General features: G+C 42.6%; 3 protein-coding genes and 1 long non-coding RNA gene across 5 annotated transcripts; 2 read left to right on the top strand and 2 right to left on the bottom strand.

Annotated features, from left to right (window-relative positions):
* The first annotated feature begins 989 nt into the window (after positions 1–989).
* On the top strand, positions 990–185,398 carry FNDC3B (fibronectin type III domain containing 3B). The gene is made up of 26 exons (XM_064721110.1): positions 990–1,168; positions 36,799–36,937; positions 44,629–44,704; positions 90,619–90,695; positions 97,977–98,220; positions 99,141–99,425; positions 117,661–117,719; positions 123,293–123,450; positions 125,616–125,675; positions 128,354–128,492; positions 128,816–128,869; positions 137,002–137,126; positions 139,932–140,106; positions 140,778–140,864; positions 142,511–142,649; positions 143,188–143,259; positions 143,725–143,843; positions 145,330–145,435; positions 146,205–146,377; positions 148,426–148,539; positions 151,033–151,182; positions 155,001–155,281; positions 161,879–162,091; positions 171,853–172,019; positions 174,799–174,926; positions 181,884–185,398. Exons 2-26 carry the CDS (start codon positions 36,827–36,829, stop codon positions 182,187–182,189), a joined length of 3,618 nt encoding a protein of 1,205 aa, XP_064577180.1. The 5' UTR covers positions 990–1,168; positions 36,799–36,826; the 3' UTR covers positions 182,190–185,398.
* A 6,894-nt stretch (positions 185,399–192,292) lies between these two features.
* GHSR (growth hormone secretagogue receptor) lies at positions 192,293–198,396 on the bottom strand. Of its 2 annotated transcripts, none has more exons than XM_064720881.1 (2): positions 197,590–198,396; positions 192,293–194,435 (listed from the first exon to the last, which is right to left on the bottom strand). In XM_064720881.1, the coding sequence occupies exons 1-2, from the start codon at positions 198,341–198,343 to the stop codon at positions 194,131–194,133; spliced, it is 1,059 nt and encodes a 352-aa protein (XP_064576951.1). In that variant the 5' UTR covers positions 198,344–198,396; the 3' UTR covers positions 192,293–194,130. The 2 variants fall into 2 exon arrangements, with proteins under 2 accessions (XP_064576951.1, XP_064576952.1); XM_064720882.1 differs by having other exon boundaries at positions 192,293–194,387.
* A 3,986-nt stretch (positions 198,397–202,382) lies between these two features.
* Positions 202,383–212,073, bottom strand: TNFSF10 (TNF superfamily member 10). Its single transcript, XM_064720883.1, has 5 exons — positions 211,845–212,073; positions 208,153–208,305; positions 206,660–206,702; positions 205,855–205,971; positions 202,383–205,186 (listed from the first exon to the last, which is right to left on the bottom strand). The coding sequence occupies exons 1-5, from the start codon at positions 211,965–211,967 to the stop codon at positions 204,738–204,740; spliced, it is 885 nt and encodes a 294-aa protein (XP_064576953.1). The 5' UTR covers positions 211,968–212,073; the 3' UTR covers positions 202,383–204,737.
* A 6,541-nt stretch (positions 212,074–218,614) lies between these two features.
* On the top strand, positions 218,615–224,515 carry LOC135451716 (uncharacterized). Its single transcript, XR_010441415.1, has 3 exons — positions 218,615–219,159; positions 219,394–219,525; positions 224,396–224,515. It is a non-coding gene; the product is annotated as an uncharacterized LOC135451716 (long non-coding RNA).
* The last annotated feature ends 13,060 nt before the right edge of the window (positions 224,516–237,575 follow it).

Here is a 237,575-nt window from a genome sequence, read left to right as displayed (position 1 = left end):
ATGCAGTGCTGGGAGGTGAATGACCACCACAGCCCCTCCTCGGGGCTCTCTTCCAGAGCCAGGGCATAAACTGTTCTTTAGGGCTGCACAGTTTAATAAGTCAGAGCCTTTAGCCCTCAAAACATTGCCTAGAATTTTTCCTTTTGGCTCCCAGCTGATGGAAATGTAGGAATGACCACACTGATGGGAGCACAGGCCTTGGCATTGCAGCAACCTGCAGCGGGCATCAAGGGGAGGACACGGATGGGGACACGCACTGATCGCAGCCTGGAACTGCTTGGGCAAAGGGCTACCCTGTCACAAATAGCATTTTGGTGACAAGTTTCCAACATCCATCATAACCACACACCCCTGCGAGGGCTGGGTGGACAGGAGGCTCCATGGGTGATGTGTGATCTAAGGGTGATATCTGGCAGTAAGTGAAGGGTCTACAAAACATATCTTATGAGGAACAGCATAAGATGTTTAATATGGAGAAGAAGAGGGTCAGGTGAGAGCTCATCCCTCTCTACAAGTCCCTGAAAGGAGATTGTAGCTAGCCGGGGGATGCTCTCTTCTCCCGCACCTGCAGTGAGAGGAAAACAGCCTAAAGCTGGGATAGGGGAGATTCGGATTAGACATTAGAAACAAATGTTTTACTTTTAGGGTGGTCTGACACTGAAACGGATGGAGGTGGAGTCACTACCGCTGGAGGTGTTAAAGAGGCGTTTGGACCTGCCGCTGGGCGATGCTGTTCAGGGGTTATAGCGGTGCTGCTGGCCGGGCGGCAGGACCGGCTCATCTTCAGCCCTGACGATTCTCTAACTCTATTATTCCGCGGTTCCAAGGAACGACGGGCGGATCGCGGCGGGCGGACGAGGCGGAACGGGAACGCGAACCGGAGCGGCTGGGGCCGAAGGGGCCGGGTGCCGTGCCCGCCCCGTGCCCGCCCCTCACGGAGCGCCCGCCCCGGCGGCGCGGGGCGGGGCGGCAGCGGGGCTGGCCGGCGTCCCACGCCCGCCTCGGCCGCCTTTTCGGCGGGAGCCGCTACTCCAGAGTGCGCGGTAGCGTGGGCCGGCCGGGGCCCCATGTGGTGCCGACATCACTGACATGGCGGAATCCCCGCCGAGCCCTCCCGGCACTCGCTCCAGCTAACCGGGACTCGCCGCCCCGCACCGCCCTCCCGCAGGTAAGGACGCGGCGGCGCTGCGGGCGAACGGGTGCCGGGCGGGGAGCCCCGCGGCTCCGCTGCGCTCCGAGCGCCGGGCAGCCGCGTCCCCCGCCCCGCGGCGCCTCTCCGGGTCCCGGCTCTTTTGTTCGGCGGCGGGACGCGGCCGCACTCGGTGGAAAGTTTCTCTGCCCGCCCCGCCGGCTCCGTCCGCCGCGGGGAGCGCCCGGCGGGCGGGCGGGCGGGAGCGGCCGCGCTCGGGGCTGGCGGCGGGACGGGCGCTCCAGCACCGCCCGGCTGTCCCTGGGGGCGGCCGGCCCGGCTGCTGTCATCGCCACCGCCCTCCCCGCCCGCTGCGGCTCCCGGAGGAGAAGTGCGGGAGCGGTCGGGGCCGGCGGGGGCCGCGGGCACCGCGGTGTGTGCGGGGCGCCCCCCGAGCCGCGCCCCGCTCCGCAGCCCCCTGCCCGGCCGGGGCTGCGGGCAGGTGGAGAAACCGGGCGCTCCTCCGCCTCCAGAACGTCGGGATCCAGAGGGCATGTTGGAGAAAAAGCTGGAGAAAGGCGCGACCGTCTTCTCTTGGCCCCGTCCTCCCCGCCGGGCTCCTGGCAGAGGCGGCTTGGGGAAGGAAAGCCCTGGAAACTTTTTATTTTTGCTTGCCAGACACCTTTTTAAAATGGCATGCGACCAGCAGACGGAGTAAAAAAGAACAACCCTTTTTAAAAGCTTAACCTCTCTTAGGTTAAGACCACAGCTGCATCCCCCCCTTCTCGGTTCTCAGAAATGTTCTATTTAAATAAGGTTTTGGCGGAGGTAGTGCGGCTTGGAGTTAAATGTAACGAACCATTTATCCCATCTATATTTGTAGAATAGATGGCGCGGGGCAAGCCTGCCTCTCTCCATATTAGTAATTTTGTATTTCATTTGCATTTCTTTGTGTCCTTTGAGTGTATAAAAGTACTGGCCTTAAAGGGGTAGTTACCCCATCACAGGGTGGGGTGGGGGGGAGCTGAGATACGTGGAGATTAGAGTTCCTTGTTGGTGTTTTTAATTGTGGATTTTTCTGTTTGCTGTTCGGACTCCGTGCTGGGTCTGTGAGAACAGGATTCACATATCCCAGTTACCTGTGCCCTAACCACAGCTGCTGTATCCCTTAACCGCTTACCCTGCAGAACACAGTACGTTCCTGAAAGGTGCCAAACCAGTCTAACTCGAGTTTAACAATGTGCTGGGTAATGGCATTTCAAACTTCCACAGATTTTTAAGCGTAGACCACTATTTCTCAACCTTCTTCTTTTTTTTTTTTTTTTTTTTTTTTGTAGCAGAGCTTGCTTATAAAGAGTTTAGGAGTGCCAGGCCTGGCAGTGCCTGTCCTGGTCCGGGTCTGCGCTTTGTTCTGATGGGGAGCGGCCGGTCTGGACACGGATGACACAATGTGTGCTTGGCTGGGAATCCAGATAAAGGCCTGGCTTCCTTGAACCTCAGGAATGGCCGAGGGCTCCTCCTGAGTGGAAGCATCTTGCTCTTTTTGCCCCGTTCACCTACGGCCCGTGTGTCTTTCTCAGCAGTCGCTGCCGGTGCTACCAGTAAGAAAATGATTCTTGGCCGAATTCCCGGGGTCATTTCGGGTCTCGCACAGAAGCGGTCTGTTAGTGCTTTTCTCTTAATCTTCGGCACTTCTGTGGTTCCCTCTCGTTAATTTCAAAGCTGTTGTGATTTGTGGTTGTGTTGGGACCCTGCTGTGGCAGCAACGTCTGCTGCCCCAGAAGTATCGTGTATTGTTCTTCCCAGTTCAGTATCTTTTAGCTACTTTATGCTTATAATGTAGCTCAGAGATGAGTCTGTGTGGAAGGTGATGTATTTTACTTTTTTTTTTTCTTTTCTAAAATTTTGTGCCTTTGGGACTCATCTGGTTTGGGTTTGAGGTCGCTGCTGGGACAGCAACGAGAGGGTTTTTTCATACTGTTAGCCTATAGTTGGCCAAAGGATAAGAAATTAAGGTAGCTGGCAGCCAAAATAAGCTGATATTCTGCTATAGCCAAGAAGCTCAGAGCTGTAACTCCATACTGCAAGTATTTTATCTTTAGTCTCAGAAAAGTTTGTAACTTTCAATCTGAAATGTGTTTATCCTGGCACTTTTTTTCCTATGTGTAGTATTCAGGGAACTAAAAGAAGTTTTCTCCATCATACCTATTTCTTAGCAGAGAATTTGGTTTTTTTTCCTCCTCACTTTATAGTTTTCTTCCGAGAAAGAGAAGCAGTTAAGAGCAGTCAGACTTCTGCAGTTCATAAATCTGTGCAAGAAAATATGTACAAATCATGCAGCAAACTTCTGCATGTGTGTGGTTGTATTCATGAACTTTCTAATAAGTATAATTGACTTTTTCCCTCATGTAAGTTGTCAAAATCAACATTTACAGTATGAATAAATGTTTGTAGCATGAGGATAAATGCCTGCTAAGCACATGTAATTAAATACAAGGCCCAGAGCCTGAAAACACCTGAATCAAACAAATTACTCTCCACAGTGCTTTTTTCTTCACTGTAGTCTGCCCCTTCCATCCAAAGAAAAGACATGGGGGGAGATGGAGTGGGGTGGCACTTTGGGACACACTGGGACAGCATCCTGTCACTCCACCAAGGCTGTTTGGTTTAAAGTCTGGAAATAGTGTCACTGGAATTGTTTTGAGCAACATGCCGCAAGTTATCGAAATTCCATTTGTTTGCAGCAGCCTTTGGTGTGCAGCAAATAAAATAAATAGCAGAAGAAGCCAGCAGAGCCCTGTGTAAATCTCAGCTGTGCAAAAGAACTGGCGAGACAAAGTTTCCCAAGCGTTGCCCCGAGGATTTGTGCCTCAGCAATTGTCTCTGCACTGCTGAGTGGTGGAGGATCCTCTGGAAACAGCAGGATCAAAACTCGTGTTGTTTACGGCCAAGGTTTAGTGTCCCTGTGTGATCCGTCCCTGGAGATGGGAGGTATGTGGGAAGAGGGAAGTTCTTCAAACAAGGCGGTGGAAATAGGAGCCGCTGGATACACAGCGGTGAAAAGCCATCTACAGGCAGGAATGCTGGTGTGCCAGCGAGCAGATAACTCCAAACAGCTTCCAGTGGGGACGTGGTGCTTGGCGTTTTTATCAGTTTGTTCTAAGCACCTCTTTGCAAAATTAAAGTTGGAAGCCTGCTCGCTGTTGGATTCCAGGCTGCCAGGGAAAGAAAAAAAAAAAAAAGGAAAAAAAAGCACAAACTAATTAAATGTGATTTATTGTGGAATTTGCAAGAGTGTTGGAGAGATGAGTTGCCTTTCAGAAATGCTGCTGTGGATGTTAAATCTGTGCTTTGCTCTGGATGAAAAATGACGGTGCTGTTGAGCAAGTGCACAAGAAAAACGTTGTCTGTGTTAAAGTCTGTTCTCGAGCAGGAATATTCCCTGGAGGTCCCAGGTAGTGCAGCCTGGAGCAAATCTTTGTGGTGCTTTTAATTGGGAAAAGGATGGGTTTCCTTGAGCTTAGAGGTTAAAATGCAGGGCTTCTCCAGTGACATGCTTTCTGTGTTTCATCTGAGGAATCCTTTGTTTACAAGTAAATTGTGGTGTTTGTTAGCAGATAACAGACAAAAAGCCAGCAGCATAAGAAACACTCTCTATTTGTTTTTCTAATGGTGACAGTTTATAATGGTGATATACTGAAAATTGCTGTGTGGATGCTCTGTTTAGTAAACTGCAGCTATGTATAGTGTTAGTTTTGTAATATGAAGCAATAAACAATTCCTAAGTAATGAAATACATATTTTATAATTTCTTTTTTCGAGAGGATGAAACTACAGCTAATACTAATATGTGGCATTTGCTTGTTCTGGCATCTGCTCCTCATTCTATAAGATACTCAGTGCAATGACAAGATGGATTCAGGAGAGGGGTTTCTGCTCTTGTGTTTTTGTTTATCTTGTTATTTTTTAGATTTAGAATAACTGAGAGCAAACACTTGAATTCTCTGGAGATGAAGGTGATAAGCCTGTCTGATTTTTCTGTTGTGTTAGTGTATTGCAATTCTATGGCAGCAATGCAAATGCCTTAAAACATGCTTTGCATCCTGGTCTCTTATCATTGCTTTATACATTATTATGGACTTCTCTATTATTAGATCTTTGCAAAGGGCTCTAATAATAGAATATGTGTATACATGTATTTAAACGTCTACTTCATGCTTCCAGGAATGCTTCATGTGGAATGCCTTGGAAAGAGAGAAAGAAATTCCTTTCAAGAGGCTAATAAAAACTTCAATAAACAACAATTTTAGATGACCCTTGCCACCCTCAGGGATGCTTGGGATGTTGTGGACAGATTTCCTCATGCTTTTAATCTGGACTAGCAAAACCAGTCTGCTCTTAGTTTGTAGGTTCTCTGTGCAGATGTGTCAATTTTACGTGGTTGCTCCCTATCTTCCATCACCCACTAATAAAAAGCCAGTGTTTATAACCTATATCCCCATGTTATCTTTTGCCCCAAATATTTCTGCACAATTCTTTAGTCAAACCCGGAACTGTAGTGAAGATGGAGTGATTATTTTGGACCTTGATAGCAGAAGCAGTGTGGGAGTACAGAGTTGTCCTGATTGTTTCAGGATGACCTTACCATTTTCCTTTAGTGTATGGTTAGTTAGCTGAAAGAATTAATTCCACTTTATAACTTGCCTTTGCTGTAGAAGTATGTCCCTATTCAATGACAATTCAGGTAACATAAGTGACCTTATGCTTGCAGACACTTGAACTGATCTGGGTATGTTACTCAGTGCTACGTATTGCTCTGCTCCTCATTTATTTATTGATGTGGAATAATGCAGCAGAGAAAAAGGATGAAAGCATTTGTGGATAATGAGAGCACTGGGTAGGTTTCCTTCTGGTCAGGCTGTTTTTTGTGGATTCATGTGATGCCAGCTTGCAGAATGGAAAAAATTGCCTTCAGTGTCTTGTTACTAGCAAATGTGTGGCAACCAGAAGCATCACTTCATTAGAATGAATTGACAGAGCAGAAGAGACCCAGTGAGAACTGCAGAGCTTGTGGAATATTTTGGGGTCTGTAATGCCTGAATAGTGTGTGGGTTTTTGTTTTTTTTTTTTTTTTCTTTGTCTAGAAGTACTGATGGAAACGGTGATTTTGAAAAGCAAAGGCACAGCTTTGGCTTGACTGACTCTGTCAAGGGTGTTGCTTTACTGGAGGACTCAGTATCTTGTCTTTCATATGATGCTAAAGTATCAGGAGTAATGCCTTATGTTGAAGTGGGAAAAGTTCCTCTTTCTGTGACAAGACAAGGCAAATTGGAATATACCATGTATCTGATTCTTCTAGGTGTATTTGAACTGGATGGAAGTTTGGGACCTAGTTGCATACGTGTTTGTGTGTTACTCTGTTCTTGCAGCAGATGGTAACTGGTGTTTGACTTTGAGGAGTGTGTTTGACTTGAACAGTTGTAATGTTGGTCTTGTTTTCACCAGTTCTTACTTCACTTTGCTTAGAACACACTCATGTCCTGTTCTTTTGTACTGCTCCAAAGCTCTGAGGAAATGGTTTTATAGGCTTGTTAGGAGATATACTTTTTTATTAACTATATTAAAAATTGAAAAAAGGGGTTGAAAATAAGCTGTACATTTTCCCCAAAACGTGTTAGTGATCCTCTGTTATACAGTCCTGTATTGAACTGTGGCTACCTTGGGAGGCATGACTTTTAAGGTGAAGAATTTTTTCCTATTTGGTTGCATTGTCTGAAGGATGGCAACACGTTTCTTGAGGGCTGATTTCCACTGAGTCATCCCCTGAGCAGGGCAGAGGGATGTTCAGCTGCTATCACATCTTCTGCTTTGGCAGGTTAACTAGGAAATTTGTTCTCAAAGCCTGCCTTGGGGAGGAGAGTGCAACAAGTCTTTATTTTCGAATGCTGGAAAGTGTTAGACGCTGTGGCAGCTCAAAGAAAAGCAAATGAAAGAAAAGAACCATTTCTTACTCTGGATTTTTATGGAATTGGCTTCTGCTTTAGTGAGGTGGTTTTTTTTTTAATTCCAAGGTCTGCTTTTCTCAGCGTCCCACTTGCCCATCCTTTCTTTAACACACGTACTCATTAGCCACCTGTGATTCTTGATACTACAGTAGGGTTTTCCTTCTATTATCTCTCAGTATATTTTACATTCTGTTGGTTGCAAAGCTGTTAAAGGTGATCCTTAGCATGCAGTGAGGTTTTTTATGCTCCTGTGCTCTAAGCTGGAGGTTTGGGGTGCAGCATTTGGTCACAGGAGCATCATCCTCTTGAGCCACCCATCTGACAATCCCAAGTCTGGGGAACTGGGCAGCTAGAGACACAATCCTGAATTTGGCACAGCGTTTGCTCTTAGCTGGCTTTTCTTGAACGCTTCAGATGTGGGTGAGGGAGGGGCAGCAGATCTGTGTTCGTGGTGGAACGCTGCGTTCCCTTCTGTGCTCTTCCCTTTGGGTTCATGCGCTGGCTGTGACGCGTGGCCTGTGGGACATGAGGAGCGTGTCCATCCACACGTGCACTGGGGTGTGCCCAGCTCTGCAGCCCAGGTGGCAGTGTCCTGGCCCCAAGGTGCGTGCAGGTGACCCAGGAGGGCCGTGCTGTGCGGTCCTCATGTGCTTCATGGAGCTGAAGTGGCCTGGTCTGACAGGACCACACGTGCTGCTCCTTGGATCACAGGTTGAGGCATTGTTGATAGTACAGGTCCCAGCCAGGCATACAAGGAGGGAAAATCCATCTTCAAAGGCTGGTTCTGAGGAATGGGTCAGAAGTTTCCTGGCTTGGTTGGCAAGGGTGTTATTATAAGGAAAGAAATGAGGGATTGGTGTAGTGAGGTGGCCTTGTGTTTTGGCTGTCGTGTTTAACTCCTTCCCCCACTTCCACTTCTGAAACTGCACATGGTCTTTGGAGAACTTAGGCTTGGAGAGTAAGCCAGAAGCAGGACGAGCTGCAGAAAGTTGGTGGTGCTACGGAAAAGAGAAAGGGATGGTGAAAAAAAAAAAGCTAAATTCAGTATAAATCATAGTTAAGTGGTGCTTCACTATGTCTGTGTTAATGTCTGAACATGTACATATGTTGTCTCCTTTTAAATGAGTGACCTTACGTGGCTTGGAGGAGCAGAAAAAATGTCACAGGGTCACAAATAATCCCCTGTAGAAATTGTGGAGTGAAACAACACTTACACTTCTGGATCAGTTGAAAATGATTCTCTAGCCAAAAGACTGACCCCTGCTCTCTGTGTGCACTGTGACCCTGCAGGCTGTCAGCTCTGCTCTGAAGAGTTCAACCTCCTTTTGTACTTGTAGGAAATGTATGTTGGATGTTCTGAGGATAAAGGGTTAATTTTATGGCATTTCAGGGTGTCAGTTTGTATGTTTATAAGTCAGTTTGTTTGACAGTCAATTTCTTTCTGTTCTATAATCAGAAGTTTGTTATTTAGGCTGCTGTAGGTACCTTCCTGGTCTGTAATACTGACAAAACACCCAGAATAAGCAGAACTGAAGCCTGGTTTTCTGGTACTTCTGTGTTTTGCTTGCACTTAAGCAGGTAGGTGGTTCATTCCCACGGTGTTTCCTTGTGTAACTTCCTATTTGTATGTTGTCCTTTTGGTTTATTTGTTACAAAGCTAAATTACATTAGAGTTCAGCAGGACCTCAAAACAACAACAGAAGTCAACAAAGAGAAACCTTAAAGGACCAAAGCAAAATGACTTTGTATTTCTGTGTGGTTAACTTAGATGTTGGTGAGGTAATGATGTCATGTTCAGGAGTAAGAAATATCCTATGGATTACACCAGAGACCCAGTTAATGTCTTGTTGGATGTCTATTGTGGACTACTGGGCAGCACTCAGCTGTTTTCACCATGCTAGGAAGTTAAATAAAGTTAATTGAGAATTTTAGTACTAGATCATAGGCACCAGTGATCTAGGGTCACACTCTTACCTGGTATTGAGCATGCAGGTTACATTATTCTTAGCTGGCCATAACCAATGCACAAGAAATCTTATGGCTAAAGAGGAATTCTGAGATTTTTCCACAAAGCAAAAGTTCTGTAGAGTTTGATATAAAAGTGGAGAGAAGTGACTGAAAGGATAGATTTAGCTTAGATATTAGGAAGAAATCCTTTAATATGAGGATGGTGAGACTGGCACAGGTTGCCCAGAGGAGCTGTGGCTGCTCAGTCCCTGGAAGTGTCCAAGGCCAGGCTGGACAGGGCTTGGAACACCCTGGGATTGTGGAAGGCATCCCTGCCTGTGGCAGGGGATTGAAGCTACATGGTCTTTATGGTGCCTTTCAACCCAAACCATTCATGAGTCTGTGATCTGAGCCTTAATCCTTGTTCCTTGTGTGTCAGCTGGTGGTGAAATTAACTTGTTTCATTCTGCTCCGCACATGTTTATTTTTGCAGCTCCATATGCTGCTCTAACAGATCTTTATTATTGCTTGTTAAGTTCAGCGGTGCTTTTAGTGACTGCACAAAACATAAACATCCTCTGTGACTTCGTTAGGCATACAGTGCAAACTCTTTGTTGCCTTGAAGGCTGTTCCTCGGGTCAGTGAGCGCTGTGAGCAGCAGTCAGGGCACTGTACGCCCACGGCTGCGAGGAGATGAGGAACAGAACAGAATTGTCTTGTTACCCAATTTAAGTGTCTTCTCCCTGCGAGCTCTCGTGTGTGTGTGTGGTGTTTTATCTTTACCCTTTCCCCTCTGGGTTAGCAGGGCTGGACGTGCTCGTCCAGCTGTTCCAGCTGCCGTGTTCAGTGGGCAGGAAATGGTGATGTGGTGGAAATTAGGCAATTCTGCCGAGCGCAACCAAAAGGATCTCTGATCTCTTCCACTTCTGGCTTCTGGGTAAAACGAAAGAGTCAAGTCATTCAGATACTTCTGTAACCACAATCTGTGCAAGGAATGAGGTGGCTACACTTGAATTTTTATGTGCCTCTGAATAGGTTGCTTCAGTGGATGTGTGAGAGCTGCTATGTTACTGTAAAGGCAATATTTGTGGATCTAAAACTCCAACTTCAGGACATCAACGGTTTCACTTCCTTTTGGCATTTTGTGATCATTCAGTCAAACAGGATGATATTATGCCCTAAAATGCTGCTGTGAAAAGGTTTTTCAGTTTCTCAGAGCTTCTAGATTATTCCAGTCCTGCTCTTGCTAGCACTTCTGAGTATCCTTCTGGTCTGTCTTACTAAATTCTTATTTCTCTATTTCCTTTTTCCTTTGTTAGGTTTTTCTAGACTACAGTGTATTGATTTCAGTGTGTGGGTTAGTGCAAGGGGAAGAAGGCGAGTGAAATGTGAGAATTGGGACAGAGAAAATAGGGATATGTCAAGACATGGAAAATAGTATTGACTGGATCAGTTTGCAAGTAGACCAAGTGTATTATTATTATTGGCCCTGCTATAATTAAGGTTCCGTGACGTTCTCTCTCGTTGAAGCACAAGGAAATACAGGAACACACTCTTAGGGGATTGAGTTGACTTGGGCAGTGATAAGAGCAGACCTGGCCAGCCTGGCCAGCCCAGGGCCGTGGTGGAGCTGCAGCTGCAGGGCTGTGGGCAGTGCTGGCTGGGCCACGTGGCAGCGGCAGATCTGTCCTTGCACTCGGGAGGGAAAAGCAAAGCCTTGGCCTGCTGCCTGGGCTAACCTCACACGGCAGGCAGAGGACTTGGGTTTGAGTTAGAAAGCGTATGGGGATGGCAGATTGGATCTGTCAGCTTCCCTCCTCTTCTGTCCTTGGAAGAGTTATTTTCCATTATTATGGATACATAGATTTTTTGTTTTTTTAAGTGTCCTGGCTCTGTGGAGCAAGTGAGATGTAACTGTGTTCTGCTGGCTCCCTGAAGGGTTCCCCCAGCATGGCTGGCTGGGCAGGAGGTTTCTCTCTGCTGAGGTCCTGCCTGTGCTCCCTGGACTGTTCCTCCTCCTGCTCCTATTGCCTGGCAAGTTCAAGACAATTTGAGGGAGCTGTATGCAAAGTGTAGGTGATTCGCATGAAGAAAACTTCCTTAAAATTTTCGACGAAGATTTGACTGGTTCTTCAGTTTGTGTTTTATGTTGGCTGCATACTGTAAAAGTATCACTGATTTACTATTTTTTCATATCCCTACTTTTCTCAGAAAATGTTTTGCAATATTGGACTTGTGCATTTATGAAAGGATTTGGCAGATGGGAAGGGGAAGCAACAACTCTTCTCTCATCATACATAGAATACACAGTTGGAAAGAAGAAACAGATAAATACCTTTTTTATCTATTCTAGTATATTAGACAAAGGTTTTCTTTGTTTTTCTGCCAACAGCAGCTCTTCCTGACCTTTGTGATCAATATTAGCAGTGAAGTTTCTTTGAGCAGATGTGGAGACTTTGTTGTGCAACTGCTCAACCAGAGTGTGAACGTGGCCTGATAGTGGTTATACAGCCATGAAGAAAGGTATCCACCCAAGGGGGGAATCTCATTTTGCCTCTAATAGAGATGGGAAGGGAGATTAACAGTATTTTGCAAGTCCCTCTGGGATTTGTTTTGGAAAGTGTATGCTTTCTGATCACCTATGTTAGTGAAAGATGGGTAAATTGGAAGTGGTAGAGTTACAGGCGAGGGTTACAGGCATGACTGAAAGTGTGGAAAGCCTTTCTCGTAAGATGAGATGAAGAAATGTTTAACAGGAAAGAAGTTCCAATGAACTTTACTATCTCTAAATCCATCAGAGAGGTAAACATGGAATGCATACAGGACTGTTTAAGCCAAAAGCCAGTGCTGGCAGATGAACGTGTGGACACAAGATGTCAATAAATAAAAACTTATTCAGAATTTGATTGAGCAGCTTAGTCCAAACCCAGCCCAGCTATCTAAACAGGAGCCAACTCAGGGCATGCAGAAATACCTCAGTACTTTTAATGTACAGGGCTTAATGCAAGGCTATTAAAGAGTATGTGCCTGTGGTATTCCCATATATGAATAAAGACTGTACCAGTGGCAGATGGATTTCATGGGAGTGGGAGAACAGGGAACCTGGAATATAATCTGATGAAAGTACTGTGGGCATTCAGTGCAGCTGCAAAATTTATAAATCTAATCCTTATTTCTTAATGAACGGGCATTCAGCTTCAACTGGCAACTTCTTTTCAATTCTGCTTGCCCCTGAAGTTGTGCAGAGCTGTACAATACTGGTGCTGCAGCTCCAGTATGGCTGCAATCATGGTGGAATTTCGCTTTCATGTCCTGCTACTTTTACTGATAGAAGGTCCTGATGTAACATGGTTCCAGGAAAGGAGATGGGTGGCTTTCAAAAAGCTTTGAACATCAGGTCAAACAACAAAGGTGCTTTCCAGAAGTGGTGGATCACTTATCAAAGTGGAGAGGTTTGTATCCAAAACTTTACCAAGGATAATCTCTAGGAAAGAGTATGTTAATTCTTCAGATAATCGCAGGCTTCAAAGCAAAATCAGAATGCAAGATAAACTTTTGTTTACACTTTGTCCTAGGGGGAAAAGAATGTAACAAGGTCAGGCTTATACAAATGTTAATTTAAATATTTTAAAATGCCTGAATTTGTGTGCTGGTAGAAGATGGAAGCTATACTGAAATACAAGATAAAAGCTTTTTATATAAGTGAAATCAGTGAACAAATGTGCAATGCCAAAGTAGAAATACTTTCAGTGATAAGGAAAGGAAAATTTAAATTTGGTCATCTGCAACTTCACAAGTGGCTGTAAAAGCAGCAAATTGCTAGGTCTGCTTGCACCAGGACTCTGGAAAAGGAAAAAGCATGTAGAGAAGGTATTGTCCAACTAATTGCTTGGTAGCTACACTGAAATTTCTTGAATACTGGACCTATGGTTTCCCCTTTCCCAGCAGATACGCTTTTGTGTCAGAAGTTCATGTTTCTTTGGAGAGAGGAGGATGCAGTGAGTCCTGCAGACTTTCATCTGAGCCTTTTCCTCTGCAACAGGAGTCACAGGCCTTGTTGGCAAAGGTGTCTTCTGTGATACAGCTGAGATTTTTGTGTGGGGTGGAATTTTTTTTTGTTTTAGAGGCAGGTTTTACTTAAACATATTATCAACACTCTTATTTAAGCTTGTGATGTGCTTTTTCCGGAGCTGCTTGGGGGGTACAAGTTGTTTTAATTGTCTTTATGCTAATTCAGAAGAACTGGGAGCTTGTTTCCATCCATCAGCGCTGGAAAGTGAAACAAAAGCCAAGCAAACTTGCAGATGGTTGCAGGTCCTGGATCCCAGCCACTGCCCAATGGCTCTGTCATTTGCTGCTTACAAAACACTGTGCTGGGCTGTGAGCGTGTGCTTTGCCTTGCCTGTGCTGGGCTGTGAGCGTGGGCTTTGCCTTTGCCAGGAAGGTGAAGCGCTGAACGTTCCCCGTGGGGTCCCCAGCCTTTGGCCAGGGCTCCCTGCCAGCCACGTAAGGATTGCCTTGGGAGTTCTCCAGGCTTATAAAACACCCAGCTGTTGAACTTTCAGGAGTTGTGTGACTGGGCAGCTGGGAGCTCGGATGGGCTGGAGGATGAGCTGTATTTGACGGGGGAACAATGGTTACACAAGCGCACACACGTACTCCCCTCACCCCCTTCTGGGGCCATGGGTGTGCACTATCTGAAATCCTGGTGCTAATTAAAAATCACAATAAGACAGTGCACTTAAAAGTGGCTTTTGTTGGTTTGTTTTGATTTTTGTTTTTTTTTTTTTTTTTTTAATTTAAAACTGCTCTGACTGGGGAGTTAATGAAGCAACTGGGAACAGCATCTCACACCGCGGCCACTTGTGTTGGTGCAAAATATGTTGGAGTTGATTTTTATTGTTCCTATGGGATTTCAGCCTACTGTGGCAAGGGAAAAGTTAACATGGGCAACAAGAACTAGCTTCCAGAGGGGAAAGTGCTGGTGGGAGGCCAGGAGCTGACTGGAAGAGCCTGGCTGGGAATGGGGCAGAGGGAGCATCCCCGGGCAGGTTGGCAGAGCCCAGAGCACAGCAGAAGGGATCAGTGGGGCTTTATTTAATGCTGGCTGGGTAGTATGGTTTAGTTTCAGTCTCACCCACAAGCTGCTAAGCATTTCCTGATTTAGGAAGGTCAATATGAAAAAACTTGCAGTGTAAAGCTGTAGTTTTTTTATGTGGACAGTCAAACAGATCGCATGAAGTGATAATTAGTGTTACTGGCCAGGGCACGCTGTCAATTTTAGTAGGAAATCATTAAATAAACACTGGTGAATAACCAGTATGCTGGTTCTTCTTCCCTTGGAAGAGACCAGGGCACTAACAGAAGTGATGTGTTCCATTATCCCCATTTTGCAGCTGAGAAAACAAGACACAGAGGTGAAAATACTGGAGATACTTTGTTTGGGGCTTGTTTCAGTTGAGGCTGGACTAGAAATCTTATTAGTGCTCTGCACGTGTGTGGGGGTTTCCCTCCCCAAGGCTGCTCTTGAGGAGTGCCTGTGTGCAGTTCCTACCTCTGAAAGCCTCTCCCAGAGGTTTCCTTGGCAAGAGGGCAATAACTACTTGCCTTTTGCTCAGCATATTGTATTGCATCTGTAGGAAGCCTTTGTACAAAGCTGACTTGCCGTGGGTGGGGGGGGGCAAGGACAGTTCCCTTACAAATGCCAACTTTCCAAACTAACACAATTGTCAGTAGGCAGTACAGCCTACACCTGGTTTAGTAAGGTTATAGTTCTTTTTTAGAAAGGATAAAGTTATCTTGGCTGACTTGTAATTTGTATTTCTGGTGGGTGCATGAAGTCATGTTGCCATAAGAGGAGGGAATACTACTCACTTCCCCTGGCTGATTCCATCTACTTCAGTAGATAATGTTTGGATTTTCATTTCTAATGTTGTGCCAAATTCTGATTTGCCTGGCTCCTGCTTCTGCTCCTGTTCTTTAGTGTCCAGTCCTCGTTGGCTGGGGCTACATAAAAATGCCAACCCTTTGAGAGGGCTGATGTGCCATGTGTTGGGCACTCGGTGTTATCAGCTCACAGATTAATCTGTGGTCACTTGGCTGGCCAGCTCTTGATCCATTGGAGATATTTCATGTTGATTGTGCAGAGTGAGCTCTTTTATCAGTGTTGTGTGGTACCAAGTCAGAGGCTGGCTCAAGAACACACATGTGCTCCCACAGCTATCTCTCCAACCAGAGGTGTAATCTCGGCCGAGAGCGCACTTGGATTTGTTTGACAGGGCCTGCTTTATAGAGAATGACAATTCTGATTATGTTCCTATCTTTGCATTCCTTATCACTGGAATCCTTCATTGACTTTTGATTGTTTTATCTGAAAGCTGTGTCTTACTAATGGGATGTAATTGCACTGGGCAACCTGCTTCCCTCTCAGCTGCTGGTGCAGGGCTAACACAGTCTCTCTCTGCTGCATCCCTCTGCATCAGTGTGTCCTGTTGTTGGCAATAGGTCAGGCATTTCTTTAAAGGCTCCAATCAAAACTTAATTGAAACATTTTGGGGCTGACTTGCCCACTGGGGTAAGTCAACAAGTGCATTTTGTAGCTCTTCCAAATACCAAACAGAAGAATTCATTAAATTCTTTTCCCCTGCATCATTAGCCCTATTTTCACTTCTGTTTTGCAGTGGGGTTATGCTGCTATTGGAGTTCAGTCCTCCTTAGTTTATTTTAGAATGCAGCTCGTTTTCTGTTTTCTTGCAAGTCATGGTTATTTTTCTTTGTCTGACTTGTCTTGACTTCAGCCTTGGTTTCACTTAACCAAATTTTTGTACTACTTTCACTGGCTATTCTTAGCTTCTCTCTTTTACCCTTTTTTATGCTGCATTACATTTTTGTCTTCTTACCATGGTATCAGGATTGGATTTTAGTTGAAGTGTCCCTCTTTCTCAAACAAGGGAATCAAAATTTTTCAAGTTGTCTTTTCTGGAAAAACAAAGAAGAGCTTACAGTTGTAGATAAAGTTTTTCGAGTCCGTTTTTCCCCTCAGTTCTCCTCAGTTTTGGGAAATTAGCAGTTGTTGTTCTAAACCTAAACTGCATGTACTGACTCCAATTAATCTCCCTCTAATAACATTTGATTGCTGTGGCAACTCAGAAGTTCTCATGGGATGATTCTGACTGGCTCTGTGAAGATGAAACTTGCAGCTGTTGGGTATTGAGTGCACACAAGTCACAGGGACAATGAAACACTGAGGTTTTTTTCGCGCATCTCATATAGGTTGAGTGTGTATGGTGCAGGAAGTTTTGTTTGCTCTTGAGCTATGTTTGAATTCCCTTTGTGGTGTAAATCAAATAATTCTCTAAGTGCTGTCGTCAGTGGGGGAAGGAAATGGTTTCACAAGTGTTTGCTGTGCAGAACTTTGCGGAATAGTTCAAGTAGTTAAACAAAATGATACTAAGGAGCACTGAGGTTTGTGCTCCTTAGCTGAGGATTTTAACGATATTAAGGAGGACTGAGGTGCTCCTCAGTGCTCTGCTATGTGTGTGGGGCAGCTTGCTCTGAGCTGTGCACATCCTTAGCAGGTGATGTGCCAGTTAAAAGAACCAGCTCAACCACCTGGTTTTCATTTAAATTACATGTTCTCCTTTTAGCTACCTGTCCCAAGAACTAGTTTTCCCTCCTTTGAAGCTGTCTCTGCTCCTGTTTCTCATGTTTGAAGAGACGGGCTTGCACATTCCCTGTATGAAAGGGCATCAAGAAAGATCTTCCCTTTCTGCTCTCAACAGTTTGAGGCAGAGATCTGTGTTTTTTCATATTTTCTCACTGCAAAGCAGGTTGCACTGGGTAGCAGCCTGGCTGTGACAGTGTGTGCAGCAGGAGCACATTGAGCCTGTAAAAAGGGACAAGGATTCATCTTGGCTTCTCCCATGGACAGGGCATCCCTGGCAGCCCCCATGGCCTGCATCTCCTGCTTTGTTTGAATTCTGCATTAACTCTGTGTGGTAAGAGTATCTCCTAATTACTCACTGCTAAAACTTGGTGTTTAATAGCTACTTAGAGGCAGAGCTTGGATGGGAAGAAAGAGTTTATAGATAAAAGTTGGTCATTGCTTGTTAATTAAAGTCTGTCTTTTCTCAGGGATAATTAGTGCAGCATTGGCAAGAGAGAAACAAAAGTTCAGACAGGACACAGCTGAGCTGTAATCTGCTTATGTTAGAGCCTGAAATAGCAAAGGGTGTGTTTGACTTGAAGTGCTTGTCCAGGGATCTTTTACCCCTGTCCTTATGGGGGAAGGGATAGCAAGCTTTGAAGTGCAGGCACAGCTTTAAAGCTGGAATTCCAAAGTATGAATGGATAACAGAAAGGTAACAGGTACATTAGAGGTGTGTCTTGGATTCCAGGTGGTGGAAAGAAATACTGGATTATTGACATATCCTTTAATGTGCTGGTTGGAAATCTCAGCTACTGGGACACATCCAAAAAAAAAAAAAAGCCTGCTGAGATCTGGAGCAACAATTAATGAGATGTGTTTGGTTTTTCCACCCGAGAATGTGGCTCTGGGTTGTGTTTCCCTCTCTGTGTGTGAGTGGAGGTTCTGCCCTTACAGCAGTGGCTCAGCTGGGGTGCCAGGGTCACCCACACCGGGGCTGCTGTGCCCTCACTGTCCCCTGTCACATCCTGGGACTGGGCTTTGTCTGCCCAAGGCTGCCTGAAGGAGTGCAGTGTAGGCATGAGAGAGGGCTGGGATGCCAGACTGCAGATGGGAAGGTCTGTGTAATGCAGAAGGAATTCCAAGCATCTTTTTGGTTAATTCTGTTTTTTAGAGGACTGTTAATGTGGCTTGATGGGAACTTGCATGAGTGCAGCTTAGGGCTTCTTGAGTATTTCTAAAAATGGTTTTCTAAAGTCTCACTTAAAATTTCTTTAAATTGACTATTATTGTACTTAAGACAATTCAAAAAAGCCCAATCTTTTAACCCTTATTAATTTTCATCAAACTATTGATAATACCTTGGCAAATAATCTGACATTTAATCTATTTTACTCCTAATGGGAGAGACCCCTGAGTCCATCTGATTCAATTAAATTCATGCATTCCTACTCAATAACTGAATTTTACTGAACTTAGTATACTGTACTGAAAATGCCTTATTTTTAATAACAATTGCTTTGATTTTTATAAGGAAAGACATATTCCCACTGTATTTTCAAATGCTACAGCATTTCTCTGCAGAATGTGCTGGTGCTATTTCCAGGACACCTGGGACGATTTGGAATGCTAAGTGTTGTGATGGTGACATATAATTAAAACAACTAAAGCCAGCTTATCATAAACAAACTTCAGAAATGTTCATTGTATTTCGCACTTAGTGTTGAAACTGAATTTGGACAAATGTCTGAGGGGACTTTATATCCTCTGAAATGCTCCATTACCTGTTTTGTTTCCCTCACTTTCCTACAGATGCTTGTTTTCTGTAGTGGTTGCTCAGGTTAGAACAAAAATGGGAATTTGACAGGCATGTAGGTGGCCTTTTTCTCTGATGCATATCAGCAGAGCTTCATTGTTTTCAAGATATTTATCCCTAAAACACTTAATGTTTCTAAGCTGTTCAAGTTGTCAGTGATCTGATCAGCTTGGATGGCTCGTGTTCAGATTGTACAATCATGACTGAGAATGTCAGTGCTGGAGTGTGTTTGAGTGGCAAAGAAATGCAGTAATGGGGATGAAGGTTTTGAAAGAAATTATCCCCTGATGAATTATTACCTGTCCAATTTCTCAAGAGGCTTAATGACTTTGCAGATTGAGATGCTGCTGTGAGAGTAAATGCTGAGTATACAGGAGAGTATAGAATTTCTGTGGGTATTGGAGAAAACCTCAAAAAGCCTCTGGTTTTTGATACATCTTCAGATGAATTGTGTTGCATGACGTTGTCTTGAAGGAGGCTTTGAATCTTGGGAATTTGGTTCAAGTTTGTCATTTAACTTCAATGGACTAAAGAGATTTCAGTGAAATTCACTGGAAAGACTTTAACCATTTTATTACTTTCCTAACTTTTTCTCTTCAGTTTTACTCTGCAGTGGTGCGTAGTTGGATTGTTTAGATTAAATTTGCAAGTGGTATGGTTTTTTAATAGGTTTGTAGTGTGTTGTACACTTGAACTGAAGTTATATAATTAGATACTTCATTTTGCTTCCATTCTACATCTTTTAGCTAATTAGCTACTTGGGTTGCCTTATTTTGCATTATGTTGTTTTGATTTGATTAGGTACACTTCTCTAAGGGTACAGAATTAAGAACATACTAATTGCACAACGATTTTGGCATGTGTAGGTTGCCTCAGTGTCACCTAAGGACAAAGATTTCTCTGCTTACATAGTTGGCTCTATTCTTTTTGTGCCCCGTGGGCAGATGTGTCAGAGCAGACACTGTGCTCTCCAAAATCCCTTCCTTGCTCCTGCAGTCTAGTCAGAGCTTGTTGGCAGTGTCTAATGCAGCTACTTGCCCTTGGAAATGTCTTGATTTCAGCTTTTAAATGTTCAGACCCACTAGTTTGGTGAAGTTTGGAGGGTTGGTGGTGGGATGGAAAGGTGATCTCAGAGCAGAGACCCAAAGGTGGTGTGAACCCAACACTGTGAGTTGTGCCTGGAGAGGCCAGCAAGCTTCACCTGTCATGAGGTGGAAGGGCAGTTGTGATGCTCTCTGCTGGCTGGGAGTAAATTCTGATTGTGGGCATTGCTGGGACTACAAAACATTTGAGTACAATATTTCTAGAAGCAAGTTTCCCCCAGGCACTGAGTGTTCCGGAATAAACATGACTTTATTATAAAGTGCTTGCTCTGTGCTTGTGAGCGGATCAAGACGTCCTTTTTTTGCATTTTACTTTGAACATCAGTTATTGATGTGAGGCACCGAGTAGGCTCTAACCTGTGCCAGCTAACAAGGGGAAGCCAACAGAAATGAGAAACATTACAATTAAACTTTTGTTGCTGCAGTGCTGACTGAAGCCTGAGTGTGTCCAAGCATGTGGTGTTCAGACAACATACATATTTCTCTCTGTGGAACTGCTTTTCAAAGGAAATACTTGCTCTTATGAAAACTCTGGCCATAGTCAAGTAAATATCTTTAGGTGTGCTCTGCCACAAGAAGAGGTGCAGGTAGTATCTCTTGTGAAAGTCATGATTTCTCTCTTCTACCCCATGTTGCTGTTTAAAACTTTAATTGTATATTTATATTTGGTCTCAATTAGTCAAACTCCCTTGAATATACTAATACCTGTGTCCAGGTATATAATGGGCAGTGTTGCTGGATGTTGTGGTGGTCACTGGGTGTGGAGTTGAGCGTTGCCCCAAGACAGAGTTAGGAGAGTCAGTACCTCCGTGTCCATGTGCTGACACCAGGGCCAGTGCACAGGGACCTTCCCCTGGAATGGATCTCCTCTACCCATGAACTTGTCAGGTGTTGCAAGTGTAATTAATTGGAGGGAGAATATCCTTTGGCTAAGGCTGTATTAGGACATTCCAAGAAGTTCATAATTTTTGGCATTATAAAAATGGTAGCTGGCTTTGAGGTCTTCTCCAGGAGCATTAGCCTCTTGTTGTCTCCAGTAAAACCACAGTGATTTGGTGTTCTTGTAAAGAAAAGATATTTGAATAGAGACTAGGGAAGATGTAAAGAGTAAGCGTGTTTTATTACTGAGGCTAGATTTGGATGCCTGCTAAAAGAATAAGTGGCACGTAAAAACTTTTAGAGAAATTTAGAAAGGTCCAAATGTCATGGCTGCAGTTTTGTGCTGTCAGAATTAGTGCTTTTATTTCTTGAAATGCTTTCTCTTTTTTTCCCTGTGGAACAGATGCCCTCATTCCCGAGTTGGCAGCCTTGGCTCTACCTCAGCTGCTCCTTTACATTTAGCTTTGGATGTTGCCTGTTCCCTTCATAGGAAGGGACAGAAAGCTACTGAAGTGTCAGAGTCCCTTAAAGAGATTGAATCCTGATTTAGTGGGTGTTTGTAAGGATTTTTATGCCTTTGATTATGAGATGTGAGCTGCTGACTACTGCGAAGATGTTAGATGTGAATCCTCAACTTTGATATTGTTTCATGGAGCTTACAGGTGGTCGGGTAGGGAAGAGTTGCTCAGCAGGTCATGGTGTCATTTTCCCCAGTATCTATGTTGTGTAATTTAGGTGACTTCATTAAAAAGTTTGGGATTTCTGTACAGTTGCTGTTGCCCACAGAAGCCCAGTTAACAATGTGTTTGTTGGGCCCCTAACTGGTCTCATGGGGATGCCGGTTTAGGGGTGGGATGCTTGAAAAGCTGTCAAACTTCCTTTTACAACAACCTGACCCATTCCAGTGGGTGAATTAGCTCTATAGCAGGACAGTGGTGGAGCTCCCCAGCATGAACTGGATCCTTGCTGCTCGTCCCAGCTCTCCTGGTGCCTGTGCTGCTGGCAGCTGCCTGCCACAACTGGGATCTGGCTCTGGAAGTGGGACAGGATGTTTGCTTTTGTGGAGTGCAGTTGTTGAGGAAATTAAACGAGGGGATCTCTGAAAGGGCAAGCCACCTACATCAGATTAGGCCATTAAGATGAGGGTTGTGGGCATACTTTAAAGCACCTTATCAGGAGACTTTGGGGAGGATGTGCTGCTGATAGCCAGCGGTGCTTGGAAAGCTGCATTACATCACGTCTCTTTGGGGCTGAGTACACAGAAAAGGGAAATCTTGAAGAATTCTGAAGGAGCTGGTCTCTCCAAAGCTGTGATGCAGGAATCCTGGGGGGAAATGCAGGGGGAGGCCCTTCCTGGCCACCCCAAGGCGTTGCACAGGCTCTCGCATGCCGGCAGCTGGCCTGGGCAGTGGCAGAGCGGGAGGAATGCGCAACATTTCAAGTGTCATAAAGCTGGATATCCTTTGCTCAGGATATTTCCTGTCCTCAAGAATTTATTTTTCAACAATATTATTGCCAGAAAATCCACAAAATGGAAGTGGGGGAGGGAAACTTGTATACTGCAGAAGATGAGCTCCTAATTTTCCCATCTTAAGTGAAGAGATAAGCTTTGGATAACAGAAAAACACACACTCCTTATGTAGTGGTAAACCACCAGCATGCCCAGTTGCACATGGAATATTCAGTGAATTCTGTTTATTGCTGTCAACAATGTACAGCAATTAACCACTAGTTCTTTATAAAAAGGAGACTTTTGAACACTGTTGATGAAAATTGTATCTAATCCCACAGAGGGCTGAGCCTCGGGACAGGGACGCCAGAGCAAAGCTCTCCCCACTGAATTCCACCAGGCTCTGTTGCATGTTTTACCTTTGCGTTGGTTAATGAATTAAAGCCTAAATCATAAAGCAGGATTGAATTGGTGATCTGTGATATGGTTAATCCCACAGTGAAAGTAAAGTGTGTTTAGCACTGCTGCCACGGCTCCCCCATTGACGGCGGGGCCGGAGCAGCAGAGAAGTGCTTGTGGCTTCCTGCTAGGAAAATACCTTTGTGAGGCTGTTTGTATATGCTTCCTTCTGTAAACTACAGATAGAATTCACTCGATCCCATGAATGTGGCTGTGTGTTCTGGGGTAGCTGTTGTGAACAAAGACCTTCAGCTACTAAATACAATGAGAATTTATTGTTTACCGTCTATTTTCCTGTTTGTGTTTCTAGCAACGAGTATTTTCATAAAGGATTCATTTTCCTGTAAGTTTCTCGAACTTAGCAACGTGTATTTGGCAATTCAGTAAAATTTGTGGGAGGAAGGCAGTGTAATGAAGAGGTGAGGCATTAGTGAAGTACCCTGTTCCTATCTTCCCCGTGCTAATAAAAAGAGAAAAGAATTTTGTAAGTGTGTGGCATTCTTAAGGTTTATAGCTGGAATTTGGTTTTGGAAACATGAGGATTATGGTGTGTGTTAAATTTAACCCATTCTCCCTGCACTCCTAGCACCCAAGAGAAGGTTTAAAGAAAACTGAATTTATACCATGCTGAGGTTGCACTTTTTGAGGCTGGAGCAACGTGTTATAACAGAAATCCAAGTTGATGAGAACGTTTTAGTCGTGATGCAAAAATGATCTGGAATCCTTGGTATGTGCCAGTGGCAGGAGCTGTGCTCCCTGGAACGCCTGTGAGGCTCTGGCATGCGGGCGTGCTGGGAGTCAGGGCTCAAGGACACCCTGGCAGCCCCACGGGATTTGGTACCAGGTTAAATCCAGGGAAAAAGGGAGGGAGAATTCGAGATTTTTCTCGGCTGCTTTAGTAGTTCTTTGAACTTGCTTATTTCTGAACGCGGCTTAAAGCATTCCAAGGGTCTTAGGATAAATGAGGTATTTGTACCATTATGTAGATGAAGGTGTATATGTATGTGCCTTGTGATTGTGAGGTGATAGCAAACTGCTGTGATTAGGTATGGGGAAGAGCAGCACCCTGAATGAAGCCCACAGGAGATAAAATTGCCAAGGGAAGCTGCAAAAGTAGTTACCAGATTTATTGCATTGATGGAGAGTGGCCTGACACCGTTGTACTGAACAGAACCCACCTTGATTTGGTGTTGGTTCCACTGGAGATACTGAGTTTGGAACCGGCTGGGATTTCTGTGCACCTGTTCTGCATGTTCATATCTTCTTGCCACTGATTAGGTTTCTTGAATTCACGCTTTAAAAAAATCTTTGTGATCTCTACCTTGCGTTGACTATGTGCTATACTGATTTTAACATAAGTGCCTAAAATAAAGACTTTATCCTTTGTCTGGCGTAGCTATTTCTATTTGGGATGGGGAGCTGACTTGCTGTAGTTCTACATTACCAGTTTGCCAGTGACTGAGTAACTTGATGACAAATGTAGATCCCTGTTACAGTATCAGTTTCAGGTCTGACAGCTGGTGTATAATGTTTTACTGCACTACATTTTTTTTCCTGTACTGATTCTTCCTAGAGGGAATGGTGCCTTCTGAGAGTGAAATTCCAGTCTGTTATCTGGTCTGAAAATCCTACTGGCTCATCAGCAGAGTATCTGTGATGTTAGATACCTCCACATTTCTGCATTTTTTGAAATCAGCTTTCTGTTAATCTTCAGGAATTCTTAATCCTCAGTGATGCTTCAGTATTAATGCTGTAAGCAGAATGCAGTCAGGGATTGTACAACTGCCTTTTCTTTGTTTATTATTAGCCTAAGTACTCTGTCTACAGGTAGGAGGCTCAACCCACTACTGTTTGTCATAAGAAGTAAATTACTAGTAACAGACTGACTTTCCTTAATTTGATCAGTTCAAGAAGTGTTCAAAAAAAGCCTTGAAGACTAATGTACCTTGACATGTTCTTAATAATAAACATGTTACAATCTGCTCAATTTAGATTAATATGGGTAGCTCATCTGTTAGTTCAGACCAAGTACTCTTTTGAGATTTCTGTACCACTAATGTATATCCATGAGAAGAGGGGAAAATCAGAGCATCTCTTCAGCTTCAGATTTAAAGACAAAAGTTGCAACAAGTTGAGGTTCTGATGGAAATAATAATAAATCTTGTTCTGCACTTCCTTGAATAGAGAAGATGCTGAGGGTAAAGCCGCTGGTAGTTGTGCTGAATTTCACAGCGCTAACTTGTGAGTATTTAAAGCTGTGGTGCACAGTGATGACTTTGTGCAGAGCTGTAGCACTGACTTGGATGTGCTGTGCTCTGGCAGGCTCCGTGAGCTGTGAGGTACCTCTGGCACCTGTGGGATGCTGAGGGGCAATCTGTGATTTGGATTGTTCATAGCAGGGCTTGATGCAGCAGCACCTGGGAACACAGAGTGAGATTAGAGAAAAATCAAGCTGTTGATGTTGCATCTGGGGTGATGGGAAAAAATAGTCCAGATTCATTAAGGGTGAGGGAATTTCCTTAGCACTGGGAGGAGGATGAGGCACTGAACAGGTGTTTGGTATTGTGGGTTTCTCTGCAGCATGCACCTCTGCTCATGTTCTCACCAGCTGGTTAAACCTCCCCTGAACACCCAGGCTGCTCTTCTGTACCAACCTGGAGGTATGATTAGGGACTAGAGAGAAATGGGAGGAGGAATATGCTCATATGAGAGCGTGAGTGGGAGTGCATTTTTTTTTTCAACATGGGTCTATTACTTTTGGGAATATTTATAAAAATTGTTGTATGGACGTGTCATCTTCCTCCCCTGCCCCAAGAGTAATATGCCATGGTGTAGGTAGAGAATAATATCAGTTTCTTATTTTTTGAACCAGATATTGACATGTTAAATGATAAAGTGTCCTCCCCTTAGAAACTGGGGAACAAATGTAATCTGCTTGAATCTCTGGACCTGTGAAGCCTTCAGCTGGGAGAACAACTGGTGTTAATGGGTAGGTGTTTGCCACTGATTAACTGTGTACTGTATTGTTAAGGTGGGTATCTGTGTGGGCTCTGTGCTGCCAAAATGTGACTGAACTGGGTCAGAATGTAAATATTAAAGAGCTGAGATTGTGCCGTACTTTCGGTGATAACACCTGGGTGTTCCAGCTTATTCACACAAACTGAATATGCCTCCACAGAGCTCCCTGGGAGTAAAATCTTGTTGGGTCATGTGTCAGTTATATCATTCAGGTAAAATTGAGCACAACTAAATTTGACTGGGAAAGTTTTTTCCCTTGCTCAAGTCCTGTGCTAATGTGGTCAAAACCCTACAGGCAAACTCCTGCATTTGCTGATATTCTGATCTTTCTTCCTCCACTGTCAAAGTAAAGCTGCTGTCAAGCCACGTTGAATTTTTCAGATTTATTTATATACATATATACTATATTTGACCTCGACTCAGTGTAGCAGTCTTTGCTCCATCAGGATTTCTATGAATTTTTCTTGCAGCAGGCAAAGTGAGATGCATGTCCAATAAATGAAAAGGTTGTCAGGGCATGTGGTGGTAAAATGCTTTATATTTATGAAAGATACGGTAGGGAAAAACCTCCAGAGAATTAGCCTTTCTTGTAGTTTCAGTGTTTTTTATCACTTGGCTTTCTTCCAGTTGAGTTATGAGATGGGTTTTCTTATATTTGAAAGACCTGGGTGTTTTGTTCTCACCTGTTTATTGAAATTCTGTGGGTGAAGTATATATTTGTATCTTTTCTCCAACGCCCCCAAAACTGCTTGCTGTTAAGGTAATTTTCCCCACTCCTGTATGCTAACCAAACTCATTTCTTGAAATTCAGCTTTACATATTTTGGGATGCAAGGCTTATGTTTTTCTTTGCCTTTCTGAAATACTTTAATTTTTGAATTCTAGCTAGAATTATAAATAAAAATTTTATCAGAGAACATGGTAGGAGCTTTTTAAAATTATCTTCCCAGAAAGCTGAAATTCTGTGAATGGTCATTGCTAAAGATTTTGTGTAACAAGACTCAAAGATAAGCTCAGCTTTGTTTATGATGAATTTATTGCTTCTAGTCTGCTCTGAGCTTGTACAATGGATCTACTCCATGTTGTAAAGGGGCAAACAGGTTGTTTATGCCAGCCTGGGAAAAAGATGAAGTTGGAATGGTGTGGTGCATCCATGGGACTGGGGATGCTGTTACAGAGCCAGGGAGAGGGAAGGACAAACTGTGGTGTCTCACAGAGCAGTAATAAAAGTGCATCTGTCTTAAAAAGTCACAAACTTTTTTTCCTCATGACAAACCTTAGTAAGACCAGCCTCTACAGAGAACAGCTTGGAACAGGCTGCCCAGGGAAGTGGTGGAGACACCAGCCCTGCAGGCACTGAAAAGATGTGTAAATATGGCATGTAAGGACATGGTTTAATGGTAGAAATGGAACTGCTCAGTTAGCAGTTGAACCCAGTGGTCTTAATGGCCTTTTCCAACCTGGACAATGCTGATTTTTTTCTTTCTGTGGATTTCTTACCTGTAATTGAATAGACTCTCGACTCCTGCACATCTAAAATTTGGTAACTGGTTACAGAAATTAATTTCTCTAAGTGTAACAAGGGCAAATGAAACTTCAGGTACATGTGACGTGAAGCTTGAAAGTTGGTTTGCTTTCTGCTGCTTGCCTATTTAAGTTTTTTTGCTTGACTGGAATTTTGTCATCTAAAGGATTTGGAAAGTTCACTTGAGCTTCAAGGGTTTAATTAGCTTCATTGGAGCTGTGTGTGCTTGTATCAATAGGGAAATACAAAGAAGCATGACTGTCCCCTTTTTGATTAAATACAAACTTGGCATTAAAAAAAATTCAGTCTGCAGGAATTTACTTTCCTTTATTTAGCTCACCTTGGTTCTTACTATTGGCTCATATATATATCTTGACTTTCCACAGCTTTCTTTGAAGCCCCTTAGTATTACTGCTCATACCTGAAAGCTGTTGTATCAAAGTCAATAGGTGAAATATTAGGAAACTTTAATTAACAAAGACTTGTAACTTATTAATGAGTAACTCCTGTAACTGGTAGGATTGGGGCTGCTCTGTTTTGACTTCACCCAGGGTGGGAAGAGCATCTGTCCTGCTGGCACCATGCCTTGAGCCTGCCTTTCAACCAACGCCTCTGGGTTTGGTGTAGTTTTAGGTGTTGTAGGTTTCCCAATTCATAAGACAAGCTGTTCAATACTTAAGTGTATTTATTGTTATCAAAGACCAGTACAATTTATGGAGAATCATTTTCATCTTTCCATTGCCTGAATGATTTGGCTGAGTATGGGAATGCATTTAGGAGGGTGAGGATTAACAGTGAAAGTGGATACGGACCCCCTGAGTGCTGGGACACCCCACTGGATTCTCCTTTCTGTATAAACAGAACTTTGTTTCTCCTCCAGTCTGTGTTACAAACTGTGCCCCACTTCAGACAGGTAGCAAACCCCAAAAGTTTTCCGTTTAAAACCATTTAATCAATAACCTGAGCTTTGTAGCTGCAGCAGGTGATGCATTTAGCGCAGCATTTTCTGTCTAAATAGAGACTCATTGTCTCCCCACCCTAAAGAAAGCAACCTGCCTGGTATTGTGCATTTAGAGATTTAGGGTTTTTTCATTCATTGATGGTTTATTATCATTGGAGATAAAAATCTGATGCCTGGAGTGGGAGAGACTTCTTTCCTGTAAGGTCCTGGATACCAAAATTACTCAATCAAACATGGAACAATGACTTGACTTTGTGTGCAGGGTTTCTTTATTGCTGGTGAGTTTCAGGTCTTTGTTTAATGTAAATTCTTGTCTATGTCCAGTTAGGAGAAGCCTTCATAGGTGGCATACTGTCTTCATTTTCATGAAGCAGGTTAAAAAAGCAGATAAATCCTGAAAAATGTACTTAATGCAGTGTGAAAGTGAGGGATGGTGTAATAATATTTTTTCTCTTGATGCTGGAAAGTTATGGCATGGTGGAGTTTGGATGGTGGGTTTTGGGTTGGTTTTCTTGTTACTAATGTGGTTTAAGCACTTGGATTTTTCAGGTCTTTGTTTAATGTAAATTCCCGTCTATCTCCAGTTAGGAGAAGCCTGCACAGGTAGCATACTGTCTTCATTTTCATAAAGCAGTTCAGAAAAACAGATAAATGCTGTAAAATGTACTCAATGCCGTGTGAAAGTGAGGAATGGTGTAATAATGTTTTTTCTCTTGATGCTGGAAAGTTATGGCATGTTGGAGTTTGGATGGTGGGTTTTGGGTTGGTTTTGCTGTCACTGGTGTGGTTTGAGCGCTTGGATTTTGTGAGCAGGATGACAATGAGGGGCTCAGCTTTCCTCCTCCATGAGAAAGCTCTGGGGCAGCCTTGCAGAGGTGCTGCCCCGTGTGAATGCTGCTCCTGACTCCCAGGGAGGAATGGGAGATCTCTGTGGAGCTCTTTCCCACAATAACACAATGAGCCACTTTGTCAGCCCGGAGTCAGGTTAGCGGGGAATGGCGACAGCAGCCCAGTTTGTGTTGCACAAAGGTGTGCTGAGACCTTGTTGGAAATGGGATTTGGTATGCAGGCTTTTCAAGAGCTGCAGATTGATATGGTAGATAGCCTTTTTTTTTTTTTTCTGCCTCGTAGTTTAATTAGGGGTAAAAAAAAAAAAAATAATCCCCACCCCATTGATTCCACTAGATTCCCCATTGCACAGGAACTCCAGGAGAGATAACCAAGGTCTTTGTGGTATTATTGCAGAGAGATTATTATTTGAGAGAGTAGAGTGGAAGGGGAGGGTATTTATCGACAAATGCTGTGCTTATCAACCTGTAACCATGATTAATACTTTGGCTATTAAGTGGAGGAAGAAAGCAAATAGATGAAGCATACCTGTGCCTTATCTGACTTTCACCTTTGTGCAAGAATGTCTCTTTGCATAGAGGTTCTGCCCGTGTCCCTGGGCACGTTCCTGGGCTTGCAGCCCTGATCTGGGGGAATTCAGGACTTAATAAAAGTATTACGAGTGTAAAGATGTGCTCTAGTGCAAATGTTTGCAGGATCAGGGCCCAATTTGTAGACAGGTGTAGGTCTGGATTGAAGGGAGTTTCTCCTCCTCACACAAATTGCTTCAAGCAAATAGAAGGTTATTCCAAATGTGTTTAAACTTACTGAAGATCTTGCTAGAGCGTGTGAATTTTACTTGCAAATTGCTTTTGTCAGAAGCAGTGCAGAGTACAGAGAACCTGAAAAGGGTGATCATTTAGTTAGGAAGTGTGCAATTTGGCTCTGCTGCGTAGATTGGCTCTTTGCACTTAGGAGACCAATTTGTGTGCTGGGTGTCCCAATTTGTGGAGGGAGGGCTGTTGGACCCCTGGCGTCCTCCTCTCCTTGCCCTGGCAATGGGACACCACAGCTGGAAGAGCTCTGTGCTTTCCTGACCTGTTGAAGGGCAGATGTCATCAGAGAATCACAAGAGTGGTTTGGTTTGGTTTGGAAAGAATCTTAAATCTTCTCATCCTACCCCTTGCCATGGGCAGGGATGCCTTCCACTATCCCAGGTTTCTCCAAGCCCTGTCCAGCCTGGCCTTGGACATTTCCAGGGATCCAGGGACAGTCTGTGCCAGGGCTTCACCACACTCAGACAGAATTTCTTCCTAATTATATAATCTAGGTCTTCTCCTGACTTGTGATCTTCTAGAAAAGCACAGAGATGCTGAGTGCAATTGGGAGAGTGCGTTTGTACAGTTGGCAATTAAACAGCTCCCAGAACTCGCTTAACTCAAATGTCTCTGAGGGTGGACAAGCAGCAACAAATTAGTTTGAAATGTTAATTGCTGCTTGTATTTTTGGAAGTGCATAAAATAATTTCCCTTGAAAAGAGAAAAAAGTTTGAAGTAGTTGCTATTTTAAAGCCGAGTTGTGCCAAAAACAGCACCACCAAAAATATTGGGGAAAAAAGTAATTGGCCACTATTGTGCAGGAAGAGTTAAATTCAGCCTATGGCTGCTTAGAAGAATTAGTGTGAAATAGTGTGAGAATTGTGTGCTTGAAAACTTCTCTATTTTTGCAGCTACATCCCTCATGAGTCCCTTTATCCGTTGTGATTAATACGGAGGAAGGTGAGGAAAGAAAGGTGTGAGAACAAAGAAGGAAAGGAGTATAAATAGCAAATATGACTGACTTAATTTTCAGATTGAAGAAGCAGCACAGAAAAACCCACATGGTGAGAGTGAGTTGTACACAAGTTGTCTCTGCAGCTTGCTGTAGCCGTGGTGTGTTTGCATGTTTTGGAATTGATTTTTGAGCAGCAGATAAATTTGCAGCTCTAATATTATTTGCAGAAGTGAGAATGCTGTGGAACCATTGGATTAGCTTGTCTGCCTGTGGCTTTCTGCTCAGCCATATCTAATACAGGCCTAATAAAAATTTTGAAGTCTGTTTCACCCGTGGTGTATTTTATTCCCTTAAATCTAGTTACACCAGGTTTGCCCATGAATGTGATGGCCCTCAGGCACTGCACACCCCAGGCATGGGTGGTGCTGGGATGAAGGCAATCTTGCTTTTCCTACACCAGTTTTCACAAGGTTTCCCCCTCGAAAACCAAGGGGGAAAACCCCTAGTGGGGTGAGGTTTTCCATTGGTAAAAGATTCTTTTGTGTGCCAGGTTGCTTTATTCCAGTTGTTTCATCAGAGCTATTATCTGCTGATTAGTTGTACTTGCCTTGTGAAATAAGACACTCCTGCATGATGCAGTTTGACCTGATATCCCCATTCCTGATGCTCATTTCTGGTACGTATTTGAAGTTACTTGGTTATTCCATTTCTTCCTAGGGTTAAACTAGGAACAAATTCTTAGTAGTTTTTCTGTTCCTGAATGACAAACATTTCCTATGAGGGGTGTGCAGCTGGTTACAGCACAAATTTGTTGTTCTTTAAGATAACGGAGTTTCAAGCCTGGAAAAGTTGAGGTCAAATTTTAGGTCTAAATAAATGCAAACTACTGAAAATCTTCATATCATTACCCTTGGATTGCTGCCTTGGGAATCTAACCAGTGTGGGGAAAAAAACAACGTTAACTTTCCTTGATCCTGCACGGAATTGAACACTGCTGATAATTCCATCTTCAGAGATGGAATGTACCACTCACATTGAAATCTGTTGTTGTTTAAAGTAAACTAGAGGGGAATAAACCCACTGATTAATGACAGTGGTTAAGTTTTGAGAGGATGTTTATGCTTTTCAGCTTGCTGGAGATAGGATCCAGCTACTGTGGCCTTTTCTGTGAAATGGCACAGAGAGCAAAGCAGCAGGCATTTCACTACCTCTTCATAAAATGCCAGTGGACTGTGTGTATGTATTCCCTCTAATCCGTTTTCTTTTGTCATAACAGATTTTTAGAATTGCATGTATTTCTTCAAAATTGTTATGAAGAAGCCCGGCTGTTTGGATGCTTCCAAATTAATCTACCGTGTTTGTAATTAAACAGAGAAAGAATGTGTTCAGGTTTCAGTGGCGCTGCAGACGGATGTGATTTAACTAAACTAATGAAGGCACATCAGACAAGACAAATTCCAGACTGTTTGTGCCTTGACCAACCATCTGTGCACATACCTCCAGGTACTGCTCATGTCTCAAGAGGCTTTTCTACATGAACAATTATTACCACTCCTCTTTGAATTGGAGTGGCAAGCCATGGCAGGAGTCTCCTGAAAGCAGCTATATTTACCACTCTGCTTTTCAGTGAAAAATAGAATTGTGATATGTATGTTTTAATTAATTCTGAATTTCAACGTGTGCTGTACAAAATACAGTAGGAAAATGGGGCAGTGTGTGAGTTTTGGCATCTCTTGCACATGAATTCCAGCATCAGCAGGAATGTGCAAAAGGAGCATTCCTGATTCAGAGCCTTCCTAGTGGGTTGTAGATCCATATTAAATTCTTAGTGTTTGGGAATATGTGTGTACAAATGAGACTGTGTATACATAATCTCCTTGTACTCGCAATTTTTTTTCCTAGTTATTTTTCTTTCTTATTCAAAAGGTTATTCAAAATTACTCTGGACAACCAGCCATTTCTTCAGCTATATAATAACCAGCAGTAACATGATTTGACATGTCAGACTTTGATAGGATTCTTCAATTGCACATATAATGTCCTGGAAAATAACAAATAATTTCAGGACTATTTCTCTTTATGGAAAAAGAATACGATATGCTGCAGGTAATAGCTTCTATGGGTAAGTGGTAAGGGGTTTTATTTGGTTTGTTTTTTTTTTTTCAGGCTGGAAAGAGAAAATTCTTCCATTTTAAGTTTATACTTGTGTGCGTTTCAAGTATTTTTTTTAATCAAGGCTAGGATTGAAGGTGGTGTAGTTCCTTACTCTTTTTGCAGTGTGTTCCCTTCTATTAAGGTAGAATACCCCTAAATATGCATTGCAGGAGTAAAATGTGTGTTTAGCACTGAATTTTAGTTGTATATTAAATGAATCTGGGTATGTGGCTCTACTTAGTATTGAAACTCTCTGTCCTTGCCGAAGTACAACTTCTGTAATTCCAGATGATTGCGATAAAAAAGCAGAACACTTTGTTCAGGAACTTTTAATGGTCTGCTGCAGGGAAATAAAAATCCAGTCTTTGCAAAGAACAGTCACAGGACTCAATACTCACAACTCCTGTCGCCTCTGCCAGGTTCTCTGCATTCGTCTGCCATAGCTGGAAGAGATTCTTTGGCTTTGTAGAATACAGAAGGTAGGAAGAAAATCACAGAAAGAAAAATGTTCTTGGCTTCCAGCCCTATAAATAAGCATGGGTGAAGAAACCTTCTAGGAAAAGTAGAATTGGGTATCTTGATGTGGTTCACTCTGCTTTAGGAATTTCAGGAAAACTGACGTAACCTGTTGGGTCACGTTGTTTGACCATACATGGACATTGGGTTTTAGATAGTTACACTTCATTCTTCTGTGTGTTTTAATTTTCTCTCTAGTGCCATGTGCAACTAATTTATGTATTACTAATTCACATATTGAATTAATTTAAGAAAATGGAGTCATCTCAGGGATCAGTAGAAGGCTGCAGTACTGAATTGAAAATCAAGTTTGCAGCAGTAACTTGCGGACATCAAACGATTTGGAAGTTTGGTTTGGGGACAGAGACATCAAACTTGGATGGGTGTTTCTTCCTTGCTCCACAGCAAAGTGGAAAGCTGTGATTTCCATATTCCTGCAGGAAGCTAGACAGAGAGATGCAGCCTCTCACTCCTTGTTGGCGTTGTTGTGACCTGTCCCAGCCAAACCTAGGGAATGTAGACGCACAGGAAATATCTTTTTAAAATTTAAATATAGTCAGCTTTCTAGACAAAACCCCAAATTTGAGTTAGTACCTGAAAAAAAGGGCTGTGGGTTAGTATTTGGCAGTTCATATTTTAGCTAAGGAAGAATTCTCATATCCTGGAATGTGACCTGGCTCTTTGAGCAGTGTCTGGTGTTTTCTTCTATCGATGTTCCCAGTTTGCAGGAAAAAAACCAAAATTTTATTCAGACCTCACTTTCTTTGTATTAATCAGCTTTGCATCCCCGGAGGGAGGAGGAGCAGTGGGCTTTAGGAGGGGTGTGAAAGCACAGCTAATAAATCTGTTTTAAGTAGGATGGGTGAGCAAATAAGCTCAAGAAGTGTGTGAGGCCCGTGTTTCCAAAGGGTTTGGCTTTGCAGTGAAGTCTGCCAGCCTCATGGTAGATGTCCTCACTCTGCCTGGAGTACATCTTTGTGAAATTCTGCCAAAAACTCCTGCCAGTGGCTGTTCCTTATAGCCAGCACTGCTGCTGGTGTCATCTCTGGTGGGGTCATACCAGACCTGACAAATAGAGGAAACCCTTTTTATTTATGTTTTCTTATTTTTTTGTTTTCTCCTTTCAAGTGAGGCAAGTGTAGACACGGCTGTAGTGACAAACCATTAATAAAGCAAAAGGAATGTAGCTGCAACACTTTAAATAATGACACGTAGCAAATAAATGTCAACATATCCGTTGTTGTGCCTGGAATGGAAATATTACTTGGAAAATATGTTGCTTCAAGCTACAGTATGGGTTTTTTTTCCTCAAGAAAATAGTATCAGTGTAATGTTTAAACTGTTAAAGCTTGGCTTTTGGATTCAGACTAAATGAACGTGTCATTTGTTTGGGGATTGGGGTTTTGTTTTATATGGGTTTAAAATGGTTTCTGTGAATGTTTTGTTCTTTACAAATGAACTTTAAATGTGAATATATACATTTGCACACAGGACAACTATAGATGCATAAATAACTGCATGTATAGCCAGAATATTTGGAGGTACAGCTGGCTATTGACTAAATCAGTCTGTTTCCTGAAAGCTGTTCATTCATGTGCTTTCTGGTGTTCATTATTGGGCTCTTTCAATCCTTTTCTTAATCCCAAGCAGTTAAGAAATGGCTCAAAACCTGACATATTCTCTTCTTCCTTGGTAAACAAACAGAACCCCCAAAAAGTGAAGTCACAGTGCCCTGCTCCCCCTCTTCCACCCCCAAATCCCAACACCTGTGAATTTTGTTGTTGGACTCGGATGTTTCTCACAATTAAAACCTGAAACTGTGGAGTAATGAGAAGCAAAAGCTTTAGGATGTACCATCCTAACAACAGCTGTGTCTCAGGCTTCTGGAGAACTTCTGTCCTGTAATTGAGTCTTGGATAAAAGGAGGGATTTAATTTGAAGGTGGATGAAAATACATTGCCTCTGTTTATGTCTTGGTGAAGTGACGATTAGAAAAGTGGTGTTTTCTCACAGATGAGAACAGTGGAAAGAGCTGTGAGAGTTGTGCTAAATTTGGTGCTGAGTTCAATTAAAATGCTGGTCTTGAGCTGTGTGGCTGGAGGTCACATTGCTGGGTTTGCACACCTTCTGGAGAACAAATGTACTTTCAGTCTTCTGGTTCCCCTTAGATGTGAAGGGGTCTGTTTGATAACAGTGAAAGGATAAGACACACGTGATTCAGTCTGTGTGGGCACTGCCATCACTTGTAAATCACACAAGTGCTTTTCCTCGGGAGCTGGAGGAGCTGCTCTTGGTCAGGCTGGTGTTTCTGAGCATGAGGCTGTGCAGGTGATGGGATTGCAGGGAGCTCTGGAAGATGAAAATGAAGGCAGTGTATTTCAACTAAAGTAATAATTTAGTTGTTGAACTAAAAAAGAAAAAGTCCAACAGTATTTGGGGCCAAGGAGATATAAGATATGCAGCATCCAGCATCCATGGAATGGGATGCTCCAGCCCTGGTGAGGCTGGCTCAGTCCTTCATCCCCTCTGAGGCAGTTGAGTTAAACTCCTGGTTTATGGCTCTCTAGTTGTGTCCCATGCTCTTTGCCAAGAATTCCTCTTTCTGTATTCTGGACTACTCTGACTGTCTTTTGCCAGCTGATCACCTCTGCTGCCACCTAAGTCACAGCAATTTTTTCTAACTTGAGTTTGGGATGTATATGAAATAGTTCAGGATGACATTGGGATTCTCTGGCAGGAGGTGTACTAAGGAGGCTGCTCACCCCTGGACATGTGAGGTTGCTTTGCTTTAGGAGCTGTTGTGCAGAAGTCTAGATAAGCTGTGTGATGAGATCATCCATGTTATTCACTAGAGCTGTGTTATTGCCCCATAAACCAGCATGATGATACCCTTAACACTGAGTTAAGGCTTGTTTTTATAGGGCAGCTTCTTGTGGCTTTACTGATGCTCATGTATCACATCAGTTAGCTGTGAGAGGGGGAGGCTGTGCTGGAAGTGATGTGTGATTTTTCACAAATCCTTACGTGATGTCTTCATTTTCTGTTGCCCTTCCTAGAACGGGGTGTTCAGAACATTGGGATGTGCTGTCCCTCCTGCTCCAGCAGAAGCCTTAATCCTTTTGGGTTGTGATTAAGTGGAAGTCAGGAGTCTGGTCTTTGTTTTGTAGTGGCAGTTCCCACTGTTTACAGGGCCCTAGAAAGAAAATAAAGGTGTTTGGCTTTGAAGTGTGGCTGTTGAGTGAAATTGCTGTAACATCTTAACCTGTCTGGGTAATTCCAAGAGCTGTGGCAGCAAGCAGGATGGTGATTTAAGAACAAAACTCTAAGTGTCTCAGAACCTGCCTATTTCAGCAGTGAAGGCTGAGGTTTATAACTGTGGGAAAGAGTGGAAATCTGGCTAGTTGGTTTTTGGAATTCTCACATGGAAACTTGACTTTCCATGCTCTTGATCTAACTGTTAAAACCTCCATTCAGAGCCTTGAGCTCCTGTTACAAAACCAGGGCTCCTGCTGAAGTTCCTGAATGGCAGAACGACCTTCTGAAGTGCAGCAGGGTTTCTGCAGGGTCTCTAACTGCTGCTTTCTCTTGCAGGAAGTCCGTTGAGGAAAATTCTCCATGAATGTACGTCACAATGATGATGACCGACCAAATCCCGCTGGAGCTGCCGCCGTTGCTGAACGGGGAGGTGGCCATGATGCCCCACATCGTGAATGGCGATGGATCTCAGCAGGTCAGAAACTGCCTGCCTTAAATTAACTTATTTCTGGGTCAGCAAGACATGTTCAGTATAGGGAAGGTGGTTTTCCATAGCACTAGGGAGTGCAGAGTGTTTCCTGGGATGTAGAAATCACTGAAAAGACTTAAAAAACAATGATTAAGGTGTACCGTTAAATTGAATGGTTTTGTTTGCATGTGTGTTCATTGAAGTAAAAATAGTGGAATTGAAACAGTGGCTATAAATGCTGCATATTTGAGGGCTTTGCAGGAAGTTAGTGTTATGATTTACTTGTGCTCACTCTTGTCCAGACATCTTACTAGCGTTTGTGGTGAGATTTTAAGATTTTAAAAATGCTGAGATGAGAAAAAAATGAAAGTAAGAAAATAAGTGGAGAATAGCAGTGATGTCTGATATTCTTTGCTTACCTCTCTATACCTTTCCCAGCAGGCCTGTGTGCTACCCTGTGCTTCATTGAAAGAAGCAGGTGTGAATTTTGAGTGGGTTTTTGAACAAAGGCAACTTTACAGTTGACTTTTTTTTTTTTTTTTGGGAGATCCTCTCTAATAAGCTTGATCAGAAGTGAGTGGAATGATCATAAGACCACAGCAATGCCTTGATGTCACCATACAGCCTGGAGGTTCAAGCTGGCTGGGTAGTAGGTTCCCAAATATGTCATCTGGGGTCAAGGAGTCTCTTTGGAGAACATCTGTCTACCCTGGCAATATTTTTGTGCTGCTCAATTTGGTTCTCCCCTTAACATAAGAAATTTCAGCCAAGTATTGTAACAAAGGTAGAAGCAAGCTGTCCTTCTTGAATCAATATAAGAGGTCATTTTGTTACTTCTTGTTCCCTGGATCATTTGTTCCTCCTGCCAAGCTGTGTTTTGAGTTAGACCAACCTCAAGAGGAAGAATAATTTCTGCTTTCCTGCTGAGCTTCTAAGTATTTTTAGTTATCTGAAATCTCATTATGATGTAGACTTTCATTGTTGTGATTAGTTTGGTTTTTAAGTCATTTTTGCCAAGTGTGCTTTGATTTGAAAAAAACCAGAAAGGAATGCTTTCAGTGGCTGTATTTACCAAATCCAATATTAGTACATTTAGATGAAGGAACAATCTTATTTGTACTAGAAAGGATAATTGTTCTTTAAGTACACACTTTCCTTCTTGCTGGAAACCACTTGCCAGGTCAGACTGTCCTGTCAGTGTGTCCTTCTGTATTCCAGAAAGAATAAGTGAAATCTTCTGAGCCCTGCTTTGAGATGATGCTCTAAGCCCAATCTTTCCATTTCCCCATCTTTGATGATTCAGCAGCTTGGCTTGGCAGATGCCTCTGTTGCCTTTAAAGTAATTTCTCAGCTAATGTTTTGCATTAAAAAGAGTTGCAGGTGCATTGGAAGCAGATTGCTTCTTGCTTTTGCTGTGTTATGCAAGCACCACTCAGTAGAACAGTTCTGGGCCAGGTCCCTCTACTTGTGTTTGCTGGATGATGCTCTTGGATCTCATCTCCTTATCTCTTGAAGTACCTGTAGCTGAAATACCAGTTTTCCATCAGACTTTTTAAGATTCTAGTCTGGATGTGCTCTTTTCTGTTGCAAAGCTTAACTACCTCTATACTTTGTCATTTTCATCCTACTCCTGAAGCTTTAGGTGATGTCTTTGCTTTTAAAAAGTACAGTTCTAGAGATGGAATGAAGTTGGAATAAATGCTTTATTTGATCTTTGCAAATGAACTATGTTAATTGCTCTTAACGTGGTTGTAATGTGGAAACAAGTGATTGTTGAAAGAGATTTATTTTAGGTACTTGTGAGGTGGGAAGAGGCTTCAGGACAGATTCACACAGGGATGACTTCCTTAAGAAAGATGGTTTATATGACTCCATAAATAGGTTCTAGCTTTAAGAAGACACCCATTTACAGGGTGTAATTACAGTCTCCATTAGGAGCTGGTGGTGAGAAGGCATCCTAGCAGAGCTGGGGGAGGATGAGGAGTGTGGGGTTTTGCAGGCTGCAGGTAGGTCAGTGCCCCGTGCTTTGGGGCTGACAGAATGGAGGTTCTGACGGAGAATGGAGGCTCTGGGCACCCTGAGTGTTGCTCACCCTCGTGTGTTACTGGATTTGTGGAGCCTCAGCTGTGCCAGCGCCACAGAGCTGCATCAGGAGCTGTGCCTGGAAATGCTGAGCTCCAGGGAAAAGCCTTTCCTCAAAAGACCCGTTCTTACACACAGAATAAAGCAGACTGGAGCTGGTGAAACACCTTGGCCTTGCCAGCAGCCAGCTGGAGAGTGATGCAAAAGGCAAATTTGCCAGTGAACAGGCCTGCAGTGTAAGGCAATTGCATGGGAACATTCCCTTTCTTTATCTTCCTGAGAGTGAGGCTGCAGAGCTGCACAAGGCAGGGCAAGGAATGTCTCTGCCTGCTTGACAGTAATCCCTCTCCTCTTGACTACCCAAAATGGCATTTCTAGCACTGACTTTTTTTTTCTTTTTAGTTTCCCACACTTTATTTCCACTACTGCCGACTGTGTTTAATGCTTTCATGTTGCTTCCAGAGCTGTTTCTGCTTCTAATCCACTTGTGACTCCTTAGGGGATTCAGGGAGCAATAATTAACCTTTTGGTCCAAGAATTTCAATGGTTTCCTGTAGGTACTCCACTACAAGCTCTAAAAAGCTTGGAGTATAAAGTGGAGGGGCAGCTAGCTGTGCTACAGCACATCTGTACAGAATGTTGGGCTAATTAATGGGGAAGTTTTATTTCAGCTTGGTTCACTCATTGCACCTGCAGAGGTACAGCAGGTTTTCTGCTTGCCTGCTCTTTGTGAAGCTGTGTTTACCTGCCCTGTGGTTTCACCACTTGGCTTGAGCTTAGGCACTGTGCATAGTGCTGTGTGTGCTTGTTCTTGTCTTTTAGGGTCACAGGCTCTAAATGAGGGGGACAAGAGTACAGCTGAATGAGGAACAAGATTTGGTGCTTTCCTGTGCACCTTGCAAACAACTGAAAGCACTTTAGCTGGGTTTTGTACTGAGCCACAGCATCTGAGCCGAGTGAATGAACTTGCTGCCAAAATTTAGTTACTTCTTTGTGGTTTCTCCATTTATTAATTTATTTTTACTGCTTCTTTGGTGTGTATGTTTTAAGGTTGGATAAATCGGGAGGTTCAGAATCTGCCACTTGCGGGTTTTGCTGTAAAGAGCACTCATGGTAAAATGACTGAATTGCTTCATGCCTCTCTTAATACCATTAATACCTCTGTTTTTTGTCCAGTCAAAAAAAAAAAGGTTTTTTTCAGACACAATTGAAGTATTCATTTTTAAAAATCAGCTTTATTGTTTAAGATGTAGCATGTTCCCTGATTTTTCTTACTGAAGAGATGCTGGAAGTGTTTACCCTACCTGCTCTGTGTGTCTGAGGGATGTATTCCTGAGAAGAAGAGTATTGCACACAGAATGCTGTGACTTCCCTGGTCCTTCCTGTGGGATGTACCTGGAAATTTATTGGGGCACAGTCTTTTAAAGTAGCTAACAGAATAGATGCAAGTGATTGTTTTGTTTTTCTATGTTTTGTTGTTTATTTTCTTTTCCTAAAAGATGCAATGCATTCCATAAGTTATGTGGTGTAAAAACCGTAATTACAATAAATTTTAATGGTTTAAAGCATTTGTGAGGAACCTGTGGCTGGATCCCAGGTGTTGCCTATGATGTTGTGATGGGGAGCTGTATGAAGCATGATATATCTCATGGAAGGGAAAATTCTTCACACGGGAAAATGTTTAATTTGGAGTTTGAATGAGCCCTGCAAGCTGCTCTTTGGCCTTAGTGAGGAAAATGTTCTCATAAGGGGGAAATACTAGGTGAGCTCTGGGGCTGAATAGCATCACATGGATTCAGGTGAATGTCATCTGACTGTGAGAGGCCACAGAGCAGGTGGGGGATGAGGGCCTGACTTGAGTGTCAGTTTTCTGCTGTCGGCTCAAAATCTTGCATAAGTAAACGAGTAGTGTACAAAAGAGATAATAGTGTATGCCCTTGGTCCTTATCAGGTTGCATTTTGCCATTGTGTAAGCGTTTCCCCACAGTATTTGTAGTTTTATATCATGTGTTGGTTTGGATGGAAGGGACATTAAAGCCCATCTCTCTCCATCCCCTGCCATGACAGGGACACCTTCCACTATCCCAGGCTGCTCCAAGCCCTGTCCACCCTGTCCATGGACACTTCCAGGGATCCAGGGGCATCCACAGCTTCTCTGTTCCAGGGCCTCCCCACCCTCTTAGTAAAGAAATTTCTCTCTGATATCTAATCCAAAACTTCCCGTAGTCAGTTTATTTATTTGTGAACCTGAGTTTATGCCTGCATTGGCTTTGTGGGCACTTCTTTAGCCTCTTCCCCTGCTTCCCCTGGCCATGTGAGTTGGATATTGGGAGCAAGGGAGGCACGAGTGACACGTGCTTGGCTCGTCATGCAAACTTAGTCTGGACATACTCTGTGGGATTACAAATATTTATAGTAGCTATGCAACTCAGTAACATTCATCACTCAACAAACATGACTTTCAATAAAATAGAATGACATTCTTAAATGCAAAATAAGTGCAAAAAGAGCTTTATAGAGATAATAAGGTTTCTCTGAGGATGCAGCAGGTACGGCTGGGCCTCAGCACCAAGTGGATTAAACTGCTGAGTTAAACATCAGAGTACTTCTTAGGGGAAAGAAAAATCCTTTGGGATTGTGCTGCTGCCGCCCTGCTCCCAGCTGTCCTGTGTTCCAGCTTTTTGGATGGGAGGAGGCCAAGGACTGGAAGTGGGCTGGGGTGACCTTGGACATGAGACCACACCCTGAGATGCTGCCAGCCAGCACTGAGGGCTCCAAGTGACCCTTCAAGTTCTCTTCTGTTGCCATCTCATAATTGTGCATACTGGGGATGATGAATATTGGAAGAGGCATAGCACAATTAAAGATCATCTGGGTTTGTTTTCATTAAAATAGAGATGTTATCTTTACACTTTTTTTTTATTGCTTTCCTCAGATTTTTTAATTAAAAGCTTTAGAAATGAGGCTTCTCCTGAAGATCCCTTGTGTGAAAGGAAAGGGGGGGAAGCTGTGTTCCAGGCTGCAGAATATGGTTTTGTTGTTTATGAGGAGCTGGGGAAAAATAAATCACTGAATTAGTTTTATATACTTAGTGTGTATAAACAAAAGAAGTTGCAGTGTGCCTTGACATTATTTGTCCCAGGCAACTGGGACAAGTCAGGGGTGTTGGCTGGAAGGTGCCCTATATATAAAATACTCAACATGTGCTGGCTTTAATGGTTTGGCCTCATTCCTGCATCTCTTTGGTCAGTGCTGTGCAGCTGTGAGCTCTGGGGGCTGTGTGCAGCATGGGGGGACTGGGTGGTGGGATGGGTTGTGGGGAGCACCCCAGTACTCCAATTTTGGGAAAAGAGGAGCTGGGGATGGGTTGCAGCCTCTGGAAGGATCGTGCCTGAGGAGCATGGTTGCTGCTCCTGGGTCTGAGGCCACTTTGCTTTCATGTCCTCCCTCTGTGCCCAGCCCTTGCTCCGCTGTTGACCCACGTCAGTCACACCTTGGCTATTCCTGTTTGCTCTTGATATTGCTGCCTTCCCCCAGCAACAGCCTGTAAATGTTTTCTTGGCCTCCAAAGGTGGCTGATTTGAGCATCTGTCAGTAAGGAGTTATTTCCGTATCTATAACATTTTAATAGAAGCTATTGTAGATAAGTGCCAGGCTCTGCCCACAGGCTCTGATGGGGGGACAAAGCTGTGTGGCTGCTGCTCTACAGGAAACAAATTTGTTACTGGAACAATTTGTTTGTCTTTAAAGCCCCTTAAGGATGATGCTGCTTCATTTTGACCATCAAAAGCAACAGGTGTGAATGGGAATATCACCTTTTTTAATGCAGAACCACAGGGAATTATTGTAAAGGGACAACTGCAGGTGTGCTGATGTGGACACTTGTGCTGGTGATGGATTCCTGGGACAGCAATCTGTAAATTTTCTGATAACTCTGGGGTAGGCACATACCTTAGGTAGGGAGAGGAATCTGTCTGTCCTGCTTTAGGGGAAGGATGCAGCTTTACATGCATAGGGCATCAGTCATAGGTAGAGTCTGTGTTTTGAGGAGCTGGACCAAGTTCTTCCAAGTTGTAAAGGTCTTCTGATTTGTATTAATCCAATTTGTTAGTAAATAACCCGGTGTTAGTTTAGACACATAATGCAGGTGAGCTGATGAAATATTTCTGATTCTTGGCCTCTTTGAGTTCTGGTCTCTTGTTGATTGGTTGTTTTGGGTTTTTTATTAAGCTGGATGACATTGCTTTGCTCTGCACATCTTTTTGACCTGCTGCCCATGTCCTGTGGTGGATAATTCACGCCTATTCATAGCAGAAGAGCACTTAAATGCTGTCACTTAAATGTTGATTGTTTGGAGATTAGGGATGGAATGGCTTTGTGCCTTTTATCTTTTCTGAACCATTTATTGTGCTGTGTGCTGGACCAGATCCACTCTGATCAGTGCTCCCTGAGAAATGATTGTTCCAGACAACATAATGGCTTTCATATGTCATTTTCTGATTTCCAGCTTGAGCTTTAAAAATGTTGGTGAAATAATGGGTTTCTGTAGGATTACTGTAATTCAAAAGGTCATCTAGGTAATAATTATCTTATGCATTTGGCTTAAGGAATTCAGAAACACAACATGAATTCAAATTCTCTCTTTGCAGATTGAATGATTGAATTCTGCATGCAGATGTCCCAGAATATAAAGACCAGACCTAAATTTAGACAGAGCTTTCACAAAAAAATGTAGATTAATTTTGGTACAAATTAAAAATTTAATTTATATCTTGATTGAACTTCTGACAAAGCAGTTAGCAGAAGTGTGTTTAAAGTATTTTAGTGAAAGCTTCATGAGCAGCAAGGTGGGATAAATGGTCTCTAGTCCTCAGTGACCCTGTCAATTTAAGAAAGGATTCTAAATCGCAGGTTTTAAACCCATTGTTCCAGATACCTGCAAATTTATAAAGATGATACAACATACTATGAACTGGATTATTTTGGTGCTTCCTGGTCCTTGTTTTATCCCATCATCTGCAGGATTCAGCAATGGGAGACTGGGATTATAGTTTTATTGTTTTAAAAAATATTTTATTTGTTAATAAATAGTTTATTACTGGTTCTGCGTGCAACTGTTAACTATGTGTGTGCCTATGGGTTTTGGTTAACTGAGATCTGTTACATGCAAGACTGAAATATAAATTGTTGAAAACATAATGGATCAAATCTCCAGAGCAAAAAACTTGTATTCCTGTGAATTTGCAACCCCGTTATGGGTTGGTGCTGCATGTTGGAGTTAGTGAACTCTCTGTTCTCGTGTGCCAGTGGTCTGAAGGTTTATGTCCTTAGCTACTGGCATCTGGCTAAGTTAGACACACCCCAAGATTTTGGTGTGGGACTCAAAGCCATAATTCTCACCTGTATGCAATTAGTTACATCTACATTTCTGCTCCTAAAATGTAGGTGGGTTTCAGATCTCTGCCTGCTCCTGCAGTCTGGGGTGTGATTGTTCCAGGCTGTGCCCTCCCTGCTTCACCACCCATTTCAGAAAAAGGATAGCACAGTCACTGTTTCAGGGAGATTTCAATTTTTGGACATCACAGTGAAACAAATGTTTATTTTTCTTTCTGCAGGTCTTTTTGGTTCAAGTTAATCCAGGTGAAACCTTTACAATAAGGGCTGAGGATGGAACCCTCCAGTGCATCCAAGGTAAGAGGATGCACAAACACATGGATATCATTGCTTTGCTTCATGGAATACCTGTTCTGCTCCATCTCCAAAAATGTGGTTTGCAGCTCTGAGAATGCACTGAAGCACTGGGGAGTGAGAACTGCAGACGTGGCTGCTCTCTGTATTCTAGGAGCTCAGTATCTCAGAATGAGTCATGCGTTTCTTGGAAGTCCAGGAGGATTTCTCTCTTCTGTTATTTATCAGGCCCATCTTGCAGCCTCTTTGCATCTTCTCTGTGACACCCCCTCCATTTAAGCACTGGAGGAGTGGGTGGTTCTTGCCTGAAGTTCCATCCCCATGGAAATGATGAATTAATAGTTGTTTGAGATAGACGTTACAGAAGCTTCCCTGAGCACCATCCAGGGTTATTTGGTCTTGATGAGCAATAATAACAGCAATTTAAAGCTGCTTGTTGAGATTTATAGCCAACATGCTGTGTGGTAAGAAATTGGTCCATGTGGCAGTTAACAGAGGAATAAAGCTGGCTACTCCTTTTATTTGAGAAGAATGCTTTATTCTGGCTTAGTACATGAAAGATTTCCATTACAAATATAATTATGACCCCATTTATTTATATTTTAGTCCATACTCAAAGTGGTGTTCAGACAGTGTATTTAAATGAAGGCAACTTGAAGCCTCATGGTTCTGTATTCCCAGTAATTTAACATGTTTATGCCAGTGGGACTTGTTTGGTACTCATCAGCAGTCTTTCATAAAATTGGTTTAGAATTTCTAGCATAAGATTGTCTCCTTTTATTTGCTATAGCTGCAGAATTGACTGCCAAAGCTCATGTTTATTTGTATACACCCTTTCAGTTTGGCCTGAAAATTCTTGATACTCTTTTCAAGCTAAAGATTCTGATCCTACTTTATTGTAAAGTATTTTTATTGCTGAACTAAGGACATGCTTCAGACACAGGAAAACACCTGACTGTGGTGTTAGTGTGGTTTTTTTTTTCTTTTGGTAAAGCAGGTCTTACCATGCAGTTGTGGAACTTGATAGTGATCTACTGCAGAAGATCTGTTGTAATCAGCCTGCAAATATACTAAGATTTGGATTTGTGACAGTTCTGGTTTTGTGCTCTGAGGTTGTTATAGAAGACAGGCTTATTTTGTGTGCAGTGTTTTTGGAAATTACACACCCCCTTGTTCCACAAAACTTAGTGTCTTTTTTTTTTTTTCCCCCCTGTGACAGTTTTTGGTGTGTTTAAAGGTTATGGAGTGTTTGGTGTGTTTAAAGGTTATAAATGTTTGGTATGTTTAAAGGTGAATGTATTCCCTGTACATAGGGCAGCACCCAGACAATAATGTTGCATTTTCCAGTGCTCCCACACTGCTCTATGATTAGCAGGATAAGGAATAATTTTAGCAGTGTGTTAAGGCAGCATGAAAGTCTCTTTTTGGGCAGTGCCTCTCAGCTGGTAGCTCCCTGTGGAATAGATGATACTTGCTTTTTCCTTACTGCCACGTACTCAGGGTTATGACATCAGATGTGCTGCTGAATGTTCAGAGTGTGAAGGATGGCTTTATTACAAATTGGGTGATTCTCCTGAGTGCAGGGAGTGAACACTGTTAATAAAAACTGGAGATGTCAGGCTTGGTAACACTGAATTCTTCAGGATATACGAAAGCTCTTCCCATGTGACTGTTCTGCAGGGACAGCTAACTTTGCTTATGTAGAATAATTTTTTTTTTACTTTTTTGCGTATGATTTTTTGAGCAGTATGAAATCTTCAGGTTGTGCTCCTGGAGCCAGTTCTGGAAGATCTGTGTCCAGAACCCTGTTTGGCTCCACAGCTGTGGTGTATGTGTATGTGCTTTAGAGTCTGAGGCAAAACCAACAGAGGAGGTGATGACTTAGTGAATCTTCATTTGTCTTACCGAGGTTGGAAAAAAGACACTTGCATGAGTAAAACCTCTGTGGAATATCCTCTGTTTTAAACACCCTGAAGTGTAATTAGGCACTAATTGAGTAATCACTGTTTTAAGCCAGAAAGAACAGATGCACATTTGAATGTTTCTGACGTTTTGGAGTGGTGGAGAAATCTCAAATACTAAAACTTCTTCCAGTTCCTCGAGGTTGCAGCAGTAAGATAATCAGTGGAAACTTAAAGAGAATAATAACCTCTAATTAATAAAAAACAGGAATAAATATGTATTTTTAGCTGAGGATGCAAGGTGTTGCAGCAAGTGCTTTCTTCATTCATGTTTTTTTTTTTTAATATACTTGTTTAATACAATGATTTATAAGCCCTGTAGTTCTATACATAGATCTATACAATGATGTATAGATCCCTGTAGTTGTGGACCTGGATTAGGCAGCTCTTGGAAATGATGGTGGCTGGGAGAAGTTCAGTGGGCATGGAGAGGGTCTGTGATTTCCTTGAGAAGACAGATTTAAAGAGAAAATAAATAAAAAAACCCCACAATAAATCTGGTCTTCTGGAGAAATCCTGCCCTTGAGTGCACAGCCCACGTGGTGAGTTGTTTAGGGAAGCATCTGAACAGTTCCAGGTGCTCTCAGCAGGAGTTGTGTTGTTGTCTGACTTCCTCAGGATTTGCCTTCTCCATCCCACGTGATGGCAGAGATGCTGTGCTCTGTGACTTTTGTAGCCATTATAACAACAGCCAAATAAAGGAATAAAGAAAAGGAATGTCGGGGATTAATTGAGATTAATATTTTAGTAGTTGCTAGAAGCTGACCCAAGACCTGGGGCTGCCTGTGTGGAGGGGAGGCACGAGGTGCTGCCCAGCTGAGCTGTGCAACGCCCCAGGCCTTGCTGCATGCTGGGGCTGCCCACCTGGCCTGTGGGATGGGGTGGAAGCATAAAGCACATCCTTTATTTGTTGGGAGTTTGGCTGGCTAAGGACTGGAAAAGTACAAAACCGTGGCTAATTCCAAGTCCTGCACCTGCATAGATAGCATGTCCTTGAGGCCTAGCTGTAGTAGGATAACAAACAGTGAAAGAGACATGAAAAAAGAGAGATGTAACCCCTAAGGAATGAGGAAGAGTTCATGGTATAGTTTAACCAATAGATTGCTTGGCTTACAGAATATTCATAAGCTTATTATTTGCTGTATAAGTGTTTGATACTTTCTTCAATAAACTGGACCTGAAGGACCTGAGGGACCGGGACCGGACCGGACCTGAGGAACCTGTGATGAACCACCTGGTGTCCTGGTCCCCTTCCTTCGACATTTATTCATGTGTGATTCCAGTCTTTGTTCCTTTCAGTCCATGGGGGCGTTAATGACAAATCTCTGGTGTGCTTCCTTTGGGATTTCCCTGCACACCCAGAATGAGCTGGGGGCTCTGCCTGCAAAGCTGCCCCTCTGGGATCCCCTTAGGATCTCCATCCAGTGCCTTTGCAGGATGGAACATGTGTATGTGCTCTGTCATCAGTATTTTAAAAGCTGCTCTTTCCAGAAAGTTTGACAGGTATTAAATACTTCATAAATGTGTCGATACTTTGAATGCTTCATTTCCTTTTCGCATATTCCCATTTTATTTGTCAAAAAATCAGGGCTTGGCTGTTGCTAGCTCTGCAAGAAAAGGACAAGGGCAGGGCATATCCTCAGCCATTTCTTTACTCAGCTGTTAACTGTGGACCTTGTATTTCCTTTGTATGAAAGATTGCTTCTAGCTAGTGCTTTGTGGTAACCACAATAAATGAAATATGGAGCAGGGTGAGAGCTTGGATCTGGTAGGAATTGAAACAGACCCCTGTATTTAAAAAAAAAAAAAAATTATTCTGCTTTTTAAATTTCAAAATAAATAGATCTCATGTGAAACTGGCATGTTCAGGAAACTCACATTTCCCTAGTGGCTGATTAAATATAAGTTTTTTAGCCAATATCTTAAGATCTTTGGTAGGAACTTTCGTTGCTGCCTGAGAGTTTTGTCATTCACACTTGAAAAATTCAGTGTTTGTGCATAGTTTGGGGCAGTGAAGCTGTTCTTGAGAATCTGTTCAGAGCCTTTCACTCCTGGAAGGCAATCATGCCAAGCTGTCACACCCCCTGTGGTAGGAATAACATGGGCACAACGATTGTTCTGGTGCCACCTGACCTTGCTTGTCACCCACATGTTGAAAATATGTGTACCGAGTATGCAGGCTGCATAAAGCTTCTATCCATTGATCACACAGAATTGCCCAATTACTGCTAAATGTCCTTTTTATTGCTATCCATGTAAATGGTCCTCAAGCTGGATCTCATTTTCTGCCACAAACCAAACTGAATTTTCTGTGTGCATGTAAAGCTGCAAAAAAGGCTGTAAGAAGGTAGGAGAGCAGGTAGCAGGAAAGCAGCTTTTGGAATAAAAAATTGAATTGCTGGTAAATTCTGCCAAACCCATGCTCCTGGAAATGATCTCTTGAAACTTACCTCTTTGTCCTTGTATGCCAGCACAAGGTTTGGAATAGTGAAGAACAAAATTTGCCTGAAAAGAAAGCAAATATGCAAAAGGGTTAAAAGTTCTGCTTCAGTTCTGGCCTGGAGCAGGGGGAATTCACCCTTGCATAGGGTGAGCAAGGCTCTGCATTAAACTGGCTTTTGTGATTTATTCAAGGACAAGGTACAGATGTGCAATGACATGGAGGGGTGTAGTCATGTTGGAGCATAAATATCTGTGTTGTAGACAAGGACCTGAATTGCTTTTGGGTGGTTGCATTTTGATATGAAAACAGGATAAAAACATAGACAGTTTACTAATACTGATATTTGTTTCAAGGGATGTTTTCAAGTGTTTTGCCATTGGGGCTTGAACTTGAAGTCTTTGCTGCTTCTTATCTTGTAAAACAAAGAATGCAAGAATTCAATTTCACTGCTGCTTTTTCTGTGTCTCTAAAAGTGAGCAACTCAAGAAAAAGACCAGAAGTATGCAAAAAATTTAGCAGTGGTTTCTCAAATGAAAGATTTCCTGGAATTATTATTCCCTTAATTTGGTGGGTGGGTGTGGTTTGGTGTGGTAGTGCAAAGGAATGGATAATATTAAAGGCTTAACAGCTGTATATTTGTGTAGGAAGACAGTGTGTGTCAGTGAAATAAGGCTGCTAGTACAGTCCAAGCAAACCAAACAAAGTGTGTATTTTCTTTTTCCTCTACGGTATGAGGTTGGAAATGAGGAAGTGAGTCAGTTTCTTGCAGGGGAGGAAAGAGTTGAAAATAGATGGGACTCAGTGTGAGCGAGTGAGTGGTACCTGTGGGGTGTTACTGGGTGGGGACAGAGGCACCGGTATGAGAGTGGTGATGGGCACATAAAAGGGAACAGATGGATCACAGAATCCCAGATTGGTTTGGGTTGGAAGGGGCCTTAAAGATCATCTCATTCCAACCACACCTTCCACTATCCCTGGTTACTCCAAGCTCTGCCCAGCCTGGCCCTGGACATTTGCAGGGATGGTGCAGTCACAGCTGCTCTGGACAACCTGTTTGTCTATTAACACCTTCACATAAAGAATTTCTTCCTCTTATCTAATGTGCCTTCTTTTTGATTAAAACCTTGTACTGTAATTCCATAACCTTGTTCAAAGACCCTCTCCAGCTCTTTTTGAGCCCCTTTAGGCACTGGAAGGGGCTCTGATGTCTCCTCATGGCCTTCTCCAAGGCTGAAGAGCTCCACTCTCAGCCTGTCTCCACAGCTGCCTTGCCATCATCTTCCTGACCCTCCTCTGGACTCTGTCCAACAGTTGCACTTTCTTTTCACATTGGGAACCCAGAGCTGGATGCAGCACTCCAGGTGAGGTCTCAGGAGAGCAGAGTAGAGGGGGAGCATCACCTCCCTTGATGTGCTGATCACACTTCTGGATGTCACAGCAGAGGCTGGGGAGGAGAGCAGCCTGAGGAGACACAACAGAAAGGTGCAGGCTCAGGTAGCTGGCTGTGTTCCCAGTGCTGCCAGTCCATCAGCAGCTGGGAGCACCTGCTCCATCACTCTGCAGGGGCAGAGGCAGATGCTGGGCTGTTCGTCAGTGGACCTGGCCTGGTTTCACTCTGAGATGAAAGAGCAGCAGCACCTGAAGTCCTGCTGCTTTGTAGAGGCTTGAGAAAGCTGGAGATACTTTAATAAAGAGCAGCTGGTGAAATCTGCAGGGCAGGCACTGCCTGTGTGCTGGGGAGATCCAGAGGCTGGAGTTGGAGTCCCTTTGGTTCAGTACCTGCTTCTATCCAGAGCATCACCTGAATTATCAGAATTTGGTTACATTTTAAGAAATACATTTGTGATGGTATTCTTAGTGTGCTGCAAAGCACTGCATTGATCAGAACAATGTTTCTTTTGCTCTGACAAATTTATTATCCTTTCTCACCTGTATCTGCTGGTGGTTGGGAGCTGCTTGTGGTCCTGGGGAAAGGCTCTGGGGACATCAGCCAGGGTGCAAGGCAGCAGGACAGGAGGGACGTGCCTGGCTGTGGCAGGGGAGGGAGGGGTGAAGTGCTGGGTGAGCTCTGGTTCTGTCTCTCCTCGTTTCTGCAGAGTGTTTCAGCTCTTTCCACCTACGTGCTGGTTCCAGGGGATGGAAAACTCCCTGTAGGAAATGCAGCTTCGGTTCAGACTGTTTTGGTCATTAGGGCTTGCAGCAGAGCAGTCTGTGTGGTGGTGTTTTACAGCATAGCTCTTGGCATTAAACAGCTTTTGTTTACACTTTGTTTATTAAGCTTTGGCTCAGTTTCTTTCTGTTTACCAGCAAGGGCCCTTTTCACCCTATTAAGTTTTAAAGCATAACTCTTACTCCTCATTTGCATCACTTTACTTTGACTCCTGGTACTTGGTGTCTAGATTTAGTTTTTGATGGAAAAGCCGGGCCTGCAGTACCCATTGCTCTCCTGTAGCACAAACAAGTTTTTGATTTATCAAATTTCTTTCTGTTAATGGACAAATGAGGAAATATCTGCATAAACATCTTCCAGAGCAAAGCTATGATTGAGAATAACTGAGAAGAATCTCATGTCAGTGTCTAATCAGCTTCTGTATTGACCAAAATATTTTTTAATATCTATAACAGAGTCAGTATTATCCTTTAGAGGCATTGTCACCATCTTCTGGGTTTGGTCACTTGAGTGTTTCAGCAAACTGAGCACAGGCATGTCCCCAGGCCTGGGATCAGCTGTGCCTTTCCTGTTGGGATGTTACCCATGGTGCACTCCATAGCTGTAAACCACCAGCTGTTAATCATATAATCATAACAGGCACTGGTAATCTGTTTTCACATTGCCCAGCTAGAAAATACCAGAATTTGCAGAGGAACCTTTCATCCTCTGTGTTATTTCTGATGTTTTTGGTGCCTGTCAGAGAAAGGCTCTTTGCCCTTTTAGTTTTTGGTCACCTTAGAAAACTGTGGTGTGATGTGTCCTTTATTCCTTTCATGTGCAATAAACAACTGTAAGGCTTTCATATCTTTGTGAAAAGATGAAATGTTGAAATCTAAGAGAGGGCAAAGAGCTGCTAACCTGGAGTAGGTTTTTCCCATGTTATTGTCAGTGAGATCACCCCACCATTCCCCACTCATCTCATGGTTTTATTTTTTTAGCACACCACAATCAAGTATAGGAAGCCATGTGAGAAGCCAAGAGTAAACAATGGGATGCTTTGTTTACTGTGTGAATAATCTTAGCTTCTCCATTTTAAATCCGATAATGCTAAGAATAATTATGGAAATTTATTTTGCATGTGTGTGATTAAATCTTGAACCAGATGCACCTGCACTTGTAGCTTTGCTGGGAGGAATATCTGGTTCTTTACAGTTGGTAGCTGTTATTTGTTATAGCTCCCCTGACACAAGACAAAAGGAAAAAGAATCTTGGCATGTCGTTAAATTTTGATTTGGCTTAATCTTTCCAAATGCTAAATTGTGACTGTTTTGTAGTACACTGAGAGAAAGGGAGAGTAATACAGCTAAGGTGGAGATGGTTTGGAAATTCTGTGGAACGTGGAAACCAAGGATTTCTTGAGACCTATGCTGGAGGGATGGCCAGAGGCTCTCCCAGCCCTGCAGCCTGGTCCCTGGGGAAGCCACTGCCCTGGCCAGGCTGGCATGGAGCTGGCAGCCAGTGCTGTGTCCTGCTGACGTGGCCTCAGGGCACGGGAGCCCTGCAGGGGGAGAAGGGCAGGAAAAATAAATGAAGATTTGAACCTTTCTGGTTTGTACATATGTAAAAACCAGTCATCCTGCTTCCCAGCACAACAGCACCCAGATGAGCAGAGATGCAGTTCTTGAAGCTTGTCCTTTGCTGAAATGGAGATATTTTTGTGTATTTTTTTGGAATGGCTAAGGATCTGCTGATGGGAAATGCGTTGATCTCTAGAATTAGGACAGCAGACTTTAAAGACAACTGTTAGAACATACAGTCTGGGCTGTAATTTCAGACTTTTTTTGGGTTTGTAAATATGCAGGGCTTGTGTTTGGGGTTTGTGTCTGTCCTTATTTTCTTTGTGTATGTGTGTGTGTGTTTATATATATATATGTATATGTCTGACAGAATCAGGAATCGTGGTCCATCCAAGGGCCCTTGTTAAGGCTGTCTTGTACCAGCATTCTATCAATTTTTGAGTTTCCCAATATCTCTGGATCTCTACTCAAAACACAGGGAATCTTGTGAGTGTGCAGGTATCTGCAGGAATGCTGAAGTTGTGTCAGCCCTGCCAAATGCAGCTGATCCCCCTGGTATGGACCCAGTGCATTCCAGTCAGTGGTGGCAGGGTTTTCAAGTCCAAGATCCACAGGCTACAGACATTGCAAACCCATTAGTCAATGCTTTTAATCTTTTTACAGTGTATTAGTGCAGCTATAGTTCTGAATTAGTAAGGCAGTTGTAGTCAGTTTTCCAAATCTGAAGTAATTATATTTATTGGCCAGAAGAATCATCAAATTATTTCATTATCCTTATTAAATTCCTCTACTCCTCATCACAAGCAAATATTTCGTTTCCCATGCTTTTTATTCTTTAATGTCTGTGATTCTGGTTCATGTTTGTTGTTCATGGAGATGTGGATTAGGGATGGGGATGAAGCACATTGTAATTTAGAGTCTTTGCAGGGCTTTTAGTATTATGCTTCTCATTTTTAATTTTGAAACAGATCTCAACTAGGATAAGTGATAATAATGAATTGACTTTAAATGGTAAAGAATGTAAATTGGATTGTTGGTTTTGCTCAATTTCAAATTGTACTTATTCCCACCATAAAAAAACTAGTGTAGTGGTGAAAGCTGTATGGAATCAGCTGTTGATTCTGCTGTTATCAAGTTTCTGGGGCTGGGTGGCTTTCACTCTGACTGTCAAACCCCTTCTATATTTAGATACAATTTGTGTGATCGTATCTTAAAGAGTCTTGTTTGTTCCTTCTGCACCAATGTTTCCTCGTGGTCACTGCCATAGGGTGGATTCTGTGCCTGTGACATCAACAGCTCGTTTTGTGTGTCGTGAATATTTTCATTATTAAGGGGTTTGAGGAAGAGATGATATTGCAGAAATAAACTGCTGAGTCAGCCTTGTAGTCAAAGTGATGTAAGCATCACTGGCCTCAAAACAAAAAGGAAAGGAAAAACCCCACTCAACCACATTAACCAGTGTGAAATTGCATAACTGTGGACAACCTCAAAGTGTGTAGACTGCCATCCAGTTGTATCAGTAATAGTTGTTTAACAGTAAATCTAGAATCTGACTTTAATATTGCAAATTATTTAGGCCAAATATCCTAGAAATAAATGAACGTACACTGTGATTTACTCATTTAAGCACCACAAGAATTAATTTTGATTTTTCCTTTCTTTGTGGGTCAGAGAGCTTCAAACACTACTTAAAAATCAAGATGAGTGGGAGTTTTGTTGGGGTTTTTCTTTTTAGTGTTCAACAAAATCCCAAGTTGTCATAATTTGTGCAATTTAGTTTTTTATTAATGTACTGCATGTGTTATAATGTAAAGCTGCAGGGTTCTGCACATGCTTTGTTTATAAGCTGGGTTTGATTACTGCTTATGACTTTTGCCTTCCTGATTATATTGTTAACAACAGTTTTGATGGTGTGTTTTGTGATTTGGTTTGGGGTTTTTTCCTTGCTCTGGTTTTTTTCAAAGTTTATTCCTCTTGTTTCTGTTGGGGATGAGATGGGGGAGCATTTGAGTGTAGATGGGTTGTCACAAGCAGTGCCTTGCTCTCTGGGCTGCTGTTCATTTCCTCTCAATTTGCCCCAGATAGGAGATTTTAAAAAATACTTGTTAGCACAGAACCATGTTAACTCAGTGTGTCTGGGAAGGATTGCAGATTACTCACCAGCAAAGTTTATTTTTGCTTCTCCTGGCAAGTGAAGGGCTTGTGGCCCTGCAGGTATGGAAAAAAGAACCTGAGCAGAAACCCTGGTGTAAGGCTTTGTTAGCAACGTATGTTATAATTGTTATGTTATGGGAAGGCTTTGGTATTGCCAGCACTGACAAGCAAGAGCTTGCAATTTATTTTTTTTTGCTCAAAATACTTGGATTTTGGGTTTTTTGACCATACAGCCTTCAAGCAGAGTTTTATAAGTGACCATTTGGTCTATAACCATCTGTACACTGTTTGTGCAAGCTTCACCTTTTAAGTGGTGTACATGTTAAGCAAAGCTATACTGTGTTATTTATAAAAATCCAGCCTAAAATTCCTAGAAACTCTGAGTTTTGGTTACCCTGCCTGCTGCTGCTGCTGAGGGTGAGGCTCTCTCCACATGCCATCCTGGCGAGGTCGCTCCAGATGACCTCTGGGTAACGTAATAAAAGACTATTTTTGTCTCAGCAGACGATATTATCTCACCATAACATTTTTGAACATTTCTGGCTGGATTGTTCTGAATGTTGGAGCTGTGCCTGCGGAGGGGCCCGAAACACAATGCCTGCCATTCTCAATTGTGTGAGCACTTGGGTTTGATGATGGGGTTGTGCTGAGCAGGGTGGGAGTGGGGCATTAATTAGGCCCCTCCAGTCCAGTTCCCAGCACCTGTAGCCTTGAGATGTACACTGGCTCACATATGTGTGATTTCTAAACCAAATATTTGTGTGCAAGTGTGTATGTGTGTGTCTCTGTATATGTTCATCTGCTTTTATGTAAAAGAGCTATCTATGTACAACTGTAAAATACACATAAATATTAAAAATCATTATTTATTTGTACTTATATAGGGTCATTTTATCACCTTAAGATGGTTACTCCCCTCTCCAAACCCATTCCAGCCATGACTCTTCTCAGGGTGGAAGTTTTTCTAATCCTTGGTGCAAGCGTGGAAATGGCAAGCAAGTGCCTTGGGTGATTTGCCCACAGGGTTTTTTCACTGAGGCTTCATTAAGGTTGCTTAAGTTAGAAGTAATTTGCCTCCCTTGAGGGAAAATTCTGATATTTGGAATGTTTATCAGTCATCTGCAAAGCGAAATGAACATAATTGGTGGCTAATTGTTTGCAAGAACTGTGCAATACAATTACGAAGAGTTAAGCTGAAACCAATTGTGTTTATGAAATCTAGCATAAGAAACACTATATTAATCCTGCCTCAATACCAGGAAACGCAATTAGTGTAATTAAGACTATCATATTGTAATTTTCTTGGCGACTCCGTGCCTTGGCAGCCGCTTTGCCCTGCCGGGCTGGAGCGCGTTCCTGTCGCGGCTCCTTCTGCCAGGACAGCTCTGCAGTGACTTTGCTCACCCTGTGGTGGGATGCTGCTGCTGGGTGGGAAACGTGCTCCAGTTTCTGCCTTTCGGGTGGCTGAGCTGTGGGCACGGTGGCATTTTGCAGGCTCTGTCTGTGCTGGCTGCAGCTGCATCATCACCTTCGGTCCAAGGGAAGCGCCAGGTTTGGGATCCTCGCTGCGGTTCCTGCAGCTGGGATTTCACCCCGGGCACTCCTTGGGATGTGTTTGCTGCCAGTCCTGCCCTGGCAGCGCAGATCAAGCTGTGCCACCCTCCTGTGCCACCCTCCTTGCCACTCTGGGGGTCCTGGGCAGGAGGGGACAGTGCAGGAGTGAGAGGCTGCAATTAGGGTAGAGTAAACAGAGATGAGAATTGCAATTAGGCTCTCATTAGCATTGCCTGCTCTATCACAAGGACATAAATAAATAGCTTTCTCTGTTTGTATTGAAATAAACTTAGCCATGTTTAGCTTGGTTTTAGGAGCAGCAATCATAGATATCTTCATGCTGGTAACAATGTGGACCATCACTCTTAAATCAGCTTGAATACACGTCGCTGATGGATTTGTTGTAGAATGTGCCCAGGTCAGGAAAAAATGAGTATGGTAACATAGTTGTTATTGTTGCAGTTTGTCTGTCACTGCTGTGAATGCACGTAATTAAGGGATAATCAGCATAATGCCTACTTTGAGCTCTTCTTAATGGTTTAATTGCTTCTCTGAGTTAAATAAACACTTTATGCTTATTTTACAAATTTTTCCCCGGGGAGCTTGTCACATGGAAGTGTACGTGCATGTCTTTATTTTTTAAACATAAAGAATAATCGGTTATTTAATTAAGCTTCTCCTGAAGTTCTCTTTTGGGATATTCTGTGTTCTTACGAGCTGCTCTGATAATGAATGTGTCAGAATAGGCTGGATGAGAGAGGTAATGAGTCACTGGGAAAACGAACGTGCATATTAATGCTATTATTCCAGAGTCATCTGTGTGCCCATCCTTTGTGGACACAAGTGCCTGTGTACATTTTTCTGTGCTTTGTGAAATGCTTTAACAGTTTCAAGGGGCTGTGATGGCTGCTGAGGGCTGTCCCCAAGGAAAGTGAGACTCTGGGTACCAACTGGTGTGAAACCTGAGCAGATGTGAGGTGTCCCTAGAGATTTCACTAGGCTAAATAAGAAACTAATTGTTTTGATCCTTTTTTTTCTACTCATTTTCATTCTGTACATTTGTCTTTTTAAAAGACACTTTATTGCACTGCATGCCACATATATCATGTCCATTGGAACTGCCTGGCATCTGCAGAAAATTTTACCTGGCTCTTCCTTGTACTGTATAAAAGTCTTCATGTCTGTAAAAAGATTACCCCAGAATACTTACAAGGGATATTCAGTATCTTTTTTTATTACCTGCATTTCTAGATCCTGTCTGCTCAGTCAGGGTACAGCTCACTTTGAGTGTTATTAGAATTTGCTCCTTACAAAAGGCCAGAGCAGTGTGCAGCCTGGCTAGCAGGCTCCTTGGTGAGCTGGTTCAACAGTAGCAAATTTTAATTTTTAAAAAATTTTAAAAATTTTATTAGCATAGGAATTGAATGTTTTCCTGGTAAATGTCTCCGCCAAGGAGCCTTAGTTTACAAAAGTTTTGGTTTACAAAAGAGTTTTTCTCCTCCTCTCTAACAGCTTCTCTTCAAGTGAGGCTTAACTCTACAGAAAGGTGGGAGTGTGTTCAAAGGCTTTTCAATTTATTTATTGATGCCTTGGCTTTATTTGAATAAACTACAGCCTTTTATATGTTCAAATAACAGAAGGTTAGTTTTTCTCAGGGTGAATCTGAGACTGAAATTGTGTTGCTGACAAACACTGAATGAATTTTCAGTTTTAGGGCCAGCACAGATACCTGAGCATCAAATTTGGGTGCTCTGCCCTGAAGTACAATACAGCCACAAAAGAAATGGAGGTCTACAAGCTGATTTATCAACTGCTGCTCATTCCCAGTTATTTCCATTCTATATGTGGCCAGAAAAGCTTATGCACAAGATGGGTTAAGGGAATTAGGGAGCTATTTGAGCCAACTGCTATGTCAGAAATAGAACTGTAGCTATTTTCTAAGCTCAGACTGTACAGTTGCAATATTACTTCAATGCTACTATCTCTCCTCTCATTGCAAATTCTTAAACCCCTTGTTTCATCATTTTAGGAGCTGTATGGCAAGGACCATTTTAAATATCCAATTTGGAGCATTATTTTTCTTGCTTTATTTTTACTGTTAAGATAGATGTGCCAGGCAGGCATAGTGGTTAGTCTTATCTGCCTGGGTTTAGTGAGCTGCTGAAAGCAGTTTGTGCAAATGTCTGGGCAATTTTAAATTGAACTTTTTATAATTAAAAATGTAATGAGAGTCATTAAAGCAGCAGTGATTCTGCTCTAAGTACAAATGCAGTTAGAGGCTGAAAAATTGCCTTTCAAACCAGATAGCCCTTAAAAGCTGGCAGCATACAGCACTGCTGATAAGGAACGTGGAGCTCTTTCTAAGCCCTGCATGCTTCCACATGGGTTTTGCCGCTCTCTCCAGAGATTTCCCATCCTCCCTCAGTAAAAAGTGACTCTTGTGCATGTGTGGAGATGACTTTGCCTCCCTTTGGAGACAGCTGATGTGCCTGGGAAATGTGGCCAGAAGAGTTGTGTGCTCAGTGGGGTGAGCTCTGCCTGCCTTCCAGGGGACCAGACCCCCTCCAAGTTCCTCAGCAGCCAGTGCAGCGAATTTTCCCCCTTCAGAAGGATTTCCAGAGCTCATAAGTGACCTGCATGCTCTCATTCATTGTCTTTTTGAAGAGTATTTTTGATTAAAAGTGGGAAACTGCATGCTGCAAGTCTGAGAGAGTGTTGACCAAAGTAACATCCTCCAGACTTGAGGGGCTGTAGAGAATCATGCTCAAAATTTTACTTGTATTTTTCTGGACAGATTTAAAGTGAAAATGGTATTTTATTCCCAAGTGTCATTTTATTTAGTTTGCTTGCATCCACCAGTGCTGTTTCATTGTACACAAGGAACTCTTCTTTGCCCCTTTCTGCTTTGTTTCTCCTCTGTATTCTACCTATGAATTACTACATCTTCCAGTATGCCTAACCTGCATTCAAACCTTTATTTTAATTGTCTCAAACTGGATAATGGTTCTTCAGCCTTGGTGTGAATGTGTTGCTACTTGTAGAGCTTTCAGTTCAGCTGAGTGACTTTTCTGTCTTGTACTGCTCTAAAGTGCTTCTCTCCCTTGTGATTTTTCTATTAGTAGAAGACAGTTTTTACTGGTAAAAACAGTGGTTGTTTTTCACTTTGGTTTGATACAAATGACCTGACCTGATAGAGAGCTGCTGCTGCTGAAAGACATGACCTCATGATGTCCTCTCCACCCTCTGCATCATTTCCCACTGTTTCCTTTGCCTGGTGCTGGCATTTGCCTGACCCATTAGCCAGGTCAGGAAGGAAAAACTGATCTTCTGCCATTTAGTCTCAGCTCCCACAGTTCAGGAGCAAAAAAGAGGAGGAGGAGGAGGTCAGGAGGAGGAAGAAATGAGAGTGATACTTCCACTTTAGTGGCATTAGCTCACAAAGCTATTTATCGAGTCACTGATTATGCACCGTGGTAGGAAAATGATGAACTAATGTGAATTAGGAACATGAGCTGTGTGTTATGGGGTTAGAATACAAGAAAGCCACTTGTTAAATGATTTTGTTCAGTTTACAGATGGTTTTAAGTGCCTGCTTTTCACTGCTTGTTGGGTGTGTGTGCCACAGGCTTTGGGTGGCTGGGGCATCATCACATGGGCACCCCAGGGAAGAGCCTGGGACCCTCTTGTTGTGTGAGACCCTTTTTATTTTTTCTCCTGCATATGGTCTTGCTGGGGGGCTTTTGAAACCCAGCTAATAATGAAAATATTCATTATACTTGTGTCACCTCAGGCTTCTTTCTGCTGTGAGCTGGAAGTGATCATCTGCTGAGCTGCCCAGAAAGAAATGGGAAATGCAGATGGCTGAGGAGGTGCTGGGCAGTCAGATGTCACTTCAGTCCTGTGGAGATCTTCTGGCAGGGCTGTGCCTTTTCTTTGTCTGGGAACCATTTAATTTATTTTCAGGGAAAATTGCAGATGCTTGTTGGGGATCAGTTAATTGTGAGGGGTGCCCAAAGGGGGATTATCCTTGGAGTCCCTGCTCCTCCCTGGCCTCAGCTCAGGAGCTCTTTCACTAAAGGATGCTGTGTGGAGAGGAAATCTCTCCCTGATTTCAGAGCAATATAAATTCTTCAGTTCAGAAACAGTGGCCTCTCCTTCTGTTGTTTGTCTCATTCTTCTGTCCAAATACCAGGAGAATCGCAGCCTCTTTTGGCCTTCATAGAGCTTGGCACATCTTATTTCAAATTCACATGAGGAATGCCAGTTTGCCCTGCTCTGCATCTTCCTGCCTTGCTTTCAACTTGACCTGCATGCTTTGTACTTCCCCATGTCAGTGCATCCATTCTGCAGGAAGCACTTGTGGCTTCTGTGCCTGCAGCATTTTTCCGCACTACAAGTCAACTTTGGCACCTTGGCAGCTGTGACTGAGGGCACATCTTGGGCTAAAGCCTTGGGGTGGATGCTGTCATGGGCATCCTGCACCCCCAGCCCTGAAGCTTCACAGGCTGACCACAGCTGAGGGTCTGGTCACCATAAAAATGCCTTTTTCTTGGTCTGTGCATGAGGCAGAGGTCTGTGCATGAAGCATAGAAGAACTAAATTAGTGCTTAAGTATAAATACATGTACTGTCTGTGCAGGTAATGGGTTTTACCCTAGCACTTTATAAAAAGTGGAAATTTGGGAATTTCCAATTCAGGAAACCAAGTGGGAATTTCATCCACTGGATGTTTCTATTTGTACTTAAATGAGAGCATCTTAAAAATACATATCCAAATAGGTTTGCATATCTAGGAATTATTTTTTTTCCCACCTGGCTGTTTCCCCTTTTCAAGTTTTTGTTGCAGCCTGAAAACTGTAAGTCTTGTTGGCCTCTAAGTGTCTTCTTGAAACTGGGGTGGGATTTTTAATGTTTTCTTTTCCTTAGTGTAAAATATCACCATCAACTTCATTTCACCGTTGCTCATGCTCTCCTATCCTGTTAGCCATTGTGCTGTATCTGCTGGAAGCAGAGGGTTTTGTTACCTGTGGACAAAGAGAGGCTCCTTGGAGGTGTCTGCCAGCAGCAGGACCCAGCTCCCCACCTGGCCTTGCACACAAAGGGCCACTGTCCTCAGGGTCTGTCTGTAGCTGCTCAAAGTCTGAAAGCTGAGCTCTGGGGGGAAAACTGACACAAATTCCACATTCTCATTGCGGGCTGGCGGTTTCAAAGGTGCTGCACCTGTAGCCTGGTTTAAGGCATTATTGTAATAGTGACTGTCTCAGTAGACTTAGTATTTTGTGTTGGAAATGACTTTGTAACAGGGAGTGTATTTGGTCTAACATCAGCCTCAGATGTGATATGAGGCAGAGAAGAAGCATAGAAGAACTAAATTGGTGCTTACGTATAAATACATGTACTATCTGTGCAGGTAGTGGGTTTTATCCTAGAGCTTTACAAAAGTGGAAATTTGGGAATTTCCCATTTGGAAATGGTAAGGATAGTAAGCAAAAACTGTAGCCTTGAGCACTGGGATGTTCCTCTGACTTTCAGTTAGTCTGTGAGCAGTGATAATCCTTTACTTATTTCCATTCAGGGATTTATCAAGGGGAGGAGGATGATGGTATTTTCCTTGACTTAAGCCTTAAGTTGAAGCCTGAGGTGGTGATAACTTCTCAGGCTCTTGTGTGTTTATGCTAAAACCTTGGTCAGCACTACCTTTGCTCTCAGCAAAGCTGAAGAGACACTTGGCACAGCTCTGTGTTACCAGTGGGCAGTTGCCCTAATTTCAGAATACACTGTGATTTCCAGTGAAAAATACATACATGGCAGGGAGAAACAATTTATTTTGACATTCCTTGAAGCACAAACAGCTGCGCTCAACCTTTTTTTTTAATTTTAAAAGCACAGTGGCATCTCCCTGCCTAATCAGAACTACAGCTGAGCGTGAACAGCAGGGCATAGTTGTGCGTGGAGTCACTTAGCAGAGTGTTGCAACACAGATTATCCGATGTGAAACAGCTGTATTCATTACTAATAGAGCAATTTGACAAAACACCAACATGGCTTTTTCCCACAATAACAGATGTGTGCAGCAGGCTGCCACCCCCTCCCCAGATTGCCAGCATCTGTGCGTCATGTCGTGCTCCGAGGTGCGGCGTGGCCGCGGCGCTGCCAGAGTGGATGCGTTCATTTCACCCTCTGATGAAATAGTTTTGTTGTGACTAATCGGGACCCATCGGCTGGAAAATTTTAACGGCTTGGAAGGAAACCTTTTCTGCCTTGTTATTGCTTATTACTTAATAATAACGTTTTGTGGATGCAAATGTATTGTAGCTTCGCAACGCACGCCAAGCACATCTGAGCTTCCTCCTTTTTTTCTTGCTGTCAGCTGCTAAGCAGGCATAAAGGATTTGTAGTCCACTCTGCACCTCTCAGGTTCTCTCTGAGAAGAGTGGAGCTGTTGCTTAGCTTGCAGATGGGAAAATACAAATTGCAGCCAAATAATGTGAGGTTGTGGACAGTGAGAGTCCATTTCCCTTCCCTCCCCGCCTACATAAGTCAATTTGTTTATTCCATGTTTAAGTTCTCAGTAGCAGCACCTGTGATTACAGTAACTTGTTTACAATTAACTTACTACATTATAGGGGCCACCTAAACATACTAAATAGAATCAGAAAGCTTTTATTGCTTTTGGGAGGTCATTGGCCTGTGGAGTAAGAGGAAGGGAGGAGGGAGAGCAGCAGGGACTGTGTGGGGAGCTGGGGAAGACACGTGGCTTCAGACAGTTCAGAAAAAGAGCTTTGATTTATTTCTGTTATTGGTTAAAAATACTAAAGTCCTCCTTGTTGAAATGTAAGGTGTTGAATAGCAGAATGTGATCACAGTTATTTTTTTTTTTAGAAGATAGGATAGTTTTCTCTGCACATCAAAGCACAGAGAGGACAAATCCATTTCCCTTGTCCCTGCAGTAAGTTGTTCTTTTTTTCATCTGACTAACATGCTGACAGTTACTCAGTTTCTCAGATTTTTTTTTATTTTGGAGAGATTTCTCAGATATTTGGTTTCCATGTCTTAGAAGCAAATAATTTCAAACCCCTATTTCTGTATTAGCCTACCAATAGTTGTCAGTAAGTATTTCACTGGAAAGAAATGAAGAGCACAGAAGGTGAGAAATCTGAAGAATCTGAGAAATCCCATGGAAGCTGAGAATGAAATAACTGTGAGACAGCTTTATTTCAGGTACACTTGTTAGTCTGATGAGTGTGATCCAAGACTTGCAGTGTTTCATGTGACTCCAGGCAGTCACTGGGGATGGATCCAGCACCTTGGTTCCCTCCAAAAGAGGAAGAGCATCCCAAAGGGTGCTTTGGACCATCACAGGCAGGGACAGGGGTGTTCGTGGGTACCTCAAATCTGAAAATTTGGTGAGATGGGTCTGGATTAAGGCTTTTACAAAGAGCTGGTTTGTGTGAAGCTGGTGGATGCAGCATCCCATGAGTTCGTGGACATGCTCAGTCCTTGCTCTTTTGGCACAAACTAGGGAGCACAGCCAGAAAGAGGCACAGGCACTTCATTTTCTAGAGAGCTAAGGATGTGCTTGTCGTACTCCATCAATTAAACAAAATACAGTTAAGGTGTAAAGCAAGTTTCTTTCATATGCTGATAATTTTGGGGGCCTTTGGCAGCATGTGGTTTTACAAAAAAAAGTCCTTTCTTAGTTATTTGTAAAAAAAAACAAAACTCGAGAGTGCAAAAAACTTTCCAAAGTGGAATTTTTGGGCAGCTCAGCTCTTGCTGAAACACACATATTTTGTGTACAAAGAGCATTTTTAAGCCATCACAGCACATGGGGATGGTGCTGGGGAATGGCAGGAGTAAGTGCTCCTGTGGCTCTGGGAGATGAGCAGGACAATACCCAGGCAGAGCCCCTGGCAGATCAAACATACTAAATATGTGCCTGCTTTCATCACAGCAGCCCAGATCACTATCCTTAGCCAGACGTGCTCTTGGCACAGGAATGCAGAAACCCTTGTCACAAGGAGGCTGAAAGAAACTGTCTTTCAGCATGGTCATTTTTCCCTCACCTTGAGCTTTTTCAGCAGATGTTAATAAAGCTCTAATAAAGCAAATATTTGTCAATTTAAAATTCCCTAACTTGATACATGGAAGCAAAATTATGTGAAAATATTTTTCTGGTTATTCCTGCTTGCAGGTTTTATAGTGTAAATTATTTTTCAGTGTTCAAGTTGCCAGGATAGCTCACCACATTCCTTCAGTAATGTGGCAAAAATGTGTCCTTCAAACTTGTTAACCAGCCCTAGGCTTCATAAACACCACTGGGGAGACAAAAGTATGTTGTTTTGAAACAGGACAATATCAAACAACCCATTCATTTTCAAGTTAGCTGGAGAAAGTAGGGAGTGCCTGCAGGTGGTCTTTCATGTTTTGGTTTAGGGACCTGATTTCAAAAAGGAATGAGAGTCAGCTAGGCCAGCCATTGTGGCAAATCCACACTGCAGGAGATGCCCTGTGTCCTCCAAGGTGCTGGAATTTAAACATTTCTGTTACAGCTCCCTCCTTCACAGCATTGTCAACATTTAGAATGCATACAGAGTTTTAAAGGGAGAGTGTGTGCAGCTGGAAAGCAACATCTGTGATGCTCAAGTGCTTTCCTCTGATGTCCAGCTGATGCAAATAAATGCATAGCTATGGTTGTCTTACTGCTGGCTTATTATCCACATGAGCCCTTGGGAGTTGAAGGCTTTGTTCTTCTTTAAAAGCATGGCTGTTTCTTGCATTTGCTTTTTTAAACTTTGTTTAGGGTTTTGTCTACTGTCTGTGTTTTGTTTCAGCCTTCTAATAAGATTATTTAAATTTGACATCCTAACTGTTCTAGGACAAGGTTTTTAGAAAAAACCCAAAAAAGTTTAACATAAACATACATGAACCAGAAAATCCATATTTTCCTTTATTATTCTGCCAAAGCTTATGTGCCTTTCCTTTTAAAGTATAAGAATTCAAACAGTAAAAGTTCCTTGATTTGGAGCAGAAGCTGCTAATGAGATTGTTAATGACACAATGATATTAAAAGTAAGGAAGTTAGACTGCATCAATTAACTCCTTTTATTACTTCTCTGGTGTTTTCTTGTGTTAAGGACATGGGGTTCTTTAAATAAACCTCTGAAAGTACTTTCTTCTTTCAAAGTGAGATTGGTTTCTACAACTCCTTCACATCATCTTGAGTCTATAGGCTGCTAATGGATCATGATCTGTATCTCTGATTGGTTCAAAATTCAAAGTAGAAGTTTGAAATGCACACTTACAGATTTACACAAGTACTAAAAATCAAGGATTGTGGTTTGCGTAGAAGGAAAAATGCATCTGTTAAATCCAACATCAGAATACCAGACATTCACTTAACATTTGTGGGCTTATTTACACCTTTGATTTTCCTTTTCCTTTTCCTTGTTATAACCTTAAAAAAAGAAACATTTTTATAACTGTATGCCAACAAATACTTTGTTAGAGACTGACCTAAATCATTAGACCAAAGGAGTAGAAAATGAACTTGTTGGCGGAGCTCCTCTTGTTGGTTCAAGATTTCTTGTTTTGCGTGAGGGAAGGCTGAAAAGAGAGAATGTATCCTCCTTTGTAATGTTTTACATGCAGTGTGCCGCAAGGTTGGTTACACACAATATATATATAAATGTATAAAATTAGAAGACTAATTGTTTGTATCCTTTATTTGTGAAAGTAAAAATTTACAAACAGTTGTGTATGAAACAATTCTGTCTTCAGCAATCAGTTCAGTTGAATGAGAAGTTGATTCATGTGCAAGCTCTTTGATAATCAGTAATAGTATTCATCCTCCTATAATAAAATTTTAGAAATAGTACTAAAAGTGTTAAGGCTTCTTCTCCACTTCATTTGTGTGTTAATGCTATTAATTTTCAGTCTTCTTATCTGCTTCCAACCTCAGGCTGTTGGTTCAGTTTTGTGACAGCACTGTGTAGAATTGTGTTCTCACTTTGCAGTCTGTTTTGGTGAGTAGTGAAAATTAAGGATATCAGTTGATCTCTGTGGGGGGGAGATAGTTTATAAAATTCTTAGAAACATTTTGTGTCTGCTTAGGGTGAGTCCAAAACCAGCCCATCCTGCCTGTGTGGCAGTGAACCCACTGGCCTGTCTGTGCCCTGGCAGTGCGGGAGATGCTGCAGACTGCTTCAGATTGCTCTTGTAGCTCCTCTTGTGTGAGCTTATGAAATCAAACATACAACTGTGCCTTAACTGCACCTGTTTCACTGGGTGTGTTATGTGGGATGGCATATTGCAAAGGTATCTTAGCAGGCGGGTTCAGGTTACCTGAAATCCGAGCTGATTATTAAATACTGCATTACAAGCCAGGTTAAAGTATAATTTTAGCTGCTGCTGTCACAGTGAGTGACCCAGAAAGACTTTCTAAAATCTCACCCTCTTAATGCTTTTCCATGTTGTCTTTGTAATGCTGCATGTAGCATTGTCTGTTTAGCTTTCATTTCTCTCATCACAGTTTTGATTTTGGGACAGTGCTTTTAATTTTTTTCAGTCTGCATGTAGCATGGAATATATAGATCGCCATGAAAATAATGTCATGTTAATTAAAACAAAAAGGAGCTTGAATACCTATTGAACTCAGATTTCTGAGACTTCATGTTTTTCTCCTCCATGAAACACCATCTAAGTAATAATGTGCAAAATGTAATGTATTTTGCCTTAGAACAGCTTGAATATATGGATTATTTTGGTAAACCACACTTGCAGACAGTTCATGCCAAATCCAAACTGGGACCAGTCTATTTCCATTGCTCTCCAGTTAGACATCACATGCAGTTGATTTCTTCACTGGCTGGGAATGCAGAGCGCAGTGGGCTGTACTGGTTGTGATGAGAGAATTGATCAATTTCTGGTTCTGACTGTGCCCACTTGTGCCCAGAGCAGCCCCTCCCTTGATTTCTGTATTATAACTTTCTCTGTATCTCACAGACCTTGGGAATATAATTTAGAGACAGAAATAATTTTGCCTGGTGTGATATTTGGGCACTAATCTGAAGAGGAGAGAATGTTTTGTGCAATGTGGGCGAGGGGTGATGGAGCTCTTGGTCCCTCCTGGCACAGAGCGACCTCAAATATTTCCATTCCTGAGTGTACAACCAAATGACTTTAGAAAAGGTGCTGGCACCACCTTCCTTCTGCCTGGGAGCAGTTCTGTACTGACTGAGCCAAATTTATTCAAGAATACAGGTGAAATTGGTGCAGCTGGTGGCTGAGCAGAGAGAGTGCTCTGTCACAGCAAGAAAGTCAATGGCACAAAATTGTTCCTGGATCTCTTTCCAGTTGGGTCACTGGTCACAGTGGAAACCACAATACATGGAGTCTTTTCCCCCAGTTAATAGCAATTGTGAGAATTAGTGCACGTTCAAGCTTTTATTAATAGAGCAGAGCTTTCCACTTCATGTGCTCTGTTATTTTGCTATATGGAATCTCTTGATTTCAAAACCTTTCAGACCATTCTTATTTCACAGTGTTTTATCTACACAGCCACGTATACTTATTCCTGCAGTTACTTTTGCCCTGATGCTGAAATGATAGTGCTGAATTCTAAACATGGAGTGGGGACAGTCCTAGGAAAAGCACTCTTGCTAGGATTTTCTGTAAAAGAAAAAATTCCTTGGATATTTACATAATGGTCATAATAGTTTGCATAAAATGTCTACTGAATTCTGAAATCAGCTTTTAAAATAAATGCAGAAATACCCTTTTATTTACCAAAGAGATGAGGTGTTTGGTAACCAATCTGCAATTACAGAAGGGCAATGAAGTGAGGCTGCTGAATATTTAATTTGCTTAATGTACAACTGCCACTGTTAATAGCTTTGACACAACTAAAAGCTTTGCTCATTCAAAAGGCAACAATTAATAAACAAGATTAATTTTTAAATAAATTATTTATTTACCAGAGGAAAAGCCTTTTGTTCTTTTAAAAAAACAGGTAGACAATTATCTCCTTGGTGGGTATATGCAGAAGCAAGTGGGCGTCTTCAGAAGGTGTTTGCATACTTATTTCCATTTTTATGAAGTAAAAGTGATTTAATATAAATAGAATTTAGGGAGAATAATTTAGCTTTAAATTACTTTCCTATATGAAAAGACACTTATGTAGTCTTTGGTTCCACTTGCAGGAAGAGTACTGCTGAGGAGGAGAGGGCTGAAAATTCAGCTGGGTAGGGTTTTTTTGTTTTGTTCTGTTTGGTTTTTGGTGAGGTTTTTTGGTAGTTTTTTTTGGGGGGGGGGTTTTGGCTTTTTTTTAGGGGTATTTTTTAATGTTTGAGGAAAACATCATCAGTTCTAACTACTTTTTGTAGACAGCTCCTTGGGTGATTTTATGGTTTGCATTTCTCCCCCTCCAAAGGTGCCTTTCTTGGGGGCCTGTGGCAGGATGGAGAATCCCACAAAGATGCCATAAAACAGCACCTGGGGGATTTTTGGCCCTTTGTCACAGAGGTGACTCTGATATTTCTGGGATTTGCTTGTCCTCCCGTGTCATGCTTTTACCAGGTTGCTTTGGAAATCTCCCTGCTGCTGTATGTGCAGGATTTTTGCAAATCACTCACTCTGTCCCACGTCTCAGGGAAAAGGAAACCTTATAGAAGGGGTTTGTAATTAAAAATTGAATGTTTTGGATATGTGTTAAGTATTCTTGCTGAGCAAAGTAATCATCATTTATGGGGCTCTCCCAGCTGGAATAGGGATGCACATGGATATCCGGTTAGTGCTAACCCAGGACAGACAATTATTGGTAACTTCATACATTTTATGATTAAAAGAAATAGTGTGACCTTTCAAAACAGTACTGATGGAATTTGTGCTTAACAAAACCAAAAGTGATCATCTTGTGCCTGGTTGGAGGCACAAGGGAAGAGAACCTTGAACTTGGAGAAGCTGCTGATCAAAGCCTCATTTCCAAATCTGTTTGAGCTGCGCTTGTCCCGTGACACTTGAGAAGGGGGTTGGTTTGTTGGGGTGACTGCAAGTCTGAATGCCTGGTTTATTTAGTAACCACTGACCCAGTAAACGTTCCCAGTAGTCAGATGGAGGGGATGACTCTTCTGGTGCAGCCTGTGTGTGCAGGGAACCTTGTACTTCTGGGGTGGGAACGTTTCCTTTGGAGAGGAAGATGCCTCAGTGCAGTCAGAGCACTTTCCAAGCCTGGAGGAGGTTTTTTGTTTTTTAAATCCTGTGATCACTTACAGCACCTCTTCTCCTGAAGTAGAGAGTCCTCATGGAAGTAAATTTTGAGAAGTTTAAGTTGAGGGTTATTTATGCGTTAGTCCACCAGGATGAGCTTGCACTGCTTGTGTTGGAAACATTTCCAAGCGTTAAGAAAGTTGGGTATAGAAAAATGCATCTTTATATACAAGTAGTAATTGAACAAATTAATGGGATCAGTCTCAAGGTGGCTGGTTTTTCACATATTTAATGCCAAACCCTTAAAGTGGGTCGTCATAGTCTGAGTCTTAGTCTGGTCTCTACCCCATCATGTGAAATCTCATTTATATTGTAGTACATAACATTTATGTACAACTTTAATGTTGTAGTTCAGACTATTTTGATTGATCCAGTTGTTGAGGACCTCAATAACCAGTGAAGTATTTCTAGAGAATGGGAAATATTTGTGTGACAGGGCTCTTGGATGGAGGTTTTCAGCCTGTGCCACATGGATCCCACTCCTGTTCTGCCACCTGCAAACTGCCTGGCTATCAGCTGTTACTTGTTAAGAGCTCTTTTATCATTTGGACCCTATTTGTTACTAAAATTGGTACATGGCCTCTAAGATTAGTTTTGATGATTTTATAGTATAAATTCCTTCAACATTTATAGAGTTGTGCCTGATTTACTGCAGCGTGGTCAGTCCCCAGATGGTAGAGCATGGTTCCCTAAAGCCCTGAAATTATCTGATTATAATGGTTTTAATGCTGATCATGGGTAGAACTGGTACAAAGTATCCAGCTATACTTCTGAGAGCTTAAAAAGATCTTTCTTAATAGGCTTTCTTACTGGCAGCCTTAAAATAAAAAAAATAAAAAGCAAAAACAATTTCAATGTTCAAAGACAAATGCAGGCTGGGTAATTTTTATCCAGTGGACTTCATTAAATAACTGTGTGCTGTTTGATCATATCAAAAGTGACCTGCCAGGTTTAGGAGCTCTTGCTAATGGCAGGAATATTTAGAGGCAATGCTTTCAAGAGAAAAGTTGCTTTGCCCACACTGTTTACCTTACATCAGAGGAAAACTGAAAAGGCAGCAGGATTAAAGTTGCAAAAATGAAATGTCTCAAATATTCGTAGACTTTCCTTGGTACTCTGGTGCATTCCTGTCTTTTTTTTTAATAAATAATTCACACAGTATTAGCAAGTGTTGAAACAAATTGCAGCAGAAGAAATTTCCAGGTGTTTTCTACCTGATATTCCTCACATTCTTTTCATGCCTGGTGGGTTCATAAGAAACTGGCTGCCATGGAGTAATTAACAGACCGTAACTCACTTAACAGACATGAGTAGGAACCTTGTACTGCCTAAACGTTCCTCATTATTATGGCATGTTTCATGCTGTTTGCATGTCTTTGTTTTTTAATTCTTGTATTTTTTAAGAAGCCTTTGTAGGTAGAACTCTCCAGGCTTATGTGCAGCACTAAAGCTTTTTCCTGCAGAATTGAATCACAGAATTATTTAGGTTAGGTGGATCAGTGAAGGCCAATCCCAAAGCCAAACAGAGCAGGTGCTCAGGGACTTCTCCAGCTGAGTTTGAACATCTCCAAGGATGGGGATTCCACAGCCTCTTTGGGAAACCCATCATTTCATCACACTAAAGGAGTGTGATTTAAAAAAAAAAAGTCCTCATTATATGCGATTGCAATTTCATGTGTTTGTCTTTTGCCTCTCATCATAGTGCTGTGCACTTTGGAGAAGAGTCTGGCTCCATCTACTCCGTATCTTCAGTAGTAATGGGTTTTCCTTTAGTTACAAAAGCTATTTTCTCCATCTGGACAAAAGCAGAATTGGTAGTTAAACCCCAGGCTGTATTTCCTTGAAGACCTTTCTGAAGTTACACATCACAAATTCCCAGCTTGATGTTTTGAAGGTGGGAGTTGGAATGTGGGTGGTTTTCCATTCCTTTTGCAGCTGATCTGCTTCTGTCCATAAATATTCAACAATTCCATTCAAGAATGTTTTAAAAATGCTTTCCACTTAGCAGCATTATGCATTTTGTGTTCTCAGACTTTAATTTGGCAGGTCTGATTCAGACACCTCCCCAGAACAGTCGGCAAGGCTGCAGATTAAATTAAGGTGTAATGACCTGGCAGAAGCTCCTGCTGTGTTCTGCTGGGGTATCTGCCCAGGGCCAGCTGCATTTGGGAGCTGATGGGTTCTCTGTGTTGTTCTGCCCCATGGAGACTGGGATTCTGTGCTGTTAAAACTGGAAAGTGAACTGGTGGGAAGTTTCCAAAACTTCACCAAAGATCATGTGCTTTTCAAGACTGTGCTGTTCTTTTAACCAAATGCAGTTAATTTATCATTTACACCTCAAAGATGGGGTGGAGTTCAGCCCCATGTGCCACCTGACAACAGGTGATAAAATTAATCCAAAAAAACTTAGGTGGATGCTTCAGTGCCTCTGTGCAAAGGGAGCACATGGACTTACCCATCTTGTGCACTGTTTCTACCACTCTGTATTTTTAAGCTACACACAGTCCATGTAATTCCATACTTGTGAGACACTGTGTGTGCCTTTGTGGGTCGGTCAGGTTTCTAAAGTCTGAGAATTACATGTGTTCAGGATCTTGCTGGATCAAACTAATTGTATGTATTTATGTAAGTGATTGACAGGCTCACTTAGCGTGCTAAAAATAATGAGGCTCCCTCAATTTATTCAGCAGGAAACTTGATATTCCTTTTCAAAAGAAAGGCAATGCTGTTGTTTAAAAACGCAATGTGATGGCATGTTATTACTTGTGGATGTGCTGTTGTAAGTCTGAGTGGGGAGGCTTGCAGCAGCTCCCAGCAGATCACGTACCTTCTGAATAAAGCATGGATGGGTTCTGTGTTGGAATTCCCCCAAACAGATTTCATCTCCTCATTTCAAACAAGTTGTGGTGCCTTCTTTGAATATTGTTTTCCATTGTTCATTGTTAAACCTGCTTTCAAACCCAGGGCCTGTTTCATCTCAGTGGCAGATTGTCACCTCTGGGTGCCTGGGCCACACATCATTTGGTGGCTGTGATCCTGTGGCAAAGGAGAGATGGTTTCCTTCCCTACCCTCTCTCTTCTTTTGGGGAGTATTGTATATTTTGGGTTTCTGGGCAGTTTTTGGAAACAGTTGTTTTTGAGATGGGAAAGAAGATTTTAGTGTGTCTTTTTTTTTTTTTTTTTTTTTTTTTAGCCAGCCACATGGTTTCTAGTCCTTAAAGTTGAGGAACACGCAGAGTTGAATCCTGTACTGAAATAAGGCTTCAGGTCTGATAACTTAAAATCTCTATGGCGAAAAAATGATCACTTGGTGCTCAAACCTGTCTTCTTTCATGTGCAACTTATTTCTTAGCTAAAGTGCAGTAGCATCTGAATGCAGGGAATGGATAATTTGGGTGTTCGCATATGTGTCTAAATGCCTGGATTTGCCCTGGAGTAAATTCTCAGTGTTCAGGTGTGTTAATAGAGGCTCAGTGTCTGGCCTGATTTAACATTTGAAGAAGAGGGGAGTAAAATGGGCTGGAAAAAATGTAACAGAAAGAGAAGCAACTAGGTAACCTTGCCTGTGAGGCAGGCTATTAATGTAGAATAATCTCAATTTTTTTTGCCCCCCTACCTTTCCCCTATTTCTGTGTAGTAGCCTGATGATAAAGGGCTTTTCCCAGAGTTATTTTCTGTTTGAGTTTAATGTCAGTGTGGAGATTAAAGATGTTTGTTTTCCATTGGCTTAGTAAGTCTAAATCCAGCCTTTGAAGTCAGGTCATTTGAGATTCTTTAGATGAAAAATCAACTCTTTATTTGGTAATCTACCCAACACCCTCAGATTTCAAGCTTAAATAAAATGCTGCCTTTGCTACAAATGATGTCAGTATTGCCTGAGGTTTGTTTAAGCAGAAAGCTGAAGTCAGCTTGAACAAAACTTGGCAAAAGTGGGATGTTTTATTCATGTGGATGATTTGAATAATGTCCCAGAGTTTCCATGGTATAATTTTGTTGCACTTAATGTTTAAAGAGACCCCCATCCCCTTCATTTAGGGAAAGCCCTTTGGTAGGGATTCATGTTTAGGCTTATGGTGAGTGGTGTATTATTGCTGTGTAAATACAGACTTTTTCCATCCCTACGAGCTCTCCTAACATTTATGGAGCTCTGCTGAGGGCTGCAGGGCAGTACCTGAGAGACCTGAGTGCTGCTGCCAGCAGGCAGCCTTGGAAGCTGGGAGGCAAATGGAAAAATCACCCCATGAGTTTCAGGGCTCCCACTCACCCTTTTCCTCCTGCTCCTCCTTTGCACAGCGCCTTTTGAAGCTTCAGAGGAGGAATTCACCTCTCTTCACTGAGCATGGCAAGGAGCTCATGGAAAGGTTGTTCTTGAACTGGGGTGTATCAGAATAGGAAACTGTTCCTGCTTTCACTCTGTGCTTCTCCCTTCCTGAAATCCCAACAACAGGCAAACCAAAAAACCCACCTCCAGCCCAGCTGCTGACTGAAGTGGGGTCAAGCATCCAGTTCAGAAGAGGAGGTGGGATCATGTTGGCGCAAGGACTTTGCCCCTTTGTTGCATTAGTTGTGTTCAAGCAGGGCTGTTCTCGTGGATTTTCGTAGTTTTGAGGGGTTTTTCTCAGAATCTGCCACTCTATTAATCTATTTGAAGCAGGACATTTGATTAAGGATGTACAAGTTGCGGGTCTCTCTGTTAGGGCTGAGTTAATGAATTCCGCAAGTTCAAAACAGCAATAGTTAAGATGGAGCACACGTCGGGCAGAGAAAAGCTGATTACTTCCATTGATTGCTGGGAGGCCTGGTGCTGTGTGTCAGAGTCTCTCTGTTTTACAGAGACTTCTCAGCTTCCTGCAGCAGGAGCTGATGTTACAACCACAGATGGGGATGAAGCCCTGGCTGGTTCCTGCAGGGATGCAGCGGGGTGGGAGGGAGTGCGGACATGAACCTGCGATTCCCTGCCCTCACCCCTGCCAGAATGGATGACAGAAAGCTGGTGAGGCTGTGTGAGCATCTCTGTGCCCACCTGAGAGGCAGATGTGCTCAGGAGAGGCAGAATCTCTCTGTGCATTTCTGAGGAAGGCTCCCACTGCTGGCTGCTGACACTGGATAAAAGCTGCAGTTTGCTGTTCCTTGGCTGAGGGTATATTTCAGTTTTAATACCCACTGCTGACTGCAGCCTGTTTGTCACTTGGTGGTTGTGATTAGTTCCTTTAGAAACACTCAAACAGCCCTAGCATTAGGAACCTGATAAATATCCAAAGGCAGATTTTTAATATTGCCCAGAAGTTTGAGCTCCTGAAGATACCACGGAATTCCATTTCAGCGCGCTTCCTCCCCATTTTCCAGCTTTGGAATAATTTTTTGGATCCCAACCCAGCTCTGAGTGGAGGGGTACAGCTTTTTTTGCTTGTGGAGCCCGTTGAGCTGCGAGCAGGGCACAAAGGGGTGTTTGTTCTGGCGGGAGCCCTGACAAGGGCCCGCAGTGCTCCGCGCGCCGCGTCCCAGGAATGCCGCTGTTTGCCCAGGGGATGGCTGGGCTCACTGTCCAAACAGATCCCTGCCTGCCAACTGGGAACATATTGCAGTCTCTGTGAGCCACTCCATCACGGCTTGAATAGCTCCTCTTGTGCTCAGGCGCTCTGAATGCAAAGGAGAGAGAGAAATATTCCTTTCAGCCTTCTGCGATGTCAAAAAAAACCTTTAGTGACCGTATGAGAGCATTGCCTTAATGCAGGGGTTCAGAGAGGGAAGGAAGTTAACAAGAAGGATGGGATTTTTACCATTTGTCGCTGTATTTTTAGATTTAAACTTTTCTTCGCATTAAAATGTTGCTGTGTCTGCTATTTCTTGGAGGGAAAAAATTGTAAATGCACATTTTTAACATACCACTCTGTTTATTTTGAAAAAAATGTTTGCTGTCACTAGCAAGTTCATCCCAGCTCTTTTCTAGGAGACTAATATAGAGCTTGTAAAATAATTCTTGTCATCTTCTAAGCCTTCAGCTGTAGTTTGTAAACATACTTGTGTTTTGGAAAATTACCATAGTAAGGGTTGATTCCACAGCAGCATGTGCATTAATTGATCCATTACCTGTGTGAGCTTATTTGGAGTCAAAGGATTTTATACAAGCTTTATTCCGTGCTTCTGATATTTGGTTGTAGATAACTTGATATGATTTTGGTGAATTGATCTGAAAATTGTAATACATGGTGAAGTAACTCGAGGCTCTTTGCAGCATAAGCAAAATTTCTCCCTTGCTCCCTTCCCTCCCCCAAGCAGCATTCTCCCATTCCTGAACTATATTTGTATCTAACTTAAATAAACATGGATTATAATTCCTTTAAGTGCAGTGCTCATCTATTTTTGTTTTCAGAATGCTTCACAAGCAATTTTGCAATTCCAAAGTGGGGGAATGTTTTACATGGAAGGAGAAGCGGTTGTGAAGACTGGAAATAAAAATGCACTTTAAAACAAAGTGAAAAATCCCGAGTTTTGCTCAGGACTTGACAGTGTGCACACATTATCTAAGAAATAACAAGAATGTGTTTGTTCTGGGACTTCTGTGTGCAGGAGAGGGAGGAAGGACTTCACTGCTGTCACTGTTTCTATAGTGACAGCTCATTCTCCAGGCAGTATTGACACAAACTATAGTCAATCATTTATAGTGAGAAAACGTAAAGGAAAAAAAAACCCAACCACTTAGGAGTGTTTATAAGCTCTTCACAGTATATTATAAATTGCATGTGGAAGTTATTCACTCTCTGAGGTTTGTGTAGTTTGCTGTACTATGAGATGCTGATAAAGTATCCGGATGTGGTGCACATTTTTATGAAATACCTGTAAATGGCTCTGGCTAATGGATTCAGTATGTTGTATTGCGTTGTGTGTGATGGTAAGAAATTTATCTTAAAGCAGGCAAAGCTACGTTGCAACAGCAATTTTTACCAGATGTTCCCTTATCTTTTGTCATATATGTCTTGATAGGCAGAAGCCAAATTCTAAAGCAGAGCAAGCTATAAGGAAGTGTTTAGTGCTATAAGGAAGTGTACAGTGCTTCCAGTCACTGTAAACATTTTTCTAGGTGGATCATTGTGGGGCATTTTGCATTCTCTGGGATTTCACTTAGGAATGGGATAGATGAAAATTACCTATGACCACAAATTTATGGGTTAAATTTCACTGTTCTTAATTTTTTCAGGATTTTAACCTGTATGACAGCATAAATGTTTACCATAAATTTGACTGTAATTCTCAGAATTAGTTCATGTATTACAAGTATGTGTATAACTGTGCACAGACATACAGAAATTAGAGAAAGAAAGGAGGGGAATATCTAAAACAGGTGGTGTGGAACAATATTTCTATTGCACTGACACAGCAAAGTTTTTAGAAAAGATATTTTCCCTAATGCAAACTGTATTGATTTAATGTAACTCAGATGCAGGGCAAAATGTGGAGTGACAAACAACATTTTTCAGGGAATTGTTTGTTCTTTGTTTTCACCGTGTCTCTGGGTTGTTATGACTTATTGAATCTTAGGTATTGAGAGAGGATGATTTTGTAATCAGAGAGCTGAGCATCACTACAATTTATTTATTTTCCTAATTCTTTCTCTTGCTGTCTGATAGTTTCTTTTCTTTGCTGTGCTCTCCTATGAAGGGGAACATTAGAGCTTACAAGGTGATGTGTGATGGGGTTTGCAGGTGCTTTAATGCTGTTTTGTGCCAGGGGGAATTTTTGATGTTCAGCTTTCTATTGGTAAATAAATATTACTGATTGTGTTGTGCCAGGCTGTTCTGCCAGCTCATGTCTGGAGTTCAGCAGAAAATACTGAATATCTTACGTTAAGTTCTCTGATGGACAGTATAGTTGCCTACAAACCAAAGGCTCATTTGCCTTCCAAGGCTGGGGTAACCTGGACAGAAAATGCAGCATCAAGAATGTGACAGAGAGAGTGTGCACAGAAATAAGCAGAAAGAAAAGGAGATGAGAAGCTCCTGGTCAAAACTTAATTTGGAAAAAATCCCCGTATTAGATCTTCAGGGATGCTGCAAATAAAGACAAGAAGCTTTTTGGAGAAATACATCTCTGTGGCATGAAGTAGTTTTTTCTGAATGCATCAACTTCCTTGGCCAGCACCCCATTTCTAGGTCTGAAATAAAAATACAGCAGACTTAGAAATCAGACATAAGTTGAGTAAAACTGCTCTGAGTTTAACACAATGAAATGAACCTGTTAAGCACTCCCAGCAAATAAAGCAGCCAGTGGTGTGTTTCTCCAAAATGCATTTTTCTGATATTTTCCAACTCAGTTGCTGAACATCATTGCAATCTTAACATCACAAAGACTTGTGGTAAACAAGGCAGTCTTTAACCAGAAAGGATGGTCAGTATTAATTTCTGAGCTTCCAAAGAAAAGATATGAAATATCATTTCCAAAGAAATTATGTTGGGTTTTTTATATTTTCCAGTGATACTAATTTCTCTAGATGATTTTCTTCTTAGCCATACCTTCTGATGCATGCAGATTTCAGTAACTTCTTATGGGCAACTGCATGAGCAAATTCAGGGGAAAACAGTTGAGTCACGAGCCTGAGCCCCATGAGAATAGATCAGAAGCCAGCATGATGCAGTGTTACAGAAACAGGGCTTTCTTCGAGCCGTGGAGACTCTGAGTCACCAGGACAAATTGTTTTTGTTATTTTATTTTTTTTTAATTGTGTGCTGGGAGGGCTAATGCACAAACTCGTATGACCCAGTGAGTTGTTTTGCTGCCTGTTGGATTCTGTTGGATGTGCAGCAGCTCTGACTCCAGGTGTTCCTGTCCCTTCATCATCACTGCAGTGCTGCCTGGTCACTGAAATGGTTTAGAAACAAATAAATGCTTGTGTGGAAGTGAGGAGAAAGAAAAGGAAGAGCACACCTGTGGAATCTTCCCTCTTTTGAGAGTGAAGCACTTTGGTTGTGGGTGCAGTGTTCAAGTTGTACAATTACACCTGTATGAGGTTTTGGGGACTTAGAAACACCATTCAAAGTCGCAAGGTTTTGAACAGAAATTATGGTTTCTACCTACATCAAAGGTGGATAGTTCTTTAGGTGCAGAAATGCTAGGAAGGATTTTCTGTATTTTTGTTTTATTGCTTAAAAATAAATAAAATGAAACATGGTGGGTGAGATTTGTGTTTTAAACTGTCAGTTTATCCCAACTCTGGAAGTGTTCAAGGCCAGGTTGGATGGGACCTGGAGCAACCTGGTCTAATGGAAACTGTCCCTGCCCATGGCCGGGGGTGGAACTGGATGAGCTTTAAAGGTCCCTTCCATCCCAATCCATTCTGTGATTCTAAGATTAAATTAAGGATGCTGTGATCCCCATTTCTGTCAGGGCACACACTTGTTTGCACGTGCAAACCACAGCGACCAAAGATACGTTTTAGAATTCCACCTTTTGAAAATTACAGCTTTTTTAAACAACACACTACCCATGTTCTCTTAGCTGCCACTTCCCCGCCCTTCCCATTGGACTCTTCACTTCCTTTACTAACTGAGATGTTAGATCCCAACAATAGAGCTGAAGCAGAAATTCAAATAATTCCGAGGACAGTTTCTCAACCTGAGGTTGTTAAGAGGAAATCAAGAGCATTCCTTGAATAGCTGCGAAGCGGCTGAATCCCTTCTGCCCAGCCCCTCTCCTCTCTGCAAATTCCAGGCCCTGCGGGTGCAGTTGTCATGGGGGGCTCCTCTGCTGTTGGGTAACCCCTCTGCCAGCCCCTCAGCCTGGGAAGGGCCCCAAAAATGGGATTATTCCAGCAGAACCGAGCCCATGGAGCCTCCTGAGCGGAGGCAAGGCGCGGCTGTTCTGCCTCTGCGGGGACGGAGCCGCCGAAGACCTGGGAATGCTGAAAGGAAAACCTTTCACTAGCAATGTTTGAAAACTTTTTAATAAGCTCTGAAGAGTGATGGCCAGTTGAAATGCTCGCTCCCTGGAGGACAGGGGGCTTTTAATCTCTATCAAGCTGCACGATGGATGTTTTGGGTTGTAAATTAGTTTCGCAGTTGCTGTGGCCAACGAGAAACTCCCTTTGCTGCACCTGGAAATTCAGAGTGTTTCAAATGTGCTGTGGAAAAACTGTCTTAGAACTGTTCGGGTTAGAAGTGTTATTTGAATAATTAGAATAATTTAGTTAATGACATGATATTTGGTTCTCATTGACAATTAATTTATTTAGAAAGGGCAGAGTCTCACTCTCCCACTACATCATGCTGTGTGCTTGGATTTTTTTTATCTGGGGACATGGGAAAATAAGAATTTATGGCTTATTTTCTGAAGGATGCAATGCTGTCAGTAGCCCAGAGGCATGTTTTAAACACAACTCAACTAACGTGCTCTGTGCAGAGGCTCAGCTTAGAAATATGAGAGATGAAGTGAAAACGAGGGGAGGATGACAGGGCCCTTCAAGCATAACCTGGTGACTCACAGCCTTCCTCCTCACCTTGAGTGTTTATAAATGAGAGCAGGATGTGGAAAAGGGAGTTAGTGCCTTTCTGGGAGAGCTGAGGAAGAGTCTGCTGGGGTCAGGGCTGTGAGGAGGAGCCAGAGTCAGCATAAGCAGCTCCCTGAGCCTTGCTGGGGTTCAGGTGCCTCTCAGGTGGGGTTTGAGCACCTTGCTTTGGGCCAGGATGTGCAGGGACCAGCAGCCAAGAGAATGGGGCTCTGTGACATGAGCTGGGAGAAAAGCTTGGAAAGTGGGTTTTGTTGGGGCTAGGGAAGGGCAGGCTTGAAGGAGATGGGGCAGTGAGGGTTTTTAGGAAAGGCTGTTGGAATGGAAATTAGAGAAAGCTCCTATGTTATGGGAAGAGAGAAGAAGCAAAAGTATTAAAGGAAAGAAGTGCAAGTTTGTTTCAATGCAAAGGCAATGGGAGACAGAGGTGGGGATGCTGAAGAGGCAGCCTCAGTCAGGAGAGGCTCAGATGGAGCTGGGGCTCTGGCAGCTCCCTGTTTCAGGGAAATTCTTGACTGCTGCACTCTCTGATCCAGGAGAACAATGCTCTGGTTGAGACTTCTCCATTTAAGGTGCAGCATCTAATTTTTTAGTTCTTAATGGGAATTAAAGTGTGAAACCCCTGTGAAGGAAGGAGGAGATGGCTCTGCCTCTGGTGAGCAAACCTCAGCTGGGAAAGCCCTGGGCTCACCAATAGCATCTCTAAGCCCTGTGCTGAATATCATATTTTACATTTTAGCTTGTGTTTTTTTCTACCTCAATTCTGGTGTAAGTGCAGTGCTGTAATAAAACTCCCAACAGAGGAACACAGAATATTAATATGTAGTGAATTTATATATGCATGAATGAAAACTATGTATATGTTATGTATGTATGAAATGTGCTTTTACTCCAGGGACATGGCAGATCACCACAGCCTCACAAAATAGCCCAGCACGTACCTGAGAGCCACCAGTGTTGATGATTCTCATTCCCTCCCCACCCTCACACGATGGAGAGTGCTTGTTTGTGACAGGTGGATATTAATTGCTGTGTTTTTGATGAGCACATTCAAACAGAGTCTCTGAGATGATTCACTGAAGTTCAGGATCCAAACATGTCACAAACAGAACTCGTCAGCTCTGTGATGGTGATGGCTGGCAGTGCTGGGTGGGGAGGGAGTGCTGCAGGTTTGGTTTAGCTCAGTTTCCCCTGGCTGGCTGATGTTTGTCCCTGTGGGTGGACAGGTGAAGAATAGCCATCACCTAATTGCTGCCTTGTTTGGGGCAGGTGGAAGGGAACATTCTGTGTAACTTCATTGTTGGCCAGGTTTGGGTCTGTTGCTGGTTGTACGGTCCTTCTGCTGTTGCCATGGGAATGAAATAATTATATTGTGAATAATTGGAGCATTTTCTTCTACTGTTGCAGGAAAGTGGTCTTGTATAATTATTGCTGCCTTTGATGGAGGTTGTGCTCAGAGCTGAGTGTTCAGTATTTGTATAAACCTGTTGCAGAGAACAAAACTTTCTGCAAGTGAATGCCCTTTTGTGAATGTGGCTGAAGGCTGACACATGCACACACACACACTCCCCAAAAAGCATTTATATCACTAGAATGTGTTGAAGAGCTGTCTCAAGGTTGAAAAGGAAAAAATAACATTTTGTGTGATGTTCTCATGGTTTGTTGTTTGTCTTTCAAGCAAATAGTGTCATGTTGTATGCAAATGGAAATGCTGTTGATAAGTGGTGCAGAAGTAAAATAATTATCATTTCAGGACATCTGTTGCCCTTGAAACTGAGTTCTGGTTAAAAGTTAGCCCACTGGTTATATAGGTCTGGTGGGAAGCTGATCTGGAGGGTCCTAATCCTCCTTTAGCTGTTCATCACTTTAGCAGTGTAAAAACTTCATAAATGAGATTTTTTTTTAATGCCAAAGCGAAGCCTGATGCTGACAGAGATCTCCCATCATTTGTGTGGCTTGGCAGTAGTTACTTGATGGGTTTTCCCCATTTCTGAGTTCAGCTTTGTGGTCTCCTTTTCTCTCTTGCAGCCTCATGCAGGAGCTAGGCTTGCAGTTTTCTGTGCAAAGTCTCTTCTCTCCCACATTTCTTGGATTTCTTGGTAGTTGCTGTTCTCTCTGTTCATCCATGGACATTCTGGCATATTCCTGTCATAAAACAAAGGGTTATGCAAAGGAAAAAGAAGTTAGTAGATATGAGGAAGACTTTTTTTCCAAAACAGAGTATTTTTTCTGCGATACCCTACAATTTTTTTTTGCAGTCTGAAGTTTTAGTCGGGCTTAAGTATTGCTTTATGACCTAAGTCCTATTCTGGGTTTGTGTCCAGTTGCGTTTTCCCACAAACTTCCTGTGTGACCCTGCATCAGGCATTTCATTAGTGTGTCCCACAGTTTCACTTGTGCAGCGAGGGGAAACGCAGTCCTGCTCCAGCCAGATGTTCTGGGGATGGATTCGTGAGTCCTGGCGGGGTAACGCGGTGCTGGGTCACAGAAACGCTTTTGTGCTCCTGCCTCCCATGTCAGGATGTCATCTCGGGCTAGTATTCCTCACGAAATGAGTGTCTCTGCAGTTTCAGGTTATTGTGCTGTGGCTTGTGTGCTAATGGATTCGTTTCAGATGTTTTCAAGTTGTTGGTTGTTCTCTTTGTTTCCAAAGTAGTCCTAATTTATTTAACAGTATTTGCCATTCAAGTCAACTGATTTTAGACAGATGTTTGTCTCTTGTGTTTCAGTCTAGACATTTATGATTTACAATCTGTAGCCCATCTGGTGAATTGCCATGGGAATATGCTTATTTTCAATGCTTGAAGTATTGCAACATACTCTTTGCAAGTGTTTTTGCAGTAGCGACTGGTGAGCCAACCATCAGAAAGGGTTTATTTTAGCAAAAGACTCTGACTTGTTTGTTCACATTAGGGCAGGAAAATACTCCATTTCTGTTCAAAAAAAACCAACAAAAAATGTTCCACTCCAAAATGTTGCCTGTAAGTTGAAACTCTAGAGTGACAGATATGTGGGTCTAGTTTAAAAAAGAAACAAAACCCACCTGAAGAACAGTGGGAGACCTGAAGAATCCCCCTTGTCCAGCTCCATTCTCTGTGGCTGGACAAGTTTACTTGTCTAACCTTTCTGATAGACTTCAATGAGCTTTAGATTGTCTAATTTCTCATAATGTGTCAATTTAAATGTCATCACTGCAGAATATGGTCACTGGTGTAGGGTTGCCAGATGCTCTGGGACTGGGTCCTTGTCCCCAGGTGCTTTTTCCTTCCCTTCCATCCCCATGGCAGGAGGAGAAGCTGTGGATGTGCCAGGCTGCCAAACAGCCTGTTGGCCTTGTCTGGACTCTTCCCTGCTTGTTAAATTAGTGAAGTGTGGTGAGCCCCAAAACCAAGGTGCAGGATGGCAGGGGAGGAGTGGGACAGCTCTCAGGATGAGTATCTCCAAATTCAAACCACTTCAAAAACAAACATTTGAGGCTTGAAAAGTTATTAATTCATAGTTCTGTGGTGGACAGAAGTGAGCATTGTACCTGGTTTCTCTCAGAATTTGGAATGGTGCTGCTGTGTGACTGCTGTGGTAGCTTTGGACAGGGCATGTTTGGGGCAACTGATAGCTTCTAGTTAATTTCCTGTTTTTACAGGTTACTGCATTATTTCTACAGTATGCCCCAAACCAGAATACAACATCTGGGAGACACACATTGCAAACCAGCACGCTGCTGAGGAGGAATCTTGTGGTTCTGACATGAAAGGGTGGGATGCTGTTGTTTAACTCCAGGTTGGAGGTGCTGGAGCATGCAGCAGGTCAAGCAGCAAACACTGGCCAGGCGCTTCCAGGAGGCTCCAGAGTAAACAGCAAAGGTGCTGTTGTGTAAATAAGGCAGAAAACGCTCCAGGAGCTGCCTGCTGGATGCATTTGGCATGGATTTCTGGGCACTTTGATTGGATGTTGGGTTGAGTGAGTCTGTCTGCACAGCGTTTGATGTTGAAAGCATCAGTCAGACCCAGACTGGAGCGTGGCTGGGGCTGTCGGGTCTGTGGCTGCAGAGTCCAAGGGCTGAACGTGTCATTCCAGCGTTTGGGGTTTGCAGTTTGGGCTTCAGAACAATTGTGCACTGGAACTCTGAGACACCAATGTGTTTTTTATAACATGCTTCGGTTTGGCATCTTATTTTTAATTATATTTATGGCAAATCAACTTGACAGACTGTGAGAGTGAGTAAAGAACTGTTGTATTCATAGTCCTGGGATTTAGAAAAAAGCATTAAGTGGTCATACAAGTCACAAGGAGTTCAAGAAGTGTGTGTTACCTACATCAAAAGTGCTCCAATCTCCACTGTCAAACCCTGTGTGTGCACATACAGAGGTGATTATGCTCAGTGATTAAGCCATGCACCTGCAGGATTTCTCAGGCTGATTTTTCTTTTTCCTTTTAGCTGTTCCATTTGCATTTGTTGTGGGATCCAAGATAATTTGAAATTCATGGAGCCATTTCTGTTAAACTTGAGGGTTTTGGTGATGTTTCTGAACTCTTCAACGGTGAAGAAATCACTTCACTACTAAACTGTGATCTGAATAGAAAATAAGCAGTTGAGGTGCCAGAATATGAATGGGCATGTGTTAGGCATCCTTTTATTCACATCTTGTTGTGTAGGTGAGATCATCTTAAAATTATTGACAAATCTATAGGGAGAAGCAGGATAAAACTCTGCCTGCTGCCTATCTCAGGCATGAGCTGGTGCCATGGGGATGCCCAAGTGCTGAACACGTTTCTTAGCATTTACCAAAGCACAGGTAACACTATTTTAGCACCTTTCACTACCCTGCCATTGGCAGGTTGAATGCAGCATGAATGGGACTTTTTTCTGCCATTTCAGACTTCGCCAAAGGTATTTTTTAAAGCTGTCAACCCTTCAAGCACTTAATATTGCTAAAGCTACTCTTTCTCTCTCTAATGCTGGGCTGCTTGAATCTACAAATTCACACTGATCTAAGGACAAAGTATTTAGGTCTTGATCAGCAGCAGAGTTAAGGCCCTGTGTCCTAGGAACTTGAATAGACACCTGGGAGTTGACTCTCCTTGTATTGTATGTGAGCAGAGTTAAGTTAGTGGCCAAATTATCTTTTGTCCAGGAGAGAGTGCAGTTCAGAATTGTGCTGATACTGGTATGTGAAAGCTCTTTACATCCTGTTTTAAAGGTTTTCCCCAAATGCTCTGATATGCTCATGTTTGCTGGTGCTAACTAAGAGTTCTAGGCTGTGGCCAAAAGGCTGGGGAGAATGCTCACCACAGCTCTGCTGCAGAGGAAAGAAGATGAATGGAAGGATCTGGGGTTGTTTTGTTGGTTTTTTTTTTTGTTGTTTTTTTTTTTCTTTTCCTTGTCATCACCTTGTTTGGTCCATAAGCTGCTTTGAGAATAACCAAGTGGAGGGAGAAGACACGTGTGCCTGACAGGGAGCCTGTTTGTGCTTGTTTCATTGAGGAAATTGTTCCGGAACAGCTGCTCATCCATGTGAAAATGCAAACCCTTGGGTCCCAGCCAAGGTCAGCAAGCCCTGGGTCATTTGTTTTAGCAGAGCAGACCGATTTGCCCTTAATTATCTTTCCTTTTCATTCTGTCACACCTTTTGCCCCATAGATTTACTTCCTAAGAAGGGCCGCATGAGAAAGATGGGATATCAGTTTTGTTGAGGATCAGGGAGAGGCAGAATAATTTTTCATGGGTTAATTTTAACTGTTAAGCTTTATAAAATTTTAAGACATTTACCTCCCTGGATTTAATTTTTCACTTAGCTAGTTCAATAGGTTCTTTTTTATTAAAATGTACAAGGATTCTTACTTGCAAACTCAAATTGTAAAATCTCTAAATTTCATATGGTTTTTCTGCTAATGCAGGTATTGTGGTGTGAAATGGTAAATTGGCATGTGTTTGCTGGAAACAGGGCTGAGAAATTCCTGAACTTCAGGAAACTTCCAGTAACTGTTCTCAGAATGGGAACTTGATAACAAAGCCTGGTAGAGTTTGGTAATTGCAAAACAGTCACTAGAAACTCTGTGTAAAACATATGCCCATGTGCTGGAGCTGGATGTGAAATATATTCTACAAGGGACATCATAAAGAAGAGCAATGCTCTCTAAGCATGATGATAATGGTGTAGTAAAATGACTTCTTGCCCTATAATGTTATGTGAAAGGAGGGAAATAGGAAAGAAGTGTTGGAGGAAAGAAGCTGGAGGAACTGAAATGCCAGATTCTGGCTTCTGTAATTTAAGGAAAGAAAACTGATTAAAGTGATCTTTAATGCATGCATTAAAGGTCACGGGGGAACAAGGAAAAAAGCTTACTTAGTCCAAAACTGGTTTTGTACAAGAATTTTGAAAGTGTCACGGGTTGCAACCCAGGCTATAATTAGCCTTGAAAATCTTGGGACAGAAGTTTCTCAAGTGCATTGTGACATTATTCCAGAAGGAATAAAAATGACCAGAGGAACTGTCAGTCTGTGCCTGACAGGAACATCCTCTCCAGGGCAAGTGGGAGACAGAGGTGGAAGGGAGCCCTGTTTTGATGTGCAATAAAATCACCCAATAAAATACGGTGCAAGAAAATGGTTGTTGTATGTTAGACTGAGTGTGCAGGTGGTTTTTTGAAAGGCAATAGATTCACAAAACCTTGCTGGTTATTTGAAATTGTTAAAATAATCAACTTTAATTCCATCAGAGGGGTGACAGAGCAGCACAAGGGAGTAGGTGTTTGGGAAGAGGAGGAGAGGCTCAGACTGGGGTGTCAGGGTGTTAATGAGTTCTGCCACTGTATGAGACTGAGTTGCTTCTTTTGCTTATTCAAAGTTTTATTCTGTTAAGTATTAACGTGTTGGAAATAGGAAACTCTGCACTGCCAGCTGGGGACAAGTGGGGTCTGTCCCTGCCTGCTGAGGTGGACATTGGTGCCTCCAGCCTGGTGGCTTCTGCTTTTCTCTTCTTTCAGAGGAGGGGGAATAATTTCCTTGCACCTGCATTTTGGGCAGGGCAGCCCTGCAGGAGCCAGAGATGTGCTGTGTTCCTGGGAAGGGAGCTCAGGGTGGAATTTGGCCACTGGCTCTGTCAGCAGAGGTGGCCAAGCTCTGCTGGCTGGGTTTCATGAGGAGCTCAGCAGACAATCTGCATTTGTTAACAGGTTTGAAAAGTGCTCCAGCCAGCTCGCTTCAGTGTGCAGCATCTCTGATAGCATGGAAGGACCTTTTCTCCTTTACTTTCCTTTAAAGTAAACTTTGTATCGAGCCACAAGCTTCGATTAAAACGTGCGAAGTTGTGATTCCTAAGAGTATAAGGTACTTACATCCAACCTGTGATTACAAACAGCTGGGGAACATCCTCCTCTAAAGTTCTGCTTTTTAACAGGTCAAAAATATTTAAAATAATCAAAATACTAAAGAAAAAAAAAGAAACCCAAACCCACCAACCAAAACTCAAGCCAAACAAGATATGGCTTTGTTTTACTATTAATTAGGGAGTGGTTGCACTTAAAGAAGAATCTTTAATAATTGCTTAGACTCATTGAGCTGTGGAGGTGGGGGTCTTTATTTTACTACCACTTGAAGTTGTTTTGATACCATTGATGAGAGGAATGCAATAATGTGTGCTAAAGTCATTTGGCTAACCCTGAAATCAAAGCAGTGGAAACAAAATCTAGCTGCAAATCACCAGGCTGTCAGTCTTTGAAAAACCTGTTATCCAAATGACTTTAACAGTTTGTGGGTCATATGCAAGGTTAAGACTCCTCTTGCACGGTGCACGTTTTGATGATAAAACACAATATTGCTTTTTTTTATTGGAGTGGAAGTGTTGCAGTCAACAGTATCAGTGTGGGAGTTTGATTTCTTCCTGCAAGTAGATCACTACTCCATATGAGCAGTTGGCACAAGGTTTGGAAGGACAGATACGAGGCATGCCGTGCTGCTTATTTGTTGTATATTTCTGCTCTCTGTGTAGAAACCCCCAAACTGTTCCATTTTAAGTTTATTTCCAAGTCAGAGTAGCTATTTTTGAGAACAGCTAGCCAATACATCTATAAGAAGTTTTGGTGAGGGGCTGAAACAGGTTATGCACAAAGATTAATTTTACGAAGCAACATTTACATGCAATATTTAAATAATTGTCTATTTAAATGGTGAACTCAGGATTTAAAAATTTATATCAACAGGTTTTTTTTGCAGTTTTTTGAGTTTGAGAAATCACTGACAAGGAATGTGTCGCATAACTGTTAACTATTCATTTTACATATTTTCAAGCATGTTCTGTCCTGAAAAACTGAACAGCTCTTGAGATAATCCAGTGCGGATTAAATCCTGAAAAAAGCATCATTGCATGTTCACAATATCAGCCTTTACCTTTTATGAACTGTCCAGCTTACTGTGGAGTAAAACTTGGCAGTGTGTACAGAGCAAAGCGGATTCAGAGAGAAATGAAAAACTCCAAATAAGTTTGACAAGATTTTTTTTGATTGGGAAAACACATTTATTCAAACAGTATTTCTATTCTGAAGCAATTGTCACTTCATATTTTTGATGGATTTAAATAAAGCCATTTACATGGCAGCTCCTTCCCAATAATCATATACTGCTCAGGCTGAATTTTTTCCATTGACACTAAAATTGTTGGCTGTCTGTGGAGACAAATACTGTTGTGAGGGTCATAGGCTAAGAGAGAAATCCATATGAACTGAATAATAAGTAATAACTTTTTTCCCCTTACTGGGCCTGTAGTGTAGGTAAATTTCACCACATAGTTAAGTGTAGGAAAGTATGAAGTCCAGCAAAACCAGATCCAAAATATTTAAGTTTAAGCTGGAGAGTTCCCATTTGCCTTATACACTTGATGATGGTTTGCCATATTTCAAATCTAGATGTGATTAGTAAAAGCTGTAGGGGCTGGTTAGACTGTAAATAACTGGATAGAGAAAACAAACCAAGATAAGAGGGGGTAAAAATAACTCAGATGGATTCCTGTGTGTAACTTGGATTTTGGGAGGAGGGAAATTCTGCTGATTGTACCAGAAGCAGCAGGAGTATAAAAATGCAGATGGAAAGGGAATGACTGCTAATTTAATGTGGACTGGTTTTGCTGATACCAGACAACAGACTGTGACTCAGTTTGTTGTTGGAGGTTTCATTAGATGAGTCTAAAATTTAGGAGCAGTCACTCCTACAGGCCATTGCATCCCATCTGTGCCTGAAGTGCTTCATATGTTTTAGTGTTCAGCTTCCTTCCCTAGAATGTGATATGGTTGGGAGATGTTGGATGGCTTCTCCATCAGAGAAGGTGATGGAGTTTCCTTTTGTGTTGTCAGTCAGAGCTGAAATTCAGTTTGCAGTGACAAAGAGCAGAGTCCTGCTGAGCTCCTCTCAGGAGTTTGACCATGGGGGCAAATGGGCTAATTAACAGTTCAGTGTCAGATTTTAATATGTAATAAGGAAGGAATGAAATTAATTTTTCTTTTCCAAGCAGTAAACTCTGATTGCAAACATCTGTCTGATGTTTGGGGGGTTTGCTTTACTGACTGCTCCATGTGATGTTCCCAGAGTTAATGGGTGAATCAGTCAGCAGTTGAGAGAACTATTTCCATTTTATCTAGACACTTTCTTTTAGCTGTGAGGCTCCATTTCCAGAAGCACAGTGGTTATGGCACTTGCTTTGTTGTACTTGTACTCAGTGCCTCAAAATGGAACTTGCATGTTCAGGGCTGGATTTCAGAGTGGAAACCATAAGCTTCTTGCTTGTATAACCACATTCCAAGGTTAGTCTGAATAGCTGAGATAATGAATTTGGTCTTTGTGCATTCTTAAATAGATAGATAGTTTTTCACATATGTGACTTTTCTCTTTTTTTGCTACAATTGGACGCTTTCCTTGGGAGCTGCCTAATTCCAGGCTACACAGTTTCTGCTTTGTTCCCTGCTCCTATGTCTTTGACAAGAATAACTTAAACAGAGTTCAATATAGGAATTGTGGGCTGCTAAAGGACATATTGTGTTACTGCTTAATGCTGTATAAGTTGATCAGTGGGTAATATAAAGTCTATGTTCTAGCTGTTTTATGATGAAAATATTATTTCAGCGGAATATATGGTAAAGTCATTGAACAATGATCTTATTCTCAGAATGATGGCACAAGGCATTTTCCATATACCAGAAATTAGTAGAGCTGTTCATTTTGTTATTGCAGGCTTCAAAAGTAAAGCTATTTTTAACCTTTTCTAAGCCATTATGCTATTTTTTTAATTGAAAAAACTGATATCTTATTACTCTCTTTCTGTTAGGACCCGCAGAGGTTCCCATGATGTCACCCAATGGATCCATTCCCCCTATTCATGTGCCTCCTGGTTATATCTCACAGGTATGCTTCTTGAAGGATTAAAATTTTTATTAATAAAATAATAAGAATTTTTAAATGTAAAAGCAAAAGCATTGGTCCACGTAGAGAAATCTACTTGGTTGAAGTTTATTTAGAAATTTTAATGAAAGCGGTTATACACATCTTCCTGCCTTGTGCACTTGACTGATAGTCACCCACATTTGCACAAGTGACCAGGGATGTGCACCTTCACACCCTGGTATTTGGGGTTTGGGCACCTGCAAAAGCTCTGCACACAGACTGAGCCTATAAATGCAGCTTGGATTGTTTGTGAGAGGGGGAGAAGTCCTTGATGTTGGCGAATGCCTCAAGTTCTTGTGTGGCAGTCAGAAGGGGCAGGAGACCATGGAAGTGAGAGAAGGAGCCACTGTAGCTATAAAATATGCATTTGATCCTCAGTATCTTCCCAGCAGAAATACTGCAGCACACCAAGAGCTGAGGGTTTTGGTGTGTTTCAAGAATAAATGTGATTTAACTACCTATTTATGGAAAAAAAAATGGAAAAGGTTTTGGAGCTCGTGAGCAGCTACTGCTCTTCTGTGTAAATAACCCCAGATTACCAGTCTGTTCCTTCCATCTTCTGCAAAGCTTGGACTCTTTCTGAGCTAAGGGAAAAAAACCAAAAAAACAAAACAAAAGATTGATATAAGGCGTAACAGCTGTGATCAATACAATAAATCAAATAATGTCACCGTTTTCTTGAGACCTGGACCAAAAGCTTCCTTAAAAGTACACAAAGTATTTCAGATATCCTTGATGAATAGCATAAGAACTCTTGATAGATATAGTTTGGCATCTTGTTAAGCAGAAAATAGATGATGTCCTGGAGTCTCTTCCCCTCCCCAGGAAACATGTGAGCTTGTGTAATTCTGAAAAATTGTGGATGGCGTCATGCTTAAATCCCACAAAATACTGCAATCACTCTGTGGTATTTTGACTTCTGAACAGAGTGAAAACATGCTTCAAGTGAGAGGGAATTTGTTAGCCTAGTAGAGAGGGCAGGATGTCAGGGTGGTCCTCCTGCTCCTCAGCCCTCCCAAGGGGAGTGGTTGGAGTTTTGAGACAGCATTTGCTGCTTAATGCTCCTCATGGGCTCACCTCATTTAATAGACTGGCCCATGTCACGCAGAGGTTTATCTAAAGATTTATTCTTCCTTTGAAATAACGTTTAACACCTTTTTAATATTAAAATATTTATATCTCCCCACCTCTGTGCTGAGATAAATGGTTGTGTATAATTGGAATGCTTTCCAAACCAGAGGGGTGAAAGTCTTCCAGTTGTATCTCTGTCTGAGCCCAGTTCTTCTGTAAAGCTTTTTGTGGGGCACCATAATAATTCCACTAAAGAAGCCTTTAAGTAGTTTCTTAACCAGAAAAAAATCCAACCAAAAACCCTCTTCTGAAGCAGTTTTTCCAGGGAGCTGGAAATATGTTGTAAAGTTATAGGGAGAAACTCTGTATTCTGCACTTTTCTGCAGTGGAATGTGTGTTCTGCTCTGTGGTGAGTCTCTTGCCTTTTTAGACTGCTTCATATTAAATAGGAGTTGAAAGTCTGCAGTAATGAAACTAGCTCTTTGTTGTAATAAATGTCTCTGTCTTATTTGCTTTTGCTTTTTTCTATTGCTTCAGAGTTAAGCCCAGTCTTTTATGATAAACAATTAGAACACAACTTAAATTTAACACATCAAGGGAAAGGCCATAAAGCAAATTAATGCACTCTAGGATATGAATCAAAATATATTTGATTTTTTTGTTTGATTTGTCCCCAAAGTGTACATCCAAGAGTCAGGCAGACAGCAATGCCCCTGCAGAGAAGCAACATTGCCTATTAAAAAAAGGCATGAAATCTCATTTCCATTTTGTTATGCCAAGCCTGTGTGAGCTGTGTTAGCCCTGAATATTACATGAGTTATCGAATGATTGCAACCCTGGATTAATGTGGTGCTTCATCACCTCTTTGGAAAAATTGGCAGCAGGATGTGAGCCCTGCAAGGTCAGCCCCACTGGAAGCAGCACAAACACAGACTCTCTCTCCAGACTTCAAGGACCACGTTAATAATTGTGACTAGAAGCTGGGTTTGTTGATGTTGAAGAGATGTTCCCAATGATGAGGCTTAGCCAGGGCAGGAAATGATCCAGCAAAATAATAGAAAACAAATTCCAGTTCAAATCTTTGATGCTATGGTTTTGCTCTCAAAAGACCAGCTCTTGAAAGAGCCAGTATTTTGCATTATCTTTTCAGCAGAGAAACCTCTGTGCACCTCTGGCAGATAGGAGCTGTCAGATCAGGGTTCATGTCCCTGCAATTCTCTGTGGGCTAAGGGTTAGTTAAATAAGGACCAGAGGAGAAGTTCCTAGCTGTGCTCCTGGTGGACAATATCTCTGTTGTAAAAGTTGGTTCTGGAGGGTGACATGGCAGAGAAATCTGCATTAAATGTGTGTGATGTCAACTTTTATTTGGCTTCAAATGAGATAAAGAATTTGGAGGCTAAGGTGCTAAATTTGGGGACATCCTCATGGGTTGTTGTTCCTGCTTTTCAGTGTATGTCTGGGAGGAGAGAGGGAGGGTTTGTAGTGCTCTAATCAGGAGAATTAGAAAAATGAAAATATCAAAAAGCAGGATCAATAATGTGTTTGTTTAGTGCTACTGGCTGAGGACTGCTCTCTCTGAACTAAATCTGGGGCAATTCCTCTTGAATTTGAGAAGTCACTTGTCTGTAGCTGGACAAAAAATTTAGCATGAAACTCCACTTTTGATTTTATTTACAGGTTTGTTAATATGAGCTCTCTGCCACAGATATTTTAAGACTAAAGGACAAATTTACTGGTTGGACCATGAGGTGCACATGTGTTGAAGAGCCTCCACAGGGTTTCCATGGTCTGAAGTTTTCCATGTGAGCCATGGTTCTGCAGTTCAATATTTCTGCACCAAGCACAAGGCATTTGACAGAACTAAAGCATAACTTCTGTAAAGAGGAATGTCTTTAAATGACATTTAAAATGGCAGAAAAGTTATCCCATCCTTGAAAATCAGGATTTTGGTCCTGGGTAGATCCTGTCCCCTAGGAGAGGTGTTCTTCTCCAAAAGCATGTTTGGCTAGCATCAGGTTTTAGTGACAATCTCCTTGTTTTTGTGTGGCTTTCTGCTCACAGAGCTGCTCTGGGGGTTCTGTAGGCTGCAGCCAATCCTTTAACAGGGTGATCCTCATTAAAGCTCTGAACAGGAGGAAGGTTGTGCAGATCTCATGTGGAGCAAGCCGGGAAGTGATGCTCCTTTTGAGTTCATGGGCTCCGTCCTGAAGAACTGTATCATTCTAGATTTGAATTACCCCAAAGTGCTTGCCAGCATTCTAGATGTTTATCTGTCTATTTTCCACACGGAAGGTATAGATTTAATTTGGTGTTTGATTTAATACTGATGGATTCTAAAGATAGTGATGCAAACTTGCCACGACTGGCGTGAACTCGGATTGGCATCTTTAAGAAATTAAATGAATAAATAAAATGTTGACATCCAAGTGCCTCGTGGATGAGCTCATTCTGTACTGGTTTTGGGTACAGATTGATTTATGAATGAAGTTTCAAATTAGTTTATGAAATTTGTGAAGTATTGGTTGTAGTCCACCCAGTGGCCATGCTCCAGATGTCTGCTGAATTTAACATATTAAATTTAAGTTGAAATAAGGGTTGTTTGGGGTATTTTTTGAAAGTGGAAATTACTTGCATATTACCATATAAACTCATACAGTAAAGGTGTGTTACAGAATGAGGGTAGTTGTTTCTTTAACTGGATCTCACAAAATACAGATGCAATTTACTTGTGCACAATTAACATGCCTTTTTCCTTAGAGTGTAATATTAAATTTCAGTGGAGAAAAATGAGACAACATGGAGCAGTGTGATGTGCTTTGAATACGTGAATTATCTCTAGTTACTACAGTGATATCTGCACTGGAAAACAAATAACATTTAAAATGGCATTCCCCAAATGTGGCAACCAATGGGGGAGGCAGTTTTATTGTGTATGAGTAATGTTAGCCCAGACTGCCCTGAAAGATCATCACCTACCTCATGTAGCAATTAAGCTCCCTAAAATATGGGAAAAAAACCCACACAGAACTATGCTATAATAGTATTGTTATTGAGGTGGCATGCCACTTTCACCAGCAAGCACAAAAAATACCAACAAAAAACAATTTACCTACTAACTGTCTGAAAAAAACCCCACAAATTAATGGTAGTTTATCTCTAGGTGAAAAATGACCAGAGATATTTGTTTTCTCAAAATATAAAGTGCTAAGATTAGTAATAGCAATTACTTTTAATATTCCCGTTGCATCTAGAGACCTCAACAGGGATTAGGATTTTGTTGATTCTTGGCACTGAAATAGAGACTGTTTAGCAGTTTCCAGATGAATTTATGATCTTTGTGACAAATGGTTTTAAGCAGATATAAAGAATTGCGGATTTCTTCTTAAAATAGCAAAGTTGAACCTCTCTGCTAAGTTATGTTTTTTTTCATTAATGGATCAAAACTGATTTTATCTATCTTTGATGAACTGAGTGTTGTCTCCCAGAATGGCACTACTACAGTCTACTCACTGCAGGTTTTTACACATCCAGGGATATCTCCAGTCTTTATAGCTACCTGATGCATATAACACATAAATCAGATTGCCAACTTTGATTTGTTAAGGACAGAATAGTGTATTTAAAAATTGTATCTAGCTTCAGAAATGTACATGTATATCAATAATTCCTAGTTTAGAGAGAAAATGCCCTGTAGAATTGGGAAATAAAGTGGGTTTTGCAAGGTCCCCTGTGTTTTTGTGCTCATTTGTAATGTATTCACGTGGAATAACAAGAATGCTGTCAGCATTCATGGCCTGGGAGGAAACAAATAAAAGATATTAGTGTTTTGGCTTTTCAACTGAAGTTATTTGGAAGGCTGGCTGATCCTTTGAGTTGGAATAGTTGGTGGTTGTAGGTTACTCCCAGATGAAATTTTCCATTCTATCCCCTCATCTCTGGCTTCTCTCAGTCCTGTTGATATTTTATAGCTTCATCTAGCGGGGTAATTTCATCAAAAAGGTCTTTGACAGGACTCTGAGCTTTCCTCCCTGCTTTATAGATGATAGTTCAGGAAGCTGAATCCTAATAATTTAAAATATGGTTTATATTATGTGCTGCTCAGTGTACAAGCTTTCTGTCTAAATCTGTTCCTTAATATATTCATCTTTCAGCAGAGCACAAAAGGCACATGTAGCTGGTCTAGATGCAGAGATAAGAGCTTGGAGTTGGCTTTGAGGCTTGGACTAGTTAAAGCCATGATGAAAACCTCTCACATCATGATGTAGGAACTTGCTCTCTCAATTAAGTTACATCATAATCTGAGTCTGGGAGTTAAATCCAGCATTTCTGTGCACAGTCCTTGATAAATAGTTCTGTTTTTTCAAATATGTGCTAAACGTAAAGGATTTTCCTCTTTTCCAGGTTTTAGAGTGCAGGTTTGAGACCTGGCAGCAGGATAAGAGATGCTGTGGAGCAGAACCAGTAGCAAAGATAGGAAGCCTGAAAATGGAGCAGTTGAAAGGATGTGATAGTCTAAATCTCTGAGATTCAGCTGTCTTCTGAGGACTCTGTAAAGTCTTTGAAATTTAAAGCTGGCAGCTGACAAATTGCTTGTGGAAGTCGTAAATTCTGAGGGTAGAATCAAGTATGTTAAGCCAAACAATTACTATTTTGGTTACTCAGCAAGCAACACATTTTTACTGTGAAATGTTACTAGCGACTGAATTAACTTTCTATGGAAAATTGTCCTGTGTAGAGGCCAGCCAAGCCACAGAAATGGTGTGTGCATGGTCACATCCCATAGCTCACAGGCACAAACGCACAGACCCTGGGGGCAGGAATTGGGTCAGCCACTCCTGGGTGGATTTTCCCCTGTGGTTCCTTTCTCAGCTGGTGCCTGGGGCAGGAGCTGCTGTTTGCTGGAGCAGTTTTTCTGCTCAGGGCTGTGGGCATTGCCCCAGGGCAGGGCTGGTGCTGTGTGGCACAAACAACAACCTGCCTGTGCCATTCCTCTGCTCCAGGGTACAGATTTCTCTTTGTGGTTTAGAGTAGAGACACTGGGATGTGGTGGGAGCCTCTGGAGTGTGGGCAATCCACAGCAGAGTCTCTTCTGCTGGTGCTGTACAAATATGGGAATCAGCTGAGAGTGGCAGCATCCTGCAGCAGGTGCCTCTGGTGCACGTTCACTTACCTCACACAACATATTCATCACAGGTACTGCTCCATCTGTGTGCCATCAGTCAGTTGAGAGAAAATGAGGTTCTCAGCGACCTGTTTGTTGTATGAAATTAAATCATGCTTCCTTCATGCTTTTTTCCACCTCGTGCATGCCAGCATCCACAGTCAAATGGTTCTTACGTGGTTGTATTTTTTAATTTAAGAAATGGCAGAAGGTTTTTGGATGAGCTTCAAGAAAAGCTTGGTTCCTAGGTCTGGATTGAAATTTGGCCGGTTGACTGTTCTCCAGAAATACAACTCTGGAAAAATTATAACCTGAAAAACATTTTTCAGCCTAAGCACATTTCCACCTTCCTACATCTGTTTTTACATGCTTTGCCTGTGGTGTTAGGGGCCAAGTTATGCATATCCCAGAGCTGATTTGTGTGGATGTATAGAGCAGCTCTGTAACAGAAACAAACCCCCTGCCCTGTGATTTGTCCTGAGCAGCTACCTGCTATGAACAGAGCAGCTCCTTTGCAAATGTAGGCCAGCACAGCAGGTTCCTGCAGAGTACATGTCTGTGTGCACACACACAGCCTCTCCACAGCAGCAGTGCCAGCTGCTTCCCAAAGTGTTGCTAACTCCATTCTCAGGGCGCTGTCAAAATCCGTGGTATAAATGTTATGGGCAGAATGTAAGGTCAGTCCCAAAGAGAACGCTTATTTTGGTGCTTTGTGTTCCTTTTCCAATTGTTTTCCTCCCTAAATGCAGGTTATTTATTCTGTCCCCTAACCCACATAGTTATCACTAGCAGCAGTACAGCTCCCAGTGATTACTGTGGATATCTGAGTCTCCAGGAAAAGCCACATCACCACCGCGGTCGTTTCTGCTGATATTAATTTTAGAATTGTGTTTATTCCTGAAGCTAAAGCCCATGCCCAGCTGTTTTGCAGTGGGAGGACGAGCTGTAAACAGTGCTGTTTCAGAGGTGTGCCTGTTCCAGATGCTGCTAACGTGCTCCTTTCTCTGCAGGTGATAGAAGACAGCACGGGCGTCCGCAGGGTGGTGGTGACGCCGCAGTCCCCGGAGTGTTTCCCTCCCAGCTACCCCTCGGCCATCTCGCCAACCCATCACCTGCCTCCCTACCTGGCACACCATCCCCACTTCATCCACAACTCCCACACAGCCTTCTACCCTCCTGTCACCGGACCTGGGGACATGCCACCACAGTTTTTCCCACAGCATCATCTTCCCCCAACAATATATGGAGAGCAAGGTGAGCTGGGAGGACGGGGCTGGGAATGGCCTTTCACACCTGTGTTCAGCAAGGTGTAAGGGCTGGGGGAACCAAGAGTAGGAATGAGGTGGAGAACTTAGAGAGTGGCTTTCTTACATGGATGGAGCCTCCTTTAATATCCTGAGTGGGGGGCTTTAGCTGTGAGCATCCATTTTTAAAGACAAAGCTGTTTTGGGCATGATATTTTCAAGGTTCACCCTCAAAGTGAAGCACAAAAAGGAAGACTGAATTATAGAAAAAATCAGGAAATACTGTGATCCCTGCAAGTTGACCTGCCTTAGTTTTAGAGTAGTCCAAGAAGGGGAAGTGAGGATTGTATTTAATGAAGTGTATCCAAAGAATGTTCATGATATTTATGATAATCCTCAAACTTTTTTTGAGATAGTTTTAATTCCCAAAGCTTCTACTTCATGTTGCACTCCTCTGCTTAGGCAGCACAACTGGCATGATTGTTAAGTCTGTTTATACTGGGAAGTTAAATTGCATGTAATCCAGGGTTGGCAGCTTGGAACCAGCACATCTCAGCTTGTTCTGTCCAGTCAGGCCCTGAGGAAGAAAATGCTAAATTGCTCTGAGCTTATGAAGGCTTTTTCCAAAAGATCAGTTCTGTCTGGATTTTTGCTTGTAAGCTGTCCCTGAAACACAAAAACTGAAAGGGAAGGGAAAAACATCACCCCAATAGTGGTATTTTACACATGCATCCAAAGTAAAATTCTGTCATCAAAGGAGTGCAGTTAATACAAAATCATTGCAAAAAAGTATTTTCTTTTAAAAACCTCCAGGAACATCTGGAGTAATTTCATTTGGAGATAACCAGAAATTTGGTTTTCTGGGGGAAAAAAACCCCTCTCAGTTGTTTTGTTGCTCTGAGTTAATGCGGGTGAACCGTTCCGTTTCAGAAATCATACCACTATACGGGATGTCCAGCTACATCACCAGGGAAGACCAGTACAGCAAACCACAGCACAAAAAACTCAAAGACAGGCAGATTGACCGCCAGAACCGCCTGAACAGCCCTCCCTCCTCCATCTACAAGAGCCATATAGGCAGCTGCACCACGGTGTACAATGGCTATGCCAAGAGCCACAACGGGGCCAGCAGCGGCGGCGGGGCAGCCCCGGCCCTGAAGAAACCGGAGCGCAGAGCAAGGAGCAGCCCAAAGTCAAATGAACAAGACCCACATGGTAAAAAAGAGGGCTTTATTTATTTATTTTTAATTCCTTTTTTATTGCACCTTTCCGGCTTGTGACCTCCTCTGTGTGGATCCAGTGGCCGTGCCAAGAAACACTCCCACCCACGCGTTAATACGGTGTGAACTTAAATCCCAGCGCTGGGCTTGCTGGGCTGTGTTTGTTTTGTAAGGTGAGCCCAGTGCCTCCCCATCTTTTGTGACTGCTCCCTTGGTAGATGCTATATAGAAGAGCATCATTCTCTTTTTATCTGCTGGAAGCAGAAATGTGTTTTATGGGTGAGGTCTCGGTTAAATTTTGCTTTTCGGAGAGGCACCTTGGCACTTCACAAAAAACTTCATGGACAATTGAGCTATAAGCAAAATCTGACTACTAGGAACCACTACTTTGAATATGCTAGGTTAACCTGGTAAAGTTACTAGAAAGTTTAGAGGTGATGACTGAAAAACCAAGGGGTTTTTTAATGTGAAAATTCAGTGAAAGTAAGATTAGTTGAAAACAGAACTGAGAAGAAATTTCTTAATGTTAGCCATTGGAAATAGTGGTCAAATAAATCTGGCTACTTTTGAAATAATTTTCTTCAGCATTTTCAGAGACTTGCCATTTAAAAATTTAAAACTTTGGATAACAACCCAATGCTTTACTGTAATCAAATCTCATTTATCACAAGCCATTCTGCACACAGCAAGTTCTACCTAAATTCGGTTTAGTAACTTGTTACGATCCCTTATCCCTACCTGCCATTCTCCTCTCTGCTTTTCTCTTTGCTGACTGCTGCAGCAGCTGCCTGAACAAACTTTGATGCAGTAACCAAAGCACGCAATGTCATAGGGATTGAATATCCATAATGGATAAAAATTTTCCATTATCTATCTCTAGTGTATATTTATATGCCTCTGTACTTTTACCTGTGAGACATAACTAAAAGAAATAGTTACAAAAATTAACTGTATCAAAGCACAAGAGCAAGGGGTAAAATGCTTGCAGATTGATGGATGTGTATTCTTCAGCTGCTTCAGTGTTTAAACTGTAAGGAGCTGTATTGGAGTGCTGTTCCAAATTGGAATACCCGAAAACCTATTTTTCTTGCTGCTATAAATTATTAAATGTGTATATATATGTTATAAAACTTGAGTGGAATAAATCTTTAAATTTGAAAACCCTGAAAAAAACTTTCTATAGGCAGGGGAGTCAGAATGATATGAAATATGCAGAAAATTATATAAATGAGATACTAGGAGCTCCCGCCTTTGTTTGCGTGGATTTTGATTGACTGGTTGTGATGTGCTTGAGGCCAGTCATTTTAATTGGCGTGTGGGAGTGGGTGTACTCCTGCAGGGAGTGGCTTCCTTTGGTGATTGGGGAAGAAGGGATGGAGTGCTCCCCCAGCTCTGGAAAAGCCCCTAACAGCAGGCTGTGCAAATAAGCATTCCTTGTCCCACCCTCCTGCCTTTTAAAATTAGGTTCTGCATCTGCACCCACAAGTGGCAGCCCTGGAGTGGCATCACCTGCTCTGCAGCAAGTCCATGGCCAGGGCAGGAATGGGAGAATTTTTTTTATATTAAAAGGAAAAAAAAAAGATACCGTTGGCTCAAATGTGAGGTTTTTGACATCAGTGTATTATTATAGTCATACATGCAAACTTATATTCAAATTTCTGCAGAAAGGTCACAGAGGTTTTTTAAAGGTTCTCATGAAGCAGCTCCCTAAAATAAAATAACCTCCTACTTGATATTTACAAGCTTCTAATCATATCTGTCACTTTATATTTATCTTCTCTGTTTCTTCTTTAATTATTTGGGGATTCATTGATGAATACCTGACTAACCTGGCCACACAGGTAATTAGGGTGAGAGTTGCTAATTTGATTTATGCTAAGATGACAGTTTTTAGAATAGCCAGAAAAAAATGAATGTGTCAGAAGCAACAAGTAGCAAAGGGGTTTAAACTTACTGGTTTTGTGGATGTGTATCTCTTCAGCCTGCTAATAGTTAAAACTTGATGGTGCTGTGTGGCTGCTTCCAACATTGCAGAATAGCCTGGAAAACCTATTTTTAGCTGCATAAATATATAAAAATGTGTATATATATGTATAAAACTTGTGGATAAATCTTTATTTAGAAAACCACTTAACCAAAAAACTCTATAGGAGGGGAGTAGGAATGTATGAATTTGCAGGAAAACTTGGAATAAGGTGAGGGAGAGCTGGAGCTCAGGGCTTTGTTTGCGTGGATTTTTGAGTTGGGATTGTGATGTGCTTGGTGGCCTGTCATTTCCTATCTGGCTGTGGGGTGTGTGTGCTCCTGCAGTGGAGCTGGCTTCTTTGGGGTGTTTGGATGATGGAGCAGTGCTGGGATCCAGCTGCTGGCAAGGCAGGGGGCTTTGGGAGCCCCAGACACAGCTGGAGCAGGCGCTCGCTCAGGCTCAGCTCTGCTTGCTGCAGAGAACAGCCTGTGTCAGTACACAGTGCTGCAGCCTGACAGTGATTGCTGTCCTTAGGGATTGGGCTGGATGAAACAAAATTTGGGAGCTGCCTGAGTGCTGGAAGTGTGGGTGGGAGCTCACCAGGGCCACCTCTCTCTGCTCCTGGGCTGATGCTCAGAGAGGCAATTGGAGTGTCTGCTTTAATCAGCAGGGAGAGATGATCCCACACAGGGGATTTGTGGCAGGGAAATGGGAGTTTCTGCTCTTGGATCTGCTGCCCCTGTGCTCAAGGTGATGCTTGTCCTGCTCCTTGCTTTTTGGTAGTGATTTCTCTGAGGGCTGTGTTCCTCCTTCCTCAGCACACCCACTCTGCTGGGGCTGGGGTTGTTGCAGGGCTGCAGGAACAATAAAGGGGATGGAACACCTTCCTTATCAACACAGAATGAGAGGGTTGAGCCTGGGGAAGGGGGAGACCTTAGACCCCCTAAAGAGAACTGGAGAGGGGCTCTTGACAAGGGCATGGAGTGATAGAACAGGGCAAATGGCTTTAAACTGAAAGAGGGAAGGGTTAGATGGGATATTGGGAAGGAACTCTTCCCTGTGAGGGTGGGGAGGCCCTGGCACAGGGTGCCCAGAGAAGCTGTGGATGTCCCATCCCTGGGAGCGTCCAAGGCCAGGTTGGTTGGGGCTGGGATAGTGAAAGGTGTCCCTGTCCATGACAGGAGATGGAACAAGAGCATCTTCAAGGTCTATCCCAAACCACTCTGGGATCATGTGAATTATATTGAAGAAAATGTCCCGCATACAATGTAAGGACAACTCAACCCTTTTCCCTGAAAAATCACAGTATGTGTGATATTTAACTTCAAAATTTTAAAAAAACTTTTTTCCATCCAAATCTATTCTTCTGTGGAGAATTCTGCCATATATCAATAACTCCCAGCTTCCAATATTATCCAATATTAAAAGAAGGAAGGGTTCCCCAAAAATCTACTTCACTGGTAGAAGAAATGGGGTTATAGATCATCAATTCTGAATGTGATCAGTACAGAAATTAAGTAAATTACTCTGGATTATTGTTAAATTATTGTTCAGTCACCCCTCCAGTTGTGGATCCAGCCTGTGCACCTCTGTACTCTGTACAGCATGATGGTACATTAAAAACAAGCTTTTGCTTCTATAATGCCCCCTAATCCCAGGGTGATTCTCTAACAGCAACATTCTATTTTTACTAGGAAATGTATGGCTTCAGATTGGGGATATAAGTGCAATTCTGACCTTTTCCATTGACTGCATCGTGCTGTGTTGGGTGGTGCACTTGTAAATAAAGATTTCTAGTTATGTTGGAAATAGGCTGGTTTAAGGCAAAAAAAGGGAAACTGCTTATAATTGACTGAAAATTTACCAATTTCTCAGAGTGTTTCTGGTAGGATGATGGATGATGTTTTGTACAGGTAGGAGGCTTGGAGGTATGATACTAGGATTCTGATTTAAAATCCATATTGGAGCTTTTCCACAGAGCTGTTTCAAAAACTGAATGGGACAGGAGGGGGAGCAGGGTTGGGTTTTTGTGGGTTGGGTTTTTTTTGTAAAGGAGCTTTGCCATGTAAAAAGAGCTGTAAGCGGAAATCCTGTCCCATTCATGCTGTCCTTTATGAATTTCAGTCTGAGTCACTTCCTTCTCATGCACTCAGTGGCTCCTTCTTGGCCATGCAGTGATCTGGTAGTTCAAGAAGTTCTGTGTGTGGCTGCAAGTACTGTGGGAACATAAGCAGTTTTGAGCATTCTGACAATGCTTTTCCCTATTTCCTTATAAAGCATGTTGGTTTTTTTTTCCTCTCTTCAAATGAGATAAAATCTTTTTTTATTTATAAATCCTTTTTGAAGTTTGCAGAGCTTAAGACAGCCAAAAGTAAACCACTTGAAGTGGGTAAAAGTGGGAAGTGGGCAATGGATTGTTGTGTGCATCCTGTGCAGGAGGTGGGTGCCAGGACAGACAGACCCTGCCTCCAGGCCGCTGTGTGCCATTGTGAAAGTGTTCCTAAACAAGGTTTTGTCCTCATTTGAGAAGATCTGGCTTCAGATCAGCCCTTCTAGCCCAGAGTGTGATGAAGATGCTGCTGAGGAGGAGCCAGCAAGGTTGAACACATCCCACACGCTGCTCCTGGCTCCTGCAGCAGCATCCAGGCCTGGCAGGCACCAGGGAGGGTCCAGTCCTGCCCAGGCCTTGGTGCCCTCTCACTGACCTGGTGTCTGTGAACTCATCTCACTCAAGTTTGAAAAGCACATTTGCTTTCCCAGTGAGAACACTGAGTTTGGTGTGCACTTCACTGCTCTGTGGCATTGATGTGCTTTTTACACGTGGAGAAGGGAGGGAAAAGCATGGGAATCAATTGACAGTTCAAAGAGCTGCTGCAGACTATTGACAGATCATAAACTTCCACTGTGTACAAGCCTCAGAGGTGCTGCTTTCCTGTCGTGGAGGTTTTGTAAATCTGATTTTGTAGCAGTCTCCAGCTACTCTGAAAGATGAAAACCACAGCTTCAAATTGCTGCTGCTTGAAGTTTCTCAGGAGATGTGGGTAGCTCTGTGTGCTCATTTCTTTGAGGGCAATGCATTGGGAATACACAGAAAATGGGCTTGGCAGGAGCACTTCCTGACAATGGTGCTTTTAATTTGAAAACATTTTAAAGAAAGTATTTAACTTGGCAAAGCAGAAGTTGTGAGGTGAAGGAGTACCCTCAGGTATCCCTGAATGGGGAGGGATGTGCTCTGCAAGAGTTGGTGAGGGATGAAAAACCAGAGCTGAGGCGTTCTTGGTACAGCCCCATCATGTTGTCTCTCAATCTCCTGTGTAACATTTAAGTATACTTAGGAAAAAGTGTGGTTTTTTCCTATTTTTTTAACTGTATCAGGTTGTTGTTTTAATCCAGAGCCTGTGAATTAAAGGTAAATTGTAGGAGCTGTGATTCAGTGCAGACAGGAACAAGGCGAAGTTCCTCTTCTTACTCATTCTAGATCCTGTCAATTCTTTTCTATTTTGGTCCTGAATCCATTTTGCTTATTGAGTCATACATTTATCTGTGCCTGTATATCCTCTAGATTTAAAAGCTTAGAAGAGTAGTTTCATCACTTTTGATCCATGTAAGCTAAGAGGCTGGGAAACACTGGCAATACATGTAAATTTTATGTTCTTTTAGCTGGCAACTGATGATTTGGTACATGCTAATAGACATTTGTTATTTCATTGTAGAAATGTTCTCCAGACAAAATTGGTCATAAATGTTTTTTCTGCTGATATACAAAATACCCCTATGTTAAATGCAGCTTCTCTGGTGTCCCTAAATGTACCCGCTTCTATAAAATAAGGAGTTTCAATAAGATTGTCTCCTGAAAACAATCTGTCAGAACTGACACAGTGATTTTATTAATAGCACTGAAAAACACACAGAAGAGTAAAATACATCTGTCAGGTTGAGTGAATTTTAGTATTATACCAAATAATGCAACATGAAACATAATATTTAGTAGAACCAGAGACGTGTGGAATCTTGAGAGGATAGATCAGCATCAAACATGAACTCTAAATGGTGTTACTGTTCCTACTGCATTTTTTTAAGTTTTAGCCATTAATACTACTTGTCTGAATTCTTCGGACTTATATCTCATTAGAAATAGATTTTGTGTTCTGTTTTCCTGTAAGTTTTAATGCATGAGAGGAAATAGGATGCATTAATTAGGGCACAGTCTGAACTTGAGAAACCAGTGTTCATTTGTGACACCCAGAATTTCCAGTGTGATATTCTCGTGCCTTGACCTTATCTCCCACATCATGGCTGAGCTTGTGCTTTTGTTTGTTTCTATTTGGAAATATGCCTGTTTCTTCAACAGTCTTTATCTTTGGTATTTTCTCTAAAATAATGGGCTGTGAAGTGCTTGTTCAGGCAGTAAACAAAGTGATTATGAGTGTCAGATACACGTTGTGTACCAGCTTGAGCTCCATTAGCTGGGCCACACAGATTCTCACCAAATAATATTTTTGCCTAATAGTCACATGAAATAACCACTTAAGTGAGCTTTATATAGACTTATGGCTGTATTAGAAACACATTGCAGGGTTCAGGTGCTGTACATTCCCAAGTTCTGTGTGCCTGCACGAGTTTAATTTGTGACTTTTCTTCAGCAGAAAGAATGGCTAAAATGTTTATCCAGCATCACTGAAATACACTCTGTTGAGAGAGAGAAACAAATCTGTTTCCTCTGCTGTCTTGAAGCTTAACTGAAATCACGGGGGCTTTGATGGAGAAGGGTAAAAGCTAAATATCACAGATGGTGCTGGAAAGCAGATCCATGCCCAGTGCCCTCCCTGCCTCAGCTTTGCCCAGTTCCAAACCCAGCAGTGTTCTGCTTTGAGCTGCCTGGGGGTTTTTCCTTCCCAGGCATCTTGACCAACTCTTTCCCAGAAGTTGCCTGTGTGCAGATAATTTCCAGGAATTTGCCAGCCTGTGAAATCTTGTCTGCATGTGATCCGTCACAAACAGGGAGGTATTCTCTATTCTCCTGCTGTATACACACTGCAGGAACAAACCCAGAGTTTATGGGAAGCCTGAATGCCATGGCAGTCCTCCCTTCTTCCACAGCACAGAGCTCTGCAAGCTGGGAAGGGCTGACACAGGGAGGGAGGAGATACACTCTATTTTTATGCACTTATCTTGAAAGACTAAAGAACCAGCTTCACAACTTTGGCACCAGAAGTTGTAGATAAGGGATTCTCTTCATCAGCTAAGTGGGAGCATCTCCTAATTTAATTGCACAATATTCTCCCATCTTCAGTGTCAGCTGTTTTTAAAGGCGAATGGAAATGCCTCAAACTTGGTTTTGTTCAGGCTTTTTTTACCTGAAAATGCAAAGAGAACACCAGGGCAGTGTGGATACAAATGGTCCAGCATGGTTATGAGGTGCTCTGAGAACTGGTGGTCTGGGCATCCATGGCTCTGAGCCATCCACGGGGCACAAATGGGTCACCACAGCTCTGGCTACACTTTTCAGTCTCATCACAGCAGCTGTGACAAAATAAATCTCATTAGAAGCTCCCTAATCTTCCTAAGTGTGCCAGCTACAGGAAACACAGCTCAAAGTCCATGTGGAGGGCATATCTAGTAAAGAGTGAGGGAATCTGGCTCCAGGGCTCGTGTTTGACCTTATTAGGGCTCATAAACCCTTTTGGCAGTGGTTGGTGCTTTACCTCAAAGCTGTTTTTTCCCAATCTGATCAGTTTCTGTAGGCTCTCATATTTTTATTCCCATCTGCTTTATCCCTCCCTTGCCTCGTTTTGCCAGCAGGATCTCCTTGGCAGGGCGAGCTGGCCAAACTGTCTGCTCCATCATTTATCAGGAAGTCAGTGCTGAATGATGTAAGGCACAACCTCTTCCCCCAGAGGATCTTCATATTATCTCAGGAATTTGCAGCTTCTGCTGCAACTGACAGTCAAATCCAGAAGACTGAAATCCGAACCTTTTTTCATAGGAGTTTACATAATTTATGGATACCCACCCAACAGCAAAAAAAATTTTTAAAAAGTCGTACAAAGTACATTTTCATCCTGATTAAATGCCTGTGACGGGGAGAAGAGTTACACCAAGATCTGAGAGCCTCAGAGCAAGATAAGCAGTGTATCCTCACCAGTTAGGAGGAGATAACATGGGCCACCGACAAAGGAAGGGAACTGTGATTCCCTTATTTGGCAATATCTGGGACATGGAGCCAAAAGGGACAGGGTATTTATAGGGAAGAGGTAGAACATTTCCTCCCTCCAGACTATAAAAAACAAAACGTGTTTAAGTCTAATGATTTAATGAACAACACTTATTTGTAGAGCCAGATGTTCTGAACAATGTCCGTGTGTGTTTCCAGCTGGGTTTGCAAAGGTGGTGAAATGAAATTTCATGTCCTCCTGAAGTTAATGGGGTTTGTTTACTGAGCTCTCTTAGGCTGTGCTTCAAACCCCATCGGTTACTCCTCCTTTTCTGAGGAAGGGTGGAATTTGATTTCTGAAGTTTTTGTGACCTTCAGTATATTTGCTTTTAAGGGGAGGAGGAATCTTAATGCAGGGTGATGCTTTGAGTGCTGCAGTTAACAGAAAGGTTAAACTGTTCTAAAATGAAGCAGCCATTTCAATTTTCTCCAAGGTTTATTATAAAAGATGTTGTCCTGAAGCTTGAGTTTGGTTTTGTGTTGGTTTTTTTTTCTTGTTTTTCTTTTCCCCTCTAAGGAGTTGTGCTTAGAAGCAGCTGCTTTGATTTACTGCAGTTCATGTGACTTGTCCCTGAATTTCATCTCAGCAATGAAATCCAGAATGAGCTGAAATTCCTGTAGCTTTGTTGAATCCTCCCCAGCAAGCAGTAATCAGGTGGATATTTCTGTGAAATGTTTTAAATATTTGGAAGGCTTCTTAGTGGTGAAACTGATTGTGCCAATATCCAAAATCACATTTTGGCCTTGTCCCATACAGGACTGCTAATTGCCCATGCACTTCCTTCAGCTCACTAGTATGAAGTTGGTACAGACATTATAGATCAGGATTTTTAAACATTCTTGAACTCATTCCTCCCATCTCAGTCGTGAGAGGGCACAGATAAGATTACATCAGCCTTTTTGACTTCTGCATTTTATAAATTTAGCCCCCAGTCTTTATTAAACGTTCTGTTTAATATCCTTCTAGCTCATATAGTCATAGTTCATCCTTCAGACATGACTGCAAAACAATTTAGGCTGGGATTGCTTGAGTCAGTTGATTGTCATCTGTCATGAGGAAGATAATTTATTTCTGTTCTGCTGTCAATCTGGAGGTGTTTGGGTTGATTTAAAGAAGGGAGGGGAAGCTCTTTGCCTTCCCCCATCTCTGAGCTGTGGAAAGAGAAAGATGTTATTTGGTTTCTGGGATTACTGTGATCTCCTCCACCACTCATTGCAATTTCATTGTACCATACTTTTCACCTGGAAAAATAGGTCAGTAATTTACATTGGTGACAGAAGAGTTTAGATTGGGGTTCATTTAAAGAATGTTGTAACTGCAGCATCTCACCAGGTTGCCACTGAAAAATCCCAGTGCAGGTTTCATGGAAAATCTTTGCCTTTCTAGCACCATGATTTGGAATGGTTGTATTAAAAAAAAAAAAAAAAGCCCAAACTTTTTTTCCTGTGGAATCTAACGTCTTTTAAAGATGTGTAAGTAGTGCACAGAAGTAAAATTTCTGTTTTAATGTAAATGCTTAGACAAAAATCAAGAACAGTAAAAGATGACACACTTTCTACATTTATCCTGTTTTAGGGCAAGTTTTCCCTGCTTACTTTCTCAGAGGATGAATAGCTTGCTTTGCTGTGACTCTGTTCCTGAGACTGAAATAATGATTATTGCTCAAACCCAGCATCCCACAACACTTTGCATTGCCCACCATGAAATCTAAAGAAGGCATTTCTTCTTTGATTCCAGCAAGGTTGAGGAGTTGTGACTGAGGGCAAAATTTAGCCTGCAGTTATTTTCTTAAATTTTTTTTAGTTCATGATGGGTTCTGCTGTGCCTCTGCAGTGGGGAAGTGCTCTGCTGCCTCCCCATTGTTGCAGCAAACTCGGTGGCTTTGTGAGGTTCACTGCCAGGGAAGTTGTTAATTTTGGCTGAGGAGCTCTGTTTAATCCCCAGCAAGTTTGGAACTCCTATGGAGTCTGTTTTGGCTGTGCTGTGTGATTGTTTTTCTGTGCAAATATGCAGTTCTGCAGGTTATTTTGCTAGTTTTGTGTTTGATCAGGAAAATGCTCTTATTGTGTAATAGGCAGATTAGCAAAGGGTTTTATGGCCAGAATTGCCTGTGGTCATATTTTTGAACATCAAGAAGAAGTAAGTTTTGTTTTTGTGTGCAATACTGGTGCCATTGTCCCCTTACACAGGGGATGGTATTTCAGAGAAAAATATTTCCTCACTGGCATGGGGCAGGATTTTAAAAGGCACTTTAAAATGGCACTCTGGAGAGTTGTCCCTCTGTTCCTTAGGGACTGTGCTTTCCACCTCAGTTATTGGAGGGTGCAGGGCTCACCTCTGTCCCTGCAGGGACACTCAGGGGTGACAAAGCCACACCTGTGGTGGGATGCAGAGGAGCTGTCAGTGACCCAGCTGGGAAGAGAAGACCAATCCTTGGTGCTGTCAGATTTGTGCTTTTGTCAGTGCAAGGAGGAGTGCTGAGCCTCCTTTGTTGTGTGTTCATGGTGCTCAGGCTCCTGCTTTGCCTGGCTCTGACAGTCAGGACTGAAGGGAACCTTTTCTTCTGGAGGGGAAATCTCTGTAAATGCCAGGTGGTGTAATTTCATGGCTGGTGTCAGACATCCTTTTGAGCCAGTTTCACATTTTAAGAAGCATGGGTATTTCACCGTGCTCTGACCATCCCCTGCTCCTGCTTTGAGCTGGGGAAGCCTCTGGAGATTTTCTGGCCGTGTCACCTGGGGCAGCCTGGGGTGCTGCTGACAGCAAGGTGCAGCTCTGCACAAGTCACATCCCTTCCTGAGTGACCACGGGGTTCCTCAGCCTGGAGAACAACCCTTGAGTGTGGGAAGTCACAGGGATTGAAGAGAAATGAGAGGGACAAAGCATGAAGCAGCACAGAAATAAATGGAAGAAATTAAGCATAAGGAAATTCCATGCATCCCAGCTGTTGTACAACACTTCGAGGAGTGTGGAGAACATCATTGTTGCTAGGAAAAGTGTTTGTTGGCCAAGTTTGTAGAGAGCACAAAACATCAGCCTTCTACCTGTAAAGTGGGAGTCAGGAGCTCCAGGAAAGTTTTAGGAGGGAGTTTCAGCCTCTTTTACAAATACTTGACCAAAAGATGGAGAGGTGGGCCCTGCTTGGTTTATCTGCAAAGCTTTTATTGTCTTCCCAACCCCACATAGCGTGCCAGCTGCTGTAACAGCATAGCAAGAGGGAAGCTGCCGAAAATAAAAAGAAAAAATATTTTGACAGAGAAAAGAAGCTAAAGCAGGTCAAAATGATGAAAAGAGAGCACTCCAAGAGGAGGTCCTGTGTGTAAGTGGTTTGTTGTTGCAGCAGATCCAGCTTGGGCTTCCTCTGTTGCTGTGGGTTATGTCATTGTTTGGTTTGGTGTTCCTTCAAGCCCAGCCAGCTGCAGCCATCCCAGTGCCCTGCCTCTGTTATCTGCTTTGGGAGATGTACAAAGCGCTCGCTCACCGTGGCACAGGGACGTGCTGGAGATGGGGGGCTGCTGTGTTTTACTAAGAAAGCCTTTTCTGCCTTCTAATGGACCAACTGCCTGTTCACAGTGGGAATTCACTCAGATCTCCAGCCAGTAAAGTAGGAGTTGTTTTTGCTGTCTTCCAGCAGTAGCAGCGAAGAAGCAGAGAAAAACAAACCCAACGTGTCACTTACCCTCCATTTGTCCCTTGCATCCAGCCTTTTCTTTCCCTTGCTGGTTGCTACTGATCTTATTTTCCTTCCTCCATCCCAATGAAAAACAGATCCAAACAATAAGGGGGGGCAGGGAGGACTGGATGCCCTTACATTTATTTTTAAAATGCTTTTTAGCCCAGGTGACTTCACTTTGTGCATCTGAATGCTCCCACATCTGATCCTTATCCATGTGATAGGAAGTGCCTTTGGTTAGAGAAGGATGAGCTGTGAATTTTCACTCCAGGTATTTTGGAATATCCTGTCCCATGGACAATAGGATGCTGAAGCAGTCCAGGTGAAACCAGCAAGTCAGTAGATATGGACTGAGGCCAGGACATCTCTCAAGCGTGGGATTAAATTCCTGCCTAAATCACAGAGGCAAAGCACTTCAGTCATCCTTTGCTTTATTGAATCAGTCAATCAGGATGACTAGATATTTGATTTTTCTGATTTTAGATCTGAAAATGTGCCTTCTTGTTGTTGTGGGTTTTTTTTCCCCTTTTTGCTCTTTTTTTTGTTGGTTTTTTTTTTTTTGGTGCTGTTGTTTGTTTGTTTTTTCTTCCTTTTTTTTTTTTTTTGCTATCCATATATAGTTTGGTTTTTAAGGATAAATAAACAAGGATAAAGCCCCTGGACATTAATAAATGTATGTTCGCAGGAGAAATCAGATAGCAACAGTAGGAAGTCACTTAGAAATGGAAAAATTGTGATACACTCATGCATGGCAATTTTTAAAGAATTAGAACACGTTTTAACAATTGTATCTAAAGGAGATAACATCAATCTCTCTGCCTTTGTCTGGGGAGCCATAGTTGTGTTTTATCATTGATGTTTTTTATTAGCTTTCATGTAATGAACAGAAATTTGAAATATTTAACATTTAGAAATCTCATCCAGGCTTAATTAATAATCTTCCTTGGTGTATTATAGGTCCACATGGTTTGATTGACTGCTTTGAATAGAAATATTTTTTTCACAAGTTTTTTATTCTGAAGGGCTCCTGTTGTGTCCAGCTGGGAAGAGTTTTTTAAAGCCCTGTGTGTTCAGTGTGACACTGGCTTTGCCCTTGCCAGTGTCACATCTGTAGCCTGGCAGTTTATCCGTGACCCTGCCCTGTCCCTGACAGACTGGAGAGCTGCACCAAACTGGATTAGGCAGGAATTTGCCCTAGCTCTAATTTTATTCAATATTTTCATTAAGGGCTTGAAGGATGGAATAAGGATTGAGACTTATTAAATTATAGTCCATATCAGGCTCTGATGGGATTGAGAGTGCTTGATGGGTCAGGGAGTGATGACCAGACAGGAGGAGAGCTCTGTAAAAGCCTTCAAAGAAAGTTTGATCAAGGCAAGAGCCATCAACTGCACTGCAGCTTGTTGTTCTCAGACCTGCTGGTTTTTTAATTAGGTGTTTTAGGTATTTTAATTTTTAATTATTTTTTTTTTTTTTAATTCTGGGAGGAATAGGAGATTACAAACCCCAAGAAGCAAGGTATTCTGTAGACAGAGAGAAGAGTAAACTTCTAAGCAAGCTCTGTAGATGGGTCCTTAGTTGTGGTGCTGCCAGGACCTCAGCTGGGCAGGGATGTGCCACATCCTCAGAAGGATGGAAACTAATTTAAAAAACAGGGGACAGCAGCAGGTGGGGTCTCTTACAGACAAGTATGGAGAAATGAGCTTGTTTTTGTTAAAGGAAGAAATTCCTGCAAGTATGTGAAAGGTGACAGCAAAGGAAGGGGTGATGAGCTCTCCTGAGGCGGATGTGCAGGAAAGAAGGAATAAATTTCATATGCAGCAGGGAGAGCTGAGATGATTTTCCCTGAGATGACGAGTTAGATGCTGTGGTAGTTTTTCTATCTGAGAAGTTTGGAGATGACCATGATCATAGGGCAGGAGGTCATTTATTTAATTTATTTAATTCTCATCTCAGAGAATTGGTTTGGGTGCAGATGATCGTGTCTCAGTGTGGGAGGATGGACTCTGTCGGTGTGTCACATCCCCTCTGGTGCTGTGACTCAGCTGCTGCGTGACATCTGCAGCGTTGGGTTTGTTCTTGTGCAAAGGAGCTTATTAACTTACATTGCTGCCATTCCCTGAAAGGCTGGATGTGTTCTTCTCGGTGCCTTAAGCTTTGACACGGGCAGGCAGCTCACAGAGGAGCTGGGCTGTGTTTGAAGAGCTCATTTTCTCGGGGGCTGTAGGTTGTGCTGTACGTGACTGATGAAAGATCCTTCCCAGCGCTAAAGCCGGTCACAGCCCCGATAAATCTGGAACAAATTCTGAGAAAGCATGTCATGTTGTGACTGGCATATCTGTGAGCATGGAGCTCTGCTTGAGAATTAGGCTCAGAGTTTGCAAAGTGCTGATGCTGATGTCATTCCCTTGGAATGGAAAGGCTGTTGAAACAGTAAATACTTTCTGTGGCCAGAAGCTAAGTCTTGAGCTGGACCTTTTCCTCTCTTCCAAGGAAAGAATGCAGAACAAACCTAAAATGTGTATTTGCAATGGGAAAATCTTAATTAGTTTAGAGCTTTTAGCTCTTGCAAACCATTTACATACACAGCTGCTGTTCATGCAAACATGTAAACTATTGATGGAAACTTCAAACTTACCTTGAACTGACATTTTTTCCCCCTGTTTTTTAAAGCTGGGCTTGGTGCTTAAAAGTATGGTTGGAAAGGTCTGAAAATTATATTTGTGCTGTACGTGCAGAAAGGAACATAGACACAGGCTAACAGAAGCATAGAATAAAAGGCTTTAGTTCAGCAGGGCTTGACACTGAAACCCTGTTAGCACCAAACAGCTGCTGAGAAAGTGTTTAGCTTTTAGGGGCATTTACTCCTGGTTGTTGTATCTATAGAGTTTTGTTTATGATTCAAACTCTGAAAAAAAAAAAAAAAGAGGACTTGATGTGGTCCAGGTCTTTCAGCTGGCTTTTCTGCAATAAAAGATTAGCCTGAAACACTGGATCCAAAGAACCCACAGCCTGGGAATTAGAACCTAATGCTGGGAGTGCTAAAATGTCTCTCAAACAGTGAGATTAGCAGGGTAACTCAGATTTTTTGTACTGTTCCTCAGAGGACCCCATGGAGCATTCACAAGGAATTCATCCCCACCCCCAGCTTCCTCCTAGGAGGAAGAGTTTTGCCATGGCAGATGTGGGGAACAGATGTTGATGGGAAAAGTTAAAATGGGACAATGACCTGAAGCATTGGTTGGGCTCCTCTTGACGTGGCTGAGCTCCTGTTCCCTGTGAAAAAGGAGGAAAGCAGCTCCTGCCAGCCCCAGCATTTGGGGGGTGCCATACAGATTTTGTGTCTGCCTGTCAGATACTCAGTGCTCAATCAGCTGAGGAAGAGGAAGGGACAAAGATTGCAATGCAAATCCACTGTCTGTTATTCTGGGACAATGAGTCCCAGGCAGGTGAGTCATGCTCAGCCACCCACCACCTTTCCTGAGCACTTCTAGGTAATTTTTTTGAACCTGACTTGCCTGGTTTACATCAAGATTTGCCCGTTTCTTGCTGCTGTTCTTGCCCACTTTTCCACCACTGCATCTGGGATGTCCAGCAGATGCTCCTTGTCCCCAAGTGCTCCAGTGAGCTAATTTAGAATATAGTCCTTGGTAATTTAGAATATAGTCCTTGGTGGCTGCTGAGTGACAACAGAGAGCCAGGAGGAAATGCCTTCCAGCAGCTCTGTGCTATCAGATAGAGCATATCAGATGGTTTCTTTCCTTCTCTGTTGTCTTTATTTCAGAAGGCTTTCTCCTCTTTGCTGGCTTGGGAGGAAGACGTTGAGCTTGGTAGTCAGAGATTGGCAGGTCAGAGCAACTTCCCTACTGAGGGAGGGATTTGGGACAGGTCTCTCTTCTCCTTAGCTTAGTCTAGCTCAGGAGACTGTGAATAATCATGTTTATTACAGAAAGGAACTCAGCCATCCAGAGAAGCCCGAGATTTTTTTTTAATGGCTCTTGAAATGGAAATCTAAGGGTTTGAAATACTGTAAATACTGTAATTCTTGATAACCAGTCCTGAGGTCCCCTTTTAACTTGGGCTGTTCTCTGATGCTATTATAGACATCACTTGTGGATGTTTATTGCTTTCTGCCTTTAGTATTTGCTTTATTTTCACAGGGCATTATTTGTTACATGTATCCCATTCCCTCTCCCCAGTCTTTGAAGAAGAATTGTCCCTCCAGCTTATCTTTATAAACACTTGGTGACATGAATGTCCATACTGACCTCATGAATGTCAATATTGCCCTGATAAATGTCCACATATCTGTAATAACCCAAGGCCTCTGTGTCTGGTACCCAGAGCCCTCTCTGTGTGAAAAAGATGCATAATTGGGACACCAATGTAAAAAATTCCCTGAGTGGGACACTTCATTGAGAAGTTTGATTGAAGTAATTAAATTTTTATTTATTTGCTGGGCCTTGGAGTCAGTTCCTGTGCCTGGAGCAGATTGAACCCTCAGCCCTGACCTGCAGAGGGTGGGAGTTACTGTGCAAAGCAATCACCTCTCATGGCAGAGGGAAATGAGATTTCTTTGGGCTCCAGGGTCTGTTTTCCTCTCCTGCTCAGTGTGACTGAGCATCCTTGCTAGAAAGCAGAGAGAGGGAAGAAAATTCAGTCCACATGTTTGGGATTTAGGGTTGAGAGTGATTCACGCTCAGCTTCTGGGGGTTGTAATTAGGGGTGACATAATAACCAGAAACTTTTGATAAAATAGTAGCAGCTTTTTTGTTACACTCAGAGCTGCAGAAGCTGCTTCTGATTAGCATCCCTTCGAGATAAGCCTGCAGGATCTCCACACTGTGCAGATCTGCCTCCAGGCTTTTGTGGCACAGTTCAACTTCTTTACTGATGCCGAAAGGAACCCTGCATTCTCAAATGCCCCAAATTTTGACATTTTCACTTGGATCAGCATCTCAGACTTTCCCTCAGCCATTTTAGTCCATCTGTGAAATTTTGAAATCAGTGTTATCATATTCTGGCTCAATCCTGCCAGTTTATGCTCTTTATAATACACTCTAAGGGTTATCTGCTATGGAAAAACAACAATCTTGCTATCCTCAACTTCTCCTCAAATATTACTACTCCTTTCTTTTCCAAGTGGCTGAGACTAAAAGGAATCCAGGAATGTGTGCAGCAGGAGATCTGTCATTTGCAGTCCACACCGAGGTGCATTCTTGTAGGGAGAGATGGGCATTTACACTGGAATTCTGCCATCAGCATTCAGCCAATTCTCTTTTTTGGCAGTTGAGCACATGGAATTTGTAAAAAGATGATCTACTTTTTTAAAGCAGGTCACAGACAAAAATAAAGACACATTCTTGGGCTAGGAGAAGTAGGTCAGGTTTTGGGGAAATCATTAGTGAGAGCTGTTGATCTGATCCCACCTGTTTATTAATGTTTTTTGCTTCCTGTGCCAAGGACGTCTGGCTCATTTTGCTTTAGGTGAGATATGTTCTTCTGCTTTGGTGAGCAAACTTTTTGCATTAACATTTTAAAGAAGAAAAATAAAATAAAAAAAAAGAAACAGGAAAATATGTTCCTGGTTTTCCATTAGAGAATACTGTAGTGGAAAATGAGGCCTCTGTGTGCTGTGGTCCAAAAGGAATAAAGCTGCTTTGTGTCACCTCATTACTCTGAGCTGATGTTTCACCTCAAGATTGTTTTGAGGGGGGAGGATGAGGGGAAGGCTGATTATTCCGCTGCTCAGAGGATGGCCTCTTGTGCACAGTTATCCCTCTAATTTAGGGGGAGCATTTCTGTGGGTGCCTCTGTGCAGCCCCTGCAGGAGCTGCTGTGCCAGGCAGGGAGGATGGATTGCTGCTGCTCAGGCTCTGGAATTTACTGGCATCACTTCAGTGCCTCCAGCTGCAAGGGGGCTGCAGAGAGCCTTGGGCATTACCCATTTTAAGGACAGGTGGATGCAGAGAACTTTGGGCATTACCCATGTTAAGGGCAGGTGGCTGCAGAAGAACTTTGGGCATTACCCAGGTTAAGGACAGGTGGATGCAGAAGAACCTTGGGCATTACCCAGTTTGACAGGTGGATGCAGAAGAACCTTGGGCATTACCCAGTTTAGGTACAGGAGGCTGCAGGGTGGTGCTGGGGCTCAGGGCAGGCTCCTGTGTGGCTCCCCTGGGTTTTCCCTACATGGGACAAGGACATTTGTCCTCTCCAGAGCCCTGGTGGCCAGCCTGAGGTCAGCCCAGTCTGCAGCTACTCACGTTGTGATGTCTGTTTGTCCCTCTCCCATGTTTTTATTTATGTGACTGAAATTCTTGTTCAATTTTGGTAATTTATTTCTCGTCCTCACTCCACATTCTCTCTTTTACAGAATTTGATTCAGAAACAAAAAGGGTTCAAGACATTCTTTCTGGAATGGAGAAACCACAGGTATGTGATCCTAAATTGCCACACAAATGTAACAATAGCAAATGTGAAAAGTGGATTGTGTCACAACACACTGGTGATTTCACAGGGGAGCACCTCTGATTTTTTCCCTTAGCAGATTGCTGCCACTAACTCATTTTGCTGGGATATAAATCTGAAGGATCTTTTGTGCTCATGGGTGTTTGAGGGCTCTGCCCACTCCAGGAATTGCACCAGTTGTCTGTTTCCAGAGGACAATTCCCAGTATTCATACTGTAATTGGGAGCTCAGTGCACTGGGGTGACTTGCATAGCTCTTACCCCCCTCTCCACTGGGTTTAATTTTATCATGAGCAATTTATGTCTTTAATCATTATTAAATTAAGCTAATTCTATTATTCAATGGCAAATTACTATAGTCTGTGTTTGTCTGAGCCATAAAAGCCTGTAAATTATGATGGAATTTAATCACCCTGTAAATAACCCTAATGCTGAGTGTGACTGCACTCAGGTGAGGTTATTAATAAATCTGCTTGTAAGCCCTTTTCCAGTTTGGTGTGTCAGATGAGAGCCAGAGGAGCAGTGTGGGTCTGAGTGAATGGTCCAAGCCAGCACTGGGAGAAGCAGTCATGGGGCAGAGGGAGGCAGAAATCCCAAAAAAACCCGGCCCATCTCCTGTGCTCTCCAGAGCACTTAGCACAGAATTGTTGTACAGAGACAGTATTTTTGTACCAAGGACCCACCTGAGTGTTACTCATTTGGTCAATAGCCACAGCCAGGTGATTTACAAAAATCCAGAGAGCTGACAAGAAAAATGTGTTGTTCATACTTTTATCCTTAGAGGTAGGAAGAGAAGCTATTAGAGCAATTTGCAGGATTCTGAGATCTGGACAATTAAATTTATGGTGACCAGAGCCTTAAAGCAAAAATAAGCAAAAAATGAAATACAGACAAAAATAATTTTCCTTTAATCACACCAAAATTGGGATTAAAAAAAATCCAAACCATGGCAAATGCTGGTTCAATAATAATGACATTTACTGAGGTGAAGTTGGAGATTATCTATTATTCTCTCTCTGCAACTTTGACATTTGTGAGTAATTAAACTCACAGGACTCTCACAAATCATGAATTGCTGTGAATGGTTCTGTGTGTGTACAGTCAATATTACATCTGATAGAAATCTATCATATTATGCATAAATAGTCATCTTGGTCATGTTGCTTGGCAAATCTTATTCAAGTGAAAAATAAAACAATGTAAAGGAAAAGAGCACGGTGGTGAGTCAGTGACAAGTGAGTGATGCTGTGTCTGCAGCAGATGGGTTTGATTTGTCCAAGTGGGCAGCTCTCTCCATCCATGGGGGGATTAAACCATCCAAAAGTTTAGCCTTGAGAGCAGATCCTGCATGAGAAGTATCACTGGGAGGTGTCTGGATTATACAGGTACCTCTGAGTACACAATATACACAATTTTAAAATTATTACTTCATGAAAGGTCTTTTTTCAATAATAGGCATTGTTACGTGTTTGAGAAGTGTGCAGCCAAGCTGTAAATTTAATCAGGGCTTTGTCCCTTTAACAGCCAGAATTTTAAAAAGCACCTTTTGGTTTTAATCCCCCATGGTTTTGTGTCAACTGAAATATGTTTTTAATTCACATTATCACAGACAAAGTAATCATTCTCCGAAACAAATTCCTCGGTGAGGGGAGGGAAACTTGACTCTGGGTTTGTGAAATGGCTGCATCTGACAGCCAGGGGGCTTGGGGGGACACCCCCCCATGGGGAATCACCAGGGCTCTGTCAAAGCCCAGCTCAAACATCAGCCTGGCTTTCCAAAGGCAGCCTGCTCCTGCTGACTCGCTCTGCAGCGAAACTCATATTTAATCACGGGGGTTTTTGCCTAAAATTGCAGGATTAGAGCCATAATTTAAAAGCAGAATCTCGACCCAGTAATAAGTGTGAATTCATTTGACCCCCAAGCCTTTCAAGCTGTGCCCTGGAGGGAGTAAATGAATGTTGCTTGCAGTGTAGTTCTCACACACACAATGAGCCCCTGACCACACGATGCCTGTGAATGCTAACCCGGAATTTGAAAGATAATGAAAGTTGTACAGAAACATTTTTCATTACCTGAAAGACGGGAAGGGCCGATACTCATCAGTCTTGTAACCTTATTGAAGTGGTGCAGGAGTTGGATTCTTTCCCAGGGGCTTTTATGGAATAATTATTTACACCGCCGAGTTTTGATAGAGCAGAAAGGAGGCATTTACTGTGTAAACGGAGAAGTTTTCAGAAACTAATTAACTCTGCTTTTCAGCAGACGTACAGAACTCCTTGTGGGAGAAGCTTTTGTTAAAAGGCCAAGCCAGCCCTCTTCAAAGCAGGCACAGTGATTTTGGGGACAGATGAGACAGGCTGGGGGAGCTCAGAGGCAGCACCAAGGTTTACCTGCCCAGCCTGGGAGGAGATGCTCTGGCTGCTTATATTTTATCAGATGAAATTAGTGCACTGTTAATGAACAACGAGCTGGTTTTAAGCGGTGCTGAGGTATTTCTGTCTGCAAGTTCAGAAGGGCCCATTAAAGCCCACCATTGTGATGGTACAGCTTACATCCTTACAGCCTGGAGAGGGCTGGTGCAGGTCTGCACCTTTGGAAAGGTACTTGTGTAAGTTAGAAAAGTTGGAGGTAAAAATACTGAACTGTTTTACAAGTGCCTGCTCGTAATTCTCAACATATCATAACCCCTTTTATTTAACTAAGCTTTTTTCACAGCAAAGCTAGCATTTCCTGCTCCAGGTGGGAGTTCCTTGGTAAACTAAGTGCTGGCTTTGGCCATGGAAGGAGATACTGGCAGGTGACTGTGATATGGTATCAGCCTGTTGGTCAGGGAGCAGCAGATAGCTTTATCTCCAGCCACACAAATAAATCCATTCCCAGCTGACGTGCACAGCCCAGGGAGGGAACAGATTTGCCTTTTCTGCCTTATCTTGCAGACAGTGACCCCTCACTTGCTTTCCCGCACTTGCTGTGTGTGCTCAGTGCAGCCAGGACTGGTTTTTAACCATTTCTGGTGTTTATTTTTAAACCTGCAGCAGCAGTTGCTGTGTACCTACGAGCTCCAAGGCAGCCAGCAGCCACTCTGGGTGCTCCTTCCCTCTGAAATTAATGCTGCAGCAGCAGCTTAGCAACTGGGCTTGGACTTTTATCCTCTGCTGGCTTCAGAGTAACAGTCTGACAGTTCCTAGCAGTTAGCCCACAAGATGCTTTCTCTCATTTTAAGAAACCCAAGCTCTAACTTTTTACAGATTGCTGAGGTTCGTGGAGGGCCAGAGTTTGGCTGAATGTGGAATATATACGTGTGTCCTTGGGAGTAGTCATAGAGAAAAACATTTCAATAGAACATTGGCAGCGTAGCCTGCCTCCAGCTCCAAGTCTGTCTGAATTTATGAAAAACAATTATGCAAGCATATTTCCATAATAAAAGAAACTGCATGTTGATGGGCTGAGCTGGCATAGTCTGTTAAAAAAAACCTAAAATTTATTTGGATCTTGTTAATCAGCTTTTTGATCAAAATATTATTTTAAATGCAGATTTTTAGCTCTTGCATATCTCTGCTCCACTTTTATTTACATATGTGTGTGTATATACATATATGTGTATATCTCAAAAAATTTACCTTGTCTTACTTGAATCATTCAAGAGTCTTATAAGGTATCTTATTCAGTATCAGGGTTGACTGCTTCAGGATTTTAAGATAAATATTGATTTCATAGCATCAGAAAAATATGATAAGAAAAGGCCATGAAAGCAAGAAATGCCATGAAAATTCATAAAACAATTTGCACTCCACATTTTTTACAAAGAAAGCTTGATGCTGTTTAAACCTTCTTGCCTTATAACTTATTTTTCACATTAGCTTGAATAAGGGTTTTCTTATTTTGGCAAGATTTAAATGTGCTGCTATAAATTAAAATCTCTAAGTTTTGAGATCATGGTGTTTATGATGAGACATTTCATGGTGTCACCTACTTGTCAGGCTGTTAAAAATGGATTTATGACTTGCTCAGAAAGAATCTGGTTGATATATGGGTATGAGACACAACAGTTGCAGTGCTCATCAGCTGGAAGCAATGTGTTTCCACACGAGAAGGTAAATATTCTCTATTATATAAAAGCTATCCAGAAGCTGGATTTGTAAACAAGCAGTCCCTGAAAGCTGGTTGCTGATACTTCATTCCCCAAGTAATTTGTGGGTAAGGGGTTTCACTTGTCTCAACAAAAGTTAGGAAATGTGTAACTGAGCACCTGCAGCATTCATGTTACACCTTCTGAAATAACAACATCTTGCTCTTTGTGTTGCAAAAATCTGCCAAAATTACAGATACAGTGAAATTTGTTGCATAGGAAAAATGAAGAATATAAACCCTCAGTCTTTGATTCCTCCATATGGAGGCTAACTAAAAAAATATTCTTTATATATTCACTACAATTAAGAAGGAAAAACACCATGATTTTCATGATGAAAAGTGGAGAGTTGGTGGCAGGGCATTTGAGTTTTTGGAGACTTTGAGGCTTCCCTGGGATATTTCAGCAGACTAGTGTGAAAACGTGCTGCCTTTCCCAGATAGCCGGTGCAGCTATTGCTTTTTATTTATTTTTCTTTTGAGACAGTGGCTGGGGGGATTTTTTATTCTTCTTTCCTGGCCTGATAACAGAAGGCTGCTCTCTGGGAAGCTGCTGCTGGCTGTGTGCAGCTGATGTGCCAGTGGCTCTCCTGGTGAGCAGGGTGATGCTGGTTCTGCCAGCTGTGTGAACCTGGCTCTCCAGCAGAATACAGTGGCACTGGTGGGGTGATAAAATGGGTTTGGTGCAGGAGTTTGAGGTGCTTTTTCCATGTTTTATTAAAAACAATTCCTTACCCCTCTGCCATGGGGCTGTTGCCTGCAGTGGTGACTGCAGATCACACACAATACTTCTATCAAGGCACAAAGTGGTTGATTTGCAATGTAGTTTTTAATTGACAGTCTGGACTTCTATTATGATTTTCCCTTGTGCTTTTGAGCCAACATAAATTTTCAGGTTGAATTGGGTTTTTCTACTTACTTGCTGTTGAGTTATTGTGGTTTCAAGTGGCAAGAAGGAATAGGATGACTGAAAAAGCCATCAGAGTTTCATTGAAAAAGCTCCCCAACAAAAACTTCAGAAAAATAATTGTGCATAAAACGATCTGTAGGTTCCATTTAGTCTTAGAGACCTGAAGTCTTTGTTCCATTTAGTTTTAGACACCTTTTGGGAATGGCCACAGCAGCAGGTACCTCCAGAGGCATCCTTTGCTGGATGCTCAGACAGGGACAAGCCAGTTCCCTGCCAGGGAACCTCTCTCTGTATTCCTCATCTGTTACAGATCACTTTTTGCCATGAATCTGTGTTCTTGTTTGTGTTGTTGATTATTTCTGACCCTTTACTTTTCAACTCTAGCTCGGAAATTTCCATTTTGCAAAGAAATTGATTGTGGAGATGCGAGCAAAAAGCAAATGCTTACAGAATAGTTGTTTTTCCTCAGATTTCATATTAACTGATGGTTCTTTTGTAGGTTACAAATATTCAAGCAAGAACAGTTTTGCTGTCCTGGTCGCCTCCCTCTGGCCTTCTCAATGCAGATAGACACAACAACGGTTTGCCTTACACCTGTACCTACGAGGTTGCCTTATCAGATAAAGGGAGGGATGGAAAATACAAGATCATTTACAGGTAAAAACCAGCATTTTTACACTTTCTTTGTTTCATTAGGAGTGAATCCTCTGAGCTTTTCAGGGTGTATCCTGGCAAGGCCATCAGCCACAGAAGAAAGGCATGTTTCCTCAACAGAGGAGCTTGCAGGGATCTGGTGGAATACATGTCACAAGGTCCCTAATTGCCACCCCATCCCACCTCCCTGGCACATGGCACATCCTGCCTGCAATGCCATCACTCCCATTGCCCGTGAAAAGGTTACCTTTTCTTTTATGCTAAATGTCAAAACCTTTCCTGTGCACCATGCAGGAAGGAGAGCTGCCTTCCTAATGGGCTAATTTTGCGTGGACTTGCAAAATTTAGAAGAGTAAAATCTTGTTATTTCAGCTAACAAGAAAAATGTGAGGGCTTTGTTGCCTTGAGGTGTCTTAGATGAGCAGAGGAGGGAGTGGAGCAGTCAGTAGGTTACAGAGGCTCCACAGAAAAACCCAAATACTTGGCTCTCAGCAGACTTCAGTAAAAATTCTGAGGGATTTCTCTGTGTCTCCTTGCAGTGATCCTCTGAGCTCACTCTGTGATCAGGCACATATGGTGTTATGCCTTTCTTTTTCCCCCACTAATGACGTCTAGGAAAGAGAATTTGGAGATGTGACCTTGGCTATTGTGAAATAGCTAATCCTTCCCAAGTCTCATTAAATAAAGTCCAGGTGATAGAGCATTTAAGGAATTACCTCTTGAGACCAAGCCATCTCCTTTCTTAAGATGTCCTGTGAATTAGGGTATTCCTCTTGGTATGCTGAAGGCAGCTCTTGGATAATACAAAAAGGGTGTATTAACCAGGGAAAGGCTGCCTGATTTTACTCTGTTTTTCTGGCATTTACAGCAGCTGTTTGTGAGCCAATGTGAGCATCTCCATAGTCAAGTGTGTGCTGCTGAGCTTTTAAAGTGGGAAGGACACTTTCTAGTACTTCTTGTGCTTGATGGCTGCACATTTTCTCCTGGTTATGAAATGTTGTGCATCTGTTTTAAAGCTGCTGGTGGTGATGTGTCTCCTGCTGCTGGCCAGAGTGCAGCCCTTAGCTTGATGTGGTATGTTCCATCAGGAGCAGCAGTAATTGTTATTACTATAGGCAAAGGAGAGTCTGCAATATGCTGAATACATTGTCTTTGGAAGGAGGTGCACTCGTTTCAGAGGGGAAAAACTGGATTTGCAGAGCATTGCATTATATTAAATAAAAAATAGAAGGCTTGCTGGTGGATTTCTGGCGACCCAGCAGGCGTGTGCTTTCTGGTGGATTTTGTTCTATTGATTTTGAGACATCTCCCTGTATTTGTCCAGCTAGCTATGAAATATTTCTTTATGCTAAATTGAGAGCTTTCTTGTTTCCCATATTTTAATAAAATCATGAATAAGCCAAGCTCTTACATGAGATGGCTATTACTTATTAAGCACTGACCCATACCTTAATCTTCACAGATTTGGCAACACATGACTGAGCCCAGTGTTCATTTACCAGCAAACAAGCCAGAAGGAAAAAGAATAGCCCTAACTATGTTGGCTGCTTTTGAAATTAATGAATTGTATGCTGGTTATTTCTTAAAATGTCCAAACCACTTTGCTTTAAGTTGTCTTGGTATTGAAAGAGAGCTGGGTCCAGCTGTTTAGGTGTTAATTAAATGTCTGCTTGCTGTGGTCCTCACAGGGAGTGTGGTTCTGGAGGAGAGAGCAATAAGTGAAATGGTTGTGCAAGAAACTCTGCTTCTTCCTCTGAAGTTCAGTGGGTCACTGTGTGTGAAGTATTTTGAATAGGGAATATGCAGAAAATACAACAAGAAATGTTTGGGTTTCGCTCTTTTTGGCTCTGGGAGGGTTGAAAACCACAATAAGCTTTATACAAATATCAACAAAATATGAGGTAGCATTGAAATGAACCCATATATTTAGTTTACTGAATAACTTGGTGTGATAAATTCTTTTCTTCTGTGCATATGGAGCTTTATGAAGTTTTCAGGAAATGTGAAGTGTGTTGACAAATTGTTGGTATATGGTTTCTACTGTTTCTCTTTGGAGGGATTATTTTTCTTCTTTCAAATTATATCACTAGAAAATCACTAGCTGTGCTATGTGGGATATTGCTTTTCATAATTTATTGATTGGTTTGGTTTGGATTTCTTTGCTGTAGTGGAGAAGAATTAGAATATCACCTGAAGGACCTTAGGCCAGCAACAGATTATCATGTCAGGTGAGTTAACATGATTTGAATATCACTTAAATATAAACTCTTCAATTATATGAGAATAAATGTGAAAGACTTCGAAGTAAATATACAGTGCAGCTCAAGAATTTTATGGCCACCTTTGTAGTTGGGTTTTTCATTGGTTTCTAAATATTTTATCATAGATTTTATCTTGGACTATGAGAGCGCTTTTTGAACAGTATCTTTCATTGTGTTGTCATTACTTTAGTGAGAGACAAAAATAAGTTTATGATCTGTATTTCTGTATGGATAACAGGCCTGGAAGTGCATATGTATGAAAGTAGGATATCTGAGGTAATTTAACAATGTGGCTCAAGCAACTGGTGTTTCTTCAGTTCCTGTAAGATGAACACTGGAAGTCTCCACACGTTTTTGATAAGGAGGCCATGCTTTGGGAAGTAAAGCTGCTGCATACAGATCCATCTGACCATAGACACTTCTGCATTTATTCCAAGAAAAAAATGGATTCACACTGAACTGTGTTGATGTTTTCATAACATATTTCTCTTTGATTCTGAAAATGTGTTTTACACATTTATTAACTATTAACACATTCTAGTTTTGTTCTCTGATTGTTTTAACACTGTGTTACCTGCTCATGTTGCTTTTTTTTAAAGACTTTATGAACCAAGCCTTTGAATTTACATCCTGTTCACTTACCTTCAATATCCTTTAAAAAAAAAAAATCCTTTCACTCTTGTCTGTTGTTCCCTTCTGTTTTTCCAGATAAGGGCTAGGCACACTGTTTCACATCAAGGTTGCTCCTGTTTGTAAAACTTAAAGAACCAACACATTGCTTCTGAGAGCTAAAAGAAACCAATCCAACACCAAAATGTGTCCATCTAGCTCTGCTACTGTAGATTATTTTTGAGGATTTTTTCTAGCCCTAAAATGAATTTTTCAAGTAGAAGCACAAGACCAGAAGGAACTTCTCATAAATGAGGAAAAGATGCAGCTCCTTAATGGGGCAAGAGCCTTGTCCTTAGCAGCAAAGGGATGGTAACAAGGAGAAGGTTGTAAAACACTATTGAGCTTCCTTCTGGGCATTGAACACCTCTTTCGAAGCCAAATTCAAACACCAGAGAGGTCACCATGCACAGCTGAGGTCTCAGTCATTTTTAGGGGTGCTGTGGGTGTTTGCCCCAGGTCCTTGCTGACTTCTTCCTCCCTGCCTACAGTTCCCTCCACCTTCTTGCAGGTTTGCCAAATACAGGTTGCTTGTGAGAAGTTAACAATAACTTCTGTTTCAAAAGGAGTGACTAAATACAACAGTCAGCCTTGCAAAGCAGCAGCAATGTTTGAAGTGGAGCGAGCTGTCACTGAAGCAGCGGCTGTTTGCTTTCCACCATAGTTTTTTGGTTTTTATTTCCTTCACTGAAGCTGCATTATGTATTAATGACTGTGAAGAAATAAATCTGTTGAGGAAAGAAATTGATGGGGCCGGCAGTTACTGGGCAGATCGCCTTGGGTCTCCTTGACCTTGGCAGCATCCCTCAGGGCTTTGTCTCTGCTGGACAAGGTGCTTGTGCTCCTTGCTGGAACAGCCTGGTTTGCTCTGAGCCACCACCTGCTTCCCTCCAGGTGTGTTGCTGTGGTGCCCTCAGTGCTCAGGGCTTCAGTGGCTTGCAGGAGATGCCCCTTGAGCTCATTTTCACAGGGTTTTATTTCCCTTGTGGCATGTGCTGCATGCCAGGCCACGCTCATTTCCAGCACACACATGTGCCACTTGCCAGATGCAGACTCAATTAATTGCATTTCTTGTTGCTCCTGCCTGCTAACAGGTGATGTGTAAAGCAGCACCAGATCTTGTCTACCTCCCCCAGAGGGTTTGATTCTATGTAGGTGGTCATTGTGCATAAATTACGCTTATCTACTGAAAACAAATTTAGAAATTGCCCTTTCTTTAGCTCTGCATTCAAGCACACAATAGCTACAGCCAACTCAGAGGTCATTGTCTGGTCATGGCCTGAACTTTGCTTTGAGTAGAAGACTCCCAATTTGCACTTTCTTTTGCTGCATGGAAAATGTGAAGGGGAAAAATAACGTCATTACTTTTTCAGAGAAAAGCACCTTGTGAGGAAGTGCTCAACTACATCCCATTTGCTTTCCCATATTATTTGTTATTGCATGCTCTGTGCTGACATATAGAGGATTTGCCTGAAATGGAATTTGCTTTGAAGAGTTTTAATTTATCACAGCAGTGTTGCTGGCCTGTGTTAGTTCTAGTCCATGGAGATGCAGTAAATGTTGATTCCTGAGTTATGTAGGAGAAGATTGTACCCATGGGAGGAGACCAGCAGATACCTGCAATCAACATGGTACATGTGGATCAAGTGTTAACAGGCATTAAAGTTGATACCTTTTTTCCCTGTTGTGTTTCAAGCAGGATTTTGCCACAGTGTGTGGAATTCTGGCAATAGGCAAGGAAATATTGGTGGAAAGAAAAGATAATGAAGATAACTCAGTGGTCCATGGGAATATTTGCACAAAACAATGTTCCTCTTCTGCTGTAATGTTTTTTGCATTGTTGTATAAGTGAAGTAAAGCTAGGATAGCCATTGTCATTAGTGGATGGTGTTGTGGGTGCTTTGGTGGTCACTGAGGCCAAGGCAGTGCCACTTTGTGTGTCAGCACATTTATGACCCATTTCAATTCTGTTCCAGGGTATATGCAACGTACAACTCAGTCAAAGGATCCTGCTCAGAGCCAGTCAGCTTCACCACTCACAGCTCAGCACCAGAGAGCCCCTTCCCTCCCAAAGCCTCACACAGGACCAAAAGCTCCTTAACCTTGCAGTGGAAGGTGGGTAACACTTGGTTCGGGCAAAGCAGGGGGAAAGTTCTGACAGCGAGCATAAAGGTTGGAAATAATTGAAAGCTGAGACAGTAATTTTGCAGTAAGGGACTTGAACTTGCTCTGCTCTGACAAATCCCTTCCTGTGCACCGACTTGACTTTTAAAATGTATGTGTTTCATTATGTCCAGCTCCTTCCCAGCATTGGTTAGGAGGTTGCCAAGCCATGTGCAAAGCTTTGGTTTCACTTGAAGCTGTGCTTATTTGCCTGGGGGAGGTGAAGGTGTTTCCTCTTACTCCCCAAATCACCTTTTGTTTATTTTTGTTCGTAGGCACCCATTGATAATGGTTCAAAAATCACCAGCTACCTTCTGGAGTGGGATGAGGTAAGTAGTTACTGGATGAAATAAATACACAAATAAATGGCACTCAGACTTTACAAGGATTTGCTGAGTAAAGAAAAGTAATTAAATACAGGACAAAGTAGAAATGGGAAAATGAAATCCTGATGGCATTAGGTAAAGAGTTGGAAAGGTGAAAGAGGCAGTGAGGGGAAAACTTTCCATTCAATTTATTTTATATAGAGACAATGTTCTGTTTCTGTACCCTTGAAATCTTTTATCACTCATTTGGTGTACTTTATTTAATTAGCATTACTTGCTATTTAATTACTTGTGATGTATCTTACAGTTCTGTTCATGATCTCTTTCTTCTGCTGCTGAGTGCAGAACAAACACTTGCTCCTGCCTTAGAGGAGAAAAACCATGATCTTGCAGACCTGTCCACAGAAATGTACTCAGGGTCAAAATAAGTGTCCTTTGTGTACTGGCAATTAGCCCCCTTCCAGACACAAAAGGAAATAAATTTTCTCCTGAATATCTTCCATGGTTAGTGAGCTGTTGGGAGAGTGCCCTGAGAGATGATGTGCAGGATTTGCTGGAGGTGTGTTCTTTGTCCCCTAATTTCTGCCCCCTTTCCTTTCTGTAAGTCATATTTCTGCAGAAAGCATGAGTCAGGGAGTTTTATCTCTGAAGGAAAAGAATAAACTGGATGACAGACAGGGCTTGGACAACATGTAAATAAAAAGTCATGAGTTGGGAAATGAAGGGTGTGAAAGAGTGTTTGGTTTTAAAGTCTGAGAAACATCTCTTGAGGTCTTTTGTAGTCTAAAAATACTCTAAAGGGAGTTTTCTGTTATGAATAGTTTTCCACCATGGCATTCCACCATTCCACCACACATTCCCTGCTCGTTCTGCTGCATGTTGGGTGTTTGGAAGCACTCACTGCAAACATTGTTGTGTGCACTGTCACAGCTGCTGGGGTCTGCATGGTGAGAAACCCTCAGAACCTGAACTAAAGTTGAGCAATAACTTCAGAATGACTTGCTGTCCCTCTGCTCATAATGGAAAGCCAGAGGTTGTCACTGAAGAAGGGAAAAAGGGGAGTGTGAAGTCTGGGAAAGGAGGTGAAGAGAGATTTCTCCAAAAGCTTGGGCCATAATGATCCTGTTAGTCCTGTGACATCTTGATTGTGCACATTTCTTCCAAAGCTTCCAGTAACCTGGAGCTGAAGGAGCAGAGCAGCACAGAGCTGTGAAAACATGGATGATTCCAGCCTGCTAAGCAAAGGGAAGCTACAGAAGTCCTGTCAGAAGGACCATCAGCAGATAATTAATACAGTGCAAATACTGTAATGTTCATTGTGACTACATGGAGCATAGGCATACTTTTGGATATATATTGGGCAATTCTAAAATCCTTCAAATTCTTTAATAAGAATTTTGTCTTCAGAAAAAATACTTATGGCACCCATTTTTCACAGAGCAAAAGCAGTTTGGTTTAGGGTAGTTCAGCTACCAATGGGAAAATTTAAGGCATCCAGATTCCCTTAGTCTACCTGTTTTAATTACCTTGTTTTCTCAGTAACAGCCCTGAAATCTGAGATTATAATGGATAGCTGGCCAGCACAGATGAAAGAATAATGGCCCTGCACAAATTAATTTGGTGCATCTCCAATGGTTTGACAGGACTCCTGGCTGAAATGTAGCTGGCAGCTTCTGAGACAGTTAATGCCACAGGTGTAGCTTCTCTAAAAATTTTTTAGAAAAACAAGAGATAAGAGATTTCTGTCTCTCATCTCTCTGATGAGAGACAGAAATGCAACGTTGAGCCACTGAAATTAAAGCCTGGTATTAAAGCTTGTGAAAGGAAAAGTCTGGGGATGCAGGCTGAGTTTGCAGCAGCCCCATCACATGCAGTGGTGGCTGGCAGGATGCTGCAGTCACTTTTTCATGGGCCATGGCAGGCTGTGCCTCTGAGGAAGAACACAAGCACACACCTCTGTTCACAAGGTGAAGGAAAAAAAGGAAGTTTATTTTCTGACTCCAACATTTATAGTTTTTCAAAAGTGACAGCGGATTGTAGGGTGACAGTGCCACCTCTCCAATGACACTGGTCAAACTAACAGTCCATCAACTCTTTCTTCTTCCATAAAGGAATGCAAAACAATGAGTTATTTACAGAAAGTGTGTGAGAAAGTTCACTACAAGAATGTCAACATTAGAAAGCTTAGAAAATCTTAAAAAACCAGAGTGACAGTGAGGTGCACTCAGCTGCTGGAACTCTGGCACCCAGGTACAAAAGAGAATTCACTTGCAGTGCCCTGCAGCCCCGAGCTTGGTTCTGTGCACTCCACACAAGCACAAGCACTGCCTTCTCCACAAGGCCACACTGTGTCCTGCTGAAATCAAGGAATACATACATCAGGGCACAGGAGAGGGCTGCCAGGCAGCAGGGAGCACACTGCCAGAGCTCAGCTACAGCAGCATTCACGAGCTGTGAGGCACAGGGTAAAATAATCAGCCATCAGAAGGAAATGAAATCGTGGCTGCAAAGCAGAGAGGGCTTTGCAAGAGCAGAGAGCAAGAAATCTGTCAGATGATAAAGGTGGAGAAATACCCTAAAGTGGCAGCGTGCTTAGGAAGTAGAGTCCCTTCCTAGGGAAGAGTGGTGTGGAAAGCCCTTGCCACACTCATGGCACACAGATCCTGCAAGGCTCCTGTGCAAAGGCTGCAAACAGAGCTGGCATCAGGTGTGGGAGGCGTGGAGAGGGGTGGGGACATCCAGGAAAACACTCCAGTTGTGTCCCAGTCACACCAGTGTGTTCCCCCAGCTCAAGCAGAGTTATCCCTCCAAGGGAGGGGCTCCTGCAGCCCCTTTGTGCTCCTGGATGGGGGGTCACAGATGTCTGTCTGTCTGTCTGTCTGTAGGACAGCCCAGTTCTCAGAGTGTGTCAGATGCTCAGCTGTATCTCACCTGGTTCTTTCTGTTTTTATGGGGTAGAGGAGCAGTGTGTAGCATCCAAAGTGCCTCCAGGACTGGAGGTGGCATTAATTGTGGCTGTAAAGTGGCAGCAGAAGCATTAGGTGACGTGGGAAATTCTAGAAGATTATACTGCTTAATATGTTACTGTGCCACCCTACCCAACTGCTGCTTCAGTTTAGTTCTGGGATTTTTCCTGACCTGCAGACTCTGGAAGGTTGTTAGTACATAAATCTATTCCAGTTATCCTACATTTTTCTATCCCAGTTTGGCTTAAATTGGTTTGTAATGTAAGTGGTGCTGCATGTTTAGTTAGAAAACACAAATGCTTTCCCTTTACTGATCCAAGTCTTTGAATTAGAGTTGTCATACCTTGCTAATAAACCATTATCTCTTAAAATGCCTGAAGAACTATGAAGGGCACTTAATTCTTAAATAGGAGAGTAAAAGATCAGTTCAGCAAATTGTCACTCAGGTACACTGGATGTACCCTAGGAAAATTTCCACTGACTCTGAAGAAGTAAGGATCAGCCCCTGTCTCAGGTATTCTGGATTTCCTTGGGATTGGAACATGCTTGCACCGCAGGTGCATTAGTTCTCTGGCAATAAAATCAGTTAAAATTGGTAATTAAGGAAAACTTCACCTTCTGGCTCTTTTGCTATGAACTTTGATGAATTGATGACTTGGTGCCAGGATTGATTATTCAGGGTAAGCAAAAAGCTAATCAGGGGAAAAAATAGCATTAAAAATATACCAAACAGAAAACATGACTGTAAAGGAGGTGATGCTTTCCCTGATGCCAGCATTCATCAAAATCACTAAACTGTAGCTGCACTGAAAAATGCTGCTGGCACTGCTGTAAGAACCAGGCCTTTGTTGCTAATTAGATGTGAAATGCTTGTTGTGTGATTAAGTGGTAGTAAATAAATGTTTCTCTTGTGTATATGGATAGCCAGAGTATCCTATTCATTCTCGATGGGAAAGGGCAGGAATGTTCTGAGCCAGAGACAAGGACATCCCTCTCACACAGTGTGTGTCCCTGTTCTGTGCAGAGCTCAAAGCAGCTTTAATTCTTACCCAGTAAGCAGCTCACTTTAATTTACTCCAGAGAGAGACTGATACAACACCACACTACTTAATGATTTGATGATGGATAGTTAATAATGAAGTTTACATAGAGAGAAATGGGGATGATTTTGTTCTGCCACAAAGTTTTAAATTCCTCGAGGTAGCAGAGATGTGCTTGTTTATACCAGCTGATAATGTGAGCCCAGCACCTCAGAGGTGATTTACCAGGGCTGGGTACTGGGAGCTCCATGTTTGTGTTTATTCACTTACCTGCCCTCCCTGAGTTTGTTCTGTGGCTGTGCCACTCTTGTGAGACATGCAAGAGGAGAGCCTTGCATAAAACTGGGGTTTGTGTATAATTCAGGGATGTTTTGTAGGTCCTTTTCTGCCTCCTGAGTGTTTGTGTATAGAGAAAACTCAGTTACTTGCATAACTGGCACAGTAAATCCTCTGCAGAGATCTGAGGGTGTGTTGCACTAATTGTTGACAGTTTGCTCCTCAGCTCTGTGTCAGATTGAGTTTCAGTCTGTTCCTTTTTATTGCCAGCACGACCCAAGCACAGCAGCCCGTGCTGGTGTGGCCACAGCAGATGTCAGTGCTGCATGCTGCTCACAGATGTGGTGCTGAGCTCTGCTTCAGCCCTGAGCAGGACTGTGCTCCATCCCTGCCCTGCTGTACCTGCAGCAGCCCCTTCCTCCTCCTGTGCTTATTTACTGGGTCTGCTGCAGGGACCTCAGCCAACAAAACCCATTTCAAACCTCGAATCAGTCAACAAAACCTATTTCAAACCTCAGATCCCTTCTTCAGTAAACACACTCTCCAAAGAAAGCCATGCACCCTGTGCTGGGTGAGCGTGCAGCTTGCAATGTTGCTGAAAGAGCAGCCGAGCTACGATGGTGTTTAAACACTGCTGGAGCATTGTGCAATGCAGGAGGGATTTGTGGGGCTGAGTTGTCCTTGTTCCCTCAGACAAGGATGGTCCAGCACAGGGTGGGCTGTCCTGGAGGACAAAAGGGAGCCCAGGCTGGAGGAGGCAGGAGAAGCCTCCCCCAGGCTGGGGCAGGGGAACAGCGCTCTCCCTCTGCAATGTGGGGACTGCAAATCCTTGCAGAAGCGATACAGTGTATTTTAAGCAACTTACGAAACATTATTTGAAGGATTAAAAACTTGGATGCCGAGTGTACAAAGACTAGGAGAAGGATTCTGGGAAAGCTGTAAGGCTCTTGGGTGGCAGCCAGTACCAGCCTGCCAGTTGTTCCTGTCTATAATTATGCCAGCATTAGTGCTTTCATAAATCTTGGGAGAGAAGGAGCAGAGAGGCTATTTCCAGGCTATTAATGCCAGGATAATTAGAAATATCGGCCAGCCTCTCCAATTAGTGCCAATAGAATCCAAAATACCAGCCAGTCTGAGTAATCTGAATACCAGTTGGTCTCTGAGTGAGTCTGGGGAATGTACAATACCAGTTCTGGAAGAGAAATATATACAATATCAGGGTTTGTAGTGTTATAAAGTTAAAGATACCTTAAATGTTTGGCAATCTTGGCAAAATTTTAACCAGCCAGGCTGACAAATGAGAGTTTGCTTGGCCCAGTGCTCTCAGTTCAGGCATTGTGCTATAGGTGAGATTTTCCATGATTTCCCTTTTTTTGCCAGCATTGTTTTATTGACCATATGCTTAGCAATTGGTCACTTTGTTCTGTTGGAAAAAAAGCATAGGAAAATTATTTTTTAAAAAGGCGTTCTTAAAGAGAAATCCAAAATAAATTAAATGTTTTCAATTATTTATAAGCAGTGAAGTCATTAAAGAGTTGAGGAAAAATTAATTTAAAGACAACTCAACCTGTAAAAGAGAGTTTGCATAGGGGAAAAAAATCTATTTTTAGTAGTGCTGAACTGATGAATGGATATTTTACTGAAACATAAGATTTCTAATTAGGTTTTGTATAGTCTGCATTTTAAATCTATTGCTGCTGAGCTGAGAAGTATGCTCACCTGTTAATTTTGTCCTAAAGAAATTCTACCATAGAACTCTGTAACTAGCAATTCTACCATAGCACTCTATGGCTAGGGATTTTAGATCTGTAAATATTTTCCTCATTTACAAACTGTTTTCGCTTTGGGTTTCGTGATTCTTTTCCAATTCCCCTCCTGAATTTACCTGAGCTGTGCAGCAATGCTGGAGCAGGTGGGTGAAGCTGAAGGAGGTTGTGTGTAAAGGAGTTCTAGAACAAGTGTAGGCTCCCTCTGTATAAATAAAAGTTCTGGCTGTTTGCCAGCGTGCTGAACGTCCCTTCAGTGCCTCCCCACTGCTGTGCTGTGCTGGAAATCATCTCGGTGGCTGTTTCTAGCCTGATAAACACATCCTGGAGATTCACTAAAAACCTTTCAGGGAGTTTTTCCTTCTGGGCACAGTCGAGGGAGAAGAGGTGGAAATTGGCAGGGGCTGGAGAGTGGGACAGTGAAAAATGCTTGTCCCACTCAGGCATTTTTGAGCTCTTTAGTGGAGATGTTCTGAGCATGGAGGAGGAACAGTGTGTGGGAGGGCACAGTGAGCCCAAGGAGGCACGGCAGGTGGGGCTGCTGGCCTCAGCGGGATTCCCATGTGAATAGTACAGTAAATACTACAGTAAAAATTAAAAATGGTACATAAAAATTAAAAATGGTGTGTGCCAAAACTAGTAAATGGCTCAGCAGAGCTTTTCAGTCAGAAGAAGTTGCAGAGATGGGCATAACCCTGTTTTCTGCACATGTTGGAGCCCATGGGTGTGCTTTGTCAGGCCTCCATTCTGGTGGGCTTCTGGGTACTTCATAATGTACCCAATTTTAAATTATTTTCATAAATAACATATATTTTAAATATTTTTTTATATAAATAAATAATAATAAATAATGACATAATGTCCAATAATCCTATATTTGAGTACTGAAATTAAAACTCCTTTCACCCATTCCAGGACTGGTAGATATTATTTATGAGGAGCTGAGCAATCCATGCCTTTTCTCCTGAAAGATTTCAAACTGAGCATTTTTCATGTGTGGCCTAGAATGAGTCCAGATATTCCCTGTTACTGTAGGGAATAATTATTCCCTGTTACTTCAGTTTACTCTGTCCTGCAAACATCTGGGCTTTATTCCTGCCCCAGACTGTGCCAAGCTGGGCTGCATTAGTAGGAGTTTGGTTTTGTTTTAAATGTGATGTGATCAGGGAGAGAACTTGTGAGTGTCCTTGTGCTTGACGGTGCTGAGATACAAACCAGCACCTGAGGAAGTGTTTGGGAGCTGGAGAAGTGTCTCCATTCCCTCTGGGTGCTGCCTCGTGTTTGGAAGAAGTGTCTCCATACCCTCTGGGCTTCTGTCTTGTGTTTGGGAGCTGGAGATGTGTCTCCATTCCTTCTGGGATGTTAGCTCGAGTTTGGGAGCTGGAGAAGTGTCTCCATTCCCTCTGGGATGCTGCCTCGTGCTGCCTTTCCCAGGATGGATCATTGCTCCTGGTCACAGTGATGTGAAGCTCCCAAAACTCATCCCTCTGGCAAACAGGTTCCTTTAAAAAGTTCCAGACTTCCCCAAAATCCCCGTTCACTCCTCACACGCGGTGTGCTCGGGGCAGTGGGTGGGTGCAGAGCCTGGCACGCTGGATATTCCTCTGGGATGAGGAATTTTGCCCCGAGAGCAGGGGAAGGTCCCAGCAGCTTGTCCTGCTGGCTGTGCTGGAGCGTGGGGAGCGAGAGCCCTCTGGTGGGATAGGGAACTGCTGAGACAATCCCAGCGAGGGATGCTCGGGGGAGAACAGTGCTTGCAGAGTGTTGGCTGCGCCTTTATCCCTGCTCCTGTGACCGAGGAGATGCAGAGATTCATTTCATTCATAATTTTCCCACTTTTTTTGTTTGTGAGTGGGATAAATTGTATTTCAATGTGCTGTAGACACATCTCACAACTCCCAGAAGGTGAGAGGAGAAGGGATGTGACAGCAGACTCTGCTGAGCTGTGTGATTTTCAGAGCACAGCAGTGCTGTCAGCGCTCGCACAGCTTCCTTTATGAAAACATCTCATTCTGATAGCACTTTTGAAATAAACATGGCGTGGTTTTGTTTCATAGCAATCCGATCACAGATTTCTCTCTTTCCAGGGAAAGAGGAACAGTGGTTTCAGAGAATGTTACTTTGGGAGCCAGAAGCATTGCAAGCTGACCAAGCTGTGCCCGGCTCTGGGCTACACCTTCCGCCTGGCGGCCCAGAACGACATCGGTACCAGGTGAGCTCCTCAGAGAGCTGAGAGCTTCCTTGAGAAAAAGTGCTGCTTGAAAAGTTCACCCATCAATAAAGAGGAATTTCTAGGGGGTTTTTGTGTCTTTTCTCTTCATGGTGTGAAAAACGCCACTCACTTGTTTTTAAAATTTTAAAAGTTTGATAGTAATGAAATGGTTATAAAAATAGTAATACAATTAGAGTAATAATAATTTGGACAATTTGAATTAGGACAATATGAGACAACAAATACAAAGAGTTATGGATGTCTGGGTACCTTTTTCTGGGCAGCATGAGCCCGAAAAAGGACACAGTTAACAGAGGATTAACCCTTAAAAGCAATAGCCCGTTGCATAGTCATACACTTCATCCATGATGCATAAATTCCATTCAAACACAGGATTCTGGCTGGTCATCATCAGCTTCTTCCTCCCAATCCTAACAGTGCCTTCAAGGCAGGAAGAAGTTCATTTCTTCTGATAATGGAGCAATAAATTCTTTTTCTCTGAAAGATTCAGGTGTCCTGTGGCTGCTATCTCACTGGAGTCCTGTCTTTAAAAAATGTATCCTACACAGCATAGTTTCTATTTTAACAATTTTTATAACCTAAAACTATATTTAACACAGTACTTAAGAGAATTAATACAGCATTACTTTCTAACACAACACGTATAATATTCATTTTAATATTTGTGAGAAGCCAGTCGTAAAATACACGCATTTTTCACAATGGTTTTGCGTTTAGTATCTGACATTTGCTCTGTTGTTAATGCTTCAAGGTAAGTCAGGCTTTCCTTGATGATATCCTTCACCTCCCAGGGAATTGCTGTGTACCTTCAGCTGATGAGATCAGCCTGAGCAGATAGGCTCCTTTTGAGGTGTTAAATGGTGTTTTGTGGTCTGATCCTAATACGAAAAGAATACATCTGTTATGTAAAATTCCCACTAGGGACCTCTGTGAACCAAGAAAAACAAGCAAGGGGAAGTTGAGTTACAGATTTTGAAAGGAATCTTGATATATTTATTTTTCTGGTTTAAAGCAAAGCCCTTCTGTCTCTTTTCAGCAGTACAGTCCCTTCCTTCTTCAGGACTGGCAGGGCTGGCTGATGGGGTGGGAAAGAAGGGAGAGACAGGCAGGACTGGGAGAGGACATCCAAAGCACTGAAAGATGGGGTTTAGCTTCTGCTTTTCCTTGCACACAAACTGATGCACTCACATGAAGATGGGTGAGAAACCAGACTTAGTTCAGTGCTCTGGGAGCTGCTGGGGAGCCCTGGGGTGAAATGTTCTGCAGCTGAGGGGCAGAGTGTGCCCAGAGAAGGGACTTTGTGCTGCAAGGGCAGCGTGTGCTCCTGGGCTCAGGCCAGGAAAGGTTCAGCTGTGAAGAAGCCAAACATGCAGTGCCCTTGTGCACTCCTTTATTGTCCTCCTTAGCTAAACAGGATCTAATCATTATTACAAGGACACAAAGAAACACCAGTGGTTTATAACAATGTGTTTTGTGGAGGGAAACTCCTGCATTGTTCTGTCGTCCCAAACACAAGCCTCTCAGTAATTTATAGCTTTAGAAAGCTGCTTTATTCATGTTCCTGTGTTTTCCCTGACATGGACTGAGACCACTCCTGTGTGCACAAAGTCCCTTTCCCAACTTCTTCCAAGATTAATTCCCTCCCCATTGAAATAATGTGGAGAGAGAGGGGGGCTGAGCTGGACCTGCTGAGTGTAACTGGAAGGGAATTGGGTTTGTGCAGAGTTCCCAGTTCTGGCATCTCTTTTCTTTGCCAGATTCCAGATTTTTAAAATATCTTAGTGCATGTTTCAACACTCCTCCCCTCCATTTTTTTTTTGTTTCTTCTCTTTCTCCCTTTTTTCTCTCCCCTCAGGCTATTGAGGAAGGAGTGAGCTAAAAACTATTTATGGTCAGCTGTTCTGTGCTAATCTGTGAGATAAGCACCAGCATACATGCCTTATTTTTATAGACAGCACTCAAAATTAAGGCATGATAATGTCATCTAACACTTCATGTCATGAGATGGCTTTGGTTTGTTGTAATGCTTTTATGGACTTACCATGTATGATGATTTTTGTCTTGTTTGGGTTTTAGTTATAGGTGCTTTATTTAAATGTAAGTGTATTTCAATAAATAGATTATTTTTGAAAAAGAAAATTTGGAATAAAGAGATTTGGCTTTTTCTGTGTGTTAAGGTCATGGTGTGACTTTAAGGTACAAGATGATACAAGTTTTGTACTTTGCAAACAGATTTGAAAATTGCAAGAATGTCACCTTCCTTTGAGAGCTTGATCAGAGTTTATAGAACTGGTATTCTGCACATCTCAGGTTCAACATCCAAATGTTGAACACTTGAAGCTTTGTTTCCTCTACTCTAGTTCCCCTTTGTTAAATGAGATTTTCCTCCACACTTCATACCAAGTTAATATTTTTAGGCATTCAAATTTTTTTTCCCAGTGTTATTGTGGAAAAAAATTATTGTCCTACATTTTTTTCTATTCTTGGTTCTGGCATTTCCTAACTAGATGTTCATCTTTTCCACCTGAGAAATTTGAACTTCATCCAAATTTTTTGAAAATGTGAACTATTTCTCTAAGTACATTGAGGTTTAGGTTTCTTTAGCTTTGTGTTATTGTGGTGGTGGGGTGGGTTTATTTGGGATTTATTTGGGTTAATTTTTGTGGTTTTTTTGGTTGTTGCTGTTGTTTTTGGGGTTTTTTTGTTTGTTTCTTTGTCTTGGGGGGATTTGGAGGTTTGTTTGCCTGTGTTTGATATTTCTCTGTGTGCTCTGTCTCTGAGCAGTGGGTACAGCCAGGAGGTGGTTTGCTACACTGCAGGCAATATTCCTCAGACCCCTTCTGCACCGCGGCTCTTGCGCGCTGGGGTGACGTGGATCTCCCTGCAGTGGAATAAAGTAGAGGGATGCACACCAGAGGAAGTGATTTCCTACACCCTGGAAATCCAGGAAGAAGATAATGTGAGTGCTGTGTTGCCATAAAGTGCATGACTTAAACTGAGTTTTGATTTATAATTGGAGATGCCTGAGAACAGCATGGACTGTTCCTTTGGAGGGCCTTCCAGGAGTGCTGGGGACTTGGCAGGGTATTCAGAGCAAATTCTGCTGATTTGCTCTGCTGCACAGCAGAATTGGGAATCCTCAGCTGAAAATCTCTGCTGTCATCTGTGATTATTCACAAAGCCACACAGGATTCTGTGAGGTACAGGGCAGCTTGTCCCTGGCCAGGTCAGTCTGACATGTCCTCCTGGCTGCTCCTTGGTGGGCCGGTGTTCTGTCATCTGTCACTTCCAGTTCTGTAGCAGGTTCAACTGCCACAATTGGTTTTGTGCTGATTTTGCAGCAAAATTGCATTATTCAGGGCAGCTGCAACATGTCAATTCTAAAAAAAAAGTATTGTGGCCTTGCAGTTAAAAGTAATAGTAGTAATAATAATAATAACAATAATAATAATAATAATAATAGTAATATTGTTATATGTATTATATGTTTGTTTTTTCTTGTTTTGTTTTTTTTTTAAGGCACTCAGCTCTAAAGCCCCTCTGTAATGTGTTGTAGGTACAGGCTAACACAGGGAACACTTTCACAGACTTCTCACTTACAGGAATTTGTTTGGTTTTGTATTTTTTTAGGACAGCGTGTTTCACCCAAAGTACACTGGAGAGGAGCAAGCCTGTACTGTGAAGAATCTCAGAAGAAGCACACAGTATAAATTCAGGGTAAAGCCTTTTTCCTCTTGTCATTGTGTAGGGTTTTCTGGTTTGGGTTTTTTCCAGGCACTGCAGGGATCCTTTAGTGCTCCCTCCAAAACTGAGTCATCAAATACAAATTTGCGTTATACTGTGACCTAATATATGAAACTGTTAGTTGTGTTTCTGCCTTTATCACACAGGGGAGATACTGTTGCTCAGACTATGGGGAACAATCACAGTTCTCAGTACCATGTGGGAGGATGTTGTAAAAGTGTAGCTCAGCGTGTGAGGTGGTCACAGTTGGCTGCATTGCTCCCAAAAACCTGGTGACAAATCCTATCTCACTTCTACAGAATGCAGCAAACCCTGTCAGGTGCCCAGCCAGCACAGGGGCCTGTGTTCCCCTGGCAGCCACAGGATGAAGCTTTTCTGTCTCATATATCAATGTGGCTGGTTCTGGAGCTGGGTTTTAGCAAGTGTTGGTGTCTTCTCCTCTGTGGATGCTCAGAGCCCTGAGAGATGCTCTGGAGTCTTCCTGCAGACACCAAGTTCAGCATTTTCCTCTCCGTGCTGAGGCCTGTGATCAGAGCACAGTGTGGGTGCTGCTGTTGAGGAGAAGGCAGTTGGGTTATCCAGGATCAGCTGTGGTGCTGCTCTCCTTCCATCCCTGTCCACAGGAGGTGCCACCCATGTGTGGTGTCCCTCTGGAGATGGCCAGAAGCTGTGTGTGAGGCCAACACCTGAATTCTCTAGGTCTTCGTACATTCAGGAGCAACTGAAAGAAAAAAATCATAAAGTCATAGAATGGTTTGGGTTTGAAAATCACCAGATTCCAACCCTCCTGCTGTGGACAGGGACACCTCCCTCTAGACCAGGGTGCTCCAACCTTGCCTTGAACAATTCTCTGTCCATGGGGCATTCACAGCATCTCTGAGCAGCCTGTGCCAGGGCCTCACCACCCTCACAGGGAATGCTCTTTTTCTGCTCTCTGGGACAGAAAACCTTGTGAAGTTGCCTGAACTACCCAAAGGATTGGGAAGTTTTTGTGCTGTCACTCTGAGGTGATGCCTTTTAGCTTAGTGTTGTAAAGGCTGCAGTGGCAGGTGAGAGAAGAGAACCCTTAGTGCTTCTTTGCAGACCTGCTTTCAAATTAAACATAGATTTCACCAAACTGCAATTATATCAGAACAAATTTGTAGCCTGGTGTCACTGGCTACAGGCACAACTTTGATCTGACTTTTAATTGTGTGATTACTGATAGTCTGAATTACTTTATAAATAGCAGTTAGAAATACCTCCAAAACAAAAATACCAAAGTTATTGTTATAGTTTTCTTATTTTGTTATTGTTATAGTTCTTTTATTTTTCTTTTAGGAGAAAACTACTTGTTGCAAGTTGACCCAGTTATTTTTAAAAAGTGGCTTTTCTTTTTCTTTAAAGGGAAAACCAGCACTGCTTTTATCCTAAACATGTCATGATCTATTGCTGATGGTGGGAGGGGAAGAAATCACTATGGTTTGTAAAGAAACATCATGACAATCTAGTATCTGTTACTACAGTCCCACACACTTTGGGATGTGACATTTGTGCAATTACTGACAGAAGTCTGCTGCAGAACTGCCAGGAGAGCAGTTGCAGTGAACAGGGGTAAACTCACTGTGGTTTTGTTTCAGCTGTTTGCTTCCAACGTGGAAGGGAAGAGTTCTCCCAGCGAGGTGTTGGTCTGCACAACCAGCCCAGACAGGCCAGGACCTCCCACCAGACCCGTGATCAAGGGGCCAATAACATCTCATGGCTTTAGTGTGAAGTGGGGTAAGCCAGCTCAGACTGATGTAGCAGAGCTTTTTGGGTCGTAAGAAATGCAAATAAATCATGTAAATGTGTGTTAGAACTTAGATTTTTCATGCTCCTTCTCAGCCCAAAGTTGAATGTGTTTGGAGAACTTGACAGGTTACTTTTTTTAATATTCTAAAAGGTGTGTAGAGGCTCTTGTGTGTTCAGAAGCAAAAATATTTTGTTTTTGATTAATTCACACTCAAGCACATCTTCAGGCTTTTCACTCTCCATTTCATGTCCCATTGCAGCTTCATTCCAGCTGCCTCCTTTTTTAATGGGGCAAACCTCTGCACAGCTTCCCTTTCAGTGCTTTTTCCATACATTTTGTTTGGATCATCATTATCCAGCACCTTTAGTCTGATTCATGCTGAAAACAAATGTCTGTCACCCCCTTCTGCTGCCCATAACCTGGTGTGGTTACTGTGCAGGAGTTTGTGGAGAAGGAGCTGGATCAGGAGCAGGTTTGGTAATTGTTTTGTCACCTTTCACTCCTTTTCTTGTCTGACTTTTCCAGATCCTCCACAGGATAATGGTGGTTCAGAAATCCTAAAGTATCTGCTGGAGATTTCTCAAGGAAGTCCAGAAGGTAAACGTGAGACAAGTTGTCTCAATTTAAAAACACTGTGGCTACTATATGGAAGTCCTGATTCTTTAGGTTATTATAATTAATGCCTTCATAATGTGATTTCAACAGTTATGTACTTTGCAGGATTCCTGGGTGAGCTGGGGTTGGATTTTGGGAAGGTTTTGTAGTGGATTTTTTACTAATAATGACAGAACTTTGTTATATGGCTAAATCTAGCAATATTTTTATTTATATTTGTGTGCATATATTTGCACATTTATACATTATATATATACTCATATTTATTTGTAAGTATATGTATTTGCATGTATGTCTATGTGGTATGTCTTCAAGTGGAGAATAACATTCATAGTGATAATAATGATTTTCCTGAAATATGTCATTTGTGGAAGATTTTCTTTCTCCTGGACACTCCTAAATGTGTTGCTTTCCATTTATTTAAACTTGGATATATCTTATTTTTAGCAAACCAGTGGGAAGTGGCCTATAGTGGCTCAGCCACAGAATACACCTGTACTCACTTGAAACCAGGCACTTTGTATAAACTCCGGGCGTGCTGTATCAGCACTGGTGGACACAGTCAGGTGGGTGTTATCTAACAATAAGGGCTATTGGGTTTATATTTTTCAGAGATTTATCTGCTAATTTTGGTAAAATACTTCTGCTTTCAAAAGAAGGGAAATGTTTTCCCTGTAGCACAGTGAAACTACACTGATTGCAGTTAATCTCATGCTGCAAGTTGCTGAATTTTAGATTTCTGTGTGTACATAACTTTCTTTTCAGCAAGCTGCAATTTAGTGAGATTTGGTTTCCTCAGAACCAATCTGTAGTTGTTTGTATTTACATTAGAAAAAGATCATCATGTTTATCTGATGTGGCCACTTTCTTGGAAAAGGCCCCAGACTCTCATGTGCTTGACCCTGTATTGACTGGAGGATGCAGAAAGAGGTGGTTTGTTGTAACAATTACCTTTCATAGGGCTGAATCCTTTAAGTTTTTGGGTTCCTTATTTCAGACCCCAATTCCTGTAATTCCCCTCTGTGATTTTAATTCAGTACCCATACACTTATTCTTCCTGCTTTGATAAGTTTTTCTCTCATTTAAGATTGAGTACTTCAGGCCTTGACATTATTTTCAAAATGAGGAAAATTAAAACAGACAGCCCAGTATTGAGAATGCTAATGAAGGAACTCCATTAATTGTATTTGTACTGACATGCTTGATAGCATCTCCTCTCCTTTACTGTTTATATAAATTTCCATAAAGTGGTGGGGGTAGAAGACAATTTTTTGTGCTGTTCCATTGCTGTGGCTCACCTTGAAGGTAGTGGCCATGGCAGAGGTGACTGAGCTGTGTTCCTGGCAGAGTGTATAACTGGGCTGTGCTCCTGTCAGGTGTAACTGAGCTGTGCTCCTGTCAGGTGTAACTGAGCTGTGCTCCTGTCAGGTGTGACTGGGCTGTGCTCCTGTCAGTGTAACTGAGCTGTGCTTTGTCAGGTGTAACTGAGCTGTGCTCCTGTCAGGTGTGACTGAGCTGTGCTCATTCCAGGGTGTATAACTGAGCTGTGCTCCTGTCAGGTGTAACTGGGCTGTGCTCCTGTCAGGTGTAACTGAACTGTGCTCCTGTCAGGTGTGACTGGGCTGTTCTCCTGTCAGGTGTAACTGAGCTGTGCTTTGTCAGGTGTACCTGAGCTGTGCTCCTGTCAGTGTAACTGAGCTGTGCTCTGTCAGGTGTAACTGAGCTGTGCTCCTGTCAGTGTAACTGAGCTGTGCTCTGTCAGGTGTAACTGAGCTGTGCTCCTGTCAGTGTAACTGAACTGTGCTCCTGTCAGGTGTAACTGGGCTGTGCTCCTGTCAGGTGTGACTGAACTGTGCTCCTGTCAGGTGTGACTGGGCTGTGCTCTGTCAGGTGTACCTGAGCTGTGCTCCTGTCAGGGTGTATAACTGGGCTGTGCTCTGTCAGGTGTACCTGAGCTGTGCTCCTGTCAGGTGTAACTGGGCTGTGCTCCTGTCAGGTGTACCTGAGCTGTGCTCATTCCAGGGTGTGTAACTGAGCTCTGTTCTCCCCCAGTGCTCCGAGAGTTTACCTGTCCGCACGCTGAGCGTGGCGCCGGGGCCCTGCCGCCCGCCCCGGCTGCTGGGCAAGCCGAGGCACAGGGAGGTGCAGCTGCAGTGGGGTAAGCCTTTTTTGTTTTTTAACCCTGTCCCTATCAGGGCTAATAAGTATCAGCTTCATTAGAATCTCTCTCCTTTTATTTCAAAAACACAATGTGACTCAAAATCTTTTTTTTTATTCCTTTGAAATATTGGCTTAGCAGAAGTGTTCTGGTACTTCTAATGTATAACTTTTTTTTCAAAAATTTATGTTAGAACATATTGAGAGTTTGGGTGACATTTAAATCTTGATCCACGGTATAATGCATAATCTATTGGACACCCTGTTATTGTGCAAAGATGTTGGACTACACTCATGGCACTAAGTTGTCAAAAAATGAACATTTTTCAGAATGCAAGACAGATGCCAGTTTCCAACAGAGTGTTTTCTTTACAGTGATAATCTTGCAGCATCCAAGTATTTTTGTGGCAACACTTGTTAAGCCAAATTCTGGATAAGTAAAATTTCTAACTGTCAAATATATTTCAACACCAGTATAAAAATCCACCCATATGATTGCTGGAAGCATTTTGGTGGCTGTTGTTTTTCTGATCCCCAGGCAGTTTGATTCTGTGCTACTGACTTGTAACATAACATGCAGGTGTTATCAAATACATGGTTTTCATGGGTAAAAACAAGGGTGCCCATAACAAAAGAGAGATATCTGTATCTATGTAAATAGAAGATATCTTCTGTCTAGCAGAAATACACATTTCTGTGGTATATGAAGTAAAAATGGCTGTTCTGGCGCGCGCCCTAACGCTACTAACGAATTCCATGATTTCTTTTAGATGCCCCTGAGTCAGAAAGCGGCTGCCCTGTCTCTGAGTACAGCGTGGAGATGACAGCCCCCGAGGAGGTGGTTTCTGAGGTGTACCACGGGGCTGAGCTGGAGTGCACCGTGGGCAGCCTCCTGCCCGGGGCCACCTACGGGTTCCGCGTGCGGGCCCTGAACGACGGCGGGGTACGTGAGCACCTCTGGGTGCTGTCAGGGCTGCTCCTCAGCTGGGCAGGGGGACCTGGGCAAAGGAAAAAACATGTGATAAATGCTCAGAAGGAGCGTGGGAGGAGGAGCTGCAGTTTTAGACCTGGGTCGCTTTTAGAAGGAGATTTCAGGTACTGGTACGGTTTGGCCAGAATCGGCTGCTCCCAAGTGTGCCAAATCCCTGCCAAAAGTCACAGCTGCTTGCAGGGAGGATTCTCTTCGTCCTCATTCTGTTGCATTTCCTCCTTTCTGTTTTAAATCTAAAGTGTGTAAAAACAAGAACTGCAATTTCACCCAGGTGGTGTGTTTTGAAGGAAACGCACACTCCTGGTGACATTTTTGATTTAATTCCAAAAAAAATGTGTGCTTTATAGATTCAGTGAGACTTTTCTATTAAATTATTTCCTTGGAAGAAGTGCCTTCCCAAATACATCAGAAATTCTGTCTGATGTCCACAGAGATCTGTAGAAAGATCTTTTTCTTTTTCATTGAGGTTTGGGTTGATTATGCTTTCCTTTGTGTCATTCCAGTGGTGTTTTATATAAAGTCCAACTAAGCTACATGCATTGACGTGTTTCTCCCCAGGAAATCTTGATGACAAACATAACACAAAGGTTTGAAGTTACTCACTTGCAGGGAGAAGTTCTGTTAAAACTTGGGTATTAGAAATATCTGCAAGACTGTTTTGGTTTAAAAACACACACTGTTTTGTTTTTGTGAAAAATTAATTAAATGCTCATGGAAAGATAAGATTTGCTTGCTGGAGTGAGAGCCATTGCCTACCTGGTAGCTTTGAGTATGTGATGCTTTGCCTTTTTTTTCTTTTTTCCTTTATTTTTTCAGCAGAACAGTTGCAAAGCATTTCTGATTCCAGCCTTTGTTAAATGATGGAGTTGATTCTGGTTTGGCTCTGTTTTTCTACCAGGTGCAAAATAGAGGAGGATGTCCTTTACCAGATTCTTCCTCAAAAAGAGCAGAAGTCAATAAATTATATTTTTTGACATGTACATTCTTTGTAGGACAAAGCAATCAGTGTTGGCCTTTTTTGATGGCAGATACTGACACATCTGCTGAGAAGTTTTCTGGGGTTCATAATTTCTCTGTCGTTTGGCCTTTTTGTAGTGGCTCCTTTTTTTCATGCTCACTAATACTGCATTACAAAATAAGTAAATACCAGTGTTTTTCCTCTAATTGCTTCCAAGTGAAGCTGCTTTGTTCTGGAGAACGATTTCTAATTAACTCGGGGATGTACTGAGCAAACCTCGCTCTTCCACTCAGGAGGCCTCAGAAAGGCTGCTTCAGTGCTATCTCCTGTCCTCGCACTGCTGGATGAAACCAGGCTCTCAGACTGCTGAAAATTGGCTTTTTTTCTCTTTTGCTAATCGGCATTTAAATTATTCTGCTGCCACGGGCTCAGAGGCTGTCTGAGCTGAGCTGCCCATGGAGCGGAGTGTGCGCGGCGTGTCCCTGCACTTTGTGCCAGGCTGGCGTCCAGCACATCCTGTCCTGATACAGTAACTTGGGGCAGATATTCTGTGTAAAAGAAACTGGAAATGGACTCCAATGTGTGCTTTGGTCTTTGTGCTCCTCTTTGTATCCATGGGATGCTGGTTTTGATACATGGACACCCTGTGCTAAGTAAGGCAGAGGGACACAAACTGTTCCTCGGTTACTGTGTGCTCATTCTCACTTCTGGGCAAATTGGAGGTGGTTTCTGCTTTCATGAGCACTTGCTGCCACACAGGAGGATGCACAAAGGATGTGCCTGCTCTCTGCTTGTTCCTGAGCTCACCTCACACTTCAACTCTGAGTCATTCATGTGGGCTCATCCTGAGCTCTGGTGGTTGGTGCCAGGTGCTGGAAACCCAGTCTGCCTTTGAGAAAGTTTAGTGTGGTGAAAAAGTTTGTGTGCTGTTTTTGGGAAGCTCTTGAGGGCTTTGAGATGGGTGTACACCTGTATATTAATAGTAGTAGTAACATAATAATAATAATAATGATGATGATGATGGTACCTTGTTCCCCTGCAGTACGGGCCGTATTCGGAGGTGACAGAGGTCACCACAGCAGCAGGACCACCAGGCCAGTGCAGAGCACCTTCCCTGTCCTTCCTGTCCAACACACGAGTCCTGGTCAGCTGGGAGGTGAGTCAGGTCCCTGCCTGTTTGATTCCACCTTGCTTACCCAGACCAGTATGCTCAGCACAGAACTCAAAAGTGAGCTTGAGAGCTGTTCACTGGGCTGGAGCTATCTTGTTATGCAGGGAAACCCTAGGTAGAAACTATTCTATTGTAGAAAATCATCTTCTCTGCTTTGCTCTGAAGAATTACACAAAGCTGGACATGAGTCTTCCAGACCAGGATTCAGACACAAAGCCTCCTGCACTGGCATCAGATGATAGAAGTGCGCTCTGCAAGCTTTTAGCACATCAGCATGTTCTCATTTCGAATTATAAATATAAATATTTGATTTTGGCTGAAACTGGAGTCTCTGATACGGAATTAACTCTACATAAATACTTATGATGTAGGCCTTCTTCCCCCTCAAAAGTTTGTCTTTTTCCCAAATATTTACTTTTATTTTAGTTTGTGTGTGCATTCCTCCTCCATTCTCCAGCATCTTAGGCATTGAGCTCAAGATAAGTGTTAGCTGAAGTGCTATGGGAATGATTGGTGCCATTAAAGAAAAAATGTTGTGTAATTAAGGCAGAGAAGAAAGGATGTTACCATAAATAATATTGTGATGTGGTTCAGTGGGAAAGTCTGTAGTTCTGCCACAGAGTTTCAGTGAAAATCCAGCAGCCATCCCAGCCCTGCTTCTATTGAGCTCCTCCCCAAAACAATGCACCTGTTGAGAAAGATGCTCAAATAAATTGTGCTAACAACATACCTAGATACAAACATAATCTGTGTGTCATTTAATAACACACAGGTGTATTTGGTGCAGTTTGGGGCTGTTAATATTTTTTGCAACTAGAAATCGCATTGAACTTTCAAATGTTGCCTTTGCATGGTCAGGGATTTGCTCTCCCCAGCCAAGAAGCAGTGCTCTTGGTAGGTTCTCTATTTATTTGAAGGATATATTTGTTTACTCTAGCTAAAAATGAAGCTGTGGCTTGCAGTGGTTATGTTTTCTTAAAGAGTGCAATTTTTTGGCTGATATGAATTAGAAAGAAACACAGTGAAGCACTGTGGAGTGTGGCTAGAGAGCACACTGTGGTGCCCATTGTGATGCTTTTTTTTCATATTTTGTTCTGAAATGTGGCTTAGGAGCTCTGGATGTTCCTGCTCACACATCTGGAAGCTCTGAGGCAGAGCCAGAGGAGCCCCTGTGCCTGTGCAGGGTGGTCACTGTGGTGTGCAGCAAGGCTCTGGGTCCTTGCACTGGAAATTGCATCTTGCCTGTCACAATCACAAAGTCCTTGCAGGCCACTCCTCTGCAGGCAGAGCAGGGCTTCCCTGAGTTGCTTCAGGCCACACAGTACAGCTCTAGGCAGTTCTGTTAAAAACACTAAATATTCTGGTTTGGGAACTGTGCCTGTGTTGACTCATGTCCAGCACATTCAGGCATTGAAGTTGTGTTCCCCTAAATAAAGGGATTGCTGGGGATATGGGGAATGGGACAGGTTTAGATTAGATATTGAGAAGAAATTCTGTGTTGTGAAGGTGATGAGACACTAAAGCAGTTTGTCCAGAGCAGCTGTGGCTGCCCCATCCCTGGAGGTGTTCAAGGTCAGGTTGGATGGGCTTGGAATTGAGGTGATTTTGAAGGTCCCTTTCAACCCAAACCATTGATAATTCTGCGATCCTATGGGAGTCTCACTGTGGATGTCAACGTGCCAGGATCACACTCCCAGGTCCCACTGTGGATGTGAGCATGCCAGGATCACACTCCCAGGTCTCATTGAGGGTGTGAACGTGCCAGGATCACACTCCCAGGTCCCATTGTGGATGTGAACGTGCCAGGATCACACTCCCAGGTCCCATTGTGGGTGTGAACGTGCCAGGATCACACTCCCAGGTCCCACTGTGGATGTGAACATGCCAGGATCACACTCCTATGTCCCATTGTGGGTGTGAGTGTGCCAGGATCACACTCCCAGGTCCCATTGTGGGTGTGAACGTGCCAGGATCACACTCCCAGGTCCCATTCTGGCACTGATGGGTGACCTCCACAGAAACCTCAGGCCAGCTCCTCCCTTGCTGAGCTGGTTCTTTTCTCAGCACATGAGTGACTGCTCCAGGCTCTGAGGCCGCTGCTTCCAGAGCAGTGCTTTGATCTCTCAGCTAGGCTGCACTAGATTGATGCTTTTTTTATGTTCTCCACGGCTGAGCTTCTGCCAAGCCAGTGGAGAGACAATTTATTCCTGAGTGTCCTGATGGAAGGCAAAGTAGCTGTGTACACTCATTTCTGTGAATTTCAATCAGGTAATTTTTGTGCAGAATTGTCCTGTTTCAGTAACCTCTTAGGGAACATTAACTCAGTACATTTCTATTTGCAGCAGTAATGGTGTATTAATTTAAAAATAAGGGTGGTTGTTGGGCTTTTTTTCCATGTACTTCATTCCTTCCCCAGTGAAACACAGCGATCCAAAGTGCCCATTTCTGAACTGAACCACATAAATATTTGTGTTGCAGAGTCCTGAATGTTCTGGTACTGACATTTCTGAATACAGATTAGAGTGGGGAGAAGAGGAGGAATCTCTACAGCTTGCATATAGTGGCACAGAAACCTGCTTTGAAATCAGTGACTTGTCAGCAGCAACGCATTACTGCTGCAGGCTACAGGTAAGGCAGGGCTGCATGCATGGCCCTCTGAGAGCCAAACAGGGTTTCCTTCCACTGCTGTTCTCATTTTTATCATTACCCCCCTCTGGAGTTATGTGCTCTGTAAGGCAGGAGGAATGCACATTTATTTTAAGCAATACAGATTGATGTGCTACTTAAAAATTGTGTTTCGTTATTTTTGGTGACTAATGCTTGTAAGGCCACCTTGCCCTCTGATACCAAAACAAAATGGTTATGGTTTAGAAAATTTAAAAAAATAATAATTTTCTTAATGGTAAGGAGAGGTAAATATTATCCAGCTCCCAACTGGCTATTGAAGATTTCCCTGGCTTAAATAGTGAATTCCAGCATCTGTTTAATTTATCAAGTAAGGGAAAGCAGCTGAGTAAATTCCTGTATGTAGAGGAGATGGTACTTGCCAGAAAGTGAGTTTCCATCTTTGCAATTTTGTCTCTTAGATTTGTGAGACAGGATCTCATATAGTCTTTACATTATTTCTTTTGCTTGATCTCTTTATCTCCTATATTTTCAGTAAAAGGTAGCAGTTAAAAAACATTTTGTATATCTGTGTGAAAGTAAAAAAACAGGGCTTTTCATCCTTTATGTCTACCAATAAATAAATGGAAGGTAAAGCAACTGGGAGTGAAATAAAAATATTTTACCTAAGATACTCTTCCACAAGATATATTTGTATGTGAAGGCAGAACACCCCCACTAATCCAACTCAAACACCCACCCAGCTGGTAGCATGTGGACCACCCAGGGTAATTTCTTTGATCAAGGACAACATGCATCTGTTGAGCGTTTTCTTATAGTTTTGGGGGTTTTTTAACCAGGATATTGAATTTTTTTCATTTTTTAGGGAAGAAGGTTTGGAGGAGCTGGCCAGCAGCCCAAGAGCTCAGGCCCCACAACTCAAATGTATTTTGTGTCTTGGCCAGAGCTGGTCTGTGCCTTGCTCTGGCACTCTGGGGAAGGAGAACGAGGGAATGTGTGAGAGGCTGGGAGGTGTGAGCCAGAAAGTGCCTCTTGTTTCTGCAAGAGGGAGAGCATTCAACATCTGCTGGGCAGGGAGGAGGCTCTGAGACCACTGCTGTGGGGAGCCCAAGGAAAATTTTGTGTTAAAAATGGAAACAGCCAGCTGTATGGCATCTTTGATTTCCAGTGGATGCTTATTTCAAACTACCTGCCACAAAAATGTTGCACAGATCTACTCAATTTTTAGTGCAGCCAGTATAATTTAATCCATAGGCAGAAGTTACAGGAAAGGCTCAACAGCAAGCAGATATTTTATTGAAGTCCATCAGTGACTCAGGTATTACTTTCTACAGAGTTTCATCCTCTGGATCTGATCCTCTGCATTATGTGAAAAATAATTTCTTACAAGATACACTGTAATCTTCAAACAATTGCACAAAAATCTCCCCACAAAGTAGATGTAACAGGCAAAGAAAGTTAAATAGTGTTAGAAATGTTTATTTTATCTGTTACCAGATATAACAGAAAAATTTCCTTTTTAAAAATAAAAGATCCCCTAACCACATTTATTCAGCCTTCTAATAAACACACAGTATTGCTATCTCAATCTACAGTAATTCAATAAAGGGGAGAATTGAGGAATCAGGCATATCTAACTGCAGGGCAGACAATTGTCTTAACTGTTGCTCAACTTTTTTCCTGTAATGAATATTCCTGAAAACAATAGTGGCTTCTGCAGAGGGAAATATTGTGTCACTTGGGGATGGCAGGGGAAGGCAGCTAGGCAGCAAAGCCCCATCAGTTATGGTGATGAGATTGTCCAATAAAGCAGTTAAAAAACACCACTGACAATAAATTGCTTGGAGCGAGATACAAATGGCCAAACACTGGTTCAGAGGCAAGACAAATCATGTCATTGGCAGAGCACAAAACAGGGCTCACTTCTAACAGCTCCAGGAGTGCTGCATTAAATAGAAGATTTCCCTGGAGCAGGATTTGTTTTGAAGGGCTTTTTAAAGGCTGACAAATGTAACTTTATTATCTCTTTCTTCAGTTGAACAAAATGTCTCCTGGAAAAACAGAACATGGCTTTGTGTTTATATTATGCAGAGCAGAAATAAGTTATTATTTACTTATTTCTTATATGCTTAACACTGCAGTTAAGCATAGATTAGAAATCAAACAGTTGTTTGATGTGTCCTGTCATTGCCCTCAGAGTCCTGCTGGCAACATGGTAAGGCTTTTTCAATTAATTGTAACCTGATGGGAGAGTCTGGGCTAACTTTTCCAAATGTAAAGGAAATTTGGAGGGTGCCGGACAGCACTGAAGCTTTTTTGTGGAGGTCTGTGCCTTGTGGACTTGTGCAGTTTCTCCTGTAGCATGTTCTGTAAGCTCTCCCCATACCTTATGTGCTGGCAGGATGCAGGAGCCCAGCAGGCAGATCCAGGGAAGGTGGTGTTGCCCATTTCATGCCATTCCTGATAACCTGGAGTGCTGCATCCAGTTGAAATAGGGATGTTCAGATGAGATACAAAGAAAAAAATATCACAAAGAAAAAGAAGCAGGCAATTAATGATCGATCTAACAGTGGTCCAGAGGGGCTGTGCAATCTACATACCTGGAATTTTTCAACACCCAACTGGAAAAAAAGCCTGAGCAACCTGGTCTGCACTGTCTGACCCTGTCTGGAGTGGCAGGTTGGACAAGATGAGTCCCACAGTCCCTTCCAGCCTGTGTGGTTCTGTGATTGAGTTTATGGTAACCCTGAGGAGGTAACATCAGTCATTCCCTGGGCAATTCCAGTGCAGTGGGTACAGCTCTTGCCACTGGCTGAGCATCAGCTAGCTGATAAAACCCCAGGCCTGTACAGCTGTGCACTGTTGGGCTTGCTAAGACAGCAGCCTCTAATTAATGAGCAGAAAGGGACCAGGTTTTGAAACTTGGTTTCCTCTGGGATTCAGGATCTATGGCTTAGGATGAGAAGCTTGATAAATTATTGCTCTCCTCTTTGGTGAGAGATACTGAGCTGTGTGCTTTGGTTGTGGTTTGGTGGTGAATTATGACTTTTCCGACTGTAATGATTTTGTGATTCTGGGGAAATGTTGAGTCATAGGCTTAATGCTGTGCTGAGGTCCTATATTCTTATTTCAGAAGCTTTTTAGCATTAAATTAGTAATCCATTTTCCAAATCAGGAACCAGGGTAGTTTTAAACAAGCCAAATATCCCCTATCTTTAGAGATATTTTGCTTGCATAAAGCATCTGTTTGGCCACCCTGCAGTATGCTGGGGACTTTGTACTGACTGTCTCAGTAACTTTGTGTAGCCCGTTTGCTGATGTCACCTGTCACTGGCAGCATGACTGTGACATTTTCCAAGGAAAATTAGGAACCAAATTAGGAACCAGGGTAGTTTTAAACACGCCAAATATCCCCTATCTTTAGAGATATTTTGCTTGCATAAAGCATCTCTTGGGATATCCTGCAGTATGCTGGGGACTTTGTGCTGGGTGGCTCAGTAATTTTGGGTAGCCAGTTTGCTGAGGTCACCTGTCACTGGCAGTATGACTTACCAACCAAAGTTTGCCACTGATAAAAAGGGAAAGAGAAATATTCTGTTAGGGAAAAGAGATATATTCTCTAGTTTTTTTGAGACATTCCTGAGTGACCAAGGAAGATACTAATTCCCTAGGATAGCAGAGGTATGAGTCAGCTTCAGAGAGGAAGCCAGCAGTGCACATCCTCTGAAGGATTCATGCAGCTCTTCCAGCACAGCTCATCACGATGAAGTTGATCCAGATGTGAAGGAGAGCACTGGTAAACGCTCTTTGTTTCCCTCCAGGCCATTAACCAGGCTGGAGCTGGGCCCTGCAGCGAGCTGGTGACCTGCAGAACCCCCGCGGCCGTGCCTGACGCCGTCTCCACGCTGTCCGTGCTGCAGGACGAGCACGGGGCTGCCTGCCAGCCCTCACCCTCCGTGTGCCTTGTGCTGAGCTGGGAGGAGCCCAGCAACAACGGGGCTGAGATCACATCCTACAACATCGACCTGGGAGATGTCAGCATCCCCGTGGGCAACGTGACCAGCCACGTCATCGAGGGCTTGCTGCCCGAGACCTCGTACCGGTGAGTGCTGGGCACGGGCATGGGCATCGCACAGCTCTGCTTCACTCAGGAGATGCTCCTGCCATGGAGAGGGGTGAAAATGCCAACCAGCAACCCAAACAACCAGCCTAGGAGCACAGGAATCTGCAGTCATTCCTTTATGGAACTGCAAGTTCATGTTCAAATATTGTTTTCTCCCGCCTTTTTTCCTCTTTTCTCCTCTCCTCATATTATCGCTCACCTCTCCTCCTTTTTGGGTTGCTCTGCTAAGGTAAGATTACACTGGTAATAATAAATCTTAAAATAAATAAATTTTAACGATAAGAAATAATTAAAATGACAGTGTTACATCTCATGTTTTTTCAGCTCCTTTGAAGTACTGTTCCAAGGGATTAAATTATTAAGTTATTGATCCCTGAGCAGGGTTGGCAATTTTCACACAATGAACTTTTATTTGTAGAGCTACAGCTATTTTTTGTCTCTGCTATATGGAGATTAATGAAAACATGATCTGAATTTAAAACCAATTTATATTGCTTCGGAGTCTAAATTGCTAAGTGGCATTGCCAAAATTTTATTAGTTTAATGTTCAGGCTTATATGTTTTCTCCCTAATTGCTAATTAAGAAAGAAAAATGGTTCCATGCAGGCAATGAACAGCAATACAACAGAATATGTGACAAAAGAAATTCTATTCTAAGTACTGTTCTAATAAAGACCAAAATTTGATCACAGAGTTGTAAAATTAGATGTCACAGACTTCCTGTAACATTTTTCTTTTAACTTTGTATTCAAGGTCACAGTCCTACAGATCTTGTAAATTAGAAGTTCATAATTCAAATTTTATCCTGTACCAAAGAAAAGAGAACTTGTTGTAGCAAGGATACAAATGCATACACTAGAAGTTACTTAAAGTGAGGAGCACACATTGCTTGCTCACAGATCATTCATATAAAATTGAAGAGTTTGTTTATGGATTGGTCACCCAGCTGTAGAAATGCATCACCTTTGGGCAGCCTTGTATTCTCTGTGGCTTCTCCTGAAATGTTTGTTCAACCAAGACCCAAAAAAGCTGAAAAGGGAACTTTGAGCAACTCACTCAAGACAGAATGTGGCATTTAAATTCTTCACCAAAGTCTTATTTCAGTCTCTTTTTTAGCTGGTTCTCTGATTGTCTACAGCTTTCTTAAGGGAAATGGCTTCTTCAAGGCTTGGAAACACAGATTGGAATGATACTTTTTGCATTCTTGTTTCATTATTTTGTAAAAAGCACCATATTAAATCACATAGTTTTAGTCAAGGATTCGTCCTGTCTCTGGTCCAAATGAAACAGCCAAAGCCACAAGCATTAACTGTTCTAAATATTGTTGTAAGACTAAGTTCCTACTAAAAAAAAACCCACTTGAAGAACACAGACCAGTGGGTGGCTGATCAGAAGTAAGAATGTAGGAAAGCTCTTTTGTTGAACAAGATCAGAGAAAAAAACCCCAAATCTTACAGCTCATTCCTGGAAGGGAAGACAAGTGACTGCAGTGGGATTGCAAATGCACCTCATCAATAGTTTGAAGTATTATTTTGCTAATCAAAAATAGATTTGTCAAAGTGTTTTGTTCATTAACTTGTTCACTGATATTTCTTCTTCAATCATATCTTGACACCTGTCTTTGATCAGACACTGTCTGCCCTGATAAATCCTTAAGGATTATCAGGCTTTGTGCTAAATGTTGGGGCATTTTCTGCCCTCCCTGGCTGAATCAGAGGAATGTTTCAGAACATCACTGATCTCATTCTCTGCATTTCTCCACTGATGAGTCTTCTTTTTGTGTCAGTTTTGTCTAACACAACTTACTCTTTTCCCTCTCAAGTGTTTATTCCCTGCTGTGTTTAAAAACACAGTGAACATATTTTTCCTAGACTAAACAAGCCAAGTACTACTGGGTTGGAGGCTCTGAACTCCCTTGCCAAAATTTCAGCAGAATTTGAAGTAAATCAGCAAAGGGTTTATATGTTTCAGTTGAGTTAGAATTCCAGTATCAATGTTTTTTGGTTTTGGGAAACCAAAATTGAAAGCAAATCTTGATTATTATGAATCCAGCAAGTCCAAAATTGGTGATTTAAATTGTTTTGGATAGGGGGTGATTGTGAAAGCCTGGCCATGTGGGCCCACCCTGTTAGCTTGGGTCTGGCACTGCTTTGCCTCCAGGTTCTCTGTGGGAATGACCATAACAGGAGCAGCCCAAGAGCACACAGGGCAGCTCCAGGCTCTCTCTAGAGCAGAGCTCTAAGCTCCCAAGCTGGATGCTTTGTGTCCTAGCAGCAAATCCAGCCAGCACCCCATGAGAAGCATTTCCATCCCAAAATGCGTTTAAGGCAGGAGGAGGTGGAAGATGCCTCTGTCACGCTGCGAGTGGCCCTGGTAGGGCTGAGTCAGAGAACCCCTGCTCAGACCCAGCCCAGCTCTGCTGCTGCACAGAGCGCTGTGTAAACATCCTGGCTGGTGGGCAGCTGCAGAAATATGTCTGAGTTCTGCAGTCCCTCTGCTTTATTGACACAGCCACGAAGCTCTGGAAACTCAGATTATAGGGTAATATACTTGGCCTGGTTTTCTGTGAGCTGATGTAACTAGGAGTGAGTTAATAAATATTCCACAATAAATAAGTATTCAACAGTCACAGAAACACCAATTTTCTATTACAGTCTGTTCCCAAGCTTCGCTTAACACATTCCATAGATAATTGTGTTCTGCTGTTGAGATACTTCACTGCAAAACAACTTCCAATTTTTAAGAATGTTTCTCCTCTGAAGTTACACAGTGTCCAGAAATATATAGTAGCATTATTAAATTTCAATAGCAACACTTAATTTGGTTTAGGAATAAAAATTCTATAAATATTTTAGATTTTTAAACTGTATCAAGTGAAAGTTGTGTTGGACTCAGTCTTGAAGGTCTCTTCCAACTTAGTCATTCTGTGAATTCTGAAAGATCATCCAAGATGGAGGAAAAAATTCATGCGGATGCTCAAATTAGCGAAGTTTAAGCAAGCTGTAAAACAAAATATATTTCAGAGTGTCAAGCTAAGTCTTCTTCCAGGAGTTTGAGTGGGGATTTGTGGGGCAGTGTGTGATTGCTCTTCATTGTGTCCAGGCTGCTGCTGATGGTGGAGGATGCTGCTTCCCCTCCTCTTTGGAAGTCCATGGCCTTTAAACTCCCACAGGTTTCCAGTGTATTGCAACTGGTGGCATTCCTCTTATGGGAACCAGGGAATCAAAGTCTTCTCATGTCAGACTGTAAAATTAATTCAAAAGTTGATTTTCCAGTTTGTTGGAATACTATACAAAGGATTTTGTGACCAATCTGAAAATAGCATCCTGTTTAGTGTGTTTATTTTCCTGGGTCAAGAATCTCTTAGGAGAGAATGGTCTGTTAAATATCATTTCATGGTTTCTAAATTTGCCTAGTCTGATTTATGATTTTTCGTTCTAAATGTTTAAATGTTGTAGTGGGAAAATGTGAGAATGAATACAAATATTATTGGTCCAGGGTCTGCAGAATTAGACATATTCTTAAATACAGTCTTTACATTTTCAAAAATCCTGTTGTCAAATTGTGATTGTCAGATGGTTTAACAATCTTTCTTTCCAAGAGGATGTTTGGGGTATTTTCACTTAGAAACCATTAGTGGAAAAGTTGAAAGGAATTCAGGAAGTGCTTTTGCTGCAAATATTTCTACTTGTCTGTGCTATACTTTTACATGAAAATAGAGTTGATTTTTCCCAGTACCAGTTCTGTAAACAGGAATTGGTTTCCAGTTAACTCTGGATGCTCTCTCGCCCACCCTGGCTGTGCCACCCAGCTGGCAAAGCTCACTGTCACAGGCTGGGGCAGGGACACTGAAAAGCACCTGAGCAGGAGCAGAGATGGTGCAGTAAAAGGGGCTCTCCCACCAACATCTGCTCTTCCCCCTTCTCCACATGGTCCTTTCTCCTTTTCTGCTTCCCTTCTTCCTCCTCCCCTTCCCTTTGGACTTTCTGATCCCCATGGAGCAGACACTGCTGGGGTTCAGAGGGAGGTGGCACCAGGGTTTGGGTTTGCACTGCCGTGTGCACAGGAAACACAAAATTAGTTGTTGGTGTGTGTCTGATGAAGCTCAGGCCCTGGGAATGATAGTGGCAATTTACAGAGCTTTATGGTGGTGCAATCAGCAGCAAAGAGTGGCCACATCAGCCATGATAGAGTCAAATAAATCAATTCCTGCTTTCCCACTGTCTTCACTCATTTGTAAAGATGCCTGTCTCTATTTTGAGGCTTAAGAGTTTCCATCAGTGTTACAGTGATGAGAGTCAGGAGGGGAGTGTGTGTGTGCATATTTGTGTGTGTCAGAAGGGGGGAGCAAGAACTCTGTGCAGCAGAGGAAGGCAAGGAAAGAAATGAATCAGGAGACACATTTTTGCTTTGTGCAAATACCTGGCAAAAGCAAGACAAGGAAGTGCAGGTTTCTGTGCATGCATATATCTAAAAGGTGTGATATTGGAGAGAGATTCATCTCACTGAGTGTTTTCAGGTGTGGTAGCTGCCAGTTGGAAACCAGCTGAGGTTACAGTGCTTGAGGAGAGGAGAGGCTTTGTTGTTACTGGGACTTTTAAGTAATACCAAACAAAACAAAAGGATATATACTCTAGAACATGCTGCTGTAATCAATCTACAAAAGCAGTAGTAGCATGTTGGAATATAGCTGTTACTGTTTATGTGCACATGCTAATGTGAGCTTGCTAGAATCCAGTGAAAATACAGGCAGGCTCTGCTTTTTTATTGGAAATACCATTAAATATTGATGTAATGACTCTTAAATGTAAAGCAAAATGATAGCATAATATGAAGTAAGATCAATGCTTATATTAATTACACTTCTTGAGGTATTAGAAAAGCCTGTTGTTCTTTCTATGCTTGCAAGCAGCAGTTGAAGAGGAGGCTCCCACTAGATCTTTGTGCCATCCACCCTTAGGGAGGAAGAGGAAGAATGTGGTGATTTAAGGTGGTCAGGATGCATTTCCTGAAGCCAGAAGGAAGGTTAAAGGGAAAATGCAGCTCCACACCCAGCAATATGTTACCCCTGTTAATGGCTGGGTCAATAAGCAGAGTTTTAAGCACACATTTGCATATGACTGCATACACACTGCATTCTCAGTGTGCAGTGGCTTTAGCTGACTAACCAATAGATCAGATGTCATTATTTTGCAATATGTTTATTAACAGTGTAACCTTTTATGTTCTTGAAAGGCAGAAAATACTGGTTTTGGGTTTTTTTCGAATGAGGAATACTCTCTGGAGAGTGTTTTCCCCCTATCCCTTTAACATACTCTTTTCCTGATGGTAGAGCTGAAAAATTGCTCTTAAAAGCAAAGTAATTTTTCATATGTTTGTGTGAACTTGCATCATTTTGTGTTCTTCATTCAAAATAAGTATCTTTGCCAAGAAAAGACAGTTCTTGTAAAGTCTGTACCCATGAGAAAATACAAGGCTGCTGTGCACAGGATTTCCAAAGTAAATGGCATCTCTCCAACTAACTAAACTAGGCTGAACTATCTTAAACTTAATTAGTTTTCTCCATCCTGATTTCTCATATTTAGTCTTTGATTAACAAACTTCTGAAACCTTGCAGGCTCATCTGTACCAATATTTGTGTTTACAAAATCCTCAAAACTATTTGGAAATACAAATTTCCACTTTTGTTATGGTGCTGTTGATGTTACCCTAGTCAGAGACTGCTACTCCTCACTCATCTCAGTGTTAGACTGAGGTGCAGACAGGTAAGAGAAAATTAACAAAGCAGAAAGCAGGAGTCATTATCTTAAGAAAGAAATAGAATTTAGAAGACTGGCTCAGTCTTAAGAACATTTCCAAATTCAAGCTGCTGTGACCAAGCAAGTGCTCTGCTTTTCTTCTTGATGTCCTCAAATGGCTCGAGCGCCTTTGTGCATCTTGGGAGGGTGACTTGGGTCCAGCATTTATTTGATCTAATGGATGGTTCAGTGGCAGTTAACATTTCTGCACTTTGTGGCAGTGTGTAGGAGGTTTGTGGATTTAACCTCCATCATTAGTTCCTCCCAGCAGAGTTTCCTGTGCTTAAGTAGTGTGCTTTGTGAGACTGAGAGAGCACTGCTCTGGGCTTCAGGGTGTTTGCCAGCATGGGGGTGTGTTTCATGGCAGTGGCATCAGTGCTTTCCCTGAGTGATTTCACCTAAATTAGTCCATGATCTCTGTTAGACAACCAGAACACACTTTTGCATTTTATTTACTCGTGGTTGGGCACTTCACATTTTCCAGGCTGTGCTTGTCCCGTGCTGCTGCCCCTTGTCCCTGTGGCTGAAGGAGCTGTCACCAGGTCCTGAGACCCAAACCTTCTGCAATTCTGACATCTGCACCTCTTACAGTCTAAGCAGGATGATTCCTGCTGTGCTGACAGAACCTTCCAGTGTGGCACAAACAGCCCTGGCAGCTGGGTGGGCAGGGATGAGGCAGGCAGCCCCCAGAAGCTCTCTTGCCCCTTGGCACGTGTTCATATCAAGAACCTCGTGAAAACACTTCGTTTAACATTCATCTTCTTGCTGTTCGTTTTAGGATCAGGATCCAGGCTGTCAATGAGATTGGAGCTGGACCTTTTAGCCACTTTATTAAAGCAAAAACCAGGCCATTGCCACCCTTACCTCCACGGCTGGAGTGTGCTGCAGCAGGGCCTCAGAGCCTGAAGCTGAAGTGGGGAGACAGCAGCTCCAAGCTCCACTCTGCTGATGACATGGTCTACATCTTGCAGATAGAGGACAGAAATAAAAGGTAAGAGAGATGAATCTTTGCCTTGTGCTAATGAAAAAGAATTCTGGTTCATCATACCGATGTTGTGAGTGAAAGAAAAACTCTGTTTTCATGATTGCTTTGTGCCTATCAGTTTGTACAAAATACTGTTTTAATAGGCATCCTGTGCCTGTAGTCTGAGCAAGTTATGCAGTAAAGCTGTGAGTGATAAAGAATCATGGAATCATTAAGGTTGGAAAAACCTCTAAATTGTTGGGTCCAACCATTAACCTAACAGTGGCAGGTCTAACAGAAATCAATCCTGTACTGGTGACATTTCAGCAAAACCCTTGCCTCTCTGCCAGTAAATTTAAAATCAACTTTCAGGGCTGCAGTGCTTTACCTTTTAGGGTATATGAAGTAAAGATACTGCTTTACTACTGTTAAGATACACCCAGCTTGCTGTGTGTATTCATAAAGCCAAGGGTTACAAATCAGATGTCTAGGTAAGGCAAACCTGAGCAGAACAATGTTTTTTGAGCAAGCTGGTGGTCTTGATTTTATAGCTGTAATGTTTTACAGCATTAGAAAATACAAGCTTGGCATCAGCTTGGTAGCTCCACAATAATTTTGAAATAAGATGTGCAAGAAACAAATATCTCTGTTTAAATTAAAGAGTCAGTGCTAAGCAAAAACTTATCTTCCCATGTGAGCTTTGTATGGGAAGATTTGCTAATATAGATCCAAAGTTGTGATGAGATATATTCAATCAAAAAGGGGAAGGAAAGAAAGACAATATGCAAGTAATGCCTAACAGTCTGAGCTCTTCAATGAATAAATATCATAGATGGTTCATAATTTACTAAGAAACACTCTCAACTACTTCAATTAGCTAAAATAAGTGACTTATCGAGTAGATAATCCTTAGAGACCTTCAGCACAGATCATAATTTGCTGTAAATTAGCACAATTCCTTTCATTTAAATGGAGCTGTGCTGAGTTTATGCCAGCTGAAGATCTGGCCCAAAAGCTCTAATTTTAAGTAATAAACCCACCATGAATAATGCCTTAACACCTCCCAGTATCTCCACTGTACTGCTGCAGAGAGGGTACACTGTATTAATCCTGAGAGGTGTCCAATGAATATAAATCCCCATTTGAAAGTCTGGCTGCTGCACACAGCTCCCTCAGAGTGCAGTGATGCTTGGCAGGAGCCCATCACCTGCAGCACCCTGGGATTCAGGCAGCTCTAAAGACACATCCAGCAGGCTGCTTTGCTTTGCTTTCATGTAGCACTGCAGGTAGGACGGTGAAGAGCTGTAAATTGTTTTTAACCTGTCTTTATACCCGGGAAAATAGGAAGTTGCCTTGTAAGAATAAAGTGTTACCTCGCAGCAGGCAAGGGAGGGATTTTTCTCCCTTGCTTTGGCACACAGCTTTAGCATGATCCTTTGCTTTTGCACAAGCTTTTCCCATTGCAAATGGTCTCTTATGAGCTTTTAATTGAGAGCTATTTGGACTTGATACTCTGCTGGATCTCCTTAGCTGTGAATTTGACTTAGAGTCCGCATGAGCTCCCAGAGATGCAGAGAAGCTGCTCCTCTACATTGTGCTGTCTCCTCCTGCCTGAACTGAGTCATTCCATGAAAAGGCTCCCTTTGGTGGTTGGGTTTGGAGCAGTTAGCCCAGATAATTCCTGAAATGAGCCAGGGCTGGGCCGTGGGCATGGCAGAGGAGTGGGATGGGTGCACTGTTGTGTTTGAGAGCAGCTGGAGCTGGCAGGTCCTGGCTATAAGATCTGTGCATTTGTTCCCTGTCTGGCAGTCTCTTTTTGCTATCCATTGTGTGCATGGATCACAGTGAGAGATGGCCCTGCAAGGTGCAGTTCTGTGCATCCAGGAGAGCTGTCATCCCTGCTGGGCAGTGAAGGGAGGGACCATGCAGGAGCTGGTAGGGGCAGCAGGTGCTTACAGAGGTAGGAGTCCTCTCTGAGATCATTCCCCTTAAACAAACCCTGCTGAGACTGAGGGGTTGCTCACCCCTCTGTGTGACTGTGGAAAATGCTGGAAACAGCTCTTTGAGCATCACATCTCCAATTGCACAGTAAACTGTGCACATGTGAGGGAGCAATTAAATGGGATATTTTAGCTGGAAGGGACCTGCAGTCATGCAGTGTGAGTGCTTGGCCAGTTCAGTGCTGGCCAAGTTAAAGGGCATTGTCCAAATGCCTCTGAATCACTGACAGGCCTGGGACTGACCAGCCCTCTAGGAAGCCAGTCTCTGGTGAAAAAATGACACAGAATAAATGATCTGGAATGATGTTTTGGAGTATTTTATGGTTTGACAGAGTTGTAGGAAGGTGCCATGGTGTCCCCTCTGTTGGAAGAAGAGATAGTACTTGATTCAGGGAAAGAGGCTGTGGTTTAAAACATGGATAACTGAGAAGTGACCTCTGTCATGCCCCTGGTCTTTCAGAGAACATTGTTACTGTATTTCCTCAGACACCTGAAATTACTGATAACAGCTTTATATTGAAATCCCTCGGTTCAGTACTATGATTGTCCCTTCTTTGGTTTAAAATGGAAGTTACCTTTAAAATGCTGTTGAAGTATTTTCACAAGCAGAAATATAAAGATGAGCGAGTTCTTTTAAGAAAAAGAAAAATCAAGTCCCATCCTGACCCAATAGCTTTAATGGCCTTTTGGTAAAGACTCAGCTCTGGCTTTATGTAATGACAGCCAGTGCTCTCCAGTGTGTCCTGGTCATTAAGGAGTGTTTTCAACTTTTCCTTTCTGTAATGAGGTGTAACAGGCCAGTTGTTGGAGACCAAATGTTTCATTGATTGCAGGACCTGTGAAGCAAAATACTTGGAAATCTTGTGGCACTGATTAGTGTAAGGGCTTGAAGAGGTGTGCACATCAGAGATGTACCTGCGTTAGCTCCCATTAGCTCTTCGGGGTGTGACATTTAGGAAGATGAAATTAGCATCACTTGTCCTTTCAATTATGGGTAGCACTGAGTGGAAATGAAGAAAAATCTGTTTCTGGAAAGCTCAGTACATAGAAACGTTAGTTGAGAGTAAGTGACCTTTATGTAAGGAGGACTATGAAATTCCTTTCTGTTTTAAATAAACTAGCAGTTGTGACTTCATTTTCTAATTGTGGTAATGTCAAGAAATTTATGTTAATCAAATTGCACTACTTTCCAGAATACTATGGATTTTTTCCTCTGTGGAACAAGTGAACTTAATTAATGTTTTTTATTTTCTTCCTACTGTACTGTAATTAATCTTTAGTTGTTCCCACAACTAATTGCACCTCTTAGTGTCTTAAAATGCTCACAATATCCTGTCTGAAAGGCAGAATTAACAAGTAAATTAGGAGTGGGTCATTTATCAGTTGCTTGTGTTCATTTTAGATGACTGTACGTTTCAGCTGAGGTAAATTGTGTAATTTTTGTGTGTGTAGAGAATCACAATCAATATAAACACATGTAATTACATTTTTAGGGAGGGCCATTGGTAAGACTGACTAAGAAACATCCTCAACATATTCTTTACAACCATAATGTAAAGATCATTTACAATTGTCCCACACTTCAGTTGCCTTCAGTTGGTGGGAGCAGGGAGTTGTTGAATATATGAGCCTCAGCCTGGGTGTTTGCTCTGCTGTAACTTGAAGGCAGAATAGAAACACAGAGGGATGAGTTGCTGAATGTGCTGCCCTTGCCTGATGACTTTTGCATAATCATCCCCTGGTTACTGCAAGTTTCAAGCAGTCTAATTAAAAAATTGTTTACACTCCTGATTTGATCAAGACAATTTACACCCATTTTAACAGCAATTACTGCTATGTATCAGTCCTACTGGCTTGTGAAATTCTATTAAAATGCAAAATCAGATAAGTTAACGTATCCTTGCAAAAACCTGCAGGAAAAAAATCATTTTCATATTGGGTAAAACAGTGATAAAAGGAAATTAGGCATGAGCACCAAGACAGATGGCATGCTACAGTTTCTACTGCTGGCCTGGCTAGATAGAAAGTTAATGTTCAGGAAAGTTTTCAAGCTAGCCTGTGTTCATATTGCTGCATTTTTTGTAGGTGAGTATTGCTATTAAAAATAGTGATATTTATATTAGCAGCATTGTGATCAGATATCTGTGGCTTTGCAAATTAAAAAGAAGAGGGAGAACTGTTCCCAAGTGTGAGAGAGTTAACTTGTTAATGCATTTCATCTTTCTTCCTGGAAGCAGGACTAAACCAACATTTGTAATAGGTGTGAGTTAAATGTATGTGTGTCATTATTTGGAACAAAGTGAAGCCTCAAAAAATCATGTTAAATGTGTGAGATGAGGTGCTTCAGCTGTGAGGAAGCTGGCAAGACACAGAATAAGATGGTACTCCATAAGTATATTGAAAAAATCCCTGCTTTGGTAAGAAATAAAATTTTCTCCTTCATTTTGATCTGTGCACATCTGCAGGTACTTCAGACTTGATGGGTAACTGAATATTCCAGACAGCAAATCATAAATAAGAGCAGCATCTAGACCCAAGATTGCCACTGTAATAAAAACCATTTTCTGCACATCTGTAACAACCTTATAAGAAAAACAACACCTTGATTGGAGTAATGACTCTCATATTTAATCTCTAAAGTGCAGTGGAGGATCAGTTTAGTGGCAGCAGGATCATACTGGCCAGTTTTCCAAGGGCACATTTTGAGGTTCCAGCTTTGCTTTGCTGATGTTGGTGAAGCAGAGGCTGAGCTTGGCCAGCTCTGCCCAGGTTCCTGGGGCAGTCACAGCAGCAGCCTGGACCCCATGTGCTCAGTGAGCATCATTTCAGGGCCCATAAACTCTGTTAAAACTCTGGGAAAGGGGCTCTGATGCTGCAGAGGGAAGATAAACACGTGCAGGGCTGTAAGAATATTGGTTTGCTGCTCTGAACTCTGTTCTCTTTTAGTTTTAAGTTCACTCTTATTTATTATTGTTGGTTATTGACAAGATGATGGAGCTGCCTCATCAGTTCTTCCTGACTGTGTAATTTCAAGAGGCCATTGGGTGCTCTTCCTGATTTCTCCCACATCTTCCATTCAAGTGTTGTTCATTCCCATTTGAGCTGTGCTCAGTATTGCCCTCCCTGCCTGTTCCTTGCCCCCCAGATGTGGCTGCACACAGCAATCTTCAGTCAGGCACTTGGCAGCTCTGTCTTCCATTCCTGTTGAATGTGCCCAGATGCTTCTTGCAAAAAAAATCAATTTTTCTTGTTGTGGAGGAGCTCCTGTAGGCTGAAATACTTCAACTCTCAATAATTCCACATGTCTGACAAGTGACTGTCTGTTGTGAATATGGGTTACAAACTCAAATTCAGCAGTAGATGAAAGATAATCTAGTAGAAACAGGCTAAAAATCGATTTTTGGCAGCAAATACCCTTTGTCTAGCCTGCAGATGTGGTAGATAACTCAGGGAAGAAAACCAAACTCTTCCCATCTGTTATCACTTCTCTTCCTGCCTTTATCTGTTCTTCACTTAGTTTTGCTTTTCAAAGTATAGGGAAGGAACTATTTCCTTCACTGGGCCCTGTCACTATTGTTGTTACTATTATTATCGAAAACACCAAAAATCATATCAGTAGTGAGCATACATTATAATACAATTAAAATATATAATATGTATTATAAATAAAACTTCCCAAAAGTAATCTTCCAGAAAACAGATGTTCAGGTCGAAGGGGCCAGTGCATCCCACCTGTTTGGTCCACACCTCATTTTAGGACTGGAAGACAGAGTTGTGAGAGGCTGTGGGAGCACAAATCTCTTTTGGAGAGCTCTTGTTTTATGTTTACTTTCCCTCAGCACCTGCCTGCAAAAGGAGATCCCAAAGAATGGCTTGGGAAAGTGCCCCAAAGCTGAAAAGGTTGGGTCACCCTGGAACTGGTTGTAGGAACAGTGATGGATGTGGGCATGAGAGATGCTGCAGATGGGAAACTTTTCCCTTTGAGCAGAATGTTTTAAAATACAGCAGAAATGAAAAAAAAATATGTTGACTTCACTTCTGCATCTCTGAATTAGGTGTTTTTTTTGTTTGAAGCTTTGCTTTCCTTGTTGCCACAGTACAGAGAGCTGCTGGTGGAGAGAGAAAATCACATAAATCAGTGAGTGTCTGATTATGTTCTGCAACCAAATTAGAGGAACAGTCAGAAAGTAAGTGGGGGCAGTAAATGTGTAGATAATGTGATGTAGCATTAATAATATTAAAGGAGCTGTTGTGAAATTCTTGTCATTTAGTTTCTAATTAGGCAGTTGCCTTTGTGTGCTGGTGTGAAGCCTCAGGTCACCAGGTTGGACTGTGTGTTAATGCTGCTGTGTTAATGATTTCTCTCCAGCCAAAATCCTGACATCTGACCACATACTTTGAGAGGCAATAACAAAATCATTCAAGGCTCACTCAGCCTTTGTGCCTTCCCCCAAGATTGCCATCTTCCTTAGTGCTGTACAGTAGAATTTCTTGCAAATTAAATTCTTGCAAGAACCAACAGGTTACCAAAATATCAACAAAACCCAAGAGTTTGAAAGGGAACCCGCTGCTCAAAATGTGCTGGGAATTAATGAGCAGAGGTAGAGCAAGTACATTGATATTCTTCTGCTTGACTGGAAGTGACTGAAGTGGAGGAAACAAAATAGCTGCGAGATGCAAAATACTTCCAAGAAGATCTTCACTGGGAATAAAAGGGTGTTGATGAAAAACTAACAGCAGTGGTGTTTCCCTAACAATTGCTGTAGGACACGATGTTCTCTCTCCACTGCTGTGTGCAGGTAAATGAATAATAAAGTGAGAATGTCTGGGAAGGGAGAATTGGGATCTCTCTGTGAGATGAGGGAGAAGTAACCTCTAGGGACTGCCCCCATCCCTGGAGAAAGTTGCTTTCTTTTTTGTCTCTACTGTTAATCTAGTGGAGAAGAGAGGCAACACTACAGCCTGGAAAATTAGAATAAATCAGGTTTAATTGTGGAATGTGTAAACTTTAAAAAAAATTCAGCTGTATCGAGAATGCCAGTAACCAGAGAGGCTGAATGTTTTCAAAGGCAGGGTGCCTGTTGAGTATGTAGCCTGTTGTCTTTTGAATTCAACTGAGATTTGAGAATGTCTTGTTTTGAAGAAGGTGAGAGGGAGATAGAGCACAGGGAAAGTTTCCATGCACAGATTAAGTCAGCATTTCAGTGCATAAGAGATTAAGTCTTTGCAAACAGGCTCAGAGCTGACTTGTTTTTCAGGCAATGTATGGAATGATGCCTGGATGAAGCACAATGAGCAATAACAGGCTTGCCAAGAAGGCAGAGGTACATAGAACTCATGTTCAAATGTGCTTTTTAAAGTAGATTTAGATTTTAAAAATGAAATTGCAATCATATGAAGATGTTACCTTAGTTAAGATAATTTTAATGCATGCTGCCTCACAGTAGCAATGTGCAGTTACACTGATGGACTCAACTCTTGAGTTCGTTGTGGTCCTCCAGAAGAAAGCCCAGGAGAGTGAAAAAAGACTGTTCCATATCTATAGCCACCTACATCAATTAACTACAATATTTTTGTAAATAACAGAAATAATCCTGGAGGATTATGAAATGCCTACTTTACACATGAAGAAAATACTACCTTATCAAAAAATCACAAGCATTTTGAAGTTAGTCTTTCATCTTCATTATATGCCTTAAATTATGATCTGCATCTTCAAACACAATTACAAAGCATTAGTGTCACAGTAAAGCCCAACAGCAACTGAATTTGGCTTAGCCATCAGTGTTTCTTCTTGGAAAATTGGAAGCCCTCTTTCTTCAGAGATGGTGAAATCTCAGAAGTTTTAAATGTGCTTCCATTGCAGACCTGTGGTTCAAACTTCTCTGTAATAGTTCTTGCTTTCCTGGCAGATGTTTTTAGAGACAGAGAATTAGAAATGAGTGGAGATGGGAACTGGATGGGAGTACTGGTATTAACTGAACTGGGAGTATTAGTCCAGTTCCCAAATGACAGAAGGAACTCAACTGTTTTTCCAGATCAGTTCCTCAGTGTTAGGGAGTGTTAGTGACCTTAGTCATATCCAAAAGGTGCAAATGTCATTTGAGTCATTGGTATTGGTCATATGAATGACTGTAAATGTGTAAATATACCTAGGCCCAGGCTGGGGTGAGGGTGTGCTTGTCTGTTAGCTGGGAAGACACATTTATCCTCTCTTGCTCACCTGACTCCACAAATGATTGCAAAGAGATCATTAGTCTAAAATAGGCATTGGATCTTTTTTGTTCTCTGTTCCCCTTGGACCCGGGTCAGAGCCAAACCTCTTTTTGAGCCAGCTGCCTGATTGAGCTGCAAGAAATGCAGGGGCAGAGTGTCTTGTCTCTTGAGTCTTAATGCTGTCCTGAGTATGTGTTCATTGCTCATCACCCAGTGAATCTCAAACATTATTCCATGAGCACGGGTTTGTGTCAGTCTTTTGAAAAGTGCTGTGGCTGCTTACATGAGCCTCAGAAATGTGGGATAGCAGGGAGTTCTTAAACTGGGTAAGCATGAGGTTAGGAAAACAATTCTTTGGAAATTGGCTCTAAATTCTCCCCTCACATTTTTATGTGTGGGCACAGATCTTTAGTTTCCTATCAAGGTGTGGCTCTCACTAAAACTCAGTAAGTCACATCCTCAGAGTACATTTCCAGCAATTTGAACTACCTGAATATTCCCTTTTATTACAGTTGGTTCTTGATCTCTGTTTGTACTTATGTGGATTGCAATCATAACTTAATACAAATTGATTTCTGTCCCTGGGAGCTAATGACAGACCCAGTTTCTTTGAAATGCTCAAATTGGTTGTACTCTGCATCTCATGCAAAGCCAAAGGATAAAGCTAGCATCTAGATAGGGAGGTCAAAGGAAAATATCTCTTGGCTTCCTGGTCATTTAAAACCTTCTGAAATGGCTGAGATACTTGAATTAGGGTACTAAATAATAAAAAAATGGTATGTGATCCTACACAGCAAATTTTCTGTTCTCCAAGGCCAGGACTATTTCATGCAGGATGTTCCCTGGTGGAGGCTGAATGGATGGATGCACAGTCTGGGTGCTTCCTCTTTATTTGCTTTCATCCCCACTGTGCTCAGCTCCTGGGGGTCAGGGGCTTAGCTAGAAATTGCTGGCTGGCATAAAACTGTTAGTGAAAAGCATTTGTCTGAGCAGAGCAATAGAAAATACAAGTCAGATTCTTTTTAGCAACTGTATACCTTTTTCTTTAAATGACATTGATTTTGTTCAGTATTACATTGTTGGACAAGTTTGTGTGTGCTCTTGTTTAGTCTTGTTAATGGAAACGTTTTGGAAGATGACACAGATGACTGCAAGACATGGCCTTTGTGTCTTACTGTGCAAAATCCATTAGAGAGTCAGCATATTAATTGTGTTTTCACCATGCATGTAAACCAGCAGCACACATGGTGTATTGTAGCAGGACACAGGCTGAATCCATTTGGATTCCATGGTGGTAGGGAGCCCACTGACAGACGTTCTTCCTGATAATTCATGCAATCATTTTGCAAGGTAGTAGTAGTTTCAAAAGGACAATGAACTTCTGCTTTCCCTGACCTCCTCATCATCATCAGTGTGTAATTAATGGGACATTTTTATATGTGTGTTTAACAGCCCTGCAGGGCACGTGGTGCCAGTTTTCACAAAGTGTATACTTCAATCTGGTAAGTGCAATAACCAGAGATGTCAGTGCCACTCCAGTGTAACTACATACTCTCATTTTTATTGTTTCAGGTTTATCCCAATTTATAGAGGACCAAGTCACACGTACAAGATACAGAGGCTGACAGAATCCACCTGTTACTCGTTCAGAATACAGGCAGTCAATGATGCTGGGGAGGGACCTTTCTCAGAAATCTGTACCTTCTGCACAACTAAGTCACTCCCACCGGCAATCAAAGGTATGTAGTATGGTTTTTTAATGTGTAAGTAGCTTGTAAATATTTATGTAATTGGTAAGTATGAGGGGAGGTTGTAAGAGTTACCATAAGTATGTAATAACACTTGTGAGGAACCACTTTGTGCTGACTATAGGTTTCTCTTGAGTTGTGAAGTTACTTAATAGTGGGAAGCTAAATTACCACCCAAAAAAATCACACAAGCAACATAAGGGTTATGTCACTCTTGTAATAAAAAACTGTTCAAATGCTGCTGCTATCAATAATGTTTGCCAGGGGATTGCTCTGGATTACCACAGCATTTATACAAGGGATCTCACAGCTGTAGTGTGTGTGTGTACCCACCAACTTAAGCTTTAGTAAAGTTCAATTTTTTTTGTTATGTATTTGATATCCAGTAGACCTTCAGGGTTTATTTTTCCTTTAATGTATAAAATTAATCATGATATTTCACATATAGAAAATTAGACTTAGAACTCAGCATGTGTTCCACTAGGAGAACTAAAGGCCTAATTAAATGAAGTTTTATAATGAAATGTCTTTTACTGTGTGTAAATTTTATCCTAAGTAATTATGCTCCTGAGGAGGAGGAGGAAGGAAGGAAGGAAGGAGGGAAGGAGCAAAAGTAAAGCCCACAGTGAAAGATGTTTCATTATAAAACTTAATGTAATTGGGCCTTTTGTTCTAGGCCTAATTAGTCCTTCTTTGGCCTGTTACAAGGGCAGTGGGTTTGCTCTATGGGTTGTCAGATCAGCTGAATTGGAATCAAATGCACCTTTTCTCCTGGGTGCTGAAGGCTTCCCTGTCAAGCCCTGTGATTTTCTGAGAGAAAAGACAACTGTCAGTTTGTCAGAGAGGTTTTGTTGGTTCTCTGTATTTAAAATCCAGCTTTGGTGATTTTGACACCTTTTGTAAGCAAATATTTGGAGAGGGGAGAACACTGCTGGGGGTGCCTTTCCCTGCTAAGTCAGTCACCCCCAGGCAGAAAACACTCTCCAGCAAAAAACCCCTGTGTGTTTGAGGGTGAGGATGCTTAGCCAGGGGTGATTTATCCCGATGCACACCCTCACACAGGTGTGAGATGTGCTGCCCAGCCAAGGGAAGGGAGCTCCTGTGGCATGACCCAGGATGTCACACTGGCGTTTTGTTGGCTATAAATCCATTTTATTCAGTTCACCTCACTCAGGTGTTTGTTTTGAACTCCCAGTCTGCCTGTTGAGTTCCTGTTACGTGTGACTCATCCCCTGGGCTGAGTTTCAAGCTGAGAATCAATGGTGCAAATACCAGGGTCGTGTGTGGGCTGGGACCTCGGGTACCTGACAGAGCACTGGCTGTGACAGAGAAAAGGGCATGACAAAGCTGTGCTGGTGAGCACTGCTGAGGAGAGGTGATGCCATGGGGAGGACTGGTCTCATGCCACATGACAGTGTTGATTCCCTTCTGTGCTCAGAGAAATACAAAGGAATTTATGTGATAAACTTAATTTGGCTTTTTATCTAGCAGAAGAAAGTGTGTGTTCTCCTATAAGGTCTCCTAATTACTCTCTTAGTGATGCCAACCCTAGAATAGCTTTGTTGTTAATGGCGGTGTTTTGTAAGTGTCAGACAAAAATCTTCATGTATTGAAGTGAGAGATGGAAGGAGAAGGAAAAATAATTGAGATTGTTGTCAGCTAAGATAAAGGCGTTTATTATCAGTCTCTCAACACTAGCAGATGTGCAGAGAGAAGTAAATGGATATTGATTACATTTGGGCCTTCATGATTCAAGTGTTCCTCCTGGGAAGTAACAGATCAGTCTAAAATTTGTGTAATGTATGCAGCAGCATTTGTTTCTTTGGTAGACCCTCCTGTTGTCTGTTTTTGTGGGGCTGGGGATCTGGATTGCCTTTAACAAGCTCATGTCCTTGCACGTGCACATGTTAACCACCTGATACAAGTACTCAGCACTTGTTTCTCCCAGTTTTATTCTTTTTTTTTTTTTTTGGCATTGTGCTTGCTGGCTCTGCCTGATCAAGAGGTTGGTGAACCCTGGATGCTGTTGCAGTTTCCTTCGTGCCTCCCAGTGGCAGATGCTTTGTTGTACATAAAAATGTGCTGCCCCTGTCTGTGCTCTGCTAGACTGAGCTGTGAGCTTGCCCTGGGTCAAGGCACAGCATCCCTTGGCTTTCAGCTGCTGAGAGAGCCTCTGCCAAGGACAGCAGCCTTGGAACAGCTGACAAATTGAATTTCTCTGGAGTTCTAGTGAGAGCACTAGTCTTAAGTCTGGCTAGAAATAGCAGCTCTGGTCAAGTGGATGTCAGGCTCAGATTTATATTCAAGTCCAAGTCTTGAAAATTATGCCTGTCCTTTTGCTTCCCAGGCTGGACTTCATCTCTAATACAGAAGATTCTTTAGCTTCTCTTCTTACATTCCTTCTCCTGTTTTTCCTGAATGAAATATTTGATATTATTTCTCTCTTTCAATGGCATGTAGCAAGGGAGGGATGCACAGGCATCTCCACTGGCACAGGTGTTTGCTCAGAACTTCACAGAATTGCTGCTTTTATGAATGCCTGTGTAGTTGGTGCATTGGCTTCTGCTTTGAAAAGATCAGTGCACAGCACTGCAATTAAGTTTTTAAAGTTTTCTCTAAATCCACTCCTCCTTTGTAGCAGCTCAAGGAGCTGACTGGTAAGAGGTGCTCTAGCCTTTTTGAAATGTTCTGGTATATATTACAGTGCTCATAAAATAAGATTTTGGTGCAGGCTTTACATTAAACATTAACACATTTCCTTTTATTGTAGCCCCTCGAGTGACACAGCTGGGAGGAAACTCCTGTGAAGTTACCTGGGAAATGGTCCCACCCATGAAGGGAGATCCTGTTGGTTATGTTCTGCAGGTACTGGTTGGAAGAGAATCTGAATACAAGCAGGTAGGGAAATGGTCTGGATTTAATATTGTTAAATTGATGGCATAATGGAAATGGTTTTGAAAATCCACTGTGCTACTTCTTTGTAGTGTATTGAATTACACCCTATGGTGATGTGTCAGGTGCACTTTGGTAAAGGCTGAGTCAAAATTAAGAGCTGTAATGGGCTGTTTTCTCCCCTAAGGGAGTATGTAGAACATCATTATTTTATTGGAGTGATTTGTGTTCTTTCTGTGGTTAATCACTATTTTTAACTGTCCTAACCTTTAAAAAGTTACAATTCTGTCCACCCATGCTTGCTTCTGAGCTGGCTGCTCTTAACCATTATCTGGAGATGAGATGAAGTCAGAAGATGACTCTTTCCAAGCCAGTTCCAAGACTGTCCATCAAGGTTTTCAGTCAAGTACACATTAAGTGATTTGTTCATCTGTCTCATTCCCCTCTGAGGTTTTGCTGCACATGTAACTGCTGTGTGTCCTTTCTGTCACTGTGGAAATAAAGGCAGTGAAGTACAGCTGATCCTTCTTTCCTTTGTCTGTCTGGATTAGACATCACAAGTGGATACTTCCCCAGAGCCCCTGAAACAGACCAGCTCATTCACAGTTAGATCTTTTATTTCATCTATCACACCTCTGGCTGTGTGATTTGCAGTGCACTTCATCTGTGTGCTCTCTTTTTCCTGTGCTTCCTTTCGTTGTCATGCAGATTCCAAATAAATCCAAATTAGGGAAATGAGATATACTATGCTAATTAGACTCTTTTGCTGTGCTAATTAAACTCTTAAAAATACATGTAAGTTAGTGCTTTCTTTGCAAGTGTGTCTTTGTTCCTCTTCAGGCTGTTCTTGGGTGCTGCTGTGAGCTAATGAATTATCAAAAACAACACAAAGCATGCAGGACAATTCATGGGGACAGTAAAGAGAAGACTAATGATTGTTTTTGTCAGGAAACATTTCTGGTGCTGGTGTAGGCAATGAAACCCCTGTGCACTATGTTGGCCTCGTAATGTCAGTGGCAAGTGGAGAAGTGGTGCCATTTTGCTGTTGCCTGATGTACAGAGAGGCTTTGGTATCACCTCCAGGTGCAGCTTCAGTGAATGTATCCCCAGTGTTTAAAATGCTCTGGAGTTCTTGGGGAGAGCTGGGCACAGCTTCATGTTCCTGGCACATAAGTGATGGCTTCATCTGCACAGTCCAGAGCTTGTGCTGTGAAAAAAACAGCAGTGAGGGAAATAAAGAATACTTTCAGAGTCTTCTTATGTTGAAGGTCTTCATTTTTCATGAGGCACAGCCTGAGGAGGGGTTTTTGTGTGAGTTGTCAGCAGTAACTCCCTGGAGGAGGTTCCTGGCTGGGATGCTCCAGGTGACACTGGGACGTTTTGGCTGATAACCAGCCAAGGGACAGAGGGAGACTTCACTGTTTCACCTTTGCCCATCGAGGTGTTTTTCCTCCATCAGGACTGTGGGTGGTGTCTCAGCACTGGGTGTCGTGAGCTGCAGTGGCTGCCAGCTCTGAGCTCCTGTAACGTGCACAGAAGATAAAATACAGAAACACCTTTCAGTGACTTTCTGGCTAATACATTTCACCTCTGCTTTGACGTGCCTGTGATCACCTTCATTACAGTTATTATTTAACTGCAAAGTACTGGCACCAATATGTTCATTAATGTTAGTGATATGTTATTACCTTTGAAGTGCAAGTCCTAAATTTATTTTTAAATATATTTTGTCCCCTGCAAGTGACAAATATATTTTGCATATGTATCTAAAGGAGTATATTATACTAGAAACATTTTGCAGATTGTTTTGAAGGGTGGCACCAATGAAATACACTCTAGATTTTCAGGCATTCATGGAATGCAGCATCAGCCACTGATATGCTTTTGGGTAAATCTGTCCTTTCTCTCTACACTGTCACACCTGAGCTGTCTCCCTGCCCTGCACCCCAGTGTTTGCAGCTCTCCACAGCCTAAAAGCTACTGGTTTTCCACTATTTGATCTAGCAGAGGTGATATGAAAGTACTCAAAACCTCCTTTTTCCAGACTGGGAGTATAGCCATCCCTGCCCTCCTCTGGGAGAATATTTTGTAAATATTTCTCTGCTGAGAATTGCCTGAAGAACTGGATTTGCTGGAGCTAAACATATAACATTTTAGCTCCCTGGAGAGTGTATTTTAAAAAATTCTAACTACTCCTTTCCTTGTTTCTCACACAGTGTGTTCCTTTTTGTATATTTGTGTGCTTTGTCTATGCAGATAATTTTTAAAAAGCAATGCCATGGGACAGGTCTCTTTAGGAAATCAAATCTTCCTTGTTTATGAATCAGGATGTAGGCCACAGGAGATTCCAGGAATCAGTGGCCTGGATTTGTTTTTCTATTTCTTGCACTTCTATCCAGCACAGCTCACTCCGCCAGAATTTATCTCCAAAGTGTATTAAATTGTCTCTGTGTTTGCACAGTTTTAATGTGGATTTAGGGGAGTGGGCTGGAGCAGGAGCTGCAGTTTGGCATAACAGCTGGAATGCCCAGCAGCCTAAGGTTTGGTTTCCCAGTTGAGCAGCTCTGGGATGGAATCACCCAGGAACCAAATACTCTTAAGAGTTGACAATGGGAAGTGAGAACTGAACTTTTTAAAGCTTCTTTATTCTTAAATTGTTTGCTGCTGAAGCAAAATGTTCTACCTTTGAAATTTCCAAGAATTTGCAGGCAGCAGTGTTTCATCAGCTTCTGCCACATCTCTTCTGAGAAAAAAAACTGTCTCCAAATGCTTTCCAAAAGAAGGAACAGTGTTGGTTTGATACACTGGGTGTGTGAAAATCCCCTAGCAGTTCTCAGGTCTGCACTGAGAGGTGGGTGCCTGGGGCCTCACCAACCTCTCACTTTAATTATTGGTTTTTTATTTTTATTAGATTGTGTAGACAAACACAGAGACATTCTGAAACACTTAAGTGAACTGATAATTTCTGTAAAGCTTAGTCAGCCAAAGATTTGGTTTCCTTCTCTATTTCCAATAAGTCAAAGGCACTTGTGCTGGTTGTGTGTCAAAATATGAGAATTACACAGGACCTGTTGGCATTTAGCTTTATAACCCAAACCATTCTCTGATTCTGTCTTTTATCAGTATACAAAATAGGCTTTTATTAACTGTTAAAGACATTGGCCATTGCATCAGGGTGCAGCAGCCAGGTGAGGTTACCTTGCACTTTCCAGTGTGTTTCTTATAGGGCAATTATGTCTATCATTGTTATTGTTTGGAAAGGAGGGGGATAGGGTTGGAATTATTTAATGAGATCAGTGAAATTGAGAAATCCTTGCCTGCAGGAATTCTCTGTCTCTCTAGCTCTGTCAGTAGGATCAAATACCATAAGAGTCTTCAGCAGCAGTTTATTACTTGTGATGATATTTCCATTGAGAGAGCCAGGCAAAAAGCTCATCACATTTTTATTGTATTCTGAAGTGTCCAAACCAAAAAGCTGTTTCTAGGAACTGAAAGTGATAAATTGGATGGGCACTTCACTTTGGCTTGTTGGCCACCAAAGCATAATGTGCTACATATAAAATAATATTGCTGCTTCATAGAGTTATATTTGATTTCACATTTGTTTGGCAGATTTAAAGACTTTATTCATAGTTGTCAAGGGGTTTTTTTTGTTGTGTATGTGAGATCCACTCACATATAGCAGTGTTCACAACCAAATGTGTTTGTGCTGGGGGTATCCTGCCACAGCTCTGAGGTGCTGCTGCAGAGGGTACAGAGGCTGCTCTCAGGAGTGGGTGACAATTTAACAATTGTTTACCTGTTACTGATAGGTAGGTCCACTCAGGTAAATACCAGACCACTGAAAGCAGGACAATTTTCATAACCATCTTAGTGCTACTGCAGGAAATGTTTTGTCTTTATCATTGGTGAATATTAATGAATGTACTCTATCTACTTTCAACAATTTTTCAAACTTCCCTTACAGATAACACTCTTCTCTCACTTGGCTGTCTGACTTTTTCTGAGGAGTGCTGTTGAATAGCTGGCTTGAGTGAACTTGGCCATCTGTACTTGTTAGACTGTAATGAAGATAGAGGTCTTTGATTTAGCCAAGCCTGGCCTCCAGTTACACTGGTATTCACCACCCTGACAGAGCAAAATAAGTAAAAAACTCAGGGATTTTCTAACTGGAAAGGATTTTTTTCAGTTGTATATATATGGAATTGCTAGTATCTCTTAATTTTAATTTATGAAGTTTAGATTGTAATTTTTTTAATTAAATGTCATTATTTGGATTTTTTATTTTGGTTCAGAAGTGGTCATATTGATTGCAAAGGTTTGTTTGTGGCAAGGGCAGGTAGAGCTTTTCTGGCTATATGTTTTGAAATGAAATTATTAATTACAGCAGCACCAGAAAGCAAATCTTGCTGACAGTTATTTTGTGAGAGCTTGGAGTTGCCCTGACTCAGAATCTAAAGAAATGGGAGCTAGGTGGAAGAATCCTGACAGTCTTGTGGGATACCAGATTTGCCCACACCAGGTGGGTATTAGAAATGGAATTGCCATCGGAGAGCAGGGTGGCAGAGGTGTTCTTGGGATGGGGACTGCTTTGCAAACAGATGTTTCAACCCTCACATCACTTCTGTGGTTTGCTGCAGCACTTTCAGTTTTGTTTTCCCTGCAATTACTGTAACCCAGTGATTCACTCCTCATTGGCATTGGGAAGACAAACAAAGACAAGAGGAAGGGCAGCTATGCATGGCTGTTGTGGCCAGTCACAGGGGTTTGTGGGATGAATTTGTTGTAGTGCTGTCACTTGACCTGGAGGGAACTTCCTGCAAATGCTGAGCAATACTTGAGCAAGGCAACGTTTATTTAAATGTTGTTTCTTGATCTGTGCCTCAGGTCCAAAAACCATGAGCCAGTTAGAGGACTTAGTCTGGAAACCCAGACTTGCCATCATTCAAACTGAATTTGGAAAAGCTGTGAAAGCTGAAAAGAAGATAAATGAAAGAAGCACCTTAATCTTTTTGTCACAGGCCTCAAAAAAATCAGCAACTGACTGTTTAACCAAGGGATGAGTCTCAGGGGCCAGCAGGGCAGGAAAGCTGGGAAGCTTGGGAGCTCTTTTAAGTGGTCTTTGGCTGAGCACTAAAGAGTGCTTTCTTCTCTTTCCTCCTTATTTCTAACTCCAGAGTAAAACACAGGAAATCCTCTAAGGGCTTGGGACTAGTTTCCCACTTGCTCCCCTTGTCTAAGATGAGTTCTTGCCTCTGGGAGAGCAGAGATGCTCTCAGCCTTCTGTTCCCACAGCCAAGAGAAGGGAAATGCTAAATGAGCAGAGGAAGAAGTATCTGAAGTTCAGGATGTTTTCCCAGCAGACACAGGCACTCTGAGACACTTCTTTCATTTCATAAAATACCAGTCTCAACAGCCCTCCATTATATAAATTATTTGTTTTCAGAGTTTGTGAATATTTCCAGTGGGTTTTTTTCCATTCAAGTCACAAAATTGTCTCAGATACTCAGTTTTTTCTCTCCTTTCTGATACTGTGACTTGTGCTCTGAGTCATGTGGTATCTACATTTGATTAACATAAATAGGTGATGGGTTTGGATTAGTAAACAACCAAATAGAATGCAATCAAAATAAATTTTTCACACCTTAATAATATTTTATTATTTCCACAGTCCTGAAAGTGCAATTTCTGGTAAGACTGCTGTTTCTTGAGAGAAATGTGAGGGGAAAATACATAAAAATTACATTTGTAAGCAATTTTACAACTACACATTGAATGACTTCCAATAACCTCGTTTGCAGGTTTTCTTCCTTTTGGGGCCAGACAGGGTGATTATGTCCCAGACATGTTTTAGGCATCCAGTCACACTTTCAGAGTGCAGAAGTACGTTTGTAGCTTTTATCACACCCACAGAAGATGAGTGTGTGCTATCATTGCTGCTGAGTGATGTGTTTGTTGTCTGTCCTGTGTTGAGACTTGTTGAGAAGTCCTCCACCTGCCTCTGTTTTTCTGAAGTCTGTGTTGACCCAGCGAGTTCCTTCCTTTGAGAAGTGATTCCTTAGAGATTTGATGCCTGGAAAGGCTACCTAGAACAGAGGCTGGACAGAATTTTAGAGAATGAAATCGGTATTTATTAAAAGCCTTCAGCAGATACACCTTGGGCAGTGCAAAAGCCCCATGGAGGCTACACCCAAGATGGACAATGGTCATGAGTTTCTCATACAGATCTAAGCTTGGGCTATTTGCATATCAGAGGCTAATTGTCCAATTACACCTTCAGGTAATGGAGTCACATTCCCTCAGTTTACTCCCCCAAAATTCATTTTTGTTTATATTATATTATATACATTTGGGGGGCTTATTTATATTATTATATTTATATTTTATTGTTATTATATAATAATATAATATCATGTCATATATCATATTTATTGTATTGATATGCTATTATATTGATATGCTATTATATTAATATTATATTAGTTTATATTGGTTTATATTATATAAATTTTATATATTTGGGTTTTTAAATATTATTAAATTTATATTTTATTATTATATTATCTATAGTAGTTTATATTATATTAGTTTATATTATATTAGTTTATATTGTGTTTATGTTATGTTTGTTTATATTATATATTCGTTTTTCGGGGCCTGAGGCTGCAGTGACAACCTTGGTTCTCAGGCCTGGAAGGATTGTTTTGTTTGCCCAAACTGTGGAGAGGCCTTACTAACACTCTATATGGAGTTCAGAGTTATTCACTAATGCAGGATTCACTAGTACACTAGAACATTCACTAGGACAGCATCTGAAAAACGTAAAAGCTGAAATCGTAAGGCCTCGTACTGAGGCCTCACACTGAGGCCTTCACGGCGAGCTCCTCACGCGCCCTCGCGTTGCCGCGCTGTTTGCTGTGGGCCGGGGTTGTGTCTGACCATGCTGCCTGCTTTGTTTTCAAGGTGTACAAGGGAGAAGAAACCACATTCCACATCTCAGGCCTTCAGGTGAACACAGACTATCGTTTCCGTGTGTGCGCCTGCCGCCGCTGCCTGGAGCCATGGCAGGAGCTGAGCGGCCCCTTCAGCCCGTCGGCGGCGTTCGCGCTGCAGCGCGGGGCCCTGGAGGTGCCGGGCGGGCCGGGCGCTGAGGCCAAGGCCAAGGCCGCCGTGCCCACGGACGAGCAGTTCGCCGCCCTCATCGTGCTCGGCTTCGCCAGCCTCTCCATCATCTTCGCCTGTATATTACAGTACTTCTTTATGAAGTAGGCAATCCAACCGGAGTTTAAAGTACAGATTTAACTAATGCTACGCATTATAATCCACACATTTATTCAGATATTCCTCCTTTTTTTCCCTTTTTTTTGTTTTGAAATCCTTCATTCTACCATGCGTTTTATATACCGCTCTTGTTTTATACAGTTAAAGATAAATCAGTGTTTTGATGCACCTTTTTGAAATTCAGAACTAGGAAGTGGTCAAACTGGAGAAACAAGCAAACCAGATACCAAAAGCAAGATTTCTTTTTGTTTTTCCTTCGCGATTTCAAAATTGTCAACAATTTGCCTTTTTGACGTTGGTTTGGCTTTTTTCACTGAAGTTCGTGCAGTCTCTTATTTTATCTTACTATTTAGGAAATTTTAATAGAGTCACTTTTTTTGTCTCTTCTTTTTCCTTCTAAACTTTAGTCACAAGTATGTGTAGTGGTAAGACTAGAATACAGTGTTAGTCAAGTACCAGTTTTTCCTTGAACAGTATTAGCAATGTTGCCTACAAATTATTCACTACATTTGCCCCAGTTTTTCAAGGTAAAACCTAAGTTTTTATTTTAGCTGTTTAGTGCATTTAAATTGGAACAACATCCTGCAGTTGAAAAAGGTTTTTAGTTGCCTGGTTTTTTTACAGTTACAAACACTATAAACTGCCTGTATAAGAAATCAAATAACCAAACTACGTATAAATTATGAAGCATTATAGATCTTTTTTTACCATTTTGATTCCTAGCAGTAATTTTAAGTAAGAGGGCATTGTGCAATAGTTAGTTATTCCCATGTTCAGCTATTTAAAAGCTGCTTTAACTTGTCTGTTTGTCACTGTATATAACTATTCCTAATCTAATACTAGATATTATTCTATTACGTTCAGCCTGATTTATATGATTCAAGCTGGTGACAGCTTACTGCCTCTACTGAATTAGGTGAGATTTACACTCAACGGAAGCAAACTTTACTGTCAGTTGATCTTTTTTTTTATTATTAATATTATTGTTATTTTTTGGAGGGGTGTGTATTTTATGGAACTTTTTGGAGGTATCAGAAATCACATCTGTTTGTTTTAAATGCCTTAGAAGGGTGTCTATGCTGTTCTTACCACGGGGCTGATTGAAATAACTTGGTACCTGGCAAAAGTGAGATGAGAGTCCTGCAGAGGAATGGTCCCTGCTCTGGTGGCAGTGTCCCCCTCCTGCCTGCCCCTTCCCAGACACATTTTAATCCATCGAGACACTAGATTTTTTAACTCTTGAGTCATGGGGTTATTTATATTAAGACAACATTGTGCAAGTACCTCAGGGACATAAATGAGCTGGAGGTGCAAATAGATTCCAAAAGGGTGCAACAGACACAGTGTATTTCCCTGCCTCTTGTTTTTGTATATTTTTGCTACTTGATTTTGCTTTTGTCCTATCTTTTTTTGTGCTCTGTCTCCATCGTCTAAGATTCAGTGTCCTGTACTAGCATAATATTCCCTTAACCAAAGTAATGGGGAAAAAAACAACATTATTTTTGTTTTTAGGTTTATTTATACTATATACTGCATACAGTACTTTAAATACCAATTACAGTGCAATCTTTTTATTTATTGTAAAAAAATAAAAAATAAAAAGTGTACTTATGTACTAATCTAATCCCCCTCTCCACCCTCCCCATAGCATGTTACATTTTGTCTGTTTTATACTGTTGTACTTTAGGTCAACTTTTTACCTGGCAGCATTCCTAGTATTATTAATCTTCTTGCATTTTCTTGTGTTTTTGAAGATGGGAGCATCTAGTACATTAAATGCCAAAAAAACCCCATTATCAGTGATTCAAACGTTTACATGTATCCAAAAACAAAATCATCTCTGGAAAGAAAGTGCTAAGATCAATGAATTATTCTGTGTGCCTCTCTAGATGTAGCAAATATTAGAAATGTTCTGTATTTTGTTATTGACTATAATTAGTTTGATTTAGCCTTGCAAACTAATGGCATTGAGCTAAATATATATATTTTTTTGTTTTTTGCCAAAGTCATGGCTTGTCAAATTTATTTACATCTTATTTAAATTTATTTGTGATATGAAACTCTGTGATCTTGCATCTGTATTTTGTGAGCAAAAAGTATACAGCTGTTTTCATTGGAGGGGAGAAGAGTGTATTTTTTAAAAAGATGAAAAGACCGCTAGTTTGGAAAAACCCAGAAATTTGAATAGATTGCCTTTTTTTATTTTTGGTATATTGTTTGAGCAGTGCTGCTATGAAATCCGAGCTTGACACCTTTTTTTTAAGAAAAAGACAAAAACTGCTTTAATAAAGAAAAGGAACAAAACCCCAATGTGCTCTAGATTAGCCATTCTGAAAGTTTGAAATACGAGTGCTACTAGAAGCAGTGAGCAGAGCGGAGGGGAGAGCAGTCAGTCACACTCAGAGCATCTCTGTCACTGCTGATCTGTTGGGTCCCCTGTGACCTCACCAAGCCAGTCCAAGCCTGAGCTTTTGGGAGATGCTGCTGGAGCAGCTGGGGCAGGCCCGGTGAATTTGGCATTTTCAGCCTCTATCTCCTGCCTTAGTGATCTGATGTCACCCGTGTGTCAGTGACAAAGGTCACTGGTGTCACACCCTCCTGTTCTGAGGGATGTTGTCCCTGACCCAGCACTGCTGCTGCTGCCTTGGCCCTTCCCAAACCCCCTCATGCCCCTGGTGCAGCAGTGGCAGGGGCTGGATCCAGCCCCAGGGCGCTCTGCTCTCACAGAAATCACCACCAACAACAAAGGTAGAATGGAACACTAAGTATTTAATACCCTTAAGGAAGAAGAGAGATGTTTTTATATTGTTCTGCCTTTTTCTTTATGAACTTGAAGTGTTTTCTAATCCTGTTTGTTGGCTCCAGTAGCTCAGTATTCAGTGTCACGATTGAGAAGTGCCCTAATTGAATGTGTATGAACCTTATCCTTGCACAGTTCTTTAAATTGAAAAAGAAAAATAAAATGTTTTTACCTCACTATGGGAACATACATTCCAAGCTTTTCAACTTTAAAAAGAAAAATAATCAGAAGTTTTTCTTGTATTGTAAATTTTAGACTATTTCATATGCATTATATTAAAACTGCCATATCAATTTTAATGTATAGATTTTGCAAATACTACACTATGTATGTAAGACTTAACTGTATCTGTAGTGTATATGTAATATATTTATGCCCAATAAATGTTTTAATTCTTTCTGTTTTAATTGTTTATTTTAATTGAACACAGCCCTTTGGGTCGACGTGGCCCCTTCTGGCAGGTCAGTGCTGTTGTGCTTCCTGGAGCAAGGGTGGGAGCCCTGAATTTACCTCAGCATGTTTCTGCTCTGTAACTGGAGTGATTTTTGTGGTTTTTGAAGAGTAAGTTTATAATCTGAAAGTCAGATGTTCTAATGACTTCTTTTAAATAGCTTGCATTAAAAACTAAGGATTTATATTTATAGAAACATATCTAAGTTTGTTCTCTCTTAGTAATTAAACTCTTGAAATACTAGAACTTTTAACTTACTAATTACATGCAATGAATTCAATTCCTCATCACGATGAAATAATCTAGTATGTATACATGTTTCTTGTCAAACACATTAATGTTAATTTGTTAATGTTTTTTTTCTTTCAAGTCACTGCATAAATACAATTGATTTGTTTGCTTTTTTAATTACTGCAGTTTACAACAAGAGTGGGTTTTTCCTAGGGGAATACTTTCTTCACTTGATTGCTCAGCTTTTTTATTGAAGCAGTGCTTGCCAAGACAATCTCTTTAACAAAATCTTTTAAATATGTCTATAAAATAGTAATCAGCACTTTGACATCTGAGGAGATCTTTTATTTCCAGCGCTCCCTGGTTGATTGCCAGGGGTGTCTGCAGAGATGCTGGAGGGCAGTGGGAGCCCATGGGAGAGAAGCAGGATTTAAACATTTGCTGTTGGAGTTCTGGATGTTACCTTGTGCTGTTATCACCCACAGGTGTTTGCAGAGGTGCTGGGTGCCTTTCCCACACCCAGGCTGTGCAGAGCTGGGTAAGTAGCACTGAATTTACCACGGATTTTATTTTGTGAGGAAGCACAGAGTGGGTTATACCTGGGCTTGGCTGATGCTGTATTTACCAGCAGCTCTTTGCTGCTGGCAAGAGAAGTATCAACTTTGAAAAGTTCTGTGAGAGAGCAGAGGCTGGTGTTTGTGTATTTTGGGTGTTTGAGTGGTGGGGTGCAGCATTGGCTGTGGCACAGTGTGAGCAGTGCCAGGTGTGCCCGGCACCGCACGCTCCCTGGGCTGGCGCTGCCGTTTCTATGGCAGCGGCGATTCTCTCCTCGCAGTAATCACAGAGCTGCTCAAAACCCAACGCCTGGAATTTGTTTTGCTCCTCACTTCAGCCTGTCCTGCCGGTTCAGAGCACGTTTGCTGTGGTGCCGGGGAGCTGGGCCCCGTTGGAAGGGGGGTTTCTCTGAGGAACCAGGGGGTCACAGCCACGTGCGGCACGAGCTGAGCCACGCGCTCCCCGGAGGAGTTGGGACAAACAGGACCTGGAGTGACACCAGTCCCTGCTGTTCACCTCCTGTGGAGCTTCTCCACATGCTCACCTGTGTCTTTGAATTTTAGGAGATGCTCAAATCCAGCTATAAAAAAAAAGCTGAAGGGGGTGGGTAATAGTGCCGGTGCTGTGCCAGAGGATCAAGGCTCTCCTGCCTGTCCCTCCCATCCTGAAGCACAGGTGAGGAATTTAAAATCCCCCTGAAAATTAAATACTTGGGCTGGAAGCATTAAGGCCCCTTCCAACACAAACCATTCTGTTATTCTATGCTATGAATTTATGGCCTGTGGACATGGAGTGGTTCTTCTCCACATTAATGACATTTACATCAACAGGATGGTTCTGTTGGACCTGTCTTGCAGTCAAAGGTGTCAGAGACAAGAAGAAATTTGTGTGGTATTATGAAGTATAAATTATATTTCCTCTGCAGATCCTTTTCTAGAACTATTGCAGAGTTCATGATGTACTGTCGTTTATTGATGTGATGTAGAATTACATTCTCTGTGATGTAGAATTACATTCTCTGTCCTTAACCTGGCCTGGAGTAAAGATGCAAATGTTATCTTTATTTTTCTCTGAAGTAAGTAGAGATGAATATGGACATTTTGTTTCACTGTTTTTATGGCTGAGCAGAAAAGCTAGCTGAGATCCCCTGAAAGGGCTATTTTATTGGTACTACATTCTGAACAATTACATCTATTTTTGCTCTTGACAATTGCTCTTACAATGCCTAGTTTCTTGGCTCAGTGAAATTAAAAGAAGCTTCACACACAGTGGATTAGCCTGGGATCTGCTGTTATCTAAGTGAATGTGCTGTTATTGGTTTGAGTAGTTACATTCACTGCACTAATTGGTGGCATAGATGGTCTTGCATGCAATCAAAGCTATTTTTAGGTCTCCTGACATGGTTAATAAATAACTGCTTGGGTCAGTGTGCTCAGTGGATGTCATTTCTTAGTAATTTTATTAGCTCATCTCTCTCACTTGCTGTCATATGAAAGCTATTACTCTCTACAAATAAAATGGAGCAAACAGTAGGGATGCAGAAGTCTTGTGAGGATTAACTTGTGAATAGAGTCAAGAAATTCACCCTAATCCAATGCAAATATTGTCTTCTTTAATTTCTAGCCCAAATGCCCTTCCTTTCCATAAGAAGCTGGTGGTGCTGTCCTGGGCTCAGGGCTGTGCAGCACTGGTGATGTTGGTGTTCCCTGGCTGCACTGGGCAGGATGCACTGGCTGCAGCTCATCAGGGTCTGCTGAGAAAATCAGGTCTTGGCACTCAGCAGAGCCAGATATCCCTGGGCTGCTGTTGTGTGCAGTTTGTATTGTTGGATGGAGCTCCGGATTAGGTGCTCTGTGCCTTGTTCTTGTGCTCTCTGTCCTGTGTCTTGCTTGAAGTGTCAGCTGATTGACTTCAGTGTTCTGAAACCAGAAGCATCCCAGCTGCACAAAGCCCTGGCTGTGCTCTGGATGAGCCTTGTCTGGGCTGGTTGGTTCCTGGTTCCCCTGGCTCACCTCAGGCAGGCTCACAGGAGGGGCTGTTGGACACAGCTCTGGCACAGCCTGTGGCACTGGCACTGCTCTGGCCTGCCTGGCTGAGTGCAGGTTCCACTGCAATGTGAGAAATCGGGCACAAGCCACAGCAAGGGCTGAGAGGAAGCAGGTAAATACAAACCTCTGATGGGGTTGGACACCATGGTCGAGGTGATACACCTGTGAGGAGTGTGCCCCGCACGGCTGCCAGAAGCTGAGGTGCCCATCCTGGAAGTGCTCATGGCCAGGTTGGGTTGGTTCTGAGCAGCCTGGGATAGTGGAAGGTGTCCCTGCCCATGTCAGGGTGTTGGGACTGGATGATCTTTAAGGTCTCTTCCAACCCAAACCATCCCATGATCCCACATCCCAGCATGGGACCCGAGATCCTCAGGCATCTGAGGGATGAGCCCCACACCAGCACTGCTCTCCTGGAGCCAGGGCACACAGAAACCCTTGTGCTGCCACCCACTCCCCTCCCTCCTCACAAACTAACAATAGTTCAGTGGTTCAAAACTCCACATTCAATCAAAACTAACTCAGGTGATTGCACCTTTCACAGCCCCATGCTGGTGCCACCAGTGTGGCACAGCAGATTTTAGGAAAATCAGTCTCATTGTCACTGCTTGATAAAAACACCCAAGTGCTGTTGACTGGGCAGGATGTGACCATGAATCTTGGCTTTATTTTGGGAGAATTTGTAGCATGCATTGTTGCTGTCTTCTCTCAGAGTGCTGTGTTAAAGCTGTTTAAATCCTGCTCCTCAGAGCCCACGGTGCTGTCTCACTGCAGAGCAGGCTCGTGGTGTCAGCTTCCCTGCATGCCCACATTAATTGCCATGATTTGCAGCCCCAGGTCATTAGTGAAAGGAGGCTGTGCAGGGAGGAACAATGTGGATAGGGGTTTGGAAATAGCCATGCCTTTTCTTTCTCACAGACAGGGCTGCAATCATGTGAAAATCAATCAGAACATGAGAAAAAAGCAAAGGATCTTTTGATCCAGTAGCATCAAAAATGGGGGCAAGTGCTGGGAGAACATCTCCTGAGCCCTCAGAGCAGCCTCTGAAGGGGAGAGTGGGGTACTTTACTCCTGAGAGCAATTCTGCCTTATGGACTCACACACGTCACAAAACCATTATTTTGCTGCCAGTGAAAGAATCAGAGCAGGTGTGGGAAGCCATAAAACGCCTTTATCTGGAGAAACACAAAGTGGTTTATCTGCAGGTACAACAGGAGGAGCAACCTGTGGCTCTCAGGATGTATTTGTACATAGAAATGAGAGCTGGGATTGGCAGCTGGGCATTGAAAACAGAAAACTGATGCTGGGAGCTGCCAGACCCAGTCCAAACCCAGGAATGACATCCAGAGGGTGCAAGTGGATCCACGCCCCATCACTCTGGGATGGTGGGGTTTGAGCAAAGGTTAAAATGCCAAGGGCTTTGATTTTATTTTTGTAAAATAGAGCTGGTGCTTTTTATTAGGAGTTGTGGGGGTAAAATGTAGTTATGGCGCTTTAAGCTGGGGGTGAGGAGGGTTATTGGTTTGATTTTTTAAGATTTTTTAATATTTTTTTATGTTTATATTCTTGTAACAAACTTTCTCACACACTTTCTGTAAATAACTCATTGTTCTGCATTCTTTTATGGAAGGAGAAAAATTTGATGGACTGTTGGTTTGTTCAGTGTCATTGGAGAGGTGGCACTGTCACCCTCCAATCCACTGTCACTTTTAGAAAACTATAAATGTTGGAGTCAGAAATTAAACTTCCCTTTTCTCCTCACCTTGAGAGCAGCAGTGTGTGCTTGTGTTGTTTCATGTCCTATAGTGACAGAGGCTGGTTCAGGATGTTACAGCAGGGCCATCCCTGGGAGATGAGTTAGGTATTTTTTTTTGTTCCAAATTTGAATTTACTTTTAAAGATGTAATTTACTTCTTCAAGACCATGGGATTTTGGTAAAAGATACAAGCTCTATGGAAGCCCATCCAGAAACACCCACTGGGCCCAGAGCAGCAGCACCCTAAAACCAGCAGAGCCATGACAGAGAGGGAGTTCCCTTGGGTGTTTGGATATCTAAAAACTGCTGATTTTAATGGGTTTGTGCAAATGTCATTTGATACAAACTTACATAACTGCTGACTATCTATCAATTCAAATTTTGACAGAAAGTGCTGGTTTTCCAGTGTATTTTATTTTTGGCAAGAAATACAATGGGACATGATTTTCTGCTTGTGCATGCCTCCATCAAAGGTACTTTTGTAAAATGAATGGTAAAGTCCTTTTGACCTATTTCATCACCAATTTAACTCGTTGCCAAGAAAGAAAATGCAGCCAAATTGTTCTTGTTTATTTGTGGAGCTGTGATACAAAATGTAGAGGTGGAAAAGCTTTTAAAACTGGGACTGTTTAATGAATGAACTTTCAGTTATTTTCTCTGTGGGCTGCTCACATTCAAGTCAGTAAGAATACAGCAAAATTTTGACTCTTACAGTCTCTATGCTTTTTTTTCCAGTCAGAACTGGCAAGGTTTGTTCCCTCAGAGAAGAGTTTCCAGAAATGGAAAGGTCCAAGCCTGAGAAAACTCTTTCCTGCAGAGCTGCCCTGTCTCCCACACCAGTGAACTGCAAGGCACTCTTGTCTTCCCCCCATGAAAAATGGATCTCAAAAACCATATCCAGGCCCAAAATTGGATGGGAGGCACAGCTTTGCCCTTTGCTGTAGGGAAGGCTTTGGGGAGAAGCTGCCAGGAACACGAGGTGCTGCAGAAGTGCCCTGGGAAGCAAAGGAGAAAGGCTTTGTGTGTGCTGGGAATGTTTGCCAGGACAGCCCAGCATCTCTGTGCCAGCACGGGTTGTTTGGTCACTGTGCACCTGCAGCATCCCCTCTGCCCCTGTTCATCCTGCAGAGACAAGGCAGGAGGAGCCTTGCCCCTTGTTGGTACCTGGCATAGATTGATGATGCCAACCTTGGGCTGACCTCACTGCTCTTAGGTAAAAAACACCCTGCAAATCTTGCTCACATTTATTTCCCCCATGAAGTTATTTCTTACACCTTGGGCAGGGTCAGGTTGGATGGAGCCCTGAGCAATCTGATCTAGTGGGTGGCATCCTGCCCATGGCAGAGGGTTGGCACTAGAGAGTCTTTAAAGTCCCTTTTATTAGAGAGTCTTTAAAGTCCCTTTTCTGTTCTGTGATTCTTTGAATAACACCCTAGACAAGCAATGCTGGATTCATCCATCACTGCAGGTGAATCTTTTTGGAGGCATCAGACAAAAGTTGATTTATGATGCCAAAGTGAGGGTTATCCAGGTTTTGAGGTGTTTTTTTTCCTGCTTTCCCTATAAAAGCAGTTCATTGTGTACCAGTTTGAAGCAGCAGTTCCTCAGCACGTGCTGGTGTGACCCCAGTGGCTTTAGAGAAGCCATATAGAAAAGTTTTGGTACTGAGGGCAGCAGCACTAATGGCTGGTGTAGTGACAGCTACAGCGTGTAATTGTTTGTGTTCCCTGCTAGATATGAAGTTTTTTCCTGCTTGTGCAAGAGTCCTAAAAACTGGCTAATTTCTTTAATAATAATTTGTGTATTTTGCTAGATTTGTCCAAAGACTGGGAGAAATGGGTCCATCTCCTCAGCTAGAAGGAAGGAAGTCCTGTCCTCCTTCCCAAGGAGCAACCAGTGCCTTTCTGACTTTTATGACCCCCAATCAAATGTTTTAAATTTCATTCTGTACACAAAATTGTGGAAATTTTTACAGTGTTGGTGGAGCTAAAATTTACATTTTCTTCTGATTAAATGCTTAAGCTAAATGAAATTATTAGTATGTTTGTGGCTTGTATGCACAAATGTGTCTACACAGAGCTTTATTGTTGCAGATACTCTGATTAAACAAAATAACCTAATCAAGTTAGTTACACAGGTTTGGGGAACAAAATTAAAATATAAATATGGAAAAAAATAAGAAATTAAATCCAGTTGTGTGAATCACACTGGGTCCTCCCCCAAGACAGAGCCACAGGGTTATAAAGGGTCTGATCACTTTATTTCTTTTTCAGTTCACATTTAACAGCACAGACACAGCTGAGATTTGAAACACCGATGTGACGACGGGTGTGTGTGTGTGTGTGTGGTTTGTTTGTACAGACATTCTGAGCTCACATCTGCACCCTCTTTCCTTGGTTCCCAAATGTCTTGTTTCCCTGAGTTGCATGAATTCTGCCACCAGAGCTGCTTTGCCAGCCAGTGAGTGGGAGAGCAGCGGGGACAGCCAGTGCCTGTGGGCAGAGGTGGAGCAGGGGGTGATGCTGCAGGGCCTCGGTGTGGGTGTTTGGTACACAGGCTCAGGTGCCACCAAGGAGCAGCAGCCAGCCCCTGGCCCCAGCAAGGTGAGAGAAAAGACACTGAATGTACAGAAGAGGCCAATTTCTCTGGTGAGTTCAACCTGAGCAGCTGAAGGTGTCACAGGGGAAGTGGCCCATCGGTGTGTGGAGGCAGGAGAGTTCTGCTGACACAAAATTCACCAGGGACAATTAAATTCATCAGGGACAGGGGGCTGTGGGCCAGCTGGGGATGAACAGTAGAACAAAAGGAAGCTGCTATCACACATGCGTGCTCCAAAGCTCTGTCAGCTCTGTGGGGCACAGAACCCACATGTTGGTGAGACAATATAAGCCACATTCATTAGCACAGTAGATGAAACGTTTTCTGGTTTGCCTTGAAATGGCACACTTGAGGTCTGAAAATCTAATTTAAGGGGTTTATGAGAATGTGTCTGCCTGTGTCCTTTAATGCAGATTTTTCTATTATTTTCTCAGGTCACGGTGGTTAAAAAATGCAAAATGTTCTCAATTCAACACTGCAGCAAATGAGCACAAATGCACACCAGGCTTTACAGGGGATGTGGCATTGGGATAGCCTTTAAACAGAAACATGGGGGCTTTAGGGGTTTACAGGCAGGATACCTGTCCTCAGCAAGCTTTGGGGTGCAGTTAGGGACAGGTAGCCACAAACTCTTTACAAATATTGAAACAATTAAAAGCTTCCAAGTTCAAACACATCAAGTCATTCACAGTTAGAACAGAACAAGTACAGATGATTTAGCCAGTAAAAAAAAAAAAAAAAAAAAAGAGACTTTGGTGGGTGATTGCATTCCACATTTTTATAGCATCACTGCAGGCCTGAAGTCAGCACTGTCCTTGTCCCACTGATATATATTTTAAAAAAATATTTCAGTACAGTCACTATCTAAGCCACTTCTGTGAAAGCTTTTTGTTTTGTTTCCTTTCTACTTAGATGTGACATGGAGGTTATTCTTTTTTAGCATGTTTAAAAATTATCCATTTTATATCTCTTTTTTTTTTTTAAGAAATAATTTTCCTCGTTCCAAGAAAAACATGAGCTTACTTAAAAATTGATATTATGAAAAGTGTATCAAATTTCCTGTTTACTACTCCAAAAAGGCAATTCAGTATCCTCTCTCTAGGGTCAGATTAGATGCTAGCAAAATTCTTAGCAAAACTAAAGCTAACTCTGGAAAAATTCAGCTGGAATTGGCGCTGCTGAAGTCATACAAACTCTCAAGTGAAGTGGGCCACGTTTGCCTGCTCAGGACTGGGCTAAAGTCAGCATTAAAAAATCAAACGGACAAAAGCAGCACAAAAATAACACCTGGAGCACCGCCATGTTCTGTGACCCCCTCTCTCCTCTCAGAGTCCCAAACTTCAGGTTTTTCCCCTCAGATCTTTAACTGCTTGCACCACGCCTCTCATCCCATGCGCGCAATGACCCAAGTGGCGCTTCCAGGGTTGGCGCTCCCATTGCTTGCCCTGTCCCCTCCCGTTGTGGCTGGCTGGGTGGCACGGGTGCCCCGGGTGTCATGTGGTGCCAGCGGGCTCTGTCCAGCCGCGGGAGCTGCCCTGCTTGCTGCTGGAGAGGCTGTGCTGGGGCAGGGCGCGCAGCCCCAGCAGGCGGCAGGCGGCCGCGCGGTACTTGCGCGACATGATGTTGTACAGGATGGGGTTGATGGCTGCGCTAAGGTAGAAGAGCACAAAGGACACCAGGTTGCAGTACTGGCTGATCACTGCTATCTCCAGGGAGCCGGCTTCGAAGGATTTGGAAAATAAGTAGCGTCCTACGTGAAAAGGCAACCAGCAGAGTATGAACGCAAATACCACCACGACTAAAACAAAAACAGCAGAAGAAAGCGTGTTAAGTGTGAGTATCAACATACAGGTGATCAACATTCTGTGCTGCTGCTCTGTTCCTTTAAACAGTTAATTACAAAGTGTGAAAATGCCTCCCTTAAGCTTTCATTTGTGTCTCAGTACACTGAAAATATAAATTGGTGGATCATATCTAAACAGGCTGCCTGAATATTGCCCAACTAATCTGTTGTAGCAAACTTCTGACCTACAAAACCTATGTTTGCATCAACAGACTGTTAAAGAATCCAAATGGTGACAAAATATAACTATCTATCATCTACAGTGTTTGACAAAAGCAAATTATACGTGATAGACTCAACACTGTGGTTTATAATGAAGAATGTAATCACTTAAACTATTTAAGACAAAAAGCAAAATTGTTAAAGGCAAAGGCCCCAGAATAAAACACAGAATGGGAACTTGTAGAGCACATATGCCAAGATAAGAAGAGGAGAGAGGTTCATCCCTCCAGTTTGTCCATTTTTTAGAACATGAGTTACTCCCAAGAAGAGTAAAACTAAATGTGTAGTATATAACTACATAATTGTAGTTATATAGTATATCTATAATACTGTATTACTAGAGTGGTTGCATTTGCATGTAAATATCATGTCTGTAGAATAATGGGAATGTGTGTATCCCTGAACACTGGCCCATTGGAATTTTCATCTGACAGAAAGGGAAACAGTTTCTGTTCATTTCCTGTGTGCCTTTGACCTTTATCATTTTTCATATTGCTCTGAGTGTATCTATTAATATATTACAGGGAGAAAAAACAGAAAACTCGAGCAAGGGTTTCTGACATTCTTAAGCAATTTTTACAGTTAACCTGTTCATGGAATCACAGAATTGTTTGGGTTGGAGAGGAACTTAAAGAAAATCTTTTTCCAAGCCCCCTGCTTTAAGCAGAGACACCTTACATGAGACCAGGTTGTTCAAAGTCCAGCCCAACCTGGTCCTGGTGGGCAGGTTGTGTTAGCAACCTGCTTGTGTTAGCTATGCTCATATCATGTCTTAGAAGATAATAAAATTCAAATTGCTGAGAGGAATGGGTATCTTTCCCCAGAAATTCTGCACCAGCATTCCCAAGTGTAAAAGGATGCTTATGCAGGACTTGTGGTGGAGCTCACCAGAGCTTGAGGTTCAGGTTAGGTTTTCCAGGTCTGCTTCTTCCTGAGCCAACCACTTCCAGTTTTCCCTCACTATCTCCGCTACAAAATTAATTTGATTCCCTAGCTCACATGGGGATTTGAATCCATGTAATGAATATTACCATGATGGCCATTATGAATGAGCAGAGTTTAAAGCACAGTCTATTATGACTGGAATTTTAAGCACAGGTAGGCAATATCCCTAGTCAGGCTTTTGACACTTTGATCTTCATGCATGCACAGTCCCATGGATTTCAATAGGAATGGGATGTGGTAGCTCCTTTGCAAGTCAGGCTGTACATTTAGGTGTTTAATTTCAGTCCCAGAACCATAACCTGTCTTTACAGTTAAAAGAACTTCTGATGCTAATCCCATTTACTTGATGTTCCATGACTTGATAAAGCCTCAGAAAGCACCTTTTAAATTGTGAGCAGAACATTAACACCAGTGAGAGTTGACTGCATTGAGCATCTGCTGTTACTGAGCCCTCACTAACTTCTTCTCATCCTTCTATCAGGCATCAGACTGTTATCATTTAGGAAATATTGGCTCTCTGTCAGAGGAGAGTCTTGCCACTGCCTGGCTGTTCTCAGACCTTGTAAAAGGAAAAAAAAAAAAAGAGTGTCTGAAATATTGCAATGCTTGTGGCAACACTTCAGAGCAGAAATAAGCATTTTTTATTTCAAAATTCTTTACAGTTAAGTATATGGAAATATAAGCATGGTAGTAATATAAGTAATTTACTCATAGTCAGCGGAAGTTCATAATCCTGAACCTCTAGAAGTGTGAGCAATTAATTACTTTCAAGGTCACGCTTACCAGACTGAAGTAATTCTATTGATCATAAAACGTAGCTGAAAGGGCATAAAGAATGCTGCTGGTTTTATTATTCCTCCTGCTGTTGCATAGTAATAAATTAGGACATGAACAAAAAGATCAGATAGGCTCCTCTCTGATAATTAAGGTACTTAGGACTCACTGCCACCTCTTGTCTGCCTCATTAGCCCACCACTTCAACCTTGCTGAAAGGAGCCTGTGAAAGCTCCTTCCTGCAGAGCATCTTGTCCCCCCAAAATCCACGGGATGACTTGCACTGCAGAGGACTTTTGGCTTGGGTAAAAGTACGCAGCAGCAGCAGCAGCAGCAGGATTCTGCAGTTTTCAGACACTAAACTGCAGGACAACTTTTTGGGTTTGTGTTTCAAACTACATGCACTGACTTAGTATGTTAAAACTTGTGTTTCCATGTGCCAACCAGGAGTGCTGTTTAAAGCATTCAGCAGTGTCGATACACAAAGTTAGGAATGACAGTGTCTGTTGTTCTGATCCTGTTTTCTTACAGTCTGTGAGATTTTACAGCATCACAGACCTCAAAGGAGACTTGGTGCTCCTGGTTCAGCATATCATATTGGTTTTGCCAATATGAAAATGCAGATACATTTTCATAAGCTTACACAGCCATGGTAGGAAATAACCCCAGTTTGCTAAAACCTTGCTACTCTTTTCCTATGAATCTTAGTGTACATCGTGCCCTGCCTGCCTGGCTCTAGTCTGCAGCTCAACTTCATGGCTTGAGAAGGGTTTAGTTTTGTTTAAAAATGAAATAAACTGTTCTCTGTAAATAACATTGGTATCCACAACCAAAGAGCAAAAAAGCTCAAAAATCTCAAGGGCACAAGCTAATTATAACTGTAGTATTTGTCCTTATCAGGGATTTTTACTAATGTTTGTTTAACTGTTTGGGAGTCCCCAGCTCAAACCAGTTAGAAATAAATCTAAGGGAGGAGGAGAGTTATTCTATAGCTACCCTGAGGTTTAGCCTTTTGTATGAAACATTTTCTTTCCTTTGGAAGGAACTACAGCAAACTGTCAGAGTTTGAAAAAAGAAAAAGACAGCTCCCTGTCTTTTTCTCTCTCTCACACACACACACACAAAAGCACACACATCTTTTGGAAAAACAGAGCAAGAGGACTCGTACCTAACATTTTCACAGTTTGCTTGTTGTTCTTATCCCTGATGGCAGTGTTTGGACCGATGTTCTTCCTCTTCCTCCTCCAGAGCTTCCTCCCGATGAGGCTGTAGAGCACGGTCAGGCAGAACACGGGCAGGAAGAAGAAGATGCTGGAGGTCCAGACCATGATGGTGAGCAGCCCCGAGCGGATGGCGTACTCGGTGGCTCGGCACTCGTTGGTGCTCAGGGGGTTCGTGCCATTCTCGTGCTCGACCCCCACCAGGATGAAGATGGGGCCGGCGCTGATGAAGGAGATGGCCCAGAGGAAGAGGATGACCAGCTTGACCTTCCCCTTGGTGATGATGACTTTAGCTCGCAGGGGGAAGCAGATGGCGACGTACCGCTCCACGCTGAGCGCCGTGATGTTGAGGATGGTGGAGTAGGTGCAGCTCTCGCTGATGAACTGGAAGAGCTTGCACAGGAGGTTCCCGAAGTTCCAGGGCCGGTACTGCCAGAGGCGGAAGAGGTCCAGGGGCATGCAGAGGAAGATGAGCAGGTCGGAGAAGGCCATGCTGGACAGGTAGAAGTTGGTAGTGGTCCTCATGTCCCGGAACCGCGACACCACCAGCATGGTCATGAGGTTGCCGATGATCCCGATGACGAAGAGCAGGACGCAGGCGACGGTGATGCCGGTGAGCACGGGCACGGGGAACAGGTGCAGCGGGGGCTCGGCGCCCGTCCGGTTCTCCGCGCCGCGGCCGCCCGCGCTCCCCTCCCGCATCCTGGCGCCGCGGGCTGCGCATCCCCGCCCGGCGCGGCGCGGCCCGGCCCCGCGCGGTGCCCGCTGCGCGCCCGGGCAGGTGCGGGGCCGGGGGCGGGCAGGGACGGACGGGCGGCCCCGCTCCGCCTCTCCGCGCTCCGCCGCTCCCCCCGGCCCGGGGCGGGCGGGCGCTGCCGCGCGTCACAGGAGACGTGGGCACGGAGCGGCCCCGCCGCGACCCCCGCTGCTCTCCCGAGCCGCCAAACTTCGCTGCCGAGCCCCGGGGGCAGCGGCACGGCTCGGGTCCGCCCCCCTCCCTGCCCCGCCGCCCGCCCGCTTGGGCAGATGCGGGTGTCGCTGCTCCGTGCTCCCGATGCCCCGGAGCCGTGCCCAGGTGTGATGCTGCCTGTCCGTGCCCCGGAACCGTGCTCAGGTGCACTGCTGCCTATCCGTGCCCCGGAGCCGTGCCCCGGTGCGGTGTCGTCTGTCCGTGCCCCGGTGCCATGCCCCGGTGTGATGCCGCCTGTCCGTGCTCCCGGTGCCGCCAGTCTGTGCCCCCGAGCCCGGGTCCCTTCCCTCGGACGCTCTCAGCACTGTCCCCGCACTCCTCGCCCCGCACTCCCGGCACTCGCGGCCGGTCCCGCAGCCGTGGGTGCGATCGCTGCCTCCCCGCTCGGTATCTTTGCTGTGCCCTTGGGTCTTGGCAGGAGCCCGGCCAGGCTCCTGCTCGGTGAAGCTGCAGCAGCCACCCGCTTCTACATGATTTACCCGCAATTAAATTTCAATTCAGCGTGTTACTGCTGTCCTCTGCTCTGCCCTTTGCAGGCATGGACAGAACCGTGCTTCCCCAGCTGCAGACTGCTGTTGTACGGAAGGAGAATGTTGGACCCAAGAAATAGGACGTGAGCAGAACAAGGTGAGATCAGAGGCAGTAAAGTAAGTTCCCACACATCTGTATAGGGTGTATCTCTCCAGCTTTCCAGCTTGTCCCCACAAACTCTAAGGGTATGTGTGCTGCAGCACAGTCCTTTTTCACTCCTGTGTGTCTAGAGGGGCTGGATCTCTTGTGTCCCATCTCTCGGGGAGCAGCCAGTGCTCTGAATCCATGTTGGCATCTGCCTTAACCATAGAATTATGGAAGGGTTTGGGTAGGAAGGGATCTTAAAGCTCATCCCATTCCACCAGCCCAGGTTGCTCTGAGCTCCATCAGTCCATCAGTCCATCGGGTTTATGCCATTCCCCTTCCACGGCTGCAGGGCTTTGCTGGAGGGTAGAGAGAGCACAAGTGTGATGTGACACAATGCTGAGTTACTCTGCCTGTGCCAGTTTTCTGTAATTTGTGCCTTCTGTAATCATGCAAGCATTAGCCTTTGTGCCTTGTCCGTATCCTAATTTGGATGATATATTTCTGCAGTTTCACTGGAATCAGTATTCTCATTCCTGCTCATGAACTGTGAGACAGTTTTGCAGCAAGTTACTCAACAGTTGCTAAATTTTATGAGGGATGGCTGCACATTATTGCAGTTGAAAAGGAGGAAGAGTCTAACGTACTTCTCACTTTGTCTACCCAGCTGCCTATATAGTTGTGTTATATGTTTCTGAATAAAAATCATGGGCTTTGTGCCACTAAAATACAGTTATTTCATATTAGAACTGTCCCCCCAGTCTAATTTACACAACATTGCTTTATATTATGGAGGAGATGGCAACTGCTTATGTGGTTAGGCTGCCAAATACTTTGCATTATTACAAGGAATTATCTCACTCCTTTTTAAAATTTCTTTTCCCTAATACATTCCCAGACCAGTGATGTTTAGTTTCAGGATGTTGATATTTACCAGAGAAAATGGCCCAAAGCTATAAATGTGACTTTCTATGTAGAGGGGATACTTCATGTAAATTATTTTTGGTTTTGCTCAACTGTGTCTTGTCAAAAATGACAATTTATCTTTCTCCAGGGAGAGAAAAATGTTGGGGTTTTTTGGTTTTGTTTTTGGTCTTTTTTTCCCCAAGAAAATAATTAATTATTTTCTGGAATAACAACTTATTGTGGTGTCTATACCAATATCAAGTACCAACAGTGAGTGAGCACCAGATCTGTACACTCCAGACAACCTGAGCTTGCAATGCCATGATTTAACCCTTAATTCCTTGGGAGTTTGATGTGTTTTGAGCCAATTGGATCAGAACTGGCAGTTGCACTTCAAATGCAGCAACATTGATCTCCTTCTTAAAAGGGTATCATGAGTCAAGGGCTCCTCTGGCTGCTTTTCCTGCGTGGGGTTGGATCAGGGCCAGAAAAAAATGCCAGCTGAGAGAGAAGAAGGGCAGCTTTAGTTTTCTTTTTAATTTCTTTGGTGATTGCAGGCCAAATTTGGATGGAATTTAAAGATTTGTCATCCACAAACACTGCATGATAATGGATTCCTGCTTGGGCTCTGCATTTGCTAAAGGACAGTGGTGCAGGGAGTGGTGATAGAAGAGGCAAGAACTGTGAGAGAGGATGGCTTTAGGGTCACAAAAGTTATCTAGCAGCCCCCAGCTGCAAGAACATTAATTTCATGTTGCCAACAGGACAAGAGTGAAGGCATTGGTCTTACTGCAATGAGAGAAAGGAGCTGAAGTTAAGGACTTTTTATTCTATTTATCACTAGCTGGATGTATGAGCAAACCAGATATTAAAAAGATAATTTAGAAAACACATTATACTAGACATTTACCTTTCATGGAACTCTTAAATTATTTGTGTTTCTCTTCAGTAGCTTCAGAACTGCATTGAGCACTGGAGATGAAATAGAAGAGTTTCTATTTGTGGCTCTTTGAGATTTCTCTCCGATGTTCCATTCTTTCCATTTTCTTCTTGTCCAGTAAAGTTCTAATTCTTGTTTATATCAGTCTTTGTTGTCATGGAAATATCTGAAGGCTTTGAACCTACAATCATTATGTGTTTATTGTGGAGAGAAGAAACTGGAAAACAGATTGTAAGGTAGAGATTCATTTTAAAATGATGCACCTCCAAAAATCAGAGAAAAGCAAATTCAGGTTTTTTGTATTATATCCAGGGACAGAAGGTGTTTTGACTGCTGTTATAAATGTGGTTTAGAGCAGGAGGTAGCACCTGGTGTATGCTTTCAAAGGTTATGGTTTAGCAACTCTCATCACTGAGGAGTGCAGTTGGAATAGCACTAATCCAGCTTAATAAAGTCAAACACAGAATGAGCTCAAATTACTTTACAGATGTTTATATGGCAGTAATATCTGCAAGCAGACTTCAAAACACTGCTAGTTTATTAATCAGCAAGGCTGTGCTCTTCAGCCACTAATTCTGAGGTTTAGACTCAGCTCACTGGGTCCCACCTGGGCATTGTGTTCCTCTTCCTCAGCCTCACTCCAGAGAGAACCTTGGTGCAGTGGTTCCACCTTCCACCTCCCTGGAATGGCTTGGGCACTGCCAGGGATCCAGGGGCTCCACAGCTGCTCTGGGCACCCTGTGCCAGGGCCTGCCCACCCTCACAGGGAGGAATTCCTTCCCAATATCCCATCCAGCTCTGCCCTCTGGCAGTGGGAAGCCATTCCCCTTTGCCCTGATGAAAAGTCCATTTCCAGCTCCCTTGGAGCCTCTGGAAGATGCTGTAAGGTCTCCCAGAGCCTTCTCTTCTCCAGGCTGAACAAACATCTTCTACTGTAGCTTGGTAATGGGTAAAGATCAGATGTTTTGCTGCTAAATAAGAATTCCCAGTGCTTAAATAATTGCTAAAGCCCAGAAACACGAGAAGTACCTCAAGGGAAACACTCAGAATTTTGTCCTCTGGTCACAAGATCATTTTCAGAGATTTCTTCAGCTTACTGCTTCCAGATGCTGCACACCAGCTGGGACCTGGGAGCCAGTCATATGGAATTGCACAACATGGCATTGCTCAATGGTTTGCATTTTGTTCTTTGCATTACAACCATCTCTGGCATTTAGTGGATCATATCTGATACCAATCAATGTCAGGGAAATGATCTAAGACAGGGTTGTCATGGAAGCCATAGGATGACACCAATAATCACTGTGAGACTAAATAACTATTTAGTAAAAACCTTTTATATAAAAGTCACATAGAAAAATTTACAATATTCACATATTAATGCAATCTATAAAAATTTGCTACATATGTCATTCAGCATGAAGTGAGATGAAAAGTGTGAGTCAGGACACAGCACAAACAGAACTTGCTATATTTTTCCATTCTTCTTTGAAGGTGTCCTGTCTGATATCCCTTGATAATCTTCCCCCAAGATAACATCTGGCAAACATGCCTTCAGATCACTCAGAAAATTACAATTTGGTGTGATTCCTGTTGCAATGTGCTCTGCATGCAGTGATCAAATCTGATACAGGGGTCAGTCCTGTGCTGAAAGCACCAAGCCCAGTCCATCTGCAAGGAGCACCTACAAAAGTCATTTCTGCAAGGTAACAGACATACAGGTATGTAGGGAATGGCTCTGTTCTCCAGCCTTTCCAGCTGGGAGAACATTTCTGATTTAAATACTGAAATCAGAGATAAAACTGTAGAAATGTTTTCTGTTCTCTGTCAAAACAGATGAATTGAGAAGGAGGAAAAACCAAAGTGTTCCAGTAAATGGTGAAGAATTTCACATATTTGATTGCCACTGAACACAGCACATGTGACACTGTCAAACAGCAGGCAGAAGTTAAACCTCATTATTTTCAGCTTACTCTGGTGTGTTTCTTGGCTCTAACCTGCCAAAAGAAGGGTATTCCTGAAATTCTTCTCCTGCTGCTCCAACGCAGTGTTTAAGTGAGCCAAGGTGCTTGTCTGAACGGCCAGATAAAGATGGGCTGTGTCTGTTAATCCCCTGCTGCTGGTGGGCAGGAGGATGAACCGTGCCTGTTGACTGCTGAGGCCCGTGTGCAGGGGCTGCTGTGATTTAATTACAGCATGCAGGTGAATGGGAGGGTTCCCACGGCAACCCCAGTGTATTAAAAAAAAAAAAAAATAGCCAGACCTCATCCTGTCACCACAAGTAACATTTGCAGAACTGTCTTCCTTTCCCTCCAATTTTATTTTTCCACCTTTCCCACTGTTTCCTGCAAATCTGGGCAAAATGCATTCATGGTGCAATTTGCTATTCCTCCACTGACAATGCTACAGATGTGCTGATTTTCACTACCTGACTTTTGCTGTGCATTGAGCCTATACAGTCTAAACTTTCAAATCCTTTTAATACAAAATAGTCATTTTCATTGAGTTAAAAAATATAATGTTCATTTTTTTAAAAAAAAGTATTTTATAAAAAACATTGTGAAAATTTTCTTCCCATTTCTAAAAAATAAAATCAAATAATTACAGCATTATCTAAATAAGCAGCATATTTGTAAGTACAGATAGTTGTGCCTGTTTTCCTCAAAATGTTAGTCATTGGGGTGTGTTATTCTACATTACATCCTACCAAACACAAACCAGTACAAATAAACATGGAAGAATTTTGTCATGCCTAAATTGCTGCAAATTTCTCACAGAATTCAGTATTTACGGAAACCCACCTTTTTTTTTCTGGATCCAGTTCTTGCTGTCAACAACTGTAACAGCAACTGCATTACTGAACTTATTGGGAGCCTGGTGAGATGTCTGCAGCAGAGTAATTAAGTAAATAGGCACTGTTACAAAATCTTGATCAAAACACAGATTGATTTCAAAAGCTCTTCAGTGCCATTCCAGCAGCTGTTCTTATGTACAATATCCTGCACAAGACAAATGTGTTTACTCAAGACATGATCCTGGAGAATGCTTAAGCACATACTTAATTTCAAGCATGTGGATACCCTGGTGTAGTCAAACTGTTTGTGTGCTTAAAATTAATTAGGTGCTTAAGTGCTTTGTTAGATGAGATGAAGATGTGCAGCTTCTGCAAAACTCCTGTTCAAAAAACTTCAGGAGAAATTCCACAGGCACTTGGGTACAGTATGTACAAAGGTTGCTGATATATTCAAGACAGGGTCCAAAGGAGAGCACAAATAGAATTTGATATCCAGTCTCAGCCTTGAGGAACCAGATGTGGAGCATCCACCATCCCTGGTGCCAGCCGAGCCAGCCTGGAGCATCCCTGCTGCTGGTGAGCCCTTACCTGCCCAGGGCTCTGGCCAAGGAATCACCTGAGGGCTGTGAATCCCTGCCACATTCCCAGCCTGGCTGCCTGTGCCTGCACAGAGCATTGCCACTCACAGCCAGCTGCTGCTGCTCTTCCTGGCTGCTGGGACAGAACTCGGCACGCGGTGAGTGAGCTGAGAAAGGGCAGTCTGCTCTTTTTGGTATTGATACAGCTTTTGCTTGTGATCCTCTATTTTTTAGGAATTTAAGCTGTCCTGACTAGAAAACACTGGGCCATTTGGGATCCTGACTTTCATGTTCTAACTGATCATAAAGGCTCCAAAAAAACTTGCTTCTTTGTCCATGTCAACTATGTCACTGTTGCTGACAGAGACAAAAATCCTGTCCTCTCTCTTCAGCTGGAACACACCACCTTGATAGATGGAATAAAGTCCATATTCTGCCTTTTTAGACCAGCAGCTTGTCCTTGCACTCTTCATGAGCAAAATGGGCTCAGGGTAATTGGTCAGTTTGTAAACATACTGGACAAGCTGTTTGGGGTTTCTGATTTGTCCCAACAATTCTGAGTCCTCGTTCTCGTCTTCACGGAAGCGAAAGTAAATTTGGGAGTAGATGTAGTAAAAGCCTGTCTGGGGTATCACTAACTCCCCATTTCTCAGCTCCACGTTGTAAAGGAAGGAGTGGCCTTTTCTTGATGGCTCCCAGTTGTTTATTTTGTGTCCAATTCCTCTTCTGGGCAAGGGATTTACTTGGGAAAAAAAAAAAAAGAGAGAAAGAAATGTTAACTTTAAAAACAGGTAGTGAAGCCAAGTGTCTGCTAGCTGAAGAGCTGGTTTTTAATAACAAAATAAGGAAACCTGCTCTTCCCAAAGTTCATTAGGTCGATTCTCACAATCTGATGGTCCATAAGTAAGCTTAATGTGGGAATTAACATGAACTGCCTTTATTTTTAATATTTGTGCTCCCAAATAAGGGGGGGAAATAATGTTTTTACTTAGTAACAAAGTTAAAATATCCATTAGTGTTTGATACCCTCTGAAGCTGCAGAAAGCTGAGCAAGCCCTTCATTAACATGGCCTGAATGTCAAGTCTCTCCTGTCTGTCTCACATTTCTAATAGGTCTGTCACCATAGCAGCTGGGACTCGCACAACCAACAGAAGGAAATGAAAGAAAACAGGGAAACTTAACACTAGGAAGGACATCTAAAGTTCTTTTTCCTCCTAATGAGGGTTCCAAAAGAAGAGCTAGCGAGGTACCCAGAGGAAATGGGCTTTCTCTCTCTTTGGTGGGAATTACCAGGAAAAACCCAATGTTTGGGACAAGACGATTTGTTTCCTAATACTAACCCAATACAAGTATTAAAAGGTGTTTTGAGGCTAGCAATGGGAGAGTAATTTAATCAATTTTCTCCTTACTGCGTGAGGACAGGGAGCTCCTCCTGCTGCTGCTGGCCGTCAGGTGCGCCGCGATGCGGCGGATGGGGCCGCGCGGCTGCTGCCCCTCCGAGTGCGGCAGGGTCAGAGTCTTCTCAACTGAAGGGCAAAAGAAACCCCACATCAGAAGCAAGGACTTTAGAAAGCACATCTGTTCCACCTGACTTGATTTTTAGGAATAGCTATGTCACTTTTTAATTGACTGAACCACAGAGTGATGGCTGATTGTTGGCTAATAAGGCTCAAATTCTGCTTTCACGCTTGCTCATGAAACGTCTTTATGTGACTCTTTATTCTTTCTCTCCTCTCTCTGCCTTTGAGTTACTGACAAAATAACCCACAGTACTCAATTTTATGGTTAAATATTCCTAATCTCCCTGTGAATTTCCACTTGGACGCTGTAATGCTTTCACTCAGCATCTTTAGTGTGAGCTTCAGCAGAGCCATTCCTTAACTGATCTCTGCAGCTCTGTGCTGCATGTTCCTGGGGTACTGGGAGGGCTTTTTAAACATCCCCCATACACATGGGACTGAGAGCCAGAGGCTGAGTCCTCTGCATCCACCTTGGTTACCTTGCTCTAACCACTTGACAGTAATTGTGGCTCCTGAAAAAAAATTACCTTCTAGTAATAAGTAATCATTTTTTGATGACTTGATGCCAGTGCAAGATCTTAGATAATACAAAGATTTGATGCCAGTTTTCTGCACTTTAAAAAAATCAAGTCATTACACATCAAGTGCCCTTAGCAGCTCCTTTTTACCACAGATAATAAAATTATTACAATACCGTTGATTGCAGATATGTTTTCCTCGTAGGTTCTTGACATCATCTGCCAACAAACACAGTAAAAATGAATTAGCTTGTCAGCTGAGGCTGACAGGGGCAGGAAAAAGACACACCATTTTTTACTCATGAATAAAGGGGATTCTGAATTTGATCAACAAGAAAATAGGGGGGAAGAAGCACCTATTTGTTGTAATAGAGAATTTCTATGTTTACATCTTTTAGGTGATAAAAGACATGGGAAAACATTTTCAAGAGCTCAGGCATAAGTCTATTGAAAAATCTGAATTTCATGCTTCTCTCAAATAAGAGAAGTGTCCAAGCACCAGCTTCCATTTGCAGAATACTTGGCACTGTGAACTATATGGTCTTAGATCTCAGCAATTAAATTTAATTTAGTTTTATACCTCTACCTATCTAAGATCTTAATCCAGCATATTTTACTTTGTGCATTCCCCTTCTTCATAACTGTTTGCTGACTGCTGAAACAAACCAGTTTGGTATGGGCAGTAGTGCAGCAGCAGCAAGTGTGCTGATGCTTTACCTGGGTGGCTAATAAAGCCTGTATTGCCAATTGTTGGTGGCTTTTGTCCTGCCACATTTCTATTTATCCATCTATCCTGATAGTAATAGTAGTATTAGCATAATTGTAACTTATTTCTAGCACCCAGCCTACCTTTTTCTAAGCAATCAGGGAGCTAGTAGGTATGTCAGATGTGTAAACATCCACCAACTAAAACAATGCTTTCTCTGTGCAGGAGTTCAGGGACTTCACTGGCAGAGCTTCCACCAAAGGAGCTGAGATCTCTGAATACAAATAGACAATCTGGTTTGGACTGCAAGATCTGTTTTTGCCAGGAAATTTCAGCCAGGAGATAATTTCTGTGGATGAGCTTGTTTATGTGCTGGAGATGGGATTTTGAAAGCCATTCCAGAGGATTTTAGCCCTTGTGATTTTTCAGCCAGACTGACTTTGTCCTCTGTAGCCCAAATGATGTGTATGGTGTCTAAGCACGCAGGAAGTGCTCTTTGGGAAGGTGCTGTGCCTGATGCTGTGTGCCCACTTGCTCTTTCCTCCATCACTGCATCACACAGCTCGTGACTGGACCACTCCTTAGGCACCTTTGTACCTCTCCCTGTGTTACATTTAACCTCATTTGCTCTCCCCAGTCTCCTTTTTTTTCCAAAGAGGCAGTGACAGCTCTGATAGCACCATGACTGTATAGTCAGGCAGAAACCCTTTACCCTGAGGTATTTCAGATAAGCCAACCCATCGCTGGAATTTGCTTAGTAAAAGCTGATAGTCTTTGCTTTAGTATTTCCTGAATGCAGTGAAACCACTTTTATGGGTTGTTTTTCCCTTGGCTTCACTGCAAGCACTGGAGCTGGAGCTGAGGCCTGACCATTGCTCTGCAATAAAACAATCTGAGCCTCCTTTATTCTGCTATTAGGATTCCTCCGGCTGTAACAACACCAAGCACACTACTCCCAAATACCTTTTTAATTAACTTTCCCAGGTGCCACTTGACTTTCCAGCAGGGATCAGCTTCTCTGTCCTCACCCTCGATGAGCTCCAGGTTTTGGAGGGAGGCGCCGATCTCCTCCCCGGTGAGACAGGCGATGCCGCTCCTCGAGTACGAGTCCTGCAGCTGCAGCACAGGGAAAAGCCAGCATTGTTCATCCAGCTGTTTGCAGCTGTGGTATGTCACTACATTCACTAACTGCTAAGAAACACACTTTTCTCTAAAGTATGGTGCAAGTAGTATATGAACAACAAGAAGATCTAATTCATCCTGATGTGACATATTTAAATATGAGGGCATACCTCACATGCAAAAATATGTTTGCATTATCTGCATGGACATAAATGCAGTATCCAGTATTCAACTTAATAGGTTTTGTGAAAATTCAACACCCAAATCCTTGATGTTGGAAACTCTTTAGATTCTCTAGTTCTGCATTAGAAACGTTTCTTTAGACAAGATTATTGAGGATGAAATTCAATATTAGACAGATTATTGATGATCAAATCAAATACTAGAACTTAAAAGTATTTTCTATGCTGTATTTTCTGCCAATTGCATTTATAATCCAGACCTTTGCTGTTATATATATCTGTACCATATCCTCCCCATATCTAGTTTGGGCTGTCTCCTAATGTCATTTGTTCTAATAGTCCAGACAACAGAGATGACATTTGAGTCCAAATAAAATTATAATGCTAGATGTTTTTGACATGAAAATATCAAATATCTATCTCCTCTAGTCATGGAGAAAACATTTTTGTTTTCTGCAAAGACTGAAGAGATTGGCAAAACTCCTTTTGGCTCCAAGGGAATGTGACTGGGAGGGTTTTCCTGGTGGAAATCTCTCAGAGCTCCCTGCAGACGCGACTCCAGCTGGCGCTGTTGGTTAGTGTGGGAGCACAGGACCTGAGAGCAGCCCTTGTTTGTTATGACCTGGGCTCCTGCTGCAGCAGCCACACACTGGTCTGCTTTGTGCAGCCAGCAAAGCACTCCGGGAACTTGGAGAGAACAGCAAGAAACATGCAAAGCATTCAGATGGAATCCTGGCAGCAGCATTTAAATTTCACTCTTTTGTTGTGTTAAAGAAGCTTGGTTTGCTTTGCTAAACAGATGCATTTTTTCCTACAAGCACCAATTTTAGGGTTTTTTTAGCTGTCCTTGAGACTGGGGTATTGAAAGCAATAGGTAAATTTTCTCCTTCACTCTCCATGCCTTTCCTGGCTATTAGAAAACAAAGGTGTTTAGGAAGAGATTTCCTGCTACAGGGGCAGGAGATTTCACCCCCTTCAAGTCCCACCTTCAGTTTGCAGCAGCAGATTCCACTGAGCTTCAGCTAGTACTTGAAATGATGTATTTTGGAGGCAGCAGAAGGAAAAGTGTTTGTGAGGGTTTCTGTGTCCTTGCCAAGGAGTGCAGCGGTATTTCTAAATCAGGTTTCAAGAACTCCAAGTGATTAATAATATGTGCTCATTAAGGTAAAACTACTGGCTCTGACCCATTTAACTACACAATGAGCTTCTATAAAAAAGTAGTTTGACGAGTTTAAGATTAAAAGCCAGACATAAGCAAGTTGTGAGGTTACTGTTTATTCTCTTGCAGACTTGTCACAGCTCAGTTCCCAGCTCTGCCCTCCCATCTGGGAGCAAACAGCCCTGTGCCTCTGCCTCCACTTCACCTGCTCACTTTTCCTCAAAACAACTTCACTCTCCTGGCACTAGAACCTTTCTTTGTATGCAGTTTGAAACCTCAGGGAATGCAACCTTGCAGCAGCACATGATGGAACTGAGGGACTCGATTTCTCTTGTAAGATTTACTCAAATGAGGTTTACCTGCAGCACTGAACCCTTTGAGGACACAACTCCTGCAGGAATCTTATCTTGTAGAGCCTCTCTCCTATGTTAGGAGTGGTTACTGGACTTGAAATAGGAGGAAGCCTGAGGTTGTTTTCCTTGCAGCCCTGTATCCTGAAGCATAAGAACTTTATTGTCCTAGTACTTCCTCTTAAAGCAAAGCAGTTACACAAATGTCATACTCCTAGTCCTCATCAGGTTACTACAGCTGTAGTGGACAAACCCTGCTAGTTACCAGCATGCTTTTTGTAAAGATAGAAATACCTGCAGTGTGTGCAGCCACAGTGATTTGGTGAAGGTGTAGAAATGCAGTATTGTGAACAAAAAAGAGGGAAGAAAAATGTGCAGATAAAAATCACAGTTTATCTACAGAGATTTATTCCACGTGTACCACGTGGATGTGGAGTAGCAGGCTGTGCCTAGACGAGTTTTTTCCTGTTTATTGTGCACCAGATGGCAGATGCAGAAATATGTGGTTAAGGTACCCTCTCCAGAGCCAGCAACCTTTTTTGCAGTCCAGCATATCTCTGGTTTCTTCCTTCACAACAAATGCAGGCTTGCTATTCTTCAGGAACTGTGAGTTGTATTTTGGGCAAGTCTCTGGGATGTGGCTGTGTCCCAGGTGTACATGTTTGAATAGAAGGAAGGAAAAGATAAGTGTGGTTACTAATTACTTACATTGGCACGTGTATTAGCAAGGGACTCTGTACTGTGTGCATAAGGAAAGAAGGATGCCTTTATATATTTTTCTTCATTAGCAATCATGTAACCTGATTTCACAAAATGAGCACATTTCTGTGACTCCCCCATTGGACAGCCACAGCTACAAATTCAGTAGGAAAATCTGTTTTATACATTTTGAAAGCATGAGCATTGGCTCCTATTGCAGAACACTCCCTTTGCCTCACAGAGAATTCTGACATCTCAGAAGACTCCACCTATTTAATCTAATGTGGAATAAATGCATCTATTGCATAATATGCATATCTACATTATTATTAATAATGTAATTAATTATGCACTACTGAGTGCTTATAACAACAGTAACTTACATTTATGCAATATTTTCAGAAGCTGTAGATGTACAGAACACTTACCTGCAGGTAGGTTTACCTGTGTGCCAGGAGTAGCAACATCCAGGCACAGCAGGACAGTCAATTTAGGGTAAGACACTCATGGAAACCCTGAGTAACAAGGGTCCTTGAAAGCAGGACCACACACACTGGACTGTCAGCTAAATTCAACCTTCTTGGAGTGTAAATGATCTTTCCCAAGAAGAGTGAAGAGTTAAGCAGCAGCTGCCAGGCCTCAAGGGGGGCTGCAAGGAGACCAAAGCATCTAGACTACACAATGGATTCTTTAGAAGTTATTCTGGCGAATGCAGCGGTGTTCGCCGTCTGGTGCAGTTCCTTTAGGATTAGTCACAGCCCTGAAACCCTGCATTATCCTACGGGAAGCATCCACGGGGCACTCGAGCTCTCCCCAGTCCTGCTCGGCGGTGCAGCTGACAGCGCCTATCCCACCCAGCCCGCCCGCACCGCAAAAGTGATGAGGCGGCGAATTCGCGCTCTAATGGGAAACACATTTCCTACCAAAGCGCCGAGCTTTGTTTTCTCGACTCTAACACTCCGTATCAGCCCCGGCTCTGAGCTCTCTCCCCGCGCACACCCCGCTGCAGACAAAGGGGAGCAGCGAGCGGAGCTCTTTGTCCGCGGGGCCTCAGCCCGGCCCGGCCCGGGGGTGCTGCGGGATCCCCCCGCCCAGCGAGCCGGCCTGTCCCGGGGCTCCCCCCGCCGTCGAGCCCCCACAGACCTGTCGCAGCTCGCTGGTGAAGTACAGGAAGGTGACGGCCACGCACAGGGACTGCAGCAGCACGGCGGCCACCAGCACGGCCCCGCAGGTCTGCGCGGGGCTGGGGCCGCCCGCCGGCAGCATCCTGGGGCTGGCAGGGCCGGGCTGGGGGCTCCGGGGCTGCGGGGGCTCGGGGCCGCTGTCCCGCAGCGAATGCAGCCCCGCACTCAACCCGCCCGCCGGGGCATGGAGCGGGCGGGGCGGCGGGAGGGACCGTGAGGGATCCTCCCCGGCCGTGCCCTCCTACGCTCTGTTCCGCCTCCTTGGCTCCCTCCGTGCCCTCCCTCCTCTGTATTCCAGCCCTGCCCTCCTTGGCTCCTTGCTCTCGTTGCCTTCCCGCCCTGAATTCCCGGGCTGTCCTCCCAGGTGCCGCCTCCCCGCAGTGCGAAGGGATCGCTGCGAGGATGGGCGGTGACCGCTCTCAGCACTGCTGGAGCATCTCCGAGCAAACTCTGGGAGTTTGCCACCTGAGAACGGTGGAAGCTGGTTTTTTTTAAAGGCATTAAGGCTCTGGTTATGTGCGCAGAGAGGCACGGAGTTTTCTGAGTCCAGGTTGTGTTATAGAGTCTTAGATTGGTTTGGGTTGGAAGGGACCTTACAGTTCAGCTCGTCCATGGGCAGGGACCCCTTCCACTGTCCCAGGTTGCTCCAAACCCTGTCCAGCCTGGCCTTGGACACTTCCAGGGATGGAGCATCCACAGCTTCTCAGGGCAACCTGTGCCAGTTTTTCTCCACCCTAAGTGTAAAACTCTTTTTATTGAAAATAATTTCTTTCTTACACCTAATCTGGATCAACGCTCATTCAGTTTAAAACCATTACCCCTTGTTCTACTGAAGAAAGTCCTGATAAAAAGTCTGTCTTCATATTTTTTATAAACCTCTCTTCAAGTACTGAAAGGCTGAATTGAGGACACCCTGGAGTCTTCTTTAGCTCAACAAACCAAATTTTCTCAGCCTTTCTTCACAGGAGAGATGATCCAGCCCTCTGAGCATCATCTGGATTCACTCCAATAGCTCCATGTCCTTCCTGAGCTGCCCTGTCCGTGTCCTGTCCTCTGCAGCTTCTCCTGTGGGGCTGGAACATCACAGAAAGGTGCTTGTGACCAATGACTGGTGTCAGGAGCTCCTTCCCAGTGCTGCCAGTGCTTCTACACCCTGATCATGGCATGATTATTGCCACAGTACATCGACATCAGGTGCATTTTGAGCTTTCTTTACCTAATGGTACTTTGGGGTTCGTTTGGTTGGTTTTCAAACCTCTGAGGCTCCTTCTTGCAAGCTTTTCTCCAAACTGTTGTGCCCAGATAGATGTTTTCCAAAGGCATGTCCATGCTTTAGGATGTGTCCATTAACTTCCCCTATTCTGACACCTTCACCTCACACAGACTGGGTTGTAAGCAAATCCATAATTATCTGCTGACACTTTTAAATCAGCAGATTTACAAAATAAATCTGCTGGCAGTGCAGCCATGGAAAACTGGGATTTCAAATCCAATTGCAGACATTTGAGTCAGTCATTTCTGTGCTGTTGGCTGCAGGATGTGATGAAATTTTGGCTCCTGTTCAACACCTGAATGCCAGGATGCAGGTGGGAGATCTCAGTATAATTACAGGGGAAAATTAAAAGATCTCTTAATCTCCCCTGACTATTGAGATCACCTTTAGAGAGTGTAACTGCATTGTATTCAAGCATTTAGAGGAAATTTTTTTTTTCTTCCATCATAATGTAGCAAAATAACCCTCCAATCCCTGTTCAATGTGGCAGCAGACAGTTTATTTGTCTGGCTCTTTGAGACATTCAAACTGTGTGCCAAAACAGTTCAGATCTGGGTAATTCCAACACACATGTCAGATGGAGAAGATTAACATCCTTCAAAAGTGAGCTCATGGTCCCCTCCTATGACTTCTCAGGAAAGTCATTGTGACACTTTGGACTCCTTTTTCTTTATCAAGGTTCAAAAATTCCTACAAATGAAATTTCACCTGAGAGAGTCGTAAGTGAAGAACCAGTTCAAAAGTGGCAAGGTAACTAGAACCAGTTCAAAAGTGGCAAGGTAAGTAGAATCAGTTCAAAAGTGACAAACTAACTTGGATGATGACCCCTGCCTGCTGAAGGGAGTTTTTGTGCCTATTCATTCTAGTTGTTTAGGGAGGTCCTATCTGATTTGAAGGAATTTCCTTTCAAAAAGAGTAGAAACAAAAGTGAAAGAGAGCCAGGGCACTACCGAGCATTCTTGTTCACAATCAGGAGCTGGTTTGAATTCTGTGTTTTTCCAGCCCTTCATGGCTTTCTCTTTTTAACAGAAATATTTTATAGGTTAACATACCAATTGAGGAAAGAGTTTCTTCAAGACCCATATATTTATTTTGTTGCCCTCTATCAGGCACAGTCTGTGTCCCTCTGACCTGTCATTTTAAATCCTCCATGGGTATTTCTGATTTAATACTTATTTAATTAGTGCCAATCTTGCAAGGCAAAATAAATGAAGTATGATTTGAAAAGATCAATGGGAAAAGCACATTCAAATCCATCTCTTCAAAAAATTATGAGTTCACTATCTTTCTAAAGATTTAATATCTGAAAATTTCATTATGCAATGACAAACAGGTTTTTTTCCACACTGACAAAGGACATTGCAAAAGTGAAACTCCAGCCATTTCCAGCATTGAATGCACTGGAAAATCTTTGCTGCTTTCAATGCTCACTTGCAAAATTAATTTTTGTCTCTAATAAGTTTAAATTTATAGCGAAAATAATTTGTTTTAAAGGTTCCAAGAGCTGAAAAAGAGTGTTTTGATGAAATTTTGCCACAGTATTGCTGGAGCATTGACTCCAGTGGGAAGGAAGGATGTTATCATGCTTTTCAACAGAAGCAAGTCACATGTGTTTGTGTAGTGCCAGACCAGGGCATCTCCCCAACAAAACCTCTGATACTTCCTGGCTCCTTCATCCTGTTAAAGCTTACTTGGTGAGCCATTTAATTAGAGATAAACCTTAATCTGTTCTGTGGACTTAGGATGTGTCACTTGGCATGCCAAGGAAACGCCTGGCAGGGGACCTGCCACACGTGTCCCCAGCAGTGTGATCAGTGGCAATGTAAAATGGCTCTGGAAATGCAAAAATGAAGGAAAAGCAACTTGGAAAAGTCCTTCAGTTCTCCTTCCTCAGTGACTGCAGGGATAGGGGTGATGAAGATGTTTTCAGAGAAGATGTTTTCCAAGGCAGACAAAGCAGAGTATGTAGCAGTTCTGGACTTTGGATTTCTCTGCTGAGCAGCAAAGGGGACTGTGTTTGTCACCACAGTCCTGTATTTTTTATTTTTATTTTATTTTTATTTTTTTATTTTATTTTTTTTATTTTTATTTTATTTTATTTTTTATTTTTTTATTTTTAACTTATAATTACAGTGCTGTAGCTGCAGAGGGGGAATGAAGTTGTTCCTCCTTCCCCCCCGCAGTCACCTGAATGCTGCTCTTGTTTTGGGTTTTGTTTCTTCAGCTATCAGTTCCTGCTGAATGTTTGGCTCTGAGAGCACAGTGGGAAATTCCTGTCTCCTCTCCTTCCTGATGGGAAGGGGAAGTCCCTGCCCACCTCTGCAGCCTCCCAGTTCATCTCTGGGGCACTGCAAAACTCAGCTTCAGGTCATGAACAGCCTCAGCCTGCCAAGCCCCCAGTCAAGCAGGCAGCACAGGGTTAACCTTGCAGTGTGCTCCTGAGCCCTGCACATGTGCTGGACAGATCACATCTGGCTCCTGTAGTTTGTTCATTCTTTTGTGGTCCTTGTGCCAGATTCCAACCTCATCTTTTACTGTCAGTTGTAAACCATCTCAAATCCATGAGTTCATTGTGATTTGTAGTGCCATGGGATCAGGATCTATTTATCACTGCAATACCCTTTTGGCCTGTGGTGTTACACAAACAACTGCAGTGGTTTGGCTGGCCCAAAACACACCTATGAATTAAATTAGTCAAACCTGACATCTCTCTTTTAATGCTCCAAGCAGTGGATTTGATTAAAAGAACAGGTAATATCTTGCATGGACATGCCACAATGATGTCCAAAAGTGCTGTAGAAACAGTACTCCAGATCTAACTTTGGATCTCTCCATTTTTGATAAGAAAATACTTAAATAAAAATAAACACCTTTTGCCTGTTCATATATTGTATATATTTTAAGCTTGTTCTTAACTTTTGTCAGTTATATAGGGGCACTTCCAAAAGTACATTGTCCTTTCAGTGTGCTCATTATGAAATCGCTCTTTGAGAAATTTAGTATCATAAAATCACTGAATGATTTGGGTTGGAAGGGACCATAAAGCTCATCCAATTCCAACCCCTGTCACAGACAGGGACACCTTCCACTATACCAGGTTGCTCCAAGCCCCATCCAGCCTGGCCTTGGACACTTCCAGGGATGGGGCAGCCTCAGCTTCTCTGGGCACCCTGTGCCAGGGCCTCCCCACCCTCAGAGGGAAGAATTTCTTCCCAATATCCCATCTAATTCTGTCCTCTTTGAGTTTGAAGCCATTCCCCCTTGTCCTAAAACTACTATTTTAGCTCTCAAGCGCCAGGAAATCACCCACATGTTACTCACTGAATGAACACAGTTGGTTTCACTAAGGTGCCCTGACTCAAGATTCCTTCTCACAGTGGGGATTTTTTAACACAAATCATTTCTGTGTCATTGCTTTAACCATGATATGGAATGCCACAACAGAGAGTTTCTGTTTGACAGAAAGGTCTGACATTTCAACATTTCTGTTTGTCTTAGAGTGAGAGATTTCGGTTAAAGAAAAGTTTCTAAATACGTCACTTTTATAATTGCAGTAATATATGTGCTCACTGTAAGGGATACATGGCTCTGCTTTCCTGTATTCCCCAGAGATCCCTGAGGTAGCAGCAACTCCTTCAGCTGCAGATTCCAAAGCTGGACCTGGCCTTGTGGCTGCTCCCTATTCACACAGCCAGTCGTGTGTGAAGCTCTAGATGATGCTCCCTGGCCAGGGCAGCAAAGGGAATGTTTATGGATGCTCTTAAGTGTTTTTCTGTGTTACACTAACAAAGTAATAATGTTGAAATAGGTTCATTGCAGTCTGAGCTCTGGGGGGAGCTGGGAGGAGATCCATAACACATCCATCTGCCTCCACATCATTTCAGAGAGGAAGAATTGTCCCTGGCACACAGCAAAGCCTTGCTATGCAATCAACTTAAGCCTTGAAGCATGAAATTTGATTTTCTTTACCATAGGTAAGTGCTTTTAAACTCCACTGAAAATGGAAGACAAATATTTCTCTTTAGGGTGCCAGTTCTCAGTGTATGAAGAGAAATTACTTTTTTTTGAGGCTTCTTCTCAGCTAAACATCAGTCACACAACTGTCACACATCTTCGTCTAGGCTACAAGACTGGACTCTCCAGAGGCTTGTGAGTGGGAAACACCCCTGCAAGACCGGGAAACTTGAATTACTGGTGGATTGCTGGGTTATCAGTCAGTTGGAGCAAAGCTGGAAGGAAGCCTTGGCTGTGGTGAATATACCAATCACACCAGGGTGGTGATAAACAATTCATGAGCTTTTTGTTATAAAGGTATCGTATAAATGTCAATTGCAGGCATTATATTAGAATTTTGTGTATGTGCATCTTTGGTGAGCAGCTGGTATTTTCAGAGACACCTAACTGTGAAGGCATTTGCCTTCTGTCCTGAAAATGGGTGGTTATAGGCCAGGGAGCAGAAATTCCCCATAGCTACTGCCAGAGAGAGCATTGAAACAGCTCTGGGCCCGTTTGCCACAAGAACAGAGACTGAATTGATCTGGACTTGATAATTTTGCCAGATGCAAGATGTTTTCTTGTGCTTGTACAGTACTGAAACTCAGTAAACAGAAAGAACTCAAGGAAGAATTGAAAGCAAAGCAGTCTCCTGGGTCTGTATGCATTTCAGTTTCATCATTCCTACTCCAAAGTTGTGTAATATTTAACTGAAAAAAGACATTTATAACTATAACAATCTTTAACTAAAAGCAAACTGCAGTGTACTTCATCGAGCTGCAGTATATTTACTCTTGGACCAAGATTTTTTTGCCTTTTCTCACTGATTTTCAACTTAAGCTAACATTGATTGGCAAAACAAGAACTTGAATGTCTGGGAAAACTCTTAAACACTTCCCTGGGCTCTTTGAAGCAGGATTTCCTTATTTACTTGGGAAGGAAGTTGAAAAAAGCTCCTGACAATAAATATCTAATGCAAAAAATCTTGAAGTAGAGAACATAACAATTTTTTTAAAGAAAAACCCCACTGGTTTAAGAGTTAGTGATTGCTACACAGCAATCAATTTGCTTATTCTGGGTAACCACTTGTCTTTTTCCATTAATTTTTAGCTAGCCCTGAGATGTAACTTAATCCAGGAGTACTCCACCAAACAAACCCTGGAGACTTTTTCATATCTTAGCAGTCAAAACATTCCCAACTTGTTTCCAGCTTTGTTCAGTCATTACTCTTGTTTGTCTGTCACAATGGTGGTGGTGCTCTGGTCACAGAGTTTTTAAGTAATCCATTAACCAGAAAGGGGAATCAGGCAATGCAAACAAAGGCCATCTGAAAATAAAAGATGTCAACACTTGGAAGGAATGAGATTGCACAGAGGTGCTTTGAAGCTTATCAAAATATCATCCTTCTTTGTTCCAGGTGTCCCCTCAGAGCAGAGTGCACAGGATTCAGGAATCCCTTTCACTTTGGATGGGGATTCCAGGTGGATCTTCCTACAGCTGGAAACACAAACCCCTCAAATTGTGCACTGTCCTTGGTGGAGCCACAGTTTCTGACCTGGGAAAAGGAGACACCAGGTCCTTGCAGGGAGGGAGAGGAGGCACCAAGGGTGAGCTCAAGGGACCTGCAGTGGGTCTGAGGCTTTGCAAATCCCCAAATTCAGACGAGCCTTGAGCCCCCAGAGCCTCCTGCAGCCACTTGTCCCAAGGTGTCCTTTGCAGAGCATGACCTGCCCTTCCTGTGCTGTGCTGGACCAGGACAGTGATCAGTGGGGCCACTGTGCAGACAGGTCACAGAGGAAGGGTAAGACCCCCACCCCAACTTTTTAAAAGGTTTATGTTCATTCTGGCTTTTCTATGAGTTTTTTTCACAGCAGCAACAGCAAACCTCCACAGGGACACAGCTAAAATCACAACAAACTGCATAAGGGCAGAGAAGAATGGAAGGAAACACTTGAACCAGTTTTTCTGCCAAAGAAAATGTCCGTGTGATGACATCGTCTTGATATAGGTGACCTTTTTTCATTTCATAAAGATTTGTAGATGTAATAAGAAAAAGAGAAAAAAAATTATCAGATTTTATGGTGAACGAGGAAAGATTGGAAATAGATCAAAAGTATGTGCTGGGGGTTCAAAACATAAGCCCAGATATTAAAATAATCCAGACTTGCCTGTAAAATATTTTGCAATAGTAAAATAATTTCAAAACTTTTTAATGATGAGTGATGGAAACTTGTTTTGGCAGAATCAGCGCATGAGATTGCCTTGGAGAAGGCTGGGGAAGATGTTTGGGCCCTTATTAAAGCTGCATGGACATAAATAAATATGCAGGAGTACAGCTTGTGGTCTATGTTTCATCCCAATATTACCTGACTGGGTAAGATTTTGCACTTCTTTAATTTCCTGGATAAATGTGGAATTTGGGTATATACTGGTTAAGCTGGTTAAGGATTTGTGGGGCTTGGGATAAGAAAAAATTGGAACTTATTGCAACAGAATGTTTACATTAAAAGAATAAATGCAAAAGTAATTTCTGTATAACTAGGAAGAATTATCACCAAAGGGCACTTGAAAAATAATTGATGACTGCAATCAGCCACTAAAATAGTTCTTCAGCACAGTTAAATTGTAAAAATACCTCCATAACTGACTTAATTAAAATAATTACCACGGGACTTGCCTTGGCTTAAAATAATATGCCCTTTTTTATGACTTGTGGAGGCAGGTGAACTTTATCTCCTTGTCTTCTCTGAGGCACCTGTCCAGTACCATATTTGGGACAATTAGGTCCTTAATCACCTAAAGAAGAAATATCACACTGGCAGCAAAGAGCCATTCCCAGCACAGAGGTTGTTCTGGTGTGTGACTCAAGGGCTTAATTTTAAAAAATGGGCCTTAATGATGCAGATGCAGTCTTGTGAAAGGAAAACACCAGGAGATGATGATATGGCTTCACAAAAATAACTTTCCCCCTCTGTTGGTGTTGTTGGTGGCAGAAGCAGGATGTGATAATTGGGTAGGATCTGATGCCCATCTATCCAGGCAAGGCACAGATGGGGAGAGATGACTGGGAGATGCAGTGAGGTGTGCTCACCCCTTCTCAAGGGAAAAAAGCTCCACTTCTGCCTCCTTCCCATCTTGTTCCTGACTCCATGGTCTTGCTGCTTACCTTGGATCAGCTCTGGTGCTCATCAGAGCCAGTACAGCTCATTATTCCCACAAAACACCAGAAAGTTCTCCAGTGGGCTGGCAGCAAGGACTGGCTTGGTGGAGAGCCCAGGGCAGTGCAAGGAGGGGTAGGAGCCAGTGCCAGGGTGAGGATGACCCGTCCCTGGCCATGAGGAGGGCTCAGCTGCCCATCCAGCACCAGTCTGAGCCACTCCAGAGTGTTTTTGTCTGTGCAGAGGTTGGATCTGGCTCATCTTCAGGCACTGGCTTATTTTAAGTTGATAGTTTGCAGGGAAAGTGTCGATGAATGGCTTTCTCATGACCCCTGCCATAAATTTTTAATGAGTGTTTTTCAGGCTGCTGAAACTTTCCTGTCAAAGAGATTAGTGGTGAAAATACTACCTGTTGTGTAACACTCATTTTGGGGAGGAAAATTCTCTTGATGAAAAATACAATGCTTATTGTGAGATTGTCACTGGTTTTGTTTTCGTTTTCTTTGTTACTAGAAGCCCAATGTTTAGATTGAAGGTTCTCTGAAGGGAGTGGCCCACAGAACCTCAGCTGAACTTGTTTTCAGTTTCTGCTACGTCTTGAAGTGTTTGAGAGCCTGTGCCTCTGGGAGGTCTCACCTGGGGCCAGGGAGAGAAATCACCAGCAGCTTCCCTGAACTGGTGGTTTGACCATCCCACTGGCAATATCCATTTACAGCTCCCACTTCTTTTCACTGTGTTTGAAAGAAAAATTCGGTTCCCCAGACAGGTTTGTAGTGTGGTCACATGGAGGGTTTTGCCGACCTCCTCCAGAGCTGAGGGGGTGCAGGGCAGGGTGAGAAATCCCATCCAAAGCTGTGGCCTGAGCTGCCCTTTGGTGAAGAGGCTGGGAGCGTGGGTCAGCCCCTCACACACTTCCTTCCACCTCAGCTTCCCACACCAAAAACAGATGTAAAAATGTGCTGCTGTTATTGCAGCCAGCTGTGCAAAGGACAGATCCTTGTCCCATGTGAAACCTTTCACAGAGGTTCAGAGGGGACTTGGGGAAGCACCTCTGGCTTGGCTGTGAGTGCCATGAGGTAGATGTGCATTTTTAACATCAGACCTTTGAACTCACTGTCATCAGCTGAAACAGGAGACTGGAGAGTGAAATTGCCATCTTTGAGCAGTGAGGCTGCTGTAGAGCTCACGGTGTTTGCCAGTGCTTCTGTTCTGCTGATTGCTGATAGATATGCAGATTTTATTTAAATTCAGGAGAGAGAAGACAGTGAGGTGCTGTGCAGACAGAAAGGTTGTTAGGATTGCCCAAGAGCTGTTGCAGTGAGTACCCAAAGAGTGCCCAGCTGTGTACATAACTTTATTTTCTTTTTTACAATGTGTCTTCTTAAGAAACATTTACCACCACTGCCCCTCTGTCACATGAAAGAGGCGCTGTTTAGTTTCTATCACTTAAAACTTCTAAAGTGTCCACAAGCAAGGGATGGTTCTTTAGAGAGCTCTTTTTTAGCAGTTGGTTATGAAACAGCAACTTCAGTGTCCTTGCAAGATATTGAGAGGGAGGAAGTTCGAAATATTTTTGAAATACCCTATACATAGCCTATTTATTTTGTTCATTTCCTATTTCCTTGCTCGGAAATTGTCTCAGGGACACTTGAAAATGTAACTGGGGATGCACAGCAGCTCTCCCCAGGCTGCCATGCCTCCTGCAGGCTCAGATTTGCCACCTGTGGTCACATTGAGAGTGAATCAAATTCTTTCAGAAATAATTACACACAGTCCTGGAAACGGTTGTGTGCAGGTACGGCAAATCAGATATGTCCTGAATATTTATAGTAGTAATCTGTTTGTTTTCTTGTGCTTGCCTTGCAAGGCTACACAGGCTTTTATTCTCCGGGGAGCACAATAGCTGCACGGGGATAGCAGAGATTGCTGTGATAATATGCTTGCAAATCATTAGCAGGACAAAGCACTGAGGCTCTTTGAAGATTCCCACAAAGAATTCAGCATGTCTGAGTTAAGCAGGGGAAGGGCTGGGGGCAGGGTCTGGGGGAGGGCTACAGCAGCACGAGATGGAAGCTGGCAAGAGGAGATTTTTTGGTATGCAGAAATGTTGGATTATGTATATTTTTTTTACTTAGAGATGGTAATTGAGAGGCACTTAAAAAACTTTTATTCTATTTTTAGTCTTTTGAGAAGGGTGAGACAATACAGATGTTATAATTCACACTATCACAATCAGAAGCTAACTATTTCTTAATTACGATACACTATCAGCTTTAGCTACACTATATTATAAATGCTTTAAAGCTAATCGTCTAAAATTCCCCCTCATGGGTCCTACTACAATGTGTCTTTCATGGTTCTATTTTTCTCTTTCATAGTCCACAAAGAAAAGCAGATGTGAACACAAGGTTTGTCCAAACTCCCTTTCCAAGCACTGCTTCCAGCCTGCTGAGGAGGCATTTTTTTGTTCTGAAAGAGCTGAGCCAACTGAGTGCTGTGCAGGAACAGGCTCCCACCCAAACAGGACCAGTGCTGATGCCACCCAAATTGAAGTCTGAGTATGGACCAGCAATGCTCCATCTCTGATTGTTGCTGATATATCATATGTCCCTGAGGCTGATATGAGCGTATCCTATGTCATGATATGACATAGGGTATGCTCATATGTGCCTGAGGCTGGTCTCTAATTCCCAAGATCAAAAACAACATTGCAGGAGGAACAAGAGCAACACCAGAGTTGCAGGAGTCAGGTTGATTATGTTGCCTTTGGGAATTTTAATGCTGGGTCTGCCACAAGGAAAAACAGCTGGGAGAAGCTGGGTGCAACCACTCAGCAAGTTGCTTTAGATTTTAAAAGTTTCCTTGTATTAAAAGTGAATCACTTTTCTTCAGCACTGCATCTTTTTGAAGGTTAGAGACAGTGATTCACAGAGCCATCATTGCCTTACTCAGAAAAGAAGCTGATGCGCATCAAAATAGGTTTAATAAACTCTTTCCTTCTGTTGAAGTCTCCCCTTCAATCAGAGAGAGGCAGAATTGCCAGCCAGCTGACTGCCAGAGTATGGTTCTTAAAATGCAATACAGGAAGTTCCCCAAATTTAAAAAATGTTCCAGAGGCAAGATTTGTAGGAAAAACCCAATAACTTCTGCTTCATTTGCACTTTGCAAACCAAAGGAGGGGCCTGAAGGGTAGGCTGCATTCCTTGCTTGCAATCCTGACTTGCTGTAGGTCTGACTTAGGCTGTGTTTGATCCTTGAGGTCACATAGTGGTTTTAACTCCAGATTTTCATGTGAACAAAGCAGTTCAGTGATGCTCTGTGTTTAGGCATGACTTGCCAGCACACAACAACTGAGGAATGTGTCTGCAGTGTGACCCTGCAGCTGCTGCTGCTCTCCTGCCTCCCACTAGATAGAAATTTGTGAGTTATTTGCTCTACTCATGGGCCTCCTTAGAGCCAGCCCTGCTGTAACAGCCTCCATGGGCCAGAGCTCTTCTCTTGTCACTGCTCATGATGGAGTGCATGGAGAGAGAAGAAAATTCCCTCTGACCTCATGATTTCTTGGTAAATCTGGCTGATGGCTGCACCCTCCCCAGAGCGACAGGCTGACAGGTCCCCACAGGTCTGAAGAGAAAACATCTTGTGTTCCTTACTCTTGATTTTGGGTTTTCCTAAGCTCTGAACTTCTTACTGGAGTTCTTAGGGTTGAAAACTTACCTTTGTTTTTTTAAGGAGCAAACATGAGTGAATCTGTGCTTGATTATTCACCTGTTTCTGAGGAGGTGTTTCTGTAGACTGCATCAATCAGGTGGAGATGTGAACCACGGGGAGATCTGCCAGCTCAGAGCTCCTGGGAGCCAGGCTGGGCTCTTGGTCAGGTTTCTTCTCTGACTTTAGCCTCATTATTCAGCTTTTCTCCCATGCTGTGTCTCTGTCTTCAAGGAGACCACCAGGTGGAAGAAATCCCATAACCCAATCCCTCACAGAAGGATTCTGGAGAATTCATGCCTGAAGAGCATTTTGTGGGAATTGTCTTTTAAGATTGAATTATTGAGGCATTGACAAACCTCTGCTTTCTTTTCACAGGGAAGGAATGTAAAGAGAAGCAGACTGCTTAAAAACCCTACTAATCAGATAATCCTTGAACTTGGTGCTGCTCCAGACCTGCAGTCTCCCTGTCTGTATGGATGTAGAGGTCTATTCTATTCCATGAATGAATGCACACTCCTACCTAAACCTGCACACAGACATTTAAATATATGTGTATATTACAGATCTAATTCCTCCCAGTGTATGGCAATCCTGGTTTTGTGCACTTAGCAAAACTTTGTTCATGTGCAGGAAGCTTTAGCTGAAGTAAATAAAAAGGCTTTAGGCTGTGCTCAGATTAAGACACTATTTCTTCACCCAGCAGTATCAATGCTGACAGAGCTGTGTAGCAACAGAAGGATTTGTGCTTTATCCTGACACAGGCAGCACCAGCAGAAAGGTCAGCCAGTGGTCATATCATGGAGCTGAATGCTTTCACAGACTGAAACTTTGTGCCTCAAGGAGCACAAAGGTTTGTAAAGTATGTGGTATCTACTTTTCAAATCCAGTTTTCCAAAGGCAAAAAACCCCCAACATATATATATATATATATATATATATATATAAAAATATAAAAATACAAAGACCCCCAACATATATATGTAAAACACACACATATATATATGTGTATATATGTTTCTGAAGCATTTCTTCCTAGTCAAGGCAGTTTAACCCTGCTGTGGCTCAGTTCAGTGCTGTGAGTGTGCTGAGTGGAGGGAACTGAGCTTGGGCTGTGCTGCTGGCAGCTGAGATAATCCAGTCATGACTTGCTGTGACTTTCTTGTTATGAAATCACTGGTACTGGATAAACACATTTGCCTTCAATGCCTTCTTAACACCTCCTTTTTGACTGTGAATAAGTGCTTGATGTGGCACTGACCTGAACTGAAAACTGTAAGTGTGCAGGTGATGAAGACAGACAGAGACACACACAGAGCTCTGCACTGAGATATCAGGGAGAGGAGTGATCCCTGCAGGAATCCCAGAGGCACAATTTTTTCTGGGGACTCACCCAGCTAATGGGATTACTGGGGGAAAATGCCCTTCAGGAATACAGTGAGGGGTCTATAGGAACAAGCTCTGCAATGTTAGGGTGCAGCCTTACCCTGCAGCAAAGCCACGGAAGTGGCTCATGGATGGTGCCAGGGGTCTGCTCTGTCCCTCACTGCTTGCTGCCACTGCCTCCCAGGGTGTGCATTCACCTGGCCAGCCACAGAGCAAAACAAGAAATGCAAACAGCTCCACGTAAACAGAGAATAATTCTTTTGGCAGCTTGCTTCCTGACTGGAGTTCCCCCAAATGTTTTGTTTTCACAGCTGATGGTTTTTGGTTTGAAATGTGTGTGAGTGTCTTTGGGACCTTGCATTGGATGTGGGCCTGCCCTGGTTCCAATTCACAGCAAAAGCCTCATGAACTGCAGCAGGAACAGGCTCATTTGATGGCTCACAGCCTGGAAATACTCTTCTCAACACAGCATGGCTTTCCAAAACTGGATGTGATCAATGGTATCACTGCAGGGTTTTGGTAGGGTAGATGGCCAAATAATCTGTGAAGAAGCCAAATAGAGACATGCTTTCCTTTGCAGTTAGTAAAAAATGCTTTAAAAAAAACAGGTGAAGAGTTGCCAAGGGTTCCTTGAGTTTTAAGTTTAATGACTACTTGCAGTTTAGAAGTTATTTACTCTGCCTGGATTTGTAGTGAAACAGGAGAAAACCTTCCTTGACTTAAAAGTCAAGGATAAGTACTTGTCTTTTGACGTATTTCACCTTTCAGCTCTGATGGACTTAAAAACAAAGCTCTGGTAATGTATTTGTGTATTTGTCTAAGCCCATAAAGATAATCTTAGCCCTCAAGGGCTTACAGTCAAAATCATTTCTTTGCAGCTCCTTGGGTACATTAGAACAAGCTGAGCAGCACCGATGGAAGTGCTGAGATAGTTCACTGTATTTGCAGGGCTGATGTCTTAAAAAACCCAGCTAGGCATGGATGATTAAATCTGTTGCTGCTGTCAGGTTGGTAGGAATGCCTTTCTGTTTCAAAAGCCTTTCACCAATTGCACCTGTAATCACAGAAGAATCTCTCAGCAAAGCACCTCAGGCACGCAGGGAATGGAGAAGTGCACGCAGCAGGATGCTCTGTCTGACCCTGTTTCTCCATAGTCCCTCTGCTGACAAAGCCTTCCCACACTTGTGTGAAATGGTGATATGGGAGGGGGATTCCCTGGATCCTGTCCCTCCTGACATTTTCAATGCATTTCCCAGGCCTGTTTTTCCATCCTGCAGTGTAAAGTTAATTTTGATGAAATCTTGAGTGAATTAAACTGCAACACAGCAATGTCCTTTCTCAACTCATATTTGCTGTCTGCCTTATTTATGTGGAGAAGAGGCACTTGGACATGCCAATGATCCTGTCATTTATTTGCCTTGTGCATCGTGCCTTTGGCTACTAGAATTAAACTGGAAAATACAATTAAAAGCATTAGCTGTAGCAGACATACAAAAAAATATCATTACATGCTTGACAGTGTTCTCCTTCATATTGTTAATCCCTGCAGATCTACCTGTGCTATTAGATTTCATATACAGATTTTATTTTTCTCTGAAGACTACATTAATTGGAATGAGCATTCCTGTTTGTATAAGGGAAGAAAATGAAGATGCTTTTCCATGCTGGAAAGCCTCATCTGACTTTTCTTGGTGAGTATGGTCTAAACTTGAACTTGAACTGAGCAAATATTATTCAGGCTTCAAAATGTTTGCAGATAGCTGTACAATATTGTTAGGTAATGTATTTGGCTTGCTGCACCGTGGAAAATATTTGTGTTTAAACTCAAATTGTTATGTAAACATAAACTTTCACATAAACAAAGTTGGTCTGTGGTGAAAAGCAGAGAGAGGCAGCTCAGATGGGATCTGGATCCTTCCTCCCTACACACCTCAACAGGGAGCATGGGCTTGAGAGCCACACTGGGGATATCTTACAAGGAGCAAACCTAAATACTGAGAGCATGAATGTCCCTCACTCTTAATTCCCAAATTAAAATACATGACCAAAGGAAAGCAAAATTCTTACACAGAAAGTAGCTAGAGCAAGTTGGAAAGCACTGCTGCTGAGCACAGCACTGAAATTTCTGTAGTTCTGTCCCTGTGAAAATATTTTGGGGGAAAAAACTTTCTGATAAGATAAGAAAACCCAAAATGGTACTAACAGTGCAAACCTAGGCTATTTGCTTTATCAGTGAAATTGAGAATTCACAAATGCCTAATACTTGTGTCTCTCAATTCACTTATGGTGAGAATATATTATTAGTCATATAAATAGTTCACAAAACACTTTAAATACATAACTCTTTAACCTCTAGGAGAAACACACCATTGCAAAACCTTATTGCAAAGACCTCCCAGAAATCCCTGTCACCCTCAGTTTGAACCTCCTTCCTACCTGTGGCTGCCACGAAAAAGTATTTCCAAAGAAAACAAACGACTAAGGAAACAAGGACAGGAAAAATAACAGGCTGAGAAAGAAAGAAAGACAAATCTGGACAAGTCCAACTGAGTGGTGACATGTCTGCATGACATCTCTCCAGTGAGGTGATGGAACACAGACAGGCTGGCACCTCTGCAGAGTTAAAACAGACCAGGCTGGAGAAAGGAGACATTTTCCTTACCCAGGGTCTGCATTTCCAGCCCTGAATGCTGTGCTGCATGCAAGCATGCTAAATGCCTGTGACATTCAGTCCCAGCTACAAAAAAAGCTGAAATTACAGGCATTTAGTGGAAGAAGAGGTTTTCTTAAGAATGGTAGTGCCAGGAGCAAGATACCTCTGGCTCTGTGCTGTTTGCAAGGTTTTTTTTCATTTCTTGTTAGTCCTGATAAAGGCTGTAAAAGAGCGAATAAACCAGGCAACCTTGCCCAGCTGGACTTGTTTCATTTAATGATTACTGCTCAAGGTAGACCAGAGAGAAAACAGAACTGAAACTCTCTACACCCAGGGCAAACAAAACTTCAGATTCATGGGGTACTTCAAAGCACGTTAAAGTAGTCTTTTCCTCAATTGTAAGGGCAACAGGGTTTTGCTAAAGGGCAGAACTGTCCTGATTTGCACAATTCCCAACATTTCCCAACATTTCTCAAGATTTCTGTTCAGTGCTGCTCCCTCCTGGCTCCAGGAGGGCAGGGCTCACTCAGTAAACAGGGTTTTTTGGCCAGGCTTCTTCCTTATTAGCTGTGAGCAGCAGATTGTTTAATATCTGAAGCACTCTGCTGAAACCACACTGGCTCATTTATTTTCAAACATTTCAGGGAAAGGGAAACAAGCTGAGTGGAGGGGTGGAGCAGATAAGCAGCAGTGTTTTTCCCTCCTTAGCTAAGTATTTTACTGATAATGTGGAAAGCACCAGCTCTAAAAGTTTTGACCTTATCTCGTGTGTTGCAGTTTGCCTGTTCAGAAAATAAGGCAAATTCCCACTTATACCCCGTTTGTGCCAGTCACTGCCCTCCTTGCTCTGGTGTCAGGGGCTCCTTCACCAGCACATTAGATGAAGCAGCTGCAAATAAAGTGGCTTCAAGTTTTCTAAATCTGAGTTAGGTGTATCCCTATTCAAACCTCACAGACACAGCCTGAGAGATGCTCACAGACCCCTCTGGCTGGGGCAGCAGCTCCTGCTGTTGGGCTCTTGGGGTTCCCTCTCTGCCAGCTGTGGTCCCAGAGCTCCTCAGGACAGTGTCAGTCTCTGTTGGGTTCAGCAGACTGTTGTTAAGGTCCTAAAATGACAATATGTCAGTCATTTCATTTCTTCCTTAATGAATAGCTAATTCTCCTTAGCTGTGAGGAGTATTTCAGAGGACTCTCCATGCTCCCAAGCCTGCAGCAGCTTTGTGCTATAGGAGCCTTGTCAGGGAAGAAAAGAGCAAACCTGCTCAGTTAGAGCAAGTGCCAGCCCTGGTGCCAGCCCACTGGCTGCTGCTGTGTTTGTGTCCTAAAATCCTGGCCTGAATAAACACTGGTGACACCGGAGGTGAACTGCTGTGTTCTGCAATGCCTTGCACAGGAGACAGAGATCCTATGGATTGTGTGCAGCCCCTGTGGTTGAGTGCTGGGCTAGCGAACCCCAGCACCAAAGGGGCTCCCCAGGCTGCCAAACCATTTCTGTTAAACTCACAATCTCTTCCTGCAAGCCTCAACTGGGAAACGCCTCCATTGTTTGGCCTGGATGGTTTCTGAAGAGCTGGCCCATGTCCAGGCATTGGGGAAGTGACAGTGACACAAGGGGTGGGATTTCCCTGCCCCACCTGCATCCAACTGCCACCCCTGCCCATGGGAGTTCCTGCTCCCAGGCCTGGTGAAGTTTAACCCAGCTGATCTTCAGCCCTTGCTGGCTTGGTTGCTTTTTAAACTCTCCTCTCCCCAGGCTTGATGCCCTCCTTCCCACCCAGTAAAGATCCCCTGGTTCTTGAGAGAGCCCTTTGGGCAAGGATGAAGTATTAACAAGAAATTTACCTTCTGCTTTATCTTGTTATTCATCTGGAAAATAAATGACTTCAGCATTTCATTATGGGTCCTGGCACAGATTAGCTTTTAATGATTCCTGTGCCCTGATTGATTTGGAAGGGGAAAGATACTTGGTTTTGCTCCCAGCTCCAGCTCTGGGAACTGAGTCTGGGTCAAGGGGAGTTGGATGTTTACAAGAACAGTGTGGTGACTGCTGTCAGCTGGGACAAAGAGGTGCTGAGTTAACCCTGCTGCCCTTAACCCACTGCAGCTTAGCAAACAAGCCTGTTGAGGAAGTTTTAGGGGGCAGAGCACCCAGCTGGGTTGCATTAACATGCAAACAGCAAACGGCTTTTGGCTCAGGAGATACTGGTGTGAGCAGGAGAGGTGACATGATAGGCTATTCAAGCTAAAGTTGCATTTCAAAGCGACACTAAAGAGTAAGTTAGAATTGGGATTTGCATTTTGGAGTGAAGGCCCAAAGAGATTGCATGAGTGGCTGATGAAGTAAATGTTTGAATCTGAAGGTGACAGCTCAGTAAACTGTTTAGATCTTGCTTAAACTCAGATACTCCCTTGGAAACTCAAGCGAGAAAATCACCAGCCCAAGAGGCCAAGATGATGACACTTAAAAAAATAAAAGGCCTGAGCCCAAATTCATGCCAATATCATCATTTTACCCTGACTAAAATGAGCATTATAAATCTAGAGCCAGCCTATAATCCTTAATGAACTGGTTCTAGGTTTGTACTACGGCAATTTAAACATATATGTGTGTGTATATATATGCACAAGTTTAATTTATAGCAAGTAGTTTCTGAGAGTGTGCTGAAAAATATACCTTGGCTCAGGCTGAAAGCTCTGTTTCACCAGCTTAACTCATGGTGAGACATGTAATTCCACAGGACTTTCTCACATTGGTACCCCTATCTTTGATTTTTCATAATTCTACTGTGGAGTTGGCCAGCACCCAGTTAATCTGCATATGTGTCCAAAGAGACTCCTTGCATTCCAGATGTCCTGTCTGTAGGCCACCACTCTGGGGCTGAACATGAAATACAAATGTACAATATCTGATCTCTGATTTAATCACCTGGTATTTCAGCAGATCATACAGGACCTGAACTAAACAACAAAAACTAAGTTGGTTCTTTGTGCTCAAATCCAGGCTGAGACTGTGAAATAAAAAGGGGCCTCCCGTGACTGTCCACACTGTGAAATAACAAGGCTTCCCTCCCTTGACTGTCCACACAGACCACCAGAACCAGGATTTGCAATGGTACGGTATTTGGAAAGGCTGGGAAGTTCTGTTGCACTTGTGCAGGGGAACTGGGGATGAAAAACAGGAATGCAAAAGGAAATTGGGAGTTTTGGAGGAGTTTTTTGCAGGTTTTTATTTTTCAGGGGCTTTTGGAGCTCTAGAGCTGGGTGCAGGCCCTGACCCCTCAGGCTGAGCCTCTCCAGCTGCACAGGGAGATGAGGAGGCACGTCTGACTCCTGCCTTTGCATGCTCCTCAGCATAGGGTTTTTTGGGGAGGGAAAAACCCCTCACAAATAGATAGAGTCACACTGAATGTGCCCAGCTGCTTTGCTGAGCTGTTCTGGCCCTGCAGTGCTCCCTCACCCACAGAGAGTTTGTGGCACAGGAGGCCATGGCTGCTGAGGCAGCATGGGGCACGTGCACGGGCTGGGTGTGAGAAACACCAAAGGGAACTCACCTGATAGCCCAAAAATCCCAAATAACTCCAATAACCCACACCCAGCTGCTGGCTGTGCCATGAAACCCTGGCTCCCACAGGCCCCAGAGCAGAGTGCTGCCAGTGGGGCTCTTGGAAAGGTCATCTCCTCCCAGCATCAGCAGCAGGGCTGTAACAATTGCCTTTTTTCTTACAGTGAGTTGCCTTTTGCACTGTTAAAAAAGCAGAGATGCCACAGCACAAGGGCAGAAATAGCCCCACTTCTTCAGGTATCACCCTGCACCATTTCCAGGAGGACTCACAGCTCTCTGTAGGTTTTTGGAGATGCTGCTTATGCCTCCATGCAGCCTTCACTGGCACAGACAGATGGCTGAGCAGGCAGTGGAGACAGCCCTGAAAATCCAGCTCTCCATGGGCATGGCCCTGGGCACAGAGCAGAGCTTTCCCCTGGGTGCACTCCCTCACCTTGTGGCCCTGCAGACATGCTCGGGCAGCTGCAGTGAGCCCGGGTCACTGCACACACCCCAGCGGGTCCCAGGGTCTGAAATAACGGCCAGATCACCTGAAAAACACCCTCAGAGCCTGCCAAGGGCTCAGTGAGTCATGCTGAGGAACCACAGAATGTTTGGGTTAAAGCTCATCTCATTCCACCCCCTGCCATTCCCACCCTCCACTGGATCGTGTTTCTCAAAGCCATGTCCAACCAGGCCTGGGACAATTCCAGGGAGAGGGTGTCCCTGGGATGGAATGGTTATGAGGTGCTTGTTTGTGTTTTAGTTTTTGTTTTTATTTTGTGTTTTTGGGTTGGGTTTGGTTTTTTTTGCAAGAACTCTGATTTCCCCCTTGGCATGACTCTCCTGCCTTGTCCGTGCATGAATTCACAAGTCACGGCTGGGCTACCCCAAACGTTCAGGTGCAGTTCCCACAATAACACTTCCCCCTTTGTCAGCGTGGTTTTAGAAATTTCTGCACCAGACTTTGCTTTAAATGCTCCCTCTGCTGGCTGTACTGCAAATGATTGTCTTTGAACTAAAAACCTCAGAGCGGAATTAGATTGTGGTGAAATTACCAGGTTAAGAGGTAGAATTCCCTTTATTCCTTCACCACACCCCAAATCCCAGCTCTCAATGGTACTGAGTACACTGCACCTGTCCTGACACTGACACAGTGTTTGTGGGAGAGGGATTTTTCCATAACACTGATTATTACTGCTGATTTAGGTCCCTTAATATAAAATTTATCCTCTCCTTTAACAAATTTTGCTTCTGCTATACCCCTAGACTGTCTTATGATGGGAAATGTTGGGGTTTGAGATTCTGCTTCAGAAATGAATAGTTGTTGTAAGTATACACTGTTCTCTACATTTTACAAAATCAGAAAAAGTAATTTAAAATATTGTTTCTGTAAAAGCAGCTTCAAAGTAGCCATTGCAGTGTTCCTTTTCTTGGTTTTATTTTGCCTGTGTTCCTGATGAATAGGTGATAAACATTTTAGAATGATGTAGAAAATAATTTGGAAAAAGTATTAGATTAGGCACGAATTTAATCTCATATTAATGATGTGCTGCCAGCTATTCAGATGACATTTATAAAAGAAGTAAATGCCATTGGCTTAGTGCCAGAAAAACTGGAAGTAAGAGCGAGGAGAAAATATGTGTCTCCCCTGAGAAGTAACAAAACAAAACATGGCCCAGCTCCAAAGAGTTTTCTAAGTGTGAGGCAAGGAGCAGAACCCAGGCAGGGGAGATGCAGGAGAAGGATTTTGGGATCCAGCTGTGTCAGGCACACCTGGATCAGGCACAGCCCCATGGGGCACTCGCTGCTGCTCCAGCTGAGGGTGGGAGGTGGGAAACAGGGCACAGGGACAAGCAGGGGATGTGGGGATGTGGTCACAGCCTCCCTCAGCTGAGACAGGAACTGCCTTGCCTTGCCAAGCCCTGCACAGCCAGATGTTTTATGACATCTGAGAAAACATTGCTGGAGAAAAATGTTTTATGTGGCCCAGACTGTTTTTAATGCATTCAATTTCATGCAAGCAGGAGTATGACTCTTGCTAGCTTAAAAAATAGGGTTGTAAGTCCTTTGAAGCATTTTTCCCCCACCACTTTTTTTTTTTTTTTTTTCATCAGGAGAAAGGCTTTGTATTCTGTGAAAGGCACAGGAGCCTGCTAGACAAAATGGAAAACTCCTCACATTAGGATATTTCAAAAGCAATGCTGCAATGATCAAAAAATGAGAGAGCAGGAGCAGAAAATGGATTGCAGGTCAGAAAAAAAAGAATGTGAATGGAAGGCAAACAGGAATAGAAACAGAACCTGGAATTTTGCTGGCTAAACCAAATTTCAAACATACACATAACCTATAGACACATAAAAATGTGTTTATACATCAGAATGGAGAATGTGAGCTCTGCTGTTTGTCTTGAAAAAGAACAACAGCAGCAGTGCAGGTTTGTCCACTCTTCAGCACCAGCAGATGTGGTCACCATTAATCATCTGGCAGAAATGAAGTACAGGGAGGTGACCCTCACAGCCCACAGACACACAGAAGTCTCCTGCCTTGAAAACAATCAAAAATCAGGCTGGAAATGCTCAGAAATACAAAACCAGTGGTCCTGGGAAAAATAAAATAAATCACAGGTATATTTCACTTTATTTATTTGTTCTTCATTTTGATAGCACATCTCAAATTACACTTGGTAATGAGATCTTACAAATCTTTCCCCTGCTCTGGGACAAAAAGCAAAAACCACTCATGCATAAGGTATTGAATGCATTCACATCAAGTATGTTGTATGTTGGGCTTTTGAGCATCATAAATATGAGAACATTAAACCAACTGGTATTGGAATTTTTAACAATATCATTGTTACAGATCATAGCAGCTTAAAAGGTTTAACTCAAGTTTATCTGCTTGCAATATTTTTATTTTAAAAGTTTCTACTACAGATTGGTAAGAGATTAAAAAATATAGAGGCCCAAATATTACAAAATAATGTTTTAAAGAGGAAATATTTCTATTTAATTTGTAAGTGTTAAAACTCACAATGGCCTTTCTGCTTTGACTGGGAATGCTGTTCTGAAATTATTTAGATGAAGGTTATGAAATTCAACTTATTTGTGATTTTTATGCATCATGAAACCTCTTGAAAGAGGCCTGGGCTTACAGAAATGTTGAACACCCATTCTTTAAGAGGTCCTCAGCCAAGGAGACAGAATCTCCATCTATTCCTGCAAATATTAGCCAAAATACTGGGGACTCACTAATATAGTTCTCAGGTCTATGAAAGCAGGATAAGAATGAGTATAGATTCTGTTATGCACGTTGATTTTGCTTTTTTATTTTTTTTTTTTTTAAGCTGTCTTCTGAATGCTTTGATAGCCATCAGGAACAAGCTATTTTTGCAATAGAGGGATAAATCTAATTGTAGAAGGGAAAGAAAAGCTACCTACAAAAGCCAAGATCATGATAAGAAAACAAATTTATTGAACATCTTCTCTGAAAAGACTCTACCATGCACAGGTGAAATATTGCTACAAACACTTGCTCTGATCCTACATCATGTCCTAAACTGCTTTGTGAAATAACCAAGGGATGAAGGTGCAAGATGAACCCAAGGAAACACCTGGGGATGTACGAAAACGCAGGAACAAATCCAGGTGTTGTAACATGGATTAATCTTAATCCCTTGCTACCAGGCATCTGCTTTCTGTAACCCTGAGTCAGTTCCTAGGAGTTTGTAGCAACACAGCTGGAAACAACCCTAACCTTTCAGTTTGGGACATGGGGACTGCGTGCAAAGGAGACCAAAGCACAGGAGGAGGAAAGCTGGGCTGGGACCAACTCAGTTCAAGGGTTACACAGAATTTAAAAGGACAGCTGTCTTTTTAGAGCTGGAACTCAGACCTCTTTTTTTTGCATGTTGTAGGATCCCTCAGGTATCTCTGCAGCTCTCAGGTATTAAACCACGTGGCTGCAAGATCAAAGTAGTCCAGATGCTTTGTCAGAAGCAGTTACCAGTGTGCATCACATCCACGTGGTGCTGCGATCCCGGCCATTGCACCAGGCTGCTGACGGCTCCGTAAACACATTCACTCCAGTTATAAACTTACTTATTTCTTGTGCCAAGACTTCAATGTGCTTCAGTGCATGAAGGAAATTTACAACCCACTCCAGGAATATATATATATGCATGTATATATATATTCCAGCTCTCCCTTTCAATTCAGTGAAAAAAAACAAACCAGCAGCAATTATATTTTAGATTCGTAACAGATATGTATAACTTAGCTATAAACAAATGCTGAGCCAAAGCTTTGCAAAAAGCTCTCAGGAAAACTAAATATTATAAGATTTTTAGGAATATTAACCATTTTATTCCAGTACCACAGTTATACTATGATATATAATCACAGTATATCTACATATTATACTAATGACAGTGAGTAGATATAAATTTTATCTTTTCTGACATGGGTTTACTCTTGAAGCAGGAAATTCAGGAAGAAGCCTGTTATAACTCAGTACAGTGATTTTTTTTTTAATTTTTTTTTTTTTTTTTTTTTACTATTTTAGTCATAGTTTAAAGTCAGGTAAATGTAGCTGTCTCCATACAAAGGGAAAGGACTCTGGAGCAGATTAGTAACTTGTCTTTTGAATGGATATAATTTTGGTTGCTGTCTATTCAAAGAATACAATGTATGAATTTGTATTTATGGGGAAAAGGAGGAAAGGGTTTAAATCCAGATAAAAAGTTCTAATTCCTCTGCAGTGTTAATTTGGTTTCTTGATCAAAATTTATTCTGATTCAGATTGTCACTTGGTTGCTCTAATTCCACCAAGTCTTTGTAAATGCTAAATGGAAGAAGAATCTGGGCCACTGCTGAAAAAGCTTTGCTCTGTGATCTCCGTGTGAACTATGCTGGGAATGAGTTTTGGCCTGCCTGACTGAGCTGACATCCAGGCCTTGCCTTGTTAATGGTTTTTCTCAATACACACAACCATGTTAACAACCTGGTGTTTCCAGGAAGCAGTGATTCAGCAAAGCCATTCTCCTATTTAATTTAAATCCCAGTGAAAGGGGACTGCTCTGTATATATTTTAAAAGTCAGAGGGCAGTTTGATCTACCAGAACCTGATGGGATTTTTTGAAGAACTTGTCAGAATCCTGCTGGAAGGAATGCTTTAATGAAATAGCCTTTGTCATGATCTCCAAGGGCTAAGAGGCCTCACCTTAGGGTTCCTGAACCAGGACAGAAGGGAGCAAACTGCTCAGCAGGACCCAAGCCCAGCAGCATCCCTGATGTGAGACAGGCTGCTGCCAGCTCTTGGAGAAGAATGGAAAGTCAAAAGCCACGGGAGCTGCTGAGTGCCTGCAGTCACATTCCCATCCGTGTGCTACACCCACGCCTGAGAATTGAGCTTCACAGCTCTGTTGTGAGGTAGGAAATTACTGCCTCCCTTGCAGAAGTGGGGTGTAAGGAGATGACCTTGTTCTCCTGGGGACCCACAGGAAGTCTGTGGTAAAGCTGAGGATGAAGTTAATCTCCCACTGTCTCCTCTATTCCTATGGCCTTTTGACACCACCTTCATTTCCGCAAGCTGTGAGCAGTCTGGACAATAGACAGTCACGAAGTGATTTCTCTCCCTGTCCTGCCTGTCTGAACTTTACAAACTGGCACAAACTGCACAGATTTGCTGCCCAGTAGTGAGATCATCTTACCTACAGCAGTCTACAAGACAGACAAAGCTCAGCTGCAAAGCTCAGAATTAAATCTTCTGTATAGACTGGAGCCCACTTGTATTTGCTTGCCTTCCTCCTTTCACGAAGCAGGAAATACAATAAAAACTATAAACACAAAAGAAAAGTCAATGAATAAAACCTTCTACTATTAATTACAAACATTAGTGCAAACCACACAGCAGACTATTTGTAGTAAGGTCAGTATTTTCTGTAAGTAGATCATACAACTGAGGCTTTAAACACAGGT

This window comes from Zonotrichia leucophrys, chromosome 9 (genome assembly GCF_028769735.1).
Source record: "Zonotrichia leucophrys gambelii isolate GWCS_2022_RI chromosome 9, RI_Zleu_2.0, whole genome shotgun sequence".
In the NCBI taxonomy this organism is placed as follows: domain Eukaryota; kingdom Metazoa; phylum Chordata; class Aves; order Passeriformes; family Passerellidae; genus Zonotrichia; species Zonotrichia leucophrys.
This window is presented reverse-complemented; position numbering and strand designations above follow the sequence as displayed.

What these genes read in the sequence shown, in the direction of transcription:
- FNDC3B (XM_064721110.1), top strand. Translation starts at nt 36,827, where the DNA reads ATGTACGTCACAATGATGATGACCGACCAAATCCCGCTGGAGCTGCCG. An exon ending in ATGGCGATGGATCTCAGCAG is followed by an intron (nt 36,938 to 44,628) that starts GTCAGAAACTGC and finishes TTCTTTCTGCAG; the next exon opens with GTCTTTTTGGTTCAAGTTAA. An exon ending in AACAATATATGGAGAGCAAG is followed by an intron (nt 98,221 to 99,140) that starts GTGAGCTGGGAG and finishes GTTCCGTTTCAG; the next exon opens with AAATCATACCACTATACGGG.
- GHSR (XM_064720881.1), bottom strand. Translation starts at nt 198,343, where the DNA reads ATGCGGGAGGGGAGCGCGGGCGGCCGCGGCGCGGAGAACCGGACGGGC. An exon ending in GCAAACTGTGAAAATGTTAG is followed by an intron (nt 194,436 to 197,589) that starts GTACGAGTCCTC and finishes TTTTTGTTTTAG; the next exon opens with TCGTGGTGGTATTTGCGTTC.
- TNFSF10 (XM_064720883.1), bottom strand. Translation starts at nt 211,967, where the DNA reads ATGCTGCCGGCGGGCGGCCCCAGCCCCGCGCAGACCTGCGGGGCCGTG. An exon ending in TCACCAGCGAGCTGCGACAG is followed by an intron (nt 208,306 to 211,844) that starts GTCTGTGGGGGC and finishes CCTGTGCTGCAG; the next exon opens with CTGCAGGACTCGTACTCGAG. An exon ending in TGGGAAAGTTAATTAAAAAG is followed by an intron (nt 206,703 to 208,152) that starts GTATTTGGGAGT and finishes GTTTGTTGGCAG; the next exon opens with ATGATGTCAAGAACCTACGA.